Source organism: Hippocampus zosterae, chromosome 7 (assembly GCF_025434085.1).
Source record: "Hippocampus zosterae strain Florida chromosome 7, ASM2543408v3, whole genome shotgun sequence".
NCBI classification, from domain to species: Eukaryota; Metazoa; Chordata; class Actinopteri; order Syngnathiformes; family Syngnathidae; genus Hippocampus; species Hippocampus zosterae.
Genome location: NC_067457.1, coordinates 23,154,060 through 23,397,187, shown reverse-complemented (window position 1 = coordinate 23,397,187; position 243,128 = coordinate 23,154,060). Strand labels below are relative to the sequence as shown.

Genomic DNA, 243,128 nt, shown 5'->3' with positions numbered 1-243,128 from the left:
CATAAATCTTAAAAAGAATTTCAAGTGGTAACATAATACGAAATGTATTTGTCTTACCATCTCACACGTTGTTACTCAATTGTGAGGTTATGTTGCTTCTTTTAGTTTTGATGTTTGTAGGAAGACTGAAGGATGGCTTTGTGCGGGGCAGGAAATAACAATGTAACGCACACATAAGAACAGCCTTGATTCGTGCGTGCATGTGTTTTGTTTGCCATTCTCGGCTTGCTTTACGTGCCCGGAGAGTCGAGATCCTGCTCATTCGGGACTGAGTTCCTCTGGCGTGGTCTGTTGTTGTTAGGCGGACACCTGCACTGTTTGGTCGCACGCCAACTTCTTTTTTTTGCACCTCCTCTTTCATTTTCTCGTTCTCCTTCCCCTCCACTTCCTCCCCTTTCCCTGCGCTGACCTCATTCCTCCAGGCGTCGAGTGTCAAAGAAAGCCTTGAAGGGTTTTTCCACAATTTTACAGCTCTCTTGTTTCTCTTGTGTCATTGCTCAGGCTGTCATTGGGTGTCATGTAAGGGGTTTGTGTTCATTTGATGGTTCTAAATAACAACAGTAAGAAAATTTGGGGGAACTAAGGTGCCAAGAACACCATGTAGTGGCTTTGTTGACCAACACCTTATTATGAAGCCAGGTCAGGGTGTTGCTATGGTGATGGCAGACTGGCGTTCACTCCCGGTTGTTTTCAAAGTAGAGTTCGTCAGAGTTTTGGACCATTCTTCACCTCCCATTTTATTTTTAGAGCACTTTAAAATCAACCACAGTTGTATACAAAGTGCAGTACATCAAGTAAAAAAATCTGACACAAGCAAACAGTTTAAAACTATTACAAGCCACAAAATATTCCCTGCATTTTTTTCAAACGCTAATAGACATAGCAAATTTTGCATTGCAACGTTAAACAGTTTTGGGGTTGGCTGAATATTAAAGCCAAAATTCCAGGTGGCACTCTCACCCAATTTCTCGGCGCAGAATTTCGCCTGCTTTGTCTATTGTCAAGCTTTTTTGTGTGTTTGTGTGTGTGTATGTGTGTGTCCTACCTTAGTATAAAAAGACAAAACACCATACATCTTTTTTCCATGGCTGTCCAAAGCGTCAAGCGGAGTCATTTAGCCAAAGCGGAGTGACAGTCCAAGGTGAGCGGGTCACACTTTACTTCATCTTCACTTTAACACTTGTATAACATTTATGTCTAACTTTGTCCTTCCAATGAAATTTGAAGGCTGGTTTAGCATTTAAAAGACTTCAGAGGTGCCTTCATCACTGTTGACCTTGCCAGGAACATGAACACTGCAGTCACAATGAGGAATAGCTATTCGTGGCATACAAAACTATCCTTGCTGGTCCTCATGTTTTGCTTTTCCACATTGTGAATTTTGCCATGGCATCACCAGGAGATGAAAATGTATGCAGTCCATTTAATTCTTTTTCCATGATTTCCTATGGGGAAAATAACTGGAGGAAATATAAGAGTTTCTAAGCGTGGTCACCTTTTACTTTACGAAATGATGTCAAAAGAAGTAACTGGAAGCAATGCAGACTGGCCGAGCCGCTGGCTGCAACACAAGACACGAGCAGGGGACGAAAGGCACGACCCGTGTCCTGTGTTGCAGCCCCCGGCCCGGTCCAAAGGGGCACCTTCAGCTCAAGATGACGATGGATGATAACCTGCAAAGAAGAAGAAAAGTTGATCAAATCCATAAGCTTCATCTTTTGGCAGTTAATAACTGTCTTTTAAAGACCCCTGAAATGGCCAGATGAGGGCTGCTGCAAACCAAAACGGCAGCCTTCATGTGTTTTTTTTCAGGCATGGCTCCTTGAGACTTTTTTGTGGGTCTACTAATGACAGAAGTGCCGACCAGATTTCGTGGCGCTAAGTGAAACTGGCTTGGAGGAATTGTCTTCGAAAGGTCCTTGGAAAGGGCCCAAACGAGCCTGAAAATTACCCCTTCAAACCGAAAGGACACGCTTCCCTTTTACTTTCAGATATGGCTACTTTGGAATTTTTTGTCAATCTGCTCGTGGTAGATATGCTTGCCAAATGTTATGTAATTAAACCAAACAGGCCTCAGCGGCTTATTTATTTATTGAATTAATTAATCCGGAGCACGTGTTTATGAAAAATGGACTTTTATGCCGTGTCATCCCTTTTTGCTATGGGATGTGTAGATTTTGCATTACACAAGAGATCAAAAGTAGTAAATTATTCAAAATTGAAGAACTACAGCATCTTTGGTGTACAGAAATGTTCCATCAAAAAAATGTCAAAGTTGATTAGGATGACCGACTACGGATGCGATGTATCTCCGCCGTAAAACTCAACTAATGAGCTGCGTGAAAGGGTACTGACACCTCATTCACAATGGCAGCGAAGGCCAAAGCCTCTTTTTAGAAAACAAAAGCCGGCACAAGAAAGAAAAAACAAAACAAAACAATTCTGTAACCCAAATTGCCTCACAAAAAAGGCGAATAACAAACATGGAAATACCAAAAATGCATATGAGAAGCTGGCAAAGTGTTTGGTTGCAAAGCTTTGGACACAAAACAAACCTCGTCGGTGCCCAATAGTGCCCCCAACTGCCTGATCTGTGCCATTGCAACTCGCTAAAATGGGCCTAACCTCAATTGAGGACAACGCAGAATACATCAAAGGAGGTGAAGGACAAAGCAGGAGAAGAATTATAGCCAGCCAGAAGGACACATTCAGTTGAACTCCTTTGAGACTTGTGAAATGGAACGCCTTCCTTTTCTTCCATAAAAAGATTAAAACATTCCCTGCTGCTTGGTCTGCTTGCTTATTATAATTCCCATAGTGATCGAAGAGCGTGTGTGACTCTGCTGAATACGCCTCTTTGTTCTCTGGTGTTCTGGATGCTGTTGCTGTCATCCTCAAGCAAACACAAAGAGGGTAAAGTTAATAATTCGGTCCAGAGCATGCAGAGAAATCATTTTTAAGGAGGAGTGGCAACATTTTCAGGTTCGTCTTATTGAAAATGGAGTTTGTTAGCGGTGGAGGAGGCGGAAGCCACTTCAAAATTTTCTGAAAACAGAAAATTTGGGAGATAGGACTATCATGTGTAAATATACAAAAAAAAAAAGTCTTCATAAGTTATATCTGAAAAGACCCGAGAGGTCCGCCATTTTGGTTTGATGGGACCATTCTAGCCATATTGCCCATGTATCCTTCAAAAACAGGCTTCTCTGGGAGATTTTGTTTACTATCACATCGAATTGTGTATATTGGGCAAAAAACAACAACAACACAAAATTATTATGAACAATTTGGATTCACATAATAAACTGTGGGTAGAGCATGATGGCCATATTTGATGACTTTTTACTATAAGAAACTGTAAATTGTGCCCCAAATCCTATTTTACTTGAAAGCATTAAATTTGGTTGCCATGTGTATCATGAGTAGACCCACAAAAAAAGTCTCAAAGAAGCCATACCCGAAAATACATAGGAAGTCTGCCATTTTGTATTGAAGTGGCCATTTTATTTAAATTTGTCAATTTCCACAATTCCTTAAAAGACAGATTCTGGTTGGAAATTTGGCCCAAATGCTCACATACTTGGATCACTTATACTAGACAGGTGAACGACGTCGTAAAAATTGCAAAGAATTCAAGTTTTCTTATCCGAAGTGCATCCGGAACGGCGGTACGGTTTGATGACATTTTATGAAACATAAAACTCATTTTACAGATTGGATTTTACACAAATGCTTGCTTCGGTTCTGTAAGTGGGCAATTGTAAAACAGAGTACTAAAAACAGCAACAACGTTAAACAAACAAAAAAAAAGCGTCCATAACCAATGAGTAAAATGTATCCATGACCTTTCTTGTGAGTCATCAAGCCACACGGGGCGATCACACTCCCTGCAGGTGTGTCAGCATGAGCAAGCTAAATGTGTGAAGCCCTGCAGGAGCATGACGACATGCGTCTTCATCATCTCTGCTTGGGTCACTGCCATTGAAAAGGAAATAGCCAAAATCACCCTAAAATGGCTGCTTCAAATCAAAAAGGAAGACTTCCTGTGTCTATTTGAGCTTGGCTTCTGGAGCTTTTTTTTTTGTGGGTCTATTTCTGATAGATATGCCTACCAAATTTCATGCTGAGAGGTGAAATCACCTGAATTATTTTAGAAGTGAAGTTTTAGAGTTTCTTGTTTTAAAGATTCATAAAACTCATTTAGGGTGTAATGACACATTTTTTGTTGGTCTACTCATAACAGACATACCCACCAAATTTTACAGTATACTGATCCGTAAAACCAGTTTCAGAGACAAAATGTTTGAAAATTCCCTGGTGCTTGTCGAATTTCGATACGGAGTTGCTCTTGGCCTTATTGGTGCTGCTGCCAACGGGAGATGACACAATATATTTCTACCGCCATATTATGAGGTGGATGACATCATTAAAACCATCTCATTAAAGCATTCTTCCAATTCTACGCTATATTTCGCTGGAGGCGAGAGGCAATTTGTCCTCTGTGAAAATAATGAGTCAATTTAAGTCTTCAGGGGAAATCTGTTTATCAGTTGACTGCACACACTCACACACACACACTGAGGAAGCCTGACGGCGACTGATAACGGTGAGACTTACTTGGCAATAAATATGGAGAATATTTGACTGCCATCATGATCAGTTTGTGCTGCTCGGGTGATTTAATAAAACCACACACATTAGGTGCACTCACCTGCCACTGTATGTGATACTTGTATATCCAAAGGTTCAATGTTTGAAATAAAATGTGGCAGTTTACTGTATAATGTTTCACAAAGTCAGAAAGGTATTTCCGGTATTTGAGTGACCTACACAAGAGGGTAAAAAATTGTAGTAACAACCCCCGTTGTTTATACTCTCCAAAATAATAAAATATAGTTAAGAAATTGAATATCTCTATTGCAGTGTCACTCAAAATATTTGAATTTATGATAGAGCGCTTGCATTGCTGCGGTACCAAATAATGTGTTTAATGGCTGTCATAATCATCAACCACAATCACGACATTAGTTTTTTTTTTTTTTTTTTTAAAACAACGTACCTTTTGTCTGCACATGTTCTGGAACCGGTCCGGGTCCTCATGATGCCAGACAGTGTGGTATTGTCAAAGCTCCAGACCAAACTCGCTTCTCCAAACGAAGCTATAATGGTTTTACAACTGTTTTCCGTCGCAGTCGGTTAAGCTCAGAAGCGGTGCCTTTGCGCTCGAGTTGCTTATGATCGTGCTCACACATCGGCGGGGTTCAGCTTTCCCCTCCTCTCAAGTGCTGCCTCAAAATAGTCGATGACACATTTTTCCTCCCTGCAGTGATTCACTGGGAGTCCACGACGAGTTTGGATCCTGAGAGTGACACCTGGAGTTGTATTAGCGCAAGCTCAATTTAAAAAATATATATATTATTTTCTTCTTTTTTTTTCTTTAAAAAAATTATACATACATATATTTTTTTAAGAAAGAAAAAAAGACAAAATAGTGAATGAATATAATATAATATAATATAATATAATATAATATAATATAATATAATATAATATATATTATATTATATTATATTATATTATATTATATTATATTATATTATATTATATTATATTATATTATATTATATTATATTATATTATATTATATTATATTATATATAGATATATATCACCATCATTACCATTGGTTATGATGGTGGAAATATTTATATAGTGAATAAATTTGAGAACATGTCTATTTTTATCAGAAATTGGCGTTACCATTTGCTCCGGACTCCATTTCCCACAATTCATTGTACCATTTCTACATCATCGTCTTGCGACCATAAGTGTCACTCGGTTTCATGATCTAAATTTGCTGTTTCCTTGCGTGAATTGTTGGCGAGTACTACAGATCCCACTCGCTTGGTTTATAAACTTATATTTGTGAAGAAGCCCAAGACGGAAACATACCAAAGAAGTCTACGTGTGGGGGGAAATGAGCTCGAACGCCGAAGACTTGTCGAACATGTTTCTGCTAAACGCGTCTCTGCTGTTTCAAGACAGCTGTCCGGAGGAATCCCGTTTTTTACTGTAAGAAAACAGTAATTTGTCATTATTTAGCAAATTACTAACCTCAGCAACACTCGTTGCCATTACCTTTGGTTAGGATGGTGGAAATCGGACATTTAAAAGGCAAAATAAACCATATGTCTAACCTCATTGAAATTTTGGATAGGAGGCATCGTTGTGACATCAACATAGCAATTAAAACGCAACGTCAGTCTTACAGAAAATACGTTTTGACGCAACAATACTGTATTAGAAATGTCCGTTTTGATACATTGTCAGTGTGGTAAATTAAATCAAATTTAATATTCGGTAGTCAAAAGAAAATTGCTTTATTTGTATAATGTGTTGATGAGATCGTTTGACATTTGGGACTGTCCAATGTTTGTGATTAAAAAAAAAAAAATCACACCCACACATACTATTTTACTTAAGTAAATACATAAATAAATAAACGCACACTGATGGGAAATGTGCAGTGATGCTTGCAATCCCGGAAAAGTTGGCCGGTACGTGTCTGGGGGGACGTTCCAGCACCCTGTAGATAGCATCGCTATTGTTTATCGCCGCGACGAAACTTGCACTTAAAAGGAAATGCCTGGCAAGTATGTAAATAAGGAAGTGTTCGTTTATGACATGCAGACTCTCACTGCAGAGACGGCAGTAAAATAACATTCTTTCAGATCCTCGGCTGGGTTCAGCAGTCCTTTCATGGATATTACCTCCATCAAACTCCGTGTAATGGCTCAAGAGTTCATGCCTGAAAACACACAAGTTGGCAATTTTGTCCTTCAAGGACCACATTTTCTAACAGCTTTTGTATGATTGCTACCTCATAGAAGCAGTTGAGCCCCAGACAAATCTGAAATTTTGAGTTTTGTTTTAGCTCTTGTTGGGTGACTTGCCAATGCCATGACACGTGAAACGGTAATTACTCAACCTTTTGGAAATCAGTCCCCCAAAGCTAGTTTCTCTTCTAAACATGAAATTTGGGAGGCATGTCTATCATGACTAGACCCACAATGAAGCCTCGACTAAAAAGGCGCAAGTAGTCTGCAGTGTTTGTTCGAGGCAGCCATTTCAGACTCATTTAGGCCTTTTCCAGTTGTACTTTGTGGACCCCTGCAAGACATTTTATCTAATTGCTGACAAATTTGAACCTCCAATATTCGAGAGATGGACAATGCTTAATTATGAAAACTTTGAATTTACATCCTTGTGGGTGGGAGGACCATGACTCGCTATAGAACATAAAACGTTAAAAATGCATATGTTTGGAACAGTTGTTCTTAACCTTGTTAGATGTTCATATGCACATTCACCGAACCCTTCATTAGTGAAAAATTAAAAAGAATTTTTTTTAATAAATTCAAGACTTTAAAAAATTGTATCTATTAAAAACTGAAAAAAGTACACACAATTAATTGTATCGTAAAGTATAATTTTTAAAACAATTGTGCACAAAATGAACCCGCCAGTAATGGCCAAGCGGGCGTATCATAACTAATTGACATGTCATTCAATTTTTTTTAAATTTCAGGCATTAATCCAGGAGTTTATTAATTGGGAGTGGATTAGAGGCGGATTGAGTCTGATTTGAGAGATGAGCGATGGAAAATTAGTTGACGCTCTTCATCTGCCCTGATATCTTCCATGTAATGTTTCACCTTCAGGTTGGAGCACATCAACAAACGCCCCCGCCTGTGCCAGATTAAATCTGACCCCAAACAATCTCCAGGCCTCCCAAATGCACGTGCAGCCGCCCTCCCCCCCCCCAAAAAAAGATAAATCCCTTCATTGATTCAAGGCCGCAGCTAATTTTAGACAGACTTATCGTTGGCTCACTTCAATGAGAGCCCAAATACCAGGATGTCATTGGTGGCGCTCCAAAAGTGGAAGCTCATAGTAGGGATATATTTTTATGTTTTGGTGGCTCGCCATGTATTGTTTGTCGGAGTCCAAGTTGGCTTCTACTCTTTTTAGACGCTTGTATCCAAGTGTCGCCACCAAAACTGATGACAGTCTTTTGAGCTTGGAGCATAAGTGCTAATTTAGAGTCTAGCTAGCTATACTTAGCTATATATATTTTTTTCTAATAGAGAAATCTATCCTGAAGATGAATCTATAAGTAATTATTTACACAGTTGCATTTGTGTCACGTTATCGTCATGTGTCTAATATGTCTTTTTTTTCTCTCAATGTACTCCACAGTGACAAGCATTTTGCATCCCTTGGTAAGTCAAAAGCTCCCTCACGAAGATGACGGTAGTGTTGCAGTTTTCCTGCTACTAGCTAACATTACATCATGACGCATGGTTGTTTAGGAATGACTTTCTCGTCAGTTGTTACACTTTGGATTACTCTCATTTCCAGACGAAAAGAAACCACAATCCCCTGTAGCGCTGGACAAAATGTCGGTGTGCGAGTATTGCTTTCAGTGGCTGCGGCCCAACAACCATCGGGTGCGCCTGCGACCCAAAAGGCGTCCGTCCGCCAGGGTGCAGAGGATCCTGCGTCGGAGAGCCGAGGGTAAAGCGCTCGGCCTGTTGCAGAAACGCCTGCTGCAACGCTTCTGGAAGTCTTCTTCAGTACTGGTGAGGCAGGGGTTTCAACACTGGTGCTAATGTTGTCGTACAGTTGCGGCTCGTTACTTCCTGTATTGAACCGACTTGATTCGACCTCATCGCCATTCAATCGCTCATCATGTGATTTTTGGCATCTCGTCTTCCGGTCGGCCATTTTGCGCAAGGCTTTGGGGGACTAGAACGCTTTGCGGAGCAGCGATATATCCGGCCGACAAGGCGACAAGAGTCTTCATACGTGCATGTGTGTCCCAGAGTACAGAAATAAGCAAGTTGTGGAAAAACATAGCGGTGGTATTTCGATTGGTACTCGTCTGAAAAGATTATTTCACGGCGCTACCTCAGGAGGGCCAACGGCACGAAAGTGAAATGCCACAGCGGACGTGGTGCTGAAGTAATCTAATTATCCCAATGTGGGATTCCGTGTCGGCATTCGGGATAACATTCCACCTTTCAGAGTTCTATATGGAAGGCAGAGATTGATAAATGTGTGGTCGACTACATACGTGGCCAATGTTGCCGCAAAGCTCAGGCAGCCTTGTTCCTGTTCATCACGAGTTGAAATTGACGATCGCTATTGCTTCCTTGCTAAACGGGTTGTTTGCGTTTCAGTTTTCAGCCTGCAGATTTGTCACCAAAACAACAATTGTGACCGTTTACATCCTCGTTGTGCGCAGACTGCCTTAAAAGCCGTGACCTCACAACTCTGTTGTTAGTCAGCGCAGATAGGGAGTGCTTTCATCACGTGACTTCCAACGTAAACCGATACCCTCCTCCCCCGGCAATATTTTTAGCCACTTTCGACCGCTAGTCATGTAGTGCACGGTGAAAGTCCAACAATTAGGCCTCATCCACTCGTGCCGGACCGCGGGTTGTTTTCCTTCCACGTTAAATAACCCAGACACCGTGATTAGCGTCCACTCGTCTCCTCGTAAAAGCTGAGAGGTGTGCCGCCTCAAACAGCTTGGTGGAAGCTGCTGTGTCGCATTGGCGGAATTGCAAACCGCGCGTGTAACACTCCTACACAGCATGGTGCTCGGCTGCCACGAATGTGTGCGAAGTCGCTGGCGTCGTCAATCACTTTGACGCTGCGCAACATCCTCATTTGTCACGGGTCGCTTTTTGCAAGAACAGTGGCATGACTGCTCTGAGCTAAAGAAACTGAACTCCCATTTTTCACTAGGTTTGTGGATGTTTCTGTTCTTTAGTAATTAGCACTATTTCACCTAATGCGCCACGGACCCCAAAAAGCGGAGAAAACAAGGTTTTGTAAAAAAAAAAAAAAATCAACCCTTCAAGGAGAACAGCGACTATAATGCTAAAATGTGTTCGCTTTTATGTCATGAAAACAACAACAACATGACTTAAGAAAAGGCTTTTAACTCATTCAGTACCAGCTAATTCTGGACCAAGTCTGAAAAGACGTTTAACCCTTAGGTCCTTCGAAACAAAAAACCCCTAAGTTACGCGTTTTACAATTTTGGAAATGATGTATGTCGTGTTATACAAACATTCTTTTTTTTTTTTTTTTCAAACACTCAAAATGTTCAGAGGCATCTGTGCTATCCACACATATATAGTTTTTATTAGTTCTTTGGGATTTTTTATTCTTTTTTTTTTTTTTTGCAGAAGGAAAAAAAAATTTGTGTCTGGAGGTCCCAACCAAGCCCTACTAACAATCCCGACCGGACGTGTTCATGTAAAATGCATTGGTTTGAAGCCTCCTGCAAAAAGGCTAACTCATTTTCGATCCTCTGGCGCCACCTAAAAGTTACACAATTGGAATGACCTCAACCCAACAATGTGGCATGCATACGTCTGTCCAAGCGAAAACGAAGCGATTGACGTAAAAATCGTGTGAAATGCATGTTTACACATTAGGTTTACGATGCATTCAAAAATATGAATTATAATGGGTCTCTATGGTGCAAAACATGTAAATTGTGAAGATTACGGAATCAAAACCTTTTTTATTATTGCTGCAATGCCTGAGAATTATCAGCCGGTGACGTCATGAAATTTCGGCCATTTTAGAACCCCCCCCATACGTTTCAGCTCTCTCGTGTTTTTCCGAATGCCTTTGCCTTTGATTCAAAGACATAATTTTGCATTTATCGGAAACGGTGGACTACGAGGGTTAAAAACGTCTTTGGGAGGGAATGAGTTCACGACAAAATAATCATTTACAGATGTACAACCGAGAACCATACCATGAGTGTTGCTGACTCTCACCGCATGGCTCAAATTGAAAATCCCCCCCCCCCCCCAATGATGTTCTTTATTCACATTGTGATAGATTCTGTTTAATTCACTAATTAAGACATGCAGTCAAATGCTCAGCTCTGCTCAAAACATTCGCAGTGTGGACTAGTATGTCGTTTGTGAGGCGTGAATGTCCCTCCCACGATTGTGAGGGGCCGGTCAGGGTCCATATCAGTCAGCGCCTGTGATGTTATTCCTCCCGAGGTTGCTGGTCAGATTGTCTGATAATAGCTCGTTAGTCGAATCGAAAGCGAACGAGAGGCCGCGACTATAAATGGGAGAAGGAAATGTTTATTTTTCTCCCGGCAGTGCAGCAAAAAAAAAAAAAATGTGGTGATCTTAAGTGGTTGAAAAATACTTCCTGGAAGGGCCATTTGCTTCAACTCCCAGCAACGATTTAAGCCACCGCTGCTTGACCACCAGCCATTTTCTCATTTCCCTCGTATTCCGTAACAGGGTACCCACATTGCGTCAGCTGCTCAATTTGCCAGTATAGTATTCGTCTGAATTGTCGGGCTTTACAACTTGGCAAAAGCTCTGGCTTCACTCTGGGTAGAACAGGAGGAATGGAGTGCAAAACAACAGTGGGGAAGTCCTTAGTTTTTTTTTTTTTTTTTTTTTTTAAGATGAGTCAACTGTCCCCACGTGCGTATTTGTGTCTGCAAACTATTCCAGTCAAGCGGTTCCAGCTGGGTTAGTCATCATTGAAGAAAAAAAATATCCTGTAAGCACAACTAAATGAAGAATGAAGACATTCTGTGGACCAAGCAAAAGTTACGCCTCCTACACCGGTAATAAAAGTCAGCCGAGGAACTTGGCGACCCCCGACGGAAGATTAACCGTTGGCACCGGCAACGGGCCTCGGTCCGGCGGGGGGGGGGGGGGCGATTTATGGCACATCCTCCACGCATCCCTGTAACTGATCAGAATCAGAATCATCTTTATTGGCCAAGTATGTAGAACACACAAGGAATTTGTCTCCGGTATAACACGCTGCACTAGTATCATCGTAAACAACAAAATCATTGAACCATTTTAGAGTAACCACTAGTTTTGAAGTACCATTTTGTGGTGCAAGAAGAGTGACTATGTCAGTGACTGTTTAAGGAGTTAATGGCTAGAGGGAAGAAGCTGTTTAAGTGTCTACTGGATTTGGTGCGCATGGATCTGTAGCGTCTGCCTGAGGGGAGTGGCTGAAAAAGGTGGTGGGCAGGGTGCGAGGGATCCAGGAGGATTTTCCGTGCCCTTGTCTTGATCCTGACAACATGAGCCGCATTAATGGAATTATACTGCTTAGAGAGCTGCATGTGCCGGAGGGTCTTAGTATTTCTGTTGAAAATTAGTTCTTGCAAATCACTAGGGGTACTCATCCCAAGAGTTAAAAACATTCGGCCCCAAAAGTAGCTTGCTAAATACATCTTTCATTCAAACGCAAAGTCATTACAGTTGCTGTGAAATCGTATTTGCCCCTTTCCTGATTTCTGTATTCTTCGCATATTTATGCCATACAAAGGTTTCAGTTTATCCATCCAACTTTAATATCACACAGAGACCACCCATGGAAATACCAAAGTAACTGTGACGAACAGTTTTGGGAAAGTTGAGTTCAATTTCACAGGCAACACCCTACCACCACAACTGTCGAGTCAAGAAATCACAGAAATAGAATCCATCAGACAAAGTGAAGTAGACAACAAGATCTTTGGAAACAAACGCATCGTACCACGATCTGAAGGAATTAGAAAAAAAAAGTTCTTGAAATCGATCAGTCTGAAAAGGTTACAAAGTCATTTCCAAGACTTTAGAGCTTCATCAAACCAAATGCCAGAGCCTATTTCCACAAATGAATAAAACTGGGAACAGTGGCAAGCATTCTCAGAAGTGGTCGACCAGTTAAAATGACTCAAAAGTGCGACGACGACCCATGCAAAAGAACCTACAACAACATCCAAAGATCTTCAGACCTCTCTCAGTTCAGGTCAGTGTTCACGACTGTACCAGAAGAAAAACGCTGGCCAAAATTGCCATCCCTGGGAGGGTTCCCAGGCAAAAAGCACAAAGACGTCCTAATGATCCTGAAGATTTTTGGAAAAACATCCCGTGGACTGTAGCCCAGTGGTTAGCACGTCGGCTTCACAGTGCAGAGGTACCGGGTTCGATTCCAGCTCCGGCCTCCCTGTGTGGAGTTTGCATGTTCTCCCTGGGCTTGCGTGGGTTTTCTCCGGGTGCTCCGGTTTCCTCCCACATTCCAAAAACATGCATGGCAGGCTGATTGGACGCTCTAAATTGTCCCTAGGTGTGAGTGTGGGTGTGGATGGTTGTTCGTCTCTGTGTGCCCTGCGATTGGCTGGCAACCGATTCAGGGTGTCCCCTGCCTACTGCCCGAAGACGGCTGGGATAGGCTCCAGCACCCCCCGCGACCCTAGTGAGGATCAAGCAGTTCAGAAAATGGATGGATGGATGGATCCCGTGGACTGATAAGTCAAAAAATGGAACTTTATGGAAGATGTGCGGCTCGTTACGTCTGGGGTAAAATGGCACAGCATTTGATAAAAAGAACATGATGTCAACAGTGAAGCAGGGTGGTGGCAGTGTGATGCTCTGCGGCTGCTTTGCTACCTCAGGCCTAGGACAATTTGCTGTGATTAAAAAAAAAAGGGTTCGGAGTAGCCAAGTCAAAGTGTGGACTTGAATCTAATTGAGATCCTGTAGTGTGACCTTAAACGGGCAGTTCGTGCTTGAAAACCCCTTCAATATGTCCGAGTTGAGGCAATTCTGCGAAGTAGAGTGGGCCAAAATTCCTCCACAGCAATATGAAAGACTGTGGGGCAATTACTTTTTCACTTAGGGACTGATAGGTTTGGATTTTTTTTTTGTGTGTGTCTAAATGAATTAAATTGTCATTTATAAACTGCATTTTGTATTTCCTTGCGTAGTCTCTGTGTGATATTAAAATTGGTTTGATGAACTGAAATCTTTGTGTGATAAATATACAAAGAACACTGAAATTAGGAAGGGGCCCAAAAAAAATTCACAGCACTTTTAGATTCTTCATTCTTTGTTCATCTGTCAGACGGAAAGACAAAAGCAAAAATCTCTTTCGATGCCTGACCGTCATTGGATTCTTTCGCCTTGGCCAGAATGGGGGAAAAAAACAAAACAAAATGGTCCTGTTGTTTAAATGGCCGCAAACACAAATACGGCTGTCACTCATTTTGTCATCAAACCATCTTTTCGTCATTCACGTGCTGACATGCGGGCAGACAAACATAAATGTTTGTTTAACTTTGGTGGCGCTGCCGTTCTAGTTTTTATTTTTAAACCTACGCCGTGCAGTCAGTGTGAGGTCAAAATCCTCAGTCTAAGCATGAACCAATCACAATCGTCACGTGCGCATGCGATCCGTGTCGAGGGATTTGGAGGAAAATTAAAACGCATACACGTGAGAAGTGGATCCGTACTTGGACGATATTATCCGGAGGAAGTGGGTCACTTTGTCAACATGTAAAATCTTTGAACGTTTGCTTTGGTCATAAGAAGCGAAATATTTCGAAATGTAGAAGCCGCAAAGCTGTTTCACACACGGGTGTCCGGTTTCAGTGTGATGGAGTCGAACTAAGTCGCGGCACAAAAGGTAAAAGTCCAGTGCAGTTGGTGAATTAAAAATTGCTCCGACACTGACATGTCTGTAGCGAGAGATGAGAATAAATTGTCGTGGGAACTACAGCCAGTTTGCTGCTGTCACTTTATTAACTCATACTCTCCCCAAGACGTATTTAGACGTCTTTTCAGACGCCGTTTTCACACGACTTTCAGACCCTTTTCAAGTTCAGTCAATTTAAAACAAGGAGCTGGGATTAAATGTGCCGCGTCTGAAAAGACATCTAAATACGTCTTTGGGAGTGAATGAGTTAAAAAAAGAAAAAAAGATTCCGGCTTTATCTGTTTCATGAGATTTTGTCTGATTGCTACCAAATTTGACTTACGAATTGGTTTCGCCGTCGTGTGTGAGCGGAGTATGGCAAAAAATTTTGAAGACTTACGCTTGACCAAATATCTTGTGTGTCTGATCAGGGTCTCACCCTGAAGACCTTCATAGTTGGCCACTACCTTCATAAAACGTGGCGGTGAAAGACCGAAAGCTCTGATAGGCTCACAGGCCATAAGTTGCCCACCCCAGCTTCAAAGCCAATCTTGCCTTTGAACGATTGTGGTTATCAGTTTACTCGTTTTTGTATCAAAATGCTTTGAAGTGATCAATGTGGTTTCCAAGAACACATTGTACCTTTTTGAAGACGTGTTCACACGTTACTGGATGAGATTCAGCAGTGAGCAGTGTTCTCTGCACAGTGCTGGGAATGCCACCAATAAATCCTCCCCTATGACAGAGTGCTGGCCAGTCATTCCTACAGTCAGCCACACCCCCTTTACCCCTCCTACTCTGTGGAAAGATGGGCGGGCCGGTTGGCCAGACGCCTATAAAGCTGGACGTGCACTCGCCAGCGTAGTAAACACTTTGGAGCAACCCAACGGTGTCACCAGTCGCGAAAATGGCTACCTTCGTGTCGGTGAGTTCCCCCCGCCCCCCCACCCCGCAAATCTCGTCAGCTTTTGGCTTGTGTTCTGAAGGTGGTCCGGGGTGACCCCTTTGATTGTGGAAGTCGCTCTGTCTTGACGGCGTATGCAGAGGATGGTAACGTTAGCAATTTTTGCTTAAGGCAAAAGGGAATGTGGGAGGAAACTGGGGTACCCGGAAAAAACCCACATAGGCACGGAGAGAACATGCAAAACCCACATAGGAAGGAGACAACCGGAATCGAACCCTGCACCACTGCACTGTGAGGCGGACGCGCGAACCACTCCTTCACCGTATCCCCGTTGTCGACATGTTCACCCAATTTCCTGTCAATCGTTGGAACTTGTGCGCGAGGTAAATTTTTTTGATTTGTTTTTATATGTATATGTTTAGATGGCCACCTGCCACACCTGCAGCAAGACATCCAGGCATAAGGGAATGAACCGTGAGATTTTGTCTACCTTCCCCACCCCGGGCAGCGCAGGCAAGCTCAAAACCCCTTCGTCAGCCAACAGATCCATGCCTGGGAAGACCCCCGGCACGGGCAAGACACCCCATCGCACCCCCAGGTGAGTTTACTCCGACCGAACTAAGATCGTGACTCGACGTGATGCTCTCCTCTTAACTTCTCTACTCATTCGCTAGGTCGTCCAACTCCTCCGGCACACCCAGCTCAATATCTTCCTCCTCGTCTACCCCTTCGGGCACCAAGACCCCCTCCAAGGGCAAGAACTGGGTGGTCCAACGTCTGAGCAAAATCCTGATGCGTGAGGATAAGTCAGTCAGCAAGAAAGGCAGCTTGAAAGACTTCCTCTTCTCACTCTGAGTCGCCTCTTCTTTTTCTACTACTTTTGTTAACAAAAATGTTTACACAGAAGGAAGGGAAGCCACTTTTGGTTCCTTAGTTGTTACAGCGCCCTCTGCGGATGGGATGTTGCAACAGTGGCGCCAAGAACCTCGCTGAGCATAAATGCGGTTTAGTTCAGAGGTTTTGGTGTGAAAATTCAGCGAATGAGCATAATCTGCTTCACTGTCATAAATGGGAAATTTGAGGGATTGTTTGGTATTGATCACCGTTACGGCAATGTCATTTGGTGTGGTTGGATATGCTGGATATCAATATTCAAACGTCCTTTTGTAACACATTTACAAACATTGTCACCATTGATTTTGTCCTTTTGTTGTTTGATAAGCTGATATACCGGTAGTCTCTTTCGTTGTTACTTTTTTTTTTGTTTGTTTTTTAAAGAGAAGGCATTTTATATAGTACTACTGTACCTTGGTGTTTGTTGGCTGAATATATGTTCATTTTGCGTTTGCTTTTTTGTACTTGTAAAAAACATGTTTTTGTAAGACTCATGTATGAGTGCTTCACCCCCAACCCATGTGCTGTCCGATTACAATCCAAATTAATTTTCTTTTGTTGCAGTTAGTTTATGCGTTTTATAGACATGCACAGGTGCTCGTCAAAAATTTGAATATCATGAAAAGTTTATTTATTTCAGTTGGACTATGCATAAAGTGAAACTTGTGTCATGCATGCATTCATTCATTCCACACAGGCTAAAATATTTCAACTGCTATTTCATTTTAATTTAGATGATTGTATCTGAAAACTAACATAAAAAAACAAATTCACAATCTCAGAAATTAGAAATGAGAATTTTGATTAATAAATAGAAAATCTTAACAGACTTCTGTAGAATATGCTTTTTTCCCCTACTGCCTTACTCACCCACTTACCTCGACAATGTGTAATGCTTTCATACTGCACGTTTGTTTGTATGTCACTTCTATATTAAATAAAACCAAGTGTAACTGATGCTTTGTAGTATCCTATTCAATACAATGTAACCATTGTTTCAATTTATTTGAAGGTAGTGTATGTTTTGATTTTGTTTATATAGTCAAACCTCGGTTTTTGAACATCTCGGTTCTCGACCAATTCGGTTTTCAACCAAAAAATTCGAGTTTTTTATGCCTCGTATGACGAAATATTTTCTGTTCTCGAAAAACTGAGCGCACTTTAATGAATCATTTGACTCCTCTCGCCTTCCTTACAGAGGTGACGCTTCCTTGGGTAGACACGAAGCGTAGCTTCATCGTGTTGCTTTCCATTGTGGGTAGACGTGTTCAATAAATATTTGTATTTTAAAAAGAGCGTGGTTTCGGTTTTCGAACAACCTTCTGGAACGGATTATGGACGAAAACCGAGATTTGACTGTACTTATAAAAAGTACGGTTTGACGCCAAGTAGTCTTCCTTAGTGCAGTTCCGCCCGCCACCAGCTGGGGGAGATAAACTTTCACGAAGCAGCTAGCTTGCACGCACCGGAAGTCGAGGAAAACGACGTAGCTTAGCCATCGTTACCCTCTTAAGTGTTTCGTCCAAAGTATATTTAAACGCATTCATACAATATTATTTTCTGTTGAACGACATTTGCCACAAAATGTCGAGTAGAAAGAGGCCGAGGGAGAAAGAAGAGCGACGCGAGCACAAACGACACAAATCGACGTCCAAGGAGGACGACGAGAAGCTTAAAAGCCAGATGAAGAGACTCAACCAGCAAGTACAAAACCTCAAACACATCGAAACATTGTGAGTGCTAAAAATTATTTCTTAAAATATATTCACGCTCATAACTAGGGCTGGTCATCACGGCCTGAAAATGAAGTCTCCGAATCAAAATAACTTTTTCTTTGCGTTTATTGTAATGTTTGAAAGTGCTCTATGGTTTTTTTTGCCACCGAGCGTATGTTGACGTGAATTGCACGAACATGTTGTCGAGAGACTGGGAATCGACGCCTTACTTGCCAAATTTGACGGGAATGATACCGTGATGGAGTTGGATGCGTTGTGCGCTGGTAATGAATTTTAACACAGGCGGAAGATGCGATTGGTGCATTTGAAAAGAGCAAAGCAAAAGGGAATACAGTATCGCTGATAAACCTGCTTGCGTAAAGATGGTTATCCAGAAAAAAACTTTTACGTGACAAAACTTGTGAAAATGGACAGAGGGGTTTAGCTTTGCACGTACAATGCATGACTCACAGCAAATAATCGATTCCCGGTAGCCTACGCATCACGCCTGAATAATCAACCAGACGACCTATCGACATCACGGTTTATTAAAAAAATAATTAAAATGAATCACCATTCACGGCAGGTTAATAATAGAGAGCTTCCGGTCACGGCAAAGTAACCACTGCCTTTCTATTCCCCCCCCCCCCCTTCTGCTTTATTTCTTCGTTTACCATTTTCCCCCCCAAATTGTCTCTCCGTGCATCAACTTCCACAGACTCTGTTTGCAACCATGTTGTTAGTCTAAGTACTGCATGTCAGCATGGTTTTGAGCTGCCAAAGCAGCTGAATCATTAAAAATGTACTGACAAATGAACTGGGTTTAATCAATGCCATTGTTTATTCATACAGCCATTCTTATAGTATAAACTATATTGTATTTGGAAAGTAATTAAGCAGTTAATCTCCTTTTTCTACAGCTATGAAAAACCTCCACCAGGATACATTAAGGTAATGTCTTATTTGGCCAAGTCTTCAGAAGAAACGTCACATTAGCGGTCATTAAAATGACTGGTCCTACACACTCAGCTTTGATTGACAGGAGCACATGGAGAAACCCGAGGACTGCATTCCAGCTGAACCCGGAAATGAGGATGCGCGCAGCTTCCTGGCCAATGCGCCCACCAGGGGCCTGTGGATGCCGCTGGGCAAGGAGGTCAAGGTGATGCAGTGTAAGTGTAGAGGATTCGTGTCATAGAAGTCCCCAAATATCGCACAACTAGACCCCCGAGTGTCTGTATTGACTACGCTTTTTGTATTAAGGGCTTCATATTACAGAAATTGACTTTGTAGTGTTGGTACACAAGTGGTTACAGAAATGGGGCCTGGGAACGCCTTGGGATCCTCCGGGGAGAGCTGGAAGAAGTAGCTAGAGAGAGGGAAGTCTGGGCTTCCCTGATAAAGCTGCTGCCCCCTTGTCCCGGCCCCGGATAAGCGGCAGAAGATGGATGGATGTTTGAATGCGTTTGGTCAATTCACGTCCCTAGTTATACAAGGGTGTGTGCACTTGTGCAAGCCCATAAAACTGCTGCGAGGTAATAACACATTTGCCTGTTGCGACGTGGCGGTTGCTCCAAAAAAAAAAAAAAAAAGAAAACATACAGCTGGGATTTTCATTGTTCTCCAACTGTCACGACAAAGTGCACCAAATGTTGTCGGTGACTCATTTTCTCTCGCACGCGCTCATCAGAGAGCCGCAAACGTTCTTCGCCTTCCTAAATTGGAGGGAGGTGGCCTGAAAACGGAGGTCAGCTGAAATGCATATTCACTATTTTTGGGCTTATCAGGATCAGAATCATCCTTATTGGCCAAGTATGTAGGACACACAAGGAATTTGTCTCCGGTATAACACGCTGCATTAGTATCATCATAAACAAGGACATGACAAATGAGTATGGAAAAAATAAGTATGGAAGGACATTTCGTAATGTAAGGTCCCCTGCCAATAGCACAGGCCTGTTCCATTAAAAAACAAAACAACAATAAAACAGAAAAATCGAACGAGATGGCATTGATCTCCAATGAAGAAGACAACATCAATTAATTGCTATGTTTGTAAGTTAAGAATATTTGGATTCTGCGTCACTAACGATGGTTTTGGAGTTATTTTACTTGAGTTTTTCGGACTCTTGCAGGCTGGAGGTGCAAACGGTACGGCCATCGCACAGGGGATCGTGAGTGTCCGTTTTTCATCAAAGGCAACCAGAAATTGGAGCAGTTTCGCGTAGTGAGTGTCTGCGCGCGCACACACACACACACACACACACACACACACACACGCACGTGTTTGGCTGCTCGATCCAATATAGCACATAATGGGACAATGGAATACTCAGCCCCTGCTGTGATTACCATAAATGCAACTGCGTCCTTTTTTTTTTTCCTTTCCCTCCAACCGGGAAAATGCTGAGTGACAGAAAAAAGGGGTGGGGGAGGGGAAATATAGAACAAAATGGTGGTAAATGCCTTAAGAGACCCTTTCCCGACTTCTATCTCTTGTCTCTCGGGCGTCCATTTTGACAGCTTCCTGTTTTTCTGGCAGGCCCACGAAGACCCCATGTACGACCTGATTCGGGAAAATGAAAGGAATGAGAAAGAAAGCAGGTAAATGGGCGTAAATATAAAAAGTATTATTGTGTGGTTTTGTGTGGCCGCAGCAGGATACCGGTGTGAGTTTGCATCCATTACAGAAAGGTCATTAAAAGGCCAGCTTTTGAAGCCTCTTGTGCGTTCGCCACATTCAACATCTGACATCTTCCCCAAGGAGATAAGAGTCAAAGCTCCGCCTCCCAAGTCTCCTTTTGAACCAGTCATTATCCTCATGAAAAAAAAATCTAAAGAATTCGCCGTCCTCTGGTATAGACATAATTGCATTTCCATAGTTGCAACAAGCTCGCTAAATAGCTTTGTTTATAACTTGGAAATGAATGTTCCCCTTGGGCGGTCTGCTGATGTGGCCGGTTGAGGGTGCCTCATTGTCCGCCCTGAGTGCATGCACGTGACAGAGATGGTAAAGAGCGAGTTGGTTGTAAAACCCCTGACGTGACAGCTAGTCTATACAGAGGGGCTTCGTGCTGGTGTTGCCGCTTTAGAGCGCCCCGTTGTCGTTATGTGGGGAAGCCCCACGCCATACTGGTGGGACTTATCCAGGCAGTGGAAACTCACATGGGTATCTTTTTGTGGCTCAAGCAAGTGGAGACATCAGGAAGAAGCTCAACAAATTAGCATTCTTTATTTTTTTTATACTTGACAATTTTTTTTTTTAAATTTCATCCAAATCTGCTCTCTTTGGTGTACCAAGTTTAACCCTTTCAGGGACAGCGGTTACTACAGTGGACAGCTTGTCATGTTATCAGGTTACGGAGTGCATGAAAGGGTTGAAATACATTTTGATTTGGTTTGGTTTTTTTACTTTACCGACACGTATAATTATTCAAATTAAGCTCATCAAGCTCACATGCTAGCCCAAACCAACACCCTAGCAAAAAGAAGACATTATTTTCTATGTTGACTGACATTTATTTTCTGGCTGGGAGTTTGATACCAACACTCTCCAGTATTGTTGTTTCAGTAGAAACTGTTTGGTGGAACGCATTTTGCCATCTCTTTTATTTTGCAAGATAAGCAAGCCGTCACGAGGTCACGTTGACACTCGCACATCCCGAGCCGGCCAATAAAACGCAAGAAATCCCATCTGTGATTTGTGCGCACCTTCCACAGAGTGGTCAGAAGGCGTCTCTTGCTCATAAGTTAACACATGTTGAAAGATCAAGTGGCGTCTGCGTTGAGAACACAGCTGCCGCTCGGATAAAGGAAGCGCCGCGGATGTTCCCGCCAACTTGTGTCTGATTGCCTGACCTCGTCTCCTCATCCAGGATCCAGCAGCTGCAGCAGCTTCTCCAGGACACCACGTCATCCTCCTCGTCCTCCGACTCTGACGGCGGGAAGAAGAGGAAGAAAAAGAAGGAGAAGAAGAAAAAGAAGAAGAAGAAGCGGAAGAAGCATAAGCATGCGTCGTCGTCCTCCGAGTCCGATTGATGCGCGGCCGCGCGGGGTGAAGTTAAGAAACGGTACCTTCAGACGTCTTCCTCCTTTTCAATAGCAGAGTGGGCAAGTTTCCTTTTCGTTGTTGCTCAGGTGTCGTTTATTTATTTTATTTTTTATTTTTTTTTATATCCACTCTCCATGGTTTAGATGGGAAGAGGAATGCAATACGGCTGATTATAAAGGAAAAATATGCTAGCCATGTAATAGAAGTAAAACGAGAGTCAGACAGGTTGATGTGCGTGAAGGTCGAGATAGAAGGTGTGATGATGAATGTAGTCCGTGGGCTTCCCCCACAGGTGGTCTGTGATTTAGAAGAAAAGGAAAAGTTCTGGAATGAGATGGATAGAGTGACGGCGAGCATTCCCAGCGGAGAGAGAGAGAGAGAGTAGTGATTGGAGCAGACTTAAATGCTCATGGAGGGGAAGGGAACAGTGGTGATGAGGAAGTGATGGGCAAGTTTGGCCTTCGAGATAGGAACTTGGAAGGACAGGGAATGGTAGATTGGGAGAGTACTGCAGCAGTGATCAGGGAGACAGGCAAGAAGGTGCGAGGTGTGGCTTCAGGACAGAGAAAAGGTGGACAAAGAGGCCCGGTGGTGGAATGTTGAGGTTCAGGAAAGTGCACAGAGGAAGAAATTAGACAGGGGGCAGAGTGACAGATGCTGAGATTCTCCTTAGGAGTGACAAGGATGGACAGGATCAGAAATGAGGTCATCAGAGGGACAACTCGGACGGGAAAGTTTGGAGAAAAAGTTTAAAGAGGCCAGATTGAGATGGTTTGGACATGTACAGAGGAGGGACAGTGGATACTTTGGTAGGAGAATGTTAGCGATGGAGCTACCAGGTAAGGGGACAGAGAGGAAGGCCAAAGAGGAGATTCATGGATGCCGTGAGGGGAAGACGTGCAGGTATTTGGAGTCAGAGTAGAGGATGCAAAGATGGAAATGAATGACTCGCTGTGGCAAACCCTGAAAAGGGACAAGCCGAAAGGAGAAGAAGGAATATATCCACTCTCCCTTCTGGTTTGTGTGAAAACGCCCTTGAGTGCAGAACGCGCAACGGAAACCGCGGACCGTCGCGCTCGCGAGTAAACCCTCAGGACGTGACTGCGCAGCAAACTTTAGATGGTTTGAGGTTAGGGGGGGGTTGTTTGCTCTGGAAAAAAAAAAAAAATCCACTCGGCGGGTGAGAAATGTACGCCAATGTTTCTCGTGTTCTGAGAAGAAAGACAACTTGTTTTTCCACCGTGCTTGAACTCCCAACTCCAAAAGAAATGATGAAGAACTGGCTGTGGCTTGCGCTTCCATCAGTCTGGAATGTTGAGATCACCCCCCCCCCCACCCACCCCCCATCTGTTGATCATCTCGCTCTCACTTGGTTAGGGCAGATGGTCGCGTAGAAGTCTCGTTTTCTCTCAGAGCTTTCTGCCTCGATCGCAAATAGACGAAAACAAATAATTTGAATCGACTTCAAATCCGCCGGTTGCTCCGCAACAACCAATCTGGCCTTGCGATTTTTCTCCAGATCGAACGCGTCGCTTGCCGCCATCTTTTTGTCTGATCGACTTTCTGCAGTTGCCAGACGCACAATTCTGTCATGACAAGTTTTGAAGCGTTGCCTCAGATTGAGATCCTTGTCAAGGATTTGCCTTACCTTTGAAGACTTAAATTCGTCGCTAAGTGTAACACAAATTCAACAAAAATAAAATCAAGACAAATGAGATCATCTTCAGTGGTCAGTCGCCATTTTCTCCATTTGGAGTCCCGTCCGTAGCAAATGTCAACATTGCCGTCTTTCAATCCAACGCCAAGGAACCGAAAGCCAAAGACCAGACAGACTCGTTATTATATCTTCACAACTTGAAGGTTTCCCCTTGTTTCGGTCTTCTTCAGTCAGTCCGGTTTTAGAGACAGCAATCTCCCAAGGGTTCTTCCCGCGTGGAACAACGGATGTCACCTCGGCAGCGGCAAGTGTCCGAATCCGAGGGAAAGGTTTCCATGCACTGGAACTAATAAAGCTGGCGTCTTGTTCCCCTTTTTTTTTTTTTTTTGCAGCTGTGTAGGCCCGTAGAGACTCGCTGCCTTTGACATCCCGCTGCGCAGCTTTAAATTCAAATGCGGCCCCGGATAGAAGGATTACTGTTGCGGGCGCTCGCTTCTAGTCAGAAAACATAGCCGCCATTTAGAAGCGCAAACGCATCTGAAGGGAGAAGCGTTTTGACTTTGATGAGTTTCAAATGCTACCAAGCTGCCTGAAGCGCAACTTGAACGCCTTTTGAAGTCTTAAAGCTTCCCGCTGGAAAACCTCATCAACGTAATCCAGTCTTTCTGTGCGATGCTTTTTAAATGTCGGTTTACCAAACTACACAGATGCAATAAAACTACTTGTTACCACCACCTGCTTGATCTGGCGGGGCACTGCCCCTCTTAAGAATCATGTGTTGCCGAAAGCGCCACCTGTTGGATCTGCGGGGGAACTGCACCTCTTGCCCCTTTACAGAATCTGTAAAAACAGTCAATCTCTCACTGAATTAATTAAAGATGCGTCATTTACCAAAAGGGATCCAACTGAATCATTAACTGTAACATGAGAATTGCAGAGGAGAAGCCACCGAGCGTTCAATGACGATGAATTATTAAAAACGTGGCTCCCGGCCCACCCGCGGCGGTTAAAGGTTTTCTTTGGCGTTGCCACTCACTTCATTTGCCGTGTCATCACACTCGGCAGAGATCTTCAATCAATTCAAAAATGTTTTTCATGGATGCACATCGGAGAGGTTACCAAAAATGTAATATGTAAATGTATGGTTTTTTTTTAATGTATGTAAAACTTCCCTCAGTATGACTTGTACACTACCAACACTACAGTAATAAACATGGATAAAAATAGAAAACATTTTTTCATTTGATGTAAACTTTTTGTCATGATTCCATCTTTTGTGTGTTTGAGGTTTTCCTGAATTTGGGAATTTGGTCATATGACTTTAACATGGCTCCGATTTTTGCTTCATAACTACTTATTTATTATTATGGTAGGGAGTAACAAATCAACCACAACTATAGCTTTAAAATAATTGGTACCGATCTTCAACTTGCTATCACGTGACACGCAATAAAAGGTGACTATTTGAATAATGTGTGTGATAATAATGTAATAATGTAAATTATTCAGATGTATCCGGCTGGATTTTAATCATGACTCGCATATAGCTAACTCTAAATGATCGAAATGTTTAAATATTCGAATAAGTGTGTCGTATAATTTTAAAATTCGTTGAGAATTGATGCACGGAAGTAAAAACAAAAAAATCCCATTTTGTTGAGAACAATGTAACGCAATCGAAGCCGAAATGTTTGGAATGTCGAAAAAATGTATAATAATGAAATGTATCTCATTTCATAGTAGATGAGCCAAAGAAATTGGGAGTTTGCTTCCAAATGAAAACGATTTTGTTCGCACTTGAGACGTTTTCGCACGACGGCAACGCACTGCATCCGCTTGTCTCTTTTTCACGTCATGACGGTAGCGGCCTGTAGGGGGCGGAAGAGACAAGGAAGTACCCACATCCACACACACAAACACAGGAAGGGAGCGAGCGAGAGAGAGAGCGAGCGAGCGAGAATCGCACACACACTCACAAGCAGCCAGCCAGTCACATACAACACAGCAACTCCAGTTGGTGAAGTGTCCACGCGGGTGCAGGTACGTCAACGCTTCTCCTCACCGTTTTTAGTTGGAAAATGTTGTCTTCCTTTGTCACCGAACGTTGCGCAATGTGAGTTCTGCGCGTGCTCGTGTCTTGCAGATTTTCACTGCTTTCGTGGACGCGCGTTTACGTTTGTGCGCGCGCGTGGACGTGTATGCGTGTGTGACTTTTCCAAGTGGCGTTCGAACGTGCAAGTTGTGCGTTATTCTGCAGCGCGTGCGTGTGGGTACTGACGCTTGCCTCTGCGCAAACGAAAGGCATTCATAGACACCCCCCCCCCCACACACACACCCCCAACCCAGTGTGCTCGTCGTGCCGCGTGGGCTTCCTCGTCATGTTGTTACTATTATCACTGATTAAGCCACCTTTTTAAATTACAGAATGGCCACGTGGATATTTGTACTGCGAGGGAGGTGCAGTCAAAGTTTGTAATGCGTCAGAGTTCCTCTAAAATGGTGCCCTCCACCCGCAGGTGTTTGAGTGGAAGTCAATCAAACGCAACCGCCTGGAACTTTAAGCAACAGCAACAATGCGCTATTTGTTAAAACGGACAATATTAACCTCTCCTGGGAGATATATATTTTTTCAGAGCTCAAAATGTTTATTAAATATTCTTAAAATGACCCCTAACTCCAAAATACCCCCCCAAAAAACGGTACCCGAACATGTAAAAATGTATTCATAAGCTGACAAGTGCATGCCAAAGCAACAGGTGGCGCTGTAGCGCATCATCTTCAGGCCATTATAGCCAATCAGTAGCTCCAAGAAAGAGAGTGTCTGAGAAAGGTGTGATGATATGCCTAATTTTACCTTGGTTCTGTGTTAAAAAACAAAAAACAAATGTATAACTGTCTAAATATACATTCGCAGGCCGTCAAGTTTATACCAAACCAGCAGATGAGTCTATGTATTTTTTTTAAGTAGGCTCCTGTGCTTAACAATGCGTGATGCGCCTTTTAGCATATTCTGCCTGTCCCTAAAGGTTGCTAACATAGATGGAAAAAGGAAACATTATTTATTGTCAATAAATGAATCATTTTTGGACCTATTAAGTGAAATTGGATTATTTCCCAAAACTGGCTCTCATTGTACCCGATTTTGTAATCGCTGATGTACATTAGCATTAGCCAAATAGCGTAGTTGCCTATGCCATGTTTAGGTTTCTGTCAGAGTCACGAGTAAAAAGCAGCAATGTGTTTGCTATTTTTTTGGGGGGTAAAAATTATCTCTGTCTAGGTTTGTCGGTTTTAAAGGTTGAATCGATCTATCTTGTTTTCCCAAGAACATGTCAGAAATGACTTTGCCAACTGTGCTATTATGCTAGTGGAATGTTCACTGTGGAATTTTGACTTTCTTCTTTGAGAAACCACCGCGGCATCTGGTGTTGGCTCACAACACTCATTCGAAGTTGTCTTGTTGTGGTCCTTGAGCGGCATGTTCATGATTGTGGTTTTTTTAAAAAAAATTTGTGAGTTAAACTCAAAATGACATCTCATTCCCCCGCTACGTTTTGGTGCGGCTACTTTGGAAAATGTAAACTTACGACGGCGACAGTGGCTTTGAAGCCAAAGGGCTTGCATGTTTGCGCAGAGTCTGCAGCGGCGGGCGATGCGACTTTTGCCTGCGGAGCCACGTAAAGGCTGAGAAACATCCATTTTGCGCTCTTCCATTTAATCAAAGTGCTTCAAGTGTGTTATTGTGTCTGCGTGCGCGTGTTTGTGGCTTCACCCGGTAGCTCGTCGTTTGGGCCAGAAGAAACATCCTCCCTCCCCTCTTTCTGCTCAGGGGACCCGTAGGTCAAATGGAATGCAAGCAGATTTATTAGCAGCTTTCCAGTTCAATATTTTATTTGTCAGCCCTCCCAAGTAAACAGCTAGTAAAAACTGAAACGACTGATTTAGACGAGCTTTGTAATGTGCATGCCAGGCCAGGTGATGTCGCTACGAAAAACACTCGGCGATTGTTTCTTTGATCGTTTCTTTCAGAATTTCACCCCTAAACTTGACGTACGCAGTGTGGTATCTGAATCGAAACGTTTGAGGTCCATTTTCCAATGCTAGCATTTTTTTTTAACTCCAAACTATTTCAGTTTTTATTATAAACAACTACAGTTAAAAAAAATCAGATCTGCAGTTTTTGTTTTATGTTCAAGTGCACGTTTTTTTCGCTGTTCTTATGTAATCCAATCAACGCTGTCCTGTTGCTAAGTATACTTGAGTTTTGCAGTACAAGTTAATGAACCCTTTGGATACTAAATTTCCGAGTCCTATTTTCATGATGGCTTATTTAAGACCAGTTTTGAAATAAGCAAATAACAAATGGCCAAAATGACGTACCTTACAGTAGGTAACCAGTTCAGATGCTGGATGCCACTTGTACGTTAGCTATTTTCTGAGAGCGACCACAAACGTTGGGGAAAAAAACCCCACGGTTCCCCAAAAGCATTTAAATTGAGAAGCTAAAATGGTGCAGAACCCCCACCCTCCCATCTCCCCTCTCATCTTATCTTTTCTCATTAGCTTCCACTCTCACAATATGCGACTGTCATTCACATTTTACTCCCCCGCCCCCCACCCCCCCACACAGACACCAACAGTAGCACCATCCCTCGAGTGTGTCAGCTTCCCCGCTCAGTTTGGTTTCCCAGCGGCGGCTATGTAAATTGTTTTCCCCTTGATGTCAGGCCAGTGTGCTATCTGTCCATCTTAATGAACTGGTTTCCTTCCCTCCTCACCAACCTCCATCTCCTCCTCTGACTTTCAAGCTGTAACTTTTGACGACACGCACGCGCACAACGGGGGTGGGGGGGGACAACTTTTGAATGTAGCTGGCAGTTTGAGGTTGCGTTCGTTTGCGGGCCAGCTTAATTGGCTCCCAGTGGTAGCAAATGGAGCTACGATACGGGGCCGCAGGCGGGGCCTTTGCTAGGTCATCATGACGAGCGTTGAACAAAACACATTAAGCGCGCCTTTGCTAATGATCTGTGTTAATGGAACAGATGCACCATGGGAATATGTTACCCCCCCCCCCCCCCGCCCCATGAGGATAAGCGAGCGTTGACGTCACCCGGGGCCCGGAATGACCCCGGAAAGTGATACGTCTCACTGCATTCCAGCTGTGCCACTGCAGTGCTGGAAATGGGCAATTTGAGGGGAGGAAGAGGGTGGGGGGGGTGGGGGGGGTGCAGCGTCACGGGGTGGGGTTCTAATGTTTGCTACCACTTCACGGGTTTTTGTGGTATTTGGCGTCACTCCGCTGAGAACTTTGTAGTGCTCTACTTGACTGGCATCGTCGTGCGAGCGCAAAGGGGACAGATACTCATTGGATAGTGCTATCAGAAGCTACTCAGATATTTTTGCAGTTTGTTTTTATTTACTATTTTGGATTTTTTGTCCAAAACGTTTTTTATGTTGATAGACATTTTATTATTCATGAAATATTTATGTATTTTGTGCAATCAAAAAAGAAACTAATTGTTTTTCTAGTATTTGTAAAAAAAAAAAAAAAGGCAAAATTTCCTTCCAATATTTTGGGGATTTTGTCAAATTTTGTAGAAATTTTCATAATTCTTTTTTTATCTAATAGTTTTGCATTGCCTGATATTTAGTTATTCTAATAGCATTGTTGCCGATGTCATTATTTAAAAGTATTTTTGGACAATAAGAAAAATAACTGTTAGCAACCACATTAGTATTTTTGAAAACTGATTCATCATTGTTTAGTGCTTATTTTTATTTATTTTTTTTACGGTAATATTTTTGTGCGCATCCCATATTTGTGAATATATTTGTAGTCTGTGTATTTAAACGGGTTTCATCTTTTTCTATTTAGTGCAATGATTTTGCCTTTTTAAAATATTTTGTTTGTGTATTGAAATAATATCTGGGTTTTCTCATTCAAAAAAGAGTTTTCTCTTTTTTGTTGTATCTTGTACTTTATATTTTTGTAATTTGTTTCTTCTCAAATTTTAGTATTTTCTTTCTGAAAATCTTTACTTTTTCTGCTAGTATTTTTCACCCAACTTTTTTAGGCATTTTGTTGCACATTAAAAAAATATTTTTAATTGACTTTTTTTTGCCTGCTTTTTCAATTGTCTGTGTATTTCATTGAAGACTTTATTTGTATTTTTCATCTAGTATTTTTTTTCCCCGCCCAAATGTTTTTTTTTTTAAATTCCTGGATGATGGTCTATTTTTAATGTAAGATTTGACTATTTTTACATTTTATTTTGGAATATATTTTTGCTTTGGTTAGATTTGACTGTATTCGACTTCGTTTCGCGAAATTGCTATAATAGCACTCACGTGATCCTTTTGCTCCCTGTTTTCGACGCGTCTGTCTTTTTCAGCACCGCGACGTGCTCTTAGCTGTTGGCCCTTGTCACACTAATAATACATTTAACTGCTCTTCCATTGTGTTGACCTGGCATATGTGTCATAGCTGCGTGACTCAGAGTTAAACGCATCTTTTTGGGACCTGGGCTCTCTGGCAATTATGCCAAATATAATATTTCATCTCACGCCCAAACAAACCACAGCTACACCTCGGGCCCGTGGGCCGGGAAAGTGATTTTTTTTTCCCCCCCTCTCTTCAAAGATGGCTTTACGTGAAGCCGACACATTGGGCCGAGTGGAGCCCAACGCGTGAGTGAAGGTGATCCGTCAAGGTCGCCGGCTAGCCCAGCGGGGAAGCCTTGAATTGAACCTCTTAATGGAGGCTCGGCCTTTCCACTGTCGGAATCAATCAACGACGCACAAGGATGCGATCATAGCCACATGCCTTTCTCAAATGTTATTAGCTGCCAAGATTTTTAGAATATGCCATTATAAATTGGCATACGAGCTAAAACGTTATCTGAGCTGCATTTTATGTCAAGCAACATTGGCTATTGTGTCCTCCATCTTTGCACTGATTTCAGGGTGTGAAGTGAAAACACGAGATCGCGAGGATTGTCACATGCTCGACGTGTCTATTGCCGACCGTGGCATGTTTCCTCACTTTGTACACAAAGCTGTGTATCCTGTATTCTATTTGCGGCCCGGGCGCATCTGTGCGGCACCTGGCTCGGTCCCGTGTGAGAGAGAGAGCGCCAGGCTAGCGTAGCGCCGCCTTCGGGCCGCGCCGCTGCCACGTCTGTTGTTTTGTTGTCCCGCAGGGAAAGCCCCCACCCACCCCCTTGCAACAGCAGCACGCATCCCCTGTAGATTTTTTTTTTTCAATTTTTAGAGACGAGTCATGTCGAAATTTACCACTCGCATTTCAGAAGCACAGGAAGCTCACAAAGGTAGTTTCGCATCACGGGGAAAAAAATGACCAAAATAAAAATCCAATCAGGAAGTGAAATGGGCTGAAGGTTCCTCACTGACACTTCATTAGGTATGCCTAATGTGATCAAAAATGAGGGTTTGGAGCATTTTAAAAAATAATCATTTGAAACGATTCTTAAGCAAGAAACAAACATGTAGGAAATTGGGTGGGGGGTTGTATTTTTTTCCCCCCACATATAAACTACATCAATTTATTTTTCAATGTATTTAAAATAATTTTACCTTAAGTAAACTTGTTCTGCATGTTTACATAAATGTTTTCTTGAGATAATTAACAAACAAAAAGGATAAGTGTTTAAAATAAAATCAATTGTACTTACATTTTTTACAAATTAAAATTTCTTGATTTAATTGTTTTTTTAAATTTAAAAATGTATGACATGAACAGCTGAATATTTTTTTTTTTCTGGAAAAAATGGAAACCCAAATAAATAACAAGGCCATAGCTCTGAAATTCGGTAGGGCGTGTTAAACACGAAAAAGGGGCGTCGTCTTTGTGGGAAGTGTCATGAAGTTGCCACTGTTCTAAAAATACACCACATGCACGACATGAATTGTAATTTGTAAGTGCCGCAAATTGCAGGCTTTGCGCAAACTCCCTCTAGCCGCTTCCTGTCGGCTTCCACCATTCTCCTTGTCACGTATCCAGATTATCCCGAGATGTGAGCGGGAATAGGTTTTTGCCTGATCGTCCGTCCCCTGCGATTGGTCGGGCGACCTGTCCAAGTTACACCCCCCTCCCCCCCTCACATAAAGTCAGCCGGGATAGGCTCCGGCACACATTTGACTCTTACAAAGAGGTCACGGGCATGCCCGAGCAGTCGGTATATGACGTGCTGGGATGTATGACATCATTGGCATGAAATCACATTAACGGCAACCAAAGATGCCTTGAGGAATCGCTTACTTGTGAGTGTGTGTGTGTGTGTGTGTGTGTGTGTGTCACTAGTGTGCATCCAGTTCACCCACAAAGAGACTAATATGAACTCCTCAGTCCCGCACTCTGTAAATAGTGCCCCCAGCACCAGCCTACACCCACTGTTTCTTTTTTTCTGCCCCCCCCCACCCACCCCTCCTCCAAAAGTACAATTTCAGTGGTGCCAGGGCATGGAGGACAAGCTGGCTGGGTCGCTGGCCGCGCCCCCCACGTGAAGCGTATGTTGAAACTTGTGCGGCCTGGGGCAGAGATCAATCAATAAATAATAGGGCGGCAGTGGAGAAGTTGGGAGGCTGTGGCTCCGCCTAATTGACGGGTGAGTGAGCCCACAGAGAGTGTGTGCGCGGGTGTGTGTGTGGGGCGGTGATGCATGTTAGCATTGTATCCCTTCTCATTGTATTTTTGAAGTGATACCCAAAACCAGGGCATGTTGTCAAATACATATCGAGTTGCCTTGACGTCTTAGGTGCCCTTTCAATATGTTACCATAGCAACCGTTAGCATATTAGCAGGCTACTGCTCTAGCGATTCATTTCCTGGAAACGGCGAAGATGTGCCGAAGTGGAAACGAAAGGGAGGGCCGGTTGGCACTTGTCTGTGGGAGGTGAGGGGTGAGGGGTAGGGGGGGGGGTTACAGCTGGCCCAGCAAGTGTGTGTGTAACATGCAAGTAGTGGTTGTGTGTGTGCCCCCCGTCAGCCACAGTCACTTCTTTGTTTCTGCTCCCTTGCGACAGTCACAATAGTTGTTGGTTCATCCCACAAGACACCACTCCTTTCCGGGCACCTAGATTTGCACCGCCGTTTACTGTCCGAGTTGAAAATTAGCCCCCTATGCTAATTTTACTTGGCAATATAAAATTTGGTAGGCTTGTCTAGCATTGGTAGACTCACAAAAAAAACTCGCAAGAACACATGACCTAAAAGAAGTCCGCCATTGTGGTTTGAAGCGACGGTTTTGGCTCAGTAGCCCCAAAGTTAAAAAAAAAAAAAAGCAACCCTAAAAAAAGCCAGTTTCACTTAGTTATGTGATATTTGGGATATATGTCTGCCATGAGTAAACCCACAAAAAAAAAACATGAGAAACAATCGCGTAAAAGACACAAGAAGTCTTCCATTTTGGTCTGAAGCAACCATTTGGATTCAGCAACGTGAAGTTTTGTTTTGTCTACTCTGGGTAGACCCACCAAAAAATCTCAAGTGGCCATGCGCCAAAACTTCGGTTGTCTGTTTTGACCCTTTCCAGGGGTACTTCAAAGATACTCGTCTTGGATTTTGTCCGATGGCGACAAAGTTTGAACCCCATATTCTGGAGAGGCGGATGATGCTAAATCGTGAGAAAGTTGCGTTTCGGTCATTGTGTGTGGGCAGAGCATGGCGGCCAAGCTTGATGACTGGCCATAAACTAGGTCACAAGCGTTTGCTAATGACTTGGCTGCTTGCAGGCCCGCCTGCTCGCCTGAGTTATGGTTCAATAAGACGAATAATTGTCTGCTCTGGTCAAAAGTGTGCAGTAAAGAGAGTTCATCACAGTCAGTCGGGAGACAGAACGCTTCTGTTTACCTTTTTTATTAAACTTTCGCCATTGTGCCAGTCTGCTCAAGTGGGCTTTTATCGCTCCCGGCATCCCGTTGTTCACTTGATGCCTTACCCTCTGACTCCCAAACGACCTTGTTCACACACAGATGGAAGCATAACGTTGTCCAAAATGCCTTGCTGTGATGGATAATTAAGATTTTGACCTTTTGGTTGATTAATGAACTCATTCACTCCCAAAGACGTTTTTAAACGTCTTTTCAGACCTGGTCTAGAATTGGCTGGTACCGAATGAGTTAAGGCATTTCTAGACTCAGATTCGTTAGACCATAGCCGCCATTAAACCTTATTTGTTACATTTTTTTGGGTCAGCTTCTGGAGCCGACTTGTTTCTGGTGTGTGTCTGAACCCTTTAGTTCAAGTAGGACGGGTAAAAATAGCCACAAATCAATCCCCAACGTTCCCTCCCTGCTCTTTTGCATCTCAGCATAGGCTAGCGCGCAAAGTCGGCAGGGGGCTGGATGGGGCGCGGCGGAGGAAAGCTTGGCCACAATGACTGGCAGACTGGCACTTGGCGGCGAGATCCGTTTCGAACAAATAAAAATACAGGCGGCCCCGTTTCCCGAGCCTCGGCACACTTTGCAAGCAATCAAAGAGGCACTTGTGCGCATGCTAATGCTGCTGGAATTTACCGAAGTAGAGAGTAAGGTGATGTACGCTAAGTGGTCGCGCACCCCCTTTCGCATGTTTGACGGTGGTGTATCGTGGCACTCGGTTGCGTTGCATCGGCGTCGTTACGTTGCGCCGTTGTCGCTTCGTTGAGAAGTATGCTTACTGTCAGCTACTTTTTTAAGGGGTGGTGGGGGTTGACCGCGTCACCTTTAGAAGCACTAAACGTTCTTCCCTCAATTTATTTACGACGCATGACAATAGCAGCTAGTTAGCATGCGCCATTGGAGCCGTGGGCCATATAAGCCCTTTAAGTTTACTATCCATTGATTCCAAGGATGCCAGAATGTTGGTTGACCTTGTCCAAGAAGTCCTCCACCGCTGGCAAAAGCAGCAGTTTAACGTGTGTGTGTGCGCGCGACCTATCCTGTCTGCTTTTCCAGTGGAAATTCCGAATGACCGATCCTTCACGTCCCATTTAACAACACAGCGCGAATGCTAGCTTGCCACAAGCATGTGTTGTTCACCTCTTGATGTTTAAGGGAAAACATTTTTTTTTAGAAAAGCGTTCAAGGCCTCTTAGCTTAAAAGCCAGTCAAGTCCGGGACATCACATTAATGCTGCGCTCTGTAAATAAAGGATATCCTCAATTTGTCTGATGTTATTTTGCCACAAAGTCACTTCATCTCAAATATCATCTTAACCACACTGATGAATAATTCACCGGTCGCCAGCAGTAAGTCGTCATTTATTTAAGCGTGATTAATAGTTAATGGAGTATGTTTTAATCGTCTTCGAATTATATTGACTGATGTTGCGTCACTTATTCAACACTTTAACGTTAACATTTATGAAATGAGCCAAACTTTGCCACGGTGTTGTTCTCGCATAAAGGCAGCGGTGTTTCTATTCCGGGAGATGCACACCAACGCTTCTTACCTTCGCACCTGCCAGGGGCCGCCACTGCCTCTTAATTAGCATGTTCGCGCCGCGACATTATGCGTCTTTTGTAATGGGATTATCTGAATAAAGAATGGCAGGGATGTTGTGAGACGTGTTAGTTTTTGTTATTCGGTGAGTAATACAGCTCTTTGTTCCGCTGCTTTAATTGCACCGCCTGGTTACGTTGCGTAGTTGAGTTTTTTTTTTTGTTGCTTCGCTATGGCGCATTCTCTAAATTGTGTTGCGTCATTATGTTAGCATGATGCTTTTGTCCCGTTAGTTCCTTAAGATGCGCCGTGGCAACCGTTTTGTTACGTTGCGTTCTGAGGGCGCTCATTTTACCCAGTATTGAATGCTTTGTTTCACCACGGTTGCTTCACTAGGTTGCGCTAGTACGCTACGACACTATGTTGCCGCGCTACGTTGCAATGCAGTGTCGCGCTACAGTGTCGCGCTACAGTGTCGCAAATTCTATTGTCTTGTAAATTCTCAGAATTCGTCATTCTAACCTGATGAGCAAAATGGATCCACTGGAGTCAGTGCTTTTATGCTAGCGGACACAATGCTTCGTTGGCGAGGAGCTTCTATTGTTTTTTTTTTTTTTTGTTAGTTTTTTTTTCGTCCGGCACTCACATGGTTTGAAATGGTTACACAATGTGGAAACTAGAGCGAGTCATAATGACCTGTTTCCCTTTTTTTCCTCTCTCTCTCTCTCTCCTCAATGAAGGCCTCGTTTTCATGGCGGCATTTCGAGCTTATTTTTCCAAGCGCTAATGTTAGCTTTCGCGTAGTCCTCGCCATCCACTCACAGTGATGGCGGGGGCGTTAGAGGATGCTGTTTTATGATGGAGGCGTTGTTTCCTCTTTTTGTGTTCTGTTATGAATGAAGACTACACACACACACATTTGGCCCTTTTCCACGCGCTTGTTCTAGTTCCAGGCCGGTGCCCAGTTTAGCACCAGTTCTTTCTCTTTCCACCACCGAAATTGGCTCTACGTCTGGTGCTTGAATCGATGCTATGCTAAGTTGCCTAGCAGATGCTTACAGTGCATTATTATTATTATTATTATTATTATTAATTGAGAACGAGCACCAATGTTTTTTTTTGGGGGGGGCGAATGGGTAACACTCACACATACAGGCCGGCAGACAGAGACAGTCAGACAATGGAACTGTTTCCATGACTTCCTCCTCCGCCCCCCCCCCCCCAAAAAAAAGCCATTCATCCCTGCCTTGGTCACATGACCTGGGCTGGATATTTTGGGGTGGGAGGGGGGCGGGGTTGAATTGGGATCACCCTTACTCATGTGCTCGCACACAGAATTAGCGGGATGGTACGTCCATTGAAGCATGGCCTTTGGGTGGAAGTGGCGGAGGTTGGGTGGGGGAGATAATTTTGGGGGGAGGGTGTAACATGAAGTCTATAGAGAGGTGATACAGGGCGGGGAGGGGGTGCGGGGGTCCCCGCTGGGCAAACCATAATTAGATTCTTTGCCAGTGCCAGATTGTCACATCAGTCATATAAAATTGCTTTTTTTATTTCCTGCCATTTTTTTTTACATTGTGAGAAGAAATCTTTTCTTTTTTTTCCCCCTGATAATTGCATTGTTGAATTTCCTCGACTGATCAACCTGGAAAACTGATACTTAGCGTTTACTTTTTTTTTTTTTTCCATACAGTTGTTTAGGGGGGTTTTTCTGTGTTGCATAGATAGACAGGCAGCAAGAATGAATTATTGCCTTTAATACTTTTTTCATTACAATTCCTTGTGAATTTATTTTTCTATTTTCTTACTCCAACTTATTTTTTTTTTTTTGCCAATGTGATTCATAGACAAGCAACAGGCCGTTATCTTAATTTATAATTCATAAGCTTTGATTCTGCTGCTACAGATGACACATTGTCGCCTGCCAGACGGTACGGGCGGAACTTCGACGCCATCGCAAGCCTCCTTAACAGCCCCCTCCCCCCCCCCTTCCCTATTGCAAGTACGTATGACTAAAACTAGGGAACCAGAAATAAACTGAAAATGACAGTCTGCTAAAAAACTTGCTGGCTCTCAGGTGCCCCTTGAGGAGCAAAGTGGTATTACAGAGCTGTGTGTGACTCCTTTGTCTACCCCCCCTCTGCAACCCCCTCGCACTGTCGCAACCCTGTCATATATATTTATAGCGGCCCAAGGGGAGCACCTTAATATAAGCGCCTTTAAGTAATTGATGGGGTCACAATCCAGGCAGGAAGGATGTAATGAGCTCTGTCGCTCGTTGCTTAATGGCATCACTTCGCTTCTTACATGCAATTATCGACTGCTCTTTTTTTTTATTTTTACTTGATCAAAGATCAAATAAGGTCACGTCGGCGGTAATGTAGGCTAATGTTTGTAAAGTGCCCGGCTGCGACGGTGCTCTTGATCGATCGGTGAGGTGCGAGGGTCGATTTGAATGTCGCCTTGGCTATTTGGTTAGCCTGTTCAACGTGCTAAAAGACGCTAATGTGCTTCAGTTGATTGTCCGCACACTCGGGTTTTTTTTTTTTTGAATGACAAATTATAGAAAAAAAAAAGTAGAAAAGACAGAAGCTCAGAAACGGAATGGTCATAATGTTACACAAGTTGGGCGATGTGGAATTTTGGAACGTCTTTTCATTTTTGGGACTATTCAATTAACCGCTTGTTTTAGGACAGGGGAGTTCGCTGACTAGCTTAGTGCTTAGCGCCGTTGTTTGCGCATGAGCGGTGATGCAGTCATCTGATTGGTTGCCCTCTATGTCAATCAAGTAACGGGATTGATGATAGGCTGACGTAGTACGTTCTGTGTACTTAGCGCCTCGTTTGAATGGCATCGCCACTGCCGAGGTGCTGCATTGAAGCAGCCAAAAGAGCCGCGGGTTGGTCACCCCCGAAGTGAAGTGAAGTGAATAATTACTTGGGCTATATTTTGCTATTAGGACGAGCGACATGTCGTCGCTATGTGCATTGTAAGTCGAAAAGCAGCTCATAATGTATTTGTAACGTAATATTACCGTTTTAAGTCACAATGTGGAGGTTGTACAGTTTTTTTTTAGGATCTCCCTTTTTGTCGAATAAGTATGTTTTGACCCCTGAGTGAGACTTCCATAGCCTCATGGCTAACACGACAAACAAATGCCTTCCAGCGTAAACAGCTAATTGTTGCGTTGTTTGTCTCTCTTTTGTTTGCGCCGCTGACCTTGATGCTGACTGATAACGCGCTGGCGAAAAGGCGGCAGAGCGACGGGTTACTTTGTAACAGGAAGGAGTTTTATTTTAATTTTTTTAAGCTGGAGCGGCGACTTTTCTTCGGTGTGCGTCCATGAGACGTGTAGCGTTCATTTTTTAACGCATATTGTCACCCGTTTACCTCAGTTAATGCGCCATAGATCTGTTTGTCGACGAGTATGTTTTGCTTCAAGACGGTCGCCGTACGCACCAAGCCCCGTCAAGAACTCTTTTTTTTTTTTTCCGGACTATTTTCTCAATTGTCATTCTTGTCGCTGTCATACATAAGCAAGCATATAAAGGCTAGCAACTCAACCATACCCGCTCAACTCAACTTTATTCACAGACAGCCCACATGCGGCTTTTTAATGAAAGGAGCTGATAGAGGGCATTGTGCTTTTCCCAAAATCGCCGCATTTTCACGGCGGGATAATCACCGGCGCTTTTTGAGAATTCACAAGTAAAGTGGATTATCCCTCTTTGTGTGGATGTTGTCGTTAAATAATAAATGTTCCCTCGAGGCGCTCCGTAAGATTCTTCGCCTGGCAAACTTGCTCTTGTGAGCGGAGGAGTGACTCGCAAATGAGCCTTTTTTTTGGGTTAACCGTCGATAGTACCGTTGTTGTTTGTTCAGTAGACACTATTTTAAAAGAGGGTTTAGAATTTTATGACCAAAAAAGCATTTTTTTGAGGTCTAAACAATTTGACAAAAAGTTTCAGTATTTCTGATTTGAGAAGGTCAGATTTGTGAACGGTGTGACGTCATTATGTGCAATCAAAATGAAAAAGAGAAAAATCAAGTCATATTTGAGAAAAGTGATCATCCATGAAAAATAGTTTTAAACAAAAAAATGTCATTCGAAATTTTATCATCAGGCTAAACGTGTTCATCATTCAATAAGACAAAAGTCGCACTTTCACGAGAGAAATGTAACTGTACGGAAAATAACCTGTCGTAATTATGACGTGAAAGTCTGACAACAAATTCTTTACAAGGAAAAAAAAAAAGTCATCAAGTCTTCATTTTTCAACTGCGAAGTCAACTAGAATTTTCCAATGCCTCCGATGCAAACCGCATCATATTGCAACCACGGCTCCGTTATTGGCAACGAAATGAAAGCAAACGTTAGCCTAGTGACAATATCTGATTCTCTTGTGTTTTGTGAGCCCGTCGTGCTCGTGCAGGGTGGAGCAGAGTCAAGTCATGGCGCCGTTTGTACTGAAACGATCCTCAGTTCCGCTGACATATTTGCCGGGTGAGCTCAATGAATGGGACCTTAATTGACATTGTTAGCGGTGACGTCACGCTTCCTCATCCTCCTCGGCGCAGCCGCGCGGACTCGTTTCCTCTTTTCTCAACAAACGCCTACTTCCTCCCCCCCCCTTGCGCTCCACCGTGGCGTCGACAAAGCCGATTATTTTCCGGACGACATCTTGAGCAGGTTGGAATAGGCCAAACGCCAGTCGCTCGAGGTGAGTCCGCTTACCGTCTGAGAAAAGGCATATTGATAAACAATGGTCATTTTAAGTCAAAAACTCTTTTACGATTAAAAAGTTATTTTATGAGAGAAAAATGAAAAGGTGGCAAAAAAGGCATCATTTTGTATTTAAAAAAAATATCTACAGGCCACATTTTAATCAGAAAATCAAATTTTACATGAAAAGGTCATCTAGAATAAGTCATCTGAATTTTATAAAAATAGCCCTAATTTTACAATTAATAAATTACCAAAGACAAGTCACAATAAAAATAATTTTGTAAAACAATTTGGAATTTTATGAACAAAAAAAAGTTAATTTCACCAAAAACTATTCCATGAGAAAAAAAAATGTTTTAAAAATGTCATTTTACAAGTTCACCATAAAAAATAAAAAAAAATTTGACACGTCTTCTTTGTAGCTCACTGACAAACACCTCAAGACACGTTAAACAGGGTCAGCCGAGAGCAGGCGCCGTGCGAGGCGCCAAGGCATCGTCCGACTGTCCGGAAGGCACAGCGTAGCGCGGTGGGCGTACTCGACGCACAAGATAAGCAACATTGGTGTGAACTCTCTTTGTCGCTGGATCGCTCACCGGCGACGTTTAGTTTCGCGTTTGCGGTTTGGAAGTTCTCTGAAGCTTCTCCTCCTCGTGTGTTTGTGTGTGTGTGTGTGTGTGTGTGTGTGTCTGTGTGTGTGTTGACAGGATATCCTGCTTGCAACATTGTAGCGAGGCCTTTGTGACATTCTCTACCTTTTTACACTTCAGGGCCTCAGAGGACAGCCAAGTTTGTTTTTCAAGCTGCTGCAAAATGTATGCGTGTACTGTATGTGTTGGTGTATTTATATTTATCATCTTATGAATGCTTGCTTCTTGCTTGACAATCACACCATGTTTTGGTGGTTCGGTTAAGGAAAAAGAAAGAAAAAGTATAATCCCGGCGATTGTGTGTGCTGTATGTGGCACCTCAAAACGTTTTAGAGCTGGGTGTGCAGCAAAGAGTCTCCGGCTGTAATTTATTTCGCGATGGTGTGAAATACCATCTTTTCACACCCCAAATCAAGGTTTTTGCAAGGAAAAAGTTGGATTTATTTTTTGTTTTTTTATGAGGGGAAAAATCTAGCAATATTATGAGAGTTGCGGTTTTAATTTTTGGAATTAAAAAAAAATGAAATTAAGACTTTCATGTGTAAAGAGAACAGTCTGAATTTTGCATGAAAGTTAAAATTTCACCTGAAAACATTTACATTTTGCCAACCCCACCCCAAAAAAAATTGGATTGTTTGAAATTTGAAATTTTATTGAAGCATTCCGAATTTATATTGTGAAATGAAGGCTGAGTATTATGAAAAATATTTTGTTTAAATGAGATTTTTGTTTTAACTTTGAAAAAAAAATATTTTTTTACTAGAAAATATTCCAAAACAAATATTCAATTTTGCTGGTAGCAAATTTTTGTTTTACTACAAAATAATTCAGAATTTCACAAGAAAATGACCTCAATTTTCACCCAAAAAATTGCTTTTGACAATATTAATCAACTAGGGAAAAAAATTGACGCGTGTGTGAAGTGCAAGGAAAAAATCTCAACTGTTGCACAAAATTTTACAGGCAAAATTTTGAAGCACACAAGAAAAACAAATGAATATTTCAAGGGCAAAAAAAAATCACATTTGATGTTTTACGAGAAAAAAAATCAAAATATTTTTGAGAAGCCCCGTAGTTTTCAGGGGGAAAAAACACAATCTAACTTTTAATCCCTGAATAACAACTTTTATTTTACACGCTTGTTTTGTTCCTTAAAATTGCGATGATGTCATGAAAATTGGTGAAGCGTGTGCGGGTTTTTTGTTTTTACTTGCGTTGTTTCCCGACAGCTCTTCCCCCGCTTGTCAATCTTTCTTCGCCTTTTGTTTTCCTTCCTTTTCACGCATCTGCTCTTTGTCCCACGTTTTTTTTTTGTCTTTTAAAGATTTTCCTCTGTACTTTTGTATGTGTTTGATGCGTACGCCTGCGCCGGAGGGGGTAACTTGAGTGTCTCGTGGCCAAAGTGCCAAAGCAGACAGAGGGGGGCAACTTTGGCGTCTTTTGTCTGCAGCGGCTTTTCAAAAGCGCATATGAAAAGCGGGCGGGTAACCTTGCTTTGCTTTTTCTTGGGGGGGGGGGGGCGGCTAAATGCTGTCAGCACGAAAGTTAAAAGAATCTTGAAAGGTTTTGTTGTGGACTTTTAAAAAGATGAAAACATTTTGGTGGTGTTTTCTTTTTTTGCGTGTGTGCAAAGAAACGGCTTTGATGTGGTTTCAGGCTGGCTCCAGATGTGTGTCGGGGTTTCCAAACATGAGTTTGGGATTTCTAAGATGAGTATTTAAAGTTCTGGTTTTTTTATCCTGGGCTAGGGTTTCAAGTTTGGGTTTTAAATTCGGATTAGCAGTCTTTGCGTAGTGGTTTCAAAGTTGGGTTTAAGTCAGGGTCGGGGTTTGAAGTTAGGGTTTCAACTCGGGGCTGTAACGCACTCAGCGGGTTGTCACTCAAATGTGTGTGGTGGATGGATTGGTCGCTGAGGTCGCTCCTTCACTTGGTCACCATCTCTTCTGCGATTGAAGGATTTTTTTTTTTCATTCTGTGGGGTAGGGCATCAAGTGGCCTCGCGCTGATCAATGAGTGCGAATGTGAATAATCAAGGTGGGGGAGAGGCTGGCAGGGTGAGTCACTTTATTTTGGGGGCGGCGACTGTGACATAAGCGTCAGGCCTCGGAAAGAAAGATGCACGGTCGCTATTGATGCGGCCGCTGCCATGGCGACCGCTCGCGGGAAAGGAAGCTGGTGTGGATTATTATGGGCTGACTCACTCTTCACAGGTTGGAAGATTAGAGCGCGTGCACAGGTTACAAGTTGGTTTAGGAGACAGCGTTGCCAAGTCACGGGTAAGGTTTCCAGTTAGGGATGTAAAATGGTGTGAGGGTGTCAAATTCGGGTTGCAAGTCACGGTTAATGTTGTCGGGATTTCACGCCTGGGTTGGTGTTTTACATTCGGGTTTCCGAATGAAGGTTTGATGACAACTATGGTGATGCTGATGATGTCCGTCGATCGTTCCTCATGATTAGAACAATGACGATCGTCCTCATGATGATGGAGATCATCATCGTGGTGATAACGATCTTTCTCATGATGATGATCGACCTTCGCCATAACTGTCGATCGTTTGTCATCACAGTGACAATCATCGTCGATGTCGATGTTAACGACCAGCATGACGACGACGATCATCTTTGTCTCGATGCTCTTGTGACGATCATCATGATTGGCGATGATCGTCATCATTGCAATATGGTCTCTGGATCTGAAATGAAGCTTGCGAGTGACAAAGGTGTGTTTGGGGTCCTGCCAGGTGTGGATGATCGTCCTGCAACTTTCGAGAAAGAGCCGCGAGAGCACCGTAAGCCGCCATGCCGCCACCCGCCGACACCCTCAAGGTGGCCATCGAGTGGCCGGGGGCCTTCCCCAAGCTCATGGAGATTGACCAGGTGATGCCAAAACCACTCACTGCTTTCATTGAATGTTTTATTTAGAAACTATATTTATATATTTTTGTCGTTATTCTCAGGTTGGAGGAATACAATAAAACACATACGCAATTTTGCATTAAATAGGCATGTCCATATATATTTTGTGCAAAAATAAAATGCACATTCATAAAAATAATCGTAATAAAATGAAACACTCTGGAACAAAACACAATTTATATTTAAAAAGTTTTAAAAATATATATTCATCCATCCATCAATGTTCCGATCCGCTTATCCTCACAAGGGTCGCGGGGGGTGGGGGGGGGGGGGGGGGTGCTGGACAGAAGTCAATTAAAATGGATGGAAATTTTCAGATCTAATTGATTATTATTTGTTTTTGTTTTTTTTGTAACTTGCATCTTTATTATTTTCACAACATATAGGACCATACAAGTCTGAACATTTGAATACAAAGGGTTTCGTATATTTCCACCCGTAGTTAGTTTCCACAACAACGTCCATGTGTGGCTGCGAAGGTCCTTTAACATAGGAAACAACAATCTAATTGATTCTTAAAAGTAAAAAAAAAAAAAAAAATACAAAATATATTTTCGAAAATAAAATACGGTCGAGGAAAAAAAAAAACGATGTTTGAAAAAATAAAGTGTGGTCAATACGTTTCATACTTAGATGTAACTAATTATCCCAGAATATAATTCCAATGTGGGCGGCCCGGTAGTCCAGTGGTTTGCACGTCGGCTTCACAGTGCAGAGGTACCGGGTTCGATTCCAGCTCCGGCCTCCCTGTGTGGAGTTTGCATGTTCTCCCCGGGCTTGCGTGGGTTTTCTCCGGGTGCTCCGGTTTCCTCCCACATTCCAAAAATATGCATGGCAGGCTGATTTGAACACACTAAATTGTCCCTAGGTGTGAGTGTGAGCGCGGATGGTTGTTCGTCTATGTGTGCCCTGCGATTGGCTGGCAACCGATTCAGGGTGTCCCCCGCCTACTGCCCGGAGACAGCTGGGATAGGCTCCAGCACCCCCCGCGACCCTAGTGAGGATCAAGCGGTTCGGAAGATGAATGAATGAATGAATGAATATAATTTCAATGTGAGTACATTTTAAAACGATAAATTCTGTTCATTTGAAATATTCTTTCTTCTAAAAACATTCTATCAAAGGACTCTACACATATTTTACAACCGCTTGAACGTAAAATCGTAGACAAGCACGACTCACATTTTTTTTTAGCTCTCAAAATGTGAAGGGAACAGCTGAGGGAAAAGATGCCGTTACGTAGAATGTTACGTATCGTGTGCGTGTGTGAGTCACACACACACACGCAGCGCTGGAAGTAAAAGTTAGGCGTCGCCACGGCAACGGGCGCCGACCTCGGCTCGCCGAACCTCTGCGGATGTTGCCGTCCTCCTGCATATGTGGGGAAGCCATGCGGCTGCGCCGAGGGCGCCCTCTTCCTCCTCCTCCTCCTCCTCCTCCTCCTCACTCCTCACGCAGCTGCTCCTCCTCTCCCTCCTTTGTCGCCTCTTGTCGCTGTCGATACACACGTACACACACACGCACGCCGCCTCCACCTCACGAGCGCCTTCCTCATCCTTCCTCAGCCTCCTCATTCCGCATACAAATGGCCCGTGGCGGCATATGGCATCGTGAGTCATGCCTTGCGAGTCCCCTCTTCAACCAACCGTGTGTGTGTGTGTGTGTGTGTGTGTGTGCGCGTGTGTGTGTGTGTGTATAAACATCGCCATCCATTAGTTTGGCATTGTGGGGGAAAAAAAATGATCACCTATGAAATCGCAATGATGGGGACAGGGGGGGGGGTGCAAACAATTGCAAAATGTTTTTTCCAAAATTGTTCAACCAAAATGTTCTCCAATCGGTTCAAAATTTGCCACCGCTCACCAAGTTTAATATCAATGTCAGGTTGTTTTAAGGTCATTTGTTTATGTGGGGCGCTTTGTTTGAGCGGCCATTGTTTTTTGGTGAAGCGTTCAACTCGATCGAGTCCCCCAAAAATTTGGTGGGGGTCAGCAAGTGCGAGCGAGGTTGATCTCCGCGCTTTTGCTAATTTTTCTTTGCTCCCGACTAACTTTCCTATGATCTTCTTGTTCCGACAGAAAAAGCCGCTCTCGGCCATCATCAAAGAGGTGTGTGAGGGGTAAGTCGCAAAATACGACGCAAAATTTACATTTCTTAAAAAAAAAAAAAAAAAATCGGAAATTGCCCGACGATGTTTTTACACATGAGTGAACAAACTGTTTTTGTCGCAGCTGGTCTCTGGGGAATCATGAAAATTTTGCACTGCAAATTGCAGACGCCACCAATTTCTACATCACTGAAAAGGTTTGTTGCATATGACACCCCCCCCCCCAAAAAAATTGTCATCTAAAAAAAAAAAAAAAAAACACCAAAACATTTTTTTGTTTTTGTGTCTCAGAATCGCAACGACATCAAGAACGGCTCCATCCTGCGCTTGACCACCTCACCTGTAAGTGGCGCTGTACTTCCCCAATGACTCCCCCCTCGCAGCCCAAAAGCGAAGCAGAGCTGCGGTGTTGTTGGATGCCACGCATGTACTTGGAAATGATCTGACGACGACGACGGCGGCGTGTGTTGACAGTACCAGACGGCGCTGCAGCTCCACGAGCGCATCCAGTCGTCCAGTATGGACGCCAAGCTGGAGGCGCTGAAGGACCTGGCCAGCGCCTCACGCGACATCACCTTCGCCTTGGACTTCATCAACATGGACGGCATCTCGCTGCTCACCCAGATGGTGGAGAGCGGCACCGAGTAAGTCCCGCCGCGCACCTCCGCCTCCTCGAAACGAGAACACGAGCAAAAACAAAACAAATAAAACACTTGATGAGGCTCATCATTAGCTTGCATGCTAGCCTTTACTTGTCGTTTTACTTTTTTTGTTGGAGTTCAATTTCATATTATTACAGTTTCTGATCATTTTTTTTAGAGTACAGGAATCTATTAGTACCTTAAAAGAATTTTTTAAAAAATCACAATTAGTCAGTCATTCTTTGCAAATGAGAAATGCCGTCGCGTGCTGTAATTCTGCCTGTCTACATGTGTTGCTGAACCGATGGCGTCCAAATATCCTCCTTCTCGCATTTGATGCGTCAAGTGGCGGAGGAGATGATTTGTTGTGTGCCTCTCCTGAGGCCATCTGAATCGAAGGTTACTAAGTTGCCACCGATGGTGGGGGTGTTTTTTTTGGGGGGGGGGGGGGGGGGGTTTGTCCAATCAAGGTTTGCACATTTTGACACCTCATTCAATTGCGTTTTATGCAAATCACCTCTGCTGCTTGTGCGGGCATGCTGTGCAGTCCAGTGGATTGCACAAGCGAAAGGCAGATGGCACCCTCCGCTAATATTATTATTATTATTAATATTATTATTACGGCAAAGGGTCAAAAGCATCGTATTGTGTGAATCTATGGCCATTTTTTTTTCATTACGGTCACAACAAAGCAGTTAATTGTAAATGTAATTCTTTAAAGTGACTTGAGAAGTCGCACATTTATCGCTCCAGCATGTTTTTCTTAGCTTGATTTGTTCACTTTTTTGGGGGGCTTTTGATTTACTTTATGGATATGATTAGTATTGATCTATTTTCTAGTTAATTTTTAGTTTTTTTTGAGGGGGGGAATCATTTTTTACTTTTTAATTATTTTCAGTTTCATTATTTAATGGCGTTTTCAAAGAATTGTTTGTTAAATTCATAATTCACTTATTACATTTTCTTATGTGTTATTTTTATTCATTTTTGACTTATTTGAATTGATCTTTTTTTTTTTTTTTTAATATCGCGTTTCATTGTGTTATTTTCATTTGCTTTTGTCATCCTTGTCTACTCGTACTTACTTTTTGAATTGGCTTATTTTAATAAGAATACATTTTATTTATAAGCGGCTTTCAAGACACCCAAGGACACTTTACAATAACAAAAGACACAAAACAATTTCACTTTATTTGGCTTTTTGTTTACTGATTTATTTATTTTTCAACGTGCCTTTTCATTTGTTTACTTCTCGCTGCCGGTCTTTTTTTTTTTTTTTTTTTTTTTTTGCATATGACGACAAAGTTTGTTGAATGTTTGCAGGCGCTATCAGAAACTCCAGAAGATTATGAAGCCCTGGTAAGAACCCCAAAAGCCCCCCTGCCCTGCGCCGTTCGTTCTGCGCTCTTCTGCTTCTTCTGCATGATTGACAGCGGCCCTCCCCCCCACTCACTGCCCCACAAGGCCTTCTGGGAAATCGCATTTGAGGCTTCCTGTTTTTGTGTTGCATGTCCTTTTTTTTTTTTTTTTTCCTTCCAGGTCATTCTTTGGCTTTTCACGCAAAGGACAACCAATGATTTATTCCCTCTCCTTCCAGCACGTATGATTGATCATTTGCCAATTTGGCCGATGAATGAAATGTTGGTGGTCCTGTCATCGCTTTTCCAGGTGACGCTGGGCTTGAGTGTTACCATATCGTCCTGATTTCTTGGAAATAACTTTTCATTGTCTTCAGCTCTTTAATCATCATCATCATCATTTCACACGACTTAACCCAGGGAGTGTCAAAAAGTTTATTTTTTTCCCCGCAAGGTTCCAGGAATGGCAGGCTGTGCTGGAGCCAAGTGCGAATTCGAAGAAAATGTGATTTTTGTCGGAAATCGTTCTGAAAGTAAAATCTCCATTTTTATGACGGCATCCTTAATAATTGAGAGTTGATTTGTTTGTGGTGAACAATTTGACCCGCCGAATGCCTTTGATGTCTTCATTCATTTTTTTTTTTTCTACAAACGCTGTGAATTTTGCAAGAAAATCTCAGTATGGCTTTGAAGAACCAAGAAATTTAAAAAAAACTATTCTTGCACACAAATACAAAAATAAGTGCCGTTTTTTAAAGATCTGATCAACCATCAATCAAATCACCTTCTCGTGGCAGCAAAACACGCTCGCCTGCATTTGAATATTTATTCAGTAACTTTTGTCACTTTCGTGCCCTTTAGTCTCTGTCTATTTCCTCTGACTTTTTTTTTTTAACGATGTCAGAAATAACACGAGTGCAATCAATTCATTTCGTGTTCTCATGGCGCCACCCGCCCCAAATGAAATGAAGCTCTGTGCAGGTTATCATTTGACCACCAGGGGTCACTCTTGTTCAAGATATCGCCATATACAGTGTTGGCCCTTCAATTTTGATGTCAACCGAAAAGCACGAGTTGTCCAGTGACTTTGGAGACGTCTCTTCCAGTTTGTTTCCTCCTTTTGCATGACTCGGCATCCGAGAAGTCTGCTTCCAGTCTTTGACTCGCCTCACTGCTGCTTTTCCGTGTCTCTTCTCCAACAAGCTCGGAATCTTTTTCTTCATCTGTCGCCGGCCGCTTGCACCCTCGCTCGATTTCCCCATCCGGACTCTGACCGGAACGACGAGCGGGTTACTGATTGCTTCGTTTCCGGCTATTCCGTTATAGTTTCGGCGACCTGCTTTCGTTCACGCTCACGGCCTTCGTGGAGCTGATGGACCACGGCATCGTCTCCTGGGACACTTTCTCCGTGGCCTTCATCAAGAAGGTGGGTGGGGGGGGGGGGGGCGACGGAGACATGACACCAACGTTGCCGAGCGCCGCGTGATCTGGGCTGTCAAGGCAACCGCAATCCTCTTTTGCTTTGTAGATCGCCGGCTACGTCAACAAGGCGGCCATGGATACGGCCGTGCTACAGCGCTCGCTGGCCATCCTGGAGTCCATGGTGCTCAACAGCCAAGACCTCTACCACAAGGTGGCGCAGGAGATCACCATCGGGCAGCTCATCCCGCACCTGCAGGGGTGAGAAAGTTGGGAGAGAACCTCTCAAATGTGTTCGGGAAGTTGAGATGTCTCCTCCAAATGTAAAGTGCGTCGCATATAAAACCCATAGGGAAAATAAGATGGTGAAATAATGTTTTTTTTTTTTTTTTAATTCTGATACAAATGCGAGTCCGTGGGTGATTTCTTTATTTATTTTTTTGGGGGGGGCGGGGAATTTAATAATTTTTTATACTTATTTTAAATTCTGATTCAAATGCGAGTCAGTGGGCGATCATTTTTTTCCTAATGCCGATATGCAAGTCCGTGGGCGATTTAATATTATTCATTTTAAATTCTGATGCCAATGCGAGTCGGTGGGTGGTCAGTTTATTTATTTTATTTTTTCATTTTTTTTTTTTTTTTTTATTGTCCTGTCCAAGAAAGGCAAAATGGATCGTACAGGCACAAAAAGAGAACATTTTGTAAAAGTCGCACATTTGTCAGGGGATCGAGACGGATCCCTGCCACTAATAGCATCCGTGACGAATTGATTGCCCGCCCCTGAAACGGATTTGTAAAAGTACATCAGCACATTTGGGATCTGCGGGTTCACCTTTTTTGTTTGTTTTTTTAATATATTGTTCTCTTTTTTTTTTTTTTTGAAAGGGAGGGTAACGTTGGCACTGTGTGTGTGTGTGTGTCCTTCCAGGACAGATCAGGACATCCAGACCTACACCATCGCCGTCATCAATGCGCTCTTCCTCAAAGCTCCCGAGGAAAGGAGACAAGTAAGAACACTTGACTCCTCCTCATACTCCTCCCGCCTTGCTTGCTTTTCGCTTGCACTTTCTAACGTCCTCGTTGCATTAGCACCATCCAGCCGGCTATGTGCTTTAATAATGAATGAACACCCCCCCCCCCGCCGCCGACTTCCTCCCCTCCACATCTGGCAGAATGCCGCATTGGAATGACTTAACACTCTTTAAAAAAGAAAAAAAGATATATTTTTTTGGACTTCATCTTTTTGTCAACACCGCCGTCACTCTCGCTCACCTTGTGGTGTGTTTGTTGTCTTTGTTTTTGTTTCTGACTTTGTTTCCTCGCCACGCACGACCGCAACGCGCTAGTTTGATGAGCACATTGTGGACATCCTAAATTGTCCGCTGACAGTAAGTGCATCGCACCACGACGCGAGTTGCTGCTGTTGGTTGTCGTACCCCAAGTAATAGCCCTTACCAGACATTTCTTTCTTTCTTTTTTTTTTTTCTGCCAAACTGTAAAGGAAAGAAATATATAAAAAATAATTTCATACAATAAAGGCAATTTTCTTAAAGGACAAAGGAGTGATTTTTATAGCAGAGAAGACTTAATTTTATGGTTAAGAAAAATACAAATCATTGAGAATAGTTTTACAGGGATTTTGTTTTTGTTAAAAATAATTCAGTAAGTTCATCAAGAAAATCTGAATTTCACAGATAAAGAAATATTTAGATGAATTTTTAAAAAATAAGTTGAGTCGTATTTTTAGGGAGGAGAAAAAAATCACAGCTTGCAGAAAAATACGTTTTTTTTTTCATATTTAAAAAAAGATTTTTAAAAGGTTTTAAAGTGTCACGAGAGGAAAATGTATGAATTTTTAACCCTTGTTCAGACAGTGGTTACTACCCCGGACAGCTTATCATGTTATCGGGTTATAGGGTGCTTGAAAGAGAAATTTGAATATTTTCAATCGTATTTTTAATTATTTTTTTTTTAATTTTTTTGAGGACAAAAAAAATAATCGTCCTATGTTAATGGACCTACAAGTTGTTTGTTTTATTTATTCTTTTCTTTATGGGCGGAATTTCTAAGGGCGGGAAATTTATTATTTTTGTCCCCAGGAAGGCAAAATATTACAAGAATATTTTGAGGGTAAAAATCTGAACTTTTTGAGCAAAAACATATCTATGGGGAGCAAAAACAAACCTTAAAATGTAACATTTTAAATACATCAATTTGTATGACATACAATAGAATTCAAAATACAGTCTAATTCAATTTTACAAGAATGATACCTTCATTCAAATGAGCTCTTTATTGTGGATATTTTTTTTCTCTTTTTTTTGAGCCACCATTTTGTTCTCATTTGTGTTCTTTTCAGTCTGGCCCTGAGACTACGATATGTGCACTGTCCCCCCCCCCCCCCTCTTTTTTTTTTTTTCGTCTTTACTTTCCTGCCCTTCGTTGTCGCAATTTTATCATTCCAATGTTTCAATTCGAGTCGTTTTAATTTTGCTGATTGTGCCCTTCTGGTGTGCAGGAGATGGCGCACATCTTGGCCCAGAAGCAACTGCGCTCCATCATCCTCAGCGTAAAGCCCCGACCCGCTCGTCTCGTCTTGCTTTTTTATTTTTGGTCCGGGCTTTTGTGCCGATGACATGTTTCGCTGTTCTCAGAACGTGATCCGGAGCCCGATGCCCATCAACGACGAGATGGCGCACCAACTGTACGTCCTGCAGGTTCTCACCTTCAACCTGCTGGAGGACCGCATGATGACCAAGATGGACCACCAGGACCAGGTCAGCGTTTCACTTTAAGTAGGGGGGTAGCGGTTCGGAAAATGGATGGATGGAGGGAAAAATATTGCAATCAAATCTTAAGGGGGCGGGGCTTGGGGGAGGTCCTAATTTTGAGGAGGAAAAAAAAAGCTCTTCATTTTATGGAGGTGAGACAAAAAGGGTTATCAGAAATAAATGTGCAATAATAGACTTGTTATTCACCAAGGGACATTTTTTTGAAGGGGGGGTGTCCCCCCCCCACACATTTTTTTTAACCTAAAAATTTCTTATCTCACAGCAGGATTATGTAATGTTATCAAACTACGGATGTTGGGGGTGCCGTTAAAATAATGTAAAGTTGAATTCATTTCTGTTAAGAAAAAATGGATTTTTAACCTTTTCAGGGACAGTTCGTGTGATCACGTTACAGGACTCATGAAAGGGTTAATACACAAACATTTTTACCGACGTGAACTGTTGTCAATGTTTTTGCCAGGCTCAACGGGACATCATCTTCGAGCTCCGCCGGATTGCCTTCGACATGGACTGCGAGTCCAACAACGGCAGCAGCACAGAGAAGCGCAAGTCCATGTACACGCGCGACTATAAGAAGCTCGGATTCATCGTAAGCGTCTCGACCAACCGCGGAGTCCTACCTCAACTTGGGGAATTTTTTCCAAGATGACTTTTTAGGAGGCGCAAACACAAATTTGACGGTTGCATGTCGCAGATTTTAACCGAATCGCATTGTTGACTTATGAAAGTCTGGTAGCGGCTCAGTGCTAATACATGATGCAAAACCTCATAGACAAGCAAAAAAAAATTTTTTTTTCATGCTTAATTTTTTTTTAAAGCTTCAATGTTGCAAAATTGCATCCCCATCTTTATTCTTTTTTTCCCCCCCTCCTGCCCCGCAGAACCACGTGAACCCGGCTGTGGATTTCACACAGATTCCTCCCGGGATGTTGGCGCTGGACAACATGCTGTACTTTGCCAGGCACCACCAGGATGCCTACATCAGGGTCAGTCCGCTATCGGCGGCCATCTTTGTGCGCCCCCTCCCAAAAAAAAATGTATGACTCTTCTTTTTTCGGTGCACCAGATCGTTCTGGAGAACAGCAGTCGAGAAGACAAGCACGAGTGTCCGTTCGGGCGCAGCAGTATCGAACTTACGAAGATGCTCTGCGAGATCCTCAAAGTCGGCGAGCTGCGTAGGTCTCACACACACACACACACACACACTAACAGCAGATGGCCTTTTTTTTCCTACTTGCTGGCATTATTATTATTTATTGATATGTTTATTTTTGTATCCCTTCTCCATCTGCCGGGGCCGCTCCCGGCTATCCATCTGCTGCGCTGGCGCTGCACAGCTCTCTCTCTCTCTCTCTCGGAAACTCGTAACAAATCTCCGTCCGTCTCTTGCGCTCCTGTCTGGAGTCGTTGTCAGGATACTGCCGCAGCGAAAGGAGTGTACAGTAAACATGTAAAAACAAAACAGTAAAAAGGGTGTGTTTTTTTTTTAACAGTAAAAATGGAATATTCTGGGAAAAAAAGTACATAAAAAGCATCAGGAAAAAACTGTAAATAAGGTCTTATGAAAGAAAAAAGATTGATGATGAGGAAATATTTCTTGAACAGAAAAATCTTAAATCTTTTTGCCTTTTTAAAAAACAATTTTTACTGCAATTAAAATAAAACAATTATAGTTATCACAAAATACGTTGTAGGTTTTTAATAAGGGGATTTTAAATTTTATATTGGCTTTTATTAACATTTTTTTGGGGGATGACAATAAAAATCAAATATTCTGAAAAGTTATTTAAAAAGCATAGGTAGAAAATTGTAAATAAAATTTTTAGATTAGAGATTTGATTTTTAGAACATATTGAACAGAAACGAAAATATTGAATCTTTTCATGGCTTTTTTTTTTTACTGCTATTAAAATAAAACAATTAGCCAGGAATAAGAAGTATTTTTACAAGAATGAAAATAATTGTGCTGTTATAGCCAAATGCTGTGTAGGTTTTTTTATGAGGGGATTTTTTTTTGAATTTTATTAACATTTTTTGGACAATAAAAATATTCTGGAAAAAAACGTATTTAAAAAGCATCAGGAACAATTGTAAATAAAATCTTACCTATGAAAGAAAAAAATTCTGATAAGAAAATATTTCTTGAACATGTACATCTTAAATGTTTTTATGCCTTTTTTTTAACTGCTATTAAAATAAAACAATTAGCCAGGAATAAGAAGTATTTTTACAAGAATGAAAATAATTGTGCTGTTACAGCAAAATGCTGTGTAATTTTCTATTTGAAATTGAATTTTATTTACTTCTTTTTGTTTTCTTTTCTCCTAACAAGAATCAAGTAGTTAATTTATATTGGTCTGAAAACTCCTGCGTAGTCTCTGGCCTGAGCAGAGCCTTGGCAGCGCCACTCTCCTGCTTCCTTGACTTGGAGTGCAAGAGAAGCGAGTCGCCCGCGAGGCGCATGCTGCCACAATTAGCTGCTAAGCTCGTTAGAGACAATTAGCGCAGATGTTCCCACCGCGCCTTGACGCCGCTTGGCAACATCGACGTCTTTTCGCTTCGATTTTCACGTTGACTCATTTTGGGAGGGGGGGGGGGCTCGGCATAAATCCATGTCGTCTACTCTCCCGATGGAACATGTCTGTCCATTTTTGTGATCTATTTTATTTATTTATTTATTTCCCTGCATTGCAGACATTCCATGACTTAAAAAAATGTGGAGTATTTGATTTTGATTGTACTAATTATATTTTTATGTTTTATTTTAATGTGGTTACAAATATTCTGCGTTAAATATTTTCAAAATACATTTCATCGCAATTTTGTGCCATTCCAGTTTTTTGTTTTTCTCGTTGTTTTCTTATTTCAGTGTCACTACTGTAATGAAAATTCACCCCCCCCCCCCCCCACACACACACACCCCCGGGTTGTATTTAACCCTTTCAGGGACAGCCGTCACTACAGTGGACAGCTTCTCATGTTATCAGGTTTACAGGGTGCACGTAAAGGGTTAATGTTCCGTTTGAATGTTCATTTTCGAGAGGTCGCGTTGTTCAGTTCCATTTATTCATTCATTCATCTTCCGAGCCGCTTGATCCTCACTAGGGTCGCGGGGGTGCTGGAGCCTATCCCTGCTGTCTTCGGGCAGTAGGCGGGGGACACCCTGAATCGGTTGCCAGCCAATCGCACGGCACACATAGACGAACAACCATCCACGCTCACACTCACACCTAGGGACAATTTACAGTGTTCAATCAGCCTGCCACGCATGTTTTTGGAATGTGGGAGGAAACCGGAGCACCCGGAGAAAACCCACGCAGGCCCGTGGAGAACATGCAAACTCCACACAGGGAGGCCGGAGCTGGAATCGAACCCGGTACCTCTGCACTGTGAAGCCGACGTGCTAACCACTGGACTACCGGGCTGCCCCAGTTCCATTTATTCATTTAAAATATATTTGCTGTTTTGCTTTTTCTGGAGACATTTTTGTTTGCCAAACAGATTAGATTTGTAAGTGTCCTGGAGGTACCCCGAATGACAACCACTACATGGGATGACACTTTGCTCGGTGATACCTCTGCGCTCTTTTCTGGAGCCCGCTTACTTTATATACACACACACACACACACACACCAGAGTGCGATTAGACTGTAAAATGGTGCTGACGTTGCTCACTTGACACACACACACACACACACACACTTTCCCCTTGTCACAGCGGGGCATGAGGCTGGCAATTAAAGTGAGGATGACATCTTTCATGGTGTATTCATCATGTGGCTTCGCTACAAGGTGACTCTCCATTTTATATACATGTGCGCGCGCACTCACACACACACACACACACAGTGGACATTGGCAGATGTCAGGGGTGGCGCTGTGCCCGCTGAAGTAACCCCCGGTGCCCCTGCAGGCTTCATTTGCGTGGTGTCCAGCCCACTAACAAGCTGACATCATACATTTATTGGCCCTGAGGCAACACGCGGGCACAAAAATAGACTTCCACTCGGAGGACAGCAGGGACCCGCTGACCTCGGCCGAGACACGCAGGTCCAAAGAGGAGCAGTTGATGTCTGCAAATTTAATCTTTTTTTTTTTTTTTTTTTTTGTATTGTACGTGTTGGTGGCCGTTTGTACAGAAGAGTTATGCAGTAAATGTGGATGGAAGGGGCTTTGTCTAAGCCGTAGGTCTCCAAAGTCTTTTAGCTTAATGCTAACACATAATGCAAAATATCACAGATGGGCTGTCAAATTGCATCGATGTTATCGTTGTTAAGTGTTAACATATTTCAACACCTTGGCGCAACATATGCAGAAAGATAGCAATATCTACGTGAGTTATATTCTTTATCCTCTGCGAAGAGTATTCGTATAATAGTGTCTATTGAATGGAAACAATTGACTTTTTTTCAACTATTCTACTGCATTAGGTCTTTGTTTTTGTTTTTTTATGAAAGAACAGTATTTTAGAGTGACATTTTGCGTATTAAATAAGTTACAAAAAACTGTCTGGAACGGATACTGGCATCAACATTCATTTCAGCGGACGAAGATGATTTTTGAGACCTGAATGTTTTGACTCCCAAGATTCTGTGCAGTTGTGAATGTGACCCAATGTGTGCGCTTGTTGTTCTGCAGCCGGCGAAAACTGCCACGACTTTCACCCCATGTTCTTCACGCACGACCGCTCCTTCGAGGAGTTCTTCTGCATCTGCATCCAACTGCTCAACAAGACCTGGAAGGAGATGCGGGCCACCAACGAAGACTTCAACAAAGTGAGTCGTCCGCTGGAGACGATCGATACATTTGGTTTTTTTTTTTTTTTTTGAAAAGCCAACCCCTTTGAAGCCAGTTTCACCGTGAACTCGGCAATTTGGTAGGCATGCCCATCATGAATAGACCCACAAAAAAAAATCCATGTAAAAGATGCAGGAAGTCACCCATTTTGGCAATCATCCTGGCTCGGTTGGCATCCCGCTAATTTTTTTTTTTTTTTTAATTCAGCCTTGAAAGACATTGTCACTCACTCGCATGAAAATCGGATGGGAAATCTATCACGAGTAGACCCACAAAAAAAAAAAAGTCTCAAGAAGCCATGCCGAAAAACACAGCGGAAGTCTGCCATTTTGGTTTTGAGCAACCATTTTGGCTGGAAATCATCATTCTCCACAATTGCAGGTCTTCTGCAATGTTGTGTGTGATATGACTGTATTTTGATATTTTATGTCCTGACAAGCGCTTTTCTTTCAGCTGCAGCTGTTGTGAAAATTTATTTAGTTTAAATAACGAGGTCATGCATTAAGGCATTTTAACTGGAAAACAAACATTGGTAGGCATGTCCATCATGCAATGTCGGCAAAAGCCACGTCAGAAAAGACAACAGGACGGCCATTTTGGATTGAATTGCCATTTGGTGCTATAAAAATATCTTCTCCGATCGTTAACCCTTTCATGCACCCTGTAACCTGAGAAGCTGTCCACCGAAGTAACAGCGGACCGTGAAAGAAAGTCAAGATAAAATTTGGTAGTCCTCTCTATCATCAGTTGACCCACCAAAAAAGTGTCAGGAACCCAAAGCCAAAAAGACATTTGCATACCTGCCATTTTGATTCGAAGAGGCTATTTTGAGACCGGGTGGCCGCCATGCCGATGGTGAGTCATTTCCCAACTGTATCTTTGTCAAATTGGGATTCTAACCCATTCAGGGACGGCGGTCACTCCAGTGGACGGCTTATCATGTTTATCAGGTTACAGGTTATCATTATTGCTGCGTGGGGGGGGGGGGGGGGCGGATACGCATGAATTGCCTCTACAGGCTGACAATCACGCTTTTCAACGGTGGCAAGGACTCGGATGCTAACAAGCGACCGCTATGGCAACCGTGGCGGTTGCCATAGCGACCGTCCTCCAAATACAGCAGCATTGGTTGATGCCGTTTGGGCTGGCGAGCGTCTTCATCTCCCCCCCTCCTCCCTCAATCTCCTCTATGATGTAGTGACTCTCCCCCCCCCCCCCCCCCCCCCCCCAACCCCTACCCTCCCACACGCACGTCATGTGATCCTCTGCCCGCATCCCAATTGGCGCGCGCGGCGGTGGCGTGCGTCCAATCAGATCTCTTAAATACCGTAGATCAACAAAAAGCTTCCGAGAGAAAGAGAGAGGGCAAGGGAAACGAGACAAACAGGTACGGCGGTAAGAATTTTCCCCCGCCACAGGAAGACTTGAGGCGGCGAGGAGGGGTGGGGGGAGGGGGGGGGAGAATACATTGAGGGAGACCAAACGAAATACAAGAGCTGCCTCGGACCTCTTTGACTTGCGCTCGCCGCCGTCAGCCGCCATCAGATAGACGGCCATCTGCCTCCCCTCCCACACACCCTTCCCCCCCCACCCCCCCTTCCTCATCCTCTTGGTCCGCCCGAGCTGCGCAGGATTCAGGAGTCGGTCGCACGCGCGCAACCATGGAGCTGACATGTAAGTAGAAAGTGTGTGTGCGTAGAGCAAAGAGAAACGGGGGTGGGGGGGGTGTCAATCGGCAGTGGGGGGCTTGATTGGGGGAGGGAGCGGAAGGGAGCGCTTGTTACCTGGAGGAGGAGAGGGAAGATGGAGGATGGTCATGCCGGTGACCCAAATAGCAAAATAATCCATACCGTGTGTGTGGGCGTGTGTATAAAAGGAGGGGGGGGCGCTTTGTTATGAATGGGATTAAGCCCCCCCCGCCCCACACACGTTCGTCACCTCAGGAATCGCATGTCGCTGCGCCGCGCTTCCTCCCTCCGCCGATGTCTTGATCCAGAGGGCGGCAGGTCAACACGGGCTTAGCGTGATCCCACAGCGCGGCCGACTCGAGACTTTCCATTTCGCCGCGTGCTTTGCTTCCAAGCCAAACCGTCCAAATGGCTTTTTCTGGACTGAGGCGTACCCTGATAAATTTGGATCGCTCCGATGGTTTTTTTTTTTTGGGGGGGGGGGGGGTGCACACCGCTCCGTTTGGCCAAATCACACTGGAATTCGCGCTCGACATTGTTTCCTCACGAGAGATTTGCAAGATCTTGGATGATTAGCACAGTCTTGGAACAGCAACCCAATACTTGGTTTGCTTCCACGCCAGGCCCGAGTCTTCCAAATCAGCATTTTGGAATCGATTTCAGATTTTATCTTATGGTTTTTCCGTCTATTATCTTGATTGCATGACTATTTCCAAATATTCTTCACCAGGATTAGCCTGATTCTGACTTTTCACTTGCATTCTTTTGGTTATCATCAAAGAACACTTGCCTGATTCCCAAATAGTCCTTTTTTTTCTATTTACTTTTTTTTTTTTTTTTTGGTGGGTCCGTTTATCGGAGCCCAAATGTTTTTCACTTGATGATTTTGGAATTCTCTTTGTGTTGTGATTATTCTGCAATTTCTACATGAGCACAACGCTTCTTAAAACTCATTCAGTTCCAGCCAATTCTGGAGCAAGTCTGAAAAGACGTTTAAAAACGTCTTTGGGAGTGAATGAGTTAAACGCGAAATTTGGGACGAATGCTGATTCAGCGCTTCCGCGCTTTGCTTTGGTTCCCACCCAAGCGTGGCCAAGGATCTCTTTAAAATTCGTGAAAAATATTGATCCTTCTAAATATTTCAAAATAACACTTTAATGTGCTTATAACGCTTTGATGGACTTTTGATGTGCTTCTCAAACGCTCTCGGATTTTGTTCCGACGCCACAGGACTGAATGGGCGAGCTCCACGTTTTCACCACAGTGTAGTAGTAGCACAACTCCCACCACTGTGATTTATTTCTCCCTCCCCCCCCCTCCAACCTCCCTTTGCTTTTTTCCCTTTACTGTCACTCGCTCGGAGGCTCTTTTGTTTCTTCAACTCTTCCTCTTTTCGGCTCGTGGACCCAGCCCAACGTCCCCCATCCCACACTGCCACCTGCCCTCCCCCTCCCCCTCCCTCTTTTTTTGTTGTGTTCAGACAGCTTATTTTTATCATCCTACTTCACCTCCCACTTCTTCAGTGAGCTGCTCTCTAGCTACTTGATTTTTTTTTTCCTGTGCGTGTGTGTGCCTTGCCGTTCTACTCAGACAGAAGCTGAGAGAGGGTTGCTGTGCGCCTCGGGCTCTTTTCTTTTATTTTTAAAGCCCTTGTGTGTTCATTATGTGCAAGTGGAAGTGGCCTACGCTAATATTGAAACACGCTAGACTGACCCGAGATCATTATCCATTTGCATGAGCAGCAGCAGACAACATTTTCCTCTTGATAGCATTTGCATGCATCAGCAGCCAGGATATGGCTCAGCCTTATCATTCATTTTAATGATGCTTCTTGTGTGTATTCAGTGTGACACGCCCGGGCGGGGATGGGCAGGCATCTCTCGTGTGTCTGTATCCACACACACACACACACACACACACACACACACTGATAGCTCATACAGTGATCCCTCGCTATTTCGCGATTCACTTATCGCGGATTCAGTGCATCGCATGATTGGTTCCCGGCCAGACGTCGACCAATGACAGCATGAGTGGATCCATCCCATGAGCTGATTGGCTGTGCATCTTCGCAGCCCCGCCCAGCACCTTCCCTTGTGTCTCATCACGCGGTTGCCACTTTGATCAGTGTCTTGTCAGCTGTGGACTCTGATTAGTGTCTCACGTTGTTTTGTTTGCTATGTGCTTGCTGGAGGGGGGGGCGTGTGCGAAAGAGAGGGGGTGATTGAGCTTATCCGATAAAGGAAGCACTTTTCCCGTCACCTCCTCCTCATCAATACAAATTCATTGTTTTATCATAAACACATTGGCTGCGCGCGGGCAGCTGGCCAGCAGCTAGCTGGAGGCTAACGGCGGCTCCACTGTCAGAGCAGCATAAAGTGAGAGTATGGTGAAACTCCTCTACAACGAACCCTACATGGGTGAAAATACCCCCTACTGTGGAAAAATCTAAATGCATTAACCATTCCCACTTTCCTGCCCCCAATACAACGAAAAAAAACCCTGTTGCGTGATATGAAATCTTTTTCTCTGCTCTTGCCTCGCGACGAGATTCACTTCAACGAAGTCTAATCCAACAGTGACCTCTACTGTTTCGTTCGGAAACGGCAACAGCAACCATCACACTGGTTTACACGTGCGCAGTAGTCCAGGAAGTAGTTGTTATTGTTAGCTTCAGACGCAGCAAGAACCTTGCATTGCTAAAATGGCTACAAAATGGACCTTTGGATGTCAAGCAGCTAAGACAAAACGAGCTCTGATGCTGGAAGAGAGGGCAAAAGTGATCAAAATGAAAGACGGAGGAAGCAAAATAAAATACATTATCCAAGAAATTGATGCAAGTGAAAGTGAATGCTGAACGTTTGTGTGTTTACATCTGAAATCAAATTTGCTACTGTGAAAAACCCCCTGTTGTGAAAAATTTCTTGCTGCAAACATGATTTTGTTGTAGAGGAGTTTCACTGTACCACAAGTCTCTTGGTCTGTCTCAAAAGGGAATGCTGATGAATGTTATTTACTCTAAAAGGTTTTATCATTAAATATTTTAGTAAATATGTATAGTGCTGTAGTCTTTGTCTCAAATATGTAAATAATAAATACTGTTGCATATTTTAACCATGCTGGTACCCACATAGACACAAAAATTCTTAGTCGCGCAGCCAACGGTCCATCACGGTTTTTCACTTATTGCGGCATGGTCCCGGTCCCCATTAACCGCGATAAGTGAGGGTTCACTGTAATGAGCCCTTTCGGGGACAGCGGATACGACAGTGGACAGCTCGTCATGTTATCCCCGACCCGATTACGAGGCTCGCCTCTGAAGGTGGGCTTCCGACCACCCCCCTCTTTCCTGTGGCGCAGGTCATGCAGGTGGTGCGGGAGCAGATCATGAGAGCATTGACGCTGAAGCCTAACTCGCTGGACCAGTTCAAGAGCCGCCTGCAGAACCTGAGCTACGCCGAGATCCTCAAGATACGACAGTCGGAGAGGATGAATCAGGAGGACTTCCAGTCCCGACCCATCCTGTGAGTCTGCGAATCACACGATACACGTTTGGGGTGTCTGTGTGTGTGTGTCTTGCGTTTAATCCTATTTTTAGTGGTTCTCTAATGGATCTGTATAAATTAAAAGTTTTTCAATCAAACAAGATGACATTTCTGCGTGAGCATGCGTGCTTTTGACGGGATGCTAACATATTCCGGTGTCCACGTGTTGTTGGTGCAGGGAGCTGAGGGAGAAGATCCAGCCGGAGATTATGGAGCTGATCAAACAGCAGAGGCTCAATCGACTATGTGAAGGGACGTGCTTCAGGAAGATCAGCAGTCGCAGGAGACAAGGTGACATGCTAGCATGAGCTATTAGCCGCTGTTGTTAGCCACCAGAGCCTCGAAGTAGTTCCCTCTATCCGTGATCTCCCGCTTATCCGGTGTGGGGTCGCAGAGGCGGCAGCTTTTCAGCAGGGGAAACTGAAACTTCCCTCTCCCCAGCCACTTCATCCACACAGCTAATAAGCATGTTGCATTTTGGACCATCATATGGACTTGTGTCCACAACAAACGCACAGTTGCTAGCATCCTCCACACCGCCCACAGATCTGACTGTTCCCTGTGGACCAGAACCACCAAAAGTGTCTTTTCCAGGCCCAGGGTGCCTGAGCACAAGTTACCATCCTAGAACGTCATCCTGCTTCCGCCCTCGGCTAGCACTCAACAAACGTCATCTATTTACAGTCACCAGTTTGCTGTTAGCACTTAAATGAATCATCTCTATCCGGCTCCGTGTTTTTGTCCCGCTCCTAGACAAATTCTGGTACTGCCGGCTTTCCCCCAACCACAAGGTCTTGCACTACGGGGACCTTGAGGAGAGTCCCCAAGGGGAGGTACCCCACGACTCTCTGCAGGACAAATGTGAGCGCCCGCCGTTTTGTCACGTGACCGGAATAAAATCTGTTGGCGTTCAACGGCACGTTTTCTCCACAGTGCCCGTGGCGGATATCAAGGCGGTCATCACGGGAAAAGACTGTCCTCACATGAAAGAGAAGGGCGCTCTCAAGCAGAACAAGGTATGCCAACGCTAACGAAAAGCATTAATAACAGCGCTATCATCAACACACCATTGATTAGCGTGTAATATTCTGCCCCCCACCCTCCTTACAGGAGGTGCTGGAGTTGGCCTTCTCCATCCTATACGAGTCGGATGAGTATTTAAACTTTATTGCCCCGGACAAGCACGAGGTGAGATGAGCCAAGCCGTGGCTAACGTACTCAATGTTTGTCAGTGTGTCGTCAATCGTTCATTCCGACCCCCCTCCCCAATTCCATGTACAGTACTGCGTCTGGACTGATGGTCTGAACGCACTTCTGGGCAAGGAGATGACCAGTGACTACACCAAATCCGACATGGACACGCTGCTCTCCATGGAGATGAAGCTCCGCCTGCTGGACCTGGAGAACATCCAGATCCCCGAAGCCCCGCCCCCTATTCCCAAAGAGCCCAGCAACTATGACTTTGTTTACGATTGTAACTAGCTTAGCTTAGCCCTGATGTATTCACTGGATCACCCCCCCCCCTTCTTCCTTAAAACTGGACTATTTCAAGAACTGTGATTTTTTTTTCCTTGTTGCTATGGAGACCACAAGAAACCTGGAAGGGACTTCAACTCAAGAAACTCTTGGAGTTCTTTTTTGTTTTTGTATGATTTGTCCTCAGGGCTTCTGTGCAGGGAGGTTTGGCCATGTTAGTTGAAGTCCACTTATTTCCTGTCACAACGACACAAGTTTCGCCATGTTTGTGGCAGCTAAATGTTTTTTCCCCACACCATGAGAAGTACTTTTAACACACACAAAAAAAAATCTCACTTCTTGTCCACTCAAGACTGTTAGAACTTTCCCCCACCCCTTTGTCGCAAAATCACCGACTGACTGCTGTACACCACATTCCTGAGCAATATTGAGTTTATCATTCAGTTTTTATTTCTTGAATTGTGATGCTGTTGCAAAAGTTTTTTGGGTGGTGGAAAAGGGAAGCTATTATGTTCTTTCAAAGTTAGTTTTTTTTTTTTTTAAACAAACGGATAATGGTTGTGATTTCTAGTATGATTTATATTAGATGTATATATTTTAAAAAATACAGTATTTCCAAACCCCTACACCAGGGGTGCCTCAAGTCCGGTCCTCGAGGGCCCCGATCCAGCCTGTTTTAGATCACCCTCTTCCAACACACCTGATTGAAATGATCAGAATCGTAAATTTAGGCTTCTCAGAGCTTGCCGATGAGCTGATCATTTGAATGATGTGTTTGAGGAGGGAGACATCTCAAATAGGCTGGTCCAGCCGGGTTCTTCAGGACTGGACTTGGGCACCGCCCCCGACACTCACGCCTCCCAATCCCTTCCTATTTAAGACCGTCATCACCTTTTGTCTTTAGGATTTTTCAAAGCCCCACAAAACTGCTGTTTACATTAAACGTTGAAAGGTACAAGGAGTTATTTTTTCCTCTCTTTTGACAAAATTCACACCAAAAAAGTAAAATGTCAAAATGTGTCATTTTAGATTTAGGTCGCTGGAGTTTGCAGGAAGCCAAATTTAAAACCTCCCAATAACTATTAGCATTAATATCAGCCTTAAAAAAAATACACTTTTACAATAACATTTTTCAAGTCCCCAACATTTATTTAAATTCTTAATAATGTTTTATAAACAAATGTACAACAATTGGGGTAATTAAAGACAAATTATAACTGACAATTGCCTCTTAGTGTGTCGTCACGCTAATGTGACGCGTTGTCCTGCTTGGAATGTTGGCATGGTGGTTCTGCCTCCTGAAAAAGCTTCGTACCTGCAAACACGATGACGCATAAAATATTTTATGTACGTGTGTGTGTATAACATAACAATTTGTGCGTCACCCACAGAGTTGCGTATCTGCTCCAGTCGTTCTTGCCAAGTGACGGCCTGGTGACATCGAGCGCGGCGAGCATGTGGCAGCGACGCAGCAAGAAACCCGCCGGCTGGCTGGAGGTGGACTGGATACGCACACGCTCACCCTAAAAAAAAAAAACAGATTAACGGAGTGCAAGTGAACGCAACCACAATGGGGGTGGAGTGTCATGGAGAGCTGACCATGGCCCTGCGGTGGTTGAGCTTGATGCACGCGACCTCCTGCCGGAGGTGCCGCAGCTGCTCGTCGTCTAGGTCCTGGAAGCCGCTCCGGATGGAAGGCATGGTGAGCAGGGGCAGCGAAAAACTGGACTCGGTGGTCAGAATATCCATGTCATGTCCGGAGAAACGCTGAGGGGTTAGGGGAAAGAAAAAATATTCACTTCAGTATTTTCTAAGTCATCAAACTCAGGCACCCACGTGGAAGGATGAAACCTGAAATCTGTTGCCATTTATTGTCACTGACCCCTGAAAATGTGACCATTTTTCAAATTCAACGTAAAATGTCCACTTGGAACCAAAATGTCAGACTTCCTGCTTCTTTGTGGTCATGGCTTCTTGAGACTTGTTTTGTGGGTCTAATTATAGACATGTCTCCCCTAATTCATGGCGCTAGTAATTGGCCAAAATAGGTCGGATTAGTTTGTTTTAGAAGGAACCCTTAAAATGGCTACAAAATTAGTGTCAATTGGCTACTTCCTGTTTTTTAGGTTTGGGGAATTTTTTGTGGGTCTAACTTATATGTCCACCAAATTTCACGTTGCCGAGTTGAATGGCCTGTGTGGGCCGAGTTCTAGTTTTTATTTGAAGAACCAATTGAAATAGCCAAAATTAACCTAAAATAGCTGCAAGAAAGCAAAGTAGAATAAAAACAGTTTTTGTGGGGGGTAGGGGGGGTGTTCCAATATTGCTTTATCTACTGGGCAAAACTTCCAGTTTGTCCTGTGGATCCCAGAAAATGGCCACATTTCATCCTAAAATGCCTGCTTTGAATCAAAATGCAGAACTTTTTTTGTGGATCTACTTGTGATTGACACGCCGACCAAATTCCACATTGCCAATACATGGGGGCCGAATTTTTACAACTCTCCAGCGGCATTATTGAAAAGCATCTCCGACATACATTTCCTTCAGCAGATTGGGGCTCGGAGGAGCTATCGAAGTAGAGCCTCCAGGCATCACCGCCGGTTTCTTGCTGTTGGCGATTGTCTGAAACTTGAAGGTCGACGGGCTCCGGGCTCACGCCACCGCCGTCTCCCATGACGTCATCGGCCAGATCATCGGAACCGCTGCTGGTGTTCGGGAAGCTCATGGCGGACAGGCTCATGTCGCACGTGGTCTCCTGGCTGACGTTTATCGCCTCCAGCTGGGCGTTGTAAAGCAGAGCTTTTAGATCTGCGCCGGTGAAGCCGTGGGTGCGTGCCGCCAGCTCCTCCAGGTCCACGTCGGGAGCCAAGGGGATGCCAGTGCTCAGGATCTTCAGGATGGCAAAGCGGTCCTCCTGGGGGAGGAGGGACAGGATTGTTGAGACGGCCAAGAGCGACTTCCTGTGACATCATCAGACCTCGTCGGGAGGTGGGCAGTACAGCGACTTGTCCAGTCGGCCTGGACGCAGCAGAGCACGGTCAATGAGGTCCGGGCGACTGGTGGCGGCCAGCACATAAACGCCTGAAAGACAACATATTGTCACGCAAGGGAGACACTCTCGCACTCACAAAAAGGTACTCCCGCTCTCGCAAACACACACTCGCCTGGTTGAATAAGGGCTCGTTCTTACACAAACTCACCACGCCTCTCGTACTCTTGCACTTTTCACACTCCCCAGCCCTCACTTGAAACTACCAATGTACCGTTTTGAAACCCTAACTTTAGTTCAAAGCTCTACTTTGAAATCCTAAACCTATTTTGAAACGCTAACGCTAGTTTGTAAGCCTTATCAGAAACGCGAACCTGAAAGGAGGGCCATTAAGTCGACGGTACATGTAGGTGACTAAGTTGACCGCTAGGTGTCACTATTGTTTCTGTTCACAAGCCTATTTAAGGAGGACTTACAACTGGATGTTGCTGGCCGGACGCAGATGAAGAGCGCTTCAAGGGGGAGCCAACGTTTACCATTGTGAGGACTTCAGGATTCAACAGTGGCTCTTTCACCGCCACCGGGACATTCATGGCGCCCAACAAAAGGTGGTATGTGACAACTGACTTGTTGACACCATTTTTCAGGTTTTATTTGTGCACTCCTCTCAGAAAAATTTACCACAGTTGAAAACCCGACGTTGAAACCCTGACCCATGTTTGAAAGCCTATGTTGAAACCCGAACCCGAGTTTGAAACCCTATGAAACTCTAACCCGACTTTAGACCATTTGAAATTGGGAATAAAAACTTGGTATTGGGTTTCAGTATAGTCTCTCTTTCACTCTCTCACATTGGCTCACATACACACCTTGCAGGCCCTCGACGCCATCCAGCTGAGTGAGCAGCTGGTTGACGACGCGGTCAGTTACGCCGGTGCTGTCGTGACCCCGCACTGGCGCCAACGAGTCAAACTCGTCAAAGAAGACCAAGCAGGGCTTGGCTGCCTCGGCCCTGTCAGTGCAAAAAGCGCAAGCACAATTACAGTCAAGCGTCGCCCTCCGGTGGACAACGTGCTCAACTACAGTTTCATCATTCCTTGCTAACTTGGAGGAGCCACCATTTTGCGCTCATTATCTCAGGTGCTACTCTGACAACACAAAATGGTGGAATGGGACGAACCACAAGCGCTCGTCACCTCTCGAAGACGGCTCGCACCGCCTGCTCGCTTGCCCCGATGTATTTACTCAGAAGCTCCGGACCCTGGAACACACGTATGAAGATGACGGTTAAAGCAAGACAAACCCGCAAACGCAAACTAAAGTACCCCAAACGCTAAAAAGCAACAGGTTGGGCTCTCTCCAATGGCACACGAAAGAAGAATTGAATGAAATGTTCATGATACAGTGGCTTGAAACGTTACTTTCAAATACATTTTCAGAGCAGTTCAGTTATATTTAACTTTGAAATGCAATCCGCTTGCATTTAATCCTTTCGATACGCATTTTAGGAGATGGTGCAAAGGTTTTGCGAGTCACACACACCTTGACGCTGATGAAGTTCATGCCGCTGTCTTTGGCGATGGCCTGGGCCAGCAACGTCTTCCCCGTGCCCGGTGCTCCGTACAGCAGAATTCCCGAGCGATGCCGGATGGGAAGCTTGGAGAACAGGACGGGGTACTGAAACGCAACACTTGCCATCAGCGCTTGTCAAAGTGCACCAGGTGCGTTGTCGGCTGACCTTGACGGGGAGCAAGATGGTGTCCATCAACAGTTGCCGCACCTCCGTCAGCCCCCCGACCGTCTCCAGCCCTCCTCCGGTGGGACTGTGCAAGTCCGCCCCCCACCGGGACGGCGGGGTGAAGTCCCCGAGAGCCTTGGCAAAATCCAGCCGCGACAAATGCACGTCTGCGAAACACACGCGGGATGCAGTGTTTACCACACTGCACACTCGGTGGAGACTCTCCGTGACAATCCAGGCTGAAATGACTCCGGATCATCACGGCTGCGTCATCTGTTCAACCTTACCGGTGCTGTCGTCTTGTTGTTGGCGTGCGGCGTTGGCGTGGAGGGCTCGCTCCAGCAACAGCAGCAAATCTTGAGGTAGGTAGCCCTCTGTCTCCTTAGCAACGGCGGCCAGGTCCAAGTTCACCGAGTCCGGCGTCGACGGGCCACACATTGTTTGGATCGCGCGAAAAAGGATGTCTGCTCTCTGAGCCTGTGCGCACACATACACGCATGCATCTCCGTGTACGATTTGGCTGGTGAGAGTATTTCTTGGGTGTGCTTATACTGTATAAGAGAGAGACCCCCCCCACGGGTCAATCAGGATATTTTTTAGTCGTATTAACGGAGGCCAATAGTAGCTAATTGTAGCTGATAAAATTTGCGGGGAAAAGGAAAGTATTGGCGTCAAAATGTTGAAAATACAAACTCCGGTATTGTAAATGTTTTTAAGCGTGTTGATGATTGAACTTTTCAGATTTGGAGATATCATCTGGAGACAATAGACTAGGTTTTAAATTTCGGACAAAAAGTGCACGGTTCAGCGGCATGAAAGCTTCATGAAACTTCAACAATAGCTCCCAAGAATTTTGGACGCCAAGCTAGGCTGACCCGAATTTGAATAAAACTGAGATGTGAATCTTTCCCTTCACAGGGTTAGCACCCTCTTGTATAAATTTAACTGAAAGTTGCAGGAAAAAGTTCCCTGACATTCACCCAATTGAAAGTGAAACCCTTATTGGAATACTGGATTAAAAAAAAGTTATGGTTAATTTTGAATTGAATACAACTTTCTTGTCAAAGAATCAATCCCTTAACTTGATGTCAATGCGATGCAGAGAGCGAGCTTTCGACCTGGTCGGGTGGTCGTATGTCCGCGAAGGCCTGGAAGAAGTGCGTTCCTTGCACGTGCGTGAGCGTCTCGTGTAACGAGCGTTTGCTCTCACTGGTCACCATCAAACACATCAGAGCGTCATGGTCCATCGCATCTTTCACAACGTCCCGCAAGCCTACGACAATGACGACACAAAACCATGACGGACCACGTCCGACGACAACCATCCTCATGCTCATGTCCTGCTCCGAAAATACTTTGCGCGACGTGCAGGTGCAGCAGCGCCTCGGGGCCGTGGCCGTGCTCGGGCGAGGCGGACGCCCGGCTCACGTGATCCAAGTCGTCCAGCAGGACCACGGAGGGTTGCATCCATTCCGCCTGCGTGAAAACCTCCCGCAGGGTCTGGCGAATCGTCTCTGCCCTTTTGCCTAGGGAAAATCATTTCTCTTCAAAATTAAGAAGAATGAAAAAAAAAAATGATACCGCGGCAATGGAGAAAACGTGTCAAGCAGCCCGAGCACCTTGTAACTTTTTACACTCCACCACTTCCACGTGGGCGTCCAGCTGTTCTGCAGCCTTCCTGCAGAGGGCGCGAGACAGTGCGCTCTTTCCGCTGCCCTACGAAAAGACACCATGGCCACTTTATTAGGGACACCTCAGGACTGTAGAGACCCATGACAAGCAGGGAGGGGGGGGGGATATATTCTGGTTAGTCTATTCAATATTCCATAAAAGAATCAGTTTTAGAAACGAAAGCCTCGCCCCAAAGAATGTTTTTTTTTTTCTTCTTTATTCAAAAACGTGCAGATGAAAATTGAAAGAGGAGACGTGAAAGCACTTGATGACGCTGAATAGTCTCTTTTCCCCTTTTCTTGTCTCGGCAGTGTGAAGCAGTCGACCGCCTCAGGCCGACACGCAACGGGAAGTTCGACACGTTGCGAGCGCATGCCGTCATCTCACCTGGGCGCCGGTGATGAGCAGCGCTCCGCCTTTGAGTCCCCGTCCGATGATTCCCAGCAGCTCTCTGGCCAACGGAGTCGCCAGAAGACTGTAGGAGATGAACTCCAAACTTTTTCTGCTCAGCTCCTCCACACCTCTTGACAACAAAAGACATCAGACAAATATGTTTGAAACGCAAGCGTGCTAAAATGTGATTGAGACACCGTTGACTATACCCGAGAGAATCCAGAGAGGGAAGATCTGGTTTTGGTGGGTCCACTTCAGCAGCTGGTACGGACACCGGGTCTCGGATTACCTGAACGCGGGACGCAACGCGTGAGATGATGATGGAGATGGAAATGAATCGATTTTTGGGGGAAAAAAAAGAATAATAATCCAGTAAACCTGTATGTGTTTCTTCTGTAAAACGGACGGTGAGAGCAGAAACAGCTGGTCTGGCGGATCGCACTCAGGTTCTGGTTCTGGTCTCAAGACCGACACAGCAAACTCCAACTTGTCTGGAAGGAAAGGACCCACGCTGCTCAGGTGGAGTGCCCAGAAACTTGGATGATGAGTTTGTTTGTTGTTTGTTTTTTTTTCACCGTTAGTGGCGTGTAGGAGGAGGGAGCCGGCTCGTGGCGTCAAGCACGCCAAAGGTTGGTGAGTCTGAGTGTGCAGCCAGTCAAGGAAGGCCGTCTGGATCGCCTCCTCCTCGGCCTCCTCCGTCTCCGTCTGAGGAGGAAGATATTTTTGGAACTACCGTGTATCATAAGGTTTGTATTTTCAATCATAAATATAGTAGTATTCACACAAAAAACTAAGATACAAGTGTTCTCACTTTATTATTTTAGTTTTTTGGGATTAAAAAAAAGAAGCTAACATTGTGATATTTTTTAATCTTCTTCTCCTTTCGGCTTGTCCCTTTTCAGGGGTTGCCACAGCGAGTCATTCATTTCCATCTTTGCATCCTCTACTCTGACTCCAAATACCTGCACGTCTTCCCCTCACGGCATCCATGAATCTCCTCTTTGGCCTTCCTCTCTGTCCCCTTACCTGGTAGCTCCATCGCTAACATTCTCCTACCAGAGTATCCACTGTCCCTCCTTTGTACATGTCCAAACCATCTCAGTCTGGCCTCTCTAAACTTTTTCTCCAAACTTTCCTGTCTGAGTTGTCCCTCTGATGACCTCATTTCTGATCCTGTCCATCCTTGTCACTCCTAAGGAGAATCTCAGCATCTTTAATTTAACTCAGTCACCTCTAACTCTGCCTCTTGTCTTTTGCCTATTGCTAGTGTCTCAAGACAAAAAAAAAAGAAGCTAACATTGCGCTATTTTTTAATCTTGAAAAAAAAAGTACAACTTTTGTTTGACAGAAATATATTTAGTATAAAGAATGCCATGAATTGTCACACATGAATTTGGCTCCTTTGAGACTCACCAGTGGTTTTAGAGGCTGGAGTTGAATGGCGGTTGCCACTTTCACGGTTGATTTCACCGGCTTTATTCTCACTGCTGAATGTGGCGGGATGTCGAGTCTGACAGACAAAACTTGAGGAATCTGGTCCAAAAATCGAAAATTTATATACAAGGAGAAAAAGAGTGTGGACGACAAGCGCTTTGTATTATTTTTGTCGGTCTCACCCAAACTCGACCACAGTGGATGTTTCCCTCGGTGTGTCGTCTTTGCATATCAGCACCGTGGCACACCAAGCGCACCACCGTGGCCTCCTGACCTTTGGCCTCGGCTCCACCATCTCCTGCCGCATTCTCCTTCTTCTTCTCCACCCTGGCTCTCTCCGGGGGCGAAGGCACTTTGGACAGCAGCCCGTAGGTCACCTCTGGCTGAGCGTCCGCGATGTCGTAATTCGAGGCGTGTCCCAAGGGGAAGACGTGAAGCACGTCGGGCACCACGCAGCTGGCGGCGGCCAGAGACGAAGGGGGTGAGCCGCAAACTCTGTAGAGGGCGTCGGCCAGCACGGCGGGGATCTCCGGGACTGATGGGATCTCCTTAAGTGGGTCACGTGTGCCTTTTGTCATGTAGCCGAACAGACTTTTCAGGTCCGCTATTCCCCCCCACTGCTGACTCGGAGGGGAGATGGCTTGAGAGGGGGCTGCAGGTGCGGATGTTGAGTCAAAACGGGGGTAGGGAAGCCCCTTGGGGTGGCCGGCCTGCTTCTTGGGAGTCACCACCAGCTCCGTGAAGGGTTCCAGGCGTCCGTAAGGCACCGAAGGTGACAAGGACGCTGCAGGAAGGGAGGCGACGTAAACCGCTCGATTCTCAATAAAAAGTTAATTTGTGTCAGATCTTCAACTCATACATTATACTCATTCATTAAACATAAAACAAAATGGCAAACTAATTTCTAAGTTTGAAAACCATTTGAATTGTTGATGTAAATGTTAGATTTTCTAATGGTGAAATTGAGGATTTTGTTAGTTCCAAGCTATGTACATTTTTTTTAAACCTGTAATATTTTACTCTATCGAGATTGATAGGATACAATGTTAGATTCGTTTTTCTAATGTAACAGCTGATTTTTTTTAATGAACATGCAAAACATGAATTTCAATTGAGTAATATGAATTCCATATTACAAATGTTCTTTCTTGAAAAATGAGACTCTCCAATAGGCAAAAATTCAACATACCCCATTGTTGAATTAAATAAATTGATCTGGTTTTAAAAAAGTGACCCCCATCCTAAAAAAAAGGTCTTCAAAATATTTTTTACCAATGTAGATGTAGATGACTGTGTGGCTGTTCACCCACACGGGGAAAACGGCACCCGGGAACACCACCCGGATCTGATGCAAAAGCTTCTGCTCGAGCGGGCCACTATGCAGCTCCTCAAAGTGTAATGACAACATGAAATGTTTTTTTTGGTTTTGCTTCTTTTTTTGGCTCTCTTCAGTGACGTGAGAACATACCAAGAGCTCCCAGTCGTCAGCCGAGAGCGGCTCCACAAACACTCGATGCACCGACGACACTTGCTGACATGCCGTCAAGAACCCCTGAGGAACACAACAAGCTCATCAACCCGCGGTGCTCGCACAAAAACAGGATGGACTTTTACCTCCTGTCTGTCCCGCAGGCCCAGCATCTCTGCCAGTTGTCTGCACAGCTCCACGCATTGGCCATCTGAGTCGGAGGAGCTGCGACTCAGAGTCCAGGTGAGAAACGCCGGTGGGCCGTCACGACAACTGGACAACTCCAAGGCCTGGTTCTGAAACCAAAGTCACTGACGTCATGCTGGAGGACAGGAAACGGTAAGCAGTGTCTCCAATCTACCAGTACCGCTGATGTAGTCTGGATATGTCCATTTGTCCGTTTTCTATAATATTCTAATTCCATGTCTTCCATTTTGTATTGTAGCTTTTTTTTTTAAACACGGCAGTTTCTAGTCAATTTACTCATAAAAATTGATTGCGTAGGACGTGGGCGTGCCAGCCTGTCGGATGATTTACAACTAGTGTTAATACCGTAAAACTGTTATAGAATACGTTATTTCAGTCAGACTGTAAGAAGTTTGGCTCAAATGGAAGGAAATTTGGCCTGCTGGAATCCGCAGCAGGCCTTACTTGGATTAATGATTACATTAAATGACATGTTGTGTGTTATATTTTAAGAGGAATACATAACACCAAATTACCTCAAATTATTTTTGCTAAAGCAGTGCTACTCAACTTAGTTTATGTAATATCACAAACGTTAACACGTCTTTCAGTCGCGCTTGAATATTTGACCAAAGTCGAGGGAAACTTTGGGGTAAGTAGCCACGCCGCGGCTAACTGTAGTTAGCTTACCTCCTTCAGCGACAGATGGGAAATTAACTTGGCGGGCACATGGAGGAAGCAGTTTTTCGCGTTGTTAAAAACAACTGTCACGGGCTGAATGCCGCTGAACATGTCTCACGCGTGAATGCAGACACGTAAACCGTCACACAAGGGACATCTGTATACACGGGTTACATGTGAGAGTAAGCAACTACACATCGTCGCGCTGTGGCAGCGATTGGCTTCAAGGTCGGAAGCGCATGTGCCTGTTTTTTTTCTTTTTCAAAATAAACTTGGTAAATGCCACCGGTAACCTAAAATTTTATTTTGAAGTGCATACAATAGGAAGTGGGGTTCGGAAACGTGGTTGCAGAAGTAAACAAAGAAAACGCTGCCATCCACAGGCGACAAAGCGCAATGGCGCTCTTCCGTATCGTGAAAACAAAACTTTTATTTCGCAGCCTTTCACACTTCACCTTGAGATCTCTACATCATTGCCTGAGTACTACGCTTCAACTCTCGCAAAATTCTGTTCAATTACGTCAATAAAGTAAAATAAATGTGTGTAACAGTAGAAAATACTTTATTTTTGATGTTTTCTTGACAAAGAAAATCAATGATGAAGTTGTCTGATTCACTGCAGCCAAAACCACACGAGGATATTTATTTAAAAATAACATTAAAAATGACATTAAAATGACTTTTATTGACACATTAGAAACAAACAGTATTTTTATGTTGAGAGGGAAGAAATTTCATCTGTGCTGTATGTTACACATACAGTACATTTGACAATAAAGTTGTATCCAATCCAATCCAGACAGCAGTTGGTATGTATTTAAAAATAGTTTATGGACTTCATCTGTGGTCCCATTTATTATTGAATACGCGCTGCTCGAACCTCTCAATCCTCTGTAAAAACAGGTGAGGATTCATCAATTATTGCCATAGTCATGTTGACATTTATACTTATTAACTTGTTCTTACCGTGGCATTGGGGAGGCATGTCCCAAAAGCCTCGAGCACAATGTTCAACTCCTTCACCGACTTTTTGTAGTCTTCAAAAGACAGTTTGTCATCATTGTCGTGGTCCTGTCAATGAAAATATTTGTATTCCATCTTTAATGGAGTGGCGTGGCATGACCAACGTCTCACCATCCTCTTGAGCGTGATCTCCACCAGGTCTTTGATGCTGTCATAAGGGTCCTCCTCACCGTGCATCCGCAGGCAGTTCCTCACCATGAGAAGAATCTCCTCCCTGGCGATGTACTCGTCTCCACTCAAGTCGTACACATGAAAACAATCTGGAGGGTGGAGGGACGGAAGGCAGATTAGCTGGACAAAGTGAAGACTATTTTTCATTTCTATCCCTTTTTACATTTAATTTTTTCATCCAAGGTGCCGCGAAGGAACACGCACAGGCCCTCCACCCACTCTTTGGAGCTGACAAAGTTGTCATTGTCCTTGTCGAACGTCCTGAAAACTGGATAGCAGATCATGTCACACTCGTATCCAAGCAAAACAAAAAACACATTTGTTTCGTAAACGCGATACCTCTTTCCATGATAGTGTTATTGGTGAGGCCGAACTCATTTGTCAATATGCTTCTGAACTTCCTTTCGTCCAAGCTGCTCTTCCCGGTGCTTGTCGTTTGTCCGAGGATGGCGTAAAACTCACGAATAAGGCACTCTACCTCCGTTTGATTGACTGGCAAGACAAGAGAAGGTGTGTGTGAGAGAAATGTTACATCGCTAAGGCTATTATAGGTTTTTATAGTATATGCCGCAGTGCAGTACAAAATGGACGGCGGGCGGCAAATGGACACCATGTATTTTTGTTTTGTTTTTTAAATTCGTAACGGTCTAGAATTGCAACGTTAGTCTCATTCGCATTATCTTGTCAGCAAAGCAACGCACAGCGGTCCACTTGTTTCGAGATGATCTTGGCAAGGTTTTGGATCAGCCTCTTGGACATGTTTGTCCCCTACTTTGGGCCTCAAAAGGGACGACCTGGGGCCGGAAGTTGAGGTGGAGTAACCTTAGCAAGCAACTCAAGTTAGCACAATCACATAAACGCATTACAGTATTTCTACATGTAATTTCTCGGTTTACCTGGCTGGCTAACGTCATCGTTTACTGCCTTACTAGCGTGGGAGCATGTCCGTCCACCGGGCAACGGAGAAGCCACGTTGCCGGGGTACAGAAGGGGGGAGGCAGGCGGGAACGGAATGTTGGGGACCGTTCCATGAAGTGAATATAAAAATGGAACACATTTTCAACGTGTCTTTTATTGACAATAGCCAACTGAGTTGAACTCTCCGTGGATTAGAAGGCAGAGTTTTACTGAAGAGCGGCCGCATCTAAGCCATCGTCCTCTACAATAGGGCTTTGCTGACGTCATCACACACGTCTAATGCGTTGCGGCTGTTTCGCTCTTTTTTTAATGCTATAGTCATTAATTTCTCGGTTTACCTGGAAATCTGGAGGGTGGAGAAAAAAAATAGTTTTTTAAAATGTAATTTTCAAATGTTGGTATAAATAAAGTTAAATCTCCGGGGGGGGGGGGGGGGGGGGGGTTAGTGATGCCGCAACCTTGCTGACACCCGAAGTGCCTGCCTGGATTTATGCGCATGCGTATCTTACTACACGACTATGGAAATTCGTTTTTTTTTCCTATAAAATGCTACATATAGTCCAAAGTCTCTTAAATATTGAACCATCAAAATACAGTGTTCCTTAACCCTCATATTATGTTGAAAAAAAATCACATTGATTATGTTGTGGGTCATTTTGACCCGCACTGTAAAAATCCACACAAAATAGTCAAAAAACAGGTTACACCAGTAACAACTTTGTTTAAGATGATGTAAATATTCAGATAATAGACAGACAACAGATTTTAAATCCCAAAAGTATATTTTAACTGTTTATATTATATTTAATATATAATATATATATAATATATTATATTATATATATATAATATAATATATTTAATATATATATTTAACTGTTTAGTTAAGGTTTTTCCATGTCACGCTTTTTTTTTCTTTTAACTTTTCTGAGATTTTCAGTGTTTTATCTACAAAGTATTGCACTGGCAGTTGTATGTGTGCTGTCAGATTGTCAAGTCCCCTTTTGGTGGAGTTGTAATCCAGGATCATTTGTGGCTTCATGTCTTCTCTTGTGCTCAGAGATGCATCAGTATGCATTGTGCCCATTACAAGAACATTTTTGTTTTTCTTTGGGCAGTATGGCACAACTGCTGCTTTCTCAGTGAAAACAAATACCGAGGAATGCAGAGGTCTGCCCTGCATCTTCAGAATTTCACCGGGAATTTCTGTCTTATTTCTTCTGACTGTTGCCAACATAGTCAGCTTTCTCTCCTGAACTTCATCTCCAAGGCTGTAATATTGTAAAGAAGTTATGACTTTGCAGTCCTTCACTCATCTTCAGAACCACACGCATCATCTGAATGTTCTCAGATGATCCTCCAGGTAGCTTTCCAGTATGCACTTGCATATTCCATGCAAAACTAGATATTGCATCACAGGCTGCCCACATTTTGATGCCATACGTGCCAAAAAGATCCTGTGTGTCTGAAATATCTTCCTCTGCATCACTATCCCAGTTCAAACTCTGTGATGAAGCTTATTCAGCTGTAAATTTTCTGGAGAATCATTTTTGTATGTTGGTCAAAGAAATGACATGAGAAGAGTGACGAGTCAAATGAGAGAAGGTTCCTGCTCTACACATACCTGGCTGGGTATCTGGAAGTCACTGAGCAGTCAAAACAAAGTACTGTTCATCAATTAGACATGTTTGTTTTGGATCTGAAAAGCTAGTTGCCCATATTAAAGTGTCTGGGTCAAAATGACCCATACATCATATTTGTATGCAAAATGTGCACAGACATCCCACTACACATCAGAGTGTCCAGATTTTACACACCAGTTCATGGCCCTAGATGAGGAAAAGTCACTAAATTTCATGAAGAAAAAGAAAGCATATCCATTGCTTTGGTCACAACAAAAACTGAAACGGGTCAAATTGACCATTAACATAATATAAGGGTTAAGATACACTTACATCTAAAAATCACCTTTCCCCTTTGGAATGAATGGAGACGCCATAATTTTTTTTCCAGCCAGGGTCAGCTCCAGGATCTTTTCTCTGCCGGGGTAAAAGGGGGGCTTGGCCAATACATAGGGGGCTGAAATACACATTTATAAATATGTTTTAGACCATCAAAATGCTGGAGGGGCTTCACAAATTTATGTATATATAGCCCCAATGTAGTGCCACCCCTGTGGTGTTTCTAGTGGCTAAATCCAAGAACGTGTTTTTCCAATATCTGTTTCCCAATGTAATATCCAATGATGAAAAGAGACATGGTCACAGAACAGAATTTTGTATATTTTAGTAATTATAATGCATCCATCCATTTTGTATAATGGTTGTCCTATTCCAACTGATTTTGGATGAGAGGTGCCGTACACCCAGCACTTGTCGGCCAACCATTTGAGGACATAACAAACAAGCGTTCACAATTTAGAGATTTCAGCGAACGTGAGATTGGAATGTGTAAATAAGAAAACCCATTTAAGTTCACCCATGAAGTTGGCAGTCCAGATTCAAACCCTGAACCACAGAACTGTGAGGCAGATGTGAGAACCAGTAACACACCTGGCTGCTTCATGACAGTCCCTCAAGAGAAAATGAAAAAAAATTAGAATATGCTGTACATATCCCAGCGAAAATAATTTGTGTTTTCTGTCCATTTAATCACATTCACGTTGAACAAATGAGCAAGTTTATTATCCAAAGTAAAACAATGACGTTTTTCAGTGACCCCACACTTTTGAACGATAGTGTACACTACAGGCAATCATCATGACTTCTAAACTAATTTCAATGTGTTCCCATCAAATAATTTGGGTTTTTAATACCTCGTTTCCTATAACGTTGGAGTGGTTAAAAACACAACAATTTAACCACGTACGACGTTTAATTTCTATAAGGTTCCGTAAACGTCACGATGACGTTGCTGGCGAAGGCTCGAAAGCTTCGACGGAGTAAAACCGGCGAATTGACGATGTCTTTCAGCGTCGAATTTTGGAAAGTCTCGCCTGCGGCTTTTTTTGTTTTATTTAATTGATTGTCACGTTTGTTGGTTCGGACCCGTCTTCCAGCCTTAAGACAGCCGGACCGCCACCCCTTTCACCCGGGAGCTTGTCGCGTGTCAAGTTTGTTGACAACTCTTTTGACGAGAGCATCTATAGCTTAGTTACCCAAGCTTAGCTTAGCCTAGCTGGGTTGTTTTCAGTTTCGCTCCGGTGATGCGCGAAGGGATATGGGCCTTGCGTGAACGTTTTCCGCCGCCGTCGCACCGCCGTTAATCATTAACGCAACCCGGGATTGCTTAGTAAGCTGAGCCCGGTGTGTCGGACAAACTCCGGCTCCGACGTTTCGAGATAAACGACAAAACGGTTAGCCCGGAGCTAACGGCGGCGACCCAGCCGACCAGCTCGCTCGTTCGATAGGAATCGGACAGCCGAGCGGCGTGCAATGGCCAGCGACACTGAAACAGGATTTAGTTGGCGGGCCAACGGGGACAGCGCACCAGGCCCGGGGCCCGACCCCGACGACTGCCGAGGAGGGACGACTATGAAGACCCTGGCGCGGCTGTGTAGTAGGGACGAAGAGGAACGGGCGGCGGCTCTCGAGGAGCTCAGCCAAGGGGTTCTGGTATGTCTGGGTCTGGACCGGCCTGGTTCGACGCGGCTGGGCAAGGAGACGCTTCTGCATCTGCTGCGGCTGGCCCGGTCCTGTCCGTTGCGGGAGGTGCGATCCAGGGCCACCGAGCTGTTGCGGGCCGCACAGGTGAGTACCAGCACAAGCTGAGAGCGAACCAAGGCAGTGGACCATCGGTGTTCGGGGTGTTACTGACTGAGACCAGAACGGGAATAGTTCATGCCGCTCATAAATGTTGCAGAATTGCCTATATTAATATTTTAAACCTTAAATGCACGCCAAACTAGTCCGAAGACACTCAAGCATCAGTCTATTGCAATTTGGAAAAATGCATTTATGTAAATAAATGGCTTTCAGATTAGATTGAGAAAAAATGCATCACATATGCAATAACGCTGGTGTGTCAATAGAAATATCAGTTTAACACAACAATAAAATAATACAAATCAAAAACAATACACCAGAACACCCAACATAAAAATGGACAATAATACAATCATAACTATTACTGCATACACCTTGTTTGATGCAGTTATAGACCGTTAGCGTTTAATGATAGCTTCAGCATTGGTTCAATTTCTCGCCTGCCTTTTGGACCAGTATTGAAATCTTATTCTAGCTGGCTGGCTATCAGTTGGTGGTCCAACCCCTGCTAGTCTTTTGCTAATATAATAGTAGAGCACAACAAATGCACAGTTACGAAAGTCACCATTTGTAATATGTAATCATTTTCAGACTAGTTAAGTGCTAATTTTGCCATAGTTTATCACACTAATCAATAGTGTCATAAAACCAAAAAGTTGGACTTTATAGTTTCCACTGGTTTCATCAGACGTGCACGTAGAAGGTGATGCAAGACTCCTCAGTGGTGAGGCGCAAACAAGCACCTTAAGCCACGCCCCTCTTTGGTCATCCGCGCTGACTTACTGTTGGGGCCACGCCCCTATTTGGTCTTGGCTCGCCCACTTCCTGATGAAGCCAAACTCTCTCGTCGCACATTCACGCCCCCAACGCCCTTCACTATTTCTGACAAACAAGCTGCAGTTTTTCATCCTAATGTTCCTCGAGGATAAAGCCAGGAGGACTTTTGTTGACTGGAAATGTCGGTGAGTTTAGCTCCTTATTGTGAAATGTTTTATTTAGGCGCTCAAGCCAATTTTCATGGGCCGCCTGTCAGATTAGAGTTCAAGGTGTGCCGTCAGAAAAACTGTTGAATGAGATTTGAGAGCAAAACAGAGATGACATCTTATGTCAATGGAAAGCTGACTTTATGAAGGCATTTTTCTTTGAATTTGACGTTAATGGGGGAAGAAAAAAAGTAACCCCGATTTTTATTTTACTCCTGGGAATTCTAAAGTGATTGTGCCATATTTCATAAATATTGAACATTATTATTATTGTATTAATGTGTGAGTTACTCAAAATGATGACAGACGTTTCCTGCTTTCGTGCCATATGTCATAAATATTGAACATTATTATTGTATTAATGTGTCAAGTCAAGTCAACAGTATTTATAGAGCACTTTCAAACAGCCATCGCTGCATACAAAGTGCTGTACATGGAGCAATTTAATATACACAATAAACAGAAAGACGAATCTGTAATAAAGGCGGTAGAAAGCACCAAGCAGTCAAATCAAGAACAAATCTAAGTCATGCTGAGTCGAACGCCAAAGAATACAAGTGAATGTGAATGTGAAAGTGAATGTGTGAGTTACTCAAAACGATGACAGACTTTTCCTGCGTTCGGAAAGCAAAAGAAATTCAACAAATGAGTCCCATGACCTCAATTCAACATTTGTGCAATACCGTGACTTGATTGATGTCGATTCTACAGAAATCATTTTAGCATGTGCACGGCTATGATCAATGTTGTAAAAATAAGGTTAAAATAATAACATATTTATGTGGTTATGTTATTAGGCTAACAATATCCAATTCCCTTATAATTTTGTTTTTACAAAATTATTATTAATACCTGTATTAGATTATGCATTCTATTATAATCATGTAATTTGACAGTCTTTTTTTTCTTGACAACTTAAGTAAATATTTGAGTCTGGCTAAGGAGCTGATGAAACAACAAGCACCTCGGAGATAACCGTCAGTTTAGGCCAGTTTTGTCTGACAAAACAATTTGACACAAATAAGTCAATAGCCTCCTGTGGACTTCAGTACACTTTAAAATGAAACGCTAAACAAGAACGATTTTGGCCTGACTCATTTTGACATGTTCACACTTTCGCAATGACCCATCACCATGATCTCGCCATGTCAGGCTCACCAGTAGCGTTTCCCAACACTGTTTTTTTTTTTCAACACATCTATCCTCTTGATCACCAGGAGCAAGGAGTTGAAGTTCCTCGCGCCCTGGCCTCGGGTCCCAGTGCCTTTATTCCTGCCAAACAGGCGAGTTGCTTCCACTCACAGCAGCCTCATTTGAGGCTTGAAGAGAAATGAGTCTGCAAATGTCTTTACATTTCCAAAATGTCCTTTGTGTCATTGCATTTTTTAAATTTAAGCCTTTAAAAATAATTATACTCAAAAGTTTCAAAAGAATATTTATGATCAAATGCAAATGTGTTGTACTTAAGTTACAAATACAACTGAACTGCGGTTAGGTAGTGAGTCATTAGCGTACCACTAAAGGGATCTTGCAGACTATACTTGAAGAATCACTTCTTAATGACATGAAAGTGAAAGCAAAAGTGTCAAAGTAGGAATCCGTTTCCGACCAATTTAAAGTCATTTGTAGATAAGGCAGAATGACAAAATGGCGCAGGGGTTACACATGTGAAATTGAGCTCCTCTTGAATATTACATTTTCCACCCCGTATCCCCCCAAAAAAATACAGTTGTGTCCGGAAATAACACTTTTCCTCTGGGATTAGATCTTAAAAGATGGTCCGGACCAGGACATCCTGATCGAGTCGTTCCTGTCTCTGGGCCGCGTGGACCACGTCACCATGGTGATGGCACTGCACCCCGCCTACCTCAGCTGCTTTCTGAGGACCCAGCATGCTTTGCTGGAGATGGACGGCCCCCTGCCTCGCCACTGGAGACACTACATCGCCATCATGGTGAGGAGTGCCAAACGGACTTCCCCTGTCCACCAAACGCGCAACAAAACCCGTGTCTGCCTTTGAACCCTTTTAGGAGCAGCAGTTACTACAGTGGACAGCCTATCAGGTTATCATTTATTGGCGCATGAAAGGGTTAATCCGCCTGCTCGTTCCCTCAGGCCGCCGCCCGCCACCACTGCTCCTACGTGGTACAGCAGCACAGCGCCAGCTTCTTGGAAGCCGGCGGCGACGAGAGCTGGCTGAGTGGGCTGCAGAATGCCCCGCCCAAACTCAGAGGTCTCAGCCCCCTCAACAAACTGCTGGCCCACAGACCCTGGCTCATCACACAGCTGCACATCCAGGTCTACCCTAAATATATTCTTGAAGACATTTAACCTAAAAAAGGCTTCTTAAATTAAAAATGTTGTAAGTGAGAAATATCTGGCCTTGGTAAAAAAAAAAAAAAAAAAAAAAGCTCCTCGAATTTAAGTTGTAAGTGCGGCTCTATTTCGAAAGGAAAAAAAAACACATTGGCCCGAATATGAGACGGCCCTGATTATAAGACGACCCCCTCTTTTTCAAGACTTGAGTTTGAAAAAAGACTTTTTGAACACCAAATTAATTTTGATACAGAAATTAATGACAGTACATCTAAAACAAATGATTCTAACAATATATTTCAGAGAAAAAGCATATTTTGCCTCATTCAAATCTTAATATCTGAACATTTCAATATGTAAACTAAAGTGTAATGACATTCGTAAATGAATGACTTCTGGTTTTTGAAATGTAAATTACATCATAACTTCTCCTCAACTGCCGGTTAACCTGGCCGATCTTCGACCCACCTTTCTCCAGATCAGTGGTGTCAAACATACGGCACGCGGGTCGGAACCGGCCCCCAAGGAGGTTCGTTCAGGCCCGCAGTAAAGAAAATGCATTAATGACACGGAATGAATATTTTTAATAAAATGCAATTCATGGATTATCCGATAGGGGGCACCTTGTTTTGATCAGAGTAGAAGACATTATTTTGATCAGATAAGAAAATGGCAGTCTCGGTCTGTCACTGAGACAGACCCAACACAGCATTGGGCCAATGCTTCTTTATATATATAAAAAGGGAAAGACATGATATTTTGGTTATTTATAGTGGAGTAGGGTATAATGTTAATGGTATGGCACACTTGGCATCGACCGAGTCTGTATGTGGCCCACAATGTGAAATGAGTTTGACACCCCGTTCCAGATTGTCTCAGATTATCTCTTCTATTATTTTCTTCTCTTTTCTTTCTTACCGCTAGTATTTATTTTTCTTCTTCGTGCTACCGCTATTTTTATTTTTAATTCTTTGTGATAGGGGTTCACTTTGGCCTAGGGAGTCAAGTTCAGCATTTGCTTCAATGATATCTGGCGCCATCTAGCGTCGTGAATGGGTATAATATCTAGACCCCGAATATAAGACGACCCCCACTTTTTCAGTCTTACTTCAATGCAAAAAACACCGTCTTATATTCAGGCCAATACGGTATCCCCCTAATGCGTCCTTCCACAGGAGCTTGTCTATCCGGGCGCCGAGCTGCGCTGGTCACTGGCCGAGCTGATCCACGCCGTCATCCTGATGACGCACGCCCACGCGCTCTGCTCCTTCGTGTGGGGCTGCGGCATCAACCCCGAGCCGGATCACGCAGGCGGCCACACCTTCCGGCCGCCGTCGCCCGGCCACCCCACCCGCAGCCCTCAAAGCCCGGCGAATGAGGACAGCCGGCAGGAGGTAAGGACTGAGGTACTCTTGTACGAGACAAGATGTGGGTTTTTTTTTTTGGAGGGGGGGGGTTGGTATTGCTGTCAAGAGACTTGAACGGAACTGCTAAATGACGAAATTGTTGTGGTTGCGTAGCTGGTAGATGGTGCAGTGGAAGTGGAAGTACTGATGAAGAGGATGGTCGAGCTGCAGGAACAGCAGGAGGAAGAGTGTACACAGGAGGAGATGGTCACACGCTTCGAGAGGGAGCGAAGCGAGAGTATCCCCACCGGTATGTCCTTCGATGCAATGAAACCGAGAAGTGTCTCGAGAATTCCCGATACAATGTTGCTCGTCTGACACTTCTGTTCTCTTTTTAGCTTTGGTGCGAGGCGCGCCACCCGAGAGGCTCCTTCACCTCATGGAGGACCCGGATTTCAGATACGAGGACTTTGCACCCAGAGGAGAGCAGGCTCCGCCCACCATGAGAGCTCAGGTAATGGCCGCTTTATTTCAAGACAACCTCGGTTGCCTTCTGTCGCTTGACGTGGCATTTTGGATACATGCAGGACTACTCGTGGGAGGACCACGGCTACTCGCTGGTTAACAGGCTGCTGCCGGACATGGGACAGCTGCTTGACGAGAAATTCCAGGTAGCACTCCTCTCCCATTCCTTCCACCCGTAGCCATTTGTCTCCTCTGCTGGGAACAAAAGTGAGCGCACCCTAGACCAAGAATGTCCAAATTGTGGCGAAAAACTCAGAAATGAGACTGTGGCATGATGGAGTTGAGTTTTCGGTTCTGAGGTGGTGAGCAACCTGACGTACCACCGGATGGCCATGCACGAGGGTGTGGACACGCACACGCTGAGGAAAGCCCTGTGGAACTACATCCACTGTCTCTACGGGATACGGTCAGCGCAGCCCTTTTTTTTTTTTTTTTTGGTCTTCATCGCTCCGTCGCCATGGCACGCATTGAATGAACGAGCCGGCCGCCGTGATTTGCGCCACAGGTATGACGACTACGACTACGGCAGCGTCAACGTGCTGCTGGAGCGCTCCCTTAAAGTGTTCATCAAGACCATGGCCTGCCATCCCGAGCAGACCACGGGGCACATCTACCACGCCTTCTGGAGGCACTTCAGGCACTCGGAGAAGGTGCACACACACACACACACACACACAATAGTTTTGCATTTTTTCATTTGGAGTTGGGTTTTATTTTCTTTTGACAATTTTTATGTATTTATTTTTTTAATTCAGTTTGAATTTGGTTTTTTAAAAATTCCTTTGGCTAATTTTTATTGTTTATTAATATGAAATATTTTTTAAGTGTCAGATATATATTTTTTTCAAGTATTATGTAGCTACAATCCTCCAACTCAATACCCAAAATTATTTTTTAAAAAAACATTGATACGATTAAAAAAAATAAAATTTCGATTTAATTTTGCTAATGAAAATGGTATTTCAAATTTTGTTTTCATTAACGATACGAACCGTGGCACACTTGAGGCACGAGACAGTCCACTTAACACGTAACACACACACCCACACTGAACACACAATTGTAACACACTACGCACACCTCACAGACACACAACATACTTTTAAAAAATGCACGTTTAACACTCACTGAATAATTTAAACACGCACGCTTGCGACATTTAACACACTAAACACTTACCACGCAGACCTAACATGCTTGGTGCACGCGTAAACGTGATGTCATTGTTGTGTGTGTTTTGGTCAGGTGCACGCCAACCTGATCGTGTTGGAGGCTCGCCTGCAAGCAGCGCTGTTGTACACGCTGCGAGCCATCACTCACTACATGAGATGACCATCACCATCACCACGTTTGCCGATGCTGTGTGTTTGTGTTGTTCTTTCCCACCATGGCCTCCTTCCAACCAAATGTTTTGCCCACACAGCCGATGCTTGTATTTGCATATCTTTTTGCATATCTTTTTTTTTAAAGAAAGATGAGAAAACCTTTATTTGTCTCACAATGGAAACATTCCCAATTTACAGAAGCAAAATTCTGAAAGGGAGAAAGTAGAAGACAAAAAGTATATAAATCCAGTGTTCAGCGTGTCTGAGCGGCATGCGCCGATTCATATTTAACATGTTTGTTTTTTTTGCACCAAAAGTATCCACGCCATTCATTTGGCCAGTTGCGACTACTCATCAGGTGTTTGTTGTTTAATTTATTACGGGTTTTGTTTATGTTGTCCCTACGACTACTTTACACTCCCTCCTCCACCGGTGTCCTTAAGCGCACTTTGAGGGCCGAGAGTAAGAAAATGACAAAAAGCTTGTATTTTTCTATTCAATAAATTGAGTTGACACGAAAAAAAAGTGGTTGCTGCGGCTTTTGAATGCATTCAGCTGAAATTTCTCTTGTACAGTGAAACTGCACATTTGAGAGATTGCGTTTATTTTGGCCAGCCTAAAGCACACTTGCGCAATTATGATGCCGTCTGATCAGCATCTTGATAAGCGGTGAAGTCGGAGCAGTTTATTTTCTATGCGGTTCAATGAACGACCGCAAGAGGGAGACAAAGTCCAAAGAAGAAAAGCGAGTACCACTTATCTCACGCTCGCCTTTCTCGAAACTTTTTCAACTGCTTTCAGTCAACTTTAAAATACTAAATGCTGTTGCCGTGACGTCACCAGCCACCACAGAGCGCTCTTGCCCATTAATCAACAATGTGTTGCGCAAAAGCGGAATGTGCGCGTTAGGCGAAAGGCGCCATCTTTCCCCGGCTGGGCCGACGTGATTGTGCGTGCGCGCTCCAGGGTGGGCCGGCGCGCTTCGGTCCTTTTCCGCTCCGGCGTGCTCGCGCGCACGCTCACGTCGAAAAGTTGGGCAGCAGCTGAGCAAGTGGACGCCCGGTTTCACAGACGACAACATCCACTGGTCAGTAAGTCACATTTTATATTTTTCTTGATTGTGTATTCAACTTAAAGACTTCGTTTGGACTTTACTTCCCACGAAGCATCGGGAATCTCTTTACAAGACACTTTAAAAAGGGGAATTGAGTGCGTTTCCTGTGTTTCTGGTGCTCCGGGGATTGTTGTCAAAAGTTGTATTTATAGCAGAAGTCAGGTATCGGTATATATGAGGTTCCCCAACCGGACCGTGACCTTTGCTGTGTTTGTGTGTGTGCGCGTCTGTCTCGTAGAAGTATGTGCGCGCGCCCGTTACCCCTATTTATTTTATTTTTTGTGCCTCGTGGATTTTTGTGATTAGTTTTATTTAGTGGGGAAATCAGGTAGTTTGATATGACGTTGCGAAACAGGACCTGGTGTTCCCTCTGTGTGTGTGTGTGTGTGTGTGTGTGGGGGAGTATGATAGTGAGTGTGTTTCCTGTGTCATTTGTTTCTGATACATTTTTGGTACTTGGTTTTATTTAAGGAAGAAGTCAGGTGAAGTTCTCATCCTGCCCCCAGTTCCCAGATGTTCTTGGTTCAGGATGTGCAACTGGTGGTCTGTGGACCACAGGTGGCCTGCGTCCACACTTGGAAAGTGTCAGTTAATGTGAAATAAATAAAAATGGGGAGGGTGGGCTGTGAATTTGATTTCTCTCATAAAGCATGTTTGTGGGTTGGGACACATAGTTTTTTTCACCATTTTAAAATGTTTTTGTGGAGGTTTTGCGTGTATTTTCGGAGTAGCTAATGCATATCAGGCTTTATTAACGATTAACTCATTCGGTACCAGCCAATTCTGGACCAAGTCTGAAAAGACGTTTAAAAATGTCTTTGGGAGTGAATGAGTTAATGAAGTATGTGGGGGGGTGGTTATATTTTTTTGCAACCCCACAAAAATCCCGTTTTAAGTTTTTCAATTTTCCCCATGTATCTCAATGGGCGTCACGTAAAAATAGCTTTTGATTATTCACAGGCCTTACGCTTTTGTGTTCTTAGTTTTATTTTGGGCAGAAATTAGGTATTAAGCCAGTATGACGATCCCTAATAAACCTAATGTTTCCAGATGTTCTCAGAATGTGTCTGCTATTACATGTTTGTGTGTGTGAATGTGTGTGTGTGTGTGTGTGTGTGTGTGTGTGTGGGAGATATCACTGAGTAACTTTGGAATGCTGACTGACGGACGAGGAGACGAAAAAAAGGAAGTTGAATTAAGTGAGAATGTCCATGCTGACGCTGTATTAGCTGGCAAAGTTCAACTGTCAGGCAGGGATGGGTTGCCACTGAATCACTTGTGGCGGAATTCACAGATTCACCCCCCCGCCACCCTCTGGATGCCTTCCGAGATGGCCTTCCCATGTCACTCGTCCCCGCTTGTCCATATCATAGGCGGAGGAGCCGTCTTGGAATTTTTTTGGGTGGGCTGTTTCGTTTGTGGTGCCCCCCCCCACCCCCCCCTCAGTAACAGTTCATCGACAATCAGGTGGACGACATACCTGTATACGCCATCTGTCTGGCGGTAACCATAGCAACCGTCCACCGGAATGCTTCAGAATGTCAGATTGAGGGAGGACATGACGACATCATGCGGAAACGGGGCTTTTCCTTTTTTACAGGCCCCCGCCACCCCTTCCTTGAGTGCGTACCTACGCCATTTGAGTGTGTGTGTGTGTAACAATGTGTGTGTGTGCCTAACACTTCCCATTGTCCTATCATCCTGCACACTTGCGCTGCGCATCCTGTCGGGGCTTCCTGGGAATGTGCGAGTGTGGCGAGGCACGACAAAGACATTTTAGAAAAAAAGAGGAACAACAGAGAAAAAGAAGAACTTGCAATGTGAAAGTACAAAACTGTACAGTACATTGCAATTGTGTGCGTGTGGTTGTGGTTGTGTGTTTGTGTAGAATTCCCCAGCGCGAGCAGCTTATCTGCACAGTTGTCCGTGCAGGAAAAGGGTGTGTCACTCGGATTTGGGTGTTTTTTTGCGGACATGATTTATGTGAGCACGCAGCACAAGCCGATTCTCATTAATAGAAAGAATTAAAGCTGGTCGTTTTCTGGCCACATGGCCACTCAGAACCAAAACTGGCGGACTTCCTGTGTATTTTCAACCACGACTTCTTGAGACTTTGGGGTTTTTTTGGGGTCTACGCATGATATGTTTACCAGATTGTAAAGTTTCTCTGTAAGCCTGGCTTGGGTTGAATTTTCAAAGGTTTAAGTCAGAGTTTCATGTTTTATGGCAAGTCATCAAAAATGGTAGCTTCAAATGAAAATGGCAGACTTTCTTTGTATTTTCACATATGGCTTCTCGGGACTCATATTAACCGAAGTTCATGTTGCAAAGCTAAACTGGGCTCGGGGGATGACTTATGTCTGACTTTTTGTATCTTTTGTGGTTTTTTTGTTGTTGTTTTTTTTAAAATGGGTCGGTGGAAACGGCTTCAGGTGCTGTATTTCTGAGGCCTTTATCAGTCATTTCTTTCTACACGTGTCTAAGGAGGAATGGGGTGTGTAAGTGTGTGTGTGGTTACGTGTGTGAAGGGTAACATGAGTTTCCAGGAAAAGGGGGGTGGGGGGCATCGGAGGGGTGGACAGGAAGCATGAACATGGCTAACTTCCTGTTGCTCCCCTGATGGTGGACCTGATAGTCATGCCTCTGCGTGGAGCAAAATTGTAAGTGGGCTTATTGTTGAAAAGTACACCCACTGGCCATTTTATTAGGTACATCTTTTAATGTGCAATATAGAAAAATGTGTGCTTTGACAAAAATTTACATATAGTCAAGTCCTGAGCTAACTTTAAAATAAGTAATAGGTACAAAATATTTTTTTTGAATGTCAAATTACATATTTGTCACATTTTATCCATCCACCCATCCATTCTCCGAACCGCTTGATCCTCACTAGGGTCCCGGGGGGTGCTGGGTCTTCGGGCAGTAGGCGGGGGACACCCTGAACCGGTCGCCAGCCAATCGCAGGGCACACAGAGACGAACAACCATCCACGCTCTCACTCACACCTAGGGACAATTTAGAGCGTCCAATCAGCCTGCCATGCATGTTTTTGGAATGTGGGAGGAAACCGGAGTACCCGGAGAAAACCCACGCAGGCCCGGGGAGAACATGCAAACTCCACACAGGGAGGCCGGAGCTGGAATCGAACCCGATACCTCTGCACTGTGAAGCCGACGTGCTAACCACTGGACTACCGGGCCGCCCACATTTTTTAATCATTTAGAATTAATGTAATTATTATTAATTTATTCATTTGTTAGATCACTACATTAATTACATTTCTTTTACTAATGCCTAGCTATTTTCTAAAATCCTTTAATCATGTAATATATACGAACCAATTATTTAATGAGATAAATACATAATGATAAAACACAAAATACATGAATAAATACGAGTAAAATCCGTAAAATTGTTTCATAGTAAAATTTTTCTCATGTTGTGGTTTATAATTAATTCAAGTACTGTAATGCATTCAGCTCTGGGCGAAGTAGACATGCGCCCAATATGCGCACGTCCAACTTTTAATGAGCTGTAAAGATTTTGAGGCGGGAGCAGGTCACAGTTCGGACGCCGACAACTTGAATTGTCTTGGAAGTGTACCTAATCAAAATTCCGGATGCTGTGTTGCATTGTGGTTACTTTTTGCACACCCGTTGGCATGATGCAACGCCCTTGGTGTAAGTTTTCACATGCTCACCCCGCCATAGGACAAGCGCAGGTTATTTCACCACACACATACCGCCCCCCCCCCACACACACACACACATGTTGAACTATTGACAAGCCAGGATGACACAGACGTCTCTTTTCGAAACGGCGAAAGGCCAAAAAGAGGATGTGGCTAACTTCGCATCTATCTTCCTTATCTCCTGTCCTCCTCATCTCTAACTTCTTCTTCTTCTTCTTCTTTGTTTGTGGTTCTGTGGCGTCAGCGGTGGCGATGTTGATTGACCGATGATCTGACGCAGGAAAAAGACATCAGGTGAGAGAAAGTAACGAGTAAATACAGTATAGTATTTTATCAAGGAATAACACTGATAGTAGTATGTGTATATCTCTTGTCACAACAGATGTAATAGTACTAGAAGTATTCATAATACGTGTCAAGGAGTACAGGTAGTTGTGCGGAACACTTTTTGACTGAACAAATGAATTGGTTTGTCTGGCAGTGTTTTTTTAACAACAGAGACTTCTTTGTAAGTTTGAGTGAGTCCTCATCACCATGCTATTAACTAACTGAATGAGGGTGTCCCCCAAGGTTAAATCTTAGGCCCACTTCTTTTCATTTTTTTTTTTTAATCCTACCGCAACGTGGGATCATCAGGAGACACAGTATAAATGTTCACAGTTACGCTGATGATAAAGTCCTACTTATGTATAAAGTACTACTTAAATTGCTCGCTAGAATTTCCTTCCGGATCAAAAAGTAGAAATAATATAAAGTAAACAAGGTAGTAGTAAGAGTACATTCTTATAAGTAGTACTTGTAGTCGTTGTAAAGTGTATAATGAATAAAGTGTGTTGTGTGACCACGTTCCATGTCCAGACGCCGACATTGTCTGAGTGCCGCGACTATGGGTTGTGCTTGTTGCAAGCAGAAGAAGTCAGCCAAATTCGAGGCGGCTGCCTTAACCGCCACCTCCGGGGCTGCCAATGCTTTAGTGCAGTCTCCTAGCAACGGCGATGGCGGCTCGTCCGCGGACCCAATACAGGCACGCTACTGTCCAGACCCCACGCAGGTTATACCGGACTTCAACAAGGGATTCTCCAGCGGAGCCATCTTCCCCAACTCCAACACGCAACACTGGTCCGTTGGAGTCACAAGTAGGGACATTTTCACATTTTTACCGGAAATAGCAGATTGAAATCACTGGCGGCAGCAGCAGTAATAGTCCGCAGCAATGTATGTTGTACTATGTAACTCATATGTGTCAGCGATATGGGGTGTGTGTGTGTATATGTGGAAGGAAAGTAGGCTATACAAGCTAGCTGAAACTAAACAAAAGGCTACAAAAGCCCGCCTTCCTCGGCGGATATAATAAAAACTCCCAGTGATTGTTCTGTGAGCCTCAAAATAGTCGATGTTGATTGAGGGCCTTCTTTTGTCCCTCGGGGTGGGGGCGCTACAGGCGGCGGGGTCACACTCTTCATCGCGCTCTACGACTACGACGCTCGCACCGAGGATGACCTCACCTTTCAGAAGGGGGAGAAGTTTCAAATCATTAACAACACGTAAGTGCAAATATTGGGCGTATTCATGCTGTTGTTGTTTGGACTGACCAAAACAAAGTACTTGATCAACAAATCGTCCGCCCGATAGGTAATTAATGGACGACATAATCAATTTATGATTTGCTGGTGTTTATTACAGAGAGGGTGACTGGTGGGAGGCTCGTTCTTTGGACACGGGCAACGCTGGGTACATCCCCTCCAATTACGTAGCTCCGGTCGACTCCATACAGGCTGAGGAGTGAGTACGCAAGCACACACGGATGAGGTGGAGTTTGGTGAGGTGATGTTGCTTTTGGCGACAGGTGGTATTTCGGAAAGATGGGGAGGAAGGATGCGGAGAGACAGCTGCTGGGACACGGCAACCACAGAGGGACTTTTCTCATCCGCGAGAGCGAGACCACCAAAGGTTGGGTGACCTCATGCACGTACACACTTGCGCTCGAACGGGAGCACATGCACCTGCAGATCTAATGTTTGGGTTATTTACTAGCTACATTGGAGGGTCAAAATATTAGGAACAACTGAGATTGTGGTTCAGTGCAAGCTACGGCAATATTAATAAATGCAACGGTTAAAATTGGATTTGATTTTGAATGCTTACCATCACGTAATTATTATCAGGGAAGTGACTGCCAAAATAAGGTGAAAGTCACAACAACAGTTACCAAGTTTAAGTGTTTTATGCAAGGTTGTTTGTTTTTTTCACTTTTCAGTGAGGCAGGGAAAAAAAAAATCATATAAAGTCAGTCAGAATTTTGAGGTACATGCTGTTCACTCTGCTTAGACATATGACATGATTTAGAATATATATATTTTTTTATTTGTCAAGTCTTGTAATTATTAAGATTTTTTAAATTTTATGTTTTCATTTCATTATATTATTTCGGTTCATGGTCTATATTTAATGTTTGATTTTTTTTTAATTTTTATATTTTCATTTCATTATATTATTTCAGTTTACGTTCTATATATGTAATTTTTTTTTAAAGATTTGTCTATTTCAGTTTTGATTTAGATTTTTTTTTTTTTTTTTAAACTGGATTGAAACTGTAGTTTTCGTTCTATATTTATTTATGTGCATTGTACGTATGCTCAAGAAGAATAAAAATAGGGCAGAACGTATATATAAAAGTCTTAATCTGAAACAAAATAAATAATCACAAATATAACAAAACACAATTAAGAACTATATAAAATACAGCCCATGTGAACAGACTTATTATCTATATTCTATATATTTTTTAGATTACATTTAATATTTCGTGTACAAATAAACCTGTTGATTTAGACACGGTGTCTTTTTTGCGTCCTAGGTGCTTTTTCGCTGTCCATCCGCGACTGGGACGAGAACAAAGGTGACCACGTGAAGCACTATAAGATCCGCAAGCTGGACAACGGAGGCTATTACATCACCACCAGGTCTCAGTTTGACACCGTGCAGCAGCTGGTGGCGCACTACACAGGTAGGACTTGCAACCTTTTTGGAATTGTTTAATTAGGATTTTAGTCCACATTGCTTCGATTGTTGCTCTCATTGTTCTCTGTTTGTTCCTCCCGAAGTCAAACTTTGACTTTTAGTGACGTTCATGTGTGCAGAGGTAATTTTTGAGGGCAAGCAAACTTGTTTTGCTTCTTTTTCCCTTCATATGTTTTTTTTTCCTACTTCCTGTCTGTTTATCCCATTCCCTGCCCCGGCTCAGAGCGAGCGGCAGGGCTCTGCTGCCGGCTGATTGGCAGCTGCAAGCGCGGCATGCCCAAGCTGGCCGACTTATCGGTGAAGACCAAGGACATGTGGGAGATTCCCCGCGAATCGCTGCAGCTGATTAAAAAGCTGGGCAACGGCCAGTTTGGAGAAGTGTGGATGGGTAGGCCGCAAGGGGGGGGGGTCTTGCACCAGGCAGGGAAAGGAAGGGGAAGGAGGGCTCGGAGGGAGGGAGGTGGGGGTTGCCGAGGGTCTCGGTGGAAGCACACCTGGATCAAAACAAAAATAAGGAAAAAAATACGTGCATCTGTATACATTAGGGGTGTGCATCTGCCTCTCTGATTCTGTTCGATTGATGCATTCACATTTGTTTTCAATTCACTTAGTATTCGTTACACGCCTAATCCTTAAAATGACGTGAGAAAATCCAGGCGTGCACAACCAGACCCTTGCCCTCCCTCGCCGTCGCATGCGCACGTACCATTTTCCTCTCACCGCCCATCTCTCTCACTCTTCCTCCCATCCCCCGTTCACTCCATCACTCCATGCATCCCTCCATCCCAAGACACTAACGACGGGCTGTGCTACAACCTGACCAAGGCCTGTCCCAATTGCACGCCGCTCACCATGGGCCTGGGCCGGGATGCCTGGGAGGTGCCCCGGTCCATGTTGTGCCTGCAGAGGAAGCTGGGACATGGCTGCTTTGGGGACGTGTGGATGGGTGAGACTCCCCAAAAAAGTGCAGTTGTTCCATTTTCTCATTGGCTTGGTCCTATGCAAAAGGCCAACACTAGTTTTGTTGTATAAATTATCGATTTTCTGAAAAGCCAAATTATAATATCGTCCGATTAGTGGGATAGAGGGCGGCCCGGTAGTCCAGTGGTTAGCACGTCGGCTTCGCAGTGCACAGGTACCGGGTTCGATTCCAGCTCCGGCCTCCCTGTGTGGAGTTTGCATGTTCTCCCCGGGCCTCCGTGGGTTTTCTCCGGGTGCTCCGGTTTCCTCCCACATTCCAAAAACATGCGTGGCAGGCTGATTGAACACTCTAAATTGTCCCTAGGTGTGAGTGTGAGTGCGAATGGTTGTTCGTTTCTGTGTGCCCTGCGATTGGCTGGCAACCGATTCAGGGTGTCCCCCCCGCCTACTGCCCGAAGACAGCTGGGATAGGCTCCAGCACCCCCCGCGACCCTAGTGAGGATCAAGCGGCTTGGAAGATGAATGAATGAATGAATAGTGGGATACATGTACGTTCAGTTAAGTGAGACCTTTATATGAAAAGACTACAAACTAAATTGGTACTCTGACTGACATAATTTCAAGATCCTCAGTAATTTTTTTTTAGGTTTACTGTAAAACTAAACATGGAAAAAAAAGAATTCGAAACGTACCATATTTAATCAAACCACATATACAAGTCTGCTCGCGTAACGCTTGGACACGATGCAAAATGAATAGCCTCTGTTGTATTGCACCCTGGTGGCCAAGACGCGCATACCACAAACAAACCCCATTGAAGCAATGGATGACGTGATAAGGGGGAAAAAAAAAGTGTTACATTTCATTACAATTACCTTTTTTGATCATATTATACATTATACATATTTAAAATGCATTAATTAGAAAACAGTTTGTTTCCAATTATCATGCGGTATTCATATTTAAATAAAAATGAATATTTATTTATTTTTTAAAAAAGTAATCAAATTCCCGCATTGACTTTGTGTGTCTTATTTGTCCCTAAAAGACAGCCGTGTGTTACGCACGTAGCCCAGGTACCGCTTTCCATTCATCACGACACGTGCATGCTTATGCAATACGTTCACTTTCACATGTTGTGCATGCGTGTTCGTGTCTCTCCGTAAGCCGCATGCATCCAACATCCCGTCCTTTACGGCGCGTTCAGAACTCTCGACGTGTGTATTGACGCGGGCTCATGTCCAGGGATGTGGAACGGCACCACCAAGGTTGCGGTGAAGACTCTGAAGCCGGGCACCATGTCCCCCGAGGCCTTCCTGGAGGAGGCTCAGATCATGAAGAGGCTGCGCCACGACAAGCTGGTGCAGCTCTACGCCGTTGTATCCGAGGAGCCCATCTACATTATCACAGAGTTCATGAGCCAAGGTACACGCTTGGTCTCCATGTCGTGTTTGGCCAAATGGTGGAAAAGTACTCAGCTTCAATATTTTCACTCATCGCAAAAGTGAAGAACCATCACTTCCTATTTCATTCTTTCCATACAGGAAGTTTACTGGACTTCTTAAAAGACGGCGAGGGGCAAAACCTGAAGCTACCACAGCTTGTGGACATGGCGGCACAGGTTATTTGACAAATTAACAAAGACCGTATTGGCCCGAATATAAGACGGTGTTTTTTTTGCATTGAAATAAGAAAAAAGTGGGGGTCGTCTTATATTTGGGGTCTAGACGTTAGACCCATTCGCGACGCTAGATGGCGCCAGATATCATTGAAGCGAATGCTGAACTTGACTCTCCGGGGCCAAAGCGAACCTCTGCCATGAAGAATAAAAATAAAAATAGCGGTAGCACGAAGAAGAAAAATAAAAAATAGCGGTAAGAAAGAAAATAACACGATTGTGGCTTTTTTAGATCGCGGCGGGGATGGCCTACATCGAAAGGATGAACTACATCCACAGAGACCTGCGGGCCGCCAACATCCTTGTCGGAGACAACCTGGTGTGCAAGATCGCCGACTTTGGCCTGGCAAGGCTCATCGAGGACAACGAGTACACCGCCAGACAAGGTAAGTCAAATACACTTATGCACTGTATGTCTGGAACACGGGAATATGAAAGCACGCTGCCTTGTTGCCATGGTTGCAGGGGCCAAGTTCCCCATCAAATGGACTGCGCCGGAAGCTGCGCTGTACGGGCGCTTCACCATCAAGTCGGACGTGTGGAGTTTCGGCATCCTGCTCACCGAGCTCATCACCAAGGGACGCGTGCCCTACCCAGGTAAAACGTTTTTGAACATGTCACAACTTTATGGGTGACTTGACTTCACGTGCCACATGTAACACACACACACACACACTCGTGTGAGATCCAGTCAAAGAGCTGCGTGAGAGGTAATGATGTTCCCTTTCATGCGTTGCTAGTTCAACAAAATGTAGAATACATGACTAACTAAATAACATTTAAATCAACATTTTAAATGCTGGCAACCGGTTCGGAGTGTACCCCGCTTACTGCCCGATGACCGCTGGGATAGGCTCCAGCACGCCCGCGACCCTCATGAGGATAAGCGGATTAGAAAATGGATGGATGGATGGATTCTCTCCAATTACAAAATGAAAAATGTTGCTGCATGATTTGAATGGGAAAGAGTTGTGTTTTGGTGGCCCTTATGTGATTTTGCACCTGTTAATGTTCGGATAAATGAGGGCTGAAAATGCAAATTATTTTTTTTTGTACAGCTCTGGATCTCATTAGATCATGCAGATATGCCTAATGTTGTACTCTCATTATGCGTCGTGCATCGCTTCACCATTTCCCCCTTCTCTTCCTCCTCCTCCTCCTCCTCCTCCTCCATCCCCGGAAGGCATGAACAACCGCGAAGTACTGGAGCAGGTAGAGCGAGGCTACCGGATGGCCTGTGCCCCGGGCTGCCCCGCCTCGCTCCACGAGCTCATGGTGCAGTGTTGGCGACGCGAGGCCGACGAGAGGCACACCTTCGAGTACCTGCAGTCCTTCTTGGAGGATTACTTCACCGCCACCGAGCCACAGTACCAACCCGGCGAGAACCTGTGAAGTACAAAAAAGACACACACAGGAAAGAAAACCCCACATGGAACTAACAGACATTACGACAGCGCTGTCTTTTACGGCGCCCTTGCGGGACGGACGGGGAAGGCGCCTGGACCTCGGCTAAGCGGACCCTGCAGTGATGTTGCTTTACTCGGTAACCATGACAACAAGGAAGAAGATGTAGATGGTCGGGGAGGAGGGATGCGACTTGGCACAAGATCCTCGCTTCTTTCTCATCCGCCATATAATATTTGTGCCATGCATTTTCGGCATCCTAATGGATTGACCGTCATGTTTTGACAGAGCAGATATTCTGGAACCCTCCTGTGCACTGTGTGAATAGATCACAGTGATGCTTCTGAAATTAGGGTCCCTGGACAATAATTAAATGCAATAAATTATTGTGCCAATCAATCAAACATGATAAACCAATTACACCTCCTGATATGCTTAAGTAAGTAGGTAGGTTGAGTATTACTACTGGAATATTTTTTTTCATGAACAGAAGGTGTACCTTTTGAGAATATACTACAATTTTCCCCTTTTTGAGAACCCCCCGGGATGAGACATCACAAATTCAAGAGGATGTGCTCGTCCAGCTACATTGACTTAAACAAATCAGTCAGTTGTGGTATGAAAGTTATTTCAAAACCATGTGAAATATTAGCACCCCGCTCACTTTTTTTTAAATACATATATTTTACCTTCAGTTGTGTCTGTAAATTGAGAGACAGAGAGAGAGAGAGACGGTGAGGAAGAACTTTTAGGTTTTGTATGAGCCGTCTCTTCGTGGTTTTTAATTTAACGCTTCACAAAGACCATATAGCAAATTCAGCATTTATTCAGTCATTCATTGGGAGGGCAGGGTGAATGAAACCATGAAAGGGAAATATGTCATATTTCTGGACTTTTTTCATTGTACCCTTTTTATGTGGACTTTAACCCTGTCATGTTTATTGTAATAAAGATCAGATATATTTGGATACAATACATCTTTAACATCTCTTATGGTTTTTTTTTACTCTTAGACGTCTTGATCTGTGTTGTTTATCTTTTAATATTTTATTGATTTTTTTTTTTAAACTACTCTCATTTTGTCATTCACAAATTTTTTTATGTATTTTTACTTTTATTTGCATAACAGACATCCAACGATTTGAGGTCTGTGAACTTACCATGTAGCTGGCATAAAGATGATCTTAATTGCATTAGTTGTTATTCTTTTTTCTAAACTATATTTATGTATGTATTTTAGTATATCCAATTTATATTAGTCTATGTAATGGTTATCAATTCATAGTACAGTGAATGAAGTCAATTAAAATATTTGAATTAATTTTTAAATAATTATAAGGAAAAGTATGCGTTAAAAAAAACTGTAGTCGCCATCTTTCCGGCCAGGTGACCAATTGATTGTTCTCTAGAACTATCGCGATACCTTGGACGTGTATAATAACAATGTCTGTTTCTGATTAGCTATCTATCTATATGTCTATCCATCTGTCTATCTATTTATCCATTCACCCATCCGTCGATCTCGCGTTTGATCGTTAGCTAGCTAGCGTTCATATTTTCACATTTGGCTAAGTCGCAAACATGGCTTTAAATGAGACAAAGTAAGCATCTTAGGCTCATGTGCAGAATTTACTCAACTACCTTCATGATGTGTTTTAGTTTGTATCAAATGGTTCAAATTATTATTTTTTGTTGTTCGTTGAGCAATGTGCCTTATTGCGGCTTTGGTTGTTGTAAAACTACAACTCCCATAATTCCACAGGTGAAACGTGAATCTTGGAGTCCCCGGATGAGGTTTGACAGCAGCCACAGTGCAGGCGGACTGGAGAGAAACACACAGCGGCTGGAGCTGCAGAGGCGTGCGGACTCCCGTTCGTATTTCCCACCCCCGACTCTTCCCTTCGCCCTGTCAACGTACCAGGAAAATGAACAGTGTCAACGCTGGACATTATTAATCGACCTGTTCGATCCGCCCTCCCCCGGGCTTTGACGGGAGCCGCTCGTGGCGATGAGCAGTTGCCCGTGACATGCCGCGGAGCCACCCCGGCAGCGGCGCCTCTAGCTGGACGAGGAGTGGAGCGTCGATGCGTCGCTGAGCACCATCATCCGGTTGGTGAGTAACCACGACATACAACCACATCACAAGTGGATATACGAGTGTTAGCCTATATATCGTGAATATTAGCTTATACATTGACGGATTTGGTGTATTTTGAGCCCCTCTTGACCATGTGGGCACACACACATACTTCTCAGTCCGATTAGGGTGAAGCTGACTTTTGGGACTTCTTGCATGCATGCACCCCAGGGTAGTTTTTTTTTTGACACACAAGCTTCTAGACACTCGTAATCATTATCATCCTCATCATCATCATGACCCCCCCCCCCCCCCCCCCCAGCTGTTGGAACACAACAGCAGCAGCAGCACATCTTGCAGAGGCAACAGGGCCGCCTCTACTTCTGCTGCTGTGAGGAAAGGAGGGTGAGAGACGCTCATCGTTGGTGATTATCAGCTCTTGTCTGCGCTTTGGGGTGGAGGTGGGAGGGAGGTGTTTGTGGCTGAGAGGGAAGTCAATGTCAGTGTCTGGCCGGTGACAGTTTGTTATTTAAGGGCCCCTCAGAGACGTTCACTGGCTGTGCTGCGGCTTCCGTTAGTATGCAGACGGACGCTCAGTCTGCCTATGTGTGTGTGTCCTCACAATGTCTCACAATAATCTCACCCTCATTCTCTCTCCCGATTGGCACATCCCACTTGTGTGTGATGAATAATTCGGAATGTCGGAACGAAAAGGAAATGGCCTCAGCTTTGGCACGCAGCTGTCGTCTTGTCAATCTTGAGTGAATGTCCTTGCGTGTGTGCGTGTCGGGAGTGTGTGTCTGGTGTGTGTCGGAGGAGCCGCATTGTGCTCGCTACCTGTGTGAACGGGACTAGTTGTCATGGCAACGGCCTTGTAGCGCCGTCAACGTCGCTCCTGTCCTCATTGGCGGGGTCACCGCACCTAACACGCGGCGTGCGTGTGTGTGTGTGTGTGAGTGTGTCTGCGCGTACGTGAGGTGGAAGTGTCTTTTGTTTGAGCCCTGCTGCAGTTTTCAGGAGTGTGGGTTGACGCCACCGCACACGCAAGTACATGTGCTGCACCTGCCGCCGCCGCCAATCACCTGTGTTCTTGCCCGATCAACCCATCTTGCGTTTTTTTTTTTCCGGAAGTTTCAAACAAAGTGGTGGGAAGAATTCCAGTGATTTTGTGTACCAGCGTGTACCAGCGTGTACCAGCGAAATGCAGTACATCAATACACACGGGTATATATTATTTATCCTTCTTCAAAAACGACTATTACCGCATCTTGGTTGCGACGCTCTTCTTTGTTTCTTGAAACAACTTTTTCTGGTGGTCAGTTTTTTTCCCGGTTGCCGATTGGTTAATTCCCGACTGGGAATTGTTTGGGGAAATTAGAATCACCAAGAAGGCAATTATTATGTGTCTGTATCTCCATCTGGCAAATAGTTTTAGTTACACTTAAGTTTTGATGCAGTTCTCCCTAAACTTGTATGAGAATATGGAAGAGGAATATTGTTTTTTGGACATTCCAAGCAGCGTCACGGAATGATGTTTATTCTACTTTGGAGGTTCCCTTTTGATTGGCTCGAAGATGTGGTGATTGCAAAGGTGGTGGTGGACCCCAAAAAAGCAGGCAGGAGGGAGGAACAGGGTGTACTTGAAGAAGTATATTGCTAAAACACAGAAAACTAAATCCAAAGCAAAGTCCTAAGAACAAAACAAATCCAATGTAGCAATCAAAAAAACATGGCAGAAGCTAAAAACTCTCAATAACATAAACATGACCAAAAAAAAAAACTAACAGGAACAGAACCATGACAGGACAAACATACAAGCAACAATGACCCGACACCGAGTGGTCGTGCCGGGAGTCCTTTTAAACAAACAAACAAACAACTTACATAATGACCAACAGGTGTGCAGCTGCAGGGAGATCCCTACAGTGCCACCTGTTGGTCACAAACAGAATCATGACATAAACAAACTTGCTTTGGTAGTTAATTCACCAACCTTGCTGTTTGTCTGATTTGATTCGCCCACAGTATCCCTTGCAAGCCTTTAAAAACAAATAAATAAATAAATTCAGGTCCCCAACTCAAAAAGCATTAAAGCATTAAATATTTGAAAAAAAAACATCTATTTTGGTGTTCAGTGACCATATAGCATTCATTTAATGTATAATTCATCATTTCATCAAGAAGAAAAGGGTTCTTGGGTTCTCCAGGGTTAAGTTTGGATTTCTTTGTAGCTCACTGTGTTGTTTTATTTTATTCGACATTTGCTGTGCAGTACAATCACACCGTTTGAAAGGAATGAACGTTCATAAAATGTCGCATTACGAATTATCGTCGTTGTCAGTACCAGTGCTTTAAAACTAGCAATTTAAAAGCAATGTTTAAAAACAAAAAAGGTGTTCTAGTTGTTTGAGGCTGGAAAATTGACGAGCTGCTCATGGACTTTGGGGAAAAACTAAAGTTAAGAAGACAGCCCGGAACGGCGAGTGCGTGGTGAGCAGAGAGCAAACATATGATGGGGGAATGTTACATCGCTGCCTCAAATACAATTTAAAACAATAAATACATGGTGGTACTGAATTTTGACATGATGGTGACCCTTGACCTTGTGACCCGTGACCCCACTTCGCAAGGGGCTGGTTGCAGCCGGTTTACGTCCGACGGCAGGGAGGGATAACTTCAACCTCTCACCTTTCCGAGGATGGCGGGGAGGTGAGGCGAGTGGGGTGGGGTAGGGGGGGGGGGGGGGTGAGATGATGGAGGCAGGAGGGATGCAGAGGTCAAAGAACAGCAGAGCTGGAGGAAAGGGTGAGGATGAGTGTGAGCGAGCAATCGAGTGTAAAGCCGCTGTGTACCTCCCTAACAAGTTGGACAGAATCAGCTCAATTATTAAAGAGGAGTGAGAGATGGAGGGAGTTGGGGGGTGGGGGGGGGGCTACAGGCGCACTCAACACACTGTCTGCCACACACACACACATACGCGCGCGCACACATTGGTAGGCGTGTCTTGAAATCTTGTGCTGCCGCGCAAATAAGTCTCGGGTCGGTGCTCGCGCACGCGCACGCGTTGGAAAAAAAGTCACGGCGAGGAAGCGGGGAGGGAGGAAGGGACCCCGAGCCTTGTTAGCGATTCTTCTCAACTCTCCTCCGCGCGCACGCGCGCCACGCGTGCCGCGCGATCCAAGCTTCCCTGTCATCACATCCCTATGAAGAGATAATCAGAGCAGCGAGGGGGTCTGTTGATAGGCTTTTTTTCCACCCCTGCCTTTCCCTCCCCCATTTCACCTCACATACACACACACACGCACTTACACACATATACTTAGAGAAAGAGTGTGCCCCCGAGGGACGAAAGGATTCATCCAGGAGAGATGTTTGCATGCGGTGTGTGCGTGAAAGTGTCTGTGTGTGTGTGTGTGTGTGTGTGAGAGAAAGAGAGAGAGGAGTGAGAAGACACTTTCAGCGAGAGGGCGAGCGAGGCAAGGATGAGGAGAGAGCGAGAGAGAAAGTGGAAGCAGGAGGTTGTCAGAGGAGGAGGGGTGTGGGGTGTGGCGGGAGATAAGAGAGGTAGAGTTGTCACGTAGAAAGGGGGAAGATGGATGAATGTGTGTGTGTGTGTGTGTGTGTGTGTGTGTGTGTGTGTGTGTGTGTGTGAGGTGGACGGAAGTCATTGCACGTGTGAATGCGTGCCGTGGCAAGGTGTCAGCACCTGCAGCCGGTGCGCTCACGGGGCGGCCATTGTTGGCCGCACAGCCGGCAGCAGTCGCCCTGGCAACGGGGGCGCTGCGGCAGTGTCTCCCACGGCAACGGGCGGAGGCGGAAGGGGAGGAGTCAGGAAGTCAGGGTCGCAGAGGCAGCAAGGCCGCTCGCTGGCGCGGAAGCACGCCGGCCCCTCGGGCTAAGAACGTGCTTGTGCACTGCGCTTCTTTCTTTCTGAGATGACGTTTTTAGTCAAAGTCAAAATCAAAATCAAAGTCTGCGTCTGTGTTCTTTTCTGTATTTTTTTCTCATTTTTAACAGCATTTTGGCGGTTTTATATCATGTTATTGTTTATATTTATTGTTGATCTTTTTTCTTTTTCACTTCATGTCTCTATCTATTTATTTTTCATTTTATATTTGTATTATCTTGTTTTTGGTAGAGATGAGTTTTGTATTTTATTCAAATTCAGTATTGTATTTCGAATTTTTTTTTTTAATATCCATTCATCCATCCATTTTTCGATCCGCTTTATCCTCACAAGGGTTGCGGGAAGTGCTGGAGCCTATCCCAGCCGTCTTCAGGCAGTAGGCGGGGGGGACACCCTGAACCGGTTGCCAGCCAATCGCAGGGCACACACATTGACGAACAGCCATTCATGCTCACACTCACATATCGAGACAATTTAGAGTGTTCCATTAACCACCCATGCATGTTTTTGGAGTGCGGGAGGAAACCGGAGTACCCGGAGAAAACCCACACAGGCACGGGAAGAACATGCAAACTCCACACGTGGAGGCCGGAACCGGGATCGTACCCACAACCTCCGCACTGTGAGGTTGACGCGCTAACCACTCACTATTTTTATATGTGTATTTGTTTTATTTTTCTCATATAATCTTTTACTCTTATTTTTTTTATTTTCAGTATATTTATTTTTATTTATTGTATTGTATATTGTTTGCATTATTTTATCTGTTTGTCTTATTTTATATTATTTATTTATTCATTTATTTTTTTATTTCATTTATTTTTAATTTGGTGTTTTGTTTTGAAGTTCTGTGATTGTATTCTCTTTTATTTGTGTTTTCTATGCTTCAGTGTATTTTTCTTTCTTTAATTCATTTGTTTTAAGTGTTAAAGTCAAAAGACTGTTCTTTTTGAAAGAAATATTTCATAATATTGTTTCAGTATTTATTCATTCATTCATTTTCCGTACCGCTTGATCCTCACCAGGGTCGCGGGGGGTGCTGGAGCCTATCCCACCTGTCTTCGGGCAGTAGGCGGGGGACACCCTGAACCGGTTGCCAGCCAATCGCAGGGCACACGGAGACGAACAACCATTCGCACTCACACTCACACCTAGGGACAATTTAGAGTGTTCAATCAGCCTGCCACGCATGTTTTTGGAATGTGGGAGGAAACCGGAGCACCCGGAGAAAACCCACGCAGGCCCGGGGAGAACATGCAAACTCCACACAGGGAGGCCGGAGCTGGAATCGAACCCGGTACCTCTGCACTGTGAAGCCGACGTGCTAACCACTGGGCCTAATTTTTCAGTATTTAATTTTTTTTTTTTCTACCTTGTGCAGGTCAGTTTGTGTGTCTGTGATCTTTTTTAAAAAATATATATATTTTGTTGTATCTGTTTGGGTTTTTTTATATCCTGTATCTGCAGTTTAGAGTTTTGTGAGTTTTAAAATTCATTTGATTATTTCATTTTTATTTTTTTTTCAGATTTTGTATTTTTTCCTTACATCGTACGTCCGACTGTGGGATTGTGACCGTTTCTTCATTTTTTTTCTTCTTTTTTCGTGTTTTTTCAAAAAATTATCATTAACTTCATTTGCTTTTTTGTGTTTGCGCATACGTGCCCATGCAGTACCTCAACATGTTTTTCTGTACTGCCTGTACTGCATGTACACATGCACTCGGTCATTCCCAATACAGCAGCTGGTCATGTGACACACATGACCAGCTTGCCCCCCCCCCCCCCCCCCCTCCCCAAGGCAACATCGTGTCAATAGTCAGGAAGGTGCTTGCAGGACAGCGGCAGGAAACTGTCAGGCTGAGTTGAAGATGGTTGTGGGGGTGGGGGTGGTGGGGGGGGGGGGGGGTGACAGTGAGGAGAGGGTGAGGAAGGGGTGATACGATCCTCCGTATTGTAGGTTCTCACAAACGGGGGAGGGGTGGGCTTGGCTCCACTCCCTTGCGTGTGCGTCCTTGGCTGAGTTTCTAGTTAGTGTTTATGTCCTCTTGCCACCTGTCTTGTCTCTTTTTTTTTTTTATGTGTGTGTGTTTGCCCGCGAATGTGCTTGACGTGCTCGTCGGCGCACGAGCTTTGCACACGCTTGTTTGCGGCGCGCTGATCACACGCATCGTTCGTAACTTCCTGCGGGTGAGGATTGAAGGCGGGAGGTAGCGTATGAGTTTGAGGAAAAGGATGGGGAAGGACAAAGGAGAGTAAAAGGTGAGGTTGGAAAGCAGAGTTGGGATTGTATCACTTCAGATTTCTTAATTTTTTTTTTTTTTGTAGTTGATGCACATGTGGCGAAAGTGGAGTTTGTGTGAAAAAAAACGTCCCCCCCACCTCCCCCACCCCCACGCCATTGCAGCATTCCGCTTCCAAAGCACAAGCTCACCGGTTCGGTCATCCAGTCCCAGTCAGACACCTTCAAGGCCTCGCAGACCTTCGGAACTGATAGAACGCTGAACACAAAATTCACATCGACGTAACTACTTTAGCGCAATCATTTTTAAAACCTTACAGGAGGAGGAAATGTGCTGCAAAAAAATGGTGCCCAACAATGACGAACCCTGGCTACTGATTCTCCAATGAACATTCGATCAAAAATGATTAGCCACCATTCAACACAATAATAGTAACATTAGTCCCCGTGGAAAAATGCTTCAATAGAGAGACGTTGTGTTGCCGTTTTTTTTGGAAGTATAGTGATCCCTCGCTATTTCGCGGTTCGTTTATCGCGGATTCGGTACATCGCGGATTTTTTCAAACATATTCATAAAAAAAAAAAAAGAAAAAAAATCCATATACATGGAGTACAGCACTGTATATGTTGCTCTATGTGACTTGCTGTTGTTTTGCAGCTTCTTCCGGACTGTTTGCGGCTCTTAAAAAAACAAAATTCTACCTTTATATATTAATTGGTCGCTACTTCGCGGATTTTCGTTTATCGCAGGTGGTTTTGGTCCCCATTAATCGCGATAAACGAGGGATTACTGTATTCAATTATTCCTTACAGCCTTATTTTATATGCGTTGTCACCTTTTATTACCTAAATCAAGTCATAGTTGGGTGAAGCATGTTTAAATACTTTTGTACTCTTATCCTATCTTATCCACGTGACGCCATTTGCAGGCTGTCAGCTACACTCCAAGGCAGCAGGTGGCACTATAACTTGTAAACACGACGCCCTTTGACCCAATCAGATGCCAGAAGTGGCGCGTGTGGGCGTGGTTTTCATGCTCAACTCGTCACCTTTCCACTGCTGAGCTACGACGTCACACCGCACACATACGCTGTCACTCAAGGCTCCGCGGACCCATCTGACCCACATCTTTCCCCTCCCTCTGTTTTCGCTGTTGACCTTGCGTCCATTCTCCCCCATCTTCTTCTTCACCCTCCCTCCGACACACACGCGCGCGCGCACACACACACACACACACACACACGCGCGCGCTCGCCCTCACCCTCCCTTATGCCTCCCCCATGCTGTTTCCATCCTGCTGCCTGTCTCTTAGCAACAACTGCACACCCGCTAGAGCTCTGCGAGTTCTTTTACAAACACACCCAGGAAGACGCGCGCACGCGCAAACGCGGGCACGCGCCCACACAACATTGAGTCTAGTTGCCGCTGGCAGGCGTGTGCGTCTGAGACAGATGAGAGGGGAGTGCACATGTGCGGCACAATCCTCGTTTCTGTCGGGGGCAACGGGCCAAAATTCTTGTGCGTGGTTTTAAACACACACACACACGAACCACACACACACACACACAAACATGTATCAATTTGAATGTGCGTTCTTGTGTTTTTGTCTTTATGTGCAAATACGGACGCGTTAAAGCTGTTTTGCACGTGCAAGTGTGCGCACGTCGTTGCCGCGTGGCGCTCACAGCGTGCAGTGTGTGTGTGTGTGTGTGAGTGTGTGTTGTGTGTGAACATTTAATTAAAGAATATGCCGATCTCACCGTCTCTCACACACAAACACACACACACACACACACACACACACACAATTACGGGTCAGAAGGATGATTAATTAATGAATGCGGTTAATTAGAGAAGGGAGGAAGAAAGTGTGGAGAGGATTAATAGGGGTGAGGTTGGAGGAGAGAAGTAGGTGCCTGTGCGATATCGATTTTTTTTTAGGCAGTTGCAGATATTGGCAGAATACAATCCCGATAGCCGAAACTTTTTTTTTTTTAAGTAAAGTTGCACGATCGACATGAATTACAAGGCAGAACATTTGACTGTTTTTCAATACTTTGCCCTTTAGTATTTGTTTAACTGTACAACAGAAAGATCATTTCAATCCATCTATTCCACAACGGGCGATTATTTCAAATCGACAGGCAGGAAACGGAACAACTTATATTCAGTACGATTCAGTTTGCGCCGTAACTTGTCAGAAAATCAGTAAAAATGTTACTCGTTGTTCTACGCTGTTAATGTAGATTTCTTTTTTCCTTTTCGTTGTTTTTGATTCAAGTCTGCTTTCATGGGGCAACCACACCAAATGTGAGAAAATTCACTGTCAAGAGCGTTGTGTTTGCAAGTATGTTTGTCAAATGTACCTTCTCTTATGTTAGCCCATTTTTTCCATCACTGTGGCATCGTCCACATTTTGCTTCTAACGTTCTCACACATGCAAGACACTCCTCCCTCCCCAAGTCTCTGCCCCCCCCTCCCCCCACACTCCCCCGCTGCTGCCTCACTAATCACGGCCATATGTTGGCGAGGGAGGCGCAGAGGTGTTGTTGTGGACGCCATTGTGTCTTTCAGTGTGCACGTGTAACTTACACACGCACACGCACACACACACACACACACACACTTTCATCCTCATCCTTTCTACTGCCACCTCGACGTCTTCATCCGCTTTGCACTTCTATCCACATCGCCCCTCTGCTCCCCCCTGGCGGCTGCTATTGTATTTGCACAACACAGCAACAGCTAAGTGACTCCAGGCTGCTGATTCTTCTTAGTCCATTTACATTGTGAGTTCTACCGCAACCCGTTAAGGCAGAAAAGCCGGAATTAATGGCCCATACCAGCTGGTTGCTGCCACTTTAAATTCACGAGCGCAATGCTAACAGAAGCAAAATAATTGGAAGTATTTGAAAACAGTCCGAAAATGGTTCCCAAACTTTCCTTTGCTACCCGTTGATTCGGCAAAGCCGAATTAATGGGAGCTGTAGCTGGTTGCTGCCACACTTTAAATCCACACCAGCCCTCTAACATGCCCCAAGTGATATTGAGGAAAATATTGAGCAAATACTTTATGCTAGCTACCGCAGCCCATTTTAGCAGCGCAGTGAAAATTCATGCCGCATTCCAGTGAGTTGTTGTTGCTGATTAATTGATGTTAAAAAAATGAAGTCACTCCTTCCATCTAATTGGGCCACATAATTTCCTCCATTTCTTGTTTATGTTTCCAAATTCCACCGCAACCCATTTAGGCAGCAAAGCATAATTCATTGCACATTGCAACTGGCACCTTCTGCTGGTCGCTGCCTCTCTTGATCTGCGGTTGTTTCCTAAAAGGTCCTGAATGATGGCATTTTTTTCAAACTGACTTTTCCAGTCTGTTGAGGCACTTGAGCATCAATGAATGCTACGTTAGAGTGTACAGTAACTACCGTAGTTTAACTACATGATAGCCCGCTTAGAAGTCCAAAATGAAATGTCAACTTTTTGATTAGCCTATTGAGGCAGCAAAGCGCAAGCATAGCAGGTCACATTCCAAAACAACCGCAGCTTCACGTTGTCTCTGATACTCCTTTTTTTCTACTCTGCCTTTCTTCACCTTCACCCTAGCCTCTGTCCCAGCCGTTAGCCCCCACCCCCCACCCTCCCCACAGTCATTCCCCCGTCCCACAGCGCACGGAGTCTCCCGCTCTCAGCCACTATGGGCCATGTAAAGAGCAGAAGGGATGTGGCTGGACAGAGCCAAAGTGTGCGAGTTGCTGCTGCTGCTGCTGCCCACTGCAGTATTGATGACCCAATGATCCCCTGCAGAACTCCGCCAGCCGGGCAGACAGAGTGAGGTGAGCCTCGGAATCCGAATCAGCCCGCGGCGCCGCCCGCTCGACTGGGACGTGCATGGTAAATGCGGGACTAATTGTCATGCTGCGACGTGGGTGGGATGTCGCGCATTGTATAAAAGGCAGTGCAAAAAGTCTTACACCAGATTTGTTGTTTTATAGACTGTTTTATTTACTCACTTGCAGTTGGTGGTAGGCGTCAGTTAGAGCTGGAGGACTTTTAATTTTGCGTATTTTCAGACGGCTGTTAAACTCCTGCGTCGATGTTACAATTCATTTGAAATGAGAATTGAGTTTAAAAGCAACCGAACTGTTACATTAATCATTAATCGCAACATTGTGGGGTGATCACACGTCAGCGCTTGTTTTTAATACCCGAGTATAGACCCCAGATTCTTGCAACAAGTCTCCGTACTTTAATTCATCGGTAAGTGGTTACAGTCTCGATACTGCTGTTTTGGTTAGCAACAGAATTCAAATGGCTTCAGCGGTTGGGATACGGGTGATTACGGTTACTACTTTTTATTTATTAAATTGACACACCCGACGACTAAAAAGCCACTATTTGACGAAAGGAGATGACTGATGATCTGTTTGTATCTTCAGGTCTTTAAATCTTCTTGGCAAGCTGCAGAGGACATCCAAACCGAGGCCCACTCGAGCATGTCCACTGGATGAGTGTTCCGTCCGCACATTCGCACACTGGACAAACTGTGGGCAGCGGAAGAGAAAAAGTCAACGTTAGCGAAGGGCCTGACCCTTGGTCCACAGGGTCCCCGGCTCACGATGACCTGCTGCCGGTGACCGCAGACCCTTCCTCCGCAGCCCCCACGCTGGCCAACGACGTTCACCCGCAGCACAGGGGCGGGCATCGGACCTACCCACCAAGGCGGGCAGCGACTGGCGCAGTACCACCGGAAAGCATGCAAACACGTATAGACAGTTTGGACTCTTGTGGCTCCATGCAGGCCCAACAGTCCAAAACCCTAAGCCAGACGTCACCTCTGTCCACGTCTTTAGCGCTTGGCAATCATCCGACTTCCGCGCCGGGGCGGACCCTGGCTTCAGAAATGGATATACCTGCAAATGTTTGTCCCAGCACGAGCTCGTCGCCTCTCATTGTGGAGGCCGAGAGGAAGTATGCGCTGCGCAGCTCCGGGCGTTCCCGTTTCCCCTGTCATGTGCGCAAATCCTCCCGCCTACGCCGAATGCCGGAGGACAGCAAGAGGAGAGCGGAGAAGGAGAGAGCAGATGAGGAGGCGGTCGACAGTTCTGATGAGAATATCTGGAGGGTTAAGGAGGAGCAGGTGGAGGAAGTGGTCCCGAAAAAGGTACAAGCATCCACGGAGACGGCCATCCCCGCAGCTCCCAGCCCTGCAGATGTACCTCTTGCACTAACCGTCCCCAAACCCATCCCCAAAGCGCCCCCAAAAACCGGGCCCAGACTCGGGCACAGACCTGGACCTAAATCTCGCTCTAGGCCTGCTCCCAAGTCAGTCCAGAAACCCGGTCCGAAAAGTGTCATGAGACGGCGTTTGGCAGCACAAGCTGCCTTGCAATGTGGTGCCACTTATCGCCCACCGCCCCCCATACCTGTGCCACTCGTGAAAAAGGAGCTGGAGATTTTCTCTCCCAATGGCCGGAGGTGTGGACGTTTTGTCGGAGTGAGTTATTTTACATTATTGGTGCTGAATAAAAGTCTTTTGCATGTCTGCAAGAGGTGTCATGGCAACTTTTCCCTACCTGTGATTTACACGTGTTCTGTGCCGCACAGGTGAGGAAGATCGTCGTCAAGGTGGCTCGCATTCCTGTCAACCTTGGACGGCGACAGAAAAGCTACAAGATCTCCAATATGGAGACAATCAGGGCACCGGAGAAGGGGAATGGCGGTACTGCAGAGGGCCCGCAGGTGGTTAAAGAGCCAACGGCGCTCCTCCGCATGAAGAACAACGGCAAGAGCGTCATCGTCATGTTCCCACCCGGAGAACTGCCTCTTATTGTGAAACGCAGGCGAGGGCGACCGCCCAAACAGCCGTTGCTTATGATAGCAGGGGAGGGCCCCGCTCCTTGTGGCGACGGAGACCAGCTCAAGAAGCCTCGGAAGAGGCGGCGGACCAAACTCCCTTGCCCCTATCCGTCGTACGGGGACACAAATGACGTGAAGACCGAGTATGGGGATGTCCTATCGAAACTGGCTTTTTTGAACCACCAGCCGCCCCCCGCTGGCCAATGCTCCCCCCACCGCTGCTGGACACCGAGCGATTCAGAAAGTTTCCATACCGCCTCAGAAAACCCGGGAATATCCACCCTTCTACAACGGCTCACTGGGTCCAGGCGGCCTCGGGGCAGCAGAGGAAGGGGTGCTGGAAGGGGCGGGGGTGCTGCGCAGGGTGTCGAGGACAGCGAGCACAGTAACGGCACCTTCTGTGAGTTCTTTGGAAAAAAGCGCAAACCGAGCACCCTCTCTGAGCACGGATTACCAAGGAAAAGGGGGAAGGGTGTCGGCAGAGGAGTGGGTGTGGTCGGAACCGAGCCTGGAGGGGAGAAAACGGTTAGAAAGAGGCGAGTAAGGAAAAATGGCGCATTGAAAGGCGAAGGGGTTTGCCCGGGACAAGAATGGCCCAATGGTTCCGGGGGCTGGGGGGAAGAGGACTCTGAAAAATGCTACCAGATCTGCGGATCCACAAGGGGGGACATTTCCTCCTGCGAGGTCGGCAGGAGAGGCGCCTGCGGCCGCGGAAGCAGAGGGGTCCGGCAAGCCAGGGACGATTCACAAAGTTTGTTTGCGGGCTATTTCCGATCCTTGCTGGACTCTGATGACTCAAGCGAACTTTTGGACATCTCACAATCGGATGTACGTAAAGCTTCATCCGGTCACAGTTACGAACCATCCGGCCAAGCGACCGCTCACCGGTGGTCCCCAGCCATGTCGAAATGGGGAGCCGGCGGGGCAAGTTCTGCAGCGGACGCTCCCGTGCAGACGCAGTGTTCCTCTGCCGGGCCTCCTTACAACTATGCCAGCCAGACTCAAACATCCCCCACCCTTTGCACCTATCCAAAATCCAGTCTTTCGTCCCTTTCGCAGTCTCCCGGTTCCCCCCACCCTACTGGCTATGGCCACTACACTCCCGCCTATGCCGCCTCCTCTTGTGGAGGGCCCCAGAGATCCTCGGAGTGCGGTTTTTCCCATAGCAGCGGTGGCAAGACCGGAGTTACCGACCGTGGTCAGGTGGGCTTCTCCGGCTACCAAGCAGGGGCCAGGAAGGGCTATGGCGGAAGTCCCGCCCCAGGCCCCACGTCACCGGGTGGAGGTTACATGACGGTGGCCAAAAGCAGCCCCTTTAGCTCCTCCTCCTCGCCAGAGTGTTACAAACAGTACAACAGCAACCAGTGGAGCTTCAGGTAAGTCTTTGTGAGAAACGATGCGACGGCACAATGTCCTGTTTTCTAATATGTTGCCGTGTCATTTATTTTCAAGACAAAGTTGCGGCGGATGGTCAGCAGACAATTGCGGGCCTCACGCTTACAACGAATATGGTTCCAACGAACCAAAGAACATCTTGGACATCTCCAACTACACCCCGCAGAAGGCCAAGAGGCCCCCTTTCCCAGAGAGTCTCTCAGAGTCTTCCTCCGACTCCTCGCATCTCGGCTCAGGAGCAGCTGGAAGCGGACCTCCTTCCATGGGGGGAATCTTCAAGCAGAGTGAGACGGTCAGCGGGGAAGGGGCTCAGTCCAGTCTGTCCAGCCTGGAAAAACTGATGATCGACTGGCATGAGAGTGCTTCGGCGCCATCCTACAACTGGAGCCAGAACGTCCTCTTCCAGGGCGGCGGCACCAGCAAGCCCGGCCGGGGGCGCAGGAAACGGACTGAACAGTCGGAAAAAGAAGGGGGCTCTGTTTTACACTCGGATTCCCCATCCAGTCCTTCACCAACACTCACTACTAAGCGGGGAGGGTCCGGAGGACGCGGCCGAGGGTCCAGAGGAGGCAGAGGGGGCTTGTCCGGGAGCTCGAGAGAGCGTCTTTCGGGATCCAAAGGCAGGGGGAAAACCTCTTCAGGTCTAGAGGCTTCTGGCTTATTCCAGGAGGGTCTGGACTACTACAGCGGGGACAGTAGCAGCCTCTCTCCCTTGGCCACTCCCAATTCCGCACCCCCTTCCAACTACCTCCAGGATCCCTGCGAGTACCCCTCCCCTTATTCTGCCCACCCCTCCACGCCATCTTCTGAGGAGCGATATCCAGCCTTGTACCCCGGGGAGTCCTCCTGCTCCATGTCACCCAGTGTGTCTTCTCCCTCTTACCCCTCCAAACCCCAGTCCTACCACCTTGTTCCCCCCAGAAACTTCTCCCCATCCTGCTCCCCTCTACCCCGGGTAACACCCCACTGCAGCTCCGCAATGAGCCCCTCATACCGCCCTGCTCCTAAAGAAGTGCCGTTCTCTCAGTACGACTCCCCCAGTTACTGCAGCTCGCCCTACTGGTACGGACAAACGTCGCACAGCAGCTCCCCCAGCCCGAGTACCCACCCACATACGAGTCCGCACGGCAACACTCACGGGAACCTGCTGGCAAACCCAAGCGCGCACATGAACCCGCCTCCTCACGATCCACAGCATCACCTGAGCCCCCACGTCAAACCCTACGCGGGCAACACCCTCGCTCACGCCCACGCCAACAATCAGTCTCATCACTCGGCACAGGCCGCCGCCCACTCGGCACCCTCGCTCTATGACGACGGCGGTGCCGCGGCTGCCCGCAAGCAGGAGCTGATGTCGCGCCAGGGCCTCCTGACACCACCGCCATACTCCAAAAGCGCACTGGAGGATGACTCCGGCGTTTACTCACTGTCCCAGTTTTCCTGCCAAGCCATGGGGCACCGCTACCCGTCATCGCAGGGAGGCGGGGTGCTGTGCCAGCTTCTGGACAAGGGCCACGATGACGGCTTTAGCGTGACCAGCCTGTAACAGCAGGTGAGTCATTTATGTCTGTTCAGTTACTCAGAAGAAGTAATGAGGATGATAGTATGTTTTTTTTGTGAGCTGCCCATATGTGTTGAAGAGAGCGTTCAGATTTTGTGTACTACTGTGACATCCGGGGGCGGAGGGCTAATTTACATAACTCCACCCTCACATCAGTTTTCTCCACTTGTGGTTTGGTATTGGGGCGGCCCGGTAGTCCAATGGTTAGCACGTCGGCTTCACAGTGCAGAGGTACCGGGTTCGATTCCAGTTCCGGCCTCCCTGTGTGGAGTTTGCATGTTCTCCCCGGGCCTGCGTGGGTTTTCTCCGGGTGCTCCGGTTTCCTCCCACATTCCAAAAATATGCATGGCAGGCTGATTGAACACTCTAAATTGTCCCTAGGTGTGAGTGTGAGTGCGAATGGTTGTTCGTTTCTGTGTGCCCTGCGATTGGCTGGCAACCGATTCAGGGTGTCCCCCGCCTACTGCCCGAAGACAGCTGGGATAGGCTCCAGCACCCCCCGCGACCCTAGTGAGGATCAAGCGGTTAGGAAGATGAATGAATGGTTTGGTATTTAACTGGGTGAAGACCCTCCATTTTCTTTTTGGATTACATGGAACCACTATCAGGGCAGCATGGTGGTAAGCAAGTCCACCTTGCGGTTTTAAGATTCCGGCTGCTGTGAACAAGGTTGTTTCTTGACCCGCGGGCTGTTTTGACAGAAGCATGACACGTTTTACAAAGACGCTTGCAACCAATATTGTAATTTTAAACGTCTCACGTCTTTTGCTTTGTTCCCCTTCTGCTTGCAGGTGCGTTCAATGTGCCCTTTTAGAAGCCTCCGGGTTTTTTTTCCTCCCTCGCTTTTGTACGCTTTGACTTTTTTGTGAAAGGCTTGAAAAGGTGAGAATTTTTAGCTGCCAGCTTTTTGGGGGACAGTCGAGCTTTAATTCTCCGGCATTGACAATCAAGATCAACGTGCGAACACACCCGCAGACGCATGTGCACAAAGAATCATAGCAAGTTGGACTCTAAACTGTCCCGCTTTTTCTGTTTTTTTAATTCCCGTCGCTTTTTCTCTCCCCCACCCCGTTGTCCTTCCTCAACGTTCCCGCCTCCTGCCACTGTGCACGCTTTGAAAACGCCCACCGTCCCCTCCTTCCGTGGACCACTTCCCCCTCCACCTGCTCTTCTTGAGACACCAGCATCTGTACATACGATCTGACACGCTGTCTTTTACTGTCTTAGTCCACTCGAAGGACCCAAAGAGTCGTGTCTATGTGTTGGAGCGACTGCAGTCAATGCATGTATGCGTGCGTGTGTGCCGGTGGGGTCCTAAACGAGTGGGCTTTCTTTCACTCTCTCCCTTCTCCTTTCTGTTCCGTGGTCTCGTTGTCGTCGTTTGGTGGGTTTTTTTGTGACGCGAAATTTCCCTCCCAAAAAGCAAAGTTGTATATCTGTCCGTTACATATGTATGTATGTATGTATTTATGTACCTGAGGTGCAAAAATATTGAAATACACATTCTGTTCTTGCCATTGGTAATGGCGTGTGCGTAGTGTCTAATTAACCTCCACCCCCGCCCAGCGAGTTGGTCTTTACTCCGATTGTCTGGGAGCGAGAACGAGAGTTCAAATGAGGGCATCGATTGGGAAGGGGAGGAGGATCGAGGCGACAGAGGAATGGATGAATGCTTGGGAGAACGTCGGAGGGAAAGCAGAGTTGTTTAAGATTCGTCACTCAAGTGACTTGACAGACGGAGTAGTTGATTGGCCGCGTGTTGTGTTTTTACTTTGTCACCCGTCTTGACTAAAACGATTGCGTTTGCTGAGGGCAATTGCAATGTACAATAGCTGTCGCCATGATAGGACCTGATTGAAACCATAATAGGTAACTTAAATTCATTGTGTTCTGTAATTATATTTTGGGAGGAAATGTGACAAAAGCAAAAAAGATTTAAAAAAAATAAAACGCTAGTGTCTAGGGAGGAAAATTGTGCTTTAAGTGCCCGACAAAGTGTTAATGACCATTTTCTGTTGTTGCTAGGCGATCACGTTCACACCGTGCACACTTTTTTTTTCAGTCCTAATGGCTTCCTTTTATGATATTCCCACCTAAAAAGGTGTAACTAAAACAAATATTAGTGCAGCAGCAGACGTACTCCATTTTTTAATATTCATGCGTCTGTCTGTGGCTCCTGAGTTGCTTAGGAACAAGACAACGTCGGCATAGTCTCTAATTAGCATAGCATTACGAATGTGTACGATTTTATGCAAACTACAAAATATTTATTGAAAATCCTGTTGAATGTTTAATAAAGTTGCAATACAAAAACAAACCCAGGACAACGGGGACACTGGGTCGCGGGAATGTGACGTCATGCATTCAATCTCAGGTTAGAAAGGGGGAAAAAGGTGACCGCTTGTTGTGGAATGGGCATCACAACTCTCCCCAACCCCCGGGGGGGTGGGGTGAGCCGGGGGAGGGGATGACGCCAGAGTGGGGGTCGAAGGTGGGCGGGGGGGGGGGGGGACTCTCACTCGCAGCCCTCCAGAGCAAAGCACAAGCGATGCCAACACGGGAGCCACGCGGCGGCCACAGGGGTTCCCAGAAGTGGCGCTGTTCCCCCGTTGAGCCGACAGGGTGCAGCCGAAAGCCGAAATCCGGAGGGAAGTTACGAGAGGGGGCGGCCCGGAGGAGCGGCCAGCCGGACGCCGGTTCCGGCCATGGAGGAGGCGGAGGGAGCACGTGCGTTCGTGTACGAGGACGAGGACGAAATGAACTGGCGCAAGGTGTGCAGTAAAATGTCACGAGAGAAAATGTCACAAGGGTGTGCAGGTAACAATTTTATTACATTTTGAAAAATTTCTTCTGAATATCAGATTGGTTTTATGGCCAATATATCCCAGGAGAAATTAAATTTGACTGCCGCCTCTCTCGTAGGATTGAACAATTTTGAGAAATGGTCTCATTCAGACGCCCCCCCCCACAATATTGCGATTTAACATGCGATTATTTTTTTCAAGGCCCTCATATATTTTTCAACAAACGAGTACAAAATGTATCTCTATTAAATTATCAGATGTTTTGCACACGTTTTGGTTTTATAAATTAGGCTCCCGCTAAATGAAAGGAAAATTAACTATGAATTCATATGAAAGGCAATTTATCTTCTACTTCTGTTAGTTGTTGATTTAGCAAAAACATTGGCTTGTAGTCTTTTAAGCGTTCACTACATCATTTTCTACCAACTCCAACCAAAATTGCATTCGGCTACAGTGCAATGTGGATTGGAATCTGATTCCTGTTTAATGTCCTTCCTAACCATTTTTTAAAACTGCAAACTCTCCCTTAATTTGAGATGTGCAAATGTTATTTGGTTCATGTTCACGGTCCAGACACAACAGTTGAAATTAGATAATTAGTGGGAGACGACTTTTCCCATCCAGTCTCTTTCACCGTTTGGCCTTCATAAACTCCATCAACATGTCCACTCAAAGTCCTCAATAACCCCCCCCCCCCTCTCCCACTTCTTTTTCCCACTCTTTTTTTTCTGCTCAAGGCTAAACTCTGACTCATTCCTGTGATTCATCCCCCCCCCCATCCTGCTACTTATCTCTGTTGCCATGGTGACCAAAGAGCTCAATCTGGGTTGGAGGGCACCGAGGGCAGCTGGAGGGGCTCTTTATATACAGTGGTGCATTAACTCATCACCTCAGGTGTTTCGGTCAATGGCCGCAGTCCTCAAAGCTTTTTTTGTGCCATGGAACAGGTTCAGCCACTGGCATAGAAATAATTAAATCAATTGATTTAATATATATTTTCTTAAATGAGAATCCTACACAACCTTATTTCAAACTCGGGTTATGTATTTATTTTATTTTATTTTTTTCACAAGAGTGAGTGCGGAGATGGTGATTCCAGTAACTCAAACTCATATTTTTCTTTGACTATGGAGAACAATTATAGATTGTGCTACTGTATGTATTAATATGTTTTTGTGTGGCTAGGTTGGACCGCAGGCCTTTGGAGCTGCAGCCTTGGGCCGAAGACAAGCCGTCTTTCTCTGCAGAACTCGACCGTTTCATACTTTATATCAGTACAACCACAGGTATGCGTATATGAGAGACAGAGCGAGAGACGGAGTGCATTAAAGAAATAATCTGAGTGAGAGAGTCTTGATTTGTGTGAGATGGTGCGCGTGAGAGAGTGAGTTTGGGACTGTGTATGAATGAAAGAGTGAGAGAGTAGGTGTGTGAGGAGCACGGTGTGAGTGTGTGGATGAGAAAGTGTAGTTTTGTGTCAGTGTGTCTGTGTGTGAAAATGAGCATGAGAGAGTGTGTGAGTGCGCATGTGTGAGAGTCTCTGTATTTGTGAGTTTTTTGTGTGTGTACTGTATAAGAGAGAGAACTTGTGTTGAAGTGTTTTTATATGTGTGGAAGTGTGTGTGTGACAGTGCGTGTGTGATTGTGATTTTGAAAGGGAAACTGAATGAAAGTGAAGGTTTGAGAGGAAAATGTGTATGAGAGAGTGTGTGTGTGTTTCAAAAAAAGATAACATTTGTGTGTGAAAGGATAGAATATGTGAGATCGTTGCCCATGTATGCGCTCCGCCCTTTCCACCCAGCATGGACGGCGGGGATGATTTTTTTCCTCGGGACCGTGCCGTCTTTCGCCTGCGACGCCCACCACTTTGATCACAGTGGCGCAGGTGCGTATTTTGGTCGCCGAAGCAACACCTTTGACCCGGTCGCCACGGCGACCCAGCACAGAATGTAGCTGTAGTGGCGGACGCCGCCGAGGAAGACGCACAGCAGGCACCACGCCGGCACGTTGGTCGACATCATGGCCGAGCTGGGACATGCCACGGTAAGGCGCACACACACACACACGCACACACACACACACACATACACACACACTTTTATTTTTTATTTTTTTATGGGGTGCTAAGCCGATATACCTTGGGGTCCTTCAAAAACACAAAGATGTCATACTTATACTTATGTTCCTATAGCAACAGAGCTCTGCGCCATCCGTGGCTGCCATGGCAACAACTCCTCCAGGCTCATTTACAGTCTTTAGTCACAAGGGGGCCCCACATCACCACTCTACAATCAACCTATGAGGGCATTTGTATTATTGTTCCTCATCATTTTTAGCATTGTTTTTGTCATGAAACTATTACACTATTAACTATTAATATGATTTTTGAAATGGTTTTTAGTCATGATTTGATGACAATTCAAATTCAATTCAAATTAATTTGAATGTACCTTTGTGAGCGATGACTCGTGATGATGTATTCATTAATAAATGATTTTTAAAAGTCATTTCAATTCAATTTACAATTTATAATTAATTTTAAAAGCACTTAAGATTGAATTTTAAAAATGTGTCTTTGGTGTTTATAATGACCATTTGGACTAGTCAAACGATTAAATTAAAAGTACATCCAATTTGCCCATTGGAAAGTTAAAGTAAACAGTACATGCAATTATTTACCCCTAATGAAAATAAAGAAATAAATGATTTTATTTAAAGTCTACTAAAACTAAAGATTTTCCAAAAGTCCACCGGAAAATTCAAATGAAGTCAAATTTTTGCGACCACGTGCAATTAAAGTGAAATGAGTTTTCCATTGATCATTTTCAAATGAATTTCAGATTAAAATTCCACACAACTTTATATTTTGTCAAAGTTCTCCTGAACCTAAATTTCAAATACAGTCTAAATGTCAAATACAATGAACTCAATTGCCAAGTTTTCATTTTGCCACTATTTTATGAGCACTCCGAATTCAATTTAAAATCTAATTCAATTTTAATCAAACGTTCACATTAATAAAATTGGGTGAGCAATCTGAATGCACAACATGAAACAAATACATTTGCATGAAATTATGTCCGTCACTTTCTTCTAATAATTTGCTGACTTCATTATGAAATCTTGACAATTTTATAAATATTTACTTTCCGTTGCATTTCCCTTCCTAGGTCCACTTCCTGTACATTCACCTCGTGTGCGCCAAATGGTGCGTCTTCCAGAACTGGATCGAAGCTCGGAACACTGCATCACGTGCACCACGTGGTGGCCCGGGTGCACCTGCAGTGGGCCAGATTTGATGTGGGGGTTGGGGGGGGGGGTTATCCGCCGACGAGCAAGTGCTGCGCTATTGGTTCAGCGTGCTGCAGGGGCTGCGAGCCACCGGGCTGCGGCTGGTGCGCAGCAGCGGCGGCGAGGGACGCCGCGTGCATACACGTGATGGCGGCAACGCCCGCAGCTCTTACACGCTTAGCTTCGTCAACACCAGAACAATGACGTCCGTTAGCTCATTGTACGTTTCATTATGCATGCAAAAATATATTTCTGAAAAGCTCTCATTTGGCCACAAATGAGTATTCATCGTTTTAAAAGCCTAGAGAAATAACATTCTTTTTTTTTTTTTTTTACATCATGAATTTCGGGTGTTTACATTTTTTTTTTATTTTGGCCTTTTGACAGGGATATGAAAATATTGAATTTGTATTGGACGAATGTTGTAAAATTATTATTTTTTCAATATTAGAGATGTTCGATACCAGTACGGGTATTCACTCTTAAGTACTCCCCAATCAATTACCGATACCGCTCGTAGACTTATGATACATAAAATGTCAATTAACACAATAATTGTGAATGACAACCTTTCTGACGCTCTGATTTATTATTTTTTTCTTCCAGTATCGGTGGCTGTTATCGGCATCTTTCACAAGCACCCGATACCATGCAGATACTCATACCTGGTATATTACTATACTCACTCATTCCTAAATTATTATTTTCTTATTTTTTTCGGGCATGTATTATGGTCATTGATGGAAACATAAGTATTTATTAAACCTATAAAAAAGTTACTGTTAAAAAAAGAAAAAAGTTTAATAATAATAATATCTAAATCCAAATAAAAAATAATTTGTATTCATTTTTACGTCTCAACGACCATAAAATAAATATACATTTTTCAAAACATAAATAACAAATACATAAACTTAAATAAAATGAATGAAAATTTGAAGGGACAAAATCACTCCAACATAGTTTCCAAAGTGTGTTAAATGCTTAATGTAGGGGTCTCCAAGTCCGGTCTTTGAAGCGTGCCTATCACGCTGGTTCCTCACGCTAGAACAGCGTGAGGCAGATGTTCCAAAACACCTGATTCATATGAACTGCTCTCCTCCAGCCACTTCACCCCGCCTGGTCGGAAACACCCCCACAATTGGGTGACAAAAAACACGCTGGATAGGGGGTGCCCAGGACCAGACTTAGAGACCCCTGACATTAAGATAAGATATCCTTTATCTGACCCACACTGGGGAAATTTACAGTCTACAGCAGCAAAATTGGGGTGGGTAGAAAGAAGAAAAACAAAGTGTTGGCATTCACAAAAATAAATGTTTCCGTTTCAATTAACACGGTTCAATAAAATGCAATATAAATATACACATAGATAAGGTAAAGTAACCAAAGCCATAAATGAACCAAATTAGAACAACCACAGTTTTACAAATACCTTTATATCTGCATCAACCAAAAAATAAATGCATTTTAGGCGTGTTGCAGTGTTTCAGTGCCCCTAATAAAGTGTCCGGTGTGTGTATTACGCCATCTAGTGGACAAAATTCATGTGCTACTTTCGTGGGCTTTGCACTGCAGAGACTATAAATCAGGCATGTCCAAAGTCCGGCCCGGGGGCCAAATCCGGCCCGCAGTCGAATTTAATCCGGCCCTCGGCCCCTGTCATAAAATCAGTGCCGTCTGGCCCGCAGGTTGGGCGCAATGGAACACGTGTTGCATTGACTGAGGTCTCGTAGACTGGTGAGTGATGTTTTATAGAGTACTGCTTCCCTCTAGTGGCTAAATGAGTAATAGCATTCACTAAATGAGTAATAGCATTTAGACACTAGAGGGCAGTAGCACTCCACGAGACATCACTCCGTGTTTATATTGACTGATATTTCAAATGATCCTTGCAGTTGTGGACATGTGTATTGCTTGTTCATTTCCCTGTTGTTCGAGTCAAAGGTTTTGTGACTATTGAAAAGTCATGGTGATACATTTTATGCTTCAAATCAATCAATTTGCACTCAGGAGACTTCTGTTTAAGAAAAAGTCAAGTGAATAAGCAGTTGCATGTGATATACCTGTTTCAAATGAACCAAAAGAAATTCTTAAGATTGTTGAAATTAAAATAAAAATGGAAATGTGAAACAGACTGGCTTACTAAAATTTGTTGAACAATATTGTTGTTCAATGTAAAGAATGTCAGCCAAGGTCGGCCCCCCGACATTTTACCACATAAAATCTGGCCCCCTTGGCAAAAAGTTTGGACACCCCTGCTATAAATAGTGCAGTAAATAAAGGATATTAAACAAATATATAGTATTGCTGAATACAATATGAACATTTGAAGTCCTCACTTGCACTAGTAATTGTTTAAAAACATTTTTTTCAATTCCCAAATATTGTCATGTTTTCCGTATTTAAACAGCCAAAGTTTTTAGACTCACAAGTTAAATTTGATCACTGAGCAGACATACAAAAAGGCAGCTGGGAACATTCTGTTTTGTCTGTCTTGTTAAATTCTATGTCAAGCTGACACGGGGTGAATCCATTGCCGTCTTTGTACGGTCATTTTTTTCTGCTTGTTGCACATGGGAAGAGTCCAAAGAATGAAAGTGTGTCACATTGTCTCAGCTCTGGCAAATTTTTTTTTCTTTTGGGCGGGACCATGAGTGTTCTAATTTCCCATATTGGTGGAGGAAGAAAAAGGCCAAGTTGGACACATATCAACTGAATCATGCATCAACGTTGCTACCGTGAGCCATTTAGATTACACCCGCTATGCCGGAATTATTTGCAAGAAATAGTTTAACTCAGATTCACCATGTTTGAATGTAGCCACTGAAGTTGATATATATATTTATACACACACACACACACTGTTAACTATGGCATGAAACAATTGCAATAAAATGTTTTAAATGTGTGTGTGTGTTTATTTTTTTACAGTGATGTTTTAGGGGGAAGTAAATGGAACGCTCACGAGTTAACATTATTTCATAGAAAGGTCAAAGGTGAGATTCAAATCCTTACAACTGCAGGGCAGATTGACTAACCACTCCTCCCTTTAAAACGAATGGCATTATGTCTTCCAATGTTGTGTACTAATTTAACTGTTTCTGACTAATAACTCATTCGTGGATTTGAGTAATTGAGGTGATACGTCACTTTGACCTAATTTATCACTCCCTCACCCGCCCTCCAAATTGACTTTTCCTCGTCAGATCAGAGGCCAATCCTGCCATTCCTCTGACGCGCTCCAACTCGCCGGAGCGCGCATTGGAATGCGCGCCGCCGCCCTCCCTCGTTTACGCAAATGGCGTAAAATTGTTGGCCACAAAGTCGCGGTGGAGTTACGTCAGCGTAAACCAGAAGTGTCAACCACCTCTCCCCGTGACAGCCACCTCAGCCAATCAGCTGTCAGGATCACGACCGTTTAGCCAATCCCGAGCCGGCAAATTCGGGACATTGCCTTCCCCCGCTTGACTGCTTTTCCCGTCCGCGTTCGCTTAACTCACTAACCGCTCTGAGTGGAAAACTTTTCAAGTTGGACAAACGCGACAGCTAAAGAGGGAGCTTCGCTGTGACGGTAAGCCAATAATAAAGCCACGACACGGCTTTTTGTCGTGAAAAACGAACGACCGTTTGGCTGGTTTTGTTCGAAACAAGAGTTCGTGCCCAAGTCACTTCCTGCTCTTGACAAGCAGGCCAAGAAGCCAAGTTGCATTCTAGCTAGTTTGAGTTAGCTTCGTCTCAATTGGCGCTCTTCGTACATTTTTATTTTCAAAATAACACAGCTGAACTACTTTTCCGGGATAGTTCGGCGGCCCTGGATGTGCTGTGTAAAAGTCAGAACATGTCCAATATGTCATTTCCATCGCGGGGTAGCAAGTGGGGCGCGGCAAGAGACTACATGGCCCCTCTGAAACAACATTCGTTCGGAGTTATACCACGTTAAACAAATATGAAAAAATATTGCATTCCACACACATGGAAAATACCCGATGCAAATCCATGGCAGCCACACGGGAATAAAAAAGTTGATAGAATTTGTTCGAAAAAAATGACTGTGGGGCCTCATGAGAAGCTTATAATTAGGCAACCCAAACGGGGCAAAGGAAGCTGAACTTGAAAGTCACAGCACTGACATTCTGTGCTTTGGTGCATGAATGTACCTGGCGTAGGCCAGAGGAATTTGATCTTATGCTAAAATCCTGCTTATAGAATAAGCAACTGTCAATGACCAATTCGCTTGTTGGCAGCACTGACTGTGCTCTCTACTCTCTGTTCACAGCCACGTTGTTAGTGTAAGCCTTGCGCATTCAACTGACATAAAAATTGAATCGATTAATTGCAAAGCCCTAGAAAATAGACTTGCGTTGAAAGTGTACATTTTTGTCACTACAACTCAAAATTGTTCACACCATCGAAACTGGTGACGAGCAGAAACGACGGTGAGTTCTGCTTCTGCTTTACACTGTCTGGCAGAGTTTATTTATATCTGGTGACTACAGTTCACATGCAACTAAGGCCACCCACAAAAGCTGAAATTTAGCTTTTTAGAGACAAGATACAGTATTTCTATAGGTTTACCAATGGGTGGTCAATCTACGGCCCACGGGCCGGATCCGGCCCGCCGAAGATTTGGGCACAATTCAGGTTTGATTGCATGCATTTCGTTTGACAGGTATTTCAACACCAGGTGGTGCAGTTACTTCAAGTTGCAGAGCACAGGGAAGGAGGGGAAGACGAAGAAAGAGGGAGAGAGTAATGACCATGGAAGGGAAAGTGACATGTATCTGATTGAACGAAGCGGCTAACAAAGTACGAAACATTCAGGAGACGCCTGGAGTTGGAAAGACTCAAATCTACGAGACTTTGAAAAACAAGGAAGCGATTCTTACTCAGTCCAATTCTGGCAATTTCCATGCTCGGAGTGAATTGCTTGTGGCTCGAGTAAATGAACATTTCCTAGAATGGTTTGATTGTTATCATGTTAAAAACGTTCCGCAAACTGGACCGCTAATAAGAGTCGGAGAGCAGTCAAATGTGTAGAGCATGAACAACACGGGGCTCAGTACACATCCTTGAGGAGAACCGGTGCTGAGTGTGATGGTGGAGGAGAATGTTACATTATTACTGGCATACAAAGACATTGTGCTATCTTCTTTATTTTCTATTTCTAACTTTTGGCCTGGCCCTCCACAATATTTTCTGCTTCTCATTTGGCCCCCCCCGGGAAAATAATGGCCCACCCCTGGTTTTACCCCTCTCACGGGCTGTGAACACATTCCAACTTATTAAAACACACAACTTTGGCCTGTTAAAATATACTTTTTTTCCCCCATAATAACCAGCATATGTTTTTACTCTTTCCCTCACAGTTCTCCAAACAAGAGTGTCAACATGCTTGCTATAGGCTGTTTGTCAGGCCCAGTTGAAGTTTACTCGAAAATCGACATGAAACTGAAGGCGCCTAACTCTAAATTTGGATGTGCACGAAAATAAGCAAAGGAGCCCGAATGCAAAGTGAAAAAATACATGGCTTTATTGATTAATAAAATCAATTCCCGTTGTTCTTCTCAGGGTTTGGCCCCCCTCTCTGACTGGCCAAGCCTCCTCCACCGCCATGCCTCTAGTTACCAGGAACATCGAGCCACGGTACGTGTGCCGCCAGCCCATCCCGAAGAGCATCCGCAGCGAGCTGGAATGCGTCTCCAACAACAGCCTGGCCGCCGTCATCCGACAGCTCGGCTGTCTCAGTGAGTGTGCCTGCCGTGTGCCCTGGCGGGAATATAAAAAGGCATCAATATGAATGTGTTCATATGCGTGGGCAGGCAAGGAAGCCGAGGATGTGTTCAGGGGTCTGATGAAGGAGGCCAGAGACTTCTCCGTCCGGTTGGAGGCGCTCGGGGATCGAGTGGAGAGTCTGCAGTTGAAAGTCACCCAGCTGGACCCCAAAGAAGAAGAAGGTAAGCGGGAAGATAGAATGAAGTCAAAAGCATCATTACAAAAAAAAAACCCAAAATGTTGAATGACTGACGTATTGTCACCTTTCAACAAAGCTGGGTTTTTTTCTCCAACATCTAAATGACATTGCATGTCATTGAAAACAGCGCACAGTATCAGTATATTGTACAATATTTACTTTTAAAACCAAGCACGGACTTGAAAATGTTTTTTTCTTCCTTCCTTTGTGAAGGTGGTATTTTTTTTACTAATATATAACATGCTCTAGACTAAAAACTAGTCATCAATTCAACATCCCAAATCATTTTGAAGCCACACATTTCACTCAAACGTAACCCGTCACGCAAGGCATTTATTGTCAGTCTGAACGCCAGGAGGCGCTGTTACAGGAATCGCAGCTTGTGGAAATTGCCGCATGTTTCAAAGATCTCTGCGTAATTGAAAGCAGTCAAGGTGCGGAATGTTACATTTACGTGCAGATTTCATCCTGGCACCAAAATGTCGCGGTCAGTATTGAAGCATTTTTACGATAATGGCGTCACCTGGGAGTAGCATTTGGCCCTTTAGTTACAAAGGTTGTGGAAAGAGTTGATAAAGTCCCTACGCTGAGCGGTGAACAATTGCGAGTGTTTTTGCCTTTGCGAATACTCAGAATTTCTCACCACTCAATGGGCTTAAGGAGACAAGGACCTGAAAGGATCAAGTGGCAACAACGGGTCATGTGTTTGTGTCTGTGTGGCCCAGTTTCTTTGCAGGCTATCACCACTCGCAAGGCATTCCGCAGCAGCGTGATTCAGGACCAACAGATGTTCACACGGCCCTCGCTGCCCATGCCAGTGCAGTACACCTACATCACGTGCGACCCGCCTCCGCCGCTCAACTACCTCAGCCCATACCGGTACGTCGCACTTGACCGGCCTCCACTCTACATTATCCATTGAATATAATATTACAGAATCAGAGAAATTGGATGGATGGATGGACGGTTGGATATTTTAGCCCGTAGACAATGTTGCAACAATAAATTGGTATTTACAAAAAAAAAGAAAAAGTGTTCCTCTGGCAAGGTAGCATCATTTCTAACGTGCATTTCATGCACATGGCAAACTCGACGGGCTTCACGGAATGGGAACTAAAACATTTAAAAGCATTTACACACATATCACTAAAATACATTTTAAAAACAAATTAAAATCTGTGCTGTACTATATGTCACTCATACAGAACATTTGAAAAATAAAGTTGTATTCAATTCAATAAAAAGTAGCTTCCTAAAAGAGTGTGCATTGGAAGAAACGGCTTTTTGAAAAATTTAAAACTGCTTTGAAAGACCTGTCAGGTGGGGTACGGGGTAGTTTTAACGTAGATTTCAAGGCAAAAAAAGTACCCCTCTCACCCCCACCTACCTAAGAAAAATGTCCCCCAAAAAATCCCAAAGGGAAAAAAAATACTATCTTGAAGAAAACAAGTTTTACCAGCATTTTTTCCCCAAGGAAACATTCCAACATTACGAGATTAAAGTCAAAATTTAACAGGCGAAAAATCATTGTAATAAGCAAATTTCAAAATCGGCATTTAGTTCACGCTATATTTCTACTATGCTATACTACACGAGAACATGACTTTTTATTTTTTAATCACAAAATGTGTTTATTATTTATCCATTTGCCAGCATGTTCTAAGGTCTCCCATTATGTTCTCTGCCCGAATATGACACAGCGACGATGGAAGGGAGGCCCTCAAATTTTACACGGATCCCTCCTACTTCTTTGACCTGTGGAAGGAGAAGATGCTGCAAGACACCAAAGACATCATGAAGGAGAAACGAAAGCACAGAGTGAGAGGCGCGCACCACATCCCGCAATTTCAATCTAACAGCGCCGGCAGTCGCCTCATTTGACGGCACGGTTCACCAAATAGCTGTAATTATGTCCGCTTACAAGGAGCCCGTTCCAACTTGTGCCTTGCTTATGGAAACAGTATTTAAAAAAAAAAAACTAAATCTAGAGCAGCGGTCGTCAAACTTTTAAGCAAAAAATACAAGACGGCAAAAGAAAACAACATTCATGAGGGAATTTCGTAAAGTAGTGCATACATTTATCATTTCAATGAGAGAAGACTACCCTCAAAAAAAAAAAATCCCATATTAAATCGCAATATTGAGAATGAGAATCGCCAATGGAGGATTCTCCAAAATGGTTCATCTTCAGTACACTGACGTGATGTCCTTCGACATTTTTTGAGTCTGTTAAATAACCGATGATCATAAACAGGTCGGAGGTTTACTCGCATCAAAGTTACGTACTGTATACATGTTCGTCACTTCATATATACTTGAACACTGTTGCAGCAATTACTGATACATCAGCATCTAGTAGTACACCAAAAATCACTCAATGACACTATCAAACTGCACATTTAAAAAAAAAATAAAATCCAGTACAGTACACTCGATAACACAGTTCAGGTGTATTTAATTTTAAAGTACAATCCATTTGCATTGAAACCCAATCCCTCAACTGTGTCGAGCAGAAGGAGAAGAAAGACCACCTGAACCAGCGGACCCTCAACCCGCGTAAGATCAAAACCAGGAAGGATGAGTGGGAACGCCGCAAGATGGGCGAAGAGTTTGTGGTGCCCAAGAACGAGCTGATGTAAGCGGAAATGACACTCGTTGGCAGATTTGTCTTATCATTCCATCTGTACGCAAACAAGCGCGGCCATTTTGTTTGGTTTTCCCCTTCCTGGCCATGTGAGCGCCACAATTACGAGGCGGACGGTTAGTGTGCATTTTGGAGGGTGGCGCCTTGTTTTGAACAGACGGACAAAAGGAATGACAAGTTATGGAATTTCATTTTCCATAATGGAGGCTGCCATTATCCTTAAATAAATGACACTTGGCCATTAAATGTGGCATTTAAAGTGCTTACAAATGGAATAAACATTTTTTTGGGGGGGGGGGGGGCGTGGACGGAACTTATTTTATACAACCTCGTCAGAGTTAGGTGCACATTTTCACGATTTCAATTGCTGCAGTTTAAATCTTGATTTTTCAAGATAACGCTTAGATTTTCTCAGATAAAAACTTTTGAGGGGGGGGAATCAATTTGTTGGCCATGTCTTTTTTCAAGAATAACTCGAGTTATTTTAGGCAGAAAAAAAAATCAATTTTCACCTGTGGTTGTAAGAAAAAAGTCAATCTTATGACGGGGGGGGGGAGGGGGAAGTTATCCTGCTCTGACAAACAGGGTAAAAAAAACCAAGCTCCCTGGGTGAGGTCATGAAGCAAAAGTCAATGAATGGTCCCGTGTTGCGTTCCAGGAGCTCCTTGGAGGGTCTGAACGGCAGTCTGGGATCTGGCGACGAGGGCCTGGATTTGAGCACGGGCTCCTACGCGTACGATCCGCTGCCACCGCCCGGCACCGATGACTTTCTGCCTCCGCCGCCCCCCGACATGTCGTAAGTTGTCCTTTGGGTCACGAAACACAATGGGGGAGGGATATGGCTGCGTTCACATTCAACCTCCGTCCGTAGCTTGTAACTGTATCCAACTACGTATAACCGAATAACTTACAAAATAAAAGTGGGGGAAAAAAGGGAGAACAGCTGAAGTTTATTTTTTTGTTGATCTGAGGCACTTGAAAGTGTTGCAGGTGTGTACTGAGTTCTTTTTAAAATGACTTTGAATATGATTGGTTCATTCTGAGCTTATCTAACTTTCTAGAGCTAAGGAACTCGAGGCAAAAAAAAAAAGTCAGGGAAAAAAAGCCTCATAGAACAGCTGAAGTTTAATTAGGGTTAACCAGAGGCACTTTGAATGGTAGCAGGTGCGACGACGACTCCCGTTTAACCTGAGTTGGAAAGTGGTTAGTTCATTCTGAACACACCCACGTTCCCAGTGATGTGAGGGTGTGCACACTTTATAGCAAACACTTGCGGAAGATTTTTTTTTTTTTTCACTTGCGTTGTCCACGCCGTAAGTGCTTAGAATGGAAAAAGGTTAGAGATCATTTTTCTTGGTTAGAAAAAAGAACTGCGTTTATACAGTACATTGTCGTGTACAGGTACGGCGACGGCGGCAACCAGAAGCGCATCAGCATCCTCAGCCCCAGCCACCCGCCGCCAGCTCCTCCCGTGGCTTCCCCTCCGTCCAACTCTCGCCCCCACCTCTCCCCTCCCCCCGCCCCTCCTCCTCCACCCCCGCTGTCTGATTTCGGGGCACCCCCGCCTCCCGAAGGCTTCGACGGCCCTCCCGCACCTCCCTCGGGCGCCTTCCTCTCGCCGCCCGCCATGGGCCCTCCGCCACCGCCCCCCATGGTCACGAGCGGGGGCCCTCCTCCCCCTCCGCCACCGCCCCCTCCCCCCGGACCTCCGCCGCCGTCCTTCAACGCTCCCGCCCCCCCTCCTCCTGCCGCCGTTGCGCCGGCAGCGGCCAACGCGGCACCCAAACACCAGCCCGCCCCCGAGGGCGACGCCCGCAGCGACCTGCTGCAGGCCATCAGACAAGGTAAGGCGCGAAGGCGTCCTCACTTCTGATTGGCTCAATACGCTGTGGAAAAAAAAAACGGAACAAGAACAACGATTACATGTTAACGAATAAATCTTTTTTTTTTCCCAAAAAATATCATAGATATAGTACAGATATAAATATTTAGTTTTTTCTTCTTCTTCAAGAAAAGTCGCAATATAAGACTAGAGTATGATGATGGAAAAAGATTTGGTTTTCTCCAAGGTAAAAAGTCACGATTGGTCTTGTGAAAGAAAAAAAAGTATCTTTTATTGAAAATATTTGATATAATATTAAGAGATTTTTTAAAAATATTTATTTTCCAAGTGGCACTTTTCAATTTTTAGATGAGATGTATTTTGCAAGATTACAGGTCGGGTTTTAGCTTTTAATTTTTGTGGTTGTATTTGTCTACCTCGTAAAAGTTAAAACTAATATTTGAAGTGCAAAATTGAAATTAGTTTTCCCTAACTGGCAATGCTATTTTCCAGGCTTCAATCTGCGCAAGGTGGAGGCGCAGCGGGAACAGGAGAAGCAAAATCACTTCGGCAACGACGTGGCCGCCATCTTGTCGCGGCGCATCGCCGTGGAGTGCAGCGACAGTGAGGACGACTCGTCCGAGTTCGACGACGACGAGTGGTCCGAGTGACGGGGCCTTCCTCCGCCCCTCTTTGCCGTCATTGCCTTCAGGTTAGCACAGACGGAAAAAGTCCACAGAGTCTCAATCACATTCCTTCACTTGTTTCTATTTATCTCACTGATTTTCATTCCTGCCATAACGGCGGTGTGTCCTCTCGAATCAACACATCGTCTTTAAGAACCTCCCCCTTTTTTTCGGGGGGATTATTATAAGTGTAATATTATACAGCAGTTTTAAGTGTGACACAAAGTGGAAGTCACAAGCAGAACACAATTGCACGACTCGACATGGAATTGGCCAATTGACAAAATGGTGGGGACCACCTGATTCTCAAGTGCCTTTGTTTTCATTTAATATGTAAATTCAATTTTGTGTCTGTGTATTCACATGCAACTCGCTTTTCCAAAGGGATGATGTAGTTTTCATTTATTCACGCTCCCAAAGACTGTCAACAAAAAAATTATCTCGTTAAAAAAACAATTATAATAAATTTTGAATTTATTCCCCTGTCTCATGTTGTGATGTCTAACATGCCTGACTTACTTTTTCCGAAATGTAACAGATGGTCGTTTTCGCGGGAGGGAGATCTGTTAAAAAAAATAGTCTAATCATTTTAATCTAGACGGTCATATATTTACATTTTTTTAAAAATTGCATCAGATAATGGATGGATCTTCATCTAGCAAGGATGACTCTATCATAAAACCCACATAGCTTTTTCTATTAATCTTTTGTAAATTTGCGATTAAGTCCCATAAAATTTCAAGAATATATCTCCCATCATAACAGCTTTAACAGCTTTTTTAACAGCAACCTCAAGCACTTCCTCACGTGCTAAAAGCGTCGACGATCCCCCGAAGAAAGAATGCTGACATCATTCAGTAGGGAGAAAAAAAAACTCCAAAACATTTATTATACATCAGTATAAAATATTCATTTGACAAAAAGATTGTGCAACACACGGTCCCAATGGCTGGAAAAAGTGCCTTGAAAGAAGAAGAAATAGTATCTGAGCTGTCCATCTGGAACATTGGAACACACAATTCAAGTACATTACATTGTTATTGGTATTAGTCAGCCTTTGGATTCTATTAACTCAACATGACCCCCCCCACCCCCCATTCGCTGCATGACCGCACAAATGTCATTTGCATCCGCTTTTATTTACGAGCGGCGGCCAGCTGATTGTTTTGACTCGGCATTATCCTACCGTCGCGACAACAGGGCTGAGTGTAGGCAGGCAGGAGGCAGAAAAAAGTCTGGTAGTAGTGGGAGTTCCTCCAAGATGGCCGCTGGCCAGGACAGATCAGAACGTTCTGATGAGGGAGGGAGGACTTCACGTTCTAGTTCCAAAAAAGAAAAGTGCTGCATTCATGTAAAGGAGAGGTGGGGGGGGGGGGGGGGGGGGGCTGAAAGATTTCACGCTCCAAGCGCTACTTTGTGTTTAGCGCATCTCTGGCATAGATTGTGGTGTTTTGGCAGAGACCCCTCCCCACTTCATTCCTCTCCAGATTTGACTCTGATATGTTCAACATAACAAATGTATTCATTTTTAACAGTGTGGACCTCTTCCAAGACCAAACAATGCTTATATGGGGGGTGGGGGGGGTATCCAACCCCTGCATAGGTCTGAATTTTGTCATGAGAAAAACAACATGACGGCGAAATCCTGCATTGACACTAAAATTATGGCTTTTCCTTGACAAATTTTCAGTTCCTTAGGGAATGGAAAAAGTCAACATGTCGCTGGATTTGGCTTTCAGTCATCAAATTTGGCTGGGTGGAAAATACCAGAATGCGAGTTGTTGTTGCCTTGCGGATTTCAGCAAGAGGTGAAATTTAACGACGCCGTGAAGTCGCTATGGAATTAATTGTACCACGAAACCCTTTTCTCAAATAATCCAGCTGGGAGAAGAGAAAATGAAAGAAAAGTGCACTTAAAAAAAAAAAATCTTCCTTTCGTCTTCAATGAGGTAAACGCTCTGAGTGACTCTCAATATCGCACAGAAACAGGCAACTGTGGCATGTTATCCTCCAAACAATATGGCGGGTACTATCCCCACAAGATTTAGCAATTATTTTCCCTAAAGCAACAATAAGGATTTTATCACCAGATTCAGATTGCCTCCATCGGGAAAAAAAAAAGAAAACAGGATTGTCGGTAAATATTTTCCAAAGATCCATCATTTTCTTTCTTTTTTTTATTTGAAATTTTACCAGATTTATGATTTTTTTTCTTTTTTTTTACCCAGCTCATGCTTCACGCCTACCTCCTCACATTCATAATTTTTCTCCCCCTCAGATCCAGAATTTCCACTGCCGTAGAACGAGGACTCTCCTCACCCCAAACCGGAGAGTTTTCTCTCCCGGGTTTTACAATTTCCTGTCCTCAGATCTCTGATTGCGTCCAAGAGTTCCTCGTGATCGAGGTGACTCGGGGGGGCCCTTACACATCCACGGGGCAGTGCATTTGGGCAGTTTGCCTGCGTGGGCAGCAGACATCCAGCAGAACCTTGCGTATGTCTTTGTTCCTCAGGCTGTAGAGTAGCGGGTTCAGGAGTGAGCTAAAGGTGGCGGGCACCAGTGTGGCGTAGGTGTACAGCGGCGGACTGGACGCGTCGCCCAGCAACCCCCACAATGAGAAAGGCATCCAACAGCCCACGAAAACTCCTAGAACCAGCACCAACCGGGAAAACCCCCGCCCCCCGCCGTGCTTGTTGGCAAACGACTGGCTGGAAGGCAGGAAGTGCCTCTGAGTGGCGATGGCGTGGGCATGGCGCCGCGCCACCCGGCAGATGCCGGCGTACAGCTGAAGGGTGACCACGACCACTACCAGGAAGCCGCCGCACAGCAGCGACAGGTACGTCCTAGTGAGGGGAGGCGCAACCGAGCACGAAGCTGGCTCGTCCAGGCAGTTCCACCCCATGGCGGGGCCCGCGCCCATGACGCAGGCGCCCGCCCACACCAGGAGCAGCAGCAGGGCGGCACGCCGGCGAGATTGTCCTGAGCCGTAAGTGAGGGCGTGGCTCAGCGAGAAGTAGCGGTCCAGCGCCACGCCCATCAGACTGCACAGCGAGGCGGTCAACGAAGTCACCAGAAGCCCCGACGTCACCAGCTCGGACCAATCGCTGGGCGCCAGGCAGAACAGGAACAGGAAGTGGGTCACCAGAGCCACGCCCGCCAGGAGGTCGGCCAACCCCAGGCTGGCCAGGAGCAGGAAGACGGGCGCACGCAGAGCCGGCGTGGCCAGGATGGTTGTGACCACCAGGGCGTTCTCGACAGTGATGACGGTTCCCGAAACGCACAGGGCCACGCCCCACGCCGTCAGGGCCGTGGTTTCCTGAACAGGCGCATTGCTCCCTTGGTGGTCCAATGCCAGTAAGGCGTCTGCGCCCGAAGACTCCTCCCACGGCAGCTCGGACGCATTCAGTCTCATGACTGCCAGACCACCACTCAAACCTGAGAAAATGAAGATTACTTTTACTTTCATTTACACTTGAGTCACTGTTCCTGGTACCTCCATCAAGGATGTTATCTTTTTTATTTTTTATTTTTTGGCAGAACTACACCAAAAATGGCCTGGAAGGGTTTCTGTCACATATGACGGAAAGGAAAAACGCATGAAAATTGGATCTGCAGAAATGTATTTTCACTAGTCAGAAATTGGGCCCAAGTAAATCCTGGATCCATAGAACCTTCATCTTAAAATGCAAATATCCAGGATTTCTCCCCCAGATCTAGGATTGTTTTCTAGTTTCAGGATGTTTTCCCTGGTCAAATCTCCACCCCCCCCAACCCCCCTGCCCGCCTTGTTTTCTGAAAATCAAGACTTTTTCGAGGTACCTAACCGAAAACCCAATCCTAATAGAATTTTCCGTTTCCCCGCAGGCAAAATACCAGAAGCCTCTGAAGCCGTATTTCCAGTCCAAACTCATGTTATTGCTTGTGTGATGAAGTGCTCGGGAGTGTTGCCCCCCCCCCCCCTCCCACAAATATCCAGACACAGTGTTCGGCCCATGAACACACGCGCATTCCAACGTGCCTCCCCACTGCCAATTAAGTCGATCTTGCAGTTGTGCGGAGACTCGGTTATAGTGCAAGTCAATCATCCCATCATGCATGGATTATGATTATTTTATTATGAAGTCCAAATTAGGGTGTAACGTGTCGTGTTCATGATAGGATGCACCCCTTGTTGTATAACCTGTGTGCCACTGTGAATGAATAATCTAAAATATATGTCTATATAGATATATCTGTGAGTGTGTATACGTAATAGATGTAGTAAATAAAATGTGTATTGATATGAATAGATACATATGTCTATATACAGTAGCTATATAATATTAATAATTTACCTCGTGAAAAAATGGTTTGATTTCCTCTTTTGCTGATGTTTCTAATGTAAAGATCCAAAAGGAGCAATGAAGCAGACTCCTTTTTCTTCTTTCTCTCTCTCTCCGTCCTTCGTGCACTCCCGGTCGGGGAGATCGTCTCGGTGGTCCTGCTCCGTTCCAGCGGACGAAAATCTTTTCCCCCCCCCCTTCTCCTTGTGGTTGCTCCAAAGCAAGAATGGATGCTGAAGCTCCGCTCGCGCTATCCACAACAGCGCGGCTGTGACGTCACAGCCAGGAGACGCCTACCAATCAGGAGGCGAGGATGCGGGAGAGGGGGAGTGAGTGAAGGGGGTGTATGTGGAGTAATTTCATTCAGAAAAATGCGGCATCGACGAAGACACGCCCACTGCGGTCCACCGCCATTGTTGTGCTCCTTTTTGGTAAGTAATGTCCACGCGCGTAAATAATTTGTCCTTTTCTAATTGAGGCCACTCTCCAATCTCCCCTCACCCCCACCACCCTACACTTTTTTTTTGTCCTAGAACTGTCCACGGTCCTGAAACGCAGTAATGACTCATGGGTGCATTCGACGGCCACTTCATTAGGTACACCTGGCATCACCTTAACGGGCTTCAAATGGCATTTTTATTTTGGATGATGAAAATAATGACGTATTTGTTGAACAGGCACGCAGGTCAAAATATTAGGGACAGCTCTCGATATCATGCAGCTGTTTTTTTTTAATCAAAGCATGTATTTAAATTATGTGCCCTATAGGTGTGTGTGATTGTGTTTGTGATATTTCAATAGAATGAGACAAAAAAAATCATTTTAACAGTATTTAAATCATTTTAATATACGTGATATTTTCACCAGTGAATCTTGTCGCTGTCAAGGCTTCTGCTGGCGATCCCATCCTAATGAAGTGGCCAGTGTACTGGTCTACTCCAGCTCGACGCTCATCGGTTTTGCACTACTTCATAAAAATCACTTCATTTGGGGAATTATGCAACATTTCCTAAGGTCACCTGTTTATCTGCTACACTTAAAGTGTACTTTTGCTTCCCTCTAGCGGGCAGACACGTCCCTCCAAAAAAAATCCTGCGACTTAAACATTCTCATTGATGAATGTATGAATTGTGTTTTATTAGTGTGAAGTCCAAGGTCACGGAACAAATATGAGAAAGGCAGAGAGGCTTCCCCGGCTTGACGGCGAGCGTGGGTGCCCGCATCACCAGTGGGCGGGGCTACCGCGTGGAAGGGAATCACGACCATATAAGGACAATTCCTGCCTGTGAGGTGACGTCGTCGGCGCGTGACTCTCCCAAATCACCTTCACTCACGTATGCACATTTGCGTTGAGATTTATTTTTTTTTAATCCAGTGTAGATGTGACAAAGGTGGGTGTCGGTGGCGTGTCGTGAAACCAAAACGAAACACTGCAAGTCTGCAAGTGTGAGATATCGATGAGTCACAGCAGCGGCAGAGTTAACCACCCACCAAACAAGCTAAAACCACCTGGCCCGGAGCATCCACGAACTGTACTCTATCTCAGGTGTAGCTCTCCTCCCCCATAGTTGACAAGTATCACTTTGAGATTTCTGTACCTTTAGTTTATTCTCGAGCCATCCACCCCGAGATTGTTCAAGTCTCGAGCTATCAATATTAGAACTATCTTGTCATAGTCAACCTTTTCATCTCAATCTTTTCAAGAGCCGTCTCTTCTGCAACTCTCTCTTTCTCGATCTCTCTATTTTGCATTTATTCTAGAGCTATTTCCCGACCCGGCCTCGAGATGGCCTCCATCTGTCGGTTCTATTCATAGAAACATTTTCAAGCTGCGCTTCGACCCTGGATCAATATACCCTTGATATTTATATCCCAGAGCTATGAATTATAGATTTTACAATCTTAAATCTAGTCCCACGCTGTTCTACTGTAGATTGACCAAATTCTGATTTACTATTATGGATTTTCCAATCCACTTATCCTTACAAGGGTTGTGGGGGGTTGCTGGAGCCTATCCCAGCCGTCTTCGGGCTGCATGCGGGGGACTCCTTGAACCGGTTGCCAGCCAATCACAGGGCACACAGAGACTAACAACCACCCGCGCTCCCACTCACAACTAGGGACAATTTAGAGTGTTCAATCAGCCTGCCACGCATGTTTTGGGAATCTGGGAGGAAACCGGAGCACCCGGAGAAAACCCACGCAGGCCCGGAGAGAACATGCCAACTCTACCCAGGGAGGCCAGAGCTGGAATTGAACCCGGTACTTCTGCACTGTCAGGTCGACGCGCTAACCACTGGACCACCAGGCAGCTATAGGTATTTTATGTCACAAAATTTTATTTACAACTTCACATCGCGTGTGTGTGTGCATGTGTGTGTGCGTGTGTGTGTGCGTGTGTGTGTGTGTGTGTGTGTGTGTGTGTGTTTGTGTGTGTGAGCTTCTTTCAGGTGACCTGAGGTGGGTATTGGTATGGTTGCCTAGTGACCAAATTTGGATCACATTACACATGCACACACACCCTACCCCCCCCCCCCTACCCCCTCCCCCAACCCACACACACGCTTTCTGTTCTCTTGTTGCCATTGTCACATCGCTCCTCAGCACTCAGCCTCCCAGACGAATATTTATACATTTTTTTTGTGTTGTTGTCTTTTTGATATTTTTTGTTTTGTTTTGTTTTCTGTTTGTCACTGTAGTTTGGTCCGGAATGCCGATTCTCTCCATGAAAATGATGTTCTGCACGCTGCTGTTGTTGCTGCTGGCGGTGACCTCCTGCGTGCACTCCGACACGGGTAACAGTCGTTATTCTGACTTTATTGACGATCTGTCCATCAAGTGTTACTTCACTTGATTGACAGCTCTTGTCCTTCCTTTAAGATTGTAGTCAAGCTCAGTCATGTGACCTCTGCGTTGGCGACTCCATGCTCAACCTGACCGGCTGCGTATGGAGGCTGTGCCCTGATGGTAAAACACGCACATGTTGACAATAATTCTACCATGGCAGGGACTGTAACGTGAGCTGCTGTGCTTTGTAGCCTGTGAATTATTCAGCATTCCACAACACACACACACACACACACAAAGACGTTGACGTGATCTTGTCACTCTCAGGTAACGACACTGGCGTGTGCGTGACGGACGAGGGCAACGCGGCCGACAACTCCAGGAACTGCAGCTGGGCAAGGGTGTCAGAGCTCTGCACGGGTACAACGCCGCCACTTGATGGTGCAGCACAGTTGACCATGTTATCAGGTTACAAAGGGCATGAAAGGGTTATGTTAGGTAATGCAAACTAAACAATGGAAGCATCGCTCACATAATGGAAGACTTGCTTGCGGACAGAAAGCTTCTGAGGCAGTGGTTCTTAACCTTGTTAGACGTACAGAACCCAACCAGTTCAAATGCACATTCATCGAACCGTTCATTTGTGAAAAACAAAAATATTTGATCAATTCAAGACATACAAAAAAACGCAGTTGTTAAAAACAGAAAAAAAGTCAATAAAATTTTAACACTTAAGTATAAATTTTTAAAGGTTTTATGACATAGTATCACGACAATCACACGTTGACTAAACCCTAAAGTTCAAACGAACCCAGGTTGAGAACCACTGTTGCTGAGGTGTTGCTGGAGGACAGGATATAGCGAGCCAGGAGAGTTGATAGCCAAGAAGGAGATTTGCTAGCATACTGTAAAAGTCGCTCGTAGACAGGACAAGTTTTAAGACGGGACAAGTTGGAGGCGTTGCTGGTGTACAGCAATTGTTGCTAGCAGGACGAATTTACAGTGGACGGGAAGAAATGTTAGCGAACAGTCGGAATTGCTACCAGGAAAAGTAGCTAGCGAACAGAAAGAATTAGCAATGGACATGAAGTGTTGCTAATGTTTTGGAAGAGTTCCTAGAATGGACAGGATGACTTTCTAGCAAATGGTAAAGAGTTGCTAGCGGACCGGAGATTCAAAGGCATTTATTAATTGGAAGAATGGACGGCAGGAGGTTCTCGAGAACATGAAGCGGTTCTAGCCACGGTAATTGGAAAAGTTGCTTGCTGACAGCAAGAGTTGGAGACCTTGCTAGCGGGCGAGATGAATTGCGAGGAAGAAGTTGCTACCAGTCACAAAGAGTCACGAGCAGAGAGGAGAAATTGGCAGTGCACAAAAGGAATTATTATATTATTATTTTGTTTATTATATTATTATTATAAAATAAACTGGCTTGCTCTAACTGCTAGAGCAACCAAGTTTAACATCACATTAGTTAGAGTCTATCTAATGTGACGTTTTGTGATGAGTCATTTCACTTGATTCACTTCTTTTATTACATTTGGCTATCGGTATTCATTACAATGGGGAATTGCTAATCCAACAATGACGCACACACATACAAGCTGTGGTTTGTTTGGGTTTTTTTTTTTGTTGCAGTGGTGGAGACAGTGGCTGAAGGAGGCGGTGACTCAGGTAAATCGAGTTTGCATCATGCCATCCCCTCCGGTCTTACGTCGAGGCCTCACAACTTACATAATTACAGTGAGCCCATCTCTCGAATGTTTGCAGGCGCGGGCGGCAAAGCGCGGCCTCAGCTTTCGCCTGCCCGCTTCAACTTGTCCAGCTTCATCGGCGGCGTGGTGCTGGTCCTCTGCCTGCAGGCCGGCGGCGTGCTCGCTATGCGCTTCCTCAAGTCCAAAGACCAAAGTGCCTACGACCCCATGTGAGACACCCCAACATATTCTTCTGACTATTTTCTGTTTGCGAGAAATCGATAAACCGGTGATTTAGTGAGATTTTAGTTTCGAGGGGAAAACCGGTAAATTTAATGCAACAACTACTCTTGAAGATTAATATATAGACACAGTAAATGCGGCAAAAGTGTGCTGAACAGCGGCCTCTGGTGACCATATAAGGAATAGTGGCGCTCTGGTCATATCGGTCCAACATGACAACGAGCCTTCAAATAAGTGTGTGAGTGAGTGTGTGTGTGTGTGTGTGAGGGAGAGAGATTACACCAGCGGCTCAATAACAGCATAAAATTAGGGCATAATAATAACCATAGAAAATGAACTTTTTTTCGCATTAGCGACTCGCTCACTCATTGTTGATGGACAAAAATACGAGGACATTTTGTCCCCATACTTTTGGCCAGCCGATGTTCAAATTACATCATCCGCGTGCGTGCGTCCATCCGCAGAGAGCAGCCTCAGTAAGGTGACCGAGCGGCGAGGAAGGATGACGAAAGGAAGAGTGACTCACGGGAATGATGACGACAAGACATCGCATTTTTTACGACTGGTCGCCATGATCGATCTCCTTCTCCCCCCTCTCTCTCTTCAAGTAGGCCTGGAAGCAAATCACTTCTCCTCACCTCTTATCATTTGTGTGTGTTTTTGTGGTGAATTGTGTTTAGAGCGGATTTTTTTTTCTATAGACACACCCGACATGAAGAACTTTCATGTGTACTAACATGCTAATCGTAACGACGGTGGGTTATTTGTTTTCGTGTCGTTACTGTATTAAAGTTAGGAGATGCGCAAGGAACATGTGTACTTTCTGCTTCCCTTTTTAGGTGTTCCCTCCACATGATGCAAACAGGAAGAATTGCTAGTGAATAATATGAGTTGTTAGCATCCAAAAAGAGTGGGGGGTGTGGGGGGTGAGGGGATGCCAAGGTTGAAGAGCTGATACCAGACATCAAGCAGCGGAAGAGTTTCTGGTGCACTGGACACGTTGGTAGTACACAGAAATAGTTTCTAGCGCATAACAAGAGTTTATAGAGGAGCCAGAAGAATTGCGAGCAGAATGAAAGAATTGGTAGCAGTCAAGAAAGACAGGTGAGACTTGCGGAATTGGAAAACTTTGAAGGATTGCTAGTGGACAGGTAGAGTTTCGAGCAGACTCGTCCAGGAATAGTTACTACTGTAAGCTCATGTGTGTCAGTACAGATTTTGTTTGTTTTTATCTCCTGTGGTTAGTTCATCTGCACACTTCTATATTGTCGGTTGATTTCTCAATTCCTATTGGATGTCCAGTGTGCATTGAGCTGGAGTTCACCCCGCATAAGGCTTCCACGTGGGCAATTTCCAGGACCCCGCTCACTCACTCCCAATCTGGACCAGAACCAAAAAGCCTTGAATGGTCCTTCACAGAACTCCAGTGACCGCGGCCAATGTTCAATTTTGTTGACAAAAGAAGAAAGGGGGTCGGGGGGGGGGGGGGGGGGGTGTCGTTCTCATTCTAAGCAGTTCCTCCTTTCCCAGAATGAATGTTGCCTTCAGGGACAGTTGGATACTTGATGACTTGTCATTTTTATTTGCGTGTACAGTAGTGTTTTATTTGAGTTTGAAGTCATACTTTTAGATGTTTCTTGACACCCCGGTCGGCGTTTACTGTTAAGGTACTGTAAATACACAGGAAAAAGAAATACACACATTGCGCATTTAAATACTTTCTTTTTGAAATATTAGTAATTTGTTATTTCCATGTCAACGGAAAACCCCATTCACAGGCTTGCACCGACTCACACGGTGTCCTTTAGTTTTGTTTTCTATTATATTAATATGTTATTTTACTTGTTACCAAATTATTTCCTGATTGCTCTTTGGGTTTTTGTTTTCAAGATGAGTTTTCGTAGTTCAATCATGTTGATGAAATGTGATTTCAATCTCAATCCAATATAATTGGGATCATTACGGCGATTACGGAACTGAATTCAAGAATTAATAACATCCTTGTGTGATACCGCCTACCCACGCGCACCCTCCCTTGCTACAGACAGCAGAAGGCGTGTTCACCCAGTTGACAACACACGCAGACGCACTTTACAAAAAAAAAAAAAAAACACGACAGACACATCCGCTCAGCGCAAGTTTTGCGGCAAACTTTCCACGCATGGAGCTGCGCGAGACTGTCGACTAAAAAGGTGAAGTAACTCCATTTTGTGCGCTTTGTCGTGCCGCTTTGCTTAACGTGTTATACTGTCTCTTTAAAAAACGGCGACAGGTGTTTCGTCTCACGCGAGAGCTGATGGCAAAGAGGACAAATATCGAAGGCGATGTTTCCTGGGAGTAATGGACGAACACGTAAACAAACGTTTACAAGGGAGACCTAAAAAAAGATAAATTTGCTGCAAAATGGCTGCTTGTCGCTCTTTTTTTCGTCCTTTTGCGTCGCCTCAGGTGCAGTTGGTGTTAGCTCAGTTCCTGTTGGACCAACCGAGGCGCCCTCACTGCGCACGCGCCAATTACCGCCTCTGCCGCCTGGAGGCAACACACATACTCTATATGTGAACAAACGTTTTTTGAGTGTACGTGAGCAGGAAGTAGACGCGAATTACTGAACCGGCTGCATTGAAAAGTTGCTGAGTCATCCCACAGACGTTACCGGTCGTTTTTATTCCCATTTAACTGTCCCTATTGGTGTGGGGATGGCGTGTATAGTCGTCGACGTGCGGTTGTCGTCAATCACGTTTCATGCTGACTCATTCTTGCTAGCGAAGCGTGGCGCTACAACGAAATTATATTTGGGTGTCTGAAATTTATCAGTTATTTTCTTAACCCATTGTTGCGCCATAAATAGAGCTCCTATTGAGCAGCTATGAACAGAAGAGTTGCTAGACTTCTGGAATAGCTGTTAGCATCCAGGAAGGAATTCAAATGTGGACAATATTAGCAAATTTTGAGTGTTTTTTGAGCCTTTTGGGGGCACCGTACTTCTCGTAAAAGTAGCCCTCCAATCAACCTGATTCTGATTACGTTAAACTACTTCTGCCTAGCAACAAATGACCAGTAGGAACCGACTCTGAGCAAACAACTTTGCTGAAAAACGATTTCAATATCCTTATTTTATGATTCATTGGTATTTTTGCACTTTATGACATGACAGATTTATTTATTTTACAGCCATGGAGGCGAACGTGGGGGCTAACAGCAGCTTGGGGTCTCTGGACCTGAGCCACCTGACGGAGGAGGAGCAAGAGACCATTTTGCAGGTGCTCCTGCGAGACTTGGACCTGAGACGTCAAGACGAAGGACGAGTAAGGTCAGAGGTGAACCACACCTTTAACAGCTCCCAGCAACCACAAAATAATGTCATCAAAGTTTGCTGCTGTTGTTGTTTGTCAAGTTCCTTGGTTCATCTCAAAATGGTTGCTTGGAACCACAAAGGCCGACTTCCGATGTAATTTCAGGCAAGGGCGCCTGAGACTTCTTTTTTTGTGTGTGCGTGCGTTCTGTTATGATAGACCACACAGTTTTGTTGATGAACAACAAATTGGGTGTATATTAACTTTCAAGCCCTGGAATATATTTCAAAATAGTCCTTTTGAACTTAAGTACCTTCCTGTTCAAGTTCAGGTATGGGTCCTTGAATTTTTTGTTTTTGTTTTGGCGTGTCCGGTAATGCCACACAGGCCCCAATGTAATCAAGAGGACCTTTCCATTGCTGAAATTCAAAACATAAGTCACCACTTCCTCATCCCTCAAATGAAGCGTTAAACCTCTTCGGGTGACATTTCAGCGAGGGAAGAAGAAGATGAAGTACAGAATAACCGGACACACCCACACTTGCTTCCCTTTGAAAGGCTCTCTACGATCTCATTTCAATAAACCCCGTGGCCTTCTAAGGTAATCAAACAAGAATGTCGCTGTCATCATCACATGTGTGTTTGCTGTGTCAACAGGATGCTGGCGCAGAACGAAACCGACGCGGCGCAACTCCACTCGCAGTCGGGGGCGTGGTTCCGCGAGGCATCCAGCAGGCGACACCGAGGCCGTATGTGCGGCTCGGACCTGGTGCGCGCCACCATACGCCGTCGACCGACAAAGGTCAACGGTCAGTCTGACAGTCTTTGTCTTATCTCGATAAACTTTTGCTAATATGAGGCCATGTGACCAATCGAGATTATATATATTTTTTCCTCGAGTAACAGAGTCGTTGGCGGTCAGCCTATTCAACGGTGAGACGGACGAACAATCGAGCAGCCCCTGCCTGGAGGAGGCTGAGGCGCGATTGAAAGAGTCCGTGGAACACATTCCAGAGTTAGCTTTTTTTTTTTCTTCTTCTTTTCCCCCCTGGTCTCCCAATCTTGTTTCTTGATGACTTTTGTCAACTTCTGTGTATGTTTTTTTTTTTTTTTCCCCCAGGAGTCCACCCAGTTTTGACTCTTCACCCATTCGGGAAAGAACGGCAACAAAGGTATATGAAGGCATTATTCTATTCTGGAATGTCATATCTTCCAGATATGACGTTGTCAAGTTATGCCAAGGCAGCTTTCTTCAATGTTTATGCAAAAAATAAAAAAAAATTCCAAATGACAAGTACCACAGTGACCAGATGGAAAATTGCTCTTGCTATGAGTCATGATACAGCGAATTTGAAAAAAGAATATATATATATAATATATATGTATATATATATATTCACAGTGTATATATACCTGATGTGAAGGTGCTTTGACTAATTCTGAGTCAGAAAAAAAGTACCACCCACATTGTTCAAACCAAAATATTTTATTAATGTGCATGTGTGTGTGTGTGTGTGTATGTGTGTGTGTGTTTTAGGAAGACCGTCAGCGTTACAAAAGGGAATCTGTGTCTATGTGCAACATCCAGACTGACGCGGGACGTTCGCCTTTGCAAAAAAACAACTTTCATTCCAGTCATATGGTGCACGCACGCACGCACGCACGCGTGATTGAGTTTAGGATGAGTCGGCCCGGATTGACGCAGGATTTTACCACCACCCACCCCCATCCCCCGTGCGTAGTTGAGCGGCGGCACGATGAGTCTGTTCAGCTCGGGGGTCTTCGGCGTGGTGGAGGTGCGCGGACGCCTGCAGTTCTCGCTTGCCTACGACGGCCACAAGGGGGAGCTCCGGGTCAAGGTGCACCGTTGCGAGGACATCGCGGCGGCGGCCGACGAGCACCGCTCCGATCCGTGAGTGTTGCCGGGTGGCGAACCAACAAGGCCAGAAAACGTGATCAGAACTGCTAAAGTTACTTCCGAGGAAAATGTTCTTCTGTCTTAATTCCGTAGCATATTGTTTGGCTTTTTTTGGGGGGGGGCATGAAAGAGGTTATAAAGTTGCCTATATTAAAAAACAAAAAATCTTGTTTCAATATCAAGATTTACTATCGGAAAAAAAAGATATGATAGAAATTAGATAAATATTTTTTAAAAACAAGAAAACTGGTCTTTTTTTTTTTTTTTTTTTTAATTTATTCAACGTTGCGTCACAATCAGATTTTTTTTTTTAACTGCGCTTCGGTCGCCAAGTCATTGATTTCAGGCATTTGTTTAATTGGCATGCCGCTCCACATTTTGTATTTTATTTTTCCTTCCATGAAACCTCATTTATTGCTCTTTTTTTTTTTTTTCTGGCCGACATTCAAGCTCAGGCTGGCACTCCCGCTTTTTTTTTTTTTTCCCCCTAGATACGTCAAGTGTTACCTGCTGCCCGACATGTCGAGCCGCAGCAAGCGGAAGACGGTGGTGAAGAGGCGGACGCAGAACCCCGTCTTCGAGCAGACTCTCAAAGTGAGACCGCTAATTTCACCGTCTGGCGACAACACTCTCGTTTATTAAAAAAAAAAAAAAATGCTGGTGTAGGTGTACCTAATATTGTGGCTGGTAGTGAAGATGGCAGCCAATGTGGCAATTTTGATTGATTGATTGACTTATTTATTTTGGGGGACCAGTACAAAGTACGGCAAAACGAGCTGAATAGTCGCACCCTCAACCTGTCCGTGTGGCACTCGGAGCCCCTGGCCAGGAATGTTTTCCTGGGTGAAGTCGAGGTGGCGCTGGGCCTTTGGGACTGGACCTGCACACAACCGCTCTGGCAGGAACTGCAGCCGCGGGTAACACACACGCACACATTCTAGCCAGTTCAGTAGGAACATCAGCACAAGAAATTTTTGGGGATGGTTGTATGGCGATGATCAAAATTCTGCAATATAAAAAAAGATTCCAGGACTCGCCCAAATAGACCCTCTATTGCAGGGGTGTCAAACTCATTTCACATTGTGGGCCACATACAGACTCGGGTAGATGTCAAGTGGGGCGAACCATTAATATTATACCATACTTTGCTATGAATCACCAAAATATCATCTCTTTCCTTTGTTTTGGATTCAAGAAGCATTGATTGGCGCTTTCATATCATTTGCAGTGTTGGGTCTATGACAGGGACAGACTGAGACTGTTGTTTTCTTCCCCGATCAAAACAATGTGCCCCATAGCGGATAATCCACTAATTGCATTTTTATTTAAAATATTCATTCTGTGTCTTTAATGCATTTTTTTCTTTCACTTTTAAATGATCCGGCGGGCCAGATCGAACCTCCTTGGGCACCGGTTCCGGCCCGCGGGCCGTATGTTTGACACCACTGCTCTATTGGCCACTTTGAATCTTCATGTATCTCTTTTTGTCTTTTATTTTTTGGACTCTTGATGGTCAGTCACATCGATTTAGATGCCAAAGCAGTCTGTGCGATCCGTTGATCAGTTCACTAATGAAGTGGCCTGTCACGTCATCATTTTGCGGCCTCGCCGGACTAGACACGCCCGTCGTCTGCCCGAGGATGGACGACGGCGCCCTCTGTGAATTTCAGCTCAGCTTCTTTTCTCTCATCTTTTACGTGACAGTTCAACCTGAAGCCCGACTGCGTCGGCAGCCGCGGCACCCTCCTGTTCTCCATCAAATTCATCCCAGAGGGATTTGAGGGTGAGCAAAGCCAATTTCAGGCTCCCGTGTCTGAATCTCACTTTCAATGATAAGATCTGCTTTTGTGCGCACTTTCCAGGCGGTATGCCACTCACGGGGGAGCTTCACATTTGGCTGCAGGAGGCTCAAGGTCTGCTGTCGAAAAAAGGGGGCGCCGTCGACTCGTTTGTCAAAAGGTGCGTTGGCTCGCCCTTGCGTTTGTTTCGGCCGCGCGAGGGCAGCGCTTTGTCACGGTTAAAAACCGGCAAGGAGCGTCTCCATAGCGTATTGCAAACGCTTCCTCCAAATAGTTTCTCACTCTTTCTGTTCTTTAGTTATCAGCAGTAGAACATGGCTTGAGTTTGCCAAAAACACCATTTTATGACCAAAAAGCGGAAAAATTAGATTTTTGTTCGAAATGTCAAGCAGTCTGTTTGCACCGACGCAATCTACTAATGACTGCGACTCATTTCTCTCCCTCCGAATTGTGTGTCACGCCGAATGTCGATCTCGACGCTGATCTGAAATGCGAAGCGATCTTCCGAGATCTGTCAAATCATGACCGGTGTTTTTGGGCGAAACCAGCCAGTGTTCTGCCGCTGATTAGACAATGGAAAACCTGAACGAGTTTACACTTTGGTTTTGGTGGGTCATATTTTGTGGGCCTTGAAAGATTAGTCCAAATATTCTAAAATGGCCGGCAATAGCGAGAATTGTGCAAACAGTCTTGTAGTTTGTGTTCATCCTCGGGCCAACTTTAGAATACAGTACAATACAATATGTCCACTCAACCTCCCGTGCATGTTTTTGGAATGTGGGAGAAAACCGGAATACCCAAAGAAAACCCACATAGAAAACCCCCTTTAGGCCTCGGACGGGGGAGAACATGTAAAATCCACACAGGGCAGGTGTGGGGGTCACTGACCCCAAAAGTGGGTGAGACTGAACTAAGGTGACTCGGCACCAGAGTGAAAACATGTTTAACCATTGAACCTTTTTTTGTGGGGGGAGAAATATCCCTTCATTGTTTTGCTTTCCCACAGTTTTTAGAATGGGAGCAGTTTCTTCAAACTATTTTTGAGCATGCCTATCCACATGCGTGATCCACAACAACAACAACAAAAAATAACTCGCCCAGTTTCAAAGGAGTTAATGTTTGCTTTTTATGCCCCCCCCCTAAAAAAAAAAGTTATATCCTACCGGACGTTGGCTGTCAGAGTGGCCAGAAGACGCAGGTGGTGAAGCGCTCCATCAGCCCGTCGTACAACCACACCATGGTGTACGACGGCTTCCAGAGCAGCGACTTGGAGGAGGCCTGCGCCGAGCTTAGCGTGTGGCAGCGCGAGGGCTTCAAGCAACACATGATCGGCGGGATTCGCCTCAGCTGCGGAACCGGTAAGACCCATTTTTGTGGGGGCGGGGGTTTGGGGCACCACCACAAAACTGCACTAACCGCATCGTCTGGGCCTGCAGGTCAGAGCTATGGTGAGACTGTCAGGTGGATGGACTCCACGGAAGAAGAAGTCTCTGTGTGGACGTCCATGATCAAAAACCAGAACCGCTGGATCGAAGCCACCTTGCCCATCAGAACGAACCTTGCTCACCGCTCGTCTGATTGACATTTTTGTTTGTGTCCACCGCCCACGGTCAGAGAACACGTTCTTGTTACATATGTTAGGCCCTTTTTTACAAATTCCCTCCCGGAGTAGATATTGTAAATAAGCTGTAGAATATGCTTGGATGTTCTTGTTTTGTTATTTGCATGAGACAGCTGTGACCATGCGATCGCTGTGTCATTAAATGCAGGGAACCCGTTTTTCCTGCTTGCTCATCAAAGGTGAATCGGTGCTGAAAACGCAAGTGGATAGTTATGTACAAAAATGCAAGATTTATATATCGTGTACATTGTATTTTGGGGTGATTTAAACTTTGTAAAAAATGTGGTTTTCCAACTTAAAAATAATGGTGGGGGTTAACTTGGGGTAAACACTGCAATTGTAATTCACATGCCGGGCCTGTAGGGGGTGGTATGACTAGTTCCACTGTTCCAAGTTTTGCCTCGTGCCCATTACATTAGTTGTTACAATTTTCCAAACGATAGATATTCAAGTACCAAGTGGCATTTGGAAGCTATTTTAGTTGGGTGCACAAGTTACCACAGGGTGCCGCTGTTGCCCCGTGGACTAGATCTACGAGTTCAGTAGGAAAAAACCCCACATTTAGCTGAGTTTTGTATTCTCCATTTGATTTGCAAATGTTGACATTCACCCTTGTTCCCTCAACTTAATAAAGCAAAGAAAGTTTTATTTAAAGCAGTTGTATCAACCTGTCCGTTACATAGAAAAAAATACAGCTAAAATGACATCACACACATTTATTCGTATTAAAAAAAGTACTTTATTGCATTGAACAAATTGTTGCCATGTCCATATTAAAAATAAAAAGTAACTAAGCAAGATTATCTCTGCTATTCGTTTGTATCTGCTATTGCGGATGATCTACTAACAGATAATATCATCTACCACGTGTTGGATTTGTTTAACAAGTGGCCGAAGAAGGATTCATTGGTAGATTTCAATGAGATGAATTAAGACTCATAAATACATGTGGATTAGAAGAAGAAAAAAACTAATTGTAAGAGGCTGCATGATAAGCATGGATACACAGAGCACATGCAAGCAGAATAAATATTTAAAAACCTTCAAATATTACTATGTGCTTATTGCCGGAGATTAGTTTTTAATTCTTTGGTCTTGGCAGCAATGTAAAGTCAAGCTTTGCCTGGATTTGAGATGATTTGTTCTTTGGTAGTCATACAGAATATTATTCATAATAGATTGTCAGAGTGCATTAAAAAAATACATTAAAACTGTACAGTAAGTGCATGAAAAGCATAAAAAAACACCATACCACAGCTTAATTGCTTGGATTTGAAAAATGCTTAAAAAGGAAATATTTATACCAACCTAATGTGTGCTTAAAATATTTGCTTGTTGTAAGAAAGGCACTTTTCCTTCGAATTCTTGTGATTTGTATATTCAGGACTTAACAGGTTGGCAAAGTGCAGCACATGATGGACAAGGAATGATAGTTGGTCCTTTTTTTTAACTGAAAGGGGCTAAAAGAGGGGAAAAAAACGAGCCCTGGGCACGTTTCAAGTGTCCTTTTGCCTCGTCCTACGCGTGGCTGTGGACCGAAATGCTTGACAGGTCGTTCCTGATGATCTCATTGACTGCGAGAGGGAGAGGGACAAAAAACAAAAACATGGATTTGATTAAAATCAAGTGCAAAAAACAAAAAACATGGGATTAATTTAAAATCAAGGGGATGGATTTGTTCAACCTTACATGTAAACCCGATTGTACTTCCATAAAATAAAAATCTCAGTATGCAGTGGGTATTAAAAATCAACACAGCCCTGATCAGGTGCCAGATTTTTGTGATATCAATTAATGAGACAGAGACGAATCATTTCCTTAATGTTAGTGATGGCACGTAGAAAGAGAAGTAAAAAAAAAAACAGCTTTCATGCACCTTGTCCCCGAAAGGGTTAAATGTGGGTACATAGGTGTGCACACCCGCTTGTAACCGGGTTGTGGTTCTGTTCCGAATTGACCAATCATATCCATCCTCCAACTCATGTGAATAAACGCGAGACAACAGAAAAAATAAAATAAAAAGCAGTGCTAGAGCAAAAACTTGAGGCTTCCGCTCATAAGAACAAATGGCAGGAAAAAGCCTACAAGAACATCAGAATTGGATTTGGGGCGAACTAAACAGTTTTGTGTCAAATCAATTATGTATCAAATAAATAAAACGGTGGAAATAAATGTATTAGTTTTTTTTCAATGACATTTTTAGAGGACACGCCTGACTGTACATCGTGTACTAAAAAACTTATTAAACCCATAGTCTTTTTTTCTTAAATGCTAAAAAAAAGCCTTACTATACCCTTACTCTTTAAAAAAAAAAAAATGTGGCGCTTGAACGTTTTGACGAATTGTGAACGTGCCGACGAAACCACGTGAGCGCCGACGTGACCGCCTGCCAGCGAGCCGTTTTCTGTGTCCTACTTTTCCACGTGCCGCCACGGGAGCCCATTGGAGAACAAACGTCAATGTATTGAAGACCCCGAAATAGTCGAGAGGGATGCCGCGGGCGCCGGGCTCGTTACTGCGAACGCTTCGCCCAACATTCAAACCAACCAACCCCGTCGACTCTGCTTCCTGGTCGAGTTGCCGTGGCAACAGAGCAATCTGCTGGAAGATTGTCAGATGTTCATGAAGGTAGCAAAGTAACATTTTGGCTCCCTGTTCGTAGGGGACCCACCCCACCGAAATTTGTTAACGTTTTGAACATCTGCGTGGAGAATGACAACTTTTGCAGTATTAATGAGACAGATTCGTGAAAATAAGTAATGCCAGAGGTCAGGATCGAACCCTGCAACTCTGTGCTGGAAAGCTGGCGCAGTAACCAGTCAGCCACCGGGCTGCCCGCTGGAGACTGCAGTGACGTGCTATTGACTTAGCGTGGTAGCACGAGCGAGCTGCGGACAAGTTAAGGACGCGTTTGTGACTTCTTGCGTTTATTGGAACAGGCAGCTGACGGCTTTTCAGATGAAGTCATCCAGGAACAGGCTTCCTGTGCCGCGGATGTATGCCGCAACTGGCGCCGTCTGATACCGAGGCACAGACACATATGCGCATACACGCAGATGTAAGCTCAAACTATCTCACATACACCAAAGAAACACAGATGCGCGCGCACACACACACACACACACACACACACACACACACACACACTCGGGCCAAGGAACTCCCAAACAATTACCGGTGGCCATTTACCAAAACGGGGTTCAAACAACAAGCGCCCACCCCGCGCGCGGGTTCAAAACAAACACACCCTGGCCCCGCCCGCCTCCAAACTTAACTGCCACGTTCAGGTCCAGACCGCAAGCCACGAGATGTTCTTGGTTCGACTTTTGGGAGCTCCTACTTTGTTCAGCAAAAGGTCCAAAAAAAAAGGTTGATGGCACATTTGTGGGACGTTTGGATTTCCTGTTGCTCTTGAACGCGACACCTCCTCTGGTGCATTTAAAGAGGCTTGCTGTCATGACATCGAACGCTGTTCTCACAAAGTGTTTCATTGTGCATTGCACTGAACAACCACACACACAAACAATAAAATAAAGTGAAACTAGGTAACCAAAGAACAAAGAGTTAACGAATCAAATTAAAAATGTTCGAAAAGCAACATACATAATGAACGTAAACATTTTCGCAATAAAATGAAATATTTCATCAATGATTCCAACAAAAAAATGAGCATGTGGGGAAAAAAAAATAATCACACCAACCAGAAATCAATTCTTTTACAAATATATATTCGCAAAACGACATCAACTGAATGACTCAATATACCATACATTAACTAAATAAAATTAAGTGCAATTGAATTACTCATGAAAGAAATAAAACAAATGCAATTTTATATTTTAGTCGTATTAAATACACAATACAAGAGCAAGGGTATAATAAGGCTTTTTTAAGGACACGGTGTATAGTAAGGCGTTCGTGAAAAAAGAGCAATATTAAGGCTTTTTTTTTAGCATTTGTAAAAAAAAAGAGTACTGTAAGTGTATAGTAAGGCTTTTTTTAGGACACGATGTATAGTAAGGCATTCGTGAAAAAAGAGTAAGTGTATAGTAAGGCTTTTTTTAGCATTTGTGAAAAAAGTAAGGGTATAGTAAGGCTTTTTTAGGGACACAATGTATAGTAAGGCGTTCGTGAAAAAAGAGCAATATTAAGGCTTTTTTTTGAGCATTTGTAAAAAAAAAGAGTAAGTGTATAGTAAGGCTTTTTTTAGCATTTGTGAAAAAAGTAAGGGTATAGTAAGGCTTTTTTAGGACACGATGTATAGTTAGGCGTTCGTGATAAAAGAGCAAGGGTATAATAAGGCTTTTTTAAGGACACGGTGTATAGTAAGGCGTTCGTGAAAAAAGAGCAATATTAAGGCTTTTTTTTGAGCATTTGTAAAAAAAAAGAGTAAGTGTATAGTAAGGCTTTTTTTAGGACACGATGTATAGTAAGGCATTCGTGAAAAAAGAGTAAGTGTATAGTAAGGCTTTTTTTAGCATTTGTGAAAAAAGTAAGGGTATAGTAAGGCTTTTTTAGGGACACAATGTATAGTAAGGCGTTCGTGAAAAAAGAGCAATATTAAGGCTTTTTTTTGAGCATTTGTAAAAAAAAAGAGTAAGTGTATAGTAAGGCTTTTTTTAGCATTTGTGAAAAAAGTAAGGGTATAGTAAGGCTTTTTTAGGACACGATGTATAGTTAGGCGTTCGTGATAAAAGAGCAAGGGTATAATAAGGCTTTTTTAAGGACACGGTGTATAGTAAGGCGTTCGTGAAAAAAGAGCAATATTAAGGCTTTTTTTTGAGCATTTGTAAAAAAAAAGAGTAAGTGTATAGTAAGGCTTTTTTTGGACACAATGTATAGTAAGGCATTCGTGAAAAAAGAGTAAGTGTATAGTAAGGCTTTTTTTAGGACACGATGTATAGTATGGCGTTCGTGAAAAAAGAGCAAGGGTATAGTAAGGCTTTTTTTTAGCACATGTGAAAAAAAGTAAGGGTATAGTAAGGATTTTTTAAGGACACGATGTATAGTTAGGCGTTCGTGAAAAAAGAGCAAGGGTATAGTAAGGCTTTTTTTTAGCACGTGAAAAAAGTAAGGGTATAGTAAGGCTTTTTTAGGACACGATGTATAGTTAGGCGTTCGTGAAAAAATAGTAAGGGTATAGCAAGGCTTTTTTAGGACACAATGTATAGTAAGGCGTTCGTGAAAAAAGAGCAAGGGTATAGTAAGGCTTTTTTTAGGACACGATGTATAGTAAGGCATTCGTGAAAAAAGAGTAAGTGTATAGTAAGGTTTTTTTAGGGACACAATGTATAGTAAGGCGTTCGTGAAAAAAGAGCAATATTAAGGCTTTTTTTTGAGCATTTGTAAAAAAAAAAGAGTAAGTGTATAGTAAGGCTTTTTTTGGACACGATGTATAGTAAGGCATTCGTGAAAAAAGAGTAAGTGTATAGTAAGGCTTTTTTTAGGACACGATGTATAGTATGGCGTTCGTGAAAAAAGAGCAAGGGTATAGTAAGGCTTTTTTTAGCATTTGTGAAAAAAGAGTAACTATATAGTAAGGCTTTTTTAAGGACACGATGTATCGTAACGCGTTCGTGAAAAAAGAGCAAGGGTATAGTAAGGCTTTCTTTTTAGCATTTGTGAAAAAAAAGAGTAAGGGTATATATAGTAAGGCTTTTTTAGCATTTGTGAAAAAAGTAAGGGTATAGTAAGGCTTTTTTAGGACACGATGTATAGTAAGGAGTTTGTGAAAAAAGCAAGGGTATAGTAAGACTTTTTTAATAAAGAAGCAAAGAAATGAAGGAAATATTCAAGAAATAAAATATATTATTTTTCAAGACATTTAATAAAGTAATTAATACTGCAAAATAAATTTGAAATATATCTTAGATATATAAGATACCGATCTCGCTAAAATGAAAACAAATCTAAATATGAACCCTTTCATACATTCTGTAACCCGAGCTGTCCACTGCAGTTACCGCTGTCACTCAAAGGGTTAAATCATAAAAAATGGTCTGGTACGAAATGGAAGAAGCAAAACCTTGGCGGGGAAAAGCGCTTCGTATGATGAATGGATGGTGCAGCGTTTTCTCTATTTTGTTTTTGCTTGCCACTGAGAATTTTTTTTTTCTGCGAGTAGCAGTCTGTTTTCTGGATCTCATCATAAAAAACAGATTCTCTGCCATTTGTCCCGCGGCGCTATTTTTACTGACACGTAAATCATGCGCTAATAGCGTCGAGCCTGCCGTGGCCTTTAGGAGGTGCTCGTTCGCTCACTCGCTGACAGGCAGGCCAGACGGTCAACACACGGCCAGACAGCATGAGTGGTGACTCACACTTTCCGCAAGAGGGCACCTGGGATTGGATGGAGGGTAAAGATGGGACGGTGGACAAAAAGTTGATGGAAGAAATGAAAACATCCCGCTGTGATCTGTGAGGTGGCTTTCTGGAACTTTCCAGATGACTGCTTATCATCGGCTGTCACAAATAGGCAGCCTTGGGAGTTCACGCCAATCATTTCCGCAGCGCCACCGATTGGTCGCTCGGTGTGTTGAGGTGGAGTTTGTAAAAATGTTGGCTCCCTCTTGTGACACGCAAGCGAATCCGCAATTTCAATGTTTCAAGCAATGCGTTCGATATTCCGTGCAGTTCAATTCAATTTTATTTCACTCTTTGAAACATTTAATGCTGAACAACATTAAAAATATATATTTTGCTGTAATTTATTTTCAATACGTTTCAAGTAAATGACATGTTTTCCTATATTGAAGCCAATTATTTTATCCATCTATCCATTTTCTGATCCTGAGGGCCAATTATATTATTATTACAATAAAATTATGTAATTCATTAAATCTGTTGCAGCGTCATGGAATTGAAAGCCATTTGATAAATATTTTATTTTGAGCAACAAAACGGAGTAATAAAAAAAAAAAAGATTGGACAGTGTATTGAATAGATTCAATAAACTGCCACTCTCTACTGCCAACTACTGCCTAGGAGGACTTAATGTCTTGTTTTTGTTTTGCTTGAAGCATCTGTGGCTGGTGTCGGCAGATTCTACGAGTACCCGATACTTTAAAAGGAATCTGCATGTTCACTCTCGGATTGTGTAATTATGGTGAAAGGAGCTCAAAATATTCAAAGACATATTGGAATTTTGAGGTTTTAGAAGCATTTTAGAAGTAACTTACCCTTGCAGGCTGTTTCAGTCATCAAAAATGATGCAAATTATATTTTATTCAATGGTGTCTTTTACAAGGCGAGGTGTTAAAATGTTACAGCTACAAAACACATCGACCGCTCAGCAACGCGAAGCAAAATAACACATTTCCGTTTGAACCGACTGTCAATTTGACAAGCTTCGTTCCAAAAGCGAAAGCTTACACCTGAGCACTAAGTCACCGGCCGCTCGAAACTTTAACGATGTCACCGGCCACATGAAAATGGCCGCCGGTGAAAACAGGCGCAGTTGTGGCTGCTCCTCATCTCCGAAAGCGTTTTTAGCGTATTATGGTCTCAAGAGTGACATCATGACATTAATGTAGCGAGCCAGACGTTGTTTGAGGAGGGGGGGTTGATGGGGTACAGAAAAATGCTACTCACCGTCATCGAGGTACATCTGGTCCAGTTCTTGCGGTTCCTGCTTGATGCTGACGCCCAACGACGGAGGGCTGCCGTCGTCCCGCAGCGAAGGCCGCCCCCCGCTCTCCGGCACCTTGGCGGGGCTGCCACCAGGGGAGAAGCCCCCCTCAGGCGTGGACGGTTGGGACGGCGGCTGGAAGCGAGCCGGGGTCTCCTGGATGATGGAGACGTGGGGCAAGGGGAAGGGCGGAGGCAGCGACAAGTCGTGCAGTTTGGGGCTGGTGCTCGGGGCGGAACCCGAGATGGGCTTGGACGTTTGCTGAGTGTACGTCAACTGAGGCGGGAAGTAGGACTTGGGGTGCACGGAGAGGCTGGGCCCGAGGGGGGCGCACACCAGAGGGGCGTCGTAGTCGTCCCGCGGCTCGGTTTTGATGGTCGCAACTGAGCGGAAGAAAAACCGCCGGACGTGAGTCAGCGCATTTGTACGCGAGTGGGCTTGTGGCTAGGATACCGAAACAAACACATGATCAATGAGACCTTGTGTCTGATGACTCATAGAAACAAGCGGCGGGAGAACAGACGCTTGTTTTTTTTGGATGCCACAACGTGCGGCGTACATGAGAAACAACGGCTCGACACACAAACTGGATGTGACATTTTTAGGTACTGGATGCCTCCTACACAAATAAGGACACACATGCTCGCTCACGTGACCTGAAATGTCGCGGTTACCTGCGGAAGGCACGTAAGTGAAGCGCTGGTACTGACTCCGTTTCCTCTTGCCGTTGCAGACGTAAAAGTTGACGTGCGCTGGCGTGGAGAGATGCTGGTTGCGGTAGGGCGGTATTTCCACCAGGAGCATGTTCTGAAAGACAAAGACAGAGTACTCGGTACGGTGCCCTGGAAAGTTAAAAAAAAAAAAAACAAGGCTACAACACCAAGTACTCATCCTTGGAACCGGACAAGTAGTCTACCGTTTTGGTTTGGGGACGTCTTTATGGATTAATTTCCTCAAAAGAGCACTATCGAAAGCTGGGGGGAAAAAAAATTATGTTTTTTAGCTTATCTTATAAACACGAAATTACGTGGACAAGACTATCACGAGAGGACACACTAAGTCTCCCAAGACCCAAACCTGGAATTTGTCCATTTTGACTCAAAGCTGCTGCTAATTTGGGGCCAACTTCCAGCAGCCCGTTTTGAGTGGACTCAATGAAGTCAAAGCGAAGCCAACCGAGACTGCCCTTGACTTTATAAAAACAATAAACTTGATTAAAAAGCCTTGAAAAGCTTGGCCATCTGTGCCGATGGCGACACAGTGCACACATTCAGGACAAATTACCTCATTTCTCGATACCGCGTCGCTTTTTTTAAGGCATTGAAATTTTGTGCACAAAAGTGACTTTCAACGGGAGCATTACAGCATTGAGGGAGGAAGGGGAGGGAAAAAAAAAAAACACGTCTGCTAACAAAGTGCTCCAGTACACGGAATAAAAATAAGTCATACGACAACAAAGACGGTTAAAACAACGAAGATGGCAAAAAAAAAAAAGCACAAAATCACTTAAACCAAAACCAGGTCTCATGCTGAGTCAACAGCCAAAGAATAAACAATGTCTATGAAGACGTTTTTTTTTTTTAAACAAGCAGAGAGAAGACGTTTAGCCAAGAGGTTATTCCACAGACAAATTGACCATAATTATTTTTTTTTTGTTGCACAATTAAGACTCGTCCAGATGTGATGTCTGTCATTTTAATCGTCATCGTAAGAAAGTAAATCACAACAAATGCTGCGTGTCGGCGACGCACGCGGTGAGGTATTGTGCACCACGGGCCAAGTGTTCCAGCAATTTTCTGTAATAGTGTGTGTGTGTGTGTGTGTGTACAGAAAGCTGGGAGCAGGTGCAGCGCCTCACACAAAAACAGCCTCTAATCCCTCCCACCTCCAGGCTCTCCCACACCCTCAGCCCGCCGCACCGTCGTCTCCGCCAAGCAGGAAGTTCACCGGGACAACGGTGCAAAAGTAGGAGCCCGACCGACAAAGACCGCCATCCCACGGCAGAAACCGTGAAAAGTTTCTTGCTTTGAAGGTGCTGTGGCACACGATGTCATCTGCTCTCTTGTGTGCAAAAAAAAAAAAAAGGGACATTTGCATGAATCTAATGAGACCGAACAGGATCAATCCTCCTTTTGATTAAGACTCTCAGAGCTTGGGAGAGTCAAAAAATTAGGAACGGCACTCGGTGGCATGATGCCATCTTTGCCAATGAAAACGTTTTTCAAAGGTAGGCTTAACCTAAGGAAGGTGCCGATGAACTGTGCGAGGGGCCGAACTGCCTGACTGGGTTCAAATTTCTCATTGGAGGCCGTGCTGACGACTAAAACCAAACTGGCCACACAGCCGACGGATCTCGCTTGCATGTGTTCCTAATCAAGTGGCCGATGAACCGTATGAGGTCCAAACTGCCACCGGGCTTGATTGGACACAAGCGGCGAAAAGGAATCCTGTAGTAGGAGACGGGGCAAAATAAATTGCAGATTTTCTAAATGAGGTCCGTGACAGTGGATGCGATGATGTGTTTAAAAGCAAAACTGGCCCCGTTTGCGTTCGATCTCACTTTTAGGGTACATGTGGACCTAATGAAGTGGCTGACGACCCGTCGGAGGTCAGCATTGACACCGGGCTGAGTTGGACCAGTTCCGCAGAAAATGAGGCAGGAGCAGGAAGCGCCCCCCCCGAGACCGTAAAATCGCTTATTTTCTGAATGGAGTCCGGCTGGAAGAGGTGTTTTTGACAATTTGCAACCAAACTGTCCACACTGGTTCAACTTACATGCTTGGAGGTATCTCTGTCCACTTTGGCCTCGGTTTCCCATATGTGGTGCCCATCTGCAAAGGACAACACAGAAATAAAAAAGAGAGACATGAGATAAACATACAAAATGAAAAAGTGGAAGGAGCCACTGCTCTCCTCATCCGTTACATCACTAATGGAGAAAGCAGCAGGCGACGTCACACCGTCTGAGTTCATGTCCCCTCGGAGAGAGCGAGAAATCTGATGCCCCCGAAAAAAAAAGGGAGAAGGCCTGAGTCATTCCTAGGAGATGAACGAGATCTCGTGCGGGGCCTTGACGAGTCAACCCGCGCGGACGGAATCCCGACGGCAGCTGGCAAACTCGTTAAACCCGTCGCGTCTGGAAAGTCGCCTCTGACGCGGCTCTGGCTAGAATCTGCTCTGCATCAACATTGAGGAGCCTTCGAATAGATTTGGGAGTTGAGGGTCAGAATATTAGAAACAGCTCTTGTGTTGGATAGATAAAAGTGCGAGTTTTGACCTACAATTTTTTTGAACTTGAGTTCCGATTTGCAGGCCGGGTAAAAAAAAAAAAATCATGTTGCGATAAATATTCACGTGGACCGTTGATTGAGTAAAGTAAAAATAAGAGCTCGCGTTTGTGCAAATTTTGGTCATTTTAGGGGTCGGAATATTCGAACCGGCTGCCGGTGTTTGATGTGGAGACGTATGGGAGAGGCAGAGGTGGCGGGATCAACCGCTGACAGCTTCCACTTTGCCTTCGTGGATGTCGGAAAAGCCGAGCTCGTTCCCCCGTTAAGTTTTCCAACCACAAAGTGGTCTTCCAGCTGCCCGTGACCTCACTCGCCAAGCATCTCCTGCTTGGACGAGGACTCCCACCACCCCTCCCCCGTTCCTCCCCCCCCCCCTTGGACACCAACAACCAAACAATTTTCGATGTCGGAATGCCGTCTCATCATCTCATCCTTGGGCTCTTCAGACACTTTGTTCCATCGGGTCCTTCCAGTTTCTCTGATTGTTTATTCCCTTTGAGGGTCACAAGGGAGTGAACGGCTCCCAAGGACTGATCACACTGGATCAATCTGCTGTCAATCACAAGTTAATTGGGGTTGGATCCCGGAGTGGGAAGGGATTCGGGAGTTCTTCTTTGGGACAACATCCAAGGGTGAGGTTTTATTAGGTCCTGACGGCACTCAGAGACCTCCACTAAGGATTGAACTGGATCCTAATCATCACTTTACACTAACCCGGGGGTCGGCAACACGCGGCTCCAGAGCCGCATGCGGCTCTTTAGCGACATCTCGTGGCTCCCTGGAGCTTTATAGAAAATGTTTGAAAATAGAAAAAAAAAATTGATAGTAATATAGCTAATGTAGCTCAAATAGATATCAAAACATGTTGCAGCTCTGAAAAATGCTTTTTTAAAACGTACACTTTATTTATAGTTTTACCAGTCTCGACAAACACAGACACGTCCACGTCCGACTCCGTGCCTTCTCTCTTCTCGTTCGACTCGAGTGGCGTTCAAAGACAGCCTCCGAAAAACGGAAATTCATGATCACTTCACTGACACTAAGAAAAGCAAAAATAATGCACCAAAACAAAAAAAAAAGTCTCTTCCATTTGTGACAAGTGGGGGGCCTCCGCAGAGTGTAGTCCTACGCCAAGATTCAACGATCCGAGTTTGAAGCAGGACTAAACTCGACACCGCAAGGCACACGCTTCCTCCATAAATCTGAATTTTGACCAATGTCGTTGCACAAAGTTGTGGAAATGAGTCGAGTAGTATTGTTGTTATTTTTTAAACCGCTAAAACATTGATGAAACCCCTCCTCGGAGGTGGTAAAGGAAGATGGCGCCATTGGCAGGGAGGTTGTGGATAAATTTGTCTTCATTCCAGTCGGATTGATGATGAGCAGGTACCGAATGTGACAGGAGGAAAAGTATGTGAACTTGGTTGTGTTTTTTTCATTTGGAGCTTGCCCCGTTTTGGGGTTTGAAAACCCCAAAGACATCAAAAGAGCTTTCAAGTCAATGCTTGGACTTCCTTTGTCAAAGTTCAACCTGGTTGGGAAAACGTCGCTGAAGCAGAAGGTCCGGCACGTTGTTCCACGTCTGCGGCGGTCGAAAAAATAAAATAAAATAAAATAAATGAAAAAGGATGTATTTGATAACCGCAGAATGTTCCCGAAACAAGAGGGCAACATCTGCTCGGCTTGATGCTGTTCCAGAAGCCCCCCCCCCCCCGTCCCACCCTCCCTCACCACCCACTAGCCCCACTTCCCTCAGAGCACAATATGGTCCTTAGCTCTCCGGCCCACTGTGTTGGACAGCATCCAATATTTTAACGCCCCCCTCCACCCACCACCTCACCCTCCCCTTTCTTCCCTCCTTCCAAATAAACCCAGTACCCTTCTCCTAACATGAGCCCTAAAGCTCGCACACACAATCGTGTACAGTACAGTTAAGTGTCGCCCTGGTTTGTCGGAAGGGACTCAAGCGGGTCCCTTGTGTTGACTAATCGGGTCTGGGTGGAGGCACTTTGGTGTCGTGAGTCAAGCAGCAGCAGCAGCAGCAGCAGGGTGGTAAGGTACAGTAAACACCAAACGCGTGAGCTCAAAGGAATCCTTGTCCCGGTTTCTTCCTTGCCGATGCCACAGAAAACTTTGCACAAGATCTCTCAGGAGATGATACCTAGACACGCCTTTAACCCCTGACACTGCTGAACCGAAACCAAAGCCGAACCGAACCGAAACTCTTCATCCTACCCTCGCTTCACAACCCCTCCCTGAATACATGCGCCCAAGTACCCCCATGCCCCATTTGAAATTCTCATATATGGAAGGAAGCATCATGGAAGTTGACATGTTTGATTTGCTTTCGCGGGCCACATAGGATCATATGCGGTGGCCAGATCTGGCCCACGGGCCTCGAGTTGGACACCAGTGTCTCACACCACTGGACTACCTGAGCCTGAGCCATTTTACAAGTCGGCACAAGACGGTTCCGCAAAACATCAACTGCAAGCGGAGGTTCGGCGAAGGCGTCTGACCCGCCGCGGACGGGCCAACCGACGCTTTTCGGTCATCTTTGACTGGCCATTTGGTTTTGTGTGATGGTGTGGAAGGCCAAGAATAATTTCCAGCCAGGGAAAGTTTTTGAGCCTTAAAAGAAAGACAGAAGAGGAAGGTTCGGCGATGGCGGTCACTACAGTGGATAATTTATCATGTTATCAGGTTACAGGGTGCACTAAAGGGGTTCAAATGGAATTGAATCAAAATGTACAATTTAACTCGGACTTTGATGCCTATTTTTAATTTGACGATTTCAAGAGAATTCAAGAAAGAAAATGTCATGTCCTAGTCGGGGCCTGCAAATCCTTCCGCGAAAAGTAATACTTTAATTTTCGTATCGTAATCCCATAATCCTGCGTCTGTTTTCTAAAAACAGACACAGACCCCCAGCCCCCATTCCGTTTAATTGTTTGTTTTAGCGCCCTAACAAATCCTCGGATGCTTCCAGCAGAATCTGACACCGCCCAAACAAATCCTGAAGCGGACGAAAAAGGAGCAATTTTCCAAATGGGGTCACTTATCGGGTTTCGGCATCAGAAAGGCATTTGGGGAATAAGAGACTGCTTGAGATTACACCACCGTGTTTGAGGCCTGTCGAGGAAATCGGGGCCAGTTGATGCTATCTTCGGTTATTTGTGACGAGGCCAACGTTGTCGCTGTTTGCAGGTGCGGCGAAGCAGGTGGAAGAGGATTACTAAACAGAGACGCGGTAACAGTTTTAGTGAGTTGGCAGAACCCTTTCGTGCCCGCCCCCCGCCCCCCGTAACCTGACAACATGATAAGCCGTCCAATGTGGTGACCGCTGTCTCTGAAAGGGTTAAAACATTAGCTTTGGATTTAGAACACAGCCCCATGCGGTGCGATCCAAAAATATTGCTCACTATTCAGTGAGTGGTGACAATCGCCGCGAGCAGAGAGGTAATGATTTTAAAAATGCATTTACGATCGTAGTTCACTTGGTCTTACCGATTGTGTGTGTGTATACACACTGTCGTGAGTCAAAATCAATGTTGAAAATATGAAAGAAATAAATCAGTGATTACATCTTTAGAATCATGTAAAAAGAAATGGAATAATTATGAATACTGAATTTGTAAATGTATTTTATGAATAAAAATAGGATGCTGTGGATCACCAATTATTGCCAATATGAGGAAAATTTGCTATTCAGTACCAGCCAATTCTGGACCAAGTCTGAAAAGACGTTTAAAAACGTCTTTGGGAGTGAACGAGTTAATAAATTTTTTTAAAAAGTTTTGTTTCTTTGGCCTGAAGAGACAAAAATATATAAAATAAAAATAATTCTTTATGGGCGGCCCGGTAGTCCAGTGGTTAGCACGTCGGCTTCACAGTGCAGAGGTACCGGGTTCGATTCAAAATATATAAAATAAAAATAATTCTTTATGGGCGGCCCGGTAGTCCAGTGGTTAGCACTTCGGCTTCACAGTGCAGAGGTACCGGGTTCGATTCCAGCTCCGGCCTCCCTGTGTGGAGTTTGCATGTTCTCCCCGGGCTTGCGTGGGTTTTCTCCGGGTGCTCCGGTTTCCTCCCACATTCCAAAAACATGCATGGCAGGCTGATTGAACACTCTAAATTGTCCCTAGGTGTGAGTGTGAGTGCGAATGGTTGTTCGTCTCTGTGTGCCCTGCGATTGGCTGGCAACCGATTCAGGGTGTCCCCCGCCTACTGCCCGAAGACAGCTGGGATAGGCTCCAGCACCCCCCGCGACCCTAGTGAGGATCAAGCGGCTCGGAAGATGAATGAATGAATGAATAATTCTTTATGCTTGGAAAATATATAAAACCTACAATTATTATTTTATGCTAATTATTTTCATGGAAAAAAAATGTTCCATGGATCACTAGCTTCTTTAATGAATTAAATTACACAATGTGAATAGATTAAAAATAATACCAATCAAACTCCAGTGGAAACATACACAAGGTCCTTAAAGGGGAAAGCAGGGCTTTCCTCTCGTGTGAGTCATCGGCACGCGAGCGCATATTTGGAACGTTGTTTGTCCTCTGAGTGGAAACACGGCGCAGATTGTTGGCCTCCGAAAGCAGAAAACTAAACAATTGATGGTTTTTGTGTGTTGGCGGCCCGTCCGGCGGGTGAGTGGCCGCGGCGGGGGTAACCCCGTCCTGCCGACGTGTGGAACTGAAGGGGAAACTATGACACGGACGCACACGCACACGTGCTTTGTGGGAACGTCGAGCAAGGAAAATCCTCCTGGAGACTGCCTACGAATGATATAATAAGACGACAACAAGAGAGCGAAGCGACTTTGTCACGTTGTGAGGACACGGCTTGGACGGCCGTGTGGAAGGATGGAAAGGTGGAAGCGCGCGAGGGTGTTTCCATGGCAGGATTGCCCGGGAATGCAAAGCGGGCGCCAAATTCGGGGGAAACCCTCAAGAAGGACACCGCACGCCATGGGCCGAAGTCTGCCGAGGGGAGTCCAAAAGACAGGCATGCTTCACGCTTATGGACGGGAAATGGTTCCCGCGTTAGTCACTTGATTAGGTACACCGGCTCGGGTTTCAAACGATTGTGGTTTGCAGCCTCGGTGTTTCAAATTAGAATTTTAAGTCAGGTCTCGTCTTTCCAACCAAGGTTAGGCTTTCAAGGCTGTGTTAGGGTTTTGGATTAGGGATTCACGCATGGATGAGGGGGATTGGAGGGATTTCAAACCAAGGTTGCCGTTGCGAATCAGGGTTTCAAGCCTGTAATATGGCTTCAAATTGCATAATGCTGGTGTACTTAATGAAACGACCTCCCGGTGTGTATTGACATTTTCGCTTCATTCATTTGTCTTTCTTTGCAACTGAACTGCATCCTGTTATCGCAATTCGACACTTAGAAGCCGTGAGTCACAACCGCGGGGATTACCCTTCCTTCCCTCTTCGCCCCCCCCCCCCCCCCCCCCCCCACCACTCCCTGGGTGGAACAATGCAAAGGCTTCCCTTGTTTTGGGAGGCACACGTGCGCCACGCCCGGCCCCAAACGTCACGTTTTTACCCCGCCGAGGCCAATCAAGAAAATTGCTGTTTGTAAACCAACCGCCTCCTCCTCCTCCTCTCTTTTTTGCCTCCAAACCCAAATAGCTCCCAGTCAGAAGCGCGCACACACACACACACGCACACACACGCACACCCTGCTGAAGAAGGCAATGGAAAGTTGTGCAAATGTAAATGTGCTGGGTTAAAAATACAACACATTAATGTGCACCACATGTGGCACTCTGGCAAGGATGGAAGAGATTCAGATGGGGGTGGGCAAAAAGTCCTGGGGTTCCTCCAGGAGACAGACAGACACACGCACACACACACACTCACTCACCTTGAGCCTTCTCCACAAACACCACCTTGGAGTCAGCCTGGAAATTATGCCCGTCCAGTTTCATGGTTTGGCCTCCGGGGGCAGCGCTGGTCTCCACGCTCTGCTTGTCGACCAGGGGCAGTTCTTGGGCCGACCTCTGGGCTAGATGTGAAAGAGCAAGAGGTACATAAGAGAAGCGGTCGAAAGAGAATTCCAGATCACCTCTCAAAACCTTTCATGGAATGATCTCACATGCTCAACTTGAGGTTTTTTTTTTGGGCGGGGGGCGCTCACACAGAACACACACACTAGTGAAAAGCTCTCATACATTATACTGAAATGCTCTTAGTAGTGTGTGTGTGTTTCAATAGTTTGTATGAGAGTGTTTTAGTGTGTATCATAGTCTTTCACTTGTTTCGGAGAGCATTTCAGTTAGATGTGTGAGAGTGCTTCAGTTTATGTGCACGAGAATGTTTCGGTTGTGTATGAGAGAGCATTTCAGTCATGTGTGAGTGCATCAGTAAATTCTGCGAGAACTTCAGTAATGTGTGTGTGTGCGTGCGTGCATGTGTGAGAAAGTTGACAGTAGTGAGCCTGAGAGTATGTTTATGTGAGAGCGTCTAGGTAGTCGCATTCCTTCTCCTACGCATTACTGAGTTTATGAGCTGCAGACGCGCACCCGTTCCCCGCTTGGCCCCGAACATCCCGACGTCAGCTTGCATTTGTGTATTCTGTAAAATGATGGATGTTTGCCCCTAAATATTTACTCCCGAGAATATTTTCCCTCAACGTGACTTCACTCCTGTCTTTTTACCTTCTTACTCCCTTGCTTGCGCGCGTGCGTTCTGCTTTTTTTTTTCTTTCCTCACTCCCAAACTTGCTGCCTGAACTTCTTGTAGGAAATAGTGAATTTCCTTCAGTTTGAAGCGACGGATATGGTTTCGAGAAAAAGGTTACTCTGAGATTTGTTTTTTGAAGCTAGGGTTATGGTTTCAAATTAGGCTTTAGATCGTGGGTTACTCTAGGACGGCATGTGTTTGATGTTAAAGACGGACGGACGGGTTCAAATTCGGGTTGGTTAAGGCTTCAAGTGTTGAAGATTGAAGAGGGTGGGGCGTCACTCACAACACTCGATGGGATTGGAAGCGGCCTGCAAGGAAATGGTCCTGTTGCCGGCCTGTCCGATGTGGACCCGGAACACCATCCGCACACGTGTGTTCTTGCGGCCGATGTCCGTCTCGCCCTTGCGCAGCTCGATGTCCGAGTTGCGCAGCTTGAGGATGCCCGCGCAGTCGATCCTGCGGCCACAACACAATCACAAATGCTGACCGGATGAAAAAAATAAGAGGTTACCGTTTCAAATTAGGCGTTCAAGATGCTCTATAAGAATGTAGAAAGATTGTCGACAAGCACGACACGATACAGCACAGGTGTCAAAGTCAAGGCACGGGGGCCAGATCTGGCCCGCCACATCATTTTATGTGGCCCACGAAAGAAAATCAAGCATGTCAAGTTCCATGATGTTTGCTAAAGTCTGAACCAAAATTTCAAATTGTCATATGTAATCCACATTATTCTTGACTTTTGATTGTAAAACTAGTTATTGATCAATTTGTTGTGCGCTGTGTATGTAATATATGGAGGTGATTAAACATTTATATGGTTTCCCAAAATTCATAACGACCCTCCAAGGCAAACCGTAACTACTATGCGGCCCGCGACAAAAAATGAGTTTGACAGCCCTGCAATATGGTCTACTCGAGAATGGAACTGGACCGTCTCTGGTACCCCGACCGTTTGGGCGTTAGCGTCGCAGGTGCGCACCAACTTACATGGCTCGCATGTTGTTGTCGGGTAAGAGGGGGATCTCCAGCACTTTGGTGTTGTTGTTGCAGACGGCCTCGTGGCTGGGCGTGGACACGGTCTTGCCCGTGATGCGGTGCACCTGGTAGAAGGCGTGTGGCCGCAGCAGACGCTCGTCCGCCGTGCCGATGAACAGCTGCAGCGTCAGCGGCTCCTTGGACACGTAGCCGTGCAGCTGTACAAAAAAAAAACACAACTCCTTGATAAGCCGTCTCTATGCGAATTAGGGTTTCAAGGCAAAGGTTAGGGATTCAGCCACGATTAGATTTTTTTTGGGGGGGGGGGTCAATATATAATGGTACGCTCAGGAGGCCATTGCCGCCCAATTCTTAACCAACAATAACGAACAAAGCGCATCTGGCGGTGCGGCGACCCCTCAACTACGGAAGCGGCTCGAGAAAATAAGCCCAACAAAGAGAATAATCAAGAAGAAAATGCTCAGAGGTCAGCAGAGTAAAATATGAGCGCCTTGCCTAATTACAAGCCAGCTGTCACGGGGAAACGCTGGAATCGACTTTTCACTTAGCAACATGTGATTAGCAGAAGGATCGCACTCAAATCTTGTGCGTGTGAGTGTTTGTGTCAGGGAATAGGCTGCTGCCTAGCAATGCTGTTTATTTAAGGGCAGTGTCAAGTGAGGTCTTGGGACCGCGCTGTGCCTCTGCACATTCAGTTGCAATGCACGGCTGTCGAGATTAGCATCAAAACTCACAGCAACGACGCTAGCCACACAAATGATGATATTGATGTTTGGATTGCAAAGTTGAATTTCTTTTTTTTTATGCTGTAGAAATCCAATTTTGCTTTCATACAAAACTTTTCATTGGAATAAATACAAAATAGAATTTCATTGCAACTTAATTGGGAAGATCATTTGAATTGAAATTGGTGAGAAAGGTAACTGGTAAATAATGTAATTCCAAGTGTGACAGACTTGTTTTCACAGATAAAAAAATGCGAACAGTAATAATAAATGAATGCATTAAAAATCACAAACACTCAACTGTCAATTGTAATGCACACTGCCGCCACCTGCAGGATTGGAGTACAACAACCAACATTTCGCTAACTCCTCATCTTTCAGGTGCGGGGTTTTTCCTGCGTTCAAAATTGTTTGATACAGCTCAACACAGCGTAAAGCTCCAGCTGTGCTGATTGAGGGATTAATGTCCCTCTGCGGCAGTTTTGTATTTTAACTGCAGTTGCAGTATTGCAGCACTATATCAACAGCAGCGTACAGAAAAGTCCTGTAGCAACGGCTCACGTCCTCCTCTAACGAGCTCCGGTACTCTTAACGAACAAGAAAGTGAGTCCGTTGAATTGACAGAATACATGCACGTCATGACGCATGGTCAGGATGGTACCAATTGGAGCTGGGAAAAACCCCCAACATAAAATGTTACCCATGCTTCAAAATAAACAGCCACATTTCCAACTCACCAGAATTAAAAATTCCAACAGTAGGTTTGTGTTACGGTGAATGATTTTTTTTTTTTTTTTACTTTGCACCCAAAACCCAAAGTACCCACATGCACGTAAGCACATGCACACCCGAAGCAAAACGCACCATCCAGCTGACAACACTCGGCCGAGGCAATTAAAGGTCGGTTACAAGTTTGAGGCCCCTCCTGACTCACTCATATTATCGCCCACCGGAGGAATGCCGAGACTCCGGCAGCTCAAGGCACCGACGAGAGGAGGGAGCCCAGACGAGGAGGGTGCAGGCAATCATTCTGACCAGATCAAAACAATCCAAGCGGTCATGCTTTTCACGTCCCATGATGTTTGTTGATATCTAAATGCAATCAAGTGGACCAAGGCCAATATTCCAAAAGGAAATTAATTCAACAAAATGCCTCATGACAATTGATCAAGTCAACAAACTAAAGCGTTGGTTATGGGTTTTTTTTGTTTTTTTCTAGCTAAGGCCAACGATTTACTAAAATTATTGACGTTCGTTGAAGGCCAAAATGTTTTCCGCATGTACTAAAACGGTTCGTTTTTGTTTGTTTTTTTTAAATACAAAATGCAAACGTTAGGCTTTTCCGACACTCGATTGTATATTGTCAAGTTTGTTGAAGGTCAAAGTATTTTGCATGCTGACTAAAACTAAATGTCAGGTTCATCGAATTTTACACATTTCATCAACAAAAATATGCAATGCTCGTGGAATGTCGAATTTCACGCATGCTTATGAAATGATCAAAACTACATTTTCTGACCGTTACAAAAATGCCACGTGGACCCTAAATTGCCTTTGATGTTTCGGAAAACCAATCGGCAGCCTAGATGAAGCGTTTCCACGTTCCACTGTATAGTGTCGCGTTCAATATTCAAGCGTGGGGAGCGCTGGAGAGCGCCGTTGTCGGGTCGGTGCTGGTGTAAGGGGTGGGTGGCGTATGCGGTCGCGGTTGGCGGGCGGACGGGCAGCGGCGGCCGATGGCATCAGAGAAGAACAAAAAACAGCCGATGCTGCCCGCTTGGAATCTGGAAAAGGGAACCACAAGTAGAATGTTCCAGAATAAACTAACAGAGATGGAAGGGGGAGGGAGGGGGGGGCAGAGGTAGCTTGTCTACTGTGTAATGAGAAGGAGGGCCTCCTTGTTTGAGGCTCCCTCTGACACGGCCCGAGCCGCCTGCCAGGAACGTGTGTGGTTTTGCCGCGATGATGTCAGCCATCGCACACGGGAACTTTCCTAAACAAAGACACGTCTGTGCGGCGGCGGAAAAGGAGTTGTGGTGGTGGGGGGAGGCAGGAGGGGTGTGGGGGGGTGTGGGGGGGGGCATTTGGTTTTTTTTTCTTTTTTAAAGAAAGAACACACTCTCTCTTTCACTGCCTCCTGTTCTTAAATTGTTCGCACCTACGCTCGTTTAAATCACTGAAAGATGGTCAGCTTATTGATGGCTATAAATTTGCAACATTTGAGTTTGGTATTCAGTGAGCAATGTGGTTGTGATTGCGCTCAAATAAGGCGCCTCCACGTTTTTTTCCAAAACAAAGCCATTTTGAAACTCAAGCGTCTTTGGTGTTGATGAAAACATCAATGTCAATATTTCAGATTATTCGAAATTGTCTTATTTATGAAAAAGTGCAGATTGGGTTTAGGAACTAAATCTACATGAGCACATTCAGTGCTCAGAGTATGAATGTTAGTTCAACCTCCCTATATGGAATTTGTATTTTCTTCTGTGGTCAAAAGGCAGGACAGACATTCTTGCTCCAGTCTCAAACTTCATTTGCACATTCGCCACCTTGCACTCGGTATCTGAGGATTGCCATGCAAAGCATTACGGAAACACGCACGCCAGCTCGCCTCTTTGGCTGTTTACGGCCAGTCCGAGCTCAGCCGATTGAGGCGGCACGACATACCGACACACGCGTTTCTTAATGTGACTAAGCTGTTGCTGGTTTCAGAGCTTAGTCTACATCGCGCAGTTGTGCGCGTGTGTGTGTGTGTGTGTGTGTGCAGCAGCCATGTGGGACGCAATGGAAAACCAGTGAGTCACCCTCGTCTGGACAGGAAGCCACCGGCCGTCCTAATAGCGTATCCCATTCAGAAATGTGACCGCTTTAAATAGCTTGCCACTGCGTTTTGACACACCGGCTACAAAGCGGGCGGGGCAACACGGTGGAGGTGAGAAGGGGCGAGGTTGGTCAGTTTGCCAGACAAGACATGCGTGCGCATCGGGTTGCCGGCGAAGAGCTTTTGGAGCCGAGTAACCCAAACCGAAGTTATTCGCAGTCAGCGGTCAGAACTATTCTAAACGCAACCTTGTCTTGTATCGAGATTATTTGTCTGTTTCGCACATGTTAGGGTCCCTTACGGCGGTTGCTCAACGTGGCTCGCGCGTGTGCGCATATGCACGTATTTGCATGCGATTGTGGGATGTCGGCCGCTTGAAAAGTAGATCTTCCAACGGGCACTCCTGCCCGAGACCGACAGCGGGTCTTTGGTTTACGACAGTCCCAACAAGGTTCCAAATTGATAAGCCTCCGGCATAGTCACCCATTTACGACCAAAACTGAGTAACATCTCCGCTCTAGGAGGAAGTAGAACCCATTCGAAGAATATTTCCCACAGTCCAAACGCTGAAAGCAAGGTGCTTATACAAAAACATTATTCTGGTTCCAAACCTGTACGATGGGGTGTCCTCCGCCAAGAGCTTTCACCGCCCCCCTGCTGCCTTCAGTCTCATAGTGGGCCCGGTGGTGGGACTTGGGCTGGACCTCGATCTGTAGGCTGTAAGGTCCCGAGCTGGATGGCAACTGCCAGTCGAGGGCCGGCAGAGACGGGCTGGAAAAGACAAGAAATCTGTTGCTCCCCAATGAATCCAACACACGAACATTTGAAGAGTTTCTGTACCTGACAAACTGCTTGGGCTTGGACCAGGCGTATTGGTGCTGAGGCACATCGAGGAAACCCCCGCAGTATGCCTCCTTCTTCAGAGGCAGGCGGTTGGAGAGGTGTTCGTCTCGACAGAACTCCCCGGGTGTCAGTTCTTCGCCGCCGGGCTCCAGCTTGAGGCTGACGGTGGGGTTGTGCTCCAAGCTGGTCCTCCGAGCTTTCATGGGTATACCTTCCCCGAGGTCAGCCATGCCGTCCGTGCTCAGAGCGTTAATGGCCGCCAAGATGGCCGAGTTGGTGTACTGGTTGGTGTTAGGAAGCCAGGAATCCTCGCTGACGCTGAGTCGGGGCGAGGTTTGGGGTGACGGCCCCGGGGAGTGGTTGGGCGTGTGCTGGTAGTGCTTGTGCGCCGTCCCGCCACCGTTAAAGCTGTACTTCCTCTTGGCACCACAAGGGGAGTTAGGCCTGGAGCTACCCCGGCCAACAAAGGGGTCATCCGTCACGCTTATGCGGGGCGATGTGGAAGGGGAGTGTCGCGGCGAGCTACTAGGCAAGGCCAGGGTGGAACCCTTGGGGGACACCGAGGGCGACTGCCAGGGAGAGTTTTGAGGCGATTGGTCATAGTTGTACGAGAAGCCCGACTCGTAAGATGACGCTTCTGACTGACAACTGCGAGAAGAGACGCTGCTGGCCGGACTCAGGCAGCTTGGATCGCGGTAACCATCTGCACTGGGGAGGGTCAATGTAACAACGGAGTTGACCCGCTTAGCCACGGGAAGGCTGTCCTGCTCCACCTCGTCCTCCGGGAACTGACTATAGGCGGTGATCTCGATGCGAGGGCTCTCCAGGGCGGGAGCCCCGTTCGGACGGACCGAGTAGTAGCCGGCGGCGCTCAGCTCGTCCTGGCTGTCGAAGACGTGGGCCTCAGAGACCGAGATGACGGGGCTGGACTGGAGGCTCAAGTACTGGGGTGTGAGGCAAGGGTTGCCCAGTGGGATGGAGAGGCTGACATTGGGCGTGTAGCCATATGCGTCTGGAAGACAGAGTGGCAGAAGACACACTCAAGGTTTGTATTGCTTCACACAGCTTTTCTATAGTGCTACCCTCCCCATCCATTACCGTGTTGGCCCGAATATAAGACGGTGTTTTTTGCATTGAAATAAGACAATGAAAAAGTGGAGGTCGTCTTATATTCGGGGTCTAAACATTATACCCATTCACGACGCTAGATGGCGCCAGATATCATTGAAGCGAATGCTGAACTTGACTCCCCAGGCCAAGGTGAACCTCTGCCACGAAGAATGAAAATCAAAATAGCGGTAGCACGAAGAAAAAAAAAATAGCGGTAAGAAAGAAAAGAGAAGAAAATAATAGAAGAGATAACCAAAAATGGAGAAACCTAGCGACAATCTGGAGAAAAGTGCGTCGAAGATCAGCCAGGTTAACCGGAGAAGTTAGGATGTAATTTACATTTCAAAAACCAAACGCCATTCATTTACGAATGTGATTGCACTTTAGTTTACATATTTAGAGGTTCAGATATTAAGATTTGAATGAGGCAAAATAACATGCTTCTTCTCTCAAATCATTTGTTTCAGATGTATTCGAATTGTTTTCTGTTTAAAAATTAATTTCGTATTCAAAAATTCTTTTTTCAAACTTGAGTTTTGAAAAAGAGGGAGTCGTCTTATATTCGGGCCAATACGGTATTTTCATTCCACACCCCCCGCCCCCTACCACTCCTATTGACAGTGCTGTGCTTTCATGAGGGTTGCCTGTGAGCTTGAAACCCATCCCAGCTGACTTTTGTACTGGTTAGGGGGTGTAACCAGATTTTGGATGAAAGACCAGAGGGATGACAAATTGTCTCGTCATAAGCAAAATAAATACAAGCTTCGCCCAACCATCAGGTTTGCGTTTACATGTGCCTAGATTGAGTCTTCCCGGTTTTATCCACCGCAGCATGACCAGTCACACTGAGCTTTGGCTACTGCCTGGTCCAAGAACAATGACACAGAACATTTCCAACGGTTTGAGTCGTATAACTGGAGACTGGGTGGGTGGTGGGGGTGAACGCATACTGTATAAAACAACTAAAAATAAACTCCATCTGGCCCCACTATAACCAAACCCAACATGTCCCCCTCCCACTTTCACACTGCAAGATGTGTGCAATTCGTTCACACCGTTACAAAGTGTTAACACTACAGTGCATGTTTTTGTTGGTGGGGAGTGTCTACCTTGTGCCGTCCGTGCCAAAAAGCCTGGGAAGCAGACGTCACATAAGTGAGCTTAATAGGCACCCGTCGAAATTTAGATGACATCAGCGGCACCAGAGGAGTCGAAAACCACAAGTAGGCCTTTTTTTTCCCTTTTTTTTTTAAAAACCTTGGCCGAACGGCTTAATTTAAGACGCCTCAACGTCTCACGAGGCTCACTTTTTGTAATATTTAATTATTAATATTTTTGTAATTCCGAGATTGTTTTTGAAACGTTTGAAGATAATTGCTGAAGACATGCAAAAACTGAAAACTAAGGAGTAATTGTGGAGCTATGGCGAACTGTGTTTCAACATTTCCGTTTTCCTGGTTTTTGGGGTATGGCTAAAAATGGCGCCACGTGCCGAGCTTTGGAGTCCACTTTAGAGAGCCTCGTTGTCAGCAGGGAGGGGATTGTTAATATTATTAGTTTTAAGTCTGACACGAGTCTGTGGACAGGGACTTCATGATGGCATGGACAGTTTAGAGTGCCTCGGCGTCCAGGCGGAGAAAAGCCCCCACGACGATCTTGTGGGAATATTCCAGTCACTGGAGGCATTGAGAGAGTATATTTTCGCATCTCAAAAATTGTACACATAAGAAGTGTGGTCTACGAAGTAGCGTGCATTTTGTGGAGGACGCAGTCGTGGTATTTGACAGTTGATCGGGGTGTGGTTTCAATGTTCGAGAGCAGCTTGATTTTTCATATATATATTTTTTTTTAAATCATTGAAATTTGACATCTGTGGTGTGTTAAATTTAGAGGACATTATCTTACTTTTACAAGGAAGGGGGGCATTAAATTTGATATTTTTCGGATCGTGGAACACACTTGTTTGATTGGAGGAGCGAGAAAATGTGAAGAAAAAAAATCAAGAAAAGTGTAGACATTTTTTTCCCTTGGTTGTAGTTTTTATTGATTTTTTTTTAAAGGCTGTGGATTTTTAAAATATTTTTTACACATATGCTAATATATCTATTATTTTGAAACAGGACCAAAAAAAACGGAATCAGGAAGCATCTCTATTTTTGCACAAAAGTGAATCATCGTCACATTTGGAGTCTCAAACGGTGTCAGGAAGTGTGCCAAGTGCCACACGGACATGTCAAACGTGTCATCAGAAAGTACATGAATGAAACATTATGGAAAAGGTCAAATTAAGTCACAAAAGTGAAAACTCACCCTCCTCGGCAGATTTCATCATCTCCTTTTGGAAGCCCAAAGAGCACAAAGTGATGTCAAACTGTTGCTTCGGATGCCAAACGATTCACTTCGTGATCCATAGAAGCACTACAGTTGCAATATTCCCCAGGTTCGAAAACCCTTTTTTTCTACGAAAGAGGGGGAATCCAGAAGGGTTCCTCTGTAGTGTGTGTGGGAGTGGTGGTAGGGAAGGGGGGCGGGGGGGATCCGTTGGTTCGCCTGTGACCGTGACGCTCAGCAACTGGAGCGCCTTTTAAACCGGGGGATCACCTCAGAGGATCGCCTCCCTGGGAGGGTCCCGTCCTGCCCTGCCCCCTTCCGCTCCGGCGCGCCAGTGACGCAAGCGTGCGTGCGCGCGGCCGACGCCATCCAGCGGAGACCCTGGTGGCGCGCGGCGCAGGCGCAGCTCCGGGCGGACCAGGCTGGCAGGGAATCGTGGAGGATTTGCTCAAACTGCACGGAGTCCCAAAAACTCCCGGCAGAACGATCAAAAACACATGTGCTTCAAAATACGATCAACAGCAAATCAACGTCGGCTAAAAGTGGGCGGACGCAGCCGTGCTCTTAAAAAGGCGACCTTTGTGGTATATTCAATGATTTAACAACATTCCAACTTCATTGGAATTAGCTTAGCAAATAAAGTCAACAAAATATATTTTGTTGAGTAGGTATATACATAAAGTCCAAATGTTGCCTGTGATGTGAGTGCAGGGGCACCTTCGAGGAGTTTTGCAAAGGCAAATGGCTTCTCGCGCTTCCTGCCGTCAGGAAGGTCACGTGAGCCTGCGGGCCGGCCAAACGCATCATTATGGATGCAGCCATTATAAAAATATCAAAGTCTTTTATATACCCTACGCACCCCGTCATTTGACACGCCGAGCACATGCATGAACGCAGGATCCCGCGTGGGTCGCGCCTAGAGGACGCTCGCTGCGGTCAAACTGCTGGATCCGCTTCCACCGGTTGGGATCAGCTCTAAATGGTTCTTTTGCTTTCTGGTGGTGACTTTGACTCGCTATTCCTGAAGGTCAGTGCACAATTCAACCACATCATTTAAAAAAAAAAAAAAATTAAAACTGGGGTCTGAAACAGTTATATAAGTTAAAATCCAATTTCTTGATCCCAAACGGAATTTTGTTTCGATCGGAATACTCAAAACCGACAACTGATTTCGCTGAAACCTTGGCGATCAACAGAACAATAATGCTGCCAATACCAAGTGCAAAGGCCCTCGTAGGGCTTTTTTTTTTAACGTCAAATCAAGTCGCGGATTTTCGTTTATCGCGCATGGTTCTGGCCCCCATCAACCACGATAAACGAGGGATTACTCAACTGTTTATACTATTCAGATTACATATTGTCTTTTGTGTAGCTGGGTAGCTACAGCTAACAGTGTAGCTGCTATCTTAGCTTAGCTGTGTGTGTTTAAGGCACAGAATGTTTGCACTGAGGATTGAGAGGAAGAAATTTCCTCTATGTTGCATGTCATACATAAAGCATATTTGACAATAAAGATGACCTTGACCTTCAGCCAGCTAGCTTTGAGACGAATCGGATTGTTGTTCCCCCAGAGTGACATTGCCGTATTTTTCCTGATGTCGTCACGCTACTTAGGCTCATTTGGCTAACAGCAAAACATATAAAAATGATTTTCCTCGCAATTATTTGGCAATTGAGCGCATCTCCACTTACATAAAACTTTGTTCATCCCCGGAAAGGGCAATTGTCATTTCATTGACTTCATGGAAAAGAAATTGGGGGTTGAGGTTAAGGGGGTGGGCTTTTGCATGGTTGGGGTCCGCATGGATAAATCAAACGGGCAGCAGTAAACACTTGGTGCGGTGTTCATAAATAACGCCGGCACTTTTTGATGAGCGAGTTGGGGTGGTCGTCACTTAGTCGGCGTGGCAACTGCCACCACAGACCACAAGGGTCCCGAGACGCAGAAACCGAACATGTGATGGCACAATAACAATAGTAGCCAAGAATTCCTTGTGGCCTCATGTTCACAGTGACGCTTCGAAATGATGAACTAGAATTCCCCTAAAAAGTCGGAATTCACCTAAAATCGCTGACTTCCTGTTTAATTCCAAGCAAGTGGCCCTTGATACTCATTTGTTCACCCTGTTATTGTTGACATGACTGCCAAATTTGAAATTGATCTGTGAAAATTGTGTTGGGAGATTTGTTTTTGTTTGTTGAACATCCAAGCTCTGGGTTTCACAGAAAATATAGCCTCTTCAAAACAAAATGACTGAGTTATTATTTCTGTGCATGGGTCCTTGAGACCTTTTTGTTCGTTGCATAATGATGGACATTTCCACCAAATTTCATGCGAATCGGTGTGACCGCCTTGGGTCGCTATTTTTTTCCCCCGAAGCTTTTGAGTCTTGGAATTTGCCCCTTAAACTGGGTAGTCAAACTAAAATGGTCGACATTCAGTAGAATTCCAGACACGGGTGCCCCTAAGACTTTGTGTCTTATGCTAGAAACGTCAACCCGGTTTTGTGTGTATCGGAAAAACTGGTGTAGCTGGATAATGTTTTTTTTTTTCCATCTAACTTTAAAATCTTGCAATTTGCCACTAAAATGTCTGTTTAAAAACCAAACTGGCCAACTTCCATTTCAATTGAACGCCTCCAATGTTCCTGCGTCTCTGAAAAGTTCTTCGCTGTCCAAGCAGGGGCTTCTTTTGGACCTCAAGCATTTGGGCTTCTGACAACTGCGGTGAGATTGGTGGGTGTCGCTCCACAATAAAGCGTTTAGTGGGTGTCCCTGCACAATAAAACGTTGACAATCTGGTTTGTTTCTCCAGCAGAAAGGAACATTAGATGATGTTTTCATGTGTCAAGAAGCAAAGTTCTACTTTCCCTGCTGCTGACTCATGAACTGCTTGTCTTGGCAACTCTGGAAAAAAAAATACCATCATGAATGTGTATTTTCATTTATGAATAATAACAGTAACGAGTCCTTAAAAGACCTGTGCTGACTTGTTATGGTTTTCATTGTCAAAAGTTGGGAAAGGAGGGCGCCGCTTTTTCCCCCACCATCTTAGTTGTTATTGCAATTGCATTGAAACTAGTTCTTTTATATTTTGTCGTTTCCAATTTCAGCTCTTTAAATATATCAATATATCCTATTGTACATCAACTTGTGTCGTGTTGTAATGCGGCGAAACAGAGACAGGTCGACAGAAAACATAATACTCACAGGCATACATTCCTTTTCCTCTGCAAAGAACGATTAATATTGCAATGAATGAATGAATGAATGGTCGTAAATCTTTTTTTTTTATACTGCCCCCAGGTGGGACACTGTCAGAGCAGCACAATAACACATACAGCATCTGTCATTTTATGTTTTTTATATTATATATACAAATACTGTATATATTTTTTTTAATGCAGGCACAGTATTATAAAGTTCTATTTTTTTTAATTCAGAGCAGATTATAAATTATTTTATTTTTCTTCAATTTATGACTGGCAACGTCTGATCATGGCTATTTTGGGCAAGATGTGAGGGTAGTAGATTATGGAGAAAAAAAAAGAATGCATGTGTGACATAAATTTTTGACCGGTTTGCTTCATTTCTCTCCATAAAAAGGATGAAAGACCAAATTGAGGCATGTGCCGTTGGGCCTTGGTGGAGGCCATGTTTTAGCCACTGCGTTTTTACTTAGCTCGCTGGCTAAACGTACCTCCCTTCACTTCTCAGCTCTTTTTCCTGCGCTCAGACTTCCTGTCTCCCATCAATGTTCTCCTTTTTTCTCTGGCCACTATGACGGAATCCCAAGTTTCCTGTTGTGAAGGCCGCTGCCTGGTAACGGCCCAAGGCAGGGAGGAGCCTGGGGGGAGAGGTTTCTTTTCAGTTTTTTTTTTCTTTCTCTCTCTTCCAAAGAGCACGGTATGAAGGCTCCAAGCGCGACAGCGCAGAAGTGTCACGGCGGTGTCACCACAAGGTGGTTAACAGACAAATTTGTGACTCAGTCCCACGAAGGAGAGCTTAGGAGGGAGGAAGAAGAGGGGTCGGGGGGAGTCATAAACTCACAGATTTGAAGAGTATCGAGTTCGTATAATGGACATCAGAGTTTAAAGTTATGAACAAAATGTGTGTTAATGAGGACTTGAAAACATGGAAAGGTTTGCAAAAGAGCTGCAATTCACACTCCAAGTCAACGGGGGCAGTATAAGAAAAAGTGGCAGTGAAAATAACTGCAAAAATGGTGTATGGATGTCAAATAAGTAAAATCATGATGAGAATATGAAATTGATGTGTAATACATACAGTAAAATATATAAATGAGAAAAATGAAAACAGAAGTGTAGATATTTATATTTAATAACAAATACACATTCAAAACTGTAGTTAGAAAGTAAAATAGTCACAATATAAATATCTAAAATTAACAAAATATTGCCGTGAATAGAATACTACAACAAATAACTTGATTTATCCATTCCAAACAAAATGTTTATAATATATAGGTAAAATAAGCATTAAATGTAAGAAAATAAAATAATTACAAAATGTAAAAATAAAAATGTAAAATATATCAATGGAAAAATAAATCAGTAATAGTGGCAAATTTAAATTTCAAATAGGAAATAAATTATGTGCATATTATAGACTTACAACATAAAATTATGAAATTATTTAAGAAACAAAAAGGTGACAATTAACATAATACATAAGTGTACGAATTGGCAATTGAAAAAAAATGCGAACGAAATAAAAGGAAAATACTTGTAGAACAAAATTAAATGCGTTTTGAAAGCAACACAAAAAATCTAAAATGAAGTATTTAAGTGGTAATTGCAAGATTAAATACCCTAAAAAACTGATCAAATATATAAAAAGTTAAGGGGTGTTTGTGTATCTCCAGGCTAGTAGTTGCTAGAATTATCCACTAATTTAAAGACCAATCAAATAAAATGTATCTGTCATCCGAACCGCCTAATCCTCACTAGGATCGCGGGAGGTGCTGGAGCCTATCCCAGCCGTCTTCAGGCAGTAGGCAGGGGACACCCTGAACCGGTTGCCAGGCAATCGCAGGGCACACAGAGGCGAACAACCATGCACACTCACACTCACACCTAGGGACAATTTAGGGTGTTCAATCAGCCTGCCATGCATGTTTTTGGAACGTGGGAGAAAACCGGAGTACCCGGAGAAAACCCACGCAGGCATGGGGAGAACATGCAAACTCCACACAGGGAGGCCGGAGCTGCAATCGAACTCGGTACCTCTGCACTGTGAAGTCGCCCAAATAGAATTTGAAATCTACAATTTATGCAGAACGAATTTTTAAAAAGTATTTAAAAATGGATGCCAAGGTTGACAATAAAACAAATGTACCCTCTCCAACCCCCCGGTAGAATGAAGTCGGGTCTGGGCTAAAACTTCACCTCATGGGAGTCTTTCAGGGAATATCATTAGCAGTAACTTTATCTTGTATTTTCTTCTTCTTCTTCTTAGTATTCATAGCGAGCGCCTAAGACGGACGGCATACGCTTTTTGGTCAGCGCGGCCACTTTAGCTGCTGCTTAGTAACCAGATAGGATAATAGCATAATGGCAGCTCTCCATTTTTGGCTGCGAGAAGAAAAAAAAAAATCATCCGAGCGCATGCAGCAGAAGGGGAGAGAAAAAAAAATCAACAGATGTTCCATGCATCTGCAGTTGTGCTGTGTCAGTGAATTTTACATCCCAATTGTGGGCTGCGTGAAATGGAGTGTGGCGTGTGTGTGTGTCAAGGCGGGCTGTCGCTAGCAGGCTAATGGTTTAGCATGAAGAAAGTCCCAAAATCAGGAACGGTTTAACTCCTCATGCCACAAAGTCACAAACGTCGGCGCAAAGCGTTAAAAGCCATCGGACCATCACGTTCATCCACATCCATCTGCAAACTACTTCCTCCTCTTTCTGCACAAATTGATAACACATTGCGCTACACATTGTTTGCCCCATGGCTGCTTTGGATTTCATGCTAAGCACCCCCCCACACACTTTTTACGCATGCGTATGTAGGCGAAACCTGTAATTACGGCAGTGTTAGCTTCACATAAAGCAAATATTTTTGGTTTAGATTGAAAGAGGGAAGTTTCTTGCCTTGGAGGAAAGTCTGGAAATGTTTGTCTCTGACATTTTTTTTTTAATACTGCTAGCTAACAAGTATGTGGCATCAGCTAGCCACGGCTGAAGTTTGTTTGTTGCCAGAAGCTCCCATACATAAAATAAAATAAAACATGAAACGAGAATTACACACATTGTATATTTAACATAACACCACGTCACAATCGGACGTTTATAGCTGAATGTTAATATACAATGCAAAACCGCATCGGAGCGCTAAGGAAAGTAGCATCAATGACGGCGTTACGCTTCTCGAAGCAACGGATATTTAAACACAAAGGATGCAGGAACACAAGTAGACAGACTATTTAACAATCTGCTATTTTTATGCTGTCTTTCACACTACAAAAACAAATGCGTCCACTAATAGTAACTGAACGCGTCTGTGATGGGACACGTATGCGCACAAAGCGTCAAGTGACACACGCATAAGACGACGTCACACGGCGGTGTTTACGCAAGTAAAAATATGATCCAATGTGTAGGGGCTCATTCTTTAAAATCATTTTATATCAACAGAGGAGTGATGCGGGACGTGGTGGAATTATTGGGAACTGAGGCAGGGCTTTTCTTTCACTTCATTTCATGGAGACATCCGGTAAAGATGACATCACATACCAGACACGTCTACTAAAGATGACTTCAAATCATAAATGTGAGCCTGTGTGGCTGAATTATATATATATTTTTTATACAGGTTTACAATATCCATGGCAAGTGGCTCATTTACTTTGCCGAAAGATTTAGAAAGTCTGTTCCTTGGAACGCAGCCTATAAGTTAGTTTGACAGCTAGAATTTGGAAGTCAACAAACAGAAGAAAAAGTATGTTCAAGTGTATTCTTGAGTCCAAATATGGCAATGAGAGTTATTTCCCCTTTATAATTATTATATTCCTGCTCAATTTGGTCAACAAAATGAAGGCTCTGTTGTCTGTCAAATATGTGGTGTTTGTTCTCCATCTGGTGGCCAAATGGCGACACTGCAAAGAGAATTTCAAAACCAGGAATGTTTTCAGCATGTAAATTGTTTTCTGTAATCTCAAATGGAAAATGAAACACCATATTTAGCAACGACATGGTTTGAATTTTGCAGTGCTGGACTTGTTATATTATAATTATAGAAATTCTATATTCTGAAACGATAGCAGAGATGTAAACTTTTGGGAAAACTTAAAAAAAAAAACACCACTTTTTGTTCGTCCTTTTCTACATAATACCTGGTACGTTTTTCTTTTCTTGTTTTTTTTTAACACTTTAAATACAATATGTGCAGGCAGAGATGCAAACAGGGATGCCGTAAATGATAAAACTCATTCCAGACATCCCTGAGTGCAAAGAGTAAAATTAACACCTAAAAAATGTATGCAAAAGTCTACAAATTACACTTTAGGACCTTTGTGAACTCCCCTTTAGACGGCCATTTTAATGTGCGAAAAGACAATTTTTAATTTTTTTGTGCTCGTTCCATTCAAGTAATCACAAAAATCTCAAGAGATATCAATCAAAAAAATGGAAACATCATTACTGACCTCCACATCCAGCAGTGAGGAGTTGCAGCGGTGAAAAGAAAAGAAAAAAAATGTGTGCGAAAGTTGATGACAAGATGGCTTCCGTGTATGTCTCAGGAGGCCAGTTTGGAGTAGCTGGATGGTGAGAATTTCCGCTTGAGGTACTTAATGATGTAAAGCGGCAGGCAGCTGACCAGTGTGATGGACGACACCTTCCAAATAAAAGGCCACGTGGTGATATACCTCAAATCTGATGAAACACACAAAACCAAGAAGACTTAAAAACTGAAAAGTTACAGTCGCATGCGGTAGATATTGTATTAAAAATACAAAATGATTGAATTTATTATTAGTTAAGGAATCTAAATGAATAAAAATACGTTTTGCAAAAAAAAATAAGTTACAAATCAAAGAATAAAATACAATTAAAATCATATAAAGTGAAATACACAAAGTATTTTTCCATTTCAAATAATCAGTATGATATTCGCAAGATACAGCGATTTAAAATAGATGCCTAAATTAATCACGAAAACAGATAAAGTGCACATGAAATCAAACATAAGTCCAATGGTACCTCTACTTACGAACGTCTCTTCATACGAAATGTTCAAGTTACGAAACGCCTCAACAGGAAAATATTGCCTCTAATCAATTATTGAAGACACGAAAAGTAAAAATACAGTATGGGCTGCTGCTCGCAGCTCACAGTTTCATATTAATAACATTATTAATTAACATTAACATTAATAACATATTAACATATTAATAGTTGCTTTACTATTGGCTATTACCTAACATCCTCCTGGCATCCCATAATTTGTGTACACATCGACGGGGGACTCTCACCAAAGTACTCGTTGAGGAAGGCGAGCGAGGCCAAGTAACAGCCCAGGCTGAGGAACTCTGCCACCACCATGAGCCAGTGCCACATGCGCACCGTCAGCGCCACCATGAGCAGCTCGGTCAAGATGAGCGCCGTGAACGAGATGGCCACCACGTGCACAAACTCCGACTCGAACAGCACCAAGGCCCCGTACATCAGGATGCCCCCTGGTGGCGACGTGGAAAAAAAAAATCCACAATCGGTGAGCGTGGAACAACGTGCAACAATACGAGCTTGTGCGCACGCACACACACAAAATAAACAAATGTAAAAGAAAATACAAAATGTTATACCATATATGCAGGACAAGAAATATTAAGTCACAATTTGAAAGTGAAGAAATTAATTATTAATTATTAAAACACTGACCAAAAAAGGGGGGAAAAAACAGTCCGATAAAGTATCAAATGAAATGTATATAAAATAAATAGAGAAATGGAAATGAGAAATTTTATGTTACCTTGATAAACGCTAACCAAAACCCAGATCAGGAAGGTCTTGAAGGAAAGCGAGCGGCCCTTGGTCAAGTCCTTGTAGAGCTCCGGGTAGAGCAGCGCCATCTCTGGTTTCACGTCCTGATCCAGGACCAGCGAGAACACCGGGAACATGGTGTAGATGGTGGCGTAACTGTACGTGGGAGTTCAAAAAGTCAAAGTGTTGGTTCAAAGATTCATAAATTACCCTTACCATCTATGCCAATTTCATTAGTCCATTTATTGCATTTTAAATTACGTGTTAGCATTAAGCTCGTATACGATTGTTAGACACAATTATATGGTTTAGTTGACCAATTTGGTATTTGGCTCAATGATTCATTTTCTTTGGTTATGTGTGTCAGCAGTCAATTTCAACCGGGAGTATTTTTATTTGGAGAACTGTGCCACTGTGAGAAAAGGCGCTACGGATTAACGTGGTACCTTAATTATTTTACTGGGTGTTAACTACAGCCTACAGCAGCTCCTGTGTGAGTGTGCTCATTGAGATGACGTACTCCTGGTTTTCGGTACACCGCTGAAGTGACCGCCACATGTAAGTGCACTTAAGTATACCGTACAAACGATTGCTGTAAACTGGACATTTCCACCATTTCAACACATGATAGACCAGACCAGAAAAATAAAATCACAATCAAAATGTAGAGAACCGAGGAATGCTATAAAGATGAAAAAGAGACATACCCAACCATGAGGAATCCTTGATACAAGGGAACAGAAGCAAAATAGAATATGGAAGAGAAGACAGCCTAAAGTGAAAAAAGAAAAAAAAAGTCAAATGTTGATGTTCATGGGGACAGAGTATAAAAAAAGAGCCTGCCACCCATCATGTGTGAAATTAGCTCATTGGGTGTTCATTTCTGAATATTTGTTTGTGAGCCAGCTCCTTACAAATTTTGCCATAGTCCCCCCCACCCACCCATACAAAGAGTTTCACCACCCATGACGTGTAGGCTTAAGTAGGGTAAAAGATCTGCCATTTTTAAGCTACGGCAGGGTTATATTACTTTTGGATTTTTCATTCTCGTTAGTATTTATTTCATTTTGAATTTTTCAATTCCGTGAGTCCTTTTATTTATTAGAGTATGCTCGTTAACTCATTCACTCCCAAAGACGTTTTTAAACGTCTTTTCAAACTTGGTCCAGAATTGGCTGGTACTGAATGAGTTACTTATTATTATTTATTTTTTTTTAATGGAAGTTAGACATAATCAGACTTCAAAAGCAGCAGATAAAAGAATGGCAAAGACGGTACGGGATGTTCAGTGTACCTGCATGGCAGAGATGATCATTCCCCGGTGCATGACAAACTGCCCCAGGGCTGCTGAGCGCTTGTAGCTATTCCTGCCGTGCACCATGAGGAGGCGGCCGATGTGTTTGAACTGCGTGATAGAGAAGTCGGCCGCCAGCGACGCCTGCTTGCCTTCCTGTTCGAATCAACAAAATAAGTGCCCCCAGCCCGAAAAGGAAAAAAAAAGCTAAATGGTACAAATGGATGCCGAGTTTCTTGTCGGATGACATTTACCTTTCCTTCGATTCCAATCCCGCAGTTGGCAGCCTGGATCATGCTTACGTCATTTCCGCCATCACCTGTTGCGCACAAAATCAAAACGCACGAACAACAAAGAAATCGAAATTAAAAACGTAATAATAAAGCTAGCTTGGGCTCCCACCCATAGAGGACATAAATAGGTCATCGCGGCATTTGTGAGGCCTGGCTCACCAATGGCACAGGTTCTATTGGCGGTGTGCTGCTGGAGCAGCGTGACGATCTGGGCCTTCTGCGTGGGCGAGCAGCGACAGCACACCACGGCGGGACACTGGCACGCCAGCTCCACAAACTCGTGCTCGTAGTAACGCAGGCACACCTCCAGGGAGTCGCCCGAGATGACCAGCGCGCAGTCGTACTTCCTGCGGAAGGCGTTGAGTTCAAGGTGGGCCTCCCCTCGGTTTGTCACCTGAACGGAGACAAGCGCATTCACACGCATACTGTTGACTCCTCACATAAAAGTTACCACACAGGGATTTCACATGAAATCCAGGATGAACCTAAAATATGGATGATGGTAATTGGAGCAAAAATGGCTTCATGAACATTTCCACTGACTAACGTGGGACTGTGTTGAAGTGCTGCCTCCACAAACGAAAATGTCTGGCATTCTCTACTCTCTCTATTTGGATTTTTTTTTTTAAACTAACTAATTATTTTTTGTAGAGGGCTGTTACAATTTAGTATAATTTCCATTCAATTCAATGGGAACAGTTGATTTGAGAGCCAGGTGATACAAACGCGGTCCTGGAACAATTTAAACTCTCAAGTAAAGGCAACACTGAAGTATAGGTTTCTTTTAAACCATTATGAGAGTTAAGGTGTACTTCAAGCACATACCGGTCGGAAAAGATGGATGTCCTGGTTTCTAGAGACCAAATGAGAGCTTTTGGCGATGCACGTGGCAGTTTCCAGCTTGTCCCCGGTCAACATCCAGATCTGGGGGAGGGTGGAATCATAAAAAAAGAAGAATGAAGTGATACTTTCCATTCCATTTCAATAGGTTAACATTTTTTAATCTTCTGACCAGACCTTGATGCCGGCGTTCCTAAGAAGCTCCAGCGTGGGCCTAACATCAGCCTGCAGCTGGTCCTCCACGCCGGTCAGACAGAGGAGCTCCATCTCCCGCTCCAGGCTCTCCACCACCGCTGCTACTTTAAGGGTCCGGTCGTGGATGCTCAGCTTGGCCTGGTTGTAGCGGCTCTGCGGGAGAAGTCGCCAGAAGTCTGCTGATGAGCCGAGGGGAAAACTGCGATGAAGGGTAGACTGTCTACCTCAAAGTCCTGGTACTGCTCCTCAGACAGCGACTTCTTGGCCACCACCAACGTTCTCAGACCTTCTCGGGCCATGTTGCCACACTGACAAGAACCAGACAATAATGGTGAACAATTTAGGGTTTTATCGTGATTACGCTGCAATTTTCAAATAGTACTGCTTTTCTTTGGGGGGGGGGGGTCGGGGGGTGTACAATAACCACCAAAACAATCTTTCTGTTGTAATCTTACTTTCTTCTTTCCTCATCTCATACGACCGCCACACTAGTTTGGTCGAATTTTGTGAAGTTGTTCTAGTAAAAGCTTAAAAGACTGCATGCCAAAGAATAAGTTTATTCTAATTGAAGCCGATAATCTGTTTTAATAATTCATCATAAATCATGGTTCATATGCCAACATTTTTAACATAAGCTAAAACGTTTAAGTATAATAACACTGATTTTGTTAATTCCAATACAGATTAATGGATTGTGTGTTGTTGTTGTTTTTTAATAAACATGCGGGAAGAGCACACAAAAAAAAAAAACGATTGCGTATTCTTCAATAGTAATACTTTTTTTTTAACTTTAACTGAAGTACGGGAGTTGAATCAGTCAGTTACAGCGCCCCCCCCCAACTCAACTGCACTTTTGCCAATTCGGCTTTCATTCAAGATTTCAACCAAAAATAAACCAACATAAAGCCGATTAGCATGATGCTTCTGTCCCAACGCCAACATGAATCAATGCGCAATAGAATGGCCCGCGGTCGGTCGGTCCAGCGCAGAGAATGCGGCAATACAAAAGGAGACGACGGATGCGGCTTCATTTTTGGGATATGAGGGCTTGATTGGTTATTGACGAGCACGCCCGACGGGGGCATCGTTAGCAACTGACGTTTGAGAATATGACAGAGTGTAATTACTATCTGGGTCACTAATTAAATCAAAAGCCGCCCCCGGTGGTTAACGACTCACTCATGCCAATATGATTATTATGAACATAGACCTTCAAGCGGGCGTCGACGCGGCCCGTTGAGCTCTTGATGAACGTCCTAAATAGCAGGGGAATATTGACGGCAGGTTGGAAATAATGCTTAAAAAAGGCTGTATGCGTTGTTTATGCAGTTTTCATGCATCCTTGAAGGGGTCTTAAAATATTCCGAAGAATGGTCACCTCCTCCTCCAGCCAGTCGTTGTACTGGACGATGCTCGCCATGGCCACGTCGGCACCCTTCATGTAGAATGTGATGTCACCTGTCGACTCCTCCTGGACGGCAAAATAGTCGCAGTGAGCCAAAGAGTAAAGTTAATCAAAGAAAACAAATATCAATCAAATGCATTTTAAAATATGGTCAATATATTTTTTTTAATTTCGCTTTTTTTTTTTTTTTTTTAAATATGCTACTAACTGAAGACAATTCAGTGTTTGGTAATGAAAATACATTTCTGACCCTGACAATGATACCCATGCGCTTGCTCTCGGAGGTGAAGGGGAAGATCTGCAGGATGCTGAAGGACAGGATCTGCCCGGCAGGCGTCTTGAGCTGCAGGGAGGCCAGGTCTCGGTTCACCAGGGTCAGGCCCACACTCTGAGTCCACTGCACCAGCGCCACCTGTAGTTACACAATTAGTTTGTCCGGTTATTCGCAAGTTAGTTGAAGACTTAAACTGCTGTGAGACAAACCTGTTGCTTGCCAAATAGTGAGGCCAGTTTACCTGACTGCTTTTGTTAGCCTCAGACCTTAGGAGCTGACTGTTTAATGACGTCTTATATATCCTATTAGAGCTCTTTAAACCCACTGTACATACAATAAAGAAGTCAAGTCAAGTCAAGTCAACAGTATTTATAGAGCACTTTCAAACAGAAGTTGGGTGTTGTCAAATAGTGAGCTTATCGTGAGCCTCAAATGCTAGTAGCTCTGTTCAATGGCATCATCGACTTCCAACGTAGTTTGATGTTGACGAATAGCGAACCAAACATTAGCCGGAGCACTTTTGTTAGCCTCAAAACGAGAAAGTTAATTGTTTATGGATTTCTAGCTTCACATTAATCTTTCCGGTAAATCACAGGTTTCAAAGTTGAGGCCCGGGGGCCAGATGCGGCCCGCCACGTCATTCTATGTGGCCCGCGGATGCAAATCATGTGTGTCAACTTTCATAATCCTTGCTGAAATCTGGACCAAAATGTCAAATTGTCACGGTAATAAATTACGTTGAGATTTTGCATTGGCCCTCCAATGGAAGCCGTAACTCCGAAGTGGTCCGCGACAAAAAATTAGTTTGACACCCCTGCTCAACATAGTTTAGTTTGATCGTCAAATAGTGAGCCTACACTTGTTTATTCAAAATGTCTGTTCCGTTTGCACATCAATAAAATATTGAGACAACCCAGCTCCGCCCCCCGTGCAGAGAAAATTAGAGCATTACGGGATTTCTATTGTATGACACTGAGCGCCAGATAAGCGCTTTCCTGTCCCCCCCGCCCCAACCCTCTATCTCCCCTCGGCAGGAACTCAGAGCCCCCACAAAAAGCCCCACGTGCAAGTGAGCGAGTGTTCAGCTGCACACGACTCAACTCTCAATGGCTTCATTTTCAATTTTGCTCACTCAAAGGTTGTTATTATACTCTGACCTACAAATTGGGACTTCCTGTTAATACCCAGCCATCCATCCCTCCCTTCGAGCCCCCCCCACCCCACCCACCCACACACACACACACACACACACACACACACACACACACACACACACACACACACACACACACTTTTTACTCAACACATGTGAATCATTATCTCGTGTGTGTGTACACAGAGCTGGACACATGCATACACTACACATTCTAAAAGTTATTAAATGAAATTAAGCACTATAACTTTGAATCTAATGTGATTTTAATGTTTACATTAGAGTCACGGTTCTCAAATTTTTTGGCGCTCTGGGAAATTTTTCAAACCGCCCCCTAATTGTAATGCCAGTTGACAAACAAAACCACGACAAGCGGGTGACAGAACAAAAGACAACGGAAGGCGGCGAAGGGGGTCTCTTGTCACCTCAGAGAGGAAATGAAATATTGCTCAAGCCAAGCGAGTCGATGGATTTGGTGCGCAGTGGTAGTGGTGAGGGGATCGAAATGTATACATCTGCCGGGACGGGAGGAAAAGACAAGCGCAATAGTGGGAGGTTTTGATTTATTTTGAACTCCTTTCTGACTGCACTATTTGACAATTACTGCTAACATCTGGGCGCTATATTGAATATGTTCATTTACATATACACTTTTGCTTCTTCTGGAGTTCATAAGGGGCTGATTTCGATTTTAAAAAGACTTCGTCATTCGATATATCACCGATGAATATGTTCAATGGACCCCAAACAAAAAAACTGCACGAATCTGACCGGCACTCCATGACGCCTTCAAGGACTGTTTTCTGTTTCAGGTCATAAATTTTCAGAAGGGCCCTTCTGAATTTTTTTTAATAACTTAACCTCCTCCGAGAGCTCATAGTTTCTGACTGTGTTCTGGTAAAGTGACAAAATGGTGTTGTTTAGATTGTTGGTCAGGCATTAATAATGGATAGGGGGTCACCTCATCGGGACTGGAGGCCTGGTACGTGCGGTTGTCGTCGCTGAAGTCCTGCTCGGCCTCCGCCGTCTCGGTCTCGCCACACGCCTCGTAGACGGGCGTGACGTTGTGGCACAGAGCAATGGCCTTCACCGCCTCGTGGATGCGGCTGCTGACGCTCTTGCGGACTTTGGGGCCCGGGGTCTGGGATTTCTGGGACGCTGTGGCGGAGCCGCCGGTGCCACCACTGGAGGGGCCCTGACAGGGAATGAACGTATATCATTATTATATATTTGTGGGGATTTTTTTTTCTACAAAAAACAAAACTATTGGAAGATTTTGACTTTTATCTCAATAACACAAGCCATCTTAACCTGAGCGTAGGACTGGATGACATGGCTCTGGATTTCGTCCATGGTGTCGGTACCGTAGGACACGGTTCCCAGGTGCAGCCGCTTGAAGATCATCTCGTTTTGTGTCAAAGTGCCTGCAGGTCACGTGGATAGCTTTAGAAACACACTTGGGGGAGGGGAGTGTCCACCTCCATACTTAAGACTGATGATGTACACAAAAGTATTACGAGCATGTTCCACCTGCATCAGGTGAAAAAGTTGAAAAATAAATTTGAGTTCTTGCCAGAAAAGAAAAGATCCACAACTGGCCCGAATCTCCTTTCCAATATAGACGATGTGTCCTCTCTAATTACAAGCCAAAACACAACCAAACTAAGTCAATGTACTGATGGCAAAACAGGGGACGATGGGGTCGTTTGAATGGATGTTGCTGCCAGAGAGTCCCACACTGTTTAACCAGTTTTTGCTGATTCATGGCTCCTCATTCTCTTACCCATCAACCTGGATAAATAGGCATCAACGCCCAATCCATTCCTTTCTTGAGACAAAGCCGCAAGAATTTATCACCCTGACGCGCAGCTAACAAGTGATACAAAAGAGCGGTGGGGTGCATTTCTGGCCACTCTTGCCTGTTTTATCCGTCAGCAGGTAGACCAGCCGGCCCAGTTCTTCCGGGATGGTGCTGGTCCTCACCACCGTGCCGGGAATATTCTCATCCTTCATGATCATCCAGCCGTAGGCTGCCTTGCCCATGTCCAGATTCACTCGTAGGCTGCGCCACAAGGTCAATGAAGCAGCAAGTGAAACCCATGTCCCCCCCCAAAAAATAAAATAAATAAAAGGTTCTCTGACGTACCTTATGGGGATGATATAAGAGAAGAGCACAACAAAGCGGAACAGGTTGCGGAACCACGGGCCCACAAAGCCGAGCAGGGCTTCCATGACAATGGACAGAACTAGTTGGGCGAAGAACAGGGCCTTGGTGAGTCGGTTCAATTCCAAGTCCAGTAGGCCCACCTGCAGACAGAAGGGCGAAAAAAAATGACTGCTGCCACTGGCCAATGGGGTGGGCAGAAAAATTACGAGATCATGTTTTTTTTTTCAGAAATTGAAAATAAAACAAGCAAATCGAAGAAATAAATGACTACACTTCGGTTGTTGCTAGGCAGACTTCATGGGGCTGAATCGTAACTGCCCCACCAACCAATGAAAACCCACAAAGGAAATAAAACGACATTACAGGAATCTCATCTCATTCACTATTTAGATGCTGGCTTTTGTCATTTCAATCGTGTATGACATAAACAGGGTTATAGGTGGTAGTTTTTAAATCGATTTTTTTTTAACAAACTACATTGTCGCCTTTCAATACGCTCAGGGTCAAAGGAGTTCCCATATTGAGACTATGCGGGGTCAAAGTTGTCTTATTTTTCAAGTGCATCTCACAGCCAATGAAGTATGTGGGAAAAAGATGTTAAATAAAGAAGCCGCCCAACCCATTTTTGGCAGCGTACCACAGAGGGCTTTCATGTGATGCAGTGCATTGACAATAAAACCCCCCCAAAAAACGCCAACATAACATTTCCCCGCGCTCAAAGACCTGCGATGAATAGGAAGCGGGCGGGGAAGGAGGAAAAGGAGAATTCCTCCACTGCTATTGGACCCCCAACGAGCACATTTCCTCCCCGAGGACCGCCGAGGCCCAAGAGAGTAGTGTGACTGATTTATCAGTGGATGTTAAAAATCCCAGTAGCCCAGGGCGGGGTGGGCGGGAGCCCCAACTCCAAGGTTCATGTTTGAGCTATTGAGAAAAATAGAAAAGGGAAGGTTGGGGGGGGGGGCACGGTGGGATTAAAATGAAGAAAAATTAAGACAGAGCGCACAGCTGAAAAGCAAAAGGATCCCCTTTAAGCAGAACAATGGCCGCTCGACGTTCTCCAGGCCTGGCCGGGGATCGGATGAAGTCATTGTAAAGCCCGTTGAGGCCTGTTTTCGGGATGGGGGGCGGTGAAGGAGAAGGTCTCAATTACTTCAACCTTAAAGAAGTGATCAGTGAATAAAAGAACATATTTCACTTCAGTCGTCACCGCGCCGTGAAAAAGAATGATTTGTTGAGCCTTTGTGGCGCCTTGTAAACGCGCGTGTGAAATCGGGGCTCCTCACGTATACTCGTCCTCATTTATTTGGGGTCATTTTGTGGTGGCAGGTAACAAATATTTTTTTACTTTTAGTCCCTAGATTAGAAAACGGGTATCTGTACTTTGGGCTTTACTTTTTAACAGTTGTGGATGACAACAACAAAAAACGTATTCAATTTTAACTCATTCAGCACCAACCAATTCGGGACCAAGTCTGAAAAGACGTTTGAAATCGTCTTTGGGATGGAATGAGGTTAACTATACAATATATTATAGATAACTGTCAGTAAAAGTTCTTTTTTGTTTTGCTCCATTGCGGTACGTTTCAGTGTCGACCTTTTAACATCTACTTTGGGAAAAGGAGTCGAATCAGTACTTGCACTTATGTCATCTCTAACTACACGATGACAGAGTGCGAGTACTTTTGCCACCACTGCACATGATTTTATCTTTATTGCATCGTGTGAGTACTTCTGTATTTGACTGGAGATGTCTGTTTGCAATGATGCATATTGCTTTTAGCTTGAGACGTTGGTGCTGGCTCGGAATTCACGGATATTGATTACAGGCCCATTTAAATGACAGTTTGAGAGACGTTTTTTAGACAAGGGGCCGTGTCCGACGATTACACACAAGGAGACGATTCTTATCCGGTGTCCTGTCGGGCAGATCATTGACCCACCTGAGGCCAAAAAAAACACATTGTCATGCCCGACTATTGACTTTTTACACCCCGCAATCTCCGCTCCCCGTATCGGCACTTGTGACATTATCCCCTTGATATTTATTGGATTTCCCTCAGATTCCACCAAACAGCAGGTCTGAGGTGATGCTAGGCTGAATTTTCACTCATTGTCCAAGTGCCTAATATACAATAAATATATTTCAAACAATACGTTCAAACACCCCGCAGGCACACCAAATCGCATTTATTAATTATTTTTTCCCTTACTTAATGGCGGCCACGAGACAAATATGTTGGGAAAAGCCTACTAGAAAATCTGACGGCAATTTTTAATAATTTGGTGGCATTTAAACCCGGGGTGTGTAGCGTTTTGACATCCACTGTTTATGTCACCGGTGTGTGTATTTCGATGACATCAGGATGGAATGTGAGCTGTGCGTGTACAGTGGAATCAGACCATCAGATATCCGGTACAGATCAGATTTTGATCCACTTCGGAAGAGATGTCACTTGGACCGTGCGGTGTAAATCAAGACAGGTGTTGATGCTGAAAAATCCCCCAATCCAATGCCCCCACAACCAGAGTATTAAAATCATATTATAATTTACATTTATTTATATACTTTTCCTTCTTCTACTTCTCCCTTTCATAATTTTGCTCCTGTAAATTGGGAATTTCTCCATTGTGAGACAAATAAAGGTTTTCTTATCTTAAAACCTAAATCAGCCAAACACGGTATCCTTTTCATCAATCTCCGGGAACAAAACACTCGACGCAGGATTGTGGCGGATTAACTCCTCACCAGAAAAAGTCATTTAAATCCTGCCCTTAGTTAATTTCCCTTTTGGATAATTAGCCAACGCTGCTGACCTTTTCTGCATTGACAAGAGAAGCTTTATCTATAAGGTCAAGGGTGCCAAAAAAAAAAAAGAAGAAAAGAAAAACACCTTGCATGTGACTTGGCGCAATCTAGTAACCCTTTCACGACCAACAACGGATGTACTGTACACATCAATACGTTCTCCCAACGGCTAGGCGGGGAAGAAGGTCAGGCCCACCTTTGTCAGTCAAACTTTTACTATGATTTTCACAATCTCTTCAGACTTTGTTTCTGTTTCCGTCGTGCTTTTTATGTTTTACGTAAAGCACTTGAATGTGAAGTGTGCTAAACAAATGAGTTTGCCTCGCCCTGATTCACAAAAAGCTCATTTGCTCCGCCTTTTTGATCAGAAACCGGTGTTTTTGAAACCTACTTCTGATGATTAATGAACGGGAAACGGTAGAAAACCTTTTTCTTTATGGGGAAATAGAAGTACACTCTTTTCCTTTTGAGAGATGCCGTGTTTAAATTGTGACCGAATAATGTTCTGTTGGTCTTGAAAGATCAGCCAAAATGCTCTGAATGAGCTCACGCAGCCTTCACCTTGTTTTTGGCTTCGGACGTATTGAGTACACTGCGGGTCTCCTTGCCGGTGTAGATAACCACCCCGATCACAGTGCCTGCCAAACAAACAGGACAAGTAATGCTGCTCATTATCTGGCCAACCATGAATTCCCCCCCCCCCCCCCCACACACACACCATAGTAAGATGAACTGCATGGGAGGAAATGCAATAAGGCTGCAGAGAAGCGTTGTTGCGTCTCATTGTCACTCAAGTCAGGAGTTTTAATACGTTGGGCGCCCTCACACAAACGGCGTGATAAAACCAAATCAATACAGCGCCATCTTCACTCGCCAATTCATTAAGCTGGCCTTATAACAACGGACTAAGGGGTCATTAATATTAAATGAGCTGGCAGAAGTTTTAATGCGGGAACGTTGAAGAAAAAAAAAAGGCCAAAATGTCTTAAGCGGTTGAAGCTGATGAAGAATGTGTCAAGTCATATTTGGTCTATATTTGTCAACAAATGGCACTTGTCACTTTTTGTATTGATAGTGAACCATAAAAGAAAACTAAGTGACACAATGGGATATTAGCAATGAATCAGAAGTGTCAATCAGACATCACAATAAGATTAAACCAGACGGTATCTCAAAGTGCTAATATCATAGTTCGACAAGAGATATGTGACCTTTTGTCTATCCATACCGCACTGTAACAGACAACTAGAAGTTGTCACATCGATATGGTCACAATCCCGAGCTGCCAATGGAGAGACTTTTGTTGGGGACAATAATGACGTAAGAGCCCACTCAGTAAGTTAAGGCCTCTGAGTGTTTGTTCTTCTGGTCAAGGTCAGGGCATTGTGAAGTGAGGGAGCTAATGTGGTTGGGGGGGCGGGGGGGGGGGGGGGTTACCACAAATCAATGGCGAGCGAGGGAGTCTCAAACGCTCTCAACTGACTCCGGGGACTTCAGCTAGGGGGTGGAGGAAAACGTACTCACCCGAGGCGACGACCGTGCTGGCCCACAGTGTGTTTTCGATGCTCAGGCTCTCGTGGACCTGGGGGTCAGCGTCCTCCTACGGTGGGGGTGGGATTGAGACAGGACAAAAAAATAATAATAAAAAGATTAAATTCACGGCCACATCACAGAGTCGCCGTATGGACGTGAAGTATTCGGAACTCAAAGGTGGTAAAAATGAAAGCGTTTTTGGTGGGAGCTTTTTTTTCCCCCCACAAGATACATCAAGTACTGAAATAATTGAAGCTGGAAAAAATGTAACAATAAAATTGGTTGAATTCTTTACATTTTGTCAATACTGTATGCTTGCATAAAGCGCAATGTTATCGAGTGCCGTTATTCTGATTACCGGTAAATGACATTACAAAAAAATAGTTTTTAAGAGCCTGGAAGGGATTAACACAATTTTCATCCATGTCAATGGGGAACTACGCCTTTAATTCTCTTTAACGGAGAGGGCTCCGAGTGTCATTTGAAGTTATTTCTTAGCTATACAAAAATACATCACAAAACGCACTTAACTCATTCACTCCCAAAGACGTTTTTAAACGTCTTTTCAGACTAGGTCCAGAATTGGCTGGTACTGAATGTGTTAAAGGACGCAATTTTCATTTCCGTAAGCAGCTCACATGAAGCCATGCAGTAGCTCGTTTCATCAATACTGTACTGCAAGGGGCACTGTTCAATCAGTGGTGTCTCATTTCTGGCACGGGCCACATTTAAGTTACTGTTTCACTTGGAGGGCCGTTGAGACTGAAACCATACAAAGAAGTCAAGAATAACTGTTGTTTCAACTATTTAAGTTTCTATTATGAGAGGTTTGGAAACAATAAAATGCTCAGAATATATCTCTTATTTATTATTACTATTTTTTTTCTTCTTTCTACCCACAGTCTTGCTGCTGTCGACAGTAAATTTCCCCAGTGTGGGACAAATAAAGGATATCTTATTACATATACCGTAAACTCCGGGCTACACCTGATTAAGAGCCGCTTGCTCAGATTTATGAAGAAAAATCAATTTTGTAATTATACGCGCCGCACCGTACTATAAACCGCTGGCCAATGTGTAGGCGGGTGTTCGCTTCTGCATCCCTGCCGTCATGGAGCGTCTCCGGGTGAGGCGGCTGACGCGGTCCCCCGCTGAACCCCCGCAGAAAAAAAACGCAAACCAAATGTCAAGAGGGTTTTCGTCCAAATTTATTATTTCACCTGGGCTGATGGAATTCTTCGCTAATTTTGTTTGTGTGAATGTGCGGAACAAAGCAAGTTTGTCCTCGTAATTGGGAGGGAGCTGCTGACACAATGTCGTGTGTGCCCTAATAGACAGGCTTTTCCGTTTCATGAATCTATAACACCACGACGGCCCACCTTTAAAACGTTTGGTTGTCTTTTTACACTGGCTCAGTTCTTCTTGCCAGAGCCTCCGCCTTCGCACCAAAGACTCGCCTATGCCAAGATTACGGGCAGCAGCTCGATTTCCTTCTTTAACTGCCAGAGTGATCGCTTTTAGTTTGAAATCGGCATCATATGCTTTTCGTCTGGTATTCTCCATGTTGATCACGGTTAGAAGAAAGACTGAAATAAGGAAGTTGTGATTAGCGGTAATCATACAATTTCATTGGACCCCAGTGTCGAAAGTGTGGATAAAAAGTAGTGGCTTGTAATCCGGATTTTACGGTAATTTACAAATGTAGACATTTTAGAAAGGATGATGGAAGTCGACATCTTTGAGCTGCTTTCGCGGGCCACATAAAATGATGTGGCGGGCCAGATCTGATCCCCGGGCCTTGAGTTTGACACATTTTTTAAATGGAGAAAAAAAAAAAACAAGTACAGCAGTCACATTGGTGAGATTTCACAGATAAATAAGGCCCTTTGTGTGTGTGCGTGTGTGTGTCTGGTTTCACCGCCGCTTTCTTAAATAAAGCCAAACACGCGGAAATGGTCCAGAGCGGTGAGTGCAGGCTCTGGTTTCATCTCAAATTGCCTGCCTGATATAATAATTATGACACCCAAGCAGCAACATCCTGTCAATCCTCACAAAGTGATGAAGAAGTGCATGAAAAATAAATGGCGGGGCGGTCCAACGCTTGACCACTCTGACATTGTCATCGCATCGCCGCGTCTCCAAAAAGTCTAGGAGGAGGAGGGAAAAAAAAGAGGACTCCTCATAAATAGGTAAGTTCATTTGCAGTGGGTCTGTGGGAACCCAATTTTTTTTTCTCGCCCCCACCACTGCCCCCCCCCCCCATCCTGCTCTGACTGAAAGCACACGATATGCAAAGGAAGGCCGTGGAGGATGAATGAGTGGAGGAAGTGCTTGCTCACTAAGCCTGGTGTGTGGCCAAGAGTGAAGACAGACCACAAAGCCGGTCTTTGTAGTGTGACTCGACTCTCTGTGGGGGCTGTGCTAATCTGCGATTAAAAAAAAAAAAAAAAATTGGGAGCAACAAGCAAGCAACACAGGATAGATGGAAGCTCGCTAGGTAGTAGCGGGGCCTGCATGTGATGACAAGACGCCCATTGTTGCCACTTGGTCAATTATATGTTGAGGATTTATTTCGACAGGAAATAAAACAAGTGTACCCGTGTGAAGTTTCCCTCAAAACTGTGGATGTCCAGCTCAGGCTTCTGGGCGTAGACAAAGGCATTGATGGAGAACAGGTCCTGAGTAAAGATGGAGACAGTTATGAATAAACTAAACAAACGAGCATCATTTGATGTTTAAAAAAAAAAAACAAAAAAAAAACGCACTGCCCATACTTGCTTTAATGGAACCAAAACGTTTCATACGACAATAATATGATCAAAATCTCAGCTTGAGAAGTTGTGACGTCTGCTTTACCCCCACTGCCGGAAGGCGTTGTGTGCATCCCACAGCCACTTTCAGCTTCCAGTCTGTCTCGCCGTCCAGCTGGTCGGTCCTGATGAAGCACGTCCCTGGATCAGATCACATCAGAGCAGAATATATGCCAGTGAGTTTTGTCGGATGTTTTCTTTGTACGCGTTGCTGCTCCATGTGTCGTAAGGGAGAATTTGTTGGAAGGTTTTTTTTCATTACTGTGACATCACTGATAGCAGGCTTTTGTTAGACAAAATTATTTATTTGGTTTGGTTTGAATATTTTGATGGAAAAAACTGCCTTTTCTTCTTTGGAAAATGATGAATTATACATTAAATGACTGCTATATGTTCACTGAACACCAAAATATTTTTTATTAAAAAAATATTCAATGCTTTAATCGTAATTTAGGATGAGGGACAAATTTGACCCTTTGGGATTTAAGGGTAGCATTTGAGTAGCAGAATTTATAGGGGCCAAATTTGACCCCGTGGGTTCACAGGGTTAAATGCTTAGTCGGTAAACATCAAGTGGGCGTGGCAACAAACTGGTTGAGTCTCCCCACCCCCGAAAATCGCAGGGGTGGGATGGGGTCGTACGTGTCACTTTTTCAATAGCTAAACTGTGAGCCTTTGCTGCTCCCATGTTATCGCTGCGTGGCTGTTAAAGCTGCGAATAAACGGCCCCGGCAGACAGGAAGCCTAAGATGTTGACTGCATTGATCTTCAGTAATATTCCGTATAAAAGTGATGGATGTGAGCCACGATCTGACAGGCAGGCTAGAGGGCAGCCATAAAGCGTCCTCTGGAGGTTTAAGCATGATGGAGAGCGCCAGGATGATTCACACTCCTCGGCGGTACGGCGTGTGAAAGACAAATATGTGTGCTTATGTGGCTCGTGTGTTGAAGACATAAAGATGTCAACAACTCTCCGGCAGAGCGCGTTGTTATTGTTCTATGGATTGACGCGAGACGGCGTCTTGAGGAACATTTCGCCTCGGGTTCCCTCCCCGCCCTTCGCTCGGAAGCGGCCTATTGATTCATTCGCTTCACCTGTCACTCCAACAATGTGACATAAATCACATGAATCGCAGACCTGCCGCATCCAATCATGTCAACAGTTCAAGAGAGGGTCGGGAGTCACATTTCCAACACTACGGAGGGCGTAAAACAGGTTGCCGTTTGTTACGTCCCTCGCACGTTTGTCTCACTATTAGATCGGCTGGAATGATATCGTTGGATTCAAGGCAGATTTTGGCAGCATTCACCGTTCTTCTCAGACGTCCTCAGAAAGATCATGTCTGCGGGAATCCTTTGGTTCTAGAAAGAAAAGCAATGGTGGAGAGTTACCCAATGCGGTCAACTGAAGTCATTTGAATCTCTCTGAATAATTAAACAAGGTCTTGACTTGGACGGTGAAGACTGATGTTAAAACAAAACAACAACAAAAACAAGAAACTTAAGCTTTTACTTTCCAGAGGATTTTTTCCCCCTCATTTGAGAAGGGCAGAAAAACTAAAAATGATCCATTTAATTTCATGTTAACTCATTCAGTACCAGCCTATTCTAGACCAAGTCTGAAAGGACGTTTAAAAACGTCATTGGGAGTGAACGGGTTAACGGGGGCCAAAACCACCCGCGATAAATGAAAATCCGCGAAGTAGCGACCCCCGCCCCGCCGTAGAGGTACATGTACATAAAAAAATATTTATGAGGCCAAATTTAATGGTATACATGCATGTTTTGTCGTAATTAACATGACTTAATGCTATATACTAATATATTTAAACCTGTATCAGTTAGGTGAGTGTATGAGTAACAAAATACAGTAAACAAATACAAATGGTACCGTGCTTTATATGTTGCTCTATGTGACTCGCTGTTTCGCTGCCTGTCAGTGCTTCTCGCGGACCGTTTGCGGACTTTATTTATTTATTTTATGAATATGTTTGAAAAAAATCCGCGATAAACGAACCGCGAAATAGCGAGGGATCACTGTCTATATTTGTCCCTAATCTTTTCGAATGGCTTGCTTTCAAACATTTCTTTCAATCACCTTCTCGGCGATAATCAAGTCGCCCACTTGGATGTCTGAGCTCTTCACCTGGACTTTACCTGCGGAGGGGGGAAATAAATAAATAACCAGACACGTCAAGTCCGATGATCACAAAACACATGACTTTGAATAGACATGCCCCTATTGATTTGTGGCATCTCCCCTCTTGTTTTTCCTGTCACCTTGCGAGAGATTGATTCACGTGGTGACGCAACCGCCTTCTGTTTTCACGAGCCAATAACTCTCATATTTATCGCGTTAATATGCTCTGCAAAGTCTTACAGTGGCCGCCGTCACGGGCGTGACGGCACGATGATCACACGAGGCGATGTGGGGTTGGGGAAGGGCGGGGGGGGGGGGGGGTTTGTCAGAAGCTCGACCAAATAAATAAATAAAAACATCGATACAATTACGGCGAGAGGGAAGACTTGTGTTACGGGGTGGTAATTGGTTGGGGAGGGCTCGGCGGTAGCGGGGAGTATCGGCTATCATGGCGTCAGCAAACAGTCGTCGCTGGCCGGCTGGCTCACCGCACGGCGTCAGCTTGCTGTACAGCTGCGAGTTCATCTCCTTGTCCCGCTGGTGGCGCCGCACCTCGTCCACCGCCTCGCGCGCCATGGTGACCGCCAGCACGAAGCCCTGCAACCAGGCAAGACACGACGGGGTTTCGATCAATCCACTTTTCAAGCACGAAACTCGTTCGACCTACACTGGATTCTGAATGATTACATGAAGAGGAACGTTGTTCGATTCCTCAATTATTGATTCATTGCGTAGTCTGATAAAAACGGATTTTGTGGTTTTGGAAGGAAAAGTTCACATGTGGTGCAAGTATTATTGTAGTCCAGCTGGGGGTCAGCATTGTCAGCTTCCACATTGCAATAGCCGTGACTTTCAGTGTGTGTGGCTTTGAAAGGCTTGCTGGCTAGTTTGAAAGGAGGCGCACGTTACTTGCCCTTCAGCCCAGAGTGAGAAGGCGAGAAAGGATTTACCAAGGGCGCCCAGTACGTGTACAAGTATCCGATCTGCAGCGAGGGCACAAACTGCGAGCAGGCCACCACCAGGAAGTAGAGATTGAGGAAGAACTTGAACTGCTGGTAGAGAACCTGAGGGCAAAGATGGCAACCGTCATGACGGATGCAAGAACCGCTCACATTTGTGGGTTTCAAGGAAGACTTTGTTGAGACATCACACGTAGGCCTGCTCTCGCTAATGGGTTCCAAGATCACACTTTGAATAATGTTTGCAATAATGAGAGAGGGGCAGCCAATCCTGATCAATAAGCGCTTAATGAACCCCCCTGACCTTTAGGGGGCCGAGGGGAAACCCACGGCAAACTCAATTTGCGCATGTTTAAAAATGCAAAGCGCAGGGAGACAAACGGCGTATTTGTTCAGAATATGGACAACTCCACTGGACAGGTGACATTATACGCCTGGGGGAATGAATGAGCCTTCTTGATTGCGGTGCCGTTTGCTTTTTAAGAAGTACGCCTGTGCCCCGCAGTGTGAAAACTCAATGACGACTCACCAAATAGCATGATAATATGCACCGGAAGCCGGGGAAGGATGACTTCACGTTTTCCGTTGAAGGCCATTTTGTGAAAAGTTGAAGCGTATTTAACGCAGATCGAGTAAGATTAAACCAGACCAGACAAGTAATTGGAACAGCTGAGATGGTGCCTTTGAGCAATGCAGGGAAACTCCATCTCCAAAACAAGTGTAAAAAAAAAATCAAAATCAAGCCATTACCCCAGGCACAAAGGTGAAGAAGTTGTACTTCTGGTTGCGGATGGAGTTTTTAGGGAACTTCTCCTCGCATTTCTCCGGGTGGCCGAGCCAGACGGTGCGAGCCTTCAGCTCCTTCTTCCGCCGACACATTCGGACAAGGCAATCGCAGCAGCTGTTGGGGTTAGGGGGTGAGGGGGGGGGGCACACAATTTTAATCCGCAATGATGCACGGTCAACATACAACAACGGCTGAAGTGTATTTGCGTTAGGCCGCATCAAAGTTATTTACAAATAGTCAGTGCTTCTATCTTTTAGTTTAGTTTTTTTTTGTTTTGTTTTGTTTTTTTTGTCATCGCTCAAATAAATTAGCTCTTTTTCATTTTCCACATGAGGGGTATTTGGCACGGTGAGGTGAAAAGTTTAGCGTCTCGGCCGGAAAAGAAAACGTTCACGGCTCAATTTGCTCCGCAAAGCCCGGCCAGACAAAAACACACGCTGTGCTCGGTGACATCTCCAGACACATTTCATCCGTGTTTGCCATTAGCGAACCGTTGCTAGCATGCGGGGATGCCCATCACCGATTACATTGATTTATTACAGCGAGGCAAACAAAAATTCAGGTTTGACTTTGTATCACTATCCATCCACCTGCTAATAATGACACTGTGGCTTATCCAAAGCATGAAATACAAACAGCGTGTGTCACCGCGTGATACATAAAACGGGCCCTTCCTTCTCAAACTGGGAGCCATAAGCTTTGGGGGGCGGGGGGGGGGGGGGGGGGGGGCTCCACCAAATAATTTGCAGTAAATTATTTTGTCATAATAAATAAAAGATGAAATGACTGGAATATAGCACTATTTTTTTCCAAGAAAAAAAAGGTGTTCAGAAAATTGAGAGGAAAGTTTTTATTTAAGAGAACAAAAGTAGATTTCTCCAAAATAAAAGGTGCACAATTACGAGATTAATGTTGTACTTTTTTCCCTCACTTGGTAAAATACAACTTTCCCTTGTTCAGCTTTGAGTACAAATAAACTTTTTTTTTTAATTCTTGCCGGAGACCAGAGGGGTTTTGTCCCCAGAAAGTTTTCGAACCCCTGACACAAAGTAGCTACAGTGTCACCTCACCAAAGTGTACATCGTCATGGTGATTGACTTGGCTTTTCCACCTATTAAGCAACAACAACAAAAAAAAAACCTCATCAACTTTGGCTGTGACAACTTTTGGCCGTGTTTGCGTTGGAGGCGATGCGCCGCCTCAGTGCGCTCGGCATCCCGATTCATACGCCAGATTATTTGAGCAAATGAATGCTATTTAAATAACGGCGCCATTTGAACAGCGACGGCTTAGTCGGCTCGTGAATTATTTGCCTTTTATAATCCCGCGCAGTGCACACACAAAATTACTGGAAAGCATCAAACTGGTCAGCTGTGAAAAATCCAATTTGTTCATTAGCGAGGTGGTGCACAGGAGCAGGGGGGGCGGGGGTGGATTGGAGGGCTGAGATCGATTCGGCTGGAGACGCACCGCTGGCGACAACCTAACGCCGAGCGGTCTTTGAAACTTCGTTGTATCGGCGTGAAAATTATCTTTGGATCAAAAGCTGCCGAATGCGTGTCGGGCGGCAAAAACAGTGACCTCAATGGTGACTTTGCGCTTCACGCACAGCTACCGGTGCATTGGAAATCCAAATCGGCACGCCCGTGTACATGCATCTGTTTTTTTTATGCTAGTTTACCATTGACAGAATGAAAAAAAGCAACAAAAAATGGGTTTGAAGCTAAATAGAGGGTGGAGAAGCCACAATTGGACGTGGATCCCATTAAAAATTAAAAAAAAGTAAATTTAAAAAAGTGCATTTACATGTGTCACAAATGAGCACGTGCCCAACTACTTGGGTTCCTAAACAGACTGTGAAACACATCCTTTTAATCTGTGTGTCAATAATAAAAGTAAGAAAAGTCAGACCTAACTAGCTAGATGCCTGAATACGCTGTCAACCACATCAAAAGTAAAAACAAAGAAGACAACGGAGGCACGTTTTGATTTGAATTCATAATCTATATTATTGGGATGTCGATTAAAATGATTAATGCCCGGCTAGTTGGCTGCCTAAACAGGCTGCTAAACACTAGTAACCATGAAGGTGACGACAATGGAGGGGTTTTCGGATTTTCATATGTCTTGCATCAATATGTGGTGCATTGCAAATATTTACGGCCCCACTAGTCAGTTCCAAAATAGACACGGAGCACATCTAACACACACAAAGTACAGTTGACTAGACTTCAATATCTGATGGATTCGTTTGTAAGCCGAAGAAATTTCGGCCCAAAGGGTTAGCTACCTGACAGGCTGCGGGCAGCAAAGTCCCATAAGAAGTCACACTATGAGAAAACGGCACATCAGAACGAGCGGAAATGCTAATTGAAAGCTTGGAAGTTGGACACAGACAAACCTTTCGCAGAGGACTCTCCACCCGCCGAAGAGGAACCACCTGAGGCCTCGCCGTCTGTGACTGACTCGGGCCCGTGTCAGCGTTTCGTAGTCGCTTTCGTCGTTCTCAAAGGCCTCGTCGGACATCATCAGGGGCATCTCATCCAGGCCGGACGCCTCATCGTTGATGGAGAATCTGCCAGCATTTGAAACATGCTTGAAGGATCTCACATCGGAGTGTGAGTCATCATTGGCTTAGTTTGTTTTCCAGCCCAAGAAAACACACTTGGTAGTGTACTTAAGAAACCTGTTATGCGAATGATGCGGCTGAATGGAACATGCAACACTTCTCTTCCGACCTGACAGACGACTATTAATATTCGTCAGTGAATAGACCCTAAGATGGAGTGTGAGGGCTTAAGTATTATGAATATGAATCCATTACTGCAATGTTTTATCTCAAGATGACAGTGTGGATCTTCTTCCAGACTTTGGAAAAGTGGTCATACCCAAAACAACCTGGATGATGATATATCTAAATATTGATCAACCTAGTGGACACAGCCAAGTAATAAAGCCTACAGTGGCCTAAAAAGTAACGACAAAGAAGGGAACGATGACAATCCAATGATTCTTCTGTTTGGTGTCTCCTTCGCATGCGGTAGCCTGTCAAGTTGGCCGACTTGTCGGGCCGAATTTTTCTGTACCATATTACTCCATCATGGATCATGATCTAATAACATTTTAATATCTCACAGCCTGTTTAGGCAGCTAAATATTTATGCGGTATATCACCATACTTAATAATCCAATCATGGTTCCATTGATGTCTTATTTGTGTTAACTTCTGATGTGTCGGCAGCTGACGAGTCGGGCCAAAAAACTGTGCAACAATATATAGCGTATCACCTATTAAAATCCACTACTAGATTAATTTTTGTCTACTTGGTGCCGACATTGGCGGGGGTTGATCGCTGAATAGTCGAGCCTAAAAATGTGTGCTATTAGAGTATAACCTGTTGTAGTAAACCAACAGCTTTGTAATCTCGCTATTGTCATTTGCGCAGTCAGGCCTCTCGTTTTGTCAGTTGACTAGTCGGACCGAAAAAAAACCAAGTAACACTTATCAAAACCCTTTTTCGTTGTGATCACGTTGAGTTGTTCAAAAAGAAATCATCGTGACTCCCGTCCACAAGTAGTTAATGTGTCCGTAAGAAGCCAACACAACCTTGTTCAGATTTTTGTATGGAAATTGAAACTATTTGTTTGCACCGATGCTGTGACGGCTCTAGTCAAAAAGACCGGTAAGGTATAAGCCCTTTGATAGCCCCACTTTGAAGTCCGTTCGAAGAACGTCACTACCTACAACTCTCATGATTAGCGCAACGGAGGTAACTGTGGCTCCTGAGGCAGACTAAAATAACGTTGAAAATATCAAAGTGAATAAATGATGGCTTTCACTCGCCGCTTGCCGGCTGTCACCTGCCATCCAAAAGAAAACAAAATGGGACGGAAGTTGACAACACCGAGGATGCTAGGCTAAGCTAGGTTAGGTTAGCCGCAGAAGCGAAGAGCCTCGCCATAGTAAACACGCGCATAAACGCACGCCAGGCTGACGCGACAACACAAACGCGAACATACTTGACGGGTCATTTCGTCACTCTACCGCGGAAATGGCAGCAAAAAAAATAATACAATATGAAATACCTCGACTGTCTGACGGAGTGGTAGTGATAAGGGCTTCTCCGAAAGCTCTTCCGCATCGGTTCGGACAGGATATCAGACATCTTGGCCGGCAAATCCGCGCGGTGACGTCACTACCCCCCGGTGGCGGGATTTACGTCGCGTTCGCGAAAGTGTACGGATTTGTATCACGTAATTCTGACTCGACTCTTTTTTTCGTGCGTGAATTTTTTTCTATTGTGGGTCCAATGTTACATTTTATTTAGATGAGAAGTAGGTGAATGTTTTTTTCAATAAATAACATTTCATTTGGTCGGATTTTGGGGCAACAGTCATTGAGGGAACAAGAAAATTGTAGAAATTCTGAGGACTGTGAAGGCAACACGCGCCTGGGATTCATTGTTAGTTAATAAAACGCACCACTGTATATGGTTTAGTTGCACATTTTCGTATCATTTACAATCTCTAACTCTGATGGTGCAGTGGTTAGTGCTTTGACCTCACAGTGCAGAGGTACCGGGTTCAATTCCTGTGTGGAGCTTGCATCTTCTCCCTGGGCCTGTGTGGGGTTTCTCCAGGTACTCCGGTTTTCCCCCACATTACAAAAACATGCATGGCAGGCTGATTGAACACTCGAAACTGTGAGTGTGAACATGGATGGTTGTTCGTCTCTGTGTGCCCTTCGATTGGCTGGCAACCGGTTCAGGGTGTCCCCTTCCTACTGCCAAAGATAGCTGGGATAGGCTCCAGCAACCCCCGCGACCCTTTTGAAGATAAGCAGATCAGAAAATGGATGGTTGCATAATTAATTTGTCTTGTGTCAATTTACAGTAAACGTCAACTGGGAGTGAAAATTAAAGACTTGAAGCATGCACATTTTAGTCTAATTTGGATAACTGTGTGAACAGCAGAGTGAGAACAGGTGCTAAGGAATACTTTCAAAATATGTTTATGTGTATGCTCTCGTACATATCATTCACAGTACTGTATTACAAATGTTTTAATGTCCATAATACATTGCATCAGTTGATTCCAATTTCTTTACTGTCATCACTCAGCATAGAAAAATGTCTGTTGTTCCCCAGTTCCACGCCATTCTTGGACAGGCTCGTGATCGGCCTCGCGCCGTTCACTCTGTCCATTCCAGCGGTCATCTGGCGTAACGGCGTCACGCCTCGGTTTTGAATCACAGAGATCTCGTTGTTCTTCAGGGCCAGGTTGCCGGTGATGGCGCTGGCGTAGCGGCTCCAGAAGCCGGCGTCCACCTGCATGGCTCGGGCGGCAAGGTCAAATTTGACGGTGTTTGAGCCCAGCAGGGCCATTGGATTGTCCACCGAGAGACGTCGGCCCCTCCTGGCTGGCGTGTTGTTCCACATGTGCGTGCCCATGTGAACCTGCAAAGGAACCAGAAAAGGGTAGTGATCAACAGATGCTAATTTCAAAGTTAGCATTCGTTAGGCGGCAAGTGTCAAAATCAAGGCCTGTGGGCCAGATCCGCTATAGCGGAGAAATGAGAATTGTTTTGATTTATTCCTCCCGTACCTTTCAAATACACTTGCAGCTTATTAAAGCACACTTTTTAAAGTACTCCTTAGCGCATGTTCTTACACTCTTGCTGTCAAGAAATGGGAGACTGCCATAAAACCTCTCTTTGAAGAGAGAAAGAGTCAAAGCGTGTCTGCTTCATGCTGTCATTTGTCACTCCCAAGTTTACTGTAAAACTGACAAAAGTACAAAACCTTGTGCATTTAAACACCACCAAAATGTTTAGCCAAACCATTTCATTTCATCTAAAGAAAGTCAGTTAGCTTACATGCTAACAATGTAAAATGCTATAGATAGGCTAATGGAAATTAGCAAACATCTTACATGAACTATAAACCTTTAAAAAATTTAAAAGAACATCACATACAACAAAAGACATTCATCTATTGTTTATTTAAACACTGAAATGTTCAAACAAACCATTGTAACTGCTGCTGCCTAACACGTTAAAGTGGCTTTAAACAGCCTGAAGTAGCCTGAAATTCGGCAGAAGTTGCCAATTTACAGTGGTAGTTTGACGAATTGGTGCAACGTCATCTGTGTTAGGAAGAAAAAAATGTCCTCACATTTATCGGGGCATTGTGTTCAGTTAAATGTCTACTTATGTCTTTGCATCGTTCATTTCCTAAAAATATGACAAACGACTGATGGAGTATGTCTAAAAGAAACGATTCAAGCTGTTGATGTTTTTTATTATTTTATTATAATTATTTTGGAATGACGGAATGTGAAACGAACCAATGGACATAAAGCCAAGGTACATAGTGAATTGTGATTTTTGGCGTACCATAACAGGCCTAGTAGGCTTTTCACTGTTATAACCGATCCCCGAAAGAGAAACCATAACTATGATCTGGCTCGCGGTGAAGTTTGACACCCCTGTGTTAGGCCTACCTTCAGATTCCCCTTAGTGGTGAAAGCTCGACCGCAGACGGAGCAGACGAATGGCTTCTCGCCGGTGTGCGTGCGCTCGTGGATCTGAAGCGCGCTGGCCGAGGAGAAGTTCTTCCCGCAGGCGCTGCAGTTGTGCTGCTTCGGCATCCGGCGAGGGTGCGGCGGTCCGAGCAGGGGGGCTATTCCCGAGCCGGTGACTGACGGGTAAGCCGCCGACAAGTTGATGGCGAACGTCGGGTAGGGTTCCGTGTAACCGTTGACCTCTGTCTTTATTGATTGAGTTGACCCGCCCGTCAACAGTTGGGTGATGCCTCGAGTTCCCGATTTGACTTGTTCTTTCTTTACAGACGCCGCAAAATGTTCCCAAAATTCAGTACTTTGTGCAGGTGATAAAGGCGGCGTCGCAGGGGGGCTGGTGGTTCCCAGATTCTGCATCCCTTTCTCTGTTAGCGAGCATTCGATCTGGATCTGGTCATCGTAGCCATTTGTGAGAAATTTCTCCCCAGAGGTGCTGAGGTTTACCGAGGGGTCCGTCAGATGGTTCTCGAGTGAAGATTTAGAAGGACTGACCACATTTTCTACCTCCTGTACTTCTTCTGCGTCATCGGCCTCCATGGAGACATCATCGACAAGGTCATTGCTGCCGGGACTGTCCAAGTTTTTCTCATTCTCACCCTGCGTCTCCGGACCCCCATCCGGCGGGGGGGAGTCGGTGATCTGACCAACCATATGCATGCGGATGTGCTGCTGGAGGACCACGGCATTCGTGAACCTCTTCTGGCAAATGGGGCACGAGTGTTCCACCTGTACTGGCGGGTTGTCCCTGTGAACGACCACGTGGGTCTTCAAGTTGCCCTTGGTTGTGAAAGCCCGACCGCACACCTTACACTTGAAGGGTCTCTCGCCCGTGTGTATGCGGTAGTGCATCTTCAGCGCGCTCGGGCAGCTGAGGACACGCTTACACAGGACACACCGGTTGGCTTCCGTCATCTTTTTGTCAATGTTCTCCACCAGCTGCTGCAGCTTTGAGGTTTCCGAGGTTTCCATCAAGTCCAGGAGGCCGCCAGGTGAAAAATCTTCCGGGTTGGCCGGGAGCGGCGAGTGGGAGCTGGAGACCGGAGACGGTGATGCCACAGGTTCCGGCGTGGTAGCTAAAGATGTGTAGCTGGTTTCCTGGGTTACTTGAGTGCCTCTCCAGATCTGCGTGTAGCTTTGCGGCAGATGCGCCTCCTCTGGTTTTATACCGCTGGATCCCTCTTCCTCCTGGTTGGACCGTCGAGTGTCTGAAACCGGAGACAATTGAGCCTTGCTGCCTCTCTGGCTTGGCGACACGCACTCACCAAAGTTTGGCTGGTACGTGGTTTGAACAGATGGTGCTGTACTTGAAGGCTCACTGGAGCCCTCGATACCGGTTCTAGTGGAGGAGATTGGAAGACCCAGGGAGGCTGACAAGGTCGTTAAGACAGGCTTGCTATCCAGCCAAGACGGGACGGCTTTTTCTGGTGGTACGATCATTCCGTATGGAATCCCAGAGCTTGTTGGCACGTTGTCCAGATACTCTGGAACGGGGTAGGGGTTCATCTGGACTTCAGGATACTTGTCTTTGTGCCTCTGGAAGTGCACTTTCAAGTTGCCCTTAGTGGAGAAGCGGTTGCCGCAGATGTTGCATTTGAAGGGTCGCTCTCCAGTGTGCGAGCGCAGGTGGATCTGCAGGGCGCTGTCGCTGCCAAACACTTTGGCGCAGAAGCGGCATTTATGCTTGAAGAAGGGCTCCTCCAGGCCGGGCTTTGTTTCAAACGACGACGACGACGAGCCGGGCGGCTTCCCCTTCCGGTGCTTTAACATGGCCGCCAGCGGGTCGAGGGCATTGGCCGTGGCGGCAATGCCGGCTAAAGGATTGGGGTAGATGACACTTTTGGAGGGGCTGTGGGGTAAGTAGGACACACTGCCCTGACCCAGGGAGAGAGGATTTGGAGAGCTCAGGGTCTGAGAACTGCTGCTCGGATGAGAGCCGGCGTAAGGAGGCATTAATGCGGAGACACGGCTACAATCGGAGAGGGATGAAGCTGAGTTTTCCGAGGAAGAAGCCGAATTACACACAACGTCTCTGAAGACCGGCTGGCTGCATACGCTTTCCGACGGGAGGTTTTGTGACATCTCAGGCACGGTTGAAAGAGAAGCAGGAGCTTGGCCGTTGATGTCGGATGGTGTATTTCCTGACACGGACGGGACCCCGTAGGGGTTCGCCGCCAGGCACAAGGGTCTGGACACGGGGTTCAAGGCCTCCTTGCCCGGCTGCTTGTTCATGGTGGCCACCTGGCTACAGATCTGCTCGATCAGGTGCAGCTGGTGGACCTGTTGCTGCTGCAAAGCCAGCAAGTGCTCCAGGATGAGCGGGATGGCGGCCGAGGCCGCACGCCCGCAGGCGCCGCCGCCGACTACCCCTTGGGAGAACTGAGCGACGGCCACCCTGGTGCTGTGCAGAATTCCGAGGGTCACGTTAGTGTTGGGGAGCGGTTGCTGAGTCTCGGCGGAATCTGCCGGAGAAGGGCTAGAGGCGTATTTGTCCTGCGGCCCAAGTTCGACATCCATAGCCTCATCCGGGCTGTCACAGTCGGTCAACGCCGACTCTCCCGCCGACGAGTCGCTCGACTCCACGCTGGGGACCGGCGAGGGTTCCGTCGGGGACTCTAACGCACCATCGCCTTTGCCGTCCTTCACAATCAACACCGGGTGATTCTCGACACAGGATTTCTGATGCTCACACAGCTCGTTCCAATCGAAGAACTGCGCGCAACACTGGTGGCAAACGTGCGTGTCGTCACAGCAAAGGGCACTTCCCGTCCCACTGGGGTCCTCTCGCTCCACGTCTTCCTTGGGGTCTGGCAGACAGAGGTGATGGGATAAGTTATTTGTCACGCCGTGTTGCATGGAGAATCACAGGAATTTACCTGGGGGGTAGGGAGGGTATTTTTTTGCGGTCTACTTTGCTTTTTTTTTGTGTGCAATATTACAAGAATAAAGACTGATTATGTAACGATAAAAAACGTTTGAAGTTCCAAAAAACTCTCAATATTACACTTTTTGTTTTGAAATGATGAAAAAAACAGGACTATGTTGTGGGGGACAGGGGGGGGGGCCTTGTGTTTCCGTATGCAGTGATCCCTCGCTATTTTGCGGTTCGTTTATCGCGGATTCGGTGCATCGCGGATTTTTTCAAACATATTCATATATTTTTTTTTCCATATAGATGGAGTACAGTACTGTATATGTTGCTCTATGTGACTCGCTGTTGTTTTGCAGCTTCTCCCGGACTGTTTGCGGACTTTAAAAAAATAATAATAAAAAAATTACCTGTATGTTAATTAGTCCCTGCTTCGCAGATTTCCATTTATCGCGGGTGGTTTTGGTCCCCATTAACCACGATAAACGAGGAATTACTGCATGTACGCACTTAGAAAACAAAGATATGACAATAATTCATTGCAAACTATTTTGCAGACCCCCAGGGGGGTCCTCAGTCACTTTAACGCCTCGTCCAAATGTTTCACACACACAAACACACACACACACACACACACACTCGTCCTCAGATGTTCATAATCTGCCGGAAAAATCAATGAGCTTCAATAAAGTTATCTGACCTCGCAGTTGTGCTTTGGTACAGATAATGAATGTCCATACGTGCCATTGATTTTTTTTCTGTCTGTGTTTATTTAATTCAGTCTCATGGAAAAACAGGAAATGAGGGCACTTTTGGGAAGTTTTAATAACAGCCTCTTTGTCCTCGACATCGGACAGAAGCTTAAAGACAACTTGGTGCGAGGACTTTTCATTCAATCTGTTCAGGCTTCGCGCCATTAGGGAAGCAGGCAGCAGCAAAAAAAAAAAGAAAAAAAAAAAAAACAGCAGATGGAAAGAGTCAACTTGATAACACTCTTTGCCGCACCAGCTTGTGTCCGGGAAATAAATACAAAGCAGATCGAGATTCTGCGGATTTTTCGGAATTCAACCGTGTGGCGAGATCATGAACGTGTTTCCATTTATTATCGCATTTCTTTTTGTTTTGGTTGCCGGTGAGCTGGGGTCACCCCCCCCCCCCACCCCCCGGACTGGTTGGCAGGCAATCGCAGGGGGCGCAGATAGAAAAAAAAAAAAACATTCACACTTGGAGGCCAATTTAGAGTCTTCAGTGAAGCTTCCGTGTATGTTTTGGGAGGCTGGGAACATTCGAGACACCAAGCTTCAAACCCAGAACCTCTCCGCGATGAGGTAAACCTGCAAACCGTGACGTCACCATGATGCCCTCATGCTGACATTTACATGTTCTACTACAGATGCCGTGACCCCGAGCAGAGATTCAAACCCAGGACCCCTTGACCGCGAGCCAGCCTTGCATATCACATACCACTGTCTTTCCCTAATGTTGATTTTGTACTCGGAAAATGCTTGAAAATACTGTTGAGATGGCCAAAAAGCGAAAGAAATCAATTCATATGTGGATGAGTGTGTTTATGCGCAGCTTGAATTGAATGCATTCAGTGTGCGACCGAGATTCAAACAGGGAACTTGTAACTGAGAGGCAGATTTGCCGAACGTTATTCCAATGTGCAGCAACATTTCTATTATAAAGAAAAAAGAAGCTTGAAGAACCAGTTAACAAGGTGAAAGAAATCTATACGCGCCGGGAACCTTTTAACTAAATTATTTTGGGGGGATTTGGACCTCTTTGAAAGAGATTTCTGATTTTTTTGGTGGGTTTTGTTTTGAAAATTAACCTCATAATTGCTTCACAAACTACGCCACTGTAATGAAGCGTATTGAAATCCTACTTGGTTCAAATTTCTACTAATCCTTTGAGTTGCTAACTACAGTGGACGGTTTATCATGTTATCGGGTTACAGGGTGCATGAAAGGGTTAAAAAAATGGAAAATGATCAATTTGTATTTTTAGAGCAATTAAAATAAATCCTCATGCAAACGCAATTTGTTTGCATTGAAACATTTCAAAAGCATTTAAAAAAAAAAAAAAAAGGACAGCGATCCACTTTTTTAAAGCCTGACAATACAAGTGTGCAATTAGCGGCGAGTGAAGGCAATGGATGCCAAAGTAACTCAGCAACTCACCAAGTGGGTGGTCTCGTGCAAAACATAAAAATAAAACAAATCTCGAGTAGCTCACTTGTGTCCCGAGTTACTTCCAAAGAAAACAAAAGGGTAAGGTGTTTGTTTTTATTTCCAGCTTTGAAATATTTCTCAAAATATAATACAACTCGTGCATGTATGGTGAGCGTTTCCAACACTGGAATTCACTCCATAATAAAAGGAGCAAGGCAACAGATTTACGGCCATTCCAGGCTGTGTGGTTTTAGAGGAACCGTAGCCGGGCTCTCGTCTCGGCCTTGCCGCCTGACCTTTCAACCTCTGATGTACTAAAGTCTATTATGATGCGGACACAAGTGGGGGTGAAGGGGGGGGGGCTGACTGAGGTTAAGCCACAGGCCAGGACCCCCTATATAAAACCCGTGGCCGACTCCGAGTTAAACATGTCAAATGGCATCACGCGCGTCAAGAAACTTTCGTGAAATGGATCTTATTACAAGACAGCAATTCTAACCAATTTACATTAAACTCTCCAATCCAAACGGTGCTTTTTTTTTTTTTTTTTTGCTTTCCTATTAATTCAATTACGGCAGCGTGAAAAGGGTTCAAATAACATCGGTTCTCCTCGTCGATGAATAGAATTATACGGCAATTAGAAAATATTATGACAGCGGGAGCCGGTGTGCGATAACATAGGCGGGCAGATCTGCTTACAGATGTTATTGTTATTATGGTAAAGACAATCGTAATTATAGCATTGAGCTAAAGAGACTGTGTTTGTTGTTGAGGATGACTGAACTTCACGTTTATGCTTTAGCCTGTCAAATTAAATAGGCGAGAAATACAAATATGTCAATAAAACAGTTTGAACTTTCCGCGGTGCGGCAAGGATGAAAATGGAAGAATTAAAAAAAGGAAAGTTTAAAAGATTGGAAGGCCTCTGCGAAAAACAAACAATCTGCTATGTTAAATTCAAATCACGTTTAAGAAGTAATAACAATTTTGGACTAAAGTCAAGGAGCCACGGAATGTATCTGTAATCATTGTGTGTTTTTTTTTCCGACCCCCCTCATATTTGTTAACTTTAGCGCTAGAGTCCATGTTTATTTTTTGGGGTCAAATATATTGTCTATACATAAACAGATATATGTATATAGATAAGTGTGTAAATGTATGCATCTATACAGAAATACATTCATACCCACATGTGTATGTGTAGAAAGGTTATATATATTAAATTCTATTCATTTTCAGACAAAGTAAATAGACTTGACGTCCTAAAACTTTTTTTTAAAACAGCACGTAAGTACGAAAACTATAAATAAAGTTCGAAATACGATGCGACGTAAACTTCAATTTTGTTTTACAAGTAGTTCAAATGAATTCCTTTTTTTTTTTTTTTTTTTTTAGCTCTCAACTTCCACGTACCGTCATGGCGGACGAAGTGAAGGCCGCCGGGGGCTTCGTCGTGTCCGGCTCGAAGGTGCTGCGGCTTGGCTTGCTTGCGCCGGGACATGTTGCCGCCTGCACGCCGCCTGGCCTGGCCTGCCGTTAGTCGGCTGCTCGCAGCGACCGGCAGCCGGCGGGTGCGAGCGGGCTTGCCGAAATGAGCTCACAAGAAGGCTGCGCTGTAGATGCCCCCCCCCTCCCTCCCCAGGTGTCGATTGCGCATGTCAGTGTGATGATGAGAATGATGATGATGGAAAAGTAGGTGGGTGGGTGTGTGTGTGAGGGGGGGGGGGCTCAATGAGCGATGACGTCCCCTACCTTTGCCTTTTTTTGAAGGACGGTGGAGGCGATCAGCTGCTTTTTTTACGCGCAACTCCACAACCGGTCCAAACGGGACGTTCTGGGTGGTCCGCGAACTGGTTTTCAATCCCACTTTTGCGCACGAAAAAAAAAAAAGATCCTGACGTCGCCGGGATGGACGTCAAACTTGCCCGCAAAAGCGCAACACTCGGGGCGTTCGGCGTGGTTCTATCGGCGGCTGAGCGAGTGTGCATCTGCGCTGAAGCTCCATGCGGTGATACGCTTGCTCGTGTGCTGCACCCCCCAGACTTCAAACACTGGAGAAAAACATGTAGAAATGGTGGCTGAGTGCTGAATGATGAGCATTAAGATACATGCCATTTTGCATCCCATACTCCATTTTAGGCTGTAATTTTTTTTTAATCATTCGTATGGCATACCTGTCAACTTGTACGTTTTCCCCGTTTTTTAAATCATTTTAAATCTTGTACGGCGTATTACAACTTTTATACAGGAAAAACTAAACAATTGTGGACCGATCTCACAAACACCATTTTGGCTCAAATCCGGATCATCTCACCTGCTGGTAGCCAACGACAATGCCGTTGTCGATCGCTACCATTGTCAAGGCAAACCAGCAAATTAATCCTCAATCGTTTTTTTTTCCATCGCTGTTTACGTTCGGATTGATAAAGCATGATCTGCGCATCCGCGGTGACCCATTTAATGTTTTTTTGTTGCTTTGTAAGGGGAATCGTAATCATTTATAAGGGCAGGTCTTCGCTGAGGTTGACGGATATGGTATGCGTAATTGCTGAGAGAAAAAAATAATCATGAAACATGTGTGTCTTTTTAGATGAATGCTGAGAGACAATCTTTTCATCTGAGAATCAAACGTGTTTGGTTTGGGGCGGGGGGCATGTCCATCTCTCAGCATTCACTGTTCGTACTTACCTTCCATCCATCTATTTTCCGTGCGCTTATCCTTACAAGGGTTATGGGGGGGTGGGGGGGTGGGGCCTATCCAGGCTGTCTTCGGGCAGTAGGCGGGGGACACCCTGAACCATTTGCCAGCCAATCGCAGGGAACACAGACCGCACCAAACCTAGGGACAATTTTAAAGTGTTCAATCAGCCTGCCATGCATGTTTTTGGAATGTGGGAGGAAAGCGGAGTACCCGGAGAAAACCCACGCGGGCCTGGGGAGAACATGCAAACTCCACACAGGGATGCCGGAGCTGGAATTGAACCCGGTACCTCTGCACTGGGAGGTCGACACGCTCACGACTGAACCACCGGGCTGCCCCCATACTTATGTGTATCAGGTAAATGCTAAGATATGAGCTTTCAGTTCGACACAAATAGTCTTCCTACATTTCTATGTGTCATGCTGAGAGACACATCCACACAAATACAAAGCGCATGACAAACAACAAGCTTTGAGTTGCACATTCAACACACTCTTTCCATTATAGTCCATACGGATGTTAAGAAAGAAGCTTTCAGTTTCCCGCGAAACATGCATCCTATTACGGCGTAGATGCTGAAAACAAGCTTTTATTATATTCTGTTGTACTGCGTGAATGCCCACAGACAAGGATTCACGCCGACACTTTATTACGTATTGAAATTACTGATTGCTTGGAGACGTGCGTTAAACTGAAGCAGACAGTACAGTGAAGCTCCTCGAGAACGAAACCTACATGGGCGAAAATACCCCCTAATGTGAAAAAATCTTCATGCATTAACACCATTCCCATTCTCCTGCCACCCATATGACAAAAATGCTGCAAACATGATTTCATTGTAGAGGAGTTTCACTGTACATTCAAAACACTCGTTTATTGTCAACATGTGAATGCTGAGGCTTGAGTTCAACTCTCCATGTAACCGTTTCCTTATTATCACGTGAATTCTGAGACGCTCTCTCGGAAACCATCAAACCAAGGTGAGTGCCGACAGACTCAAACAAAAGAATCACATTTGTTGTACTTTTCCCTGTGCGATACGAAGTCGCGGAATGACAACAAATCTGAGAAATCAACGCTTTCGGTCCTTGGATGCTGAGTGAAGAGCACTACTTGACGCAAACAAAGCTGTAATCCTCCTTTTCAACCAGCATTGTGCCGAAACTTGTAATCATGTCCTGTGAAAAGATGTACTTTGGTGGAGGGAGTAGAAAGAGAGAGAGGGTGTTTGGGACCAAATCAGCTGTTGATAATTGCGAGTACGTCACACAAGCGACCCGCTATTGATCACTGCGTCGTTTTCTATTGCGCTGCTTCGAGGAGATAAGACCCGACTTTCCTCTCCCGGGCCGGAATAACATCTCTTCAGGAAAGCATCTCGTTTGCTTATGATGAATAGCCCACCGCTTTATCGGGACGCCCCGGCTTCCTTGATTTGTTATTGATTCTCGCTAATCGGCGTTGTCCCGTCGCCCTCGGGTGCAATCAAACCGGCCCACAACTTGACCGTGATCTCCTGACCCGATTCCAATTGTTAGCGCCGCGCTAGGTAGCTAGCTGGCACTATAGAACACGGATGGATTCCAAACTGTACCTCTCCTGACACGATTCCAATTGTTAGCTCCGCGCTAGCTAGCTGGCGCTACCTGAACACAGATGGATTCCAAACTGTACCTCTCCTGACATGATTCCAATTGTTGTTGTTGAATGAAGACTGATTTCTTTCTTTTTACTTTTTTATCTACCTTATTTTCTGTCAAATTATTACTGTATATGTTTTATATTCAATAAACAAACTCGCAATATCGCAATTGTTAACTCAATGCTAGCTAGCTAGCGCTACCTGAACACAGATGGATTCCAAACTGTACCTCTCCTGACATGATTCCAATTGTTGTTGTTGAATGAAGACTGATTTCTTTCTTTTTACTTTTTTATCTACCTTATTTTCTGTCAAATTATTACTGTATAGGTTTTATGTTCAATAAACAAACTCGCAATATCGCAATTATTAGCGCCGCGCTAGCTAGCTGCCGCTACCTGACATTTTTTATTTATTTATTACAATTTTTTGGGGGGGGGTGTTCAAATCAGTTCAATGGTGTGTACGGGCACATAAAGCTGTAGGAATTTGGACATTGAAATGAAAGCAAAATCCAAACAAGGCAACATGACGAGGAGAGATGTCCAAGGCCGATTCGGCGTCCACAGCTTGTAAATTTCAGGCATGTGGAGCCCGCCTGCTCATAAGATTTACTTTTAAATGAAACTCACCGGATCATAACAACATCCAGCAGAACATTCGTCTCCTGTGAGGGTTTCCCGCCTGGGTGGCAGCCGCCTGTTTTAGTTCTCCCGGAGATCAGATCTACAAGAATGACACTCACTTGGCTTCTCTTTCCTCTGACAATCACACCAAAGGGATTTTTATTTGCATATGTGAAAATGATCCTAAATCACAAGACGGATCAATAGGCCGGGTCCGGGCTGCGGAGTCCTGATAAGACAATCAATACGGCCTATTTGGATTTTAATTAATACATGACAGCCGCTCTGCCCCCGCAACAAAATAAGACCACGAGACCTCTTGAATTACCGAGCGTTGCACGCAGGTCTGGAAGCGTCTTCAATCCCGATAACGTGATAAACTGTCCACTGTAGTAACCGCTGTCCCCGAAAAGGGTTAAAGACAACGTCAGAAAGGTTTTACGTCAACGAGACATGGCAGATCCTTGTGAAATATGAGAAAATCCCCCCCGCCAAAAAAAGAGAACAAATACAAAGCGCCTTTTGTAAACAGCAACAACAAAAAATGACGCAGTCTTTTTGTGTAAACGTGGACCACTGACCATCTTCATCTGCGTCTCGAACAGTCACTTCCTGTGAGTCACAGCAAATCATTGCGACTTATCACGCCGCATATCAGGATTTTTTTTCCCACGGTTAGGGGTTAAGTGTTCGAATTTGTGTTCACCAGCGCTTTGATGAGGCTATTTTAACCCTTTCATGCACGCTGTAACCTGCTCACATGATAAGACGTCCACTTTAGTGACCGTTATACCCGAAAGGGTTGAGGATCTCGTTCTCAGCCATGATTCAGCTTAGGTTTCAACTACATGATTATTTGGGGGTGAAAATATGATTCTGCGATCGTCACTTTTCATCCCTTTCAGTTGAAAAACTGACTCAAAATGTGAAAGACACGAGGCGCAGGATCCGGATAACCGCGTCATACTCCATCACTGTTTATTTGACGGCACTATAAGGTGATGGGAAAATGTTTCTGAGTCAGATCGTGATCATCGCCTCCACGTACGGACAGACAAATTACACGGGGGAGGCCGGTGACAAAACGTGCGGTCACGCTTTTGTGTTTGTGTTATGTCTGAGCGGGATGACACGGTTCATGACTCAGCAGAAATATGTTTGAATCCGAGCATCTTTGTGAACATCCTGGTTAAAATCATCACTCGTTCCCAAACAATATCCCTTTATTATATACTGTATTTTTTTTAAACATGACTCACATTTTTTATAACATGTAATAAATAATGTAATGTCATGTAAAATAATGTAATGATAATGTAATAATAATGTAATAATTTAATATCTGTGTGTGTGTGTTTTTTTTTCTCTGCTTATTTTGAATATGCACAATCAGCTGTGCTGAACTAAAAAAAATCTATCACCCTCTGCTTTGATTTCAACATCGAAAAGACTCTCAGGATGTTTTACTAAACAACAATGTTAGGAAAACTAAATCTTAAAAAAAAACAACAACATAGCTTTCCATATGGGGAAAACTTTGGCTCACTAGCATTGCCCACGCACCCTTAAAAGTATTCCCCAAGCTTGTGGAGGAGCTGACATCTGTGATTTTTCTTTTCTTTTCTTTTTTACTTTTTAAAAACAAAGCTTTGTTTGTCAGCCTCGGTCAAAGGCAGACACTCGAACTGTGAAAAACGTTGTCTTTTTGTCACGGCCACGAAAGCCACATTAGGATATAAATTTGCAATACAGGCCCGATTGTGTGCGCCAGCCACGCAGGACGCATGCAAATAGAATTCCCCTCTTCCCCGTGCGCGGCTGGCTGACTTCACGTACGATAAATCAACAAAAGGCGCTTTAGTCGTGGATCTGCTGCCATTTTATCTTTTTTTTTTAAACTGTATTTAATTTAAACTTTTTTTTCCCCCTGGTAACGTAATACCGGCTCTTTTGGAATCTAAAGATGGATAAGAATATCTCCTGCTTCCTGCTAAAAAAAAAAAAAAAAAAAAAAAAAGTTCCTCCCAGCAGCTTTTTGGCCGCGGGGAGACTTAAGTTACAAGTGTGTGGCATTTAGCGGGGAGCAGGAACGTAATTGGAGGCTGCGGGGTGGACGGATAAGGACAGGCTGGGAAAGCGGGAAGTTGGCAAGCGGCTGCGGGTCAGTGGCGCACCTCCGCGGCCCGAACCCGCTGCACCAGGTGTCCACTTAATTCAAATGATACTATTATTCATAGACAGAGGAAGAGCATTGAAGCCCCCCCCCCCCTCCTTCTACCCCCCTCCCCACCACCACTCCGCAGACCCGCCTTCCAACTCCCACTGCTCCCACCAATGATTTGCAAGTGAATGCAGATATAATCCTGGAAATATAAGTCTCCATTAAGGCTATCCCGTTTAGCAAACAAGGCGGGCATTGTGTGGCGCGTTGTGTTTATAAATCGCAGTCTGGGAGGAGGTTGGGGTGGGGTTGGGTGGGGGGTGGGGTCAAATAAAGAGCAACATTGAAGGGGCCATGAGAGATTTCTGCCACATGACAGTCAAGAGCGTGTTTAACTTTTCGCCACGACAGTGACACTCATTTATGTGCATTCAGGAAAAAAAGAGAGATGACACGCATGTAAAATGCCGAAACAGGTGAAGCAAAGTTTAACAAATTATATTTTTTTTTTTACACACACACACCCCGCCCCCCCCCCCCCCCCGTTCCGGAGGCCCGAGTTTCCCATGAGCCATTACAATACAGTGATGATGCATTCAAGCGCTGATGTATAAAACACAAGCTTTGTCCTGCCACACTGGCTAATTATTTGACAGATTGGAGTCCCGTTGTGTGTGGATACTAAGGGAGTGGGGGGGGGGGGGGGGCACATACCCCTACCACCCAATAAAGAGGCCACTTGCCTAAAAAAAAAATCCTCTATAGTCTTTTTTTTCTCTTCTTTGGAAGAAGATTATACATTTTTTTTCACCACATTTTGGAATGACAAACTGAGGGAGATGTGTTTTGGGGTGGGGGGCTGGTGACTGGGGAGGGAGGATGGGTGAGAGTGCAGCAGGACAGCAGTCAGTGGCAACCCAAAAAGACTTTCTCAAGCGGAAATATTTAATCTTCTCAGCGAGAAAAAAAACACAGAGGACAAAAACAAGCTAATCATCCACAAACCCCCCCTCCAAAAAAAACTTTCTCTCCTACAGAATGGGGGAAGGGACAAAAAAGATTGAGGAAATATATCTGCATGATTAATTATTGCATGTTATCACAATTTAAATACTACACTCACTTCATTTACATTTAAAAATGAACTCTTTCCCTCACTTGCTGTCAAATCAATGGCGAATAAGGGAAGGGGAAAAAAAAGCCATCCAATCAGATAGGACCTCAAAATGTACCGTATTCAGAATATTTAAGTTCTGCTCAAAGGGGTAAGGTCCATAAAGTCCATAAAAATAAAAAAAAAATCTCTGAAATTTTTTTTTACCGAGAGCAATGAAGGAAAGCCAGAATGTGGATTATGTGCTCCCTCCTACGAGCTCCAGTGAGGAGGCGAGATGCAGCATTTTGGACCAACTGGAGATGCTTGAGGGAGGACTGGCTGACTCCAAAATAAAGTGCTGTCCAATTTAAACCCCAAGTTCAAGACGATCTTTTCACGTTATCAACTTTCGATAACGTGCTACGTTCCGAAATCCCACGTTAACATAGTGGGATTGATAATGGCCACTGGGACCAAACACCGTAGCTTCTATTTTCTTTTCATCAAAACTCAAGAAATTCACTACTATCGAGTCCTTGATTTCCTCCGCAAAAGAGTCTCGAAGGAAAAAGTGTCTTCGTTCTGAAACGGTTAAAAACTGATTTGGCCTATCATGCTATTAGGCTAACGCTAAATCTGGACAACTAGCTAATGACAGAAATGCGCTACGTGCCGCCCACGTTGATTACAACTCTGGAGATCTTTCTTCGATTCTGCTGATTAATTAACCAAATGTGAGAAACATGATTTCAAATTTCAATGTGCGCTTGGGTAATCTTGAAATGAATTGTTTTAGTTCACGCAAATTGCGTGACACGTCAGCTCATATGTCTGCGTCACGCCAGGGGCCAAGATGGCCGCCCCCAGGTACCCGATGCTGTAACCGTGGGGTCCGAGTCAGGGAGGTGAGAGGTTGATGGCGGGGCTATCTGGCTCTGAAAGCCAGCGCATTGAAACGAGAACCATTCTTTCATTCGCCCCCACCCGCTTCCCCCCCCCCTGCCCCTCTCCAAGTGGCATATGGCTGGCCATTGTCCTCAGCTGCTGAGCCAGAAGTGATGCAATTTGTTGGTGTGTCCTGTCATTTCGCAAACGACCCATCCCATTCAGGACTCCAGGAAACAACGGTGGAAAACACGGAAGGGCGGCCAAAAAAGCTCGCCGACGTGCTGCCAAAACACGCCGGGGAGGGGGGAGGGGGTAGGGGGTTGGAACTAGAGTTAGCAATTAGCGGTGGCTAAGAGAGACTCACCACTAGAGATAAGAATGGCACAAGCACTTTTGCTTATGACTTGCTTGGCGCGACGACTTGGGTCTGAACAACTAGCATTTAGCAAAAATTGGGGCAGTGCCCCTTCAGGTACGACAGAGGGAGTCATAAATCATGAAAGTTTGTTCATTCAAAATAATTTTCAGGTTGAGTTGTGGGCAAATTAGCCTTATAATGCCATGTGGGGAAGCTTCCCCAAATTGCCTGCCACAAATTCGACCTAGTCACTAATCTGACATCTGAATACCTTTTTTTTTTCCATGTTTGTCTTTTGGTCACAAATGATTGTGCCCCATCCAAATCTGTCTCGCAACAAGCGGCCATACAAAAAAAATCTGACCTAACTGGTAGACTTTTTTTTTTTAATGCCTGATTGCAGTATGCCAATTTTACAAAAACAATTGTGCCCGATCAATTCTGCCTAGCAACAAGTGCCAACTAATCACATTTAATAAATAAATAAATAGAAAAAAATTCCCACAGTACTTTCACCCCGAGCCGCCTCCGTCTTTAATTAACTCTGCCAGGGAGGGTTAGCGAAGGGGGGCGGGGGGTTCACCTTCAAAAAGCATCACCGGCACTTTTTTATTTTTTTTGCGTGACATCAAATCAAATACATCATAGCTGACCTCATCTCTTGTCGGGACGTCCTGATGGAAAACGTCGCCGCCCCCCTCGGACCTGCCAAACAAAGAGGATTTGACAGCGGGGAACTCAGAGGTGTCAGCGGGAGGTACTGCTGCAGTCAAGTGTCTGATCCCTCGTTTGGAGGAAGCACAACTTTTTAGACATCTATGCCAAGTCACTGTTCAATACTTCATAATAAATCAAATGAAAAATAATCGACCTAAATTGACTTTTTTTTTTCTTCTTCTTTCGAAAAGTCATTTACTAAAAGTGTCCTAAAGCAGACAAATGATCTTTCCCTGCAGGTCACTGACACGTTCATTTAAGCCAAAGGTTACAGTCAAATTAATGGGCCGAAAATGCAGGGGGGAAAAAAAAGTGAAAATTTAATTAGTGGGCACCTCTAAAATTGGACAACTAATCACAAGGCTCGGGTTTCATCCATCTTTTGATTAAATGATCAGCACATCTGGTATACCTTACATGAGGAGCAGGTGGGGCAGGGCCCTACCAAATCTAGCAGAGAGCTTTTATTTTGAAAAATATCATTTTAGATTACTTTTACTTTTCCATGATCAGAATTAGAACATTATGGTATGAATCCAATGCCATTATTATATTAACTTTACCGTCCGTTGGGTATCCCTTTTTTTTCTTTGTTATATTTCAAAACATTGCTAGGTACTTTGTATTTGGTGCAAATAGAGCGGTGCCCTCTTAAATATGGCCAACTTATCGAAAGAACATGTTGATCGACATGTTCTCAGGCAGCTGAACCATTTTCTTTTGTGCAAAAACAGCACCAGGTTGTGTGTCACCGCCATCTTGGCTTTGGCGAAAAGTATTTGCGGCGTGTCTTTTTTTTTTTATCGGCTGTGTCTGCATCTCAATCAGGGAAAAGTAAGACAAAAAAAAAATGCAAAACCAAGATCAAGAGCCAGAAAGGAATCCGACAATCTGACAGTAGCATAAATCGGATTCCTTAAAAACAAGGCTTCATGGTGAACAGGTGGGCCGGCTGGAGGGAATCGCCCATCACTCCAGCTGGGGGTGAACAAAACAATCGCAGGTAGATGCGACGCACAGGATATGATTCTCCGACGCCTCGGCTTGGACAACCTTCTCCCTTTTTTTTTTTTTGTCGTTTACCGGCTTTTCTTGCCGCCGCCTTTTGATTTCAATCCAATTTACACGGGTATCCATTTGCAATTACTGTAAGGTTGTGATCGCTTCAAATGCAATGAGGCCTCAGTGTCTTCTCTCCATATCAAACGCTGTTCTTTCATCCTTACCATTTACTCAGATTTATAAAAAAAAAAAACATAAATGATGAGAAAATAATTGAATATGAAGCTGATTATGACGCCGTCATAAATGTATTCTGCCGCGTTTCAAGCCGCCTCTATTGATTTCGTCTCTGTTGCGCGAGCTCGTAATGGCGTTTCTTTTATGGGTCCGTCTCATTTGCATAAATGACACTGAGCCACCTTTGATGCAAATGAATAGAGTTTCTGTATCTTTGATATCAAGCACACGCTAATTTATGAAGTAAAAAAAAAGGGGGGGGATATATTTTGAAGAAATTGTTTTTACTAGTTTTAAACGTTTTTTTTGGAGAGAGGAATAATACTGTATCTGGAAATGATGATGACGATTAAGAAAAGATGTTGGTCACTTGTTGCCAGGCAGAAACTGGACACCAGCAACATCAAATGATCTTTTGTTACAGTTTGAGCTTCCAGCCGCCCCTCCCAAAATATTGTAATTTTTTTTTAATTAAAAAAAAATAAATCACTCTGTGGCATTGCACTTTATGAAAAAAAAAAGAAAACAAAAAGTAACAAACTAGTAAAACAGAATGTCAAGAATTGATCTCAATTACAGGTTTTTAAAAGGTTTATTTATCATCAATGCTAGTTTTGTTAGGTTGTCTATAGCAATTTGCATTGAGTGGTACCATTGTGTGAGGAGACTTTAGTAAGGCACTGTTAATGTAGTTTTTGTTTTATGTTTAGTTTGACAATAAAGTTCGCTCACCGTCTTCTGCCCATTTTTTTCCCTGCAAACAATCAACAATCAATCAACAAATCAACAATCAAGCGATGATCTTGAAAATCTCAGTTGTCTTACTCGTAAGTGGAGTTAATACTGTATGTGTATTTTTTATTTCCACGTCTGAAAGGCATTGACCCACACACAAAGTGGCCATGCAAGACGCTAAAGGTTTCATGTAATTTAAAAAAAAAAAAAAAAAGCATGGCCACTTCATCTAAATGCAGCTTTTACTACACACTAATAGATCAGACAACGTAATGGACCTTTGTCATGGCCTTAGGGTGACAGGCACAAATGTGAGTCTCACACACACACACACACAATTCTAATTGCCAACGATTATCCCACAAAACGTGTAAATGGAACAATAAATATGGCTTTTTAAACCGGGCTGTTACAAGCTAGCCCAGATCACCTCCACTAATTATTACCAAACAGCCCGGACATGTTGTTTGCGGAAAAGCTGATAAAATAAAAAGGCAGAGGGGTACTCAAAGTTGAAAAGTGATTAAACAGGCGAAAATGGGCAAACAAAAGCACAACCCGCGGAATTAAACTCAACCAACACACATATAGGTGAAGTGAAAACTATTTATTTACGACATGAAAGCTAATGATGTAAGAAGAATATAAAATGCAACATCTTCGCTAAATGATGCCATGCTAGGGCAAAGGAATCGATTTGAATTAATTCAAGAAGTGAGTTAAGTTGAATTATAAGCATGTATTCTTTATCCTCTGGAAAAATGATGAATATTATGGCATCTTGGTTGCAACGATTTTTGCGTGAATGAGTTTTAATAAATATGCCACCCCCAAAAAAATACAACTACTTTTTTGGGATAGTTGTATGTTAAATTTATTTTTACAACTACTAAAAATGAAACTAAAACGAAACATTTTTGGAAAGAAACTTGCTCACTAAACCCATTAACACAAACTGAATTTAACCTTTTCATGTACAACGTAACCTGATAACATGCTAACATGTCCACTGTAGTGACCACTGTCCCTGAAAGGGTTCAAAACAAAAATCAAAACGTAATAAAGAACATCCATGAAAAAAGACCTCAAACTATTGTAAGGCTGATGTACATCCATGACATTACAAGACATTTAATTGTCAACTTTGATGTTCCGTTGAGTGTTAGGACATTAGCATTAGTCTCGACTAACTAAATAAAACAAATGGTGATAAGCCCCCACAGTGTAAATGGCAATTAAAGTAGAGTAAAAAAGTGCCTGAAGCGGTTGTCGTCCTTGTGTTTCACACTTTTGAGAGAGCCGCTCTCGCTCTCATTTGTCTAATTGAGGAACATTCAATCAATTAAGTGCACTGGAAATGCTGATTGGGCTGATTAGTGACAGAGGCGTCAAATAATTCACCGCCTGCCGTTAAAAGTCAACACGACCAACGCGGACAAATGATGAAATTGAGCGCCATTAGTTTTACTAAAGAGGCGAGTCGTCCTAATCAAAGCTGTGGAACTTGTGTGACCCTCACACACACACACGCACACACACACACGCACACGCACACACACACGGACTTGTATGACAGCTGCACTTCAAAATAATGAGTGCAGGATTTGGATAATAAAATACTGCCCCCTACTGACGGGTTGAATATAAATTAGCATGTCAGTCAGCATTACTTGATATGATCCTGAGCCAATTAATTATCAGTTAGCAATTCGTTTGTATGATTAAAATAAGTGCATTTAAATCAGTGTTTAATGTAAGATTTCATGTATTTTATTTGAGTATAATTGTTTGTTTTGTTTTGTCTATTTCGCTGTATTTATTTTAATGCATTTGTTTTTTTTATTGATATTGGTTATCTGCAGGAATCAGGTGGCAGTTCCAAAGTGAACAGCACCCTGCAGTTTTTTAAATCCCATTCTTGGACAAAGGAATAATCTGACCTAAAGAGATTGACACTTAATTTGGGGGATCGATATTTACAATTTTGTTCTTTCAGGAAGACCTGCTCCATGCTAACCCACTCCTAAATAAGATGATCATATCTCCACTTACCCGGGAATGCCTTTTCTCCTGATGCTTCATGCGTGGAGTCTGAGAAGATAGCCGGTACCCTTAATGTGGCAGGATGGGGTCCGGGTCATTCATCAAGAGGTGGCAGGGAAGACAGGCAGGTGGATTTCCACAACCTGCAGATCAGATCACCGGTACACAACACAATAAACACATTATAAATCCACATCATTCACAAAATCCAGAAAAAGTCATATTTATTGCTGTTACCAAATGAGTCTTATAATCGATAAATAACGGGCAACATTTTAAAAAAATGACAAAACTGTATAACGGGACTGTGATATCATTTTATACAAGCCTGACCTCTACTGGTCAGAACGGGTCAAACATGTTGAGGCTGTGACATCGGCGGTTTTAACAGAAGTTGGATACCATAACAATATAAAAGTAGCAATATAATACTACTATATAATATTACACGGTTATAAAGAAAACCCATTTTATATAAGACATTACCTCCTCGAAAAGCACCTCAAATCGTACTTATGTGCGTTTGTTTGACCACCTGGCGGTAATTGATGACGACATCACATTTAAGCGCATGCGTAGAAATGAGTGTCCGCAGCTTCTGTGAGTCAAAAACATCTCAAATAGCGTGTGTACGATCCATTAACGCGTTTTTTTCCCTTTGTTAAAAATCGGTGATTTTTAAGATAGTGTTTACACGATAAACGTGCTGGACTGTATGTTTAATTTTTAAAAAACTCGGTCAGGGATGGCGAACTCACTGTGCGCATGCGTAGAGGTGAGCCACGAGCAAGGTTTTATGAGTCATTTTCTATTTCATATTTATATATAATCTATATTGATCCAAGTTGAGCCATAAAACTCACATTTAATCCACCATTTAGTCAAACGAGTTACTATGAGTCACATTGAAAGTGCTTGTATTGAAAGTGTAGCTATTTAGTCTGGATTAAAAATCTGATACATTTTTCTTGTGTTTAGAGTGTAAAAGGCTGTCTGGCGGTCCACCTTTTCATCAGGTCATCAGAGAAAAGAATCTCATTATGGCAAACAAAGGCAGGAGCAAATGTGGCGATAAGTACTCCACTCACTACAAACATCTTAAGAAAGGTCTTCAATTGCATTCTTGTGATTTGCACCTCGTCTCTGATGTATTCACAAAGGTAAAAAGAACTCTTTTATGTCCGCTTTTGAATATTCAATTGTTTTGCAAGGCACACAAGTTAGTGAAAATGTGACTCGGCGCAGTCTCAACATCACAGTGCATAGTTTTAAATAAATTGGTAAAAATCTTCAAAAGGAAATGTCATCATTATATCTTATAGTTGGCATACAATAATATGTGGAAATAGTAATAGGCGAAAACTCAACTAGAGTCTTTTTATTTGCCTAATACAAATACAGTATACGCTACATAAAATATAAAATGTCTTCTTTTATGTTAGAATATAGGTCTTCAAACTGTTCCAAACGTTCAAATTATTAAATTATTATTTTTTAAATCATACATTTTTATTATATTTTATTGCAGCTCAAAATTATGTGTTTTACCAAACTACTTCGAAAACAGATGATGTGCTTTCCCCCAATATTTATTAATACAACATTACCATTTCATATAAACTATACAATAAATATGAAAAGCTTTATTTTACCAAACAAAACAAAAAAAGCACTCCTCTCGGATAAAAATATATTGTTGCTGTCCAACAAAAAAGTTTTTTTTTTAATTAAACATTCTTTTTTGTAGGGGGGATGACACTGACACTCCAAATACCACATTTCCCCTCGTTTCCAGTATTGACCGATCACTTGCATCTGTGTCCATTGACCTTAATATGCTACTTAGCAAGTGAAAGCAGCGCCTTGGATGACCTAACGTGTTTTTGTGTTGTTTGCGCACAGTGCACACAAAGCTGAGTAGGGATCAGAGATGCAAATGTGGCACATCGGACGACAAAAGGTTGAGATTGCTCGTCCAAATGCCAACTGTTCTCTTTTGGGAGGGAACCTCGCATAAAGAAAATGGACGCTTCGGCTGGTGACACAGATACACACACACGGGTGAGTATGTAAAAGTACCAATGAGCGAAAAAAACTTTTAGTGTGTCGGCTGGTGAAAGTCAAAGTATTTGTTACTTTCTCAAATAATAATAATAGTAATAAAAAATCCGCAAGGGGATATTTTGCAGTTGTGTTTTCTTCATTTTGGTTCCTTATTTTTCTCACTCATCATTTTTTTGTATATTTATTTTCAAAGGTTGAAATTGCGAAAATGACAATAACTTAAAAATAAATAAAACTACCCTCGTATAACTTCAATATTATCTTGTCAATCAAACATGGTGTACCTAATGTTGTGAACACAGGTGGAAAGTAACCATTGAGAGGTGATAAGGTAATTTATTTTGGTTTTAGTATTTTTATTTTGTTTTAATTTCTGTCTTTTTTTGGGGGGGGGGTTGAGTTGCCATTTTTATTGAGCAAAATAAACTGACTAAAATTATAAAAAGATAAGAAAACCTTGATTAGTCTCGCAATGGAGAAATTATAAAATGCTCTCAAATAAATTGAACCACTGAGTACCACAACAGTGAAAGTAAATAATTTCAAAGGGGGTGCTTGTTGTAATAATGCTGATTAATATTTCTATCGACGAGTCCAAAAGTACAAGCACTATGTCGCACATTGTTTACCCTCAATACTGAGCACTACTTTTAACTATTATGTTGTGTTATCTGTTATTGGACCAAAGTTGTTATAGTTAACGGAAAAAAAGTAAATACGAAATGGAGATCCCCACCCCGCCCCACCCCACGCCCCTTTTTTTAAGTAGAAGTCCTGAAGTGTCCACGCAGACCAAAACTCCACCTCTGCTAACGATCCATCCATCCGAGTATCAAAAGCTCCGCATTAGCAGCCAGGTGCACACCCCCTCTATTGTCTGGATGGGCCTTAAAGAGCCAAGCCCAACTTTTGAGCCCTTCATACCTGATTTGACCGACTAAGCTGCGTTCCCAGCACGTATCATGTCCACCTCCAGCAACAAGTTCCGAGGTCAGCTTCCACCTGGCCTGGGCGGCGTGCGCCACAAAGTCCTCCGGAGCAGCACCACCTATCTGGCCCGGATCGCCATCATCCTCCAGGACGCCCCGGATAAAATGCTCACATTTGTGCAGGTAAGGAGTTGGGTTGGGGGTGGGGGGGGGGGGGGGGGGTACACAAACATAAAATCAGCTCAAAAATAGCATAAAAAATGTAGTTACTTACTGTACCTGGATGTGATGTTTTGTAGCTAATGGACAGGATGGGCCCGCTGGTCCGAGAGGACAAGAAGTCCATCGAGAACAACGTCAGAGTATGTTTGTCCACCAACAAGTGCTTTGTCAAGGTAAGATGGTCTTAAAGTTAAAAAAAAAGGGGTGGGGGGTGGAGGGAATAAACAAAACAAAAAAATTGAGAGGAAATTAGGACTTGGCAACTTTTGTGCACCAGGATCACATTTAAACCTTTTTTTTTTGTATAAATCAGGGTGCCCAAACTTTTTGGATCTTTTTGATCAACTTTTTGATCAACTAACCTCACGGGATCTACCCTTACCGGCGCGCGCACGCACACACACACACAAATTTAAGATTTACCTGCTTTATTTTATTTTTTAAATATTTTTTTTTGTGAAAATGAGACTGATTAGTGTGCAGTGTATATTAACACAAAAAATATATTACTAACGTGTACAAAGACACACAAATGGTTGTTTGGTTTTTTTCTTCTCGACACTCCTTGGATCTACTTGGGACCTGTCTTAGATCTACCAGTAGATCAGGATCTATCTAATGGGCACCCCTGGTATAAATAAATGATGCCGTGCATGGGAAATTATGTGAAACTGTGTATTCAAAATATCTAAAATATATATAATATTATAATATATATATATAATAAAATGGAACCAAAATGTAATGAACCTCCCCCCTCCAGATTCCTTTGGTTCCCGACTGCCTGGGCAGCAAGCGCAACTTCTGGAAGCTGGACCTGAGTCACATCACCACCAAAATGGTGCGCCGTCACTTTCAGGACATTCTGGATTTCTTCCCTGAGCTGAGCGGCCGCAGTAAGGACGGCACGTGGAGCGCAGCACCGCCGCTGCCGTTACCACCACCACCGCCGCCGCCGCCGCCATCTGTCCAGATAAGCTGCGAGGTCAAGTTCAGCGGGCCTTTCTCCATCGAGTCCCTGCTGAAACGGGACAGCCCTGCCCCCGCCAGAATCTCGCCGCTCGTCAACGTGCCCGTACAAAGCGACTATCCTCGTCTTTATCATTCTACGCCGGTGGACCAGAAGCGCTGCTTCAGCGGGGATGAGGAAGGTCTCCTGTCCGGGCACTACCACAGTTCCGTGTCATGTCCAGCAGGTGGCGCCGCCCACCACAAAACGAGCAAGCAGTTCTGCACCGGACCCTCATTCCCCACTTACGCAGTCACCCCCTTTAACCAATCATACAACCCGTTCCCTACTTATGATCCACACCGGTTTTTTTTCTGAACTTTTTTTTTAACACTTTATATTTTTAAGTGCTGATGAATGGAACATCTTGGTCTAGTGATGAACACCAGAAAAGCCAAAGAAAGACACCTTGACCACTGCGCTTTCACCAGACATCCTGAAAGAGGGAGATTGGACAAAGACCAGATGGACCTCCCACCAGACTCCGATTGGATTGTTAGAAAAACACAAATGTGAAGGCTTGCAGCCGAGCCCGCCCTCCATCTTTCTTGACTTTGTTGTCGCGAGGCCCAGAGAAGCAGCCCAGATCACTTTGTCCATCTTCGTGAACTCCAGAGCTTTGACAGATCAACCAGACGGCAATTGCAATGAACTTGGTCCGAGTGTTATTCCTACTGAGAGATAAAACACGCGGTTGAAGAAAATGTTCGTTTATTATAAATTGCTCACTATTAAGGATGAAAACAATCCTTGTGAGGTGGAAAAACTCCAGTTGCTATAAAACATTTCCTTTTGAAACCACTGTATACTGATTTTACTCTACAGGTGATTCAAACAAACAAAACAGCCTAGCCTTTATGTCAACATACATGCAAAAATAAATGTCCGGACCCTCTTTGACATGTTGCATAAGTATGCATTATCATTTTTGGACAGTCAGCTTGCTCCAGGCAGGACCGCTGCAGTGGGATGGGACAGAGGCAGGATGAAATAGGGATGGGAGGTGCAACTCGGGAGGGGCGCCGTAGTCTAGGTACTCCGGGAAGCCGCCTGGACCCCCCCGATAGGGTGATCTCCAAGATTGTGTCTGCATCACGGCATCGGTTTGGAATACCGTTTGCGGCACGTAACAACCTGCCATATCCGTAGCGACGGTCGGCGGTCGAGCCTGGTGTGTATTTTTGTGCTTTTCAACTGGAGTCGGCGACCAATCGCACCACTCTGCAGAGGCGGAACTGAACCACTCTCGAGCGACGGGCACCTCTGTTTGCCACTTGTGGAGAGAGGCAGGAATTGGATGCTCGCCTTGGTGGTTTCTGGCCGGATGAAAATAGTGAACAACGCTCAAGTCTTCCTCGCTTGGGTTGGTGGGCTCTGAGTAAAAGTCCGAGTCCAAGGGGTCAAAAGGTGGACTCTCTTGGCTGAAGGGTGTCCTCTTCAGCAGCATCGAACCTTCAGTGAGTGGAAGGCTTACATTGAACACCACCCGACTTTTGCCTGGGACACCGCCGTCCTGTTTTTTGACTCTGGGGCCTTCTGCTGCGATGAAAAGATGAAAATAAATAAACAAACAAACAAACACACAAAAACCACACGCATTGAAGACTTACCACTGGGATAATAGTGGTAAAAGGTGGGCTTCTTGGTTTTTTTCCTTTTGTGGACAGTTGGGTGGCTGCTCTTCCAAAGCCTGCCGATGCCTTAAAAGTAACAACAGAAAAGATGGTGAAATAAAAGGTGAAAAACACCAAACCTGATTTTTAGGGAAAAGGTATACTGGTGTTTTGTGTACAACTGTGATGCAAATAATTTCTGCTTTAGTGGTACCGAAAACATCTGAACAGTCCTATTGTCTAAAATACAAACAACAATAATGAAAATGTGCTTTTAATGGCATAAATCATTTACAGAGTCACCAGTGGAACAATTTGTAATTGTAGCATTCACCATATTGGCCCGAATATAAGATGGTGTTTTTTGGCACTGAAATAAGACTGAAAAAGTGGGGGTCATCTTATATTCGGGGTCTAGACGTTATACCCATTCACGACGCTAGATGGTGCCAGAAATCATTGAAGCGAATGCTGAACTTGACTCCCCCAGGCCAAAGTGAACCCGTCACGAAGAAGAAAAATAAAAAAAGCGGTAAGAAAGAAAAGAGAAGAAAATAATAGAAAAGATAGCAGAAAATGAGAAACGTAGCAACAATCTGGAGAGAAGTGGGTCAAAGGTTAACCGGCAGCTGAAGAGAGGTTCGAATGTAATTTACATTTCAAAAACCATAAGCCATTCATTTACGAATGTGATTGCACTTTAGTTTACGTATTTAAATGTTCAGATATTGGGATTTGAATTAGGTAAAATAACGTGCTTTTTCTCTCAAATATATTAGAATCATTTGTTTCAGATGTACTGTAATTATTTTCTATATAAAAATTTGGTGTTCAAAAAGTCTTTTTTCAAACTTGAGTTTTGAAAAAGAGGGGGTCGTCTTATAATCATAATCATAATCCGTCTTATATTCGGGCCAATACGGTAGTAGTGTGCGCGTGCCATGCGTGGAGCTTACGTCATCGCTTCTACTTCTAAATGTAAATAATCTCCGTCATCTTTTCTCTCTTTTGGGAGTAGATTTCATGTGTCAAACACTTTGATCAGTCACAAGTAGCTTGCAACGGTCGAATTTGCAAAGATGTGCCATGTTCACAAGTTGTTTTTTTCGACTTAGTGTTGGCAGCTGCTTTTTTGCTCTGTTCGTTCTTGCCCCAGAAGGTACTTACACCACTTGTAACTTTTGCTAGCAAGTTGTCCACAGAGGAATTGGGGTGCTTTGACCACCTAGAAACACAACATGTTTTCAACATAACCGTCAATTGAAGCAGCAAAAGATGAAAGTTTAAAAAGTGCACACGTCTCACTTCCATGTCTCCTCGTCCGTCCTCGCGCTCAACCTTCTTAGCCAGCGAGTTCATCAGCTGACTGTGGTTGCGGGTGTTTGGTCCCGCCGCCTCCACCAGCTCGCGCCGCGTTTCCATCTAACACAAGAGTTGCAGGTTGAAATTCCAATTTCACATTCTCTCTCCCACACGCCCTCGCTCAATGTATAAATGCTGACCAGGTAGCTGTGCACATGGCTCGAGCTGCTGACGTGGTGGATGAAAGCCCGCGTGTCGACCCGAGCCCGGCAGCAGTGGCACAGGAAGCAGTAAGTGCGAGCGTCCTCCTCGCAAACGCACTCAGTTACCCTGAAAAGACCTGAGAGGCCAAAGGGGATGAAAATGGTCAGCGGCACTTATATTTTAGATAACGGAATTCTATTATTGGAAAAAAATACATGATTTAAGAGACAATTTGGTCTTATTGTTTTGTTTCAATCAAGACAACAGAAAACGGGTTTCAAAATGCTTGCTTTGCCAAACTACTCATTACAAAATGGTCGCCTGTGATGATGCGACAGAAACAGTGCCTCGAACTGACCAATGAGAGGTTTCTTTCCCTTGTAGCGATTGCGCAAGGTGTGGCCAAAGCTCGGCGTGATTTCCTCAGCCCAGGAAGAACCATCACCCTCTGCGAGCTGTGCCACCTTGTGGACAATCGTGACCACCCTGTGTTCCTCTTCCTTGTAATCTTGCTCTTCTCCACCATCAAGCATGTTGTTCGACGGGCTCTCTGGCTCTGCAGCGCCATACATGAGGTACCTACTCAATTTTATCGCTTAAAAAAAAAAAGGGGGGATTTTGGTCATTTAATATGCAACAACAGGAAGTGATGGATTCAAGAGCTAGGAAATTACCCTCGCTATCACTGGTGGCTTTTAGCATCTCGAACGCAGCATCCTCAACTTCCAGCAACTTTTTTTGGGGGGGGGGGGGCACAAAAATAAACCACACGACGGTTATGTAAATGGTGTCAATGGCGCCCTCCTCTCATTTGTCACAAAAATGTAAAAAGGGAGGTCTAGTGACCCATAAAAACAAAATGGCACAATGAGTGGTAAGACAGCTAAGCTAACAAGACATGGTGTTGCTGTCATACATGCTAATGGCTAACAAGAATGTAGCAAAGAAGCAGCACCGGTTGAGTGATATGCAAATTGTGTCGCATAAGTAACTAAAATGCTAGGAAAATTGTTATGTACTGCTAACAGCTAAGCTAACAGCCTACCTAAACTATGTGCTTCATGCTAACAAGAATGGAAGCGGGAAGAAGCACGAGCGATTGCTGCGAAAGCCAAGTGAACAGAAAATGGGGAAAACGTGGAATTTATTGCTAGCGCACAAGTTAACAGGCTAACAAGAAAACATATCGCTATCAGACATGCTAAAGGCTAAACGGTGGGGGGGGGGGGGCAATCTGATCAAATCTCTAATCTGTCTAGTGTTTGTTTGAGCACCAAAATGAGTTTGGAGCATCTTGGAAGCAAATAACTTCTTCCTTTAGCCGCCGATGTTAATGCTAAAGTTTTTGTATTGAGAGAGACCTTGATGTCCCCGGGTCCCTCCTTGTCCTCCAGCACCCTGGCGATGTCCATCAGAGGCCGGGCCAGCAGAGACATGTCATTGCCACTCTCCTTCACGTTCGAAAGCAGGTTGGGGTACCAGAATTTCTGTTCAGTAAACACCAAAGCACCATACATGTTATGCTAACTAGCGATCCACAGAGTAGCTAGTTAGTTGTTTAGGATTAGGATTTTTGATTGGAGAGGGAATTACAAACAGTGATTTTTAAATCTATTGTGTGTGAAAGGGACCAACTTAAAAAGTGGGGGAAGGACTTGACGCGGAATGTGAGCGTGTGGGGACAAAGTCCACCGGGCAATTTAAAAAAAAAAATCTTCCGACGCAGTTCTAAAGGCAGCTGGCAAGCTGAAGGAAGATAGCGCAAAATCCTGAACTTTCACCGTAATAGTCACTTCTCCCACCTTGTTTTGGTAAAAAGGCCTTTCTCAGACAATTTTGACGTTGCTTCTCTGTGTGAAAGTACACACAGTCACAGGAATGTAACACCCTACTCGGTTCCGTGTGAAACAGCAAATCATGAAACTGATACAACTCCGAGCCACTGATTTTGTGGACACAGCCGTTGACTTGTACCTTTGGCCTTCGCATTTCTGCCTTTCACACAAGGAAACCCGGCACTGTGAAAAGCGGGGCGGGGGTACCGGGCTACTCACGGTGTAATTATATCGATGGAGGCTGCCCATGATGTGGTTGCGGATGTCACATTTGCTCAAGCGAGACGTGCACACCTCGCAGAGGTACACAGCTTCGCCACCCCCACGCAAGCCCGCTTTCACGCATTCTGTGATGCTGCGCAGACCTGCAGGGACGTGACAGTAAGTCAACACCGTCATCGTAGGATTCAAAGCTAACAATAAAGGATGTTTGTTTGTACCAATTATGGGCTGCAATCGTTGGCTGTTGTTCAGGTACACTTTCAGTGAATCAAACAGCTCACTGGACATGCCTGCGAAGAAACACCGGGTGATAAGTCAGCGATAAAAGGGGGCTTCCACACACGTTTTCATTATTTGGAGAACTATACTTCTTTGTGTTCCGTGTTGCGTGCTGTTCAGATCTGGACTCAAGGCCTGGCCAGCTGCGAGGAGTGGGCTGTAAAAACAAGAGATAACGCCGATATTTATTATGACGAGTGAGAAAGTGGCCTCCGTTGTAGGTTATATACTGACATCAGGATTAGGGCCGGATGTAAAGCCCACAATAATACCCTTGCCACAATTTACTCCATGCCGATTCATTTGGCTTCAAGGAAGGAAATCACTCAGGATTTACCCCCCCCCCCCCCCTCCACAGTGTTGTTGTGGACACGGCGGGATCCCTTCACCGTTCTCCACTTCCCCAGGCCCTCCGCGTGTTCGTTTGATTCGGGCTGAGTTGATGTGCAAATATCAGAGGCTGGAAATGGAGAAGTTCTTGCAAGATGTTTTACTGAACGTTCAAGGGCACAAGTGTGAAACAACACGAATCGATTCGGGCTCCTGTGAGTCTCAGATTTCATCAGGAAGCACCGAGCAACTCCAGTCACACGTATACATAGGCGTAGTATGTTAATTATATTAATTAGGGGCGGGCAGTTCTTCACATTATGTAAAAATCAGAGACGAAGAAAGTCAAGCAAAGTTGGACCGTGGCATTTTGACAAAGTACAGACCACATCTGCATCGAGATAAGAGTTCCTCCCCAAGGGAGCTTGACAGCCTTCAGGAACTTTCCCGAGGTGGGAGACGCAAAAGAAAACACTCAAGGAGAAATAGGACCCCAACTTTACACTACATTCTTTGTTTTAAGTCGACCTGTCTATGATACAAAGTTTTAAGCTAAACATATAAAATATATAAGTGATAACTTCAAGAGCTTGGTGCAAAATGACTGGCAGACGACATGATTCTCCTTTTTTTCATGAACATGAGCGATATTTAAATGCAGCCTCCACAATTGATAGATTTCTTGACACCAAGTCTTGCCCCCAAGGGGAATGGAAGTTGACCTCGGCCGGCCGGCCGTCTTGGCATGTAGGCTCTCATCAAGAAGGAGAGATACCGACGCTCGTTCCTACCTATTGCCGTCAGGCTGCTGAATAAAAATAACAACAATAATAATAATAATAATAATTAAATGATGTGAAAAACAATTGTAAATAGCTCTGTGATTTATCCATTCTGTATTTATATTGGACTTAATTGAACGGTGTTTGTTTGTTTTTTCTTCTTTCTACCTTCATTCTTGCTGCTGGAGGCTGTAAATTTCCCCAGTGTGGGACAAATAAAGGATATCTTATCTTATCGTTCTTGGTTCACATCCTGTCAACTTATAATAATAATAATACATTTTATTTCCTTTCAAGACACCCAAGGACACTTTACAATAACTTAGAGCAGAGCTTCTCCCACGTACTCCCGGACAACATTTTAGGAGGTCTGAATCCAGCAAACTCGGTCACGGCCACCTTGTTTTTCTGTGTGTCATCTAACGAATGGCCATATTGGTGAGCATCAAACAGGGTCCCTACAACGAAGGGAAGAATATGATTTGTTCCTAAAAGAATGATGTGCGTATACATTTACGCTATATTTTTGATGTAGTGTCTGTTTCATATTGGTATTGTGCTAATTTCATGGAATTACGTTAGCTAATCGTAGTAGGTAGAAAAACGGGCATATGGTTGTCAAACAGAGAAATGAATATGTCAAACGAATGCCTAAGTAAGAAGCAAGATGTATATTGATGATACTTGTTAGCGAATGACATGTCAAAGAATGCACGGGAAGCGAACAAAATGTATACCGATGATGATTGCTAGCTATTCCGCGATGGTCCTCATTAGATTAGCGAAAACACCCTCCATTATATTAGCAAAACGTGTAACGGCAATGACTGTTGTACGCTTTCAGTAATTGCAGCGGGTTGCCGAGGTCTCCGTTGTCCTTTTGTCCCTCAACTTCTTGTCGTGGTGAGGCCACTCCAATGCGATAGGCGGGGTTCCCCCCTGACAGTTCGTATCTAAAGTGTATCATGCACTGTTGTCTTTCCAGCCCAACGATTATCCTAATACAGTAATCCCTCGTTCCTGCGATAAACGAAAATCCGTGAAGTAGCAACCAATTAACATACACATTTATATAATATTTTATATATATATATTTTTTTTAATATAAATATGTTTGAAAAAAATCACTGCACTGAAGCCGCGATAAACGAACCACGAAATAGCAAGGGATCACTGTAACACAACTGTAAAGAAACTTGCTTATCCTGCTATTGGTTACATGGATATCACACATATCCAGAATTGTGCTGATTGTGTCATCCACGACATTGACAGGTATGTATAATACAATTTAAATACAAACTGATTATCAAGATGGGACTGTACCAATATAGTTTAACGGCATTTTTCCGTTTTGATTCATACCGTTATAACTCACAAATGGAAAATATCAAACGCTGTTGAATTAAACGCATCAAACTTGAACTAACACTTTGTTTTTACTTTCATTAGCGGTCGCCAGTGATTTAATCACACACCCAAGATGGAGTCGAAAGTCCATTGGATAAACGGACGAATCTCAAAACACCCCCAAAACGCCATTAATTTAGGCGCTTTATCGTCAACATTTACTCGTCGTACAAGTTCTGTGAATGTTTTGAATTATTCGGGTTGTCATTATAGCAGAAAAGTAGACTGAAAAGTGTGGAAACGTGATCGATGAGCTCGTGTGTCGAACATCACAGCGGACCTGTTGCTCTGTTTAAAACCCCCCCAAAATAGTATACATTGGAATCATCGTTCGTTCGTTAGTTAGTTTGAATATTAATGACATAATCTATTCTGTAACTCTGACGGTATCCGCTTGGTTAAAATACACGTCAACAATGTCCGATTGGTGAAACGTCTAACTACTTCTTCTTTACTTCAACGTAGCTTGTAGCAGACGTTTATCAAACGGAAATTACACATAAAGGGTGCACTTAAATTGCAACTCACCGCCGGAAAAGCGACCCTTTAGTTTGTGTCCAGCTACCACCACCCAACAGGGTAAAAAAAGTGAAAAAACTGTTTCTTTTCCAAGGAAGTCGAAACCCGCGTGGAGATTTGAGGGAACGACTGACAAATGGTGACTTCATGAAACAACTTCCGCCCACTCTACAAAAGGCGCATGCGCATACTGGAAAGAAGGTTTAAAGCAGTGGTGCCAAACATACGGCCCGTGGGATAATTTAAAAGTGAAAAAAATACACATAATTAATGGGTTTGATACGCTGGAATACATCACCTCTCACATGAACATTTTGAGACAGTAATTAATGCCTTTGTCACATCCCGGCTCGATTACTGCAATGCCCTTTTGTTAAGGAATTATTCCGTTAGAAGTAGTAGTAGAACATTGTTGATGAATTTCATCTTGCTATGAGAACTATTGACACTAGTCTCTGTCCT

At 44.4% G+C, this 243,128-nt stretch overlaps 18 protein-coding genes and 2 long non-coding RNA genes across 44 annotated transcripts; 13 read left to right on the top strand and 7 right to left on the bottom strand.

Annotated features, from left to right (window-relative positions):
* The first annotated feature begins 5,800 nt into the window (after nucleotides 1-5,800).
* Nucleotides 5,801-17,289, top strand: c7h18orf21 (chromosome 7 C18orf21 homolog). The gene is made up of 5 exons (XM_052070672.1): nucleotides 5,801-6,072; nucleotides 8,260-8,282; nucleotides 8,422-8,642; nucleotides 15,862-16,037; nucleotides 16,114-17,289. Exons 1-5 carry the CDS (start codon nucleotides 5,978-5,980, stop codon nucleotides 16,292-16,294), a joined length of 696 nt encoding a protein of 231 aa, XP_051926632.1. The 5' UTR covers nucleotides 5,801-5,977; the 3' UTR covers nucleotides 16,295-17,289.
* Nucleotides 17,290-17,774: 485 nt separating this feature from the next.
* rp9 (RP9 pre-mRNA splicing factor) lies at nucleotides 17,775-23,821 on the top strand. Of its 3 annotated transcripts, XM_052070681.1 has the most exons (7): nucleotides 17,776-18,066; nucleotides 18,969-18,999; nucleotides 19,091-19,220; nucleotides 20,184-20,275; nucleotides 20,591-20,652; nucleotides 21,924-22,118; nucleotides 23,619-23,821. In XM_052070681.1, the coding sequence occupies exons 1-6, from the start codon at nucleotides 17,918-17,920 to the stop codon at nucleotides 22,084-22,086; spliced, it is 627 nt and encodes a 208-aa protein (XP_051926641.1). In that variant the 5' UTR covers nucleotides 17,776-17,917; the 3' UTR covers nucleotides 22,087-22,118; nucleotides 23,619-23,821. The 3 variants fall into 3 exon arrangements, with proteins under 3 accessions (XP_051926642.1, XP_051926641.1, XP_051926640.1); XM_052070682.1 differs by lacking the exon at nucleotides 21,924-22,118 and having other exon boundaries at nucleotides 17,775-18,066; XM_052070680.1 differs by having other exon boundaries at nucleotides 17,777-18,066; nucleotides 21,924-23,821.
* A 1,826-nt stretch (nucleotides 23,822-25,647) lies between these two features.
* Nucleotides 25,648-64,272, top strand: elmo1 (engulfment and cell motility 1 (ced-12 homolog, C. elegans)). 6 transcript variants are annotated; one of them, XM_052070588.1, is made up of 22 exons: nucleotides 25,648-25,796; nucleotides 43,314-43,449; nucleotides 45,567-45,607; nucleotides 45,720-45,792; nucleotides 45,887-45,937; nucleotides 46,070-46,239; nucleotides 47,560-47,595; nucleotides 48,921-49,020; nucleotides 49,123-49,274; nucleotides 49,945-50,023; nucleotides 51,535-51,585; nucleotides 51,671-51,793; nucleotides 52,269-52,397; nucleotides 52,690-52,794; nucleotides 52,875-52,983; nucleotides 56,447-56,583; nucleotides 61,654-61,817; nucleotides 62,017-62,129; nucleotides 62,592-62,699; nucleotides 62,772-62,854; nucleotides 62,949-63,026; nucleotides 63,120-64,272. In XM_052070588.1, exons 2-22 carry the CDS (start codon nucleotides 43,372-43,374, stop codon nucleotides 63,318-63,320), a joined length of 2,181 nt encoding a protein of 726 aa, XP_051926548.1. In that variant the 5' UTR covers nucleotides 25,648-25,796; nucleotides 43,314-43,371; the 3' UTR covers nucleotides 63,321-64,272. The 6 variants fall into 6 exon arrangements, with proteins under 6 accessions (XP_051926548.1, XP_051926550.1, XP_051926546.1 ...); XM_052070586.1 differs by lacking the exon at nucleotides 25,648-25,796 and adding an exon at nucleotides 39,695-39,917 and having other exon boundaries at nucleotides 45,567-45,596; XM_052070589.1 differs by lacking the exon at nucleotides 25,648-25,796 and adding an exon at nucleotides 39,806-39,917.
* Nucleotides 64,273-64,441: 169 nt separating this feature from the next.
* pex1 (peroxisomal biogenesis factor 1) lies at nucleotides 64,442-74,111 on the bottom strand. Its single transcript, XM_052070570.1, has 23 exons — nucleotides 73,887-74,111; nucleotides 73,157-73,306; nucleotides 73,011-73,094; nucleotides 72,815-72,929; nucleotides 71,725-72,326; nucleotides 71,522-71,641; nucleotides 70,684-70,813; nucleotides 70,487-70,599; nucleotides 70,318-70,397; nucleotides 70,103-70,238; nucleotides 69,664-69,760; nucleotides 69,400-69,570; nucleotides 69,163-69,317; nucleotides 68,332-68,521; nucleotides 68,045-68,211; nucleotides 67,849-67,983; nucleotides 67,503-67,567; nucleotides 67,176-67,318; nucleotides 66,295-66,398; nucleotides 65,854-66,231; nucleotides 64,914-65,081; nucleotides 64,704-64,837; nucleotides 64,442-64,629 (listed from the first exon to the last, which is right to left on the bottom strand). Exons 1-23 carry the CDS (start codon nucleotides 73,986-73,988, stop codon nucleotides 64,557-64,559), a joined length of 3,612 nt encoding a protein of 1,203 aa, XP_051926530.1. The 5' UTR covers nucleotides 73,989-74,111; the 3' UTR covers nucleotides 64,442-64,556.
* A 496-nt stretch (nucleotides 74,112-74,607) lies between these two features.
* On the bottom strand, nucleotides 74,608-76,179 carry LOC127603945 (calaxin-like). Its single transcript, XM_052070683.1, has 7 exons — nucleotides 75,968-76,179; nucleotides 75,773-75,893; nucleotides 75,411-75,563; nucleotides 75,235-75,339; nucleotides 75,012-75,160; nucleotides 74,844-74,948; nucleotides 74,608-74,768 (listed from the first exon to the last, which is right to left on the bottom strand). The coding sequence occupies exons 2-7, from the start codon at nucleotides 75,828-75,830 to the stop codon at nucleotides 74,715-74,717; spliced, it is 624 nt and encodes a 207-aa protein (XP_051926643.1). The 5' UTR covers nucleotides 75,831-75,893; nucleotides 75,968-76,179; the 3' UTR covers nucleotides 74,608-74,714.
* Nucleotides 76,180-78,980: 2,801 nt separating this feature from the next.
* On the top strand, nucleotides 78,981-86,773 carry sesn2 (sestrin 2). Its single transcript, XM_052070699.1, has 11 exons — nucleotides 78,981-79,738; nucleotides 81,954-82,019; nucleotides 82,502-82,690; nucleotides 82,852-83,034; nucleotides 84,228-84,446; nucleotides 84,573-84,708; nucleotides 84,797-84,912; nucleotides 84,986-85,069; nucleotides 85,223-85,329; nucleotides 85,429-85,573; nucleotides 86,169-86,773. The coding sequence occupies exons 1-11, from the start codon at nucleotides 79,424-79,426 to the stop codon at nucleotides 86,253-86,255; spliced, it is 1,647 nt and encodes a 548-aa protein (XP_051926659.1). The 5' UTR covers nucleotides 78,981-79,423; the 3' UTR covers nucleotides 86,256-86,773.
* A 396-nt stretch (nucleotides 86,774-87,169) lies between these two features.
* On the top strand, nucleotides 87,170-99,061 carry yrk (Yes-related kinase). Of its 4 annotated transcripts, none has more exons than XM_052070623.1 (13): nucleotides 87,170-87,335; nucleotides 91,298-91,347; nucleotides 91,912-92,189; nucleotides 92,495-92,597; nucleotides 92,737-92,835; nucleotides 92,900-93,003; nucleotides 93,911-94,060; nucleotides 94,865-95,020; nucleotides 96,241-96,420; nucleotides 96,540-96,616; nucleotides 96,906-97,059; nucleotides 97,139-97,270; nucleotides 97,857-99,061. In XM_052070623.1, exons 3-13 carry the CDS (start codon nucleotides 91,940-91,942, stop codon nucleotides 98,063-98,065), a joined length of 1,614 nt encoding a protein of 537 aa, XP_051926583.1. In that variant the 5' UTR covers nucleotides 87,170-87,335; nucleotides 91,298-91,347; nucleotides 91,912-91,939; the 3' UTR covers nucleotides 98,066-99,061. The 4 variants fall into 4 exon arrangements, with proteins under 4 accessions (XP_051926583.1, XP_051926580.1, XP_051926584.1 ...); XM_052070620.1 differs by lacking the exon at nucleotides 94,865-95,020 and adding an exon at nucleotides 94,298-94,462; XM_052070622.1 differs by lacking the exon at nucleotides 94,865-95,020 and adding an exon at nucleotides 94,298-94,462 and having other exon boundaries at nucleotides 87,196-87,339.
* Nucleotides 99,062-99,852: 791 nt separating this feature from the next.
* Nucleotides 99,853-116,642, top strand: ahdc1 (AT hook, DNA binding motif, containing 1). The gene is made up of 6 exons (XM_052071945.1): nucleotides 99,853-100,190; nucleotides 109,910-110,139; nucleotides 110,743-111,800; nucleotides 111,911-113,538; nucleotides 113,615-115,109; nucleotides 115,910-116,642. The coding sequence occupies exons 3-5, from the start codon at nucleotides 110,811-110,813 to the stop codon at nucleotides 115,101-115,103; spliced, it is 4,107 nt and encodes a 1,368-aa protein (XP_051927905.1). The 5' UTR covers nucleotides 99,853-100,190; nucleotides 109,910-110,139; nucleotides 110,743-110,810; the 3' UTR covers nucleotides 115,104-115,109; nucleotides 115,910-116,642.
* Nucleotides 116,643-117,823: 1,181 nt separating this feature from the next.
* On the top strand, nucleotides 117,824-121,893 carry LOC127605074 (probable methyltransferase-like protein 24). Its single transcript, XM_052072652.1, is given in 6 exon segments — nucleotides 117,824-117,889; nucleotides 119,067-119,208; nucleotides 119,724-119,965; nucleotides 121,093-121,158; nucleotides 121,160-121,243; nucleotides 121,246-121,893. Coding segments are annotated over 6 exon segments (849 nt in total). The 3' UTR covers nucleotides 121,495-121,893.
* Nucleotides 121,894-121,913: 20 nt separating this feature from the next.
* On the top strand, nucleotides 121,914-124,124 carry LOC127604730 (uncharacterized). The gene is made up of 2 exons (XR_007963396.1): nucleotides 121,914-122,809; nucleotides 123,490-124,124. It is a non-coding gene; the product is annotated as an uncharacterized LOC127604730 (long non-coding RNA).
* Nucleotides 124,125-124,638: 514 nt separating this feature from the next.
* Nucleotides 124,639-132,817, top strand: wasf2 (WASP family member 2). Its single transcript, XM_052071961.1, has 9 exons — nucleotides 124,639-124,787; nucleotides 126,785-126,960; nucleotides 127,036-127,170; nucleotides 127,913-128,066; nucleotides 128,888-129,005; nucleotides 129,701-129,822; nucleotides 130,490-130,627; nucleotides 131,233-131,675; nucleotides 132,167-132,817. The coding sequence occupies exons 2-9, from the start codon at nucleotides 126,828-126,830 to the stop codon at nucleotides 132,322-132,324; spliced, it is 1,401 nt and encodes a 466-aa protein (XP_051927921.1). The 5' UTR covers nucleotides 124,639-124,787; nucleotides 126,785-126,827; the 3' UTR covers nucleotides 132,325-132,817.
* Nucleotides 132,818-134,761: 1,944 nt separating this feature from the next.
* On the bottom strand, nucleotides 134,762-136,820 carry gpr3 (G protein-coupled receptor 3). Its single transcript, XM_052071962.1, has 2 exons — nucleotides 136,674-136,820; nucleotides 134,762-135,774 (listed from the first exon to the last, which is right to left on the bottom strand). Exon 2 carries the CDS (start codon nucleotides 135,749-135,751, stop codon nucleotides 134,762-134,764), a length of 990 nt encoding a protein of 329 aa, XP_051927922.1. The 5' UTR covers nucleotides 135,752-135,774; nucleotides 136,674-136,820.
* A 179-nt stretch (nucleotides 136,821-136,999) lies between these two features.
* LOC127604731 (uncharacterized) lies at nucleotides 137,000-138,011 on the top strand. Its single transcript, XR_007963397.1, has 3 exons — nucleotides 137,000-137,092; nucleotides 137,195-137,257; nucleotides 137,804-138,011. It is a non-coding gene; the product is annotated as an uncharacterized LOC127604731 (long non-coding RNA).
* Nucleotides 138,012-138,645: 634 nt separating this feature from the next.
* cd164l2 (CD164 sialomucin-like 2) lies at nucleotides 138,646-143,536 on the top strand. 4 transcript variants are annotated; one of them, XM_052071966.1, is made up of 8 exons: nucleotides 138,646-138,979; nucleotides 139,361-139,456; nucleotides 139,542-139,628; nucleotides 139,776-139,868; nucleotides 141,087-141,122; nucleotides 141,219-141,372; nucleotides 141,850-142,140; nucleotides 142,225-143,536. In XM_052071966.1, the coding sequence occupies exons 2-7, from the start codon at nucleotides 139,372-139,374 to the stop codon at nucleotides 141,863-141,865; spliced, it is 471 nt and encodes a 156-aa protein (XP_051927926.1). In that variant the 5' UTR covers nucleotides 138,646-138,979; nucleotides 139,361-139,371; the 3' UTR covers nucleotides 141,866-142,140; nucleotides 142,225-143,536. The 4 variants fall into 4 exon arrangements, with proteins under 4 accessions (XP_051927926.1, XP_051927925.1, XP_051927923.1 ...); XM_052071963.1 differs by lacking the exon at nucleotides 138,646-138,979 and having other exon boundaries at nucleotides 139,135-139,456; XM_052071965.1 differs by lacking the exons at nucleotides 138,646-138,979; nucleotides 139,542-139,628 and having other exon boundaries at nucleotides 139,123-139,456.
* sytl1 (synaptotagmin-like 1) lies at nucleotides 143,426-150,194 on the top strand. Of its 7 annotated transcripts, XM_052071956.1 has the most exons (15): nucleotides 143,458-143,577; nucleotides 143,658-143,737; nucleotides 143,834-143,961; nucleotides 144,557-144,695; nucleotides 145,336-145,487; nucleotides 145,585-145,693; nucleotides 145,799-145,850; nucleotides 146,216-146,320; nucleotides 146,421-146,590; nucleotides 147,088-147,190; nucleotides 147,352-147,513; nucleotides 148,301-148,379; nucleotides 148,459-148,555; nucleotides 149,548-149,753; nucleotides 149,832-150,194. In XM_052071956.1, the coding sequence occupies exons 4-15, from the start codon at nucleotides 144,559-144,561 to the stop codon at nucleotides 149,975-149,977; spliced, it is 1,518 nt and encodes a 505-aa protein (XP_051927916.1). In that variant the 5' UTR covers nucleotides 143,458-143,577; nucleotides 143,658-143,737; nucleotides 143,834-143,961; nucleotides 144,557-144,558; the 3' UTR covers nucleotides 149,978-150,194. The 7 variants fall into 7 exon arrangements, with proteins under 7 accessions (XP_051927914.1, XP_051927917.1, XP_051927913.1 ...); XM_052071953.1 differs by lacking the exon at nucleotides 143,834-143,961 and having other exon boundaries at nucleotides 143,435-143,577; XM_052071955.1 differs by having other exon boundaries at nucleotides 143,658-144,040.
* A 678-nt stretch (nucleotides 150,195-150,872) lies between these two features.
* On the bottom strand, nucleotides 150,873-177,738 carry nfatc1 (nuclear factor of activated T cells 1). The gene is made up of 10 exons (XM_052071950.1): nucleotides 176,446-177,738; nucleotides 173,023-174,037; nucleotides 172,794-172,953; nucleotides 168,628-168,833; nucleotides 167,921-168,093; nucleotides 166,817-166,957; nucleotides 160,419-160,474; nucleotides 158,318-158,450; nucleotides 157,607-158,026; nucleotides 150,873-151,590 (listed from the first exon to the last, which is right to left on the bottom strand). The coding sequence occupies exons 1-10, from the start codon at nucleotides 176,465-176,467 to the stop codon at nucleotides 151,535-151,537; spliced, it is 2,382 nt and encodes a 793-aa protein (XP_051927910.1). The 5' UTR covers nucleotides 176,468-177,738; the 3' UTR covers nucleotides 150,873-151,534.
* Nucleotides 173,889-208,328, bottom strand: atp9b (ATPase phospholipid transporting 9B). 5 transcript variants are annotated; one of them, XR_007963394.1, is made up of 28 exons: nucleotides 208,208-208,328; nucleotides 206,523-206,696; nucleotides 204,085-204,235; nucleotides 203,326-203,439; nucleotides 202,864-202,972; nucleotides 202,334-202,392; nucleotides 201,546-201,597; nucleotides 200,282-200,376; nucleotides 200,023-200,103; nucleotides 197,417-197,492; nucleotides 196,454-196,530; nucleotides 193,063-193,223; nucleotides 192,836-192,978; nucleotides 192,228-192,340; nucleotides 191,878-192,111; nucleotides 189,740-189,901; nucleotides 189,463-189,555; nucleotides 188,309-188,392; nucleotides 188,067-188,237; nucleotides 187,875-187,973; nucleotides 187,209-187,443; nucleotides 187,011-187,075; nucleotides 186,757-186,912; nucleotides 186,170-186,234; nucleotides 185,452-185,618; nucleotides 184,955-185,158; nucleotides 184,127-184,355; nucleotides 173,889-174,037 (listed from the first exon to the last, which is right to left on the bottom strand). XR_007963394.1 is itself a non-coding variant. In XM_052071946.1 (27 exons), the coding sequence occupies exons 1-27, from the start codon at nucleotides 208,285-208,287 to the stop codon at nucleotides 184,219-184,221; spliced, it is 3,357 nt and encodes a 1,118-aa protein (XP_051927906.1). In that variant the 5' UTR covers nucleotides 208,288-208,328; the 3' UTR covers nucleotides 183,849-184,218. The 5 variants fall into 5 exon arrangements, 2 of the variants coding, with proteins under 2 accessions (XP_051927906.1, XP_051927908.1); XR_007963395.1 differs by lacking the exon at nucleotides 173,889-174,037 and adding an exon at nucleotides 179,855-180,313; XR_007963393.1 differs by lacking the exon at nucleotides 173,889-174,037 and adding an exon at nucleotides 183,288-183,577.
* A 788-nt stretch (nucleotides 208,329-209,116) lies between these two features.
* Nucleotides 209,117-217,680, bottom strand: LOC127604722 (sal-like protein 3). Its single transcript, XM_052071949.1, has 3 exons — nucleotides 217,154-217,680; nucleotides 210,623-213,504; nucleotides 209,117-209,577 (listed from the first exon to the last, which is right to left on the bottom strand). The coding sequence occupies exons 1-3, from the start codon at nucleotides 217,239-217,241 to the stop codon at nucleotides 209,206-209,208; spliced, it is 3,342 nt and encodes a 1,113-aa protein (XP_051927909.1). The 5' UTR covers nucleotides 217,242-217,680; the 3' UTR covers nucleotides 209,117-209,205.
* Nucleotides 217,681-232,771: 15,091 nt separating this feature from the next.
* LOC127605073 (forkhead box protein H1-like) lies at nucleotides 232,772-234,488 on the top strand. Its single transcript, XM_052072651.1, has 3 exons — nucleotides 232,772-233,122; nucleotides 233,239-233,334; nucleotides 233,925-234,488. The coding sequence occupies exons 1-3, from the start codon at nucleotides 232,973-232,975 to the stop codon at nucleotides 234,486-234,488; spliced, it is 810 nt and encodes a 269-aa protein (XP_051928611.1). The 5' UTR covers nucleotides 232,772-232,972.
* Nucleotides 234,489-234,864: 376 nt separating this feature from the next.
* si:ch211-199g17.2 (uncharacterized) lies at nucleotides 234,865-242,849 on the bottom strand. 2 transcript variants are annotated; one of them, XM_052071951.1, is made up of 12 exons: nucleotides 242,676-242,849; nucleotides 239,715-239,782; nucleotides 239,565-239,636; nucleotides 239,344-239,489; nucleotides 238,651-238,776; nucleotides 237,964-238,021; nucleotides 237,648-237,884; nucleotides 237,286-237,425; nucleotides 237,089-237,205; nucleotides 236,951-237,008; nucleotides 235,781-235,870; nucleotides 234,865-235,709 (listed from the first exon to the last, which is right to left on the bottom strand). In XM_052071951.1, exons 1-12 carry the CDS (start codon nucleotides 242,813-242,815, stop codon nucleotides 235,093-235,095), a joined length of 1,869 nt encoding a protein of 622 aa, XP_051927911.1. In that variant the 5' UTR covers nucleotides 242,816-242,849; the 3' UTR covers nucleotides 234,865-235,092. The 2 variants fall into 2 exon arrangements, with proteins under 2 accessions (XP_051927911.1, XP_051927912.1); XM_052071952.1 differs by having other exon boundaries at nucleotides 234,865-235,706.
* Nucleotides 242,850-243,128: the final 279 nt, after the last annotated feature.

Coding starts and splice junctions, on each gene's coding strand:
- c7h18orf21 (XM_052070672.1), top strand. CDS start 5,978: ATGAGCTCGAACGCCGAAGACTTGTCGAACATGTTTCTGCTAAACGCG. Junction 6,073..8,259: donor GAGGAATCCCGTTTTTTACT/GTAAGAAAACAG, acceptor TGTACTCCACAG/TGACAAGCATTTTGCATCCC. Junction 8,283..8,421: donor CAAGCATTTTGCATCCCTTG/GTAAGTCAAAAG, acceptor TCTCATTTCCAG/ACGAAAAGAAACCACAATCC.
- rp9 (XM_052070681.1), top strand. CDS start 17,918: ATGTCGAGTAGAAAGAGGCCGAGGGAGAAAGAAGAGCGACGCGAGCAC. Junction 19,000..19,090: donor CTCCACCAGGATACATTAAG/GTAATGTCTTAT, acceptor TTTGATTGACAG/GAGCACATGGAGAAACCCGA. Junction 20,653..21,923: donor AGGAATGAGAAAGAAAGCAG/GTAAATGGGCGT, acceptor CTCCTCATCCAG/GATCCAGCAGCTGCAGCAGC.
- elmo1 (XM_052070586.1), top strand. CDS start 39,710: ATGAATGGGACCTTAATTGACATTGTTAGCGGTGACGTCACGCTTCCT. Junction 45,793..45,886: donor ATTTCTACATCACTGAAAAG/GTTTGTTGCATA, acceptor TTTGTGTCTCAG/AATCGCAACGACATCAAGAA. Junction 63,027..63,119: donor TTGCCCCGGACAAGCACGAG/GTGAGATGAGCC, acceptor TTCCATGTACAG/TACTGCGTCTGGACTGATGG.
- pex1 (XM_052070570.1), bottom strand. CDS start 73,988: ATGTTCAGCGGCATTCAGCCCGTGACAGTTGTTTTTAACAACGCGAAA. Junction 68,212..68,331: donor ACAACAAGACGACAGCACCG/GTAAGGTTGAAC, acceptor TGTGTTTCGCAG/ACGTGCATTTGTCGCGGCTG. Junction 67,984..68,044: donor CCATCTTGCTCCCCGTCAAG/GTCAGCCGACAA, acceptor GTTGCGTTTCAG/TACCCCGTCCTGTTCTCCAA.
- LOC127603945 (XM_052070683.1), bottom strand. CDS start 75,830: ATGTCCAAGAGGCTGATCCAAAACCTTGCCAAGATCATCTCGAAACAA. Junction 75,564..75,772: donor CTCGAAACAAGTGGACCGCT/GTGCGTTGCTTT, acceptor TTGTCTTGCCAG/TCAATCAAACGGAGGTAGAG. Junction 74,769..74,843: donor CATGCCTCCCCAATGCCACG/GTAAGAACAAGT, acceptor CTGTTTTTACAG/AGGATTGAGAGGTTCGAGCA.
- sesn2 (XM_052070699.1), top strand. CDS start 79,424: ATGGCCAGCGACACTGAAACAGGATTTAGTTGGCGGGCCAACGGGGAC. Junction 84,447..84,572: donor ATGAGGACAGCCGGCAGGAG/GTAAGGACTGAG, acceptor GTGGTTGCGTAG/CTGGTAGATGGTGCAGTGGA. Junction 84,709..84,796: donor AAGCGAGAGTATCCCCACCG/GTATGTCCTTCG, acceptor TTCTCTTTTTAG/CTTTGGTGCGAGGCGCGCCA.
- yrk (XM_052070620.1), top strand. CDS start 91,940: ATGGGTTGTGCTTGTTGCAAGCAGAAGAAGTCAGCCAAATTCGAGGCG. Junction 92,190..92,494: donor CTGGTCCGTTGGAGTCACAA/GTAGGGACATTT, acceptor GGGGCGCTACAG/GCGGCGGGGTCACACTCTTC. Junction 94,463..96,240: donor GTTTGGAGAAGTGTGGATGG/GTAGGCCGCAAG, acceptor GCTCATGTCCAG/GGATGTGGAACGGCACCACC.
- ahdc1 (XM_052071945.1), top strand. CDS start 110,811: ATGAGTGTTCCGTCCGCACATTCGCACACTGGACAAACTGTGGGCAGC. Junction 111,801..111,910: donor GGTGTGGACGTTTTGTCGGA/GTGAGTTATTTT, acceptor TGTGCCGCACAG/GTGAGGAAGATCGTCGTCAA. Junction 113,539..113,614: donor AGCAACCAGTGGAGCTTCAG/GTAAGTCTTTGT, acceptor TTTATTTTCAAG/ACAAAGTTGCGGCGGATGGT.
- wasf2 (XM_052071961.1), top strand. CDS start 126,828: ATGCCTCTAGTTACCAGGAACATCGAGCCACGGTACGTGTGCCGCCAG. Junction 127,171..127,912: donor GGACCCCAAAGAAGAAGAAG/GTAAGCGGGAAG, acceptor TGTGTGGCCCAG/TTTCTTTGCAGGCTATCACC. Junction 128,067..128,887: donor AACTACCTCAGCCCATACCG/GTACGTCGCACT, acceptor AATATGACACAG/CGACGATGGAAGGGAGGCCC.
- gpr3 (XM_052071962.1), bottom strand. CDS start 135,751: ATGAGACTGAATGCGTCCGAGCTGCCGTGGGAGGAGTCTTCGGGCGCA.
- cd164l2 (XM_052071963.1), top strand. CDS start 139,171: ATGCACACACACCCTACCCCCCCCCCCCTACCCCCTCCCCCAACCCAC. Junction 139,869..141,086: donor GGTGTCAGAGCTCTGCACGG/GTACAACGCCGC, acceptor TTTTTGTTGCAG/TGGTGGAGACAGTGGCTGAA. Junction 141,123..141,218: donor TGAAGGAGGCGGTGACTCAG/GTAAATCGAGTT, acceptor GAATGTTTGCAG/GCGCGGGCGGCAAAGCGCGG.
- sytl1 (XM_052071953.1), top strand. CDS start 143,710: ATGTTTCCTGGGAGTAATGGACGAACAC. Junction 145,851..146,215: donor GGGAAAGAACGGCAACAAAG/GTATATGAAGGC, acceptor TGTGTGTTTTAG/GAAGACCGTCAGCGTTACAA. Junction 148,380..148,458: donor CATCCCAGAGGGATTTGAGG/GTGAGCAAAGCC, acceptor CGCACTTTCCAG/GCGGTATGCCACTCACGGGG.
- nfatc1 (XM_052071950.1), bottom strand. CDS start 176,467: ATGATGAAATCTGCCGAGGAGG. Junction 168,094..168,627: donor GACAACAACATGCGAGCCAT/GTAAGTTGGTGC, acceptor TTGTGGCCGCAG/GATCGACTGCGCGGGCATCC. Junction 158,451..160,418: donor ACAGAGATACCTCCAAGCAT/GTAAGTTGAACC, acceptor TTTGTCTTTCAG/AACATGCTCCTGGTGGAAAT.
- atp9b (XM_052071946.1), bottom strand. CDS start 208,287: ATGTCTGATATCCTGTCCGAACCGATGCGGAAGAGCTTTCGGAGAAGC. Junction 202,973..203,325: donor ACACGTACTGGGCGCCCTTG/GTAAATCCTTTC, acceptor GCCTGGTTGCAG/GGCTTCGTGCTGGCGGTCAC. Junction 185,159..185,451: donor TTTGGTTAGCGTTTATCAAG/GTAACATAAAAT, acceptor CGTCGCCACCAG/GGGGCATCCTGATGTACGGG.
- LOC127604722 (XM_052071949.1), bottom strand. CDS start 217,241: ATGTCCCGGCGCAAGCAAGCCAAGCCGCAGCACCTTCGAGCCGGACAC. Junction 213,505..217,153: donor TCACTTCGTCCGCCATGACG/GTACGTGGAAGT, acceptor TCTGTCTGCCAG/ACCCCAAGGAAGACGTGGAG. Junction 209,578..210,622: donor CCACTAAGGGGAATCTGAAG/GTAGGCCTAACA, acceptor GTTCCTTTGCAG/GTTCACATGGGCACGCACAT.
- LOC127605073 (XM_052072651.1), top strand. CDS start 232,973: ATGTCCACCTCCAGCAACAAGTTCCGAGGTCAGCTTCCACCTGGCCTG. Junction 233,123..233,238: donor AAATGCTCACATTTGTGCAG/GTAAGGAGTTGG, acceptor GATGTTTTGTAG/CTAATGGACAGGATGGGCCC. Junction 233,335..233,924: donor CCAACAAGTGCTTTGTCAAG/GTAAGATGGTCT, acceptor TCCCCCCTCCAG/ATTCCTTTGGTTCCCGACTG.
- si:ch211-199g17.2 (XM_052071951.1), bottom strand. CDS start 242,815: ATGAAGTCACCATTTGTCAGTCGTTCCCTCAAATCTCCACGCGGGTTT. Junction 237,009..237,088: donor ACGGACGAGGAGACATGGAA/GTGAGACGTGTG, acceptor TTGTGTTTCTAG/GTGGTCAAAGCACCCCAATT. Junction 235,710..235,780: donor TTACCACTATTATCCCAGTG/GTAAGTCTTCAA, acceptor TTTTCATCGCAG/CAGAAGGCCCCAGAGTCAAA.